We start from the raw sequence: 243,793 nt of genomic DNA on the forward strand, positions 1-243,793 counted from the left end.
ACTACAAATATAATACAAATAACCAATATGACTATAAGTTTAGAGAAAGCCATTATTTGTTTTAATTAACCTTAATTTTTTTCCAAATGGTTAGAACAATGGCTTAGGTACAAAAAGATGTTAATCCAATTCAACTCAGAATGTTTGAGAGATCAAAATGAGCCTTTCTCTAAATTCATTACAAAAGTAATAATTCTAATAATTTTCATTCAGGAAAGATTGGTGTTCATTTTATTTATGCATCAACTTGATACATTTTCAAGGTATGTTTTATTTGAATGGCAGAGGAGGAACGGAGGAGAGAAAGAGAGAGAAAATGAAGAAGGACAAAGAATGGGCAATGGAGAGCAGAGAGGGAGGAAGAGGATAGAGCATTCTTATCCACTGGCTTGCTCCCCAAACTTCTGAAATGGTCCAGGGTGCACTAGTGTCAAGCCAAGAGCCAAAAACACAAAGCCAATCTACCGTGTCAGAGGGAGATGACGTGGGCAGGGGGTGGGGGGAAGCACAAGGCTATTCCCACTGCCCTCCAGTGTCAGGAAGTTGGCACTGGGAGTTGACTTGTTTGTCACTTTCAGGTACTTCAACACGGGACACGAGTATCTTTTTAAAAAGATTTATTGCCTTTTTACTTTGTTGATTGTTTCTCTAGCTGTACAGAAGCTTCTTAGTTTGATGAGGTCCCAATTGTTTATTTTGGTCTTGATTTCTACTGCATCTGGAGTCTTTTTTAGGAAGTGAGGGCCTACCCCTAAGTGTTCCAGTGTGTTTCCAACATTTTCTTCCAAAAGTTTGAAGGTTTCTGGATGTAGGTTTAGATCTGTTATCCATTTAGATCTGATCTTAGTGTATGGTGAGAGATGTGGATCTATTTTTTTGTTTCTGCAGGCTATCAACCAGTTGTCCCAACAGCATTTATTGAACAGACCTTCCCATTTGCCTGGGTTGTCGTTTGTCTTTTTGTCAAAGATTATTTGGCTGTATCTGTGTGGGTTTCCTTCTGGCATTTCTATTCTGCTCCATTGGTCTTCCTCTCTATCTTTGTGCCAGTACCACGCTGTTTTGATAACCACTGCCCTATAGTATGTCCAGAGGTCTGGAACTGTGATTCCCCCTGCTAACTTCCTGTTCTTCAGGATAGTTCTAGCTATCCGTGGTTTTTTGTGCTTCCAGATGAACCTTTGGATCATTGTTTCCAGTTCCATGAAGAATGTTTTGGGCAATTTGATTGGGATTGCGTTGAATGTATATATTGCTTTTGGCAGTATAGACATTTTAATGATATTGATTTTACCTATCCAGGAGCATGGGATGTTACTCCATCTTTTGATGTCTTGTTCAATTTCTTTTTTAAGTAGTTTGTAGTTTTCTTCAAATAAGTCTTCTACATTTTTGGTTAGATTTATTCCCAGATATTTCATACTTTTCTCTGTTATTTTGAATGGTATCTTGCTGGTTAAGTCTTTTTCCATCTTGGGGCTGTTCGCATACACTATGGCCATAATGCTAAGGGAAATGAGCCAATCCCAAAAGGTTAAATACCACATGTTTGCCTTAATTTAAGATGATATGATGTTAAGTATAACATGTTATGTTTTGAATGTTATATGTTGTGTATAAACTAAAATTGAAGTATAGGTGAGGTGGTCACAGAAGGTGGCTGGGAACCCGCATTTACTTTTAACATATTGGTTACTCATTACTATGTCAATTAATTCCATAATGATGTAAATTTTTGCTGATGGTATGTTGGAGCTTTCAATTGACTGGGATGATGCTCTGCTGGCTCTGTCATCAGACCAGAGAGGGTATACCTAAGAAGCCGTTGAACTGACGGGACAATAAGATGCTGGACTCTATGTTTGGTATACGCTTGCAATGGGGAAATCTCAACTGAACTTGAGCTGTGGTTATGCAACAAGGTGGAGGAATCCACCATGGTGGGAGGGTTTGGGGAGGGGTGGGGAGAACCCAAGTATCTATGTAATTGTGTCACATAATACAATGTAATTACTGAAGTTAAACAATAAATAATTAAAAAAAAATAAAAAATAAAAAATAAAAAGATTTATTGATATGCATTAAAGATAGAGTGAAAGAAAGGCTGTGAGGGATGGGGATATTTTCTGCCTTCTGGTTTATTCCCCGAAATGCCCACAGAACCAGTTCTGGGTCACACAGTAGGCAGGGCCCCTCATGGGTGCCAAGGGCCGAAGATTTGGGACATCACCCACTCTTTTCCTCACTCACATTGGCAGAAAGTTGGATTGGAAACAGGGTGCCCAGGAGTCTTGCCTACACTTGAGTATGCGATGCTTAACCTCATGGCTTAGCTTGCTATACCACTATGCTGTCCAAAATGCAGATATTTTAAGTACCATAAAAGTTAATTTTATAAGATTAATTCACACCACTAGACATTTTCATGTTATATTAGTGCTGAGAAGTAGATGAAAAAGCATGTCACCAAGGAGTTTTTGGTCAGATGAATTTGGAACTGCTAACAGTCCACCCACATAAACATTGGATTTACTTCATGGTCTCAGCGAGACTGAGCTTGGTGCTGAATTTTCTTGGGCTGCTAAACCCAATCCGAGAAACATTCATAACCAAGTGGAGAGATCACTGAACTGATATGTGTAAAGACAAGGATAGAAAGTAGCAAAACCTAAAGCTGATTCTGTATTAAGATGCTTTGTATGGCGCTCAATGTGAATAAAGAAAATGCTGTGAAGTTAAAGGCTACTGTTTGCATAGAAAATGCTACAATTCTAGTGTAAAGCAGGCATTTCTTTGGCATATTTGCATTTGATTATGTATCCGAGCAGAGATTTTTATAAGAGCATCACTAAATGGATATAAAAACTGAAAAGTAGTCATATCAGTGGAAAAGAGATAGTAAAGGCTAACTTGTATAGTTTTTATTTAATTCCAGATTACTTAGAATAAATCCCAGGAATAAATAGATGCCATCCATTCATTGACATTCCTAATGCAGTCTTTTCTTTGGAAATGAATTGATGGCTCCATTTAAATGCTTATTCCTGCAAAGATAAAACACCTACAATAATTTTGAGGGGACAAGGTAACCTTGTATCCAGGTGTGTAGGCAGAAGATTTAATTGGGTTAATGAGTGCAGGGAGAGAGTCCAGTTAGAGAGCTATGGGGTCATGGAAAGAAAACATCCCCAAAGTTGATGTGCATTCTGATGGATATTATGTTGTATCGCTCCCTGCAAGAAACAGTTCAGTTGAAAGATCACCGAAAGAAGGGTCCCGGTTGAACAGGTGCATGTTCCAGTATGCAATGTGTATCACAGCGTACTTGGCATGTCCCAGTCCAGTCTGACGAAGCAACCACTTTCTACTCCAAAAATGAATCATAGAAACACAGCATTCTGTCATGATGCATTTCTTCTATTCCCAGAGATAAACAACCTATTAGAAAATGTCTAGAATAATATCTATTGCCTTTCCATGCATATACCTCCTCTGCAATGTGCCAGTCTTTCTCTTCTTAAAGACACTGCTTGTTACAATCTGACAGAGCTAGTTAATGAAGAGCTATGGGTTGTTTAAGTTCCCTGATGAAGTCTAGGACCCAACTTGATTTAAGTTGGCAACTCTTAGTGAGCGTTTGACCGCCAGGCAGAGTGATGAGAAATCAAAAGGGACATTTGGGAAATGATAGAAAGCTCCAGTCATTGAGAGGAAAGGTAGGAGTTGGCCGCCTTTATTTAAAAGCATCTATTGCGAGGCAGGCAAACAGAAAGACAGTGAGAGTGAGAGACAGCTGGTTCACTCCATAAAATTCTTTTTAAGAAGATTTATTTATTTTATTACAAAGTCAGATATACAGAGAGGAGGAGAGAAAGAGAGGAAGATCTGTCCGATGATTCACTCCCCAAGTGAGCTGCAATGGCCGGTGCGCGCTGATCTGAAGCCAGGAACCAGGAACCTCTTCCAGGTCTCCCACACGGGTGCAGTGTCCCAATGCATTGGGCCGTCCTCAACTGCTTTCCCAGGCCACAAGCAGGGAGCTGGATAGGAAGTGGAGCTGCTGGGATTAGAACCGGCACCCATATGGGATCCCGGTGCGTTCAAGGAGAGGACTTTAACCGCTAGGCCACGCCGCCGGGCCCACTCCATAAAATTCTATTGTCTAACTGGGAACAGGCCTGGGAAGAAGACTGGAAACTCAGATCCCAATCTGACTCTACGGTATGGGTAGCATGGATTCACCTTGTTTGGTCATCACTTGATGCCTACCAGAGTACATATTAGCAAGAAGGTTGTATTTGACAGTTGTACCAGGATTCAAAGCCAGACATGCCAATCTCTACATAATATGCCAACCAGTAGGCCAAACACCTGCTGTTAATCTCCTTTTAATCTTTTGCTATATAGCAGCTGCAATTATCTCATCATGTTAGAAGACTATTTATTTTAGCTGTGTGTGTGTGTGTGTGTGTGTGTGTGTATATATATATATATATATATATATATATATATATATATATATATATATAGGCATTAGATGCATTTTAAAAATCCATTAACCCCAGCTAGAGATTGCCATTTTTTTTGAAAACAGAAGAAAACTACCAAAGGAAAGGGCATGTGTTGATTCTGTAGATATTTCTTAACAAATTACACTCATTTCCACATTTTAATAAAGTAATCCATTGCAAGAAAAATTACAACTTTTTAATGTTATTATTTATGTAAGTGACATTTGCTTTGCGGCCAACTGTTGACAAGACTTGTCTGAGCTGAGCAGCAAGAATATTCCACAGAAGCAGAGACCTGGGTCCTGGGTCAGCTTGCCCTCAATGCTCCCTGCCAGCCCGAAGTACACAAATTTGCACATTCGTGACCCAAATAACCTCACCAAATTTATTTTACTTAAGGCAAAACCTATGGTCAATCAAATTTAAATTGAGTGTATCATGTATTTCTAGTGGCAACCAATGAACAAATCCTTAAATATTACAGAGTTCAGTTACCCTTATGTATGGGTACACTTCAATTCCCAAGTGTGACAGTTTCTGTAACACATTAAAGGAAGTGTAGATACTAGATTTTGGAGTTTTGTCATGAGGCTGCTCCCAAGCTTATCATTCTAGGGCTGTGCTGTTTGTTTTGGGAACCAGTGCTTCATTTGTTGGATTCATGAAATTCATGTGTGTCTCAAGTTGATGACAAGACATAGATTCTGCAGTAACATCATCAGAACTGTGCAGCTGATGGTAGATTTTTTTGATGATTTTTTCACTAGGGAAGCTTTGATGGAAATAATGTTTCTTGTAATCCCTTGGGAAGAACTCTTCACACAGGAGGCAAGAACATCCTATCATGGTTCAATTTTTAAAAAGTAAAATAGTGATAAGTACAAGGCTTGCTGATCTTAGAAACTGCCTTGAGATTTTTCAACTGCCTATCAAATAAAGGTCAGATCTTCATGTGGTCTACCCATCTACTTGCATTGGGCAACCATGGCTAATTAGCTTACATGGCTACCTCCAGATATCCTAGTTTATACTTGTTTTGGGTTGTAAAGTTGTTACCCATATCAAGGTAAACTGCCCTTTTCCTTTTCTTCATGGAATACGTTTTATACCTTTTCTCATGTGAGGCAAGGTCTTGCTAAGCATTCTGATGCCTGTCAGATATAACAGAGAGACAGTATCTCCCAAGAAAGCACTGCATTGCTTCATAGCTTCACATGACCATGAGTACAGTTTCTGCAGTGATTTCCATTTCAGTGACGTGACTGTAAAGAGCCAATATTTCTGTGCATTTTTGGTTCTGTATTTTTATTTAAGATCTATTTTGAAATTATTGATTAGCATGTATTACTTGTACATCTTTATGGAGTATAGTGTAATGTTTTAACACATATGCAGCATAAATGCACAATTATGACAACTACTCTTTCTACTTTTTTCTCTGTTCTCTCTGTTTGGAGCCTACCACTACTCTCTTCCAGTTCTTTATATGATACATAATACTGTATTATGAACTACAGTCACCTACTAGCAATGCACTAGAACTTGCTATTCTATCTGATTGTGTTTCAGTTTCCATTATAATATGTTTTCAAAACAAGTATTGTGTCCTTAAATTCACAAGTAACTGGTAATGGCTCTTCAAAGACGTTAGAATCAACATGTCAGAATCCTATTATCTGGTAGATGCTGGCATCTGCCATGTTTTGTTTTATACCTCCCTATGTGCTCATAGTAAATTGTCCCTAACTGTAGTCTGGTTATTCCAAGAACTGAGTGTAATTTGTTGTGCCTTGAGCAGCAGGTGCTGTAAGTCTGAGGAAATGCAATCACAGGGCCTGACTCAGAACCCAGACCTCTGACAGCTTTGTGGATTCCTGCACAAGTCAGGGGTGGTGGCTGAAGTGCACCCTCCTTGGGGGTGAGCCTCACTTTACTCCCACCACTTTTCTCTAGTTTTCTTGGAACATCCTTCTCTCCCCTTTTATTCTCTCAGCAGAGACAGTGGTTTTTAATTTAGATACACCCTTGACAATCACTGCTTACTTACCCTGCATGGAATCTGGCCTTTCTGTAAATACTTCTATAATCCCTTTTGATGTCACTAGCAATGAATCTATGTCCCTGTTACATATTGCCATGAGATGTAATCTATCTAGTGTTTCTTCATGATTAACTTCAAAGTAAGCCTTATCAAAGTGGAATCTTTTGATGCCCTTAGCCTCAGGGGAGCTTGTAAGAGCTCAGAGTAGTTGTGGATCACATAGTCTCATCTCTTCTGATTAAGTGATACATATTCGAAATGCACAGTTGTGGAAGACATTCTGAAGCACTGTGGTTATAGAGTATAAGCTCTTTTAGGATGCTGTGAATGGCAGTTTTGTTGTTGCTTATGGCAGCTTTTTATTGTGCCTGACTGACATACATTAAAGACCATGTGAATACTTACTTCAGAGCAAGACCTTGCGGATATTTGCTCTTCAGAGAGACGTGGCTTTTTCTTGCTATAGCACCACACTTTGCTTTATATACCATGAATAGGAAAGCAGGAAGTTGAGGAACCATCAGCTAAGTGATCATCGAAGTGTAACTATGACTGGCAGTTTAGGAAAGTATTTTGTGACTAGTTCACAGAGAGCATGGATGCATGGTTTAAATGTAGCTGGGTGTTGATCATGCATAAGAACTGTCATGCTGAGAGGCAGGTTTCAGGGATGGTTAAGAGTCCAGGTTTTGGGCTGGGTGTGGTAACCTAGTGGCTAAAGTGGCCTTGCATGTGCCGGGATTCCATATGGGTGCAAGTTATAATCCCAGCTGCCCACTTCCCATCCAGCTCCCTGATTATGGCCTGGGAAAGCAGTTGAGGATGGCCCAAAACCTTAGCACCTTGTGGGAGACCTGGAAGAGGCTCCTGGCTTCTGATTGGTTCAGTTCCAGTCCTTGCATCCACTTGGGGAGTGAATCAATGCACGGAAGATTTTCCTCTCTGTCTATCCTCCTCTCTGTATGTTGCCTTTCCAATAAAAATAAATAAATCTTTAAAAAGTGAAAAAAAAATGAGTCCAAGCTTTGGGTGGGAGAACTCCTGGCCTGGTGACCCATGGAGTAGTTTCAGCTTGCTTCCTCCAGTTTTTATAAACAAACATAACAGTAGCTACTACCTCATGTAGCTCTGTGAAAATTAAATGGATTTGTCAAGATTAAATCTGTGTTTGCCACTAAGGAAATATTGAGTAAATGTTGGGGTGGTTGTTATTCTTGTGGTAAAGAACGACTTTAAGGATGCTTAAATGACTAGACACTTTCCCTATAATATAAAGTTTTATAATAACACAACCAATCAGTTATCTTTGCATGGAAGCTTTAAAGACATTAACTTCTACATACATCAAATTACAGAATGATTCTAAGTGGCAAAAAATCTATTCTGCATCAGTAAATTACTGAATTTGTAAATTCTAAGTTTTAAAAAGTCCAGCCTTAATAAAAATATCTTCAACCATCTTCCACAATTAATCATTCAACAAATATCAAAGTGAAGACAGAGAAGACTGATAGAAAAATGCAGAGGAGTCATGTTGTTCCCGCATGCTTCAGACTGGAAGGGAATAATGTTTTAAGAATGACCTTCAGCAATGACCAGCAAGTATTGTCAGGCCAGCAATACTTTGAGCAGTGCTGGAGCCTTCTTAGGGAGGCTCAATCTCTATATTCGTGAGTCCACTCTTTACAAGGAGCCTCTGACATTAGCATCTTCATATTAGACAGGATCCAAATGGCTCTTTGAGCCTCCACTTTTTGGGACTTCCGCCACACACTTTCCTACAAGAGCACACATCTCCTAAAATTTCCTCCTTGTGTTGTATCTCTCTCCACAAACTTGATTTTACAAATTGGATTATTTTCATTTTTCTTTCAAATTTTTTAAAGACTGTATGTCAAAGTTTTTTATGTGTCCCTTTCCTAGAAATGCTCTTCTATGTTCTTAACGGACCAAGATAATATTTTCTATGGGTACATTTAAGTGTTTTTATTGTGTTCTTTGATTGTCCTAATCGTACTATGTATAAATAAATAGCATTTAATGTTTCGGTTCTGTTTCCATAACAGCTTTTTGCTCCATTTTACTCTTTGTTTTCTGACTCTGTGTTTCATCTTTGTTGCAAACAGTCCTTCTTCGCCTAACCTGTTCTCTTGACCTTCGGTTCCAGTCCCTTGGCCATTTCAGAATTCCTCACTTCTTTCTCTGGGCTCTTGCGTAACAATAGCAAGAAGATGACTTTCCAATCTTCATTTTCAATACTTGCATCCTACTCCTATTTCACGCTGATTGCAGAACATTTTTGTATCCAAATTCTGAGAAGATCTAGGAGAGCGCTGGGTTTCTCTGAGAGGAATAGTGAGTGGGTTTACTGAGATCAGTATGACCATTTGCCTTGAAAGTCACAGAGCAGTTATAGTAGCAATCAGAGATAAAAGTCAAAGAAGACAGAGAAGTCAAGGGAATGAAAAACAGGCGGTAGATTGGATCTACTAGCAATATTAACACCTGGAGTCAATGGTCATTGGCAGTCAGGGGTATACAGGTTCCATACATGTCCTTTACAAGGATTTGCATTATAACGGTAAGGGCATTTTTTTAACCCTGGCTTTTTTTTTTAAGATTTATTTTATTTTTATTACAAAGTCAGATATACTGAGAGGAGGAGAGATAGAGAGGAAGTGGAGCTGCCGGGATTAGAACCAGCGGCCATATAGGATCAAGGCGAGGACCTTAGCCACTAGGCCATGCTGTTGAGCCCAAAACCCTGGCTTTTAAACAAAGTATCTTAAATGTTTTCTCATGCTGTGGAATATTCTAGAACATGATTTGTTGGACTCTGTGCATCAGCATATCTGCTCTGTGAAGCTTATTTAGAAAGTCTCCAATTCTTGAAATAATCAGTCTAGGTTGTCTAAAAGAGATTTAAGAAATCCAAGGAATCATTTACATGGTTTGTGCAGGAATTTCTTTTGACTGAATTCTCAGTGGCAAGTATAAAGAAGAAAGTATCTTCAAAAATCAGAAGATAAGAGCTGGCCCTTCACTTCTCCAGGACCACTTTACTAGTGTGACTAGATTCCTTACCTCATACTGCTGGACTTCTTCCCTTCATCTCTAACATTAGGGACCTGGGTTAGCCTACCCCTGAGAGCCTTTCTGCTCTTAAATGTAAAAGTTTAACAGAGTAATGGGTGAAGATAAGCTGACTATAAGTCACAGGATTCTAATGAAAACTCAGAGATAGGGGACTCAGGGAAAAGCCTTTGAACTGAGAATGGAGATTTCTTTAATTGTTTTTTACTATTTTGCATGATACAGTTTTTTAGGTGTAGGGGTTCCTCCCCTCTTTCACTTCCCTTTTCTCCTTCTGCTTTCTGCTCCACCATTTTCCCCATACTGTTACAGAAGCATAGTCCTTTAGTAACGGTTACAACTTTAACATCTACTTGAGTACGTCATAGCATTGCAGTTACAGAGAATGAAGATTTGAAAGGCAGAGTGACAGGGTTGGGGAAGAGAGTAGAGGTGGTGATTAGGAGAGGAGATGTCCTTCTGCTACTGCACTCTCCCAATGAGACAGGCAGAATTCAAGAGCCAGAAACTCCATCCTGGTCTCTCACATGCTAGCCCTTTGACCCTCTTTGGCCTGATTTCCAGCATCTTCACCAGGAAGTTGAATCAGAGCAGCTGGAACTCAAAGCTGCATCTGATTTGGGATGGAGGGGTAAAAGGGAAGGCTATGCTGATTCACCACACAGTTGGCCCCAGCTGCGGCTTTGGCAAAGCTCTCACCCACTCACAGTTTTGGCTTACCTACCCATCCTCATCTCTCACCCCTATCTCTAATAGACAGTTGCCTCCACTGACAACTCTTTTGCAAAATAGTTTGGTGTTTCTAGAAAATGTGTATTTCAAGAGAAGAAAATAGAGGCAAAAAAGGTAGAGACAGCTTCGAGCTATGCTAGGGTAGATGTCCCACTTACCACACTGCGGCTTTCTCTGGTCCCTTAAGCACTGTCCACATGTGGCTGACTTTGTTCCATTTTCTTTGAAACCTACCTTTAATTTTACCTTTGAAAGATTTATTTGTTTTATTGCAAAATAAGATATACAGAGAGAAGAGATAGAGAGGAAGATCTTCCATCTGATGATTCACTCATAAAGTTGCCACAATGGCCAGAGCTGAGTCGATCTGGAGCCAGGAACCAGGAGCTCTTCCGGTTCACCCACATGGGTAAAAGGTCCAAGACTTTAGGCCATCCTCGACTGTTTTCCCAGGCCACAAGCAGGGAGCTGGATGGGAATTGGGAAGGCTGGCATTAGAACCGACGCCTATATGGGATCCTGGCACATTCAAGGCGAGGACATGAGCCAGGCCCCACCTACCTTTAATTTTAAAGTTATGGATTCCTGTAAGGGTTTCCCATCACCTCTAAGTCCACATCACTTTTGATGATGATTTTAAATCCTAAATTCTCTGTTAGTAAAATGTTAAATTCTGAAATGACTACTGTGTCTACTTTGATAAGGTAATTGAAATTTTCTCCTCAACAGTTTTCTCAATTATGCCCCAGAGTACTTTTCCCCACTCCCATTCTTTGATGTTCTACCCAGGGATTTGAGTAGCCTGGTTGAAATCGCCCACTGGAGCTAATGGATTATATGAACCTCGTAGATGAGAAGGCCTAAGTTTTTCCCTCCTGGACATTTTTGAGAGTGTTTTGGAAAAGGGAAAGAAATGGATCCTTAATAATCACAGTCTATGTAGCAGGCACTCTGTGGGTAGTTCAGTTTGCCATTGCATGCAGTTCCACAGGGTGGGTTTTATTGATCAGCACTTACCCTCAGGGAAAACGAAAGTGCAGAGTAAACCAGAGCCAGGAGCTGGGGTGCAAGCCACATCTTGCTCACGCCTAGAGTTCTTTCTCACTGTGTATCTGTGTAGACACATGGTATATGGGAGCTGACAATGCAGACAAGAAGGTTTTCCGTTGTTAAAGATTTCCTGAAGTACTTACATAACCATTGCCAATTAAGTTCTGGAGTTTCAGAAATTCTTCTAAGTTAAAAGTCAATCAACCAATTGATCAATCTCAAGTAAACCTCTAGGCTCAGATTGACTCCAACATCATTTTCTCACATGCTGAGAATAATCAGACTGGCTGTGTCGATCGTGGCATGACGCTCTCTTAAAGGAGATTCTTTTTGGTACTATGAGCATAGAAGTATTATGTGCTGTAATATCATCTTTCTGTTTAGAGCTGCATTTTTCTTGAGCTGCTACATTCTATTTGGTCTTAGGTCAGAAGTCCACAAGAGCCCAAGCAATGGTGTTGAAAGAAGTTGCCAGGTTTCTAATGTTCATTGATGCTGTGCCCACTCTGTCTTGTGGGAGAGTGGGACACAGTGCCTTCTCCTTCTAACAAGGTCTCATTGTTGATGTCCTCAGTGATTTTTTAATGTGGATTTAATGCCTTTAGCAATGCAGTGCAAATAAACAAAATAGAGCATAACATTTTAATCCAATTAGGGAAGCAAAGGCGTTCCGGATATTTTAACAGTGTCTTCTAATCAGGACTTCTGCTAAAGGAGTAGATTTTAGCTGCTCTTGTCACACATTTCCCAAGGAGTGTGATGTGGGACAATTGTAGTGATTTCTATCTCTGTAATATGTATGGATATCCCATAACATGATGTTGCATCCATTAAGACAATAAACAATGAAATTCATGGTAAAATTTAAAAATCCCTGAAAGCCAAAAGATCGAGACCTTTGCAAAATCACAAAACTTGTAGAAAGAGCAACAGTGATTTCCTCCTCTTACGACTTACTGTTCTATCATCAAAACCCTGGGACTTGTCTCTAATTAAGCAGATATCTCTCCTGCTCTGCGATTAGGCTACAGCTGACAATGCATTTGTTCTCAAGAGGTGCTCGGCTGACCAGCAGCATCGATATCACTTGGGAGCTTATTAGAAACACAAGATTTTGGACCCAACCCAGACCACCAAATCAGACCCTCTGAGTCTATGGGCCAGAAATCTGCTTTACCAACTGATTCTGATGCAGATTTAAGAACTGCTATTATCATTCCACGTCACTGCAACATCAGCTATTCCCACAAATCCTGGCATTAATTTTATTTCTATTCAGTAAGAAAGGGTAGTTATTTTATGATGACGAATTATGCTGCGTGGTAACTAATCAAACTGAGAATTGTGACATTTGGATGTCTCATACCTCAAAGAGTTCAAAGGCAAAACAGCATCCATTCATTTAGTTTTTGTTTTCAGTGTAGAATGGGTGGTGTTCTAGAGGTTGAGGGCACAGATGTAACAAAAACAAAAACAAAAACAAAAACAAAAAACAGGGACCCTGCCCTTGACAATTACAGACAATAAAGATGATAAATCAAGAGGAATAAATAAAGAAATTGTGGTACATCTACTTTACAGAATACCCCTCAGCCATTAAAAAGAATGAAATTCTACTTTTGCAACAAAATGTTTCCAACTAGAAACCATTATGCTCAGTGAAATAAGTCAATCCCCAAAGGACAAATATATGTTCTCTCTGATGTGAGACAACTTTAATGCAAAATACTAGATTAATAGATATTTAGGTAAATTTGTATGTACATATAGTTACCTGGAGGAACTGTATATTGGATACTAAAACAGACAAGAAGGGAAGTTACAATGCACTATTCATCTCTACAACTGAATCAAAGATGGACTGCCAGTTCAATATATTTTGACAATGCAGTGCTGGACTTTCTACCACTGTCTATACCTACAATATGATATACTCAAATAGTGGAGTATTATACTTGTGACTATTGCTGAAAGACTACACCATTATAATAATAAGGGGAAATAGTAAGGGTGAGGGTGGATGGGGTGGGTGAAAGGGGAAATCCCTAAACCTATGGAACTATATCATGAAAATTAAAAAGAATGAAAGAGATTTATTTACATCAATAAAAATAGTTTAATATGCACATGCTGGGTATTATATAATGTCAAGACCAGCAGGGGGATGTGCTGGAAATGCTGAAAAGACAAGCAAGAGAAGAGTGTGCCTGGATGAGAGCTCTTTGAGCCCACCTAGAACCCATAGCCCATCTTAGAGGGGGAATGGGAGGGAGGAGGGGTGGGCCAGGCAGGTGTCACATCCTGGCCTTGGCAGAGAAGCTGTAGTACAAATGTCGTGAGGCGTTAATATGCAAGGTACTAGACAGTGCTCATACTACATGTATTAGAGTGGAGGAGATTCCATTGGTTCATATTCCTTTATCTGTTTGTGAAATAGTGAAAATAATTGTTCTACATAGTAGTAATTTTGTGAAGCAGCTTCTTCATTGTCGCTCATACGTTACGGTGGAAATCTACAATTTCTTGGACTATCAGATGTTCATTTTAACTTTTTTGTCTTTAATTTTATTTTGATTGACACATATTTATTATGAATTATATTGAGTTACTTTGATATAGAGTCCTTCAGAATGTGAGCACCGAATACCAACTACTGCAAACTGTGTTTGGGGAAGCAGTTCCACCATCAGTTCATGCAGCTGTGCTCCCTGTCAACCATGCCAAACTCCGGGTTAGCACTCACTTCATCTCCTTCTTCACTGAACTCTTCTCCATTTATTCTGGCAATTTTACCTTCTAAATATTTAATGACTTCCTCTCCTCACTTGTTCCTCATCATTTTTTATCTGGATCATACAAGTCTTCCACTGAGGAGTGTCATTTCTCCCTGTCTCTAAGCCATCTATCTTATTACAGCTGGATTCCACTAACTTGGTCATAAATCACAACCACCTCAGCATTTTCCCCATCAATTTAACTCTCAAATCCAATGTAATGTGCTCTGAAATCAATGGCCTCCATATTCAGACCCACGCTGTGTTTTTTGTTTGTTTGTTTGTTTGTTTTGGTAGGGGTATTTGTTTGAAAGGGAGAGTGGATGAAGCAAGGATCATAGCTCCGTTGACTAATCCTCTGCCTACAAGTGCTGTATGAGTGCCAGTTTGGGTCCCGACTGATTGACTCCACTCTATCTCGCTGCTGGTGGCCTGGTAAAGCAGCTGAGGATGGCCCATAAGCCTTAGGACCCTGCATCCATGTGGGAGACTTAGCGCACTGTATGAGAATGCCTGCTCCCAAATGACATTTTCACTCTCTTTTATGGCAATTCATAGCCCAAATCTGCTGCTTCCATTTGGTGATGTTTTCAAAGTCCGTCACACTTCAAGGTGAAACTCAATGCCAGCTGTTCCCCTGGGGGATTCTCGGATTTCCCCACCCAAGACAACTTACTCTTCTTTGCTCTAGTCTTTGCTCTAGTGTGGCAGGTTAATATTATTCCCATTTAGTACTTTGTCTTTTATTAATACTAAGTGCTATTAATACTGGGTGGTAATCTTTTATGCCTCCTTAGATTCTGGTTTTAAGGAATGTCATTTTCACATTCCCTGAATTTTAAGACAGTGTGGTGTAAGCCTGGTCCATGCTGTGATCACATAAGTTAGCCCCTTCCCAAGCAGCAATTTTACTCATGCCACGTTATTGTTCCACCAAAGCTAAAAAAACAAATTTTTTTACTCATGCATAGCATATTCATATTATTGACACTGTAGTACTGACAGCCCTTTTGTGTTACTTGAAATGATCCTTGTTGGATAGGATCAAGATACTCGAAAATTTTATAATTTATCCAACCATGTTATATTAGTAGCACGTATACAAACTCACAGAAGAATATAATTTTCTGAAAGGATGATGAAAAAGCAAAAAGACAAAATGAGCCTCTCCGTGATAATTTCAGAAAATGAATGACTGCCCTTCACATATTCTTGTCATCACTTACACATGACAGCTGAGAACAGATATTATGGCCCTTGTTTTGAAAAAGCTTGTGTTTTATTCAAATTATTGTACTTATCTTTGACTTGTGATTATTATTTCAGTACAAAAAATTCAAAGTAAGAAAGATTAGTGTTTATAAGTGCCTTCCAGCTTGATTAAACATATGTTAATATGCCATTTCTAATTTCATAATACATTTCATGAAAGAACCGAAACACAGTTTTTAGTCATGTTCAGTCATATTGCATGTGACTGGGACACTGCATTAGAGGGCTTAGTTTTCCAGTGAAGAGTTCCATGAGGTACAGTTGTACATTTTCAGAATGTGTTCATTAGCTCATTTTTAATTTCACATGCTACTAATTTTACTTCCAGCAGTTCCTATGAACCTCAGATTACATCTCATCATACAATCATGTTGGGTTTTTTTAGGAAGAAAAATTAAAGTTGCACAGCTGGTGATTAATGGGTTTAAGTGGAAAATGACCAATGATTCGTTAGTCTCATGGAGCCAACACAAATTTAAAATAGCATTCTAGAAATTGTAGTAAAAATAAATAATACCAAGAGAAAATATTGCTGACTTTACATATTTTGAAAACCTGATGTCATCTCCTGTGCCTGAGCGTCTTCAAATGTTACTTTAAAGTTTATAATGTGAGTTATCAATATCTTTGATGTGAAGTCTACTCTGGAACAAATAGAGGAAGAATTTATTGGTAAATCCATGCATTCATTGTTCTCAATATTTAATTTTATAACAGTTTCCACATAGAGGGAGATTGCAGAAACAATACATCCAATTCCATATAAAAATCATCAGTGGTCAACAGTTAATTGAGATTTTTTACCTTTCCTTGTGGATAAACATGCATATACCCACACTTGCAGTCAGTTGATTTTCAGAGATTATGTTTTGCACATAGTTCACCAAGTGTCTTTTTGGAATACAATCTGTTTCCATGTAGCCATTGCACCATTATTATACATAATCAGTGAAACTGTTGTCGATGTCATCTAATTTCCAGAACATATCTGTATTTCCCTACCATTGCCATTATTAGCTCTTCCTTTCTCCATCATTCCAACCACAACCACTGTTTTTCTTCCTCTGCAAGTTTTCATTGAGAAGTCTATATGGTTCTATTTTTTTATCCCGAGTTATCATTTATACTTCTTAACAATACTTAGTGGCTTCCTAGAATATTGTAGTATCCTTGATAATAATAATAATAAAGAATTCATTTTGATTGCATCTATTGCTTCTCTAACACTCTTCCTGTCCTGGCTTAGATCCATATTTCTTACCTATGTTATCTTCCTCCTGTCTCAGGAGATTCTTCTAGAATGTCTTGCAAGGCAGTTCCACTGCCAAGAAATGACTTCATGCTTTCTAGGATTCAAGAGTATTTTTGTTTCTGAAGAGCAACTTTGTAGATGAAGAGTTGTACATTAGGAGTCTTTTTTATTTCATTTTATCTTAAATTCTTAAAACTTGTCATTCTACTCTCCTTTCTGCAATGTTTCCAAAAGGATATCAATGTGGTTGTTACCTTTGTTCCTCTGTGGGTAGTTTTACCACTCCCAGACATGTTGTAAGATTTTCTCTCTGTGCAGTTTGAATGTGATATGCATAGGCTTTGATATTTTGTTATTTGCTCTGCTTAGCATTTTCTGAGGGGAAAGGTGGAAGAAAAAAAGAGAGAGAGGAGAGAGAGAGAAGAAATGAGGGTGGGAGGGAGAGAGAAAGAAACGAGCCTAGGTTCTAGGTTCCAGTTCAGGACTAGCAGGTTCAGTTCAGTTTTCATTGCTCCAGTCTGCTCAGTCTGTGCCTCTCCCAGGAGTCCATCTGGAGCAGGAGGATGATACAGGAAAGAGGTTTGTATATGATTAACCATGGGGCTAAGGAGAAATGATACTCAGACTCTGTATTGTCCAGCCCTAACCCTGAGTAAATTCACAAACTTTACAAAGAATTTATTTACAAAAAAATTTATATTACAAAAAATGTATTTATTTTTATTGGAAAGGCAGATATATAGAGAGTAGGAAAGACAGAGAAGAAGATCTTCCATCCAATGGTTCATTCCCCAAGCTGCCGCAACGGCTGGAGCTGAGCCAATCTGAAGCTAGGAGCCAGGAGCTTCTTCCGGGTCTCCCACATGGGTGCAGGGTCCCAAAGCTTTGCGCTGTCCTCAACTACTTTCCCAGGCCACAAGCAGGGAGCTGGATGGGAAGCGGGGCCGCTGGGATTAGAACCAGCGTCTATATGGGATCCCAGCGTGCTCAAGGCAAGGATTTTAGCTGCTATGCTATTGCGCTGGGCCCTAGAGATATATTTGAGAGCTTTTCTTTTTATTATTTTTGTTCAGGGGTTTGAGTCATAATATTTTATGAGTACTACAGTTCGTATGATTTTGAAAAGCTATTCTCAAAAATTGGCAAAAATATTTGGAAGAAACTGTGAGACAAAACTGTTTTAAAGGGTAATTTATTAATCTTATAATAAATCTGGCTTTTGTTTCAAATGAGTAATAGAGAGAACTTGGCAAGAATTTATAGTTATACGTTTTCAGAGAAATAACTTCAGGATGACAGCCAAAAGGATGAAAAACAGTTGCTGCAGTGAGATACCTAATTAATTCTTAGCAGAGTTTCATTCTGGAGAACCTAAAAATGCTTTGCTTTATGAAAGAAAATCACAAGGGTTGCTCACCTACCTAACAGGTGCCCTAGGACTAAAGAATATCCATTAAAGTATAGGATAATTCTAAATCTACAAAAGTAATTGGTATATTTGTAGGATTCAAACCAACAATATTTGTTTATGTATAAATAGAAATTATATTCGTACATTCATGCCGTGGTGTATGATAGCTTTATGGATTAAAGCAATAGCTGCAGAATGTCACCCATAAGTTAATCATCTATGTCTAAAAGATAAGGAAACAGTCACTGTGAGATAACTAAGAGTAATCCAGAATCTTTAAGTAGAAGCTCATGTGAAGATATAGGAAGCCAAATACCTATTACTGTGCTTGTAATAAACACAAAATTCTTCATAATTTTCAAGGAGAGAGAAGCAGGTGTAATTATGCATACAGAAAATGAAGAAGGCAGACATAAATAGTTGAAATTTTTATTTTAAAATGCAGTTATAAAAGATAAATTTTCAGCATTTCATACATTTTGAATGTGAATTCTCAGACAGTATGACAAGTTACTTGATTATCTTAAATACCATTGATTTGAACAAGCATATACAGCAGTTTTGAAGAAATACTCTGAAAGTAAAATTAATAATAATCAAAATATTCTCTTGTCCCATCTCTGTTCCAACTCTGTAAGATTCTACTTTGCCTGTTTGCAATAAGTGATGGCAGCTGTAGTGGTGAGAAATCATGAACTGACGTGGAGCCAGCAGCTTCATTGTGCGTGCGCGTGTATGTGTGTGTGTGTGTGTGCAAGACACAGAGATTCAGAAAGTGAGAGACACTGATAATGAAAGCAGAGAAAGACAAGCAATTCTCTTAAAATGTTGGCTTGAAAAATAGAGATTGTATTACCATCAAATAAAATGAGAAGGATTTAGATATGTGTGTGTTCCATGTAGGACATACCAGAGAGGGTAACTGTTGGGACAAGATTTTTTGATATGTTCATTTGATAAGAGATGTTGTGTGATAGGCAGGTGGATACCAAGTTCCTGAAAGAATCTCTAAATGTTATTTTCTTTCGAGCTATGAGCTAGATCTTTAGTTACTGCAGTCACCTTAGCACATGGTTCTTGGACCATTTAGTATCATGTACTCTTCCGATGTTTTGAAATCATTTAACATAAGACAGTGAGTTCTGTGAAGACCATGGATCTCACATACATGTTACACTTTTTAAACAGAAATCACACACAGAGAGAATTCAGTTTGTTTCATTAAACTGACTTGGAAGATGCTGGTAGATTGGGAACACTCTCAATATCTTGGACATTTATTCAGAGTTTAACCCATGTTAGAAAGTGCCTGCTTATGTAAGACCAGGAAATCAGTTTTCTCAAGCAAAATCTTCAGATAATTTTGATTGTTTTGCTGAAAACTTTTAATTGTTGTCCAGTTCATGGTACAAGCTTGGGTACTAATGTGGCTTGTTGAGGAAGGATTTTTTTTTTCCTTTTACATAGATGTCTTCCTTGCTACTTCAAAATCAGTGTTTCAGACTCAGCCTGAGTGAAATTTATAACAATTTATTTGTAAGAATATTTTATTCTTTTCTTATTACAAATTTTATATATTTTGTAGTGTTGCCTGCAAATATATTATTATAATATATTCACAACTTAAGACTCTTTGCCAAAATGTATTGCCCTTGTTAAAATTTGTTAATGGACCTTCAACATAATTTAATTGTACAGCTTTTAAATCAAGTATACTTCTCTAGGGAATATAGATCCTGTCCATTTATTAAAGTAGGCCTCCAGCTGTGAAAATAATACATTTTATAATATACCTTTGAAAATAATATTACATTGGCTAAATAATAGTGGAATAGAATAAAATGAATGACTTTTGTTCAAATATATTTTAAAATGTGCAATTGGAGCTTTTCATATGTGTTTTTCATGTCTTTGAAATTCTCAATCATTGAGCCTACTGAAAAGCAGGTACAAGATGGTTTGCAAATGGAGCTGACTCCAGATGTGGAGCTAGGTGCTGGACCAAAACACCTCATCACAGGATGCAAGTGTGTGAAGTGCTGCTTTGTCGTCTGGCAACCACCCTGTTCAGTTTATCTTTATTTTCTTAATGCTCATGGTGAAAAGAGATGACAGGTAGAATTGATGTCCAATTATTGAAAAGTTATAATTAACATATGATATTTGGGCCCGGTGCGATTGTGTATTGGCTGAAGTCCTCACCTTGAACATGCTGGGATCCCATATGAGCACCGGTTCTAATCCCAGCGGCCCTACTTTCCATTCAGCTTCTTGTTTGTGGCCTAGGAAAGCAGTTGAGGACGGCAGAGCCATTGAACCCTGCACCTGCATGGGAGACTGGGAGGAGGAGTCTGTCTCCCAGCTTCATATTGGCGCAGCTCTGCCCATAGGGGGAGTGATTCAGTGGTGGGAAGATCTTTGTCTCTCCTTCTGTCTGTATATCTGACTTTCCAATAAAAATAAATAAATCTTTAAAAAAATAGTTTAATAATACAATTAGTTTTCACACTGTGGATATGAAATCTGTGGAAAACATACTAAATGGAAAAATATTACACTGCCAAACTTGGGGTTTGTTTATTTATTTATGCACTTGCTTCATACTATTTCCTTTACATAAATTATCTTGTTATGCCCCCATGGCAATGCTGTGAAAATAGCAATACAGTCTCTACTATGTAATGGTTGTTAAGCAGCATCATAGAAGCTAAGTAATATTTCTGAGTTCTCGGAAATAAATTGCAAATCTGGTCTTGATTTTATATCTGTCTGACTCAAAAGCCACTGTGAGCACATGTGATTGTGTGAGTGGCTACCTGCCTTTAAGCTCTGTTCTCGAGAGAAATCCTGCAAGTGAGGCAGTTCGCCATGGATGTGGGGAATGGGGGATGTTAGCTGTGCTCATCTTAACCAAGACCTCATCTTGGCCTTATTTCACGTCATTGTTTCCTACTAAAAAATAGCTTAGCTCAGTTCTGAGGTTGAGTCTGTTGGGCTATATTCTGCAGCAGGTGTGTGGAGTAGCGCTAAGATGTCACTTGAGCTGCTTGCATCCTGTATCAGGGGCCTGAGTTTGAGTCCTGGATTCCCACTCCATACCTGATTCCAGCTTCCCTTCTAATGCACTCTCTGACAGGCAACAAGTGCTTGCTCAATCAGTTGTGTCCTGCTGTACCTGGAAAAGAGCTCTGATATGTTCTCTGCTCTTGGCTTTAGTGTGGCTTTGGTGTGGCCCAGCCTGAGCTCTTTTACATATTTGGGAGCTTGCAAGTAAGAGAATTATCTCTGTCTCACGGTTCTCAAACAAATAAACAATACATATTTTAAGAAAAATGAGAACTTCATTTTCTGAATGCTGCTTCAGGATCAGTTGGGGAAAAGTTTGAGGATAAATTCCTTAGTTCCAAAAAAAAATGAGCTGTTCCAATTAGTGATGATCAAAGCCTGACAAGCCATGTGAATTGACTCCAAGACATGTTGCTAACTGGGCGGCTAGTTCTACCTCTCTGAACGGATTCATGTCTAATAATCAAAGACAATAAATGTTTTGTTTGGGGAACTGAATTCACTGCATGTTATAATATTATATTCCTAACAAAGATTTCATCTACTTTAAATATTTACAATTTGCTTCCACTTAGAGTTTGAGAATTGGCTAAAGCATGACATTTAATTGCAAATATGTCCCAAAGATAATTAACTAGTTAGTGAATACCTTTATTATTCTGGTATAAAGATGTAGAATTATCTTTATGCTATGGATTATTATGTGAAGAATACTGTATGGTGGTGCTAGTTTGAAGGGTGATAGGGATATAAATATTTTTGGGTAGTTAGGTGCATGCAAAAAAGCCTGAATTCTGGAGCCTGCTGTCATGGCATAGAGGGCTAAGCCTTTATCTGTGGCACTGGCATTCCACATAGGCACCTATTTGTGTCCCTGGTGCTCCACTTTTGATCCAGTTCCCTGCTTGGAAAAGCAGTGGAGGGTAGTTAAAGTCCTTTGCACCCTGCATCCAAATGGGAAACCTGGAATGGGTTCCTAGCTTCAGATCAGCTCAGTTCCAGTCATTGTGGCCATTTGGGGAGTGCACCAGCAGATAGAAGACCTCTCTGCATCTCTCTTATCTGTAACTATGCCTTTCATAATAAAAACAAAATTAAAAAGGGAAAGCCTGAATTCTAAAATGTTAGTTCTGATAGTTTCTTTACTAGTTCATTTAAACTCCAAAGAGACAAGCGTGCAAAAAGTTACTCCTATTGACTGGGTTGCCAGTAACCAGTTCCTGTGCATTTGTTGGGGAATCTAGGCTGCTTGTGGACATGGGATTTTTTTGAAACAGGATGTTCATTATAGAGAAACTTGTGTATAGCATTACCTAACCTGAGCAAGTCAGATGTGTCTTAAATACAGGGGACTTCTATATCTATGCATTTTAGAAATGTCAGTTTAACCAAGTTTGAATCAAAAAATATTTGGTAGAAATTGTATCTGTACTAAGTATGTGATGTTATTTCTCTTCCATTATTCCTTTAACAGTATAAGGTAACAATTGTTTAAACTTTGTACTCTATTATGCTGTGTAAGTACTTTAGAGGTGGCCTCAAGTGTATGGAAGGATGTGTGTGTGGCTTATGTAAGGGAGTTAAGCATCTACAGCTTTGATATGTGGAGAGACCATGGAAATAATACCAGAGGATATGGAGGGAGGCTGTAATACACCTATGGGTAGGAAGTCATCCTTTCTGGATTGTCCATCTGCTGGTTGGAAATTCGGGTTGAATGACTCAGATTCTTCAGGGCCCTGTGTGTATATAGATGTGCAGCAGAGAGAAGTAGTTTGGGAAAGAAGTGAAGTTTTATTTGGTTTTTCTTTCTTTACTCCAAGACGTACATGCCCAACTATATAACAGAATAATTAAAGCAAAAATGAGTACAGCTTTTTTTGTGGCTAAATTACAATCTCTTCGATTTCATTTTTTTCCTGAATTACAGCATGCCAGCTCACAAACCTATTTAAAATGCAAATTTGCACTTTTAAGTAATATGTGAATTGTTGTGATGTATTTTTATAGAATATTCTACAAATGAGACATCCTTATAAAAGATGCTGCCTTTTAATTCAGCGCTCTGCAAGGTGTGCAAACCTTCACGCTGGCGTATTACAGTATCTGAAGCCTTGCTAGAAATTCTCCTTTGTAATTATGTCTCATGCTGTGGCACATTTAAAAACATTTTATAGCATCAAGCCTTAATATTTTTGTGAGTTCACTCAGAGAATGAATGCAGTATTGTAAACAACTAAGTACTTCAGATTTAAACCTACTGTGTAAAGTACAACAACATTACTTAAAAACATGTATTGATTCTAAAAGGTATTTGATGTGTTATACAACACCAGTGGAACAAAATTATATGAAATGAGCATTGGAATCAGAAAAGTCAGTCCGGCCTCTTAAATTCTGTTGTTGCTATATAAATATTGTTCACAACACCTCTCAATTTATTTTATGAATGCCAAATTGCATGATTATCCTAATTAATAATAAACTGTGAGGGATTCACATCACACAGTGACTGCCCTGGACAGTAGTGAGGCTCCTCTGACCCTGAGGTCATGCTGTCTCCTTGCCAGTTAGGCCTCCCAGGTCCTCCAAGTAGCAAGAAGAAGTGGCCATGGCAGCAAAATGCATGGAACTCAGTGGGAGTCTCAAGGTTGGCTTGGCTGATTTCGCCTAATGCCTTCACGGCTTATAGCCTCTTGCTACCATGGCTGATTAGGAAGTAACATTGTCCCTTCTCTGTCTTGTTCAGCCTCTGTTTGGTCAAGAACCGGAATGTGTTTTTCTCCTAAAGAGTATCGTTACCCATCACTAGACCTGTGGAGATCTCAATATGAGCTAAATAATTTTGAGTTAATCTTTTTCATTAAAACAAACTTTTCTCCTATAGAGTGATCTCCTGATCTTTGTCAGGAGTCCTACAGTGGTTGCTTCACTAAAATCATGGTTATCCCTACCCAAATGTCCCACCCTGGTCATGCATTGTTCTAGTTTGCCTGGGCTGCTATAATAAAATACAACAATCTAAGTTAATAACTTATGAAACACAGAAATGAGTTTCTCGAAGTTCAGAGTCAGGGAAAGCTAAATTTAAGTGCTTTAAGATTTGATATCTGGTTGCTGGTTCAAAGATGGCACCTGCTAGCTCGGACTTGCCACAGTAGAAGGGCATATTTGAGGATACTAATCCTTTTGCAATGATGTCCTGAGCAGAAATTCCTCCTTGTCCCTTCCCAATAACGAGATCCTGGTACCACCCCACTGGAAACTAGGATGCAACATATAAATTTGGGAGTCATACATTCATACATCGCCTGAATAGATCTGTTAAGAAGAATCTATCTTTCACTGTACCTTCATAGTTCTGCCCTGTGCTATGAGACTTGGATGTTACCTTATGGGTCATGCATTAAGGAGTTAATCTGATGGTTTGTTGGTATTTGACAGGGGAGGAGAGTATTTCTGTGGAAGATGCCTGAACCCATTGCAAGAAAACTTTTCAAGTAATTTGGAGCTCCTAAGAGATGCTTTTGATAAGGTAGTCTATTCATCAAAGACCCTGAGTTATTTTTACCAGTAAAATGCAAATCTATCTAGGAAAATTATTTCTGTGTCCATTACTTTCCATTATGAAATGTATTAAAATCATTATGATGCTCATCTGGTTTAAATTTGATCATTTTTCTCACTTGTTTAATTGCTCCTTCTCAAATAAATTAAATTAGTAAATGAGAATACTCCCCAATTCATCAACCCAGAATGCTTGCCAAGGCCTCTTTTTGTCATTATTCCAATGTCTGCATAAAGACAGTAGCCTTGGGACAGGCGGCGTGGTCTAGCAGCTGAAGTCCTCGCCTCAAATGCGCCAGGATTCCATATGGCAGCCCCGCTTCCCATCCAGCTCCCTGCCTGTGGCCTGGGAAGGCAGTCGAGGGCAGCCCAAAGCCTTGGGACCCTGCATCCGCGTGGGAGACCCGGAAGAGGTTCCTGGTTCCCGGCTTTGGATCGGCGCAGCACTGGCTCTTGTGCTCACTTGGGGAGTGAATCATGGATTGGAAGATCTTCCTCTCTGTCTCTCCTCCTCTCTGTATATCTGACTTTGCAATAAAAATAAATAAATCTTAAAAAAAAGGATAGTAGCCTTTACTGGATACTTCTTGTTTAGATAACTTAAGCTTTCAGGAAAAAAAGCTACATTTTCTTTCTGCAATTTTGTCAAGTTAAATCAGACATCATTACACATTTATCTGTTTATGAAATAGCAGGGGCTTTTTCCACTGCAGCATGCTGGAAGTTATAAGACAGCTTTACTGGCATATAATTAATCTTTTTTTTTTTTTCAACTAATGGCAGTAACACCATGAGTCTTGGCATTTCTAGGTAGCAAAATGTCCTTTAAAGTGACATTGCTTGCCTTACTGAGAGTGACAGCTGTTTCCCTTGAAGCCAATAATTATACGTTGAGTGGCAGTTGAGTTGGGGATTTGAAATCCTCTGCATTTCTGATTGCCTTTCTGGTTCCATGGCCGCCTTTGCTCATAGCAAATGACTCATTGTCAATGAGGTGAATTTCTTCCTTGTTACTCCCTGATTTTCTTCTTATCATCGTTGTTAGGAATCAGTCCTGATAAACCCTGGTTGCGTTCGTATTCCAGGGAGTGTACTGACTTTGAATGTGACAACAGAAATGAGAGCGTGTAGCAGCTCTTATGTTGACTATTCAGTATTTGCTTCTTTTTTATATCTTTTATCTCAATCTTCTTTGGTCTTTTCTCATTCTGTTTCAGTTTCTAGATATCATTTTGGGTGATAGGAGAACAAAACATCAAATAAATGACACATTGGAAATGGGAATGTGGGGACTGGGTTCCATTCCTAGTATCCTGAAGGAAGTTACTTGAATTTTCTGTTTCTCAGTTTTCTTCTGTAAATTTGAGATCATGGTATTTATTTTGATTGTTAAAAATATTAAAGAAGAATAAGAAAGTACATTTTTCTCTTCTTTTTGGGGAGCAACTTGGAGGGTAAAATGGCAGAGTCAAAATAAACTCAGTCCCACTTTCTTAACTATTTGCCAAATCTGTGTGTAATACTTAATATTGTTCCAGGCACTTTCCAAATAGTAACATATTAGATTCTAATAGCTGTCTTCACAGTGGTTACCTAGCATGTAAACTTGAGAGCACTGAGCCTCTAAACACTTGGGTATCTTGCTGAAGAGCGTGCAGTGGGCTGTGATTCAGGTGGGACTTGAGAGAGGAGGTGCAGTTACAGAGTCCTTGCTCCTAACCTCATGACATGTACTGTGCTAGCTAGACAAGACCCATATTCTCGGCTTGAGAAAACAGGGTATAAGGAGACAACTTTCTGACCTGAAGTTTTTCCCAGCATGCTGCCTCGGTGACTAATGTTTCCTTTGACTTGCTGTTCCCTCTGTATGTAACTAAATCACACAATGGCCCTTTCACGAGAAAGGGTTCATCCTGTGTGCTAGGTGTGGCGAGGTACACGGCCAGGGCTAGTCCTTACCATGCTGGAGAAACAAATTGTTGTCCTCCAGGGAGGACTCATCCATGAGTGGTATTCTGATGCTTCTGTTACAGCAATACCCCTCCGTAACCTGAAAAGAGGACATTTATTCAGTTGGGCAGGGATCCCTGACAAGGAAAACTGATGTCCACGTAATTGTCATTGTCTCCTATGAATCTTGGGTTCCTAAGATGTTGCCGGCCCTGTAACATCTGATGCTTTTGTTCTGTATCTCCACTACCCAGGTTAAAAGAACCATTTGGTATTTAAAAGCCATCCCTTTATATTTTGCCACACTTGCAGGTGACCTCATTTTTCAGAGAATTATGCCTCACCTTGGCCTTTTAAAAGCATCAGCAAATTGTCTTTGATAGCAATGTTTTCTGGGTGCAGTTTTTTTTCTGGATCCTCTAGTTCACTTCTGGTTCCATGGGGTTATGATGAAAATCAAAAACTAGGCTGTTGTCAGTTCTACTGTGCAAATGAGGAAGAGACAATTATAGAGGGTGATTAGAGTAGGAGAAATGTCAAGGAAATGTCACATCAAGTATCCCCTCTCTACAAAGAATACAGGTGGATTGAAAGCTGCAGTAGCAAAGCAAGGCAGCAAGAGAATTAAGCTTTGAAAATGCAAATTTGCTAAAAGAAATTTTTCTATTACAGCTGAAGCATTGTACTAAACACAATTATTTGAAATCATCAAAAAATACCCCAATTTTTCTTAGCCTATTTATGTTTTTCAGTTTTTTTAAATAAGAAGGTTAGTTGCTAAGCCTTAGAAATATGAAGTAATTATTGCAAATGTTGGCTTTGCTAATTTTTTGTCTCAAATGGAAATTTTACTTCACTAGCATTTTCTGTCTTGTTGAGAAAATGACATTCTAGTTTTCTCACACTAGGAGTGGCGTTGTTTTCCGTCATGAACTTTCCGGTTAGTTGCTACTGAGCTGCTCTCAAGGCTCATTAGTATGAAATTTTAAAAAGATCCAAGCTCAAACTGACTCACATGAAATGAAAATTTATTGGTTCACAAAATTGTAAAGTGTGGCCATGACTCAATTGTTCTAATCCTATACCAGGGACTATTTTTCATTTTTGTTTCCCTTTATAATCAATTCTACCTTCTGTGATGTTGACTCTGTCACAAGCCTCATTCAGTTTCCATTCTAATGATTGCTACCAAAAGTTTCTGGGGTCACTGCCCTTTTGAGCAGCTGAAAGAGTAATTTTTTTAATTTATAAAAAAGTTGACAAATTTATTGTATCGTGATACAGATTTAGATGCTTAGTGATACTTGCCAACCATACCCCCTCAACATTTCCCACCCAACCTCCTCCTTTCTTATCTCTTTTATTCTTTATTGTTTTTAAAAGATTTATTATTTATTTTTATTGGAATGACAGATTTATAAAGAGAAGGAAATACATAGAAAAAGACCTTCTGTTCACTGGTTCACTCCCCAAGTGGCCACAAAGGCCAAGGCTGAGCTGATCTGTAAACAGGAACACAGAGCCTCTTCTGGGTCTCTCATATGAGTGTAAGGTCCCAAGGCTCTGGGCCGTCCTCTACTGCTTTCCCAGGCCACAAGCAGAGAGCTGCAAAGAAGTGAAGCAGCTGGGATCTGAACTGGCCCCTATAGGGGATCTCAGCAGGTGAAGGGTGAGGATTTAGCCACTAGGCTACCATGCCAGGCCCTCCCCTGATTTTAATATTGGCATATTTTTACAACAAAAGGAAAAAAAGGAAGGAAAGGAGTCCTGTGATCTTTCTATGATTGGGTCCCTGAACCTCTCCATATTCATTTTCATTGAGAATATTCATAGCAATATACTCAATATAAAACTTGACCAAGAAATGAAGATTACAGTCACTTGTGTAAAACAATTTACATTGTTGTGTATTTATTGGCATAGAAACGATATCCAAGGTTCCCACAGCAAACTCTTCCTGATTCTGTGTGCTACCATCGAAAGGAAAATGGTAGTCTGCCACAACCCCCCACACTGCAGGCATGGCTAGTCTGGGGTACACCACTACTTTGCAATGAGCTCATGTACTATACACTCCAGCTTTGTAAAGGTCTAACTTTGCAACCTGTTTTCATTGTTGCTTGTTGTTGGGAGTTGCTTTGGACAGTTACTGAGATAAAGCCAAGTAGAACATGAAATATCAAAGAATAGGAAGAGAGGATGGCATACTGGACAATCTAATTCCAAGGTTTAAGAAGTGATACAGTGTCCAATAGGAATGTACATCCCATTAGTAATTATGGCTGTTGAGATATGAAATATAAATATTGTTGCATTTTTCAGTGGGCTGTTCAGTTGTTAAGACATTGTTTTTTTATGAAGTTGCTTGCACATAATTGTTTAATAAATGCAACTTTGTTGTATTTCTTTTGGCCTGGGATGTGATGAAGAGAAAACTCTTGAAACAGAGTTGCAGGAATTGAATATCTTTGTTTCTACTTGATTATACTATTCTGGACTACTGGTTTTGTACAAGCAGTTCAGGACATTAATGCATTGAAAATAATCAATGATGTATTGTGCACTGTTCTGTCTCCTGCAGCACTGCATGTTTGTTTCACTCTGGTTCATTGTCCTGAGCATCAGCAAACTCTCTGGAACATTACAGCCAATTATTTAGGGTTCTGGATGTTTCACTGCAGAGCCTTATTGTACGTGGATGGCCTGGGGCTCACATGTGGCTTTGTGGGGCTACTGACTCAAACATATTTTAGGCTGACGTGAATTTTTTTTTTACTTGGTTTAATTTGCTTTTTTTTTTCTCTTGGTAAAACAGTGATAAAGCAATGACAGGATCACATGATTTAGAAAGCTTGCATTAGGATTCCAATTCTTCTGCCACACTTTAATCTTTGTAGATGTCCCTCTGAAGTTCCACAGGTTGTTTAAAGTACCATGCGGCCCCTGATTGAATAGGGAAGCCACCATGTCTCCTAGTGTGTGGCAGCCCTTTGCAGCAGTCACTTGTCAATGCAAACTCAATATTTGGTTATTGTGTGCTTCATCTCTGTCAATCTCAAAGAAACCATAATACTGATAAAGACACAGTTCTTCCTTGAGAAACCAAAGCATAGACAACAGGGGTCTGGGCTGTCGTCCAACAGGGAAGGAAGGAAGTGGAGGGTGTTGAAGGGAGTGTCAGTGTAAAGAAAATAACTGAGAGCAACAAAGATGAAATTGTGAATAAACTGAATGCAGAATACTTTTGGAGTTGGCATTCGTTGTGGATGGTAGGGGATGAACAAGCTTCCCCTGGTGAAGACAGATGCACAGGCACTTGAGCTGGAGGAAGGGACTTGGCAATGACACTCAGCTGAGGTCCAGGGGCTCTAGAATACAAGCCAGGCACATCAGACTCCTGGAGGATGCAGCAGTCCAGATAGAGGCAGGACAGTGAAAAGAGGAAGCTGAGATGAGGCTGGAGACACAGCTATGATGATACTACATAACCCTTTAATATTTTCAAGAGGTGGAACTTCATTCTATATGTGGAGATGTTGAGCACAGCCAACGAAAACTCTAGCAGACACAAAAATGAATAGCCAGAAAGAGCAGGGGTGTTTCAAGGGATACACCATTAAGCAGGTTTGTGTCTTTTCCCATCCATTCTGTACATTTTGGTTTCTTTCCTATCAATATCCACTCTCTCTATCCTGCCCCATATTTAGGATAGTGTCTGTAACAGTTACATATTTATTTTCCCTCAAATACTTTTGCTTCTTTATCCATCACACTGAATGAGATATCTGTCATATGTGGTCTGAATCTGGACACCCATTCATTCAATTATTTATTGAATATTTGCATGGTTCATTTTGAGGTCTTACATGTCACATGCTCAAGATGTAACTTTGACTGTTAATGATTGGTCACTAATTTTTCCCATTACATCTGGGATGATTTGGGGGAGATAAAGGCACAGATGGCTGTGTAAGGTCTGGAAGGTATTACTTGGTTAGGGAATCCTCTTATGGGACATGATGGGAATGGTGGACCCTGGGATTGTGCAGGTTGGGCCTTACTGTTTTGGAGAGTGGATATGTACTACAGTAGGCTGGTTTACACTAAAAGCACTGTTATGCAGCCCTGTGATTTTGACAGGGCTTGTTCATTCTTCAAAGCCAGTTTTCATTGATATAAGTTAGTCATCAAGTGATTTAAATGTTTGCTGTATCTTATTGCAATCTAATATGAAAGGCTTACTGTATAACTGAATGGCCTAGGAAATCCTGGTGTGATCTTGAAGAAATTACTAACCTCGCTGAGCCTATAAATCTGACAGCTCTTATGATATGTGGACTCTGGGATCCAGCACAGTAACCTAGCACCTAAAGCCCTTGCCTTGAACATGCCGGGATCCCATATGGGCACTGGTTCTAATCTCAGTGGCCCCACTTTCCATCCAGCTCCCTGTTTGTGGCCTGGGAAAGCAGTTGAGGATGGCCCACGGCTTTGTGACCCTGCACCCACATGGGAGACCTGGAGGAGGCTCTGGGTTCCAGGCTTGGGGTCGACCCAGCTCCAGCCATTGCGGCCGCTTGAGGAGTGAATCATTGGACAGAAGCTCTTCCTCTCTGTCTGTCCTCTCTATGTCTGGTTTTGCAATAAAAAATAAATAAATCTTAAGAGAAAAGAAGTGTGGACCTAGAGTTCTGTGGATCTTCAAATGCTGTCTATTTTACAGCTTGACAGGAGTAATGTGTTCCTCTATTCACTGTTGCCTGAATAGTAGATGCTGCAATAAATCAAGATAGATCAGTAAGACACACTGTTTATTAATTAGACTTTAAATTTGTTTGTAGAATATCAGTTGATTATTATGGTCAATAATGTTGGATGGGCTTCTTACCCTGATACACAAAATAGCAATCCACACCTTCAGGGCAGTATCTACAGAAGCAAGTATAAACATCACTAGTGAATATCCTGAAGAACAGCCACACAAAAACACAGGGATGTCTCTTTCAAACATGAAAGGGAAAGTAAAATAATTGCTGTGGCCTAGGAGAAAACCTCCAAGTGAACTTGCATTATTGCATAAAATATTTATCCCTGTACACAGTGTTAAACTTCTGCTTGGAAAAAACGATCTGTTTTATTTAAAGGCATTAAGGTTCCCATGACTACAGCCTCTGGAGCAGAGGGATACCTTTTTAAAAGCATTCCTGTGTATTATCCAGTATCTATTCACCAAGCCAGCTGGTTTAATGTTTTCTCAAGAACTTAAAACAGAGAAGTAAACTAAAAATGGAGTCCATTTTCTGATGAATCTTTTCCATGATGAAACATTGATTCTTGAATCCTAAGTGTTCTGGAGCTGTGATACACTGTTCTGATGTTAAGAAATTTTATACGCTCCATTGGGCCACTGGAGACACTCATGAAGGAAATAATTTAAGCAATGTTATGCTATTTTCTCTGCTAGGATCACAGTTGAACTATATCTGGTTTGCAATGCTGTTCAAAAATCTCGAAAATTGCAAGAGAATCTCAAATGACTTTATCTCCAAGGATTTGTGAAAATAATGAAATATACTCTGCTCAGGTGGAATACCTTTTGCCCATAGAGAGAACGTTGGTTAGTGATACCAAAGATAACCGAACCCTTGGGTCAAGGTCCAGCTTTCCATAGGCTGTCTCTTCCAGATGTGGCAAGTAAGCAAGAGCTGCACCTTGCTCCTCCCCTCCTCAGAATGTGGGGCCTGAATGGGGTCCCACAGTCTTACCAGCACATGTGGAAAATTAGCTGAAGCTGCCCCCATACTTTTTATCTTGAAAAAAGATAACCAAGAGGTTATCCCTTCACAGGGATGTTCCATTAATGTCTGCTAGACAAGGGGTATGGTGGCTCTCATTGGCTCATCTCCGCTTCAATTGAAGTTCTCATATGTTTAAGAATGAGTTCTGTGCCAGTATTAACCTATATAGGTATATTTTTTCCTATCCAGACCAGAAGAATCCTGGGATGAAAATGTGGGTGGAAAGTAATAGTGCTACATTTTTATTTTATTCCCTCTTTATTCAAGTATCTTCCTTTCTTCTGAACTCCAAGCAAATTCAGCTCAAACAATTCTAAGATCAAAATAGTCTGCCATTGGAATCAATAACAAAAGAATGGGTGAGAAGGAAGATAAAGGCGCTAAGGGAATGCTTGGTTTAGAATCAGTGCTGACCATTTTGGCGCTAGGAGAATCCTAAACATAAAAGGCTGAAAATCTTAAGCTATGGGAGGTTCTAAAAGCCTCATTTTTGGTGTTTTAAGAAAATGTGTTCAATGGCTATTCTAAGAAAGAAGGATTTGGTGCACCAGCAGTTAAAACATTTTGTTACTGCTTGGTAAGCTGTAAAAAAAAGTTCACTATTTGTTAGATTTCCTGTCAGATATATAACAGCATGCCTAATAAATTAGGCATAGCCATTACATCACAATTTCACCTTTACTCATTTCCATCCATTTATCTTCATTTCTGGGACAATATTTAGACACTTATGGCTGCACTTTCACTTGTTTGAGTAACAGAGATTGGCTGTAGAATGTAATCAGAGTTTCCCCTCAAAGTCATCAATCTTAATAAAATACAGACAATCATTTGAAAAATTGTCCTGGAGTGTTGGCAGAGAACAATATATTCCCGATATGACCACTGACCTTGTGACTCATTTTAATTACAGTCATGAGTGAAGTTCCAATTCCAAATGTGCTCAGGCATTTTCCCACTTTATCCCAGCAGCATTCATGCATCTGATTTTGTCAGATTTTTTCTTAATATGTTGAGGGCATGCTCTAGAGTGTATGGAAGATTCCAAAGAAAACGCAGAGGCACCACTAGCAAAGACAAGGTTTCTGCCCACAAACACAGTTCAGGGACAAGGCAGTGGTAAAGCAGAGGTGTGTAGAAACTTGAGGTTAAAGGTGTTGGACAAAGCAACCCAAAGTTCAAACAGGCCCTGCAATGTGTATACTTGAAGGATGTATTTTTTACTTTCAACTTTACACATTTGCCTTCATTTTCTTACAGTCTGCATGCATTATTCTTGAGTGGGATCCTCTCACACAGTATAAACCTTTTTTCTATATGACCTTGAAATAACCATGCTTTATCAGGCAGAATCTTAACTTTACTGTGTTCAAAAGGGAAACATGAAAAATGGTGAACTAATTATTGAACAGTAGTTCTCAAAGTTAATGTAGATGAGGGTTGTCAGAGTGCTGAAGTGACTGGAGATGTTCTGATTTAATGCCCTACCCCTAGACATTCTTATTTAACTGAAGAAGCCACCCCACCTACCGACATCAGTTTCAGTAAGTGTAAGGCGAGCTTTGGAAGTTGAATGTGCATGTTTGTGCTAAGTGATACAGGGAGCACAAGGCCATGCTCTGTGCTGTCCTTCTGTAGAAGGAAGTCATGACCGATACAAGAGCGCCAGTTTGGTGCTGTTTGTCAGTGAACTAACCATGACAGCCTTGTGTCAGTGCTTGGTGCGCTTATCCAAAGATCTGGATTAGGTAGTTCTTAATGTGAGTTTAAACTGACCAATCAAATTTTTCTATTTAGTCATATCTTTAAGTCCATTTTCTTACCTGATCAGAATTAAGCTTTGCCAAATAGTAACTTTTCCATGATCCTTCTGCATTTCTTAAGCTCTGTCCTGTTAAAGGACAACAAACTAAGTAGTTCAAACAGCAAAAACGTACTTGCTCACAGTTGTGGTGCTGAGAAAACATGTCTAGCAGAACCCCAGTACCTCTAAAGCTGATGGGGAAAAACCCTTTGTGACCTCCTCAAGGTCATTCATGCTTCACATTGTTGATATCATCAACCACCCCTTGTTTCTATCTTCATCTTCCCAAGATACTTTCTTTGTGTGCCTGTCCTACTGCATGGAGACGTCCCATTTTAAAGGACTATACACATTGGGATGTTGTCATGTCAACGCAAGTACTTTGGTTAAGACCGCATCTCCTACTCATGTCACACCGTGGGAGAAAAGAATTGAAGCCTTCACATGCTTACTTTTGGGGAGGGAATGCAAGGCGAGCTGTGTCCATTCCTTATCTTTCACTCTGCTGAGGATATGTTTAAGCAATTAGGAGCAGTTAATTAGGGAGGCAGAGAACAGCCAAGTTGTGGCGTTAGTGATTGACTTCTAGTCAATCAGTTCTAGGTGACATCATATAAAATATAAAATGATGATTTGTTTCCCTCTGAGATGACACTTTTCGCTTGTTTCCTTGAGCAATGTTAAGGGAGTTTCGTAAGCTTCATTCCAGAAACTAGATGAGATCCTTAAACTGAATGCCTGTATTTTGAGAGTTCTTTTTTCTCCCCTTAGCTTGATTTCTTCCTCTCTATATTTTTATCTTTAACTTTGTAAAAAAAAACATTCTGCCATGTACTTTAAACGCCTAGTACAAAAACCCCTCCCTTTTTTTTTTTTTTAGCACAAAATCCTTTTTAAGATTCCATAGTCATTCTAACATTACATTGTGGCAAATTGCATTCAAAGTTAAATTAATTGTTAAACATTTGGATTAAAATAAAATTTGTGAAATTGTCAAAACTTAGGGGCAGATCTTTGTGGGCCAGCACTGTGGTACGATGGGTTAAAGTCCTGCCTGCAATGTCAATATCCCATTTGGGTGCCAGTTCAAGTTCCAGCTGCTCCAATTCTAATTCAGCTTCATTCTAATGCACGTGGGAAAGCTTCCACATACCACATTTGGAAGGAATGTCATATTCCTGACTGCAGCCTGTACTAGGCCTGGCGATGGGGCCATTTGGGAAGTGAACCAGCGGATGGGAGATCTCTCTGTGTCTCTCCCTCTCTCTGCAACTCTGTATTTCAAGTAAATAAAAATAATAAATAAATAACTTTAGAGGGCAAATCCTTAGGCTAATCTGACATTCTTACTTAATCTGTTACTCTTTAAAGTATTTTTTAAAATCAAAACCAAGCAGTAACTCTAAGAAATACACACTTTTTAAAAAAAATTTGATTCTTAGATCAATTTGATGGAAACCAAACTCTTCATCATTATGTGGTGAATAATAAACCCGGAGTTATTTTGCTCCTCATGTCATCAGGTAGCACTAAATGTGGAGATCCATTTGGGAGTAGTCACTTGTGAAGACATGCACAATAGCTCTACTCATTAGCTGAAAAGGTTTAGAATAAGATGCTATGCACAAAAGCCAGAAGGAGGGCCTGCTTAAAATACAAACAAGAAACCAAAACTAATTATCAGGAATTTATCTCTCAGGGAATCATGCAACTCCTTGCATTCTGGAAAGAGGGCACATGGGCTCATGAAGCTTGTCATGGAAAAATGATAGGCATTAAGATAGAGTGAGAAAGAAAATAACAGCTTTTTAATGGCTGAAAGACAAATGAGAATTGCAGGCCAGACTCTGCCATCTGACGGCTAATTGGTTTTATTATGAACATGGTGCTTCTGTGACTTGTGGCACGTGAGGCACTCATGATGATTTTTCTGGCCTCAGAAATAACCTCTGGAGGAGGAAGCATGTCACCCGGTTGCTTTGTTCATTTTGTGTAGCAAGACGAAGCAAGGCCCTGAGTGTTTTCGCTTTGAGAACAGTGGCAGACACAGACTTAGAAAGGATTGAAGTCCTCAGTCTCTTATGGAGCAGGTTGTTCTTCATAGGGGTGACAGACACAGAATCCAGGGTCATCCATCAGAAAGACCTTGTGCTGCTTTCTGTTAAACATTGCAAGGAACATGTTCCCAGCTCATGCTCCTCTTTGAAAAACGCACATTTATTAGCATGAAGAATGTGTTTTAAAACAAACTATGTATTAAAAAGTCTTAAATACCCAGAGTTTTTAAAAAGTCTTTAAAATGCTATTTTGACGACACATTTTGTCCGCAGATCAGAAACCCATTATTTAATGTATTTAATAGAAGAAATTAGATTGACACTGATTCTCTAGTTATTGAACACTATATATAAGCCTAAGAAATCAGGATTCTGATTTTTATGTTAATCATCTTGCTGATGGAATTGTGCTTCTAGAGTGGTCATGTTGTATGGTAAGTTACCTTGCAACTTTGTGATTTAAAAATAATTTATGTTTAAGTATATAGTCAGCTTTTAGCATTGTAGGTCTTTTGTTATTTTATATTCTGTCTCTCTTGAAACAAAGGATTTCATTTCTTTGTGCCCTTGTGCCTCATGATATTCTATAAAATGGAGTTTGCCAACATTTCTGCCTTGTATCAAATACTTTCAGATCACTCATAGTTTCAAATTTCCAGCGACTGGACATTTCCCCAGTGTCCAATGACTAATTCAGTTTATAGGACAAAATATAGGTTCATGAAACCTTTTGGGATAGTGATGAAATAATTATGAGCACAGAATGAGTTCGATGTGAATTAACTTCTATGCTGGCTTTCAACATCTCCATGATGTGAAACATGAGAAACTGGATCATTTGTGGACTCAGGAGAGAAAAAGGACAGCGCTGTATGGGAAGAGGGATAGTAAAAACAGCGAAGAATTGTATTCGACTTCCACGTGTGAGCTTCTCTTCCCATAGGTTCCGTCTGTTTTAACTTTCCCCTCCTAGCAAGTTGCAGGAACTGTGTTATTACCACGTTTCAGATGGGGACACAGAGGAATGGGTGAAGAAAGGGATTTCATCGAGATGACAGAGGTGGCAGACGGCAGTGCCTGATTCACAGCATCCAGACCTCCTGCATCACTGTGCGTCCAGGGGCAGAAACATACATTGTAAGCAGGTGTGAGCATGAAGTCAGTTACAACATGTGGAAAAATTAACTGAAGTTGTGAGAAATGAACATTGGAGATTGCCATGATTTGCTTACTGATTTAGAAAAACAGCTTTACTGTTGTTTTTCAGATTATATTTATTAAAAAGGCAGATTTACAGAAGGCAGGAAATACAGAGAGAAAAATTCTCCCTCTGCTGGTTCACTCCCCAAGTGGCCACAACAGTGGGAGCTGAGCCAGTCCAAAGCGAGGAGCCAAAAGCTGCTTCTGGGTGCAGGGTCTCGAGGCCTTGGATGATCTTTTACTGCAGTTCCAGGATACAAGAAGGGAGCTGGCTGGAAAGCGAACCAGCCTTACTTGAACTGCCCTCCATGTGGGATATCTGTGTGTAAGGCTAGGACTTAGCCACTGAACCAATAAGCCATGCCCTACTTTTCTGTTTTTAAGTTGATATTTTCAAATTTCACTGCCTTTTGTTTAGTTTACCACGTTAGGTATTTTATTAGATATTGAGACAGGCTCCATTTCTCATTACAATGTTTCAAATTTTAATCTGATTAAGGAGAAAAATAATTATTGATTTAAGAAGTCCTCAAGATCTGCTTGTATATCTAAAAACTGTAAGCTTTAATATTTGTCAAATTTAAAATAAAGAAAAATATTTAATATTGAGGCAAATGAAATGGAATTATGTTGGTCAATAAATAGTTGAAGATATTTTAAATTCAGCTGAAATCATGTTAGTTGTGTTAACAAACTAAAAAGGTCATGTATTTGAGAGATCATTAATTTATATGCACATCTTAAAATTTTCAACTTTAATGCAGTACTTTGAAACTTCAATGCCAATTCATCAAACATTTATTAGGATTTATGATACTCTAATCTGAAATCCAGACAGAGCCAGAAGTTTCCAAATCTAACAAAGGGAGGACAAACATGAATACCCACAGTGTAAGATCTCATAGAGTGAGTGCCTGAAACAGTGTAAACACATTCTAAAGAGAATGTGAGCAGTTCTGACAGAAGAAATTCAGAGGCACTTGAACAATTTTACCCAATTGTTGAAAGGTAAAGTTCCCTTTGTGAGTTGAGAAAAGAAATTCCAAGTTGAGAAAATAACAGGTCAGCACATACAAAATTATTAAAGTCGTGAATTATGAGGGAAATTAAGATAGTTTAATAAGGTGGACATACAGTCAGGAGCTAGAATGGCAGGATAGGAAATGTGCTCAGTCAATGTCACACCAAAATTCCAAAGTCCTCCGTCAACCTCTACACCCCCAACCCCCAGAACATGCCTGAGTTAAGGGTGTGCCATTACTGCTGGGAGTGTGAGATGAGCATTGAGTAGGAAAAAGTCATCATTTCGGGGAGACATGTTTGGCATGTTAACAGCTTTGTCATAAGTACTGTTTATTAACTATGGTTTAACTCATGAGTGTGGAACCACTTGGAACTTCCACTCCATGTCATTTGCCGTTTGCTTGCTTGCCATAGTCTGACATTGAAGAAGAAATGAACCTCTGTGAACACACACCTACATGGTACAAATTAATGGAGTGAAAGTGGTTTCCTTAGGTCAGGCCACACTATGCATGCAGGCACACAAACAACTGTAGGTCTGCATAAGTAGGTGAGCATTGCTTATGGGACCTTTTTTCAGGTTATGAAAAACTCAAAGTGGAGTGGATGGAAAGAATGAGTCCTTGGTCACAGCAGGTCACCAAGAAGTGCTATGGTTTAGAGCCATTCACAGGCTATCATGCTTATGAGACTGTAAAATACAGATTCTGATTGGGTTGGTAGGAAAAACTAAGATCTGTGTTTAACAAGTCACTGCTTCTCCTCGTCGCCAGTTTGTCTTTGCACTTGCTTATCTGAGGAATGTTTAGTGCTCACTGTTGACATTTTCTTTCTGTTCTTATCCTCACACCTTGGTCTCTCTATGCTCCCTTCTGCCACTCTCACCTCTGCTTATTCCCCCCCCCCCCGAAAGGAATAATTAAAATTCACATATGCTTGTGACTGATTCATTTAATTGTTTGAGAGGCAGAGGGATAGGACACACAAACATGCATTTGTGCATGCACATACATACAGAGAAAGAGAAAACGAGAGAGACGGAGAGAGAGAGAGAGAAACGGAGAGAAATGGTGCTCTCATCCCCTCACTCTGCTGATTCAGGCCCTTAGTATCCAAGTCCCAAGCTAGAAGCTGGAAATCCAATCCAGGTATTCTAGCTGAGTGCTAAGAATTCAGCTGTAAGAATCCTCACTGCTGCCTCCCAGGGGCCAGGTTAACAGAAAGCAGTAGTCAACAGCTGGAGCTGGGTATCACACCCAGGCACCTGCATGTAGGAAGTATTTTAACTGATAGGCTAAGTGCTCACTCCCTTTAGTACTCCCTTTGAAAACCATCACTAGACAAGAAGACTACAGTGTTTAAGGGATACTGATAGATGTGACTTCATTTTATTTTCTGTTTTGCACTTTGCATCTCATCTCTAGTTGTGTACTAGCATAGTTGCAATGAAACTCTGAGTGTATAGAGTCTCCTTTGAGTTCAGTGTTTTCCTTACATCTCATAACCTATCTGCATTTGTGATGCAAATTCTTGAATATGTTCCTACATATTACCTTGATTATCTTGAATATATTGATTATATTTAGCTATGCCCTCATTATCTTCCCAATCAAATTTATCAATGTAGCAAGAATTTAATTTTCTAACTCTAAAATAAAACATAAGGTAGTCTATGAGAAAGAGAAAGCTACACAGAGCAAGAACACAGGAAGAACATTTCATCTCTCTTTTTCTCTCTTGCTTGCTTTAATCCCCATTTCTCCTTCCCTCTGTGATCACTCTGGCTTTGAGAAAAATAAGATTTCTTAAAAACCATGCATTACAGTAATCAAAACTGGAGGGAGTTAAATTTGAGTAAAAACATTAAATGACACATGTGTTACATAGGAGACACTAAGGTTTGTGCACACCCTTATCTGAGGTCCAACACTGTATTAATGATTCAATTTATCATGTAGATTGATGAGCCAATGAGCTGTGTGCTTTACCTGGCTAGAGGACTTACAGGCAGCATTTTTCTTAAATTTGGAAAACCAACCTAATTGACTTGTTTCCTGAGGGAGTTGTTATAGGGGCTGCAGGGAAAAGATAAACATTTTTGAGATGATGGAATTAGAATCTTGTTATAGAGTTCTGTGTCTTTTCCTTATTCCCCCCTCCGCCTATTTCTAAACTGATGAACCTGTTCATCAAATGCTTCAATGAAAATATTCCCACAGGACTTACCTTCATTCTTCCACTTCCTGTGGATACTTCCAGGCTTCAATGCCAAATCTGCACACTATTTCTGAGTAAAAAGTCTAATAATGGATTCATATTAACTTTGGGGGTAAATAGCTCTTCCAGATTTCCATGCAATTATTTCTTCATCAAATGTGTCTTTCCTGTTATGTTGGAGCAAATGGTGCTGATTCCAGAGTAATCATTTTGAAATGTACTTGTTGTTATAGTAGTTTTCACCACAGACAAGACAAAGATGTAAGCGGTATGGATGGTTTCTACTCCGTGCTTGGTTTGAAGATGATGTGAAACACACATCCAATCCTACCCACAATATGATCATGTAACAGTGGTATCTAAATGCTTAGGCATCTTATGATATTTAAATGATTTTTCCCATTTTTTGAAAGCAGTAGAATGCATCACTTTGAAAGCCAATTTTCCTGTTTTTATAAACTTGCTTTCTTCCCTCAAGAATTGCATCCTTTTGTAAATTCCTGGGAAACCAGCTTATCCATGGCAGGGAAAACAAGCCAGCCTGCATAGCCACATCAGGAGAGCAGCCAAGGGCCTCCTAGCTGTGAGGATAATAGAAGCCCTATGAAATTAGCATTTTAGAAGCTAAACTCAGTAGCTGTAGAGAATGGTTTCCAGGCGACTGCTAGCTCATTCAAGGACATTTCTGAAACCTGAGTTCCATGTGGAAAACAGTTTTGGCGTATGGCATTAGTTTTCAGGTATCCAGTCCGAATGGCCTGGCTGCAGTGAGCTGTGCAGTTGTTAATTTTGGCGTTACTGTATCTGCCTCCAACTGCTCATTGGGAATGTCTCATTCTGAATCTGGATGCAACAGAACAGCTGGCAGATTTCATTCAACTACAGAAACCAGGCCGTTAGACCAGGCACTGGTGAGAAATCTCTCCTATTCTTATATTTATTTTGGAAGCAGCTTTTTTTTCAGTTCTACACCGGGGAAAAGGATGATTTGTCATCAGGGGCCAAGTTATCTGATCTGTTGCTGCTGTTGAAAACACTTTCCTCCAGCTGAAATCTGTTCATGGAGAAACTGAATAGCCATATCCAACATTGGCTTCTTTCACCCATTTGAACTCTCATAGCCATTAGAACTTACTATTTTGCTGCCTACAATTTTTTTTACCTATCTTCCAGGCTGTACAGACACAAATGGACAAAAAATCCCACTCACTTTCAGTGAATTCCAAGCCATATTCTGCCAAGATCCCTCAAGGACTATGGAGGCATGGCACGGTCTATGTATGTTTTCTATATCGAACTCCATCATTGCCTTTCTTGAAGAAAATGACCTATGGCTAATGAAAGCATAGGAATTATTAATAGGCCTAATGTCCTTCTTTTCAGCTTCTTTCTTCCCCAGTGCATCACACATTGTTGATGCATCACAAGTATTTGTCAAGTGATCAATTGTATTAATTTTCTGAGCAAAAAAAGCCAAGGTCAGTTTTTTAATACCACAGAAATGACCTTAGCAATTTCTAGTTATTCTCCCAAACTTAGACTATGCTTTTTCAGTCAGACATAAACAGAGGTGATTTACTGCTTGGGAAAAAAATCTAGCAGGCTAGCAAATGACTTTATTATGTCTTGCACATCAGATGGAGTCTTTAGACAACAAGGGATATAGAAGTTTGGTGAACACGACCCCACTTCATGAGAGTTCACCCTGATTTCCTGGAGGGTTAAGTAAACATTCATGGTGTTAGAGTTGACAGCATTTCAACAGATGGTGGGATGTATTAAAAAGGAAAAGATAGATTGAATGAAATGAGAGTATAAAAACCTGTACAGATGCATTTGAAGAAAAGATGGATTTCAATCTATGAAAAAAATTAACAGGTCAAGAGAGAAAAGCAGGACTGAAATAATGACTACTTTCTTAAAATGACAGAATACTGAGGATACAAGATTGTTAAATGATTAAGCTAGTAAGGTCCAGTTATGTAGAATAGTTGCAAAATGGCTTATCATTATAGCTTTGCAAGATATTTTTTCCTGTTGTTATTTTTAAAATATTTATTTGAGAAGCACAAAGAGACAAATGGAGAAAATTTCCATGTGTTCATTCCTCAATTCATCCACCATAGCTGGGCCTGGGGAACTGTGGACTCAAGCTAGGTCTTCCACATGAGTGTCAGAGAGCAATCAGTTGGGCCATCACAGCTATTTTGCAGGGTTTTCATTAGCAGAAAGCTAGACTCAGCAGCTGGAGCTGGGTTTCTTTCTTTTCTTTTAGTCTCTGTTGTTTTTGTTGTTCTCTGAAGACTATTTATTTATATGAAAAGCAGAGAGAGCAAGAGAGAGAGATTCATCCACCATCCACTTGTTCGCTCCCTGATTGCCCACAGCAGTCACACGTTAGCCAGGTTAAAGCCAGGAAGTTGGAACACCCTGGTCTCCCATGTAGAGGCAGCATGGGTGTAGTTAGGTTGTCATCTCTGGCCTTCCTAGGTATGTTAGAAAGAAGCAAGATTGGAAGCAGGTTACCCAGGACTTGAACAGGCCCTCTGATACTGGATGCTGGCATTACAAGTGGAAGTTTAATCTTACTGTGCCACAACACTGGCCTGAAGACTCCAGTTTCTAAACCCAGGAATTCGGTGTCAGACTCAAGTATTCTGATTTCTTAGCCACTGGAATAAGCACCAGACCCTCATTAGATTTTGATCTGTTAATCAGCTTTGACTCAGAAATGGTCCAAGTTGTTTTCTATTTCAGTGTCTGATTATGTCTGTGGCCATAGATGGCTCCAGCTTACTCAGGTAGGATGTTTACGGAGGAATTGGTTTCCTCTGATGCCAGTGACACAGGTAACATTTGCCATCTAGAACCTGGAGCAGAGGAGTCTGACTGAAGTTAAAGAAGAATTTAGAGAAGCCTTTAGTCTAAAATCCAACTGCATGGCATACTGCACGAACTCAAGATGACAGTAGACCCTGACCCACAGGCCGTAGCCTTGTAATTATATTAATAAGAGAGAGAAGACTTCCCAGCACTGCCACTTGGGTTGTTGTTAGGCTGTGTTATCTTCTCATATTCCATTTCCTTATCTACAATGCATAGTTTGTTAATTCCAAATATAAATTTAAAATATGCACAAAATATTTTATGTTTAAAATAATAGGCACATTTCAGATGTTTAACATAGTAGGTATTTAATACATGCCAGACTACATCTAGATAAATGAATTATATCATAGTTATGAAGCAGAAGTTATCAAATAAAATAGAGTCGTTTTATTAATATAATTAGAAAACTGACAAATGTACTAATGTTGATCTACAGACCATTGTCAAATATTTGATAGGTGGTTCCAAGAAATTTAAAATATTATTCTCTTTTAGACACTAACAAATTTAAGAATTGAAAGGGGATGTGATAGTTCAGGTTGCTAATATTATTAACAGTGTGATAAATCAATCATGATGATGGCATGCCATACTGTGAGGAGGACGTGGTCCCAGAGGAGCAAAAGATTCCAATTTGCAATTCTGTTTTAAACCATGTTATGATTTTCAAATGACATCAAATTCCTCATTGGTAAAATCTGAAAGCTAGAAATTGACTAGGTTCAGAACCAAGAAACCTGAGCAGTGACCAAAAAGATGAGGAAACATAAAATTCATCTTTTAATGAAAGAATGAATAGTAATCTTCCTGAGAAATATAATAGGAATCTAAATCTTATGCCCTGTTTCTAAGTATTTCTAGGCTTGTGAAGTCAAATATGTAAAATAATGATATGCTTCCCACATAATTTCTAAAATTGTCCAATTTGTAAAACAGAGTACTGAGAAACTGGTGTCAAAGAATTAAGTTCTTTATTTTTGAAGGATTGTTATTTTTTTTTTATTTGGAAGGCTGAGTTACAGTGAGAACGGGAGAGAGAGAGAGAGATCTTTTTTCCAGTGGTTTGCTCTTCCAATGGCCACAATGGGCAAACCTGAGCTAATCCAAAGCTAGGATATAGGAACATTCCTGCAGGAATCTAAGGCCCTGAGTCATCCTATTGTCTTTGCAAGGCCATGAGCTTGTTACAATGAGGAATAATTGAGATGTGAACCAGCAACCATATGGGGTGCTGACATCTTAGATAGAAGCTTGGCCTACAATGACATGGCTCCTGCCACCAAATTTTTTCTCTTTGTACGTCCACCAGCTTGTCACAGACTCAGACCTTCATCCATCCTCTTGTTAGCCAGGTGCATACTCGCTTCCATCCCTTTCTGCCAATAACATCTCTGTTGCTAGTGTACCTTTGCATGCAGTATTCTCACTAGCATAATTCTGGAGTGACAAGTGTTAGGTCATTTTACCTTTTCTAAATAATTAAATAAATAAGGAATCGTTTTTCTTATCTATTAAGATCTTGTATGGTATGACCTCACATAGCTCAAAGAGCAAAACCTGCCAATAGCACAGGCGTTGCTTTTGAGCTAAAGGATATTTTGAGGTTGGCATTCCATAAAAAGCTTTTGTGGTAAGTGGGGTGCAGTGGTAATTTTTGATGTCCCACTTTACAGTTATTCAGATTTTAATTGAGTGTTTCTAAAGCAACTGACTACGGATACAGTGATTAGAATTCTGCCAGTGGAAGTCCTGGCTTCCTTCAGTAGGAGTGCCATTACTCATGCAGAGGATTAACGTAATACAGATCAATGTGTGCAGGTGCTGTGTGTTACTTCCTAGAGGTTCTTGTTGAGTTTCTCTAAAATAACTCATGTTGCCTTTTAGTCAAACCTTGAGTATTCCCCATGTGTCTATTACAAAAAAATTTGATTATAAGTGCCAAAAATAAACTATGAAGTTTCTCATTTATATATAGTTATATATGTGTATAACTTAATATATATGTAACTTAATATATATGAATATCTAGTGCGGCTTTTATTTTCATGTTTGCTTTGTTTTAATTTGATTTGCTGGAAGGTTGTGATTTGTCTTGAGATTCATTAGTATTCCAGAAACTTAGATTTTTCCAATGCTTTTTAGGGCATTTTATGAATAAACAAAGACTTCCACCACTCTAGGTATCTCTCATCAGTACCATCTTACCAAAGAGATAAGAGGAGGTTAGACAGAAATGGGTTGTTGGGCCCGGCAAATTAACATAGCCGATTCCATTTGAGTGCTGGTTCTAATCCTGGCGGCCCTGCTTCCCATCCAGCTCCCTGCTTGTGGCCTGGGGAAGCAGTCGAGGACGGCCCAAAGCCTTGGGACCCTGCACCCGCGTGGGAGACCTACAAGAGGCTTCAGGTCCTTGGCTCCGGACTGGTACAGCTCTGGCCATTGCAGCCACTTGGGGAATGCATCAACGGACAGAAGATCTTCCTCTCTGTCTCTCCTGCTCTCTGTATATCTGACTTTCAAATAAAATAAATCTTACAAAAAAAGAAAGAAAGAGATGGGTTGTCATTTTATTCAAGGCAGAAAGGGAAAACTTCCAGACATCTTTCTTATCACCTATTCTAAGGATCATCCCACTGTGCAAACCTGGGCGCCATAGCTTCACACCTGTGTCAGTGACACAGGGCAAAGGAACTTCTAGAAAAGGGAAGTAAGCTAGTCTTAGTTGGTTTGCAGCAACTGCATTACTACAGTAGGCAAGATTGAGAGTCTCTTGACAAAATGGGGTGGAGTGCTATTTGAGGAAATCTATAATGTCTCCTACAACATTCTGTTTAAAATCTAAGACTTGTTTAGGTCCTTTTTCAGAAGAAAGTAGAGGAGTTTGGGAGATGCATATGGTCTTTTAGGTCCCCATAGTGCAGTAACTAAAGGGCATGCATTTCCAAGCACCAATGTTTTTATTTAATTTCTTCTGTTCTCTTGTCAGCATTTACCAAATTAATTACACCTATAAATGGCATTCATTTACTAAACAGTGCCCTAGTGGTCCCAAGGAGCTACCAGCACAGTCCCTAAGGTTTCTGCAAAGCCACAGATGAGCAGCTTTGCAAGGCACAAGAGAAAAGTGCTGAAGAAACTCTGAAGAGAGGATGGCCCCCTGGGGCTCATCAGAGCTGCCCATGGCATCCCACAGTGTGCAGTGACTATGCTAGAAGCAAGGACTGAGTTTGGGGAGTTACTAGGAAAGGTTCTTAACAGAGAGGTGTGTCGGGCTCCGTTCTCATCTTAGGGCCGGTAGGTCTCCTCCATTAAAATTGGACAGTGCTCCACCGGTCATTTCAGAGGGGAAACGGAATCCAAATTTAGCACAGAAAAACCAACAGAGAAGGAGGTACAGTTCCATAATCTTACAATCCATTAAATAATTCTTCTAACTATCCCCCAACCAAAAGCACGCAAGTGAACACACACGCACCACACACGCACACACTCACAAATGGAAGAGACAAGGAATCCATCACTTCAAATTCATGCAAAAGAGGGCATTACAGTCATTCAAGTGGAACTCAGTATATCGAAATAATGTTTAAAAAGCAGAACAAAAGCCATTGCAAACATGCAGAAGAGATTCCCTTTGTGCCTCACACTTCAGGGCAAATTGGATTTGGCCTGTGTCCTATTTTAGGAACGTTTGATGATCGTGTTAATTTTAAAAACTTTTGCAAGTATGCAAATTCTATGCCAAACTTATTTGTCTTCTTTTTTAAAAAAGAAAAAAAATATCCTAACTGCTGTTTTGTGTCATTAATGAGGCTTGTGCACTGGGAACTCATTTAACATCATTGCTAATGAGCTCATTTTAATATCTGCATTTGTGATTAAGCTGACTCATTAGAGAACCCTACAAATCTGCCCTTTTGATTGCAAAAATGTCAGGCAGATTAATCAACTACTTAAGTTCACTCCCGTTCTCTCCTTTTCTCCCTTCCTCCCAGCCTTCCTCTCAGTATTTCCTATATTTGGTATAGTGAATATTGTTGAATTGAATGTATATAACCTGAGATATTTAAAATTTATGTGCAATTAGTAGGAAAGTTAATTTTAATAGTAATGCATAATATGTCCTCCACAGAAATGACTAAATGTCTTCATTTCATTTTGCCTATTACTATGCATCGTGGCTACATTTTATCATATTTAAAGAATCTTGTGAATTAAAACTCTAGAGTTGACAAATGGTAAAATGGTTATGGCAATGAGTGCAGAGGAAAGATTAAACACTAAACTTCTCAGCAAAGTTATCCAATGTTTTAAAGGTGAAAATTTTAAAGTGTAAGTTAAATTCACATCCTTTAATTCCCCCCCAAAATTCCCATTTTAAAGTATTTTTTCTACTAATTAAAACAAGTACATTTTATATGATTTATTGCTATTTAGAGATGACTATTCTTTAGACACAGTGATATTTCTAAGATTTGTTTATCAAGGAAACTGGGCATCATCTACATGTAATGTATGTTAAAAATGCTAGGTTCAGTATAGGAAAATGTTTGCAAAAATGGCTCTTGAGATAATATAGTGATGTTTTAAGAACCATTTAAGATTACATAGCATAGATATTAATCTGTGACATATGTTTTATGTGCGCAACTATGTGAAATGTTATTAATTCCTATTTCTAGCATTTGCAGTAATTTGCTTTCTAAGCATAATGAATTGAACTCAAAATAGAACCAACACTCTGTGGCATACTTATACTGATAGGAACATATCATTTATTTAGAATATATTGGCTACAATTAGTAACAATTCATTGTATTATTTAAAAGACTATAGCTCTTAAGTGTTCTTACTAGAAGATGACATCAGTCTGAGATAATGTATATTTTGATCAGCTAAATTTAGTTACTCCAGAATGTACATATTGTTTAAAACAGTGTATTTTATATGTTAAATGCATATAATTTATCTATTTAAACAGTTTTGAATGAGCATAGTTTTACAGAACAAAAATTAAAATGTAAACTAACTGTAAAAATACATGGTCCAAAATATCTAAAAGATTCATTTCAAGTGACCATTGTGGATTTTTGAAATCATTCAAGAACCAAAAGTGATAAGTACATAAAAATAAACCAGAACCAAACCTCTCAGCACGCACCTGTGATGTGGTTTTTCAAAGCTGCCAGTGTCTGCAGTTACTGGTTAAACAGTGATTACATGGGAGCTTGGCGAAGCAGGAAGCTTGAGAACCAAGGAGAGTTCCTGTTGGAGAGGATGGTGTTCTGGAGAGCTAGGAAAAGCCCAGGAGCATGAGGCCCAGACACAGGGTGGTCCTGGGTCATGGATGTTAACAGATGGTGTTTACAGAGGATTGGAAACCATGGATCTTCTCAAATATTAATGAAATAAAATTTGCATTTTAGAAATCTGTTTCAATCAAATAAAAAAGAAATAGGGATGGGAAGACTAGATGTGCAAAATGCCACAGAGGAAATCAGTTAGAGCATCATTTACCAGCTACTAACTACCACTTAGATCAGGGATCAGCATAATTTCCACATAGTAGGTTTTGTACTTATATTCTATTATCCATATGGTGCCTGTCATAACAATTTAATTCTCTGTGGTGAGGTAAAAGCAGCCATAGACAACACATGGAAAAATGGACATGGCTACATTCCAATTAAGCTTTATTAAAACAGATGTCAGGCCAGCTGTGGCCTGAGAATGTTAATTTGCTCACCCTTGATTCAAACGACCAACAATTCATTGCAGATGAAAACCCAATTGCTATATTAAGCTTGCCATTTATAGTTACTTACATGAGAACCTTGTTCACAATAGCCCCGAAGAAGTGACCCAAATATCTAGCAACAGCTGAAAGCGTAAGCAAGATGTGGAATGCATATACACTAGAATACAATTCAGCCCTAAAAAAGAAGGAAACTCTAACACAATGTACATGGACACTCGGGACATGCTTTGTAAAATTAGCCAGTCACACAAAGACGGAGGTTGTGTAATTCCACTTGCGTGAGGCACCTTCTTTAGTTTGTAGGCACGGTAAGTGCAAGAGTAGTTATCAGTTGTTGGAAAGAGGAGGCAAGGGCAGCGAGTACAGCCTGAGCACTGAGTTTCAATGTCACATGATGAAAAATGCTAAAAACCAAATGAGAGCTGGGTGCAGCTAAACTGCATACTATGAAACAGTTACAGTGATAAGCTTTGTTATGTGTATTTACCATAATTTTAAATTAAAGGATTAAATAAAAGCACAGATCCTGAGGGCAGTTTGGAGAGATAAATTCTGGTGTTCTATTATAATAGGGCGACTTTTGCTGCCAATCAATATCCTGTGCATTTCAGAATGGCTAGCAGAAAGGACATACAGTGTTTTTACTACAAAGCTGTTTGAGGAATTAGAATTGGAAAAGGTGGACTTGATCAATGCACAAATAGGAAATGTTACATGATGTCCTATAATTATGTACAATTTTAATTTTAATATCAACTGCTATACACAATATGGGTATATGTTTTAGAAAAGCACTGCCCCAGACAGTGTTTTAAGGCCAGCTTTACTGCATGTTAGAGCGGATGGCCACCCACCCGTAGTTACAGGTGGTGGGCTGAGCCAGGAGCTTCCTCTGTTGACTTGTCACTAACCTCAACAGCCCATGACAGAAATCCCAAATCGAACTGACCAAACCCCCAGGAAAATGGATTGTTGAACACGTAGTTAGTCCAAAGGAATGCCCTGGCACATGGCACAAATATGCCCTCAAATGTTGCTGCTGCATGCTGAACATTTCCGTACCTGCTATCCATCTTTGTGGCTTCTTCCTCGGCAAGTCCCAACCTGAGTAGAGCAGTTCCTAGTACTGCAAACAGTTGGAAATACATCCAAGGAGAAAATCAAATTGTCCCTCCAAGGACTATTATTCAGATTAAAATACATCATATTGTTGTCCCTGATGAAGTGCGTTAGGCTGACCTGGAGCAATTCAGTGGAAGTTCACTTCTGGGCTGAGGGCAGGGGGTCGTTTTCTGATGCTTCACCTGCCTTAGTAAACAGTCATCACACTGAACAAAACCGGAGGTGGTTTGACAACAAAGGGATGTCATTTGTGAAGAGTAGAGTTTGTATACAAGTTAGATTTTACAAGGATAGCAATATTTTGGAGGATGTAAATGATCACTCTGAGAGGTGTTAGGTATCTGATATTAGAAAAGGATCTTTGTGTTACCTTGTTTGGTCCATAAGAAGACTGTGGGGTAGAAATATCCTGTTCTCCTTTCCCCTACCGATGAAGGAAATTATGCTTGTGTGGTTTGAAGGTCTTGTCCTTTCTACTTCAAAATCTCTGCTCTTTTGCTGGGTGGCACTATCTGAACACACACTCACATACACACACACACACACACTTATGCATTCTCACACACACACACACTCTCACACACTCACACACACACACACGGTTTCTCTACGTCCATACATATACACTTATGTATGTGTCTATATACACATCTTTATATGTATGTATATTCAATACATATACATATATATGAGATATCACAGTTGAAAAGCACTTAGTAAACCTCATAGGCAGAATTTTTTGGAATATATGAACATCCATACTTTTAAAACTCCATTTTTAAGACAATAAATTGAGAGGTTCTTGAAGTTCAAGCAAATGATTCAAAAAGGGAACTGTCACTGAGGCAGGATTCAAACCTAGGTTTTACTAAGCTTAGGAACTATTTATGCTTTCACTTGAATACTTTTCCATGTCTGTGTTGGGGGTGGGGGTGCCTTCCTGAGCATTGTTCAATGTTTGGGGACGTTTCTCTTGGGCCAAGGGTGTCTCCACGTGTTGCCTGGAGAGGTCTGGTGAGGGACCTGCCAGAGCTGAGGGCCCCTGCTCCTCTGATTTTCTTCCCTTAGGAGTTGACTCTGGCAGGTGGCAGCAGACATATGTGGTTAAGTCTGAAATAGGAGACAGATATATTGAGCTTTGACAGTGACTTTATAAGCATATGTTTTCCAGCTGGTCTTCCTAGCTTCAAGGTTGAGACTCCATGCATGCTCTTATCCATAAGATCACTATTCATTTCTTGTGCTGTTTTTGTCTTCTGGAAAATGGCAATGAATTGATCTGACTCAGAGCCTCACTACTGTGAAGGGGTGGGAAGTGGAGGGGGAGTGAGAAGATCGAAGTTTCTTATATTAATCTGCCCGACATTTTTTTTAACTTGCCAGACATACTTCCTTAATGCTTGCCCTAGGAAGAAATAGCAATTTGAGGTGATCATTTTCTAAACAAATAACTAAACAGGTAACACTTTTACCTATTTATAAAAGTACAGCAAAGGCCTCCTGCTTAAGTCTGTGCTCAGAGTAACAAAGGCACAGACATCAGGACACAGACACAGTCCTTGAGGAAAATCCAGTTTGGATAGCTCCATCACGGATAGAGCATGACCAGAATCAAAGGATTTAGGCCTTGTCCTGGTGTTGTCAGCTCCTTCCTGTAACCCAGGGCCAATGCCTCAGCCCTTGTGCTCAGCCCAGTGCTTTGCAGACATCAGCTGTTAGATGCTCTTGGAGAAACTGTGTTTATAGGTGCATACAGTATACATGGGAGCAATGATGCTTGCATACTCTGGAGCTGATAGAAATATTCTATAAATTAGGAAGACAAGATCAATTTAGCACTACATCCTTAAATATAAATATGAATTTCTTAATCTTTTGTGAGTATCCAAAGTAATACTATGTTTTGTCTGAAATGTCCTATTTTATCAGGACAGTTGCTTTGCTGCTGACTTGGACCTGTGTATGAGAATACAACGCAGACCTATCCTGAGATGCTAAACTGGCTTTTTCTTCATCACTACACATTGATAACTAGAGAAACAGTGTCCACTGCTGGCAGATCTGACAACTGCACCACACGGTACACAGTTATACATAAGAAATCATAGTGTATCCTCTCAAGGACTACTTTCAGCAACATTGCTAAGGCATGCAGTCTGAAATACCACTGTGGCTCTCAAATTTTAGTTCTTTATTAGTCCAATAATTAACAGCTGATAAGCCATCCATCTGCCTCTACATTCAAAAAGTGCAACACAGAAACAGTTCTCATTGTAAAAGTGAAGTTTACAATATTGAAGGCAGAAAATATGTTTACTCAAAGAGACTTGTTTAACAAATAACAAATATCACTTATTCCTTCATGATGTGATTGTTTTTGTCATTCACAATAGTAGTACATCAAAAATCTACCTGACATTCAAGGGACCTTAGGGGAAAGAAAGGGAAAAATTTTGCAGACAAAAGTTTCCATTATTTATTCAAAGTATGTAAGGGCGTTTCAGTTTGCTGATCCTTGAAGCGTGCTTTTGCCATCTAAGAATGTAATTTATTTCAATGGGCAGTTGGATGAAGGTCTAAAGGGAAATGGCTTCTTTTACAAAATACGCCTGGACTTTAATAGGCTTCCTCATTTCAGTGCCAAAAACAGGCAGCAGAGGGTTCAAAAAATTTATCAGTTGACTCACTGCAACTGAGGACAGGTTTCTAGTTTTTAAAAAATTTCTCCTTAACTTTATATTTGTACATAGTGAAAGCTTCAGTTTCTTCCCTGTTGGAAAAGCAAATTACAAGGATACTTGTATAAAATGGTCCAATGTTGGTATAATTTATAGAAATTTAAAATAGCACTGTATTCTAGTTTTCAAAGTCTGGCATTATATTTCTGTGTTAGAGTTGAGATTAAATAGTTAAAGCTACAGTAGCGTGCATATTCCTAATTTGAACTCTTTGCATGTTGATAACGCTGACTCAGTTACACTGGGACTTGGTGACCTTGTTTCTGATCAGTTTGCCCAATCTCTTCACCAAGACTCTGCCGATTGCTGACACATATCTCTTCACAATTTTGCTGCTTTGGGTTATGACTTGGTTCTTTAGTGGCTTCACCTGATATGCACAATCAACGCTGTTCTCTCTTAGCTATGCTTCCCTCCAGTGTGTCTGAATGACCTCAAGACTTCCTCTGCTCTTACCACATCCTATTTTCTTTTGCTGTCTTCCAGATCTTTCTACATGGAAATTGTATTTGCAGCGCATTGTGTGCAATTATTCATTTTTCCTTACAAATATTGTTCAAATTTTGCTCTGTGCCTGGTGCTTGGGAAGAGTGCAATTAACAAGACCCAGGAGACCCAGCAATCATGGAATCTGTGTTCTTGTGGAGGAAAACTAGCAATACAGAAAGATAAAAATCAAGACAGGATATCATGTCTGTCTGGGCAGACAATAAATGAGGCCTGCAGACTGCAGGTGAGGACTTAGATCATCAGGTCCCAGGCTTGACACTCAGAGGAGGCGAGATTGGGGTAAAAAAGCCTGAATGACAGGAGAGGGTCAGTTTGCCAAGTATTTCAGGTAGAAAAAAAAAAAAAAAACTTATGCAAAAGCCTCAAGCATTTCATGCTTCAAGAGTGAAAAATAGGCCATCCTGTCTCCCTGTGTTGTTTTCCATTTCACCTTGGGAAGGTCAGGTGAACACAAAGGATGTTTTTCCTCATTTAGCTCCCACTGGAGAATCACAGCTCCATTGGATGTCTGTGCCTCCATTTCTCTCTTTAACTGCTGTCTCCCACGTACATCCACAAGAGGAGGTGGCATCATTGGGGAGAACTTCTACATTTTCAGAATACTCTTCTGTGCTTTGTCCTAAATGCAAAATCCACGTATTTAGGCACCCCGATACCTGAGTTCCTCACTACTCAGTCCAAGGCACAGATGTCTAGGTGTCTATATTAATGCTCAGAAGGTCATTGGTCAAAATCACCTAGGACCTGTTCACTCCGGAGAGTTAAGTTACTTGGCCAAGGCCAGTTTTTTGATTAAAAGGAACTTAGGAATTTCATATCCTACTGGAAACCTCCTTGATTTATCTTGTTATGTTTGCTGTAATAGGTTCTTTTGTAAAATTCTGCTTTTCTCCCCAACTTTCCCCCCTTTTCTCCTGGTCTCATGGTTCTTTTATGACACTACTTTGTCCTGTTTCTGTATAGCAAGAGCCTTTGCTGGCCTTTTTTATTTTTGTTTTTAATTTGACTTTATTTCTTTTTTTAAAATAGTTATTTACTTTTATAACTTTTATTGGAAAGGTAGATATGCAGAAAAAGGGGATACAGAAAGAAAGATATTCCACAGTCAAGGATTTAATCACTAAGATAACAGGTCAAGCCCTTTTGGTGGCCTTTGGCTCTAGCTTTGTTCCCGAAAATTAGCTTAAATGCAGGCAGTGTTCCCACATGCAGAACTCTTCTGATGTTGGTGCCATCTCAGGCGGATAATGCAGTCGAAAAACCAGCCTATGAATCGGGAAGAAGGAAAGGGTTGTAGGCCATGTATTATCAGTTTGTGATGAGGTTTTTACAAACTTATTATTCAGATGCAAAGGTAACCATAGCCAGTGGTACCTATTTGGATGCTGCATTAAGCCTCAACTCTCTAGGGACCTTTCTCCCCTATTTTTACAACTTCACTCAACCTTACTCAGCACTGATGTTTGACTTATAGTCACAATATACATTAACTTTGGGACCAAGGAAAGTCAAATAAAAAAAATAGAGAATTGAGTGAATTTGCTCAGCAAGCTGGCTACAGCAGACTAGAGTTAATTCTAGTTATCTATCAAGAAAATGTGTGCAGCTGTACTATTGAAGACGTTAAAATCAACTGTTTCCTGCAAAGAACATTGGAAATTTTGCAAGATACAGGAACTGGAACTCCCCAGCTTTATTCATTAAGCACATATTCAATATTTATGGCCACATTCATCTACTCTTACATTACACATAAGTCATTTATTTGTGATGATATGCGCACTATTGTGAATTGGCGTGGATCAAGTCTTTGATGTGGAAACGAATGAGCTGTGAAATATACAGTGCATAGCATCATTGTCAATCTCTAACCACTGGATGCTGTTAGCATGTCTCCCGCCCAATTGCAACAAGTACAAATGTCTCTGAACTTTGCAGGAGGTCAGGGGGGCGTAATTGCTTCGGTCTTTGCCTCTTGCTAAAGTTATTTTCTTTCTCAAAAGAACAATGATCACTCATGTCCTACCTAATTCCTGAAAAGGTTTTTAAAAGCTATGAAAGAAAATACCGTTGAGTGCAACTATGAAATTAAAGCATGCATGTGGATTCACATGTGGCAGTGAGAGGGAAGAGCATAGCAGCCCTCCGGGTTGGGAGGGCAGCAGACAGATTTAAAGCACACTTTGGTTTTGAGCTCCCCAGAGAATAAATGAAGCAGGAAAGTAACATTCTCAAAACTGTCTCATTCACTAAAAAAACTAAACGGGGGACTTAATACTAGCTTTCTAAGGTGGAATAGTCTCTTTGACCTGGAGTTTGTTTTTTTTTTTTTTTGAGACAAACATGGATAAAATGATATTTGAGCAGCACGTTTCTTAGAGACTAAATATTCTTCCTATGTTCATTTATAATTTGAAGCCAAATGATAAAAGCTGAGGTAATAGTTGTAAATATTCATTTCGTTACAATATCGTTAACCAGATGTTTTTCATAAAAAACTTTAACAGTTCATGATCAAGAGAATAGCTACTTGATGAATACACACAATAGGCCTCTTGGCTGATGAATCCCGTTGCTGCATGTTAAGCAAATGGTGGAAGTAGGTTCTGCCTGCTTGGAGTTTTGTGTTCACAGGCGCACTGAGCCCATGAAGTTCAAGGCTAGACTTGTTGACTGACTGGTCCTGTACCTATTGATGTCAGTGAGATCCTATGCTGATGGCATTATCCTGTAAGGATGTATTTTCCAAGATTATAATCAATCTTCAGTCTAAGCTGTGTCACAAATGTGATGGCTGCCTCCTTGAATCTTATTTGCTTCTTTTTGAAGATTTGTGCATTTATTTGAAAGTCTTAGAGGGAGAGGCAGGGTGAACTTCCATACATGCTGGTTCATTGTGCAGATGGTTCAACTCCCTGGGGTAGGGCTAGGCTGAAGCCAAGCGCCTCCAGCTTCCTTTGGGTCTACCACGTGAGCAGCAGGGGTCCATCTTATACTGCTCTTCCTAGTGTGTGTTCAGGGATCTGGCTCAGAAATGGAGCAAGCAGGACATGAACTGACACCAGGATAGGATGCAGGCATTGCTGTGGGTGGCTTTACATGCTGTGCTTCAACCCAGCCGCCTGACTCCAATTTCTGCATTTAACAGAAAGGTTATTTTGTTGCCAAATAATATACTAATGAGGAAAGCTATAATGACATACCAAAGCCTGGATGACTTTATACAACCGAAATAAATTTTCTGACAGCTCTGGATATCTTCTGTGCCCTTCCTATTTGGCTTGCCAGCAGCCAGCTTCTTTCTGTGCCTCTGCCTGGTCTTCATTGTATTGCACATACCTGGTGTCTCTGAGTGTCCAGATTTCCTCCTAAGTGGACATATGTCAGATTTGTGCAAGGTTCACACTAACAGGCCCATTTAACTTAATTATCCTGTCTCCAAATGCAGCCACCTTTGAGTTGATGGAAGTTATGGCTTCGAGGTGGGAATGAGGTTAGGGAAGCACAATTCTGCCCAGAACAAATAGCTTGCATATGGATGCCCTCTAAGTGAGGAATTCCCCCCTAACATATTTATATCCTCAATTAGTTCCATTAGTCCAAACAAAGACAGATGTAAAGGGGCAGTTTATCCACAGTGACAGTAGATTTCAGTTCTCAAATGGCTTTCAGGGCTGAGACAGGATTGCAAGTGGTGTGACAAATTAAAATGCCATCCTTTTTAGCAGGGGGAGTTTGTGTGTTTCACAAATACGTGAGTTGAATAAAAACAGGCTTCATTCTGCTCATGTTGCTCTCTCCCTCACCCCTTTCCTTGTCCTCATTCTTTAGCTGATTTCTTTCTATAATGTCATTTTTCTTTTCTGTCTAGAAAAGGGACATGTGTTTCCAAAAGTCTTATGGGAAGAAATTAAATCTTTGCGGCAGTTGAGAAAAACCTTGCATTATGAACAATTCCCTCTTCCACTCAAACCTTTTATTATTTTCCAATTGTCTGAAAGTGCTGAGTCATAAAGCTACAATGGCGGATAAATCATGTGACTTGCTTTGCTCTAGAAAACACGAGAACTAAGAGAACTGCAGGAAGGACAAAAATCATCTGGCGGAGGATTGATTTCTGCTGCTGACTTGGCATGGGGACCCCACGTTCTGGATCTTTGTGGTCAGATATTGAAATCTTTTGTCCTAAACAATGCCAACAACCCATCTGGGTGTCAGTTAGTGTCCTAGCTGCCCCATTTCCTGTCAAGATCCCTGCTGATTTACTTAGCAAAGCAGCATGATATGAACACACTTGAGGCCTGCTGCCCATGTTTGCAGCTTACGCATGGCCCAGGTCTGGCTGTTGTAGCCATTCAGGGATAAACACAGGGTAAATCAATCACCCTCTCTCTTACTCTCTCTGCCCTACCACGCCCCTTGTATCTTCCCACTCCTACGGCTGCTCTGTAATTCTGCCTTTCAAATAAACAAAATAAAAATTATTTAAAAAAAACTTTTGTGTTTTTGCACTCTTGGAATTACTTATCACAGATTAAGGACAAGATATGTATTTGTCTTTTGGGATCTGCTTGATTTCATGAAGCGTGAGATAGAAGTCCACAGAATGCCATGGGTAGAAATTGTGCACAGTACTTCTGACATTTAAATGGACCCTTTTGATTCGATGTTCATCTGAGTTCATCTTGTTACATATTTTTCTAACAGTATTTTAAGATAACATGTACAAACTTAAAGACAATTTAGTTATACAGAACAATGAATTTGGACAATTGTATAGATCCCCATAAGACTGTTGCCTGCATCCTGACGAGTTCTCCCTTTCTGATCCGTATCTGGGGAGACAAAGTGTCTCCTGGTATCTTTAGATATCAGATTCCACTTTTAAATGGTATAGTATTTATGTTCTGCTGGGTCTGGTTTCCTAACTGTTTGAGATATATTCTTGTGGTATTAAGCAGTGATTTATTCGTTTATTTACCCACAAATGATACTATAGTCCATGACCACACCATTGCTTTTGATTTCACGATTGGTGGACATTTATCTTGTTTCCTTCATTGTTTTGGAAAACCGGCTGCCATCACATACCACAGAGACTGCTTTGTAATGCAGTTGTCACCTTTGGTTACCATTTATGGTCTTCCTTCTTATTACCATTGGCTGGTTCAGTGTCTACTGCTTTCCTTTGATGATGGACCTCATTAAAAGTTTAAAAACAGCAAGTATTTAAAATATTTCCTATAATCCCCTTATTTCTTAGATTTTAGAAAAATCATCACTTAACATTAACCAAGTCACGTGTGAGAATTTTCCTGTTTTGCCACCAATTATGTGCAAAAATAGTGAAATGATAGTTAATTTCCTGTTCTAAATCTCTCACATACACACATGAAATGCTTCATGGATGTATAAAAAATCTCACATTCTCTTTTTATTCTTCCATGAACTTCTTTGACACTCCATTTTGGGAGTGTGAGAATCCATAATAGTTACACTGGGCTAATCTAAAATCAGGAGACCAGAACTTCACTTGGGTGTTCCCCAAAGATGGCTGGAACATTAGCAATGGGGCTGTCATCTTCTGGTTCCGCTATGTACTCTCAGAAACCTGGATCACAAGGTGCGTAGCGAGGACTCAACCCAGACACTCTGAGTTGCGATATGGGCATCTAAAGTAGCAACTTAATTCACTGGACCACAGTAACTGCCTCCATTTTATTTGGCTTTAATATATGGTTTTGAACAAATTGTAGGAATGACAATAACTCAATTTTTAAAATAATGAAAGATAATGACATAAAATTCACTGATGTTAATAATAATCCAGTCAGGGCCCAATGCAGTGGCCTAGAGGCTAAAGTCCTTGCTTTCAACGTGCCAGGATCCCAATGGGCTCCAGTTCTAATCCCAGTGGCCCCTCTTCCCATCAAGCTCCCTTCCTGTGGCCTGGGAAAGCAGTCAAGGACAGCCCAAAGCCTTGGGACCCTGCACCCACATGGGAGACTGGGAAGAAGTTCCTGGCTCCTAGCTTCAGATTGGCTCAGCTCCGGTCATTGCAGCCACTTGGGAGGTGAATCAGTGGACAGAAGATCTTCCTCTCTATCTCTCCTCTTCTCTGTATATCTGACTTCCTAATAAATGTTTTTTAATTTATAAAAAAATAATAATCCAGTCAGTACCATATAATGATCAGTTAAGGTTGTAGTTGGAAACAGAAAAATAAGTAAATAAATTAAAGAAGGTTGAGAAACCAGAGCTGAGAGAAAACGGAATGCCGGAATGTTGCAGACACTGGTGAACAGGTTCTGCTTCCCAGCAACCCTTTGTCCTCCCACTCACCAAATCTGGTCTCTCCATGTAATAGCTTCTCTCCTCTCCTCTCCCCATGGTAAGCATTGAGGCAGAAAATGCTGTGACCTAGAGTTTTACAACATGTTTCCCATGCACAGAATTCTTCCTGTTTTATTATTTTTATTTTATTTACAATAATTAAGTGACAGGATTGGGGCTAAGGATTAATAGTGCCACTGGAGAAAACTAGCCCATAGCCTAATTTAATTCATTCAGTAGTTACAGGTAACCCAAGATCCAAAGTCTCCTTAGCATTACCCATGAAGTGATGCATTGTCTATTTTCATGAATGCGTGAGTTTTAGAAAAAATGGAAAAAGAGCTATATATGACCTGACCAATGGGTTTAACATAAGGAACAGACTGTCTTCCATTAAAAAAAAACCTTAATTTCCACATATTGAAAGGAAAATTGTACAACAATGTTTTATATCAGCACAAAAAAATATGTTTCCACAAAATATTGGAAATATCTGCTCACAGTTTTAGAGGCAGGTTTGACCATGTACTTAATCCCTTAGTCATTGAATTCATCCTGGAGGCTTCCTAGCCTGGAGACTTGGCACTCCCAGAGTCTGTAGACATTTCCTTTGTGGCCATCTCGGGGGTCTTCTAGTGAACTCAAGCAAGAAACTAACTTTATAATAGAAAGCTTTAGGAAAAAGACTAAGGGTTACCAATGGGAGCCACATAAAAGAAAGGCCAATCGTATCGCTCAGGCTCTTTCTGGACATCATTGAAACCCTTCTGCTGTTTGTCCCTGCCATGCATATTTCTATTATGTGTCTCCTATGTGATCCCAGATACCCTGTCCACATTATCCAGAGGAAACCAAAGTTAATCATTATACAGTTCATCCATGACAATATATGTGTATACATGTTATATTTATATATTTTTTGTTTTGCATGAAGGCTGCCTTACATCAGGGAAAACACATTTATCCTTTTGCTTATTTCACTGGGCATAATGGTTCAGTTCTATAATGGAGACCAGCATAGCATGAAATGAAGATACGTTGCTATATGCCTCTCTCTTCCTGAATAAAAGAAAGGCTTTCAATGAAACTGTTAAATATACCTTAACAGTATGACACTAGATTTTCTACCATTGTCTATACCTACAATAACATGATACACTTATATAGAAGAATATCTGACTTGTGACTATTGCTGGAAGACTATGTTACCATAACAACACGGGGAGAAATGGTGATGGGAGGAAGAATGGAAAGAAAGCAAGAGGAAGTGGAGGAGGGGATTCCTATACCTACACAGGCATATCATAGAAAATAATAACAATAATAAAACAAAACAAAAGCAAAATTACTCCACAGCTACAATCATTGAATTCCTTTCATTGGCCAAGCAGTGTGCTCAGCTCTGGCAGAATACTGTATAATCAGGAAGCAAAAAGACCCTGAATTGGTGAAACTGAAAAATCTCCCTCATGTTTCAAACATGATGGGAGTGAGGGGAGGGGAGCTGTCATCTGCTTTTAAGAGAATTAAGATAAACGTAACCTCATATTGACGTTTCTGTATTTTCTACTGAAGAAAGCATCTCAATGTATATTCTGAGGAAGTTTTCAGGAATATGAATAGAGACTACTAACTAGATTGCCAGTGCAAAACCTACAGCAGAACAATTGTGCAGACTTAGGATTGAGACAATGTGAGGGTGAATGCGAGTGCCCAGCAAGCCAAGGGCAGGGAAGTAGAAAGAAGACGCTCATTTGAATTCCAGAAACAAGAGGAGAAGACTAGAGTGTCCCTGAAATGTTACACAATTCCAGTGACAGGAAGGAGTTGATGGGGGAGATTTTTAGTAAACTATTTAAAGACTTTTAATGTGGAAGAGGGGAAAAATATGTGCCAATGAGCAATGTAAGGTGAGGAATGATTGGACATTTTAGAAAATCAGGTTTAAGGCTGGATTCTGGGAAGGGCATTCTCAGGTTCCAGAAATCTGGAAAAAGAGAACAGTGAATCTAATGGGTCCCAAATCACTGGAATGTCCCAAATCACTGGAATGTTCCAATGGAAACTACATGACCTCTTCCTTGAGCAGCTAGGATACAATAGGACTAGAGGTTTACAAGGACCCTTCCTACTGAAGTGTGAGTGCAAGAGGAATGTGAATGTAGTAAACCAGAATCTGGCACTGTAGGTGGAAGCAGTTGTTATTTTTTTAGAAGTCCTACAGGGTTTGACAATATTGCTTTGAGAGAGTGTGTGTGTGTGTGTGTGTGTGAAAGAGAGAGAGAGAGAGAGAAAGAGAGAGAGAGAGAACACTGAATATACAAAGAATGATATCAGGCAAAATAATTAATTCTACAAAGAGAAGGAATTTAAAATTAAACCTTGGATACCCACTACCTCCAGAAAACTAATGGAAAATACTTTGCAAGTGACTGAATTCCTGAGCGCTAAGAAGAAAATCCCAGAATGATTGGTAACCATTCAGGGAGCACCAAGCAACCTGAGGCTTCTGTGACAGATTTATCTCTTTGTTTATCAGTAAAGTATTAATACTGGAATATGGTGACATGATTGTCCTATATACAAAACGGGATATGTTTAATGGGGAGCCAAGGTATGGTTGTAAAGAGAGAAATGGTTTATGACGGGAAATGAGTTCTGTCCTTTCTGACAGGGGACCTCTAAATACTCTCAGCCTGTGAATTGCATTATTCACATCCATAAAATGCTGTGCTTAAACATCAGATTCCAACTTTAATTTTTTTTCAGGAAAAGCAAAAATTTGTTATATTTTGTTATTCTTTTTGTTTTTTTAAATATTCCACATATAGTAACCATCACATTTTACATTTCTGAAAGCAGAAAGGCTATGGAAAGATATTGACATTTAAGAATCCTAAGTGCAAGCCTCCTGATTCAATAGGATATGCTATTATATTTAAAGGAGAAAGGAATTCTATCTAACTCTTTTAAAAAGCCTGCTAATCAGCTAAAGGAGACACGGCTTGCTCCCCTACTTGGAAGTACATTCTCCTTCATCTTCATATTGTCCTCCTGTCTCATTTCAATCAACAACTCTGTCTTTTAATAGTCAACATGTCATGATTTTGCAGGTAGAATTCTCCTTATGGAAATTATGGAAAAATGCAGAGAATTAAAATGCATAAAGAACAATAACCCACATCCCTTCTATCCATTTTTATGTTTAGATAATGTATGCATTAGACAACATAATAATTGTGTGTCCACACAGACACATGTTGTATCTTGCATAAATTGTTTTAAAGAATTATTTTTATTTGAAAATCAGATATAGAGAGAGGAGAGACAAAAGTCTTTCCTCCACTGAATCACTTCACAAGTAGCGACAACAGCTGGAGCTGAGAAGATCCAAAGCCAGGAGCCAGGAGCTTCTTCCAGGTCTCCCTTGTAGGTGCTGAGTCCTAAGGCTTTGGGCTGCCCTCGACTGCTTTCCCAGGCCACAAGCAGGGAAATGGAAGGGAAACGGGGCTGCCAGGTTTAAAACTGGTGCCCAGATGGGATCCCGGCATTTGCAAGGCAAGGACCCTAGCCACTAGGCTACCGTGCTGGGCTCATGTGTAAATTTTAATACCGATGATCATATCTTTATGGCTGTACATTAATAAAAGGTACAGGGAAAGAGACAACAGGAGGGGGAGAGAGAGAGAGAGACAGAGACAGAGAGAGAGAGAGAGAGAGAGAGAGAGAAATGATATGAAAATGTCCAGCTAGGTAGGTGAATCATATTGTAAATCCATATGGAAAAACAGTTATCTGTGGATTATTTCACAGTATGTAATGATTTCTTTATTTTTTGTAAGGCAGAGTTAGGGAGATATGGAGAAAGAGAGAGCTCTTCCATTCACTGCTTCATTCCCCATAAGGCTACAATGGCTAAGGCTGGGCCAGGCTGAAGTCAGGAACCGTTAAGTTCATCTGAGTGTTCTGCCTGGGTACAGTGACCTTAAGGCTTGGATAATCTGCTGCCACTGCTTTCCCAAGCATGCCAGCCAGGTTCTAGAAAGTAAACTAAGAAGCCAGGACTTGAATAAGCCCTTATATGGGATGCTGGCTAAGATATTTATCTGAATTATCTCTTCATGAATATATTGGTCAAGGGTAGCTTAGTATGCAATATCAAATGGAGGATTTTTATAGTTAACTTAGGTTGTTTAAAAATAGCACATGTGTGTGTGGGGGGGGGGGGCGTTTACATAACGTATAGGCATAAACAATGGTGGGCCATGCTTTCTCAAGAAAGAAAGTATTAGTACCATGCCTCTTCAGAGTATCCAAGGACTTCCAAGAACATAGAGGCCCCTATAGCATAAACGAAGACTAGATTTATACCTCAGGGTGCTTCCACCTAGCTGTGGGGCCTCAGTAAGTTAATTGATCTCCATAGGCTTCAGGGTATTGATCAGTTAAACGACAATAATAGATCACATCAACTCTAAGCATTCTTCCTGTTTTAACTTGAAAAGATTGGAAATTGTAATAAAATATAACACATTTCAGTTTTCAAATCTATAAACGTGTGAAATTTAGAAAGAAAATATGTTTCTGATACACTGATTTTCCTGCTTATTATAAGCAAAACTGCATGCACACACACACAAGAAATTTGCAACTTAAAAATGCTTTAGTGTATTAGCAATTGCAAAACTCTAGCATTTTTAGTAACCTGAAAGTGTAAAATATAGCACTCAATAACTGCATTAATAAAGTGAGATTTTATTTTCAGGCTCAGTCCCATCAGTGATGGAGAGAGCTTGTGCTAAGGTGACCTTTTGCATGTCTTGTTAAATGTTATAGAAATTCATGGGACAGCACCATCTGCATAGTACATCTCCATGATGCTCTGCCTGGGCATGGTCTGAGGACCTCCTCCAGCCTTAGGCAGTGCAGGGAGTTGGTGCCTCTGCTTTGGGAGAGACAGTTGGTGTGGTCCTCTGTGATTATAGTGTTCCCTGGGAAAAAGAGGTGAAAGGGACCAAGCACAGGTGGGTGCAGCCTCCAGGTGGGCATGGAAGCAGTTGGGAGAAGCCAAGTTCTTGGCATCATCTTTTGCTTGCTCTGTCCTTCCCCTTGCTGACCTGTGACTGTGTAATGTCAAAAAACAGGCCGAGTCCTGTGGACAAGAAGTCTGTGGTGGTATGGCTTAAGAACCTACAAGTTGTGAGCATCAATTTTCTGAGGGAGTGGAGAACAGTCATTCAAGAGGATACTCCAAGATGTGAACATGGAAGTTACCAGAAAGTTTTTGGAATTAGGACACTTATATTTACACATCAGCCCTGACTTTATCAACAGGCACCAAGAGCTACCAGGCAAGCTTTGCAACATTAAAATACAGTGATACCATCAAAGATGCAGACTCCCTGAGTCTTGTCCAGTCAGAAGTAAGCATGATTTTGGGGACTGACCCAGCTCACTCCCTGAAGAAAGGGAGTCCAACCTGTCAGGTTGTCCAGCGTTTCTCCTCCTTGACCTGGAGGAATCCATGGACAGGCCTCTTATTTTATCACTGGATTCTGGGAAGAGATCCACTTCCTGATAAGCCTTGGTACTTTCAAATATTTTATGTAACTATAAAAGAAATATTACAGAAAGCCTGTAAAATGAAGTAACAGCTATCCTTGACTCACAGCCAAGGGTTGCTTTTAACCATGGGGTACACTCATATCAAGAAGCCAATTTCAGACTCTGTAGGAACTCAGAGGAAGGTCAAGTGAATAACAAGGACAAAGGGACAAAAGCGCAAGCAACGAGAAATATAGAAACCTGGATTTTTCCCAGGGCCCTAAAATTTGTTTATTTAAAAGTCTCCATGGTGTTCTGCTTGAAATTATTCTGTTTCCTGAGGTTTCTGCTCTGTCTGCGTAGAGTTCTGGGAAATGTTTCTTGTGTCCTTAAAATCTTTCGCTTAAATGATACCTTTGTTTTGTAGTTAATGTCAGACCAGACAGTCTGGGAAAATTTTTACCTAAGGAGCTAGGCTCCATTTCTAAAACGAAAGTGCAATTATCTGTAACTCCTATAGCTATGTATAAAAAATAAAAATGGGATAGGAAAAGAAGACTCAGAATCCATTTCCTTCATTTGCTAATAGCCTTAGGCCCCAAATCTCATTTTGTAGAGCATCACATATCTAGCTTTAGTTTTATTTAGCTTGATTCTATGGCCTCAGATCTCATGAAAGTCATGAAATAAACTAAAGAAATTAATTCCTTCATGGATTTATATGGAACTCAGAAATGCATTCTTACAGCCCACTGGGGAAGGTATAATAGTTCTGTTTACACCATTGCTAAGAATTTCAGTACCTTTTTTTTCCCTGAGAGATGCAATAATTAAACATAGAAGAAATTCAGATAAACAAGTGACATCAGAAAGGCCCAACAATTATCACACATCACTCTGAGCAAGAAACAAAGCAAGCAGCGACAGGGAAAGATTCAAAATCCAATAAAAAGCATGAGTGCTTAAAAATTATACTGGTTGGGGCCCAGCGGCATGGTCTAGTGGCTAAAGTCCTCGCCTTGAAAGCCCCGGGATCCCATATGGGCGCCGGTTCTAATCCCGGCAGCTCCACTTCCCATCCAGCTCCCTGCTTGTGGCCTGGGAAAGCAGTTGAGGACGGCCCAATGCATTGGGACACTGCACCCACGTGGGAGACCCGGAAGAGGTTCCAGGTTCCCGGCTTTGGATCGGCGCGCATCGGCCGGTTGCGGCTCACTTGGGGAGTCAATCATCGGACGGAAGATCTTCCTCTCTGTCTCTCCTCCTCTGTGTATATCTGGCTGTAATAAAATGAATAAATCTTTAAAAAAAAATTATACTGGTTGTAACTAATCCTCTAATCTACACACTGGCATTCTGCAGCAACTATCCTGTTCATGCAAAGGTGTTGGTGGAATCGTTGTCATGTGCCCAGAAAGCTTCTCTTTTCTTGTATTTCAGATATGGTGTAGAGTTGGCAGACATGAGTAGTTGTGCAGACATGCCTGTATATACATTTTTAAAGCTATGAACATGTTAATTTACATAGTAAAAGCATTTTTGTGGGCATGATTAAGTATTTTGAGGTTGGAGGGATTATCTTGTATTATTTTATGGGTCCCATGAATCACTAGAGTTCTTTGAAAAGGTGGGCAAGCCCCAGGAGCAGACTCTGAAGTAGGAGATGCAGCAGTAAAAGACAGGAGTGGGTGTGATAGAGAATGGTGCCCAAGCCAAAGAAAAAAAGATGAGCTCTAAAGTACTTTATTTGAGAAAAGACAGAGAACAGATCATTTTCTGAACCCTTCTGGAGGGCTCTGTGAACGTCTTGAGTTAAACCCTGTGAGATTTATTTTAGGCTCAATTAGTGTTTCTTTCTGTTCTAATGATTTGTCTTATTGATTTAAAAGGCAAAGTGACACCAAGAGAGAGAAAGAGAGAGAGAGAGAGAGAGAAAATGAGAGAGAGAGAGAGAGAGAGAGAGAACGAATCTTCCATCTTCTGGTTCATTCCTGCAAATGGCCATAATAGAGCTGGGGCTGCACCAGGCTGAAACCAGGAGCCCAGAATTGCGTTCTGGTCTGCATGGAAGTGGCAGACACCCAAAGGCTTGGGCCCATGTCCAGTCCTTCCCAGTCACATCAACAGGAGGTGAATCAGAAGCCGGGCAGTTGGGATTCAGGCTGGTACCAGTATGGGTTATCATCAACAGAGAAACAGTGGCCTTCAATTTGTGTTCTTTAATGAGCTACATTTGTGGTGTTAGGAAACTTACACTGTGGGTGAACTCTGGGAAATAAGATAAAGATCTGTTTTCTGGGTGTTTGTTTTTCAGTGCTTAGGTACTAGTAAAAATTACACTGAGAAATAAGACATCAGTTTTTCATTATCTCCTAAGTGCATGCATATGAAAATTACTTTCAAACACACCAAGCAGATTACAAGATCAAAGTTACTGCAACTTTGTCAGAAGCCAAGCACTTGTAGTACTAAGTTAGATTTCTTGATATCCTACATATTAAAGCAAGGATTGATCCCAGAGATAAGAGCGTCTCAGACATGGCTTCAAAGGGAAGACTCTCAGCTCGGGAGATTTCTGGAGGATGATAGAACACAACCACCCCTGAAGGACTTGTAGAATTTCCCCCCAGTTTTATCTTCTCAGTCACCAAACTGTGTCATAAATAGAGTAGCAAATTTTCATATAAAAATGGAAAATGTCAAAAAGGCCTGAATGTTGGGATGGGAAGTCATCTTTTGTGTGCCCAGGCGTTACAGGATAGGATGTGTGTGAAAATAGTGAACTCTGCATGTTGTAGACCTAGCTAAAGGGAAATCATAAGCAATATTAAAGCTATTACAGAGTGAGGCAGTGTGCTGATTATATGGCAGGCAGCTAAGTTTTGCATAGTTTATTGCTGAGGGCAGATGGTATATTGCAGGAAAAAGGAAACTTGAGCTGTAGGACCTGTTCTGCTTTCTAGTTTCATTTTTTTCTTTATTGAGTCAAAATAGTAAGTAACAATAAAATTCCGTTCAGGTTTTTTAATAGTTGAAAATCTGTTGCTGGCTAGAAATAAATATATCCAACAAAATTCATCAACACCAAAGTCATGGTATTAATGTACTTACTTTGTTCTTGAAAATGTAATTCAAAATATGCTAGCATTTATTTAGGTTATTTTTTTTTGCTGTGTATCAACAATATTGCTTATGTTCTCCCAAATGTAAAATAAGGAAGGAGATAATAATAGTGACTGTATTTCCAGAAGTATCCCAAATATTTCCAAATAATGCACATTTATGTAACAAAGGATGAAAACAAATGCTAATATAGCCTTTTTTAACCCTATTCAAAATCATTCTAAGCTAGTTTGTGGAGAATAATGTTGGTTTCTCATTCTGATCCTTAATTTGGAATATATTTTTAAATGACACAAAGGAAGCCATGTGTCAAAATATAATAAACAGAAAATGTAGGATATTTATTTCACCCTATATACTATTTCAATTCAGAAAACCTGTTAGAAGACTTAAAAGAACAACAAAAAGATGTTTGAAATGCAGTATTCTGAAGTATTTAAAATCTTTCTCCAAATTATTTGTTTAATCAAAATAGAGGGTGTATTGGAATTAACAATGATGAAACAGCCCTGCATGGACTGATATAATGCCCTACACTGTGTGTGATTTATCCAACATGGAAATGCATTTGAAATATCAAACACCTCTAAAATTTTATGAATACCATAATGGAAGAAATTATGTTGTCTAGCAGAGCATATTTTTCTCATGGTACCTAACATGATGATGATTTTTGAAAATTATGTATTAGATTTGATGAATTTGAGAAAGTTGAAATAGTAGCTGTGACAGTATCAGAATGAAATGTGTTAGTAGTTGGTGAAACATCCCAAGAGGTAGACTTCTATATAGATAAGGGTGTTCAAAACATGTCCTTTGATTTTTTATTTGAAGAAATAAAAACAAAACCTCTTTAATTTTGCAGTAATATATGTGAAAACTCACCAATCTAAACTCAAGAATTTGTGCACAAAATAATCTGTACCATTGTAAAACTGAGAAAGCACTGACTGGGAAAGTCCCTTTAGCAGTGAAACCAGCAAAGGAAGGTTCTTATTTATCTGCTTCCTTCCCCTAGAATTCCCTTAGCTTTATATTCATAAATAATCCTAGTACATGTCTCTCTGGTCTCCAACACTATGATGAATTGGAGCAAACTTTAAGTGGAGTGCATTGTCAGTTTGCAATCGAAATGCAAAGAGGAAAAAGATCAGTGTTGGGTTTATGGTTTGTATGCAGGAGGTGACTCACAAGGATCAGTGGTAAAGCTTTCTCTGATTTAATGGAATGAATCTCACATCCTCAGTAAGCCCGGTTGGAGTGCTTCAAAACTCAAACTACATGTCATGTCAGGTTGAGCCTAAGCCACCAAGCACAGGCTAAATACTCTACATATCCAATTTGTGGAGTTGAGATTGTATGTAATTCAGACAGAATTTAGATACCTTCACACTTGAAGAGATCAAGCACTGTGGGATAATTCATCTTTGACAGACTAAGCTATGTCAGACTTTCTGTTCCTCTTATTTGGGATTTACTGTCCGTCTGTCTAGTCACCTGACTTTTAATTCTTTCCATAAATAAGCATTCACTGAACACATACCATGCCCAGCACCATTGAAAATGTGACAACAAATGAAGATTGACAAAACTCTCTACCCATACAGACTTATTTTAAAAGAGGAAAGCAGGTCAAATTATACATAGAAATGTTACAAATAGCATGCATTACATAGAGCTATAAGGCAGAGAATCAAGAAGGAATTACCTGTATATATAAATGGTTAGTTTGTTTTATTTTAATTATTTTTTTCTAGAGGGAGGGAGAGAGGGAGGAAGAAAGATGAGGGAGAGAGAGAGAGAGAGATTGATTTCACTAGTCCAGTAATTCACTATCCAAATGTCCACAACAATCTAGAGTGGGCCCAAGCTGAAGCTCACACATTCCAGGGCTTTGCGTAGATCACAGAGACTCCAGGGTTGGCAATGGCAGAAACCTGGAACTGAGAGCTGAGGTAGGACTCCAATCCAGACTCCAATCCATCTCACTGGCTGCCTGAGTTGTCATTTTTAATAGCTTCCTCAGTAGTGTATGAGAAAAGAATTGAAAGAGATGAGAATCAGATGAAGTAACAAATATAATGTTCTTCTATATGGAAATGCCTAATAGATTGGGGAACAGCAAGTGGTGAATGAGGAGATGTGGGATTAGAGATAATGTTAAGGAATCAGTGAAGGCAGGGGTGAGATAAATCATGGGCAACCTTGTAGGTTACTACTGACATGAAAGATTATCAAAATTATGATATGATTTGATTTTCATCTTGAATCCTTTAGCCACAGTGATGTTGAGTTCATAGCAATAAGTGCAAGGACAAATTAAAGGAGACAACCAGCTTACTGTCTTGACTTCCAAAAGATGACATTAGTTGATGAGTTCAGTCAGAATGATGAGAATGCTCATATTTCAAATATATTTTGAGAGTGGAGTGGATAGTTCTTGTGTCTCTGTGCCTGGGGTATTAAAGAAAAGAAAGATTATTACAATGCTGAAGTTTTTGCCTAAGAAACAACACTGGAGATGCCATTCCCGAGATGATGAAGATGGAAAGAAAAACAAGTTGGCAAGAGAAAGAACAGTGCTACAATTTGGTCTGCTTTTTTTTTCTTTTGAAAAAAACAGCTTTGTCAGAGAGTAGTAATTACATACACATTGGTCTGTGTTAGGTATGAGATGCCAATTGCATATATTTAGAGATATGTAATGTAAGTCTCTTCATTTCACAAGTATTAAGTGTTAATGAAAGTGTTATGGATGTGTGTAGAAGTGATGCTAGATTTGACATTAGTTGGAGGTGTTATTGGTGGGGTGGAAGGTGGTAAGATTTTTCACAGAAAGCATCTGCACTTCCACATAGAAAGTAAGCTGCCTGAGGATGGAAACAAAGCCTTTATTTGCATTTACTTGTCATTTAAAAATTTGTTGGATCACTTAGCATGTGGACACTCTATAGAAATGGTCACTGAAAAACATGACTGCCAAAGTAATGCAAAATGAAGTGATTAAAACAACTATGATTTGTTAAGTTTATATTATGATCTTTAAGAACATGTAGAAAATGCATGCAAAGAATAACTATGTATGCATTTAAAACTGTTTTGTAACAGGACAAACATATTTTAATTCAGTTTTCCACAAATTTTCTTAAGTGGCAACATACGAGTCAGACCCTTCTCTCAGAGCTTTCCATATATAGGACCATTGAATTGTCAAAACAACTTTTTTTATATTACAAAGAAGAAACAGGGATTTATATAGGTTAGATTAATTTCTCAATAACACATGATCAAGTCTATATTGGCTTACTGCAATGAAGGTCCTTGCTTTTTATTTTCAGAAAGATTAGGGGGAAAAGCGTTATGAACTGTGTAGAAGAAAGAAATGTGCTTGCAATGCTGGAGGGTCAATAGGACCATGGTATCTTCAGGAAATCTGGAAGCACAAAGAAGGGGTGTACTAGTGACCTTAGCGACTTCCCAATGAGCTGATGTTTGTGGGGTACTACATGATTCAGAAATAGTTGCCCATAAGTACTCATTATGCTTCCTGAGAGACACAGTTTTTATTATCAGTGTTAAATGCATGGGGAAATATGCTTACAGGGATAAGTTTGCAAATCTAGTCAACAAGAATTTGAATGTAATTTCATCAAAACTAAAAGTAATTCTTGCATTTTTGATTATGCAGTGTCATGTGTTCATTAAAAGAGTGAGGAGATAGACACAGTAATATGGATGAAAATATAAGATAGCTATTGATAAGCCAAGAAGTTCACAAAAGAATCATAAGAATGCAATGAGTGTTCCTTTGTTGAACACTTGGGATGTGTCAAAGCCTGTTTTTAGGGTGTTTATGTTTATTTATCACATTTAATCTCACAATAGTTGAAAAGGAAATTCTGTTCTCATCTCAATTTTAGGGCGGGGGAAATTGAGGCTGAAAACAATTAAAGCTGTTTGTAGAGATCACCATAGAGCAAAGAAGCTGCAGACTCAAGCCATTAGCCAAGAGGGTTTGGAATCGAAGTTTTGGTTCCTAACAGATTATGCCTTCAGGCTACAGCTTGATTTTTGTGTCTCCTTGTAAAGTCGACGTTGAAATGCGCAAGTCAGGGAGGTTGTGACAGGTGAGAAGTTTTCTCTGAGTCACCATGATGTTGTTCATGTTCACCGGCCCTCAGTCGGGTTTCACCTCTGGTTCCATTCTTTTATCACAGCTTAAGACAGCAGATGGCTCTCTTGCGTTTTCTTTCACTTACCTCTGTCTAAACAACCACAGAACCTTTGGGGGAAGCCGGAGGAAAGGAAAGCGTAAGGATTAAGCACAAGACCTTGATTATCTCGAGGCTCGCCTGTCTCCAAGCTTCCTTAGAGTAGGAAACAGCATACACTGTCAAAGGGTGCCTGAGGCTCTCGAAATTTACCACCTGAACAGACTCCGTGGGACTTGGGAGTCCGCTGTTCAGACGCTGCGCCAGGGCTCAGATGTATCAAGAAAGCTAAGTATTATTCTGTTGTCGAAAAACGGGAAGGTTTTGTGCTTCCCGTTTTGGCATGAGCAACATACCTTACGGAATGTAAGCTCTGAGGATTATTTTCCTTTCCATCTTGCGGGAGGGTAGTGGAGGAGCTGATAGTAGAAAATTGCTTTTAAAGGAGATGTTCCCCAAACCCTCACAGCCTGCACTCCTTCTCAGCGGAGCAGAAAAGGGATTGGGGGGGGGGGGGGGGGGAGACGCTGGTCCCTGTCCATGGTGCTGAACCACAGCTCCTCCCAAGTTAGTCAATCCAAATGTAACAGAAGACTTTTATATATATGGGGAAATATGCTTACAACAAGATAGCTAATCTCTTTCTTTTCAAATTACTATAGCAGGCACACAAATCCAAAGGCTTAAAAGACCCTTGAAAACAATATAGGTATGTTGGTGAGCAGATTTGAGTCAGGACTTCACCATACTTAACATTTTACTCCTTTGGAAAACTATCAGAAGCTTTGGCTAAACCTGTTTGGTAGAATCATAATGAAATTAAGAAATTCCAACCTGCAACTTCTGACATGCTCAAATGGCCTTTCTTCAGAAGCAGACATTCTGTGTAGTGGCTACTGATGTACAGAGGGACTTATTTCAGGGGCTCCACAAAAGCAAATACACTTTAATAGCCATGCTACTCAGTATATCCACCTCTATAGATGGGGTCTGTTGGTTTTGAAGAAGATGCATGGTTTCACAAGCATAAATACACACTTACTGAAGATGGAAGAACAAACACAGGAAACAGTAGATCGAGGTAAATGGAGAGCAAAATGATGGGTAGATACACTTTCTTCACACTATTTCATGGGTAATTAGGGGTTGTAGATGTGTGATTAAAAAAAACCTTATTATCCCTTTAATAATTTTGATTGTAGATGTAGTGTTTTCATGTTTCCATGGCAAAACATGGGAAGTAAAACTTGCACAATATGTTGTTTGATCTTCAATGCAATCCACTGATATCTGCGTTGGACCCGGATCTGCACACTTCATCAGATTGACTTCTCCTCCCTGAGGGAGACTTGTTAGTAAACATGGGGTAACACGTACTGAGGAGCAGCTGGGCAGTCACTGCTTCCATGGAGAGGTTGTGGGTAAGTGGCAGAGAGCAGAAGGCGCCCAGCTCGCCCACAGTCAGTCCTTTGCTGCACTGCTCCCGCTTGCCTGGTTCTGGGTCTTTGTGGTACTTCACTGCCTGTTCCTGAAACAAAGAGAAAGTATGTTTGGGTTCAGAACTGCTCCCAAGGCTTCCTGTGCAGCAAGCCTCCCCTCTCTCCAGATTCCTACAAGTCTCCTAGTTACCCTCCTTACATGGGAATGTGAGAAACCCAGAGTTTGTATTCCTTTTTCCTTACTTTCCTATGATGATAAGCAACACAGGGTGAATGGAAGGGGAAAACAAGCAGCCTGGGGCAAGATCTGTGCTTGTTTGTGTCACCCTCACGTATCCTAGAAACCACAGTGCTGTGTCCATCCACGCATGAAGGGTCTCTCTTGTAGCCTCTTTTTTCCTGAGTGCCTTCCATCCCTCTTCCACCTTTGTGTTTTCCTTATTGAAAATAAAACATTGTCAGGGGCAGGAGGTGGCAGCTGTGACATTTGAATTTCAGACCCAGTTCATGGGGTCCCTACCCTGACTTCACCCACAGACACCCGAGAGAGGGCTGTTCAGATTGGGGGCTTCTCAGTCCAGCTGTTTGCTGCTGTCTCTGGAAAACGGTGATATATATCTCCTATTTCTGCCCAACTTCTCCACCAATCCCGCCCACTGTCTTCTCTCCAGCGGCTGTCTGCAGCAGCTACTGTTACTGTCCTCTCCCCCTAGTGTGGCGGGGGGAGATCTGAGAATGGGGTCTTTCCAGGCACGTTGTGGTGTCTCTCCTTGGATCTTTCGCTCCCTTCAGCTCCGTGTTGCCATTGTAAAATAACAAACCTGCCCTTCCTGGCAACTGAAGGGAGAGTCCAGCAAGTTCGAGCGGACTAGAAGAGGAGGTGTGGAAGCACCTCCTGCCTCCTGTCTCAGGGCGCACTCCCCTCTTCTGGGGTGGGGAGGCGCCAATTCTGTAGGGTTGAGCCTACGGCGGGAATACCTCACTCTCCCACCGCAGCTCACAGAGTTCCTGTGGGTCTGGAGCCACTAAAAGAGCAGAAAGAGCGATAAGCCCTAGCTGAGCCGCCAAAGCCTCGGGAGCCAGCGAGTTTCATCCAAGAAAACGTGTACTGATATTTCTTCAATTCCACCTGCTCCAGCACAGCCTGTTTAGCACCCCCGCCCCCTGCAATTCATTTTAGCTTTTCTTATGATGATGATCTTTTAATCACTATTATTTATACCCCTTTCCCTCTTCCTTTCTGAAGAGAGCCACAGGAGGGGACCACTGAGGTGGTGGGGGTGCAGTGGGTTGGGCACGGAGCGCTCTGATTACAGATCTCAGGGGAGAGGACTGCTGTCTCCAGATGCTGATTTCCAAAGCACTTGACAATCACCGGCAGAAGCTGAGAGCGGGCGGCGGCGGCTGCGGAGGCACCTGCCCGAGGGCAGCGAGAGCCCGGCGCTGAGTCCTGCTTAGCTCGTCCTGGACCCACAGACACGCTGAGACCCTGTCTGGACCTGCCCTGCTGCCCGCGTCCAGACAGAGGCGACCTGCCTTACCTCCCGCCAGGGAGGCGGGCAGGGAAAAAAGGCAGAACCAGTGGTGGTGGCGACCCCCGAAGGGCTCCGGCGACCCACAGCTCCTGCAGCTGCAATCCAGCTCTCCATTCAGACTCAGCCTTGCAGCAGTGGCGGCGGCAGCCACGACCTCCAGCTTCCCAGCCTCTCCCCGCTGCTCCCCGGAGCACCTGCACGCCTGGTCCTGTGCTCAGCCTTCAGGGCGATGGGTCCTAGTCGGGACTGAGCACCTCTTCCCCCCCTCCTTAGTCTCCCTGGACTTTCCCTCTGGTCCCCTCTAGGGTGAGCCGAGGCCTGCGCCGCCCCTCCCCTCATCGGGGTCCCCAGCTCCCCTTCCTCGGTCCCTGGATACCCAGAACCCACAGTCTTGGCCACCATGGCCGCAGCCATCGCCAGCGGCTTGATCCGCCAGAAGAGGCAGGCGAGGGAGCAGCACTGGGACCGGCCCTCGGCCAGCAGGAGGCGGAGCAGCCCCAGCAAGAACCGCGGGCTGTGCAACGGCAACCTGGTGGATATCTTCTCCAAAGTGCGCATCTTCGGCCTCAAGAAGCGCAGGTTGCGGCGCCAAGGTCTGTGAGGGTCCCTGTTGGGAGGCGCACCCACTTTACCTCCCAGCTTCCCCAAAGAGGCATCTTCCTTGGGCTGCCTCCTCCCTTCTCTACAGGCTCCTGTGTCTCTGCTTTCCAGGCACCCTCCCAGACTCCCCTTCTGAGCATGAGCGCCTGCCCTGGGCAACCTGTGGCCGCACACAAATCCGTCTGACCTGGAGCCCACAAGTTGGCCCGCTCATGGGCCGAGGTCTTTTGCTGCCTGGCCTCCGGCAACCTGGACAGTGAAAGCTGGGTCTGCCCCCAAAATCTTGGTTTCTCTAGTGGCCAGATGGGAAACCTGAGGGGTTTCAGCCACGCCGATGTAAAAGGGGTGCGTGAGCTGAGGACTAATTCAGTAGAGACTCACCGGGAAACAGGTTACCTGAGCGCAACAGTGGGCTGTGAAAGAGTCCCCAGACCCGTGTTGGGTTAGAGGGGAGTCGCTAGGATTCCACATCAGCAGGGAGCAGGGGTGCAAAAACCCTGAACATTCTGTGGGACAAAGGGTGTTTGCCGTTGTTGTAAGTTTTGTTTTGTTTCTGATAATCAACTAGTACCAAACATAATCTTTGTCACTTTTTCAAATGTCAGGGTGTAAGAAGGCAGCACAGGGCAACAGCCCAGGCGCAGGTGGCTCGGGGTGCCGGTTTGGCCAGCCTTGTGGGGCGTTTTAAGGGAGACGCTGGATTGCTTGCTTTTCCCAACAAAGTGGGCTTGGCAGGAAACAGTGAAGCACATATTTACGTTAATGGGAGTGTCTGTTTGCCCAGCACATTTGATTCGGGTGCCAGCTGTGTTTGTTTGAAGGACCCTGTGGTGCCAAAGCCTGGGAGGGAAGCACAAGCTGAGTGTTTGATGTGTATTCCCAGGTGAATTGTGAGCATCCACACTGAGAATTTGCCACCCAAAATTCCATGCTGTTTTGGTGTGTTTTTGTAAGCTGTGATAACTACTGCAGGACAGTCATTGTCACAGGAAGGGAATGTAAGAGGAGGAGTTTCTTGCTGTAGAATAGTCAGTAATGTCTTCCAGACTAGTGTAAACGCTATTAAGAAAAATGGGCTTTAATTTTCCACTTGAGCCTGGAGCCTTTTCCAGCACGCCATTGTGTTGGCAGAAAGATTTGACAGTTTAAATCTTTGTTAGTGGACACAGGGAATGTCTAGATTGTTTGTTGATTTCCTTGTTTCATCGAACAGATTTTCTAATACAATTTTCACCAAGCAGGGCTATGAGTTTGCAATTTAAAATAAAGACATGATCTTTTGCATAAGCTGATTTTAGTACAATGTTTAAAACTTCTTATGTGTGATCTTTCAACATGTAACTCATGTGGAATTTACAAATGTGGGCCATCAATGTTTTCTGTCACATTGGAGAAAGAAAGAGGATGTGGCTTACACTTCATGAATGTGAGGCTTCCCTCCAGCCTGGAAAGAAAACTGAGTTCCCTAATAGTCCATTTCTCCCTTTTCAGCCCTGACTTTTCCCTTAGGATTCGCGAGTTTAAAGTGATATGCGTGCCTCAGTGGTCTGTAAGAGGAGCATACTTGGGATCACTTCTGTGCATTATTTTTGGTTGAACATTTTAAAATAGGTTAGAATAAAATTTCATCACAGTGTCTTATTTTCTTTGTATTGCATATAAAAGCATTTTTATTCTTTAGTAAAAAGAGACTAGTTCTTGAGTATCAGAGAAAAAATTAATTTACTAGTATTAGTAATTTCAAACCAAACAAGTGTGAAAACTTTATATTATATAAATTATACATTGACATTTCAAAATATGATTCTATATATTACATATAACTATGTGTTAATGAATTCCCATCTGAGAGAATGCTAAAAATCTCTGTATTTTTCTTATTCTTTGCACAGCAATTGTTCCCAGGAAATTTCCAACATCCGACTTGTTAATATAAAAAGGCAGCCTTGAAGTGTGATATTTTATGTATCTTTACATTTTAAAACTATTAACCTGATAATTAATTATTGAATGTTGAAAATATGGTTGAATCTGTTGCAAGTATTCCATGTAGAAGTTCAGGTGAAGTTCCCAGCAACATAAGATAGGAGGTCAATGTAAATGGAAAGGAACAAATTAATAAAAGACCCTGTAATTCAGGGTCCCATGGATTGCAAGAGGCCTGCCGTGCAGCAGCACTGTGGTGGTGAGGGTGGCCGGGCGCGGGCGAGTGAGTTGGATGGAGAGCTGAGGGGCACCTCTGGGGGACCTGCAGGTTCATAGCTGACAGTTGAGGGCCATGCAGAGGCTTTACCTGTAGGTGGAGAGAGCAGTGTTTCTAAAACTCTCCAGGTGGGAAATGGAGATTTTTCAGTACCCTGTCAAGAGGTAGCCAGGTTCACATGCCTGCTAACAGTGAGGAGGGGGTTCACGTCTTGTGTGAGGGAAGGCAATACACGTTTTTTCAATGTAGGTTTATTCTTCTGCTCACTGTTCCATGAAGTAGAAATCTGTTTAACATAAAGTCCATCCATTGGATGGATACTCAACTCCCCACTTTTCTAGCTCTCCACCCTTACAGGGAGTGCCAGTTGATCTATTCTTACTGTGGGTGAAGCTGGCAAGGTGGCTGATGGTGCTGGTGGCGGCCACCAGCCCTACCCTAATTTCCGCATTCATCTAGCTCTAGAGAGTTAAGTGCAGTCCAGCATTCCCCACGTGTGCGCAGCCCCCATGCCAATATTCTCTACTGCTATTTCCACCTGTTGAAATGGTCCCATTTTTGAAAGGTCCAAGAAAATAGTATCCCCTTAGACATCTCTCATTGCATGAAATTAAAAATAATTCCCTTGTGGCATTTTACACCCCATTGTTGTTGTTGTTTATACCTGACAACTCACTTGGTCATAATGAAGATGTCAAGTCTGTATTTCTTGAGTGTTTTTAGTCCCTACGTCTTCACCATTGCCCCTGAATTGGAGTGAAATGAAGAAAGTCAACAGACTGAATGCTTAAAAATATGTCCTTGTACCAAGGGGCTCGAACTAAACCATTTTAGAAACAAATAACTTCTCAAATTTTTAGACCTTTTTCCTTTCCCTAAATAACCACCTATAATTTGCCCCTGACTTGGGAGATGGTTATGCAGTTGTGAGTGATTCATAAGACTGTGAAATATCACTAACCTCATTTTACAGTTTAAATAATATATGAAAACACATATGTAGAATATATGTTAATTTAGATACAGAAAAAAATACACAAGAAATCCAGCACTCTGCAAACAGTGTTATTATTTGGCATCTTAAAATGAAAACAAAAATAGAAACTCAATGCAGTGAAATTTAGTGAACATGTTCTATTAAAAGTGTTATATTTTCATTGTGAATTTTTAGGCCAAACAAGAGACTTGAATACTTGCAAGATAATTACTTTCACAATGTTTGATATGGCAAATGCAATGTTTAATTGAACTTTTACCTTGCAGGGACTGTGGCACTGGAAACAGTGGTGCCTGTGCTGTGTGTTTAATCAGTCGTTGTGTGGATTTCTTACTAACATGTATTACCTTAAATAGATTACATAGTGTCACAGAAATGAGGAATGAAGAATGGGGGTCTAAAATATGTTCAAGTAAATCTGTAGCATCGAAAGCATGAACGTGTATGTGCCTATATGAGCCAAAAGCTTGGCTCTGCTGTGATCATGAAAGGCATCAGTTAGCCAAAGGAAAGATAAGGGGCCCTTACTCTCGATGAGGTTCTATGCAGGAAGTGTCCACCCTCTTAGAAAACAGGCTACAGCAAGTTCTAATCAAAGGACCAAGTTGTCTGCATTACTGTTTCTAAACCATTACCTGTGCACACGATCCGGAGACCATCTGCTTATGTCGGCTGTTGTATACAGTCAAGGAAGAAAACTTTTTTTTCTCTCTTTTTTTATCTCTCTTTCTAAAGTATCTTTCTAAAGTATACTGCTTTTTTTTGTTTGTTTTGTTTTCTAACTCCATATCATTGAGAGTCATGCTGCATATTTCTTGCTTATATATATTGATTTACTGTTAATCAGATTTTTAAAAAAGATTTATTTATTTTTATTGGAAAGGCAAGTCCACAGAGAGGAAGAGAGACAGAAAGGAAGATCTTCCATCTGCTGTTTCACTCCCCAAGTGACTGCAATGGCTGAAGCTGAGCCAATCCAAAGCTAGGAGCCTCTTCCAGGTCTCCCACGTGGGTGCAGGCTTTGGGCCATCCTCGATTGCATTCCTAGGCCACAGGCAGGGAGCTGGACGGGAAGAAGCGGGGATGCTGGGATTAGAACCAGAGCCCATATCGGATCCTGGTGTGTTCAAGGCGAGGACTGTAACTGCTATGCTATTGTACTGGGCCCCAAACTTTTATATTTTGGTATTTGTATTACGATTAGATAAAATAATGCTATTTTTAAATTGAAATGTCTAGTTTACTTGATTTTTTTAAAAGATTACTGTATTTATTTGAAAGGAAAAATTAGACAGGAATAAAGTCTGGGGGAGAGAAAGAGAGAGCTAGGGAGAGAAAGATCTTCCACTGTTGGTTTACTACCAGATCATCAGAATGGCCAAGACTAGGTAAGGCTAAAGAGTGTGTTGCATGGGTGACAGGGCCCAAGCTCTTGAGCTGTCTCTCACTGCTTTCCCAAGTGCATTTGTAAGGAGCTGGATTGGAAATGGTGCAACATGAATTTAAACTGATGCCAGCATCAGTGAGCAGCTTAACCCACTGCTCCACGATTGCAGACCTGGTTTTAATTTTCTTAACACCATACCTTTGTAAATACAGTTTCTAAGTGAGAGATGTTGTGGTAATACTATTGAATTGGTAAATGAGCCACCATTCAACAGCAAAATCCTGTATACTATTGCTCAGCTACTTTTCCCCCTGTGACTCAATCATAATTTCAATAGTCTGCTTGCACTGTATGGTTTTGGAAAAAAAAACTGTTGGATATCTTGACAGTAGAAGGCTGGACCCCAATGTCAGGATATACTTACATAGCAGGATGATGAACTTAAGATTGCTTATGAAGGACTATACTATTGTAATAATATGTAAAATGACTTGGGAGGAAAGAATTTGGGGAGGGGCTAAGGGAAATCCCAGAGCCTATGAAATTGTATCATAAAATTAAAAATAAAATAGAAGGGAAAGAAAAGAGAATGGTTAGTGCTGCAGTAATGCAACAGATTTTTTTGTTTTTTTAATGTATATTTTTTTATTAATTACATTACATTATGTGACACAGTTTCATAGGCTCTGGGAGCAATAGATTTTTCAAGGGTCACAATGAGTATAGTGTAAAATAGCTGCTAGGTTGAGTAAGATGTAATGAAGGTGAAATAAGTCAGTTTGCTTTGGGTAGGGTTATATTCATGGTCTGAGTTGAGATAGGAATACTAAGAAAATGCTTGTTACTTCATGGCCCATTCTCATTCTGCAACATTTCACAAAATCAGTTCTCAGAGGCATCAGTCCACCTGTTTATACTCTGTTTATACCCATGAGGTTACCATAATAAATCATAGCTTCAACTTAATTAGGATAATTATTTGTAGAGTCTTTTTTTTCAAAGATTTTTTTATTTTTATTGCAAAGTCAGATATACAGAGAGGAGGAGAGACAGAGAGAAAGATCTTCCGTTCGATGATTCACTCCCCAAGTGACTGTAACAGCCGGTGCTGCACCAATAAGGAGCCAGGAACTTCCTCCAGGTCTCCCACACGGGTGCAGGGTCCCAAGGCTGTGGGCTGTCCTCCACTGCTTTCCCAGGTGACAAGCAGGGAGCTGGATGGGAAACAGGACCACCAGGATTAGAGCATGTGTCCACAGGGGATCCCGGCGCGTTCAGGACGAGGGCTTTAGTTGCTCGGCCACTATACCAGGGCTCTTTTCGTAGAGTCTTAATGTTTATTTCCAGATTTTGTTTTTGTTAATAATACTGTCCTTCTTGATGCTACTGTGAGAATAATGATTTTCAAACCAAACATAAGTTCTCTCTTCATGTAAAATAGTAAATCTTCTAAATTACATTTATCTCACTTTTAAAATGGCAAATATTTGGAAGAAAGGAATTAAAATTTGTTTTATACATTTGGTTCCATAAATGTTTCTTTCTAGTTATACATGCATTCTTTCTCCCCAAATGAAGAGAAATTTGATCTAAAGGGATGTGCTCTTTACACAATACAAATTCCATCTTATAGTTTAGGTACTGATACTCTTATGCATGTGTTTCAAAATAGTTTTTACAAAAGTCAATGTATTCTTAAAGTGCTTTTTTCCAAAAGAAGTTGTAAAATGCCCCAAATTTAACATCCATCAGCTTAATATAACTGATAATCCCAGATATGACAAAGTATAATTTAAAACAATTTAAAGCTAGTGACAGGTTTGGGGTTACTAGAGAAATTGCTAATTCAATAATTTTGTCTAAGGTGACTCCAAGATTCATTTTAGAAAGCACGAGCATGTCGTTGTTTCTGTACTGTGGGATGTGAGGATGGTAGTACGACGTGGGTGCAGGAATTCAGGTGCAGTGTAAACAGCCTGATGATAGTTACAACTTTGTAACTCAGTGAAGTGTCTGGTCCTAAAGCTCTATTTTATGAAATAATTTTAGTGGTTTATATTGCATTCTATGCTCTCACATAGCTCTTAGATTAGTAGGGAGCCACTGGTTTGACCGTAGGGGATAGCCATGTGCAGCAGGTGTTCAAGCTGTGCTGGCACACATGAACCCCAGTGTTTGTTGGAGAATGAACCATCCTGCACGCTGCAGCAGTGACACAGACTATACACATAATGCTGCTTGTCATTGCTAGGTACATAAAAATGTGTTTAACCATCACCCACACGTCATTTACTCTGTGTACTGAGACCTTTTTAATCTTTACAACAAACCTTATGTGATAGCCACACTACGTTATATAAGCATTAATATGCCATACTTATTTTTATGCCATTAGTATGCCATTACTCATTTTTGAAATGAGTAATCTGGAGCTACTACCATGGTGTAGTAAGTAGGTTAAGCCTCTCCCTACAGCATCAACATCCCACATGTCACCTGTTTGAGTCTCGGCTGCTCAACTTCCAATCCAACTCCCTGCTAGTGCACTTGGGAAAATGCTAAAAGGTAGCCCAAATCTTTGGGCATCTGTACCCACGTGGGAGAACTGTTAGAAGCTACTAGCTCCTGATTTCACACCTGCCCATCTCTGGCTACTGTGGCCACTTGGAGAATGAATCAGCTACTGGAAGATCTTTGTCTCTTCTTCTCTCTCTGTAATTCCACCTTTTAAATAAAAATAAATAAAATTAAAATTCTGAACAGTTTTTTTAAATAAAATTCCAGTTGTAGTTAAAAACAAAACTAAAATTCAGAAGCCTTTTAGATATGTTTGTCTTCATCAGAAAGGCAGATTTGCAGAGATAAGAAGAAACAGAAAGAAAGATCTTCCACCTGCTGCTCCTATTGGCAGGAGCCAGGAGCCAGGAGCTTCTTCTGTGTCTCCCACATGGCTGCAGGGTCCTAAGATTTTGGGCCATCTTCCACTGCTTTCCCAGGTGATAAACAGGGAGATGAATGGAAAGTAGAGCAGTAGGGACATAAATCAGTGTGTATAAGTCAGTTTACTTTGTTAGTGTGTATATGGGATGTGCACTTGAATGTGGAGGATTAGCCAGTTGAGTCAACATGCTCATCTCCAAAACTATTTTAAATGCTCAAATTCATGTAGTTTCAGGGTCTGGACTAGGGTTATATTGCCAGCTGACTCCAGAGTCCTTGCTCTTAACAAATGGCAAGTCTCTTACCATAGATTTTATTTTGTCATCCCAGTTAGTTGAGATTCATCACCACCAATACACAGCCTAGAAAATCAAGTGTCAAACAGTTCATGGTTTTTCAAGACTTCCACATACAAAGTGACAGGACCAGATACCAAAACAGGTGTCTCTAATTTTAGATCCCTACCTTCACTATTTTGCAATTTTTCCATTTTTTAAATGAGACTGTGATTCTTCATTCATGAAAGTCAGGTTAGATCTGAAAGCAGACAGGATGTCACCCATGCATATCTCAGCAGATAGTAACAAAGATCCAATTACTATTATAATAACACATTGCTAAATCTTTAAAGTCTAGAATATTGGATAGTTTTCTCACCAATACAGCTTTACATGTGAGCTTTGGTGGGAGACAGAAAGAAAGAGAAAGGAAATAGTGTATTTTACAAGCCATTTTTGACATGGGAATATAATTTTGGTTTTTGATTGATATGGCACATTGCTACTATCAGCTTCAAATGTGCAACATTGGCCTGAAAAAATTGGAATATTTTTATTCATATTTAAGCACTTCTATGTGAAACTTTTTACCTGTATCCTGTAGTGTAAATATTATTTATTTTTCATAAAATGTCTTATTCGTTACTTTCTTGATTGGTGATTGGTCTTATGGTCAGTGATGTTGTAATGCAATTCACCTAGGCTATAGGGTCACAAGTTATAGATTATTAGTCATCTAGATGTTTGATATATTCTGTTACTGATTTTGTCTTATATTTCTCAATCTACTTTAATGAGTTCTTACTGTTAATATTGATGGTAAGAAAGTCAAGTCTAACTTGCTTGTGAATTTTATTATGCACCTGTAAAAATTGTACACCATTGAATAATCTAAGGACTACTTTTCAGATAGACTTCTATGGACTTTATGACTCTTGTCATCGTGCTTACATGGCCAAACTAACTGGTTCATCTAGTTGCTTACCTGTCTTGTACTTGTAAATGCATAGCAGACGCTGCCTGCAGCAAAACAGACACATGGATGGATTCTACTTCAAGTTCCTAGACATTTGCCTTAGGTATATGTTTTAAAAATTCATTTTCACTTAGCTAAATAATTGATACTTTCTTTCTCTTCAAATCTCTTGTCACTTCTTTCAGCCCTTACCCTTCGCTATGTCCTTACTTTTATTGTTCTAAAACAAGAAAAATTTTAGAAATATAAAAATTTTCAGAAATGAATTCTCACGCACTTCATAATGGCTTATGCAAGTCCATCTGTAGACCTATTCCTTTTTCCTCTTTTCCCAAACTTGAAGGTAAACTTTAAGCATCCCAACATAATTACAAGGCCCCCTCAAGTAGGCATTAGATGCCTTATCCTGAACAATGCCAGTGCAATCTTTTTCTTCCTCTCTGTGTCATAAAGTGTCTGCATCCCACTGCATCATTCTCATTAACACATTTCTGAAAAATAACCCCTTCCTGGATCATACAGCCCTAGTTAACTAATGAACCAATCATCTTTTGTTAGCAAAAGAAAATCAACTCTCCTTTTCCAGTTCTCTCAGTCAGCCACACCCCCTCCCCCTCTCCCCAACAAAAAGATCAGGAGATTCCTGTTGTGAATCTCCTGGACAGTCCAACTCAAGTATTTTTTCCCATGCCTTATCCTATTTATTCAGCAATTAGCATTTAGATTTTCAACAATAAAGTGGTCATTGGTAGTACAATGTTGGTAAAATTAGCATCAAAATGATTCTTTGAAAACTTTATTTTATTTTATGTTTGGTTCAGGGCTAGGGAAAGAAAAGCAGACAGATGGAGTAAGAACCCCCATCTGCCAGCTCATTTTCTAAACATCTTTGGCCAGAAGCCAGGATCTCATTCTGTCCATCCTGCAGTGGTGATGGAGGCCCAACTGCTTGAACCAGCACTGGTTGTCTCCTGTTGTGTGCAATGGCAGGAAATAGGATTAGGAAGGAGAGCCAGCATTCAAAACCAGGCACTCTGATATGAGTAGTTGGTACCCTAGCATTGGAGCCAGCAAGCCAAACACCCCAAAGTGTATTTAACCTAATAGCTAGGCCACATATACCCTACACGTTACTGTCTTCTCACTTACAACACATTTGGAGTTCTAGTTAAGTGTGATAATTGAGAATTACCATTAAATGATGCTTTCCTAAGCAATATTAACATTCACTTGGTACTTGGGTACCATAAAAGCAATATGTGGTATTTCTTTACTTATAAAGAGTATTATTTTCATCACAACTGTTTGTATTTGAACTGAATGACTAGTCTTCACACTCTGAATGGCCTTTTAAATTTATTTTTAATGTTTATATTCAAACACATTAGATTTGCCACTAGAAATAAAATCAGTGTTTCTCAGACTCCTTAAATACAAACAGCAAAAATATGATTTTCAAACTAAAATGCTGGCTAATTTGCTTACTGACAAAAACCACTTCATTTAAAGTATTCAATAGGAAAAAATTTTCTAAAAAAAGGTTATTTTTAGATTGTTACATTTCTGTTTGTAGACCGTTTAAACAGATCATTTTCCCTTTATACTGTTTCCAGAGGTTGTAAGGAGCTAATATGTCGTCTTCTGTGTCTACCTATGATACAAAGATAAACAATTATGAGCTCTGGTAAGAGTCAACATGTTTACATTTATCACTTGGACTTATTTACTGACAGATGAAAAAAGAGCCTGAGGCATGAGCAGTGACAAAGAGCTTCCGGTTGGGGTGTAGCAATGCACTGGCATACAGAGTTGTGTTATCTCAGTTGGAGTGTACGGATTCATGACAGTGTCATTGTCTGCTTCTGTTCCATCTTCCCAGGCAATCTGAGACCACTGGGTTCAACCTACTGCCTGACTACACTCTCTTTCTGCAAGAAGCTAAAATGCTGGATAGAGAGTTGTTTTGTTTGTTTTCTTCAAATTACAGTAATTTTCTTTTTTTTTTTTTTTTTTGCAAAGATGTAAGAACCATTCAGAAACTCATTGTCTGATGTCTTTTCATTCCACCACATGCCTCATTTTATCTCTCTAAATTTCTGTAAATAATTCTTACCTATTGTTAGATACATCATACCTTTTAAATATTTGTTCATCGACTTTTTTTTATCCTTCTTACCATTGGGTCAACTTACAATTGTTTAACTCTATTTGTTTTTCTGCATAAGTAAATGCCACCAGTACCTTAATCATTTCTGTGGCTTAGATTGTTTAATAATGACCTCATCTTTAGTCCAGCAAATGAGACAGATGACTGCTTTTCTCATGAACAGAATTTAAAGCCAGGGCCAAAATTTGTAGAGAGAATGAATCTTTTCTCTCTCTGCCTTCTGAAGACAGGAACTGATTTGAATGGAAGGATGAGAAACTGGACACGTCTATGCAAGGCAGAAGTTATTTTGACTTTCTGACTGACAAATTAAAAGGAAAATGTAGGAGAACTAACCAACCTCTGCACCGTACCTTCACTCGTCCTTCTCATGGCCACAAAGTGAATGGGGACATTCTGACTATCGTGAATGCAAGCAATGACAGCTTTCCCTGGGAGCTCAGTCTTGGCAGAGGTGGTATTTGAGCTAGGTGAGACATGAATGAGACATGATGGGTAAATTTCAAATTCATGCAACTGTGGTTAATGCACCAAACTGTCTCCCTTTCCCTGTAGTCACTCTGTTCTCCACTATACTCATGTGTGAATATGGAGACAGAATAAAACAAGCCTAACCAACTCTGCTGAAAGTAAGTTTAATGCCTACCAGCATTTTGCTTTATTCTAAGTAATCCTCATTTTCTTCCAGAGGAAAGATCTAGACTGATAGTTTATTTTATTTTATTCTTTTTAATACAGCTTTGGTACATGTAATCTAGTACTGTTAGGTGTCAAGTTACCACCCATGTAAATGAAATAGAACTTCCCTGAGGAAACATGGAAACAATGGTAGAGCTGGGACAGAGGGGTAACAAACATGAACCATGGGAGCATGTGTGTGTGCACCCACAAGACACACATGAACACTTTCAACAGGTTTTGGCAAAACATAACATAGATGGCAATTTTGGAAAGAGCAGGGGAGACCATTGGAATGAACCAGTCGTATCAACAGTGGCAACATGCTGTCATTGAAAGACAGGAAGAACCAGTACATAAGTGAAGTTCTCAATTTTAGTGACTTATTAAAATTATTTAAAATTTGTCTAACACAGAACCTAGGCCATTAGATTGTATAAAAAGTGATGCTTTTGAACTAAAGCTAGATTGATGTACTTCTGATTAGCAATCAATCAGCGACACTTCTGATTCTCTAAAGCATGACATAATTTGGAGCTGGAAGGGGACGGGAGACAAGCTGGCAAAAAAAAGACAACTCAATAAGTTGTAATTTTCCTAGTGAAGAAAATAATTAGACATCAGGAAGATTCCTCTATGCCCTCAGGAAGTTAGTCATTCTGTTAGTTATTAACACTTGGATCTGTGGTGATCCATTTAGAGTGTACTGTGCCACATAGGGACAGTTGTGTAGAACTTGGGCTGTGAGGGTGACAGTGGGAAGCAACAGTGATGAGGTATGTGATAGAACAGGGGTATCGTGAAATTGGGAGTCTTCCTGTTTTTTAAGAGAGAATAACAAGCAGTGCTCCTCTTGCAAACTATCATGAGGAAAACAAAACCCACACAGACTGACACCTGAAACATGAGAAAACCTACTGAGAGGGAAGCCAGAAAGGGCAGACATCTAGGTCAAGAAACAGAAAAAATTTCTGAAATGTAGCAGGTGCATTGCAAGCCAGTCCTTGAGGTTGGGAAGTTCATTGCATGCTTTTGTGTTCCTTAGCAATGGGATGGCTCTCAGTAGTAGGTCTTTGCATAGGTGTTTTGCTAGAGTTCACCCAGAGGGGTTGTTAAACTAAATAAACTTCATGGTTGCCCAACATCTAACTCATCAGATGTCTTCATTACCTGCTACATATCTCTTAGAACATCAGGCTTCTATTTTCATTTGCTTTCAGAAATGCTAATATATATTGCATATTTACTGTCATATTTCTTATTTATATTTGCATTGCAGTGTGTTTTTCTATATCTAGTCTGGAAGGTCTTTCAAAAGCTTTGGTTCAGTTATGTTATTTTATAGATAAGCTCACCCTAAAATATGAATGCCATGTCTCATGGTCATTGACAGAGGCTGACAAGCCTGGCTCGGCTTGTGGATGTACTGCATGTGTAATGCAGTGTTGGATCATTTCAGATAAAGCATACACAGATGTGAGGACATCTGTCTGTGTGTACATGTTCACATCCACGTGCACAGAGATATACCAAGATGGTACAGATTTCCTGAGGCTGCAGGAATGATTGCACTGCGTTTCCCATCTGTTCCTCCACCCTACAGTGATAGAAAGGATGTCAATCAGACATCCCTCCATGGAGCATTGATAAATTTTTGTTGGAATCTTTTGTTACCTCAGAGCCAGAATATGTTTCTCTTACTGTCTAAATTGGGCCAAAACCCTGTAGATAGAAAGTGCCATGGTTGGGCAGTGAGAGTAGAAAAACTAAAGCAGAAATGGAAAATGGGGCACTGGAACACGGGCAAAGACAATGAGAGAAGACAGCTTGTCATGGTGTGAGTGTGCCAGTCTTAGATGTTATACTCTGATGAATTGAAAAGATTAATTTAGGGAAAGAGGACAAGAAGATTAGACAAGATTGTCTTAATCACATGAACCCAAAATGTGAAAAACGTCTACTGGCTGTTACTGTACTCTCACAGTTTATTTTTAAAAAGGAGTACCTTTAAACTTTGTTATTTTGTAAATGAGGACAGGCATGCCATTATCTTTGCAGCGTCAATGTTAGTAGGAATAAGCAATTGAAAATATTTTATATCAGAATCTATATTGCTGAGTAGCATAGAAACTTCAACTCTTTCAATCCATTACAGGATTCCCAAAAAACTTTCTACTTATTGCATTCTGCTTAGGGGTTCATCTCTTAGGAGTGACCAGGGAAAGAGACTGCTCACCTTTCTCTTCCATTGAGCAGGCCTAAGTAGTTCAGTATGGCTAGCAACTTTTCACTGCTTCTCTACATTCCTGTCTTCTGAACACCAAACATCTGCTTTCCGATGAAGCTGCATCTTTGCAAATGGATGCAGAGTTGCCTATATATTTTAATCTTCTAAACTTCTGTTGGGCAGTTGTATTTATACCTCAGTGACCCTTCTAATGGAAGTAATTATTTTTCATCTGGATTTAAAAGGTTTTTATAATTCTGAATAATTCTTTGCATAATGTGAGGAAATGCATTATGTTCCTGTCCAAGAGAAGCAAAAAGCACTTTACTGTACAAAATCAACTTTGAATGATTGAATAGCAGTAGGAAATAAAGGATGGAGTGTATGGAAAACACCTCATGGGATAGAATTATGTACTGAAATCAATGCTCTTAGTGTTTGTGAGGAACTTAAGGCATAAGGAGGAAATTAAAGGATTAAACTTTGAAAATTTTGAAATTCTGATATTTCTTTATGGTATTTTCTCTAATGAGGAAAAAAATGTTTCATCATGTATTTTTACTGTTATGTAATTATGTATAATGGTATATTTCCCTCACTACATTCTCAAATGCTCAAAAACAAATTGTGTTGGAAATGTGCAGTGACCAGTACCAGAGTGAAGAGATAGAGAACATTAGACAGTTTGAATTATTGAAGAGAATTTTTCTTCATCTTCTTTCTTGTTTTGTCATTTTAAACTTCAAGAGAAAAATGTATCAAATAACATGAAGCTTGAGGCTCTCGCTTTCACTGCTGATACCCATTTTAAACCCATGTTGATTAACTATTTCTCATCAGATATTTCAAAATATAATGTGTTAGCAAGAGCATCCAGGAACACACAGTAGGTTAAAATGTTCCTGGAAATAGAGTTTGTCAACATCACTAGTGGTAGGAGATGGTGGGTAGTAGAGGCTGGGCGTGGGAGGAGGCCTTTGTGCCTCTCATATTGTTTCCTTAAAGTTGGAACAGGGTATATTTCATGTAACTCCTCTAAAAGTTGTGGGGTTCCTTGGTTTAGTAGATAATACATCATATACTATCTTATACTATATTTGATGAGTTTATTACCTATGCATCAATACTGTCTCAATCAGGAATGCTCACCAACATGGCTGGGTGTTTGACACAAGGGGTGAGTCCTCATTTAAGACTCCCACAACGTATCAGATTTTAAGTTCCAGGTCCATATTTTTCTTTTGTTTTGTTTCCATTGATATAAACATGGTTGCACAGGTACCTCTTTGATTCATTGTACTAAAGTTTTTTGGGGTATACCCCCAGAAGTGGTATTTCTGGATCATATGATAATTCTATTTCTGGTTTTTAAAGAGATTTCCACTCCATCTTCCACAGAGGCTGTAAAACAACATGTAATAAATATTCCCCTTTATCCACATCCTTGCTAGCTATTATACACACACATACACATAACTTTACGTTGTAGAAAAATGTGGTATGTAGTCAGTAGATTTTGAGTTGGTATTTCCTGAGCTAGTCCTATAGGCTTGACATCCTTCAGTGATGCTGGGCTGTAGCTGTGAGCCCAGTTCCCAGTCAGCACAGTTATCAGAGAACCAGTTAGTGAGCTGTAGTGTTGAGCTAGGATGTGGTGGCGATAAAGCCTAGTTAACGCATTTTCCACTTAGCATATTTTACAATTACGATGGGTTTAATAATGAATAGTCCCATCAAACGTAGGGTGGCATTCCCATCAGTGATGGGAGGGCCATTGCTCATGCAAATGTGTGAATCCTCTTCGCTGCTATAACAAATTCCTACAATTATTGTCAAAATAACTCGTGCTATTAGCTCACAGCTCTGCAGAATTCTGTCCCTGATTAATAAGATTAGTGTCAAGATGGTAGGATTGAGGTCCTCTCTGACTCTATAGGGGAACACATTTTTGCCCTTTGCTGCTCCCGAAGGCCATGGGTAGCCCCTTACCCATGGTTCCATTCATCAACTTTGGTGTCAACACTAGTGCATCTCCCTGATTATTTTCTTTCTTGCTTATTTGAAGATTTATGTATAACTTATTTCCATCTCATTAGGAAGAACAACAGAGAGACCATCTCCTCTGTCTGCCACCCCCCCACAGAGAGAGAGAGAGAGAGAGAGAGAGAGAGAGAGAGAGGTGTCTTACAAATTCTGTCACACCCCAAATGTCTGCAACAGCCAGGAACTCAAGAGCTCGGAACTCCATTCAGTCTCTCATATATATGAAAGGACACCTAGCACTTGGGCTGTCTTCTGTTCCCTCCCAGGAGCATTGGCAAGGTGTTAGATGGGAATTAGGATAGCTGATATACGATGCAGGCATCTCAGTCAACTGTTTGACCTTCTGGGTCACAATGCCCTCCCCATCTTTCTGTGTATGTTCCTGTAGTCTCTTTTTCTCATTCTCATTTTTGAGACTTTTATGATTTGATGGACTTATGCACAAATCAGGATAATCTCACCATTTCAAGGTCTTGAATTGATTCCTGTGTGCAAAGGAATATGGTCCATGAAATGTGGCTGACTTACGAGTGTCAGAGACAAGGCTATGGATAACACTTGGGAGCCATTACTCTTCCACTGCAGCTGGATAGTCACAAGAAGGAAGAATCAGAATGTATCACAGTCATTGCAACAGCATGCCTGTTCGTGATGACAGGCTGAAAGGGAAGCAGCAGCCATGCACAAAGGCAAGCCTCTAGGTAAATCCATCCTATCACTTCTACCTCCTCCTTAGCTTTCATATCTTTGCAATGATTACTGTGTCATTGCACTCATCTTAGTACTCTGGCATCCACTGTAAAGATCACAAGGTCTTTTAGCTGCGAGCCTTACCCCCAGCCATTCAGTGCCCAGAGCAATAGTCTACACAGCCACACAGGTCCATGCCACTTGCTTGTTTGAAATGATTGAGTTGAATCAGGATACGAGTCGTTGTTAAGATGACTAACCAGACCACCTAAGCTTTAGATGCCGGCCCATCGTTTGCAGCCTCATCATTTAACATGATGTGTTAGATTCAGACGCACCCTAGGATCAGGCATTTGCATGTCTTCATTGCAAGGAACTTGAGGAGACTGGGACTTAGCAGGAGCTGTACAGCCAATCAGCAATTCAACACAAATGTTTCTGCCAATGCACTTTAGGGAGGCCAACTCACCACAAGAAGTTAGAGTGGTGGGTTTTTTTTCTTAACTTTAGGCTGTATTTTGGGACAAATTGTCTCAGATTTGTGTGACTTGGCTCTGTCTTAATCCTGATAACCCTAGGGTTGAGGCATTTTAGGGTCATGGTTGTGAACCCTAACACGTTTAATTCCTCTCACATCACATGTTCAATGGCCCATATAATTTCAAGGTACAGCAGTTTCTTCTCCGCTGCTAACAGAATTATCAAGTTAAGAATGACATGATCTTAATTAGCTTCTACTAGGTCTCTCTGAGAGTCAAATAATATAGGTGGTTAAATAGTAAACAATAAGGATGAGGAATCATTTTTCTTTTCTTTCTAGGGCATTTTAAAAGACTGCACAAAAGGGAGTTTACACGGAAACTTTCATATTAAGTCTTGATGTAGTTTGTGACACTGTACCTTTGTGGAAGATTAAGACTTCGCATAAGGGACACATTTTAACAATTAAAAAATGTAATGAGATGAGTTGCTTCTTTTGCCTCTTTGCAATGCATTGTCAATTTTCCTATGATTTTCTTTCCCTTGCTCTGCTAATTTCAGTTGTCCTATGCTGTTACCACTGGTCCTCTTGTCATTTATTCTATAACAGTTGTCACCAAGTGGGATGGCCTGTTTCTTTATGTCTCATTCTCCTTTTCTGACAGACACAGGGCCTCTCACAAGTGAAGTGAGACAAGTGAAATCTATGACGCTCCAGAGTGCTCATCTTCTTCCTCTGGTTATGCTATTCCCTGTCTGCAGCAGGTGTCATGGCATCCTTGTGTAAGAGCAGAATGTGTTAAAAATCTATAGGCACTTGCTACTATTTCCAGCCACTCTCAAAAACAAGCCTAAGAAAATCAAAGCATCTCAGAAATCAAGGCCTAGATTTACAACTTACAACTGGTAACTTGTCCAATTCTATATTAGGTGAAGTCTCAAAATATATATAGATACTTAAGCGAATAAAAGTAAAGTAATAAAGATGTATTTGTATGGTTTTCAAAGGATAAATTAAGGACCATCAAGAATGCCCTGGATGTGTTGATGCACAGCATGTGATGGCTCAATGGCAGTTCCAGGTGTCATTCCTGTGATGGCTCCAGAGCCATTATACCAACAGAACACAACAGAACAAGAGGACTGAAGAGAGAAGGATATTCAAGCCACCATTTCTAGGAGTGAGTTCTGTTTCTTTTGGGTTGCTTTTTTCTGATTAGTGAGGTGCAATGGAAGGTTCTGGAATCTGCCTTCTGTGAGCTGAGGTGGAGACAGGCCCAGTGTGTGGTAGGGATCACACTGTCCTGAACATGGTCTTTGGCCTTGACCGCCAAATGCTAAGGACATAGTTCTCAGACAGTGCATACCTGACCTCATTCAGTAATCCTGTCTGGATGGGACAGACATTATCCACTCTGTCTTCCTGCAGATGAGAAAGCAGGTGTCCATTTGGTGTCACTTTGTTATCAGTGGACAGTCATCGGCTCCACTCTTGCCCTCCTTTTCTTTTTTCATCAAGTCCCATTTGATCCAGAGTCACTTCTGTGGAATGCTGGGCACATGGTCACAGAAGCACAGGTCCTTCTAGCCTTCTTGCTGTGGGGTGCGTTACCAGGGACACACTCATTACAGGGTCTCCACAGACGTGGGTTGCTCCCCAAGAAGGGACAAAGGATAAATTTTGATTTTTGGCTGGGAATCATTCTGCATGCACTTAAGAGCTAGGTAGAAGTAGGCCATGGTTACAACCCATATTATTGTAACCTATTTTATGCTGGTCAAAGACTTGAGTGTTTTTAAGGATGTTTCAATTTATTTAAAGTTCGGCTTTCTGGTGTGATCTTATGACCTCATTTCCAGGAAGGGAGCTGGATGAATGAGCCTCAACACGCAGCTCTCCGTGACACATTGCAGAACAAAGCATAGGCAGCAGCAGTCGCTTTCCCAAGGACAATATACTCACAGACGATGCAAAGGGAACGTACTGGCATTCCCTGGGTGTGGACTGGTTAGGGTATAAGCACTCATCCTCCAAGAGTGCCCTCACATTTCCAAGACAGGATCTCAAACCTGCAAATAACGTGTCCCGTTTTGTGTTCAGGCTTTGGCAAAGAATTCATCTGAAACATACTTTAGAAGAAATTTACGTTTGCCTTTCTACTTATTTGCTTTTGATTTTTGTATTGTTTACCTGGGCTGAATTTTGGAACTCGATGAAGACAGCTTGATAAAATATCCACATTAGGGTCCATGAATACTGTTTCCCGACATAAAGGTGGAGAGACCATTTCATGAATGGAGATATTTAAACAAGATTTTGATATGGAACTGTGCTTTCACAGTGTGGAGAGGTTGGAGGCAGTTTGAATAAAGGTGATATCTAGCAAATTAGTAATGTTCTGGGATCAGACTGAAGACAGGGACAGGTAGTGGGCATGTGAACTCTCCAGGCCAAATGTTCATAGAGTGGGGTTTCCTTCCCCTTTGTTTTCCTGGCATTTCAGTAACTTTGCATCATGTCCTTCATCATGGTTTGCAGCTGGTTTCCCAATGAGGAAAGGGCTGAATTTCTTCAGGCATGATTTTATAAACATGCCTGCTTGTGATTTTCCTATTTATTTGTGTATCTCATCATTCAACTCTGACACTTAAGAACACTTCAATCATTTTTTTAAATCTAAACAGTGTATCACAGTGCTTATCATTATATCAAATCCATTTCTTCAAAAATGTTGGAACATGAGAAAGACATCAAAAACTACCCATTCCTGGGGTGGGGGGATGAGGGAGAGTTACAACTCAGTTTTCTCATCTATAACCATAAAAACTATTTAAATGAAACCAGTCTTCACTCTCAATGAGTGAATGTATAGATTAAACTTTTTTCTTCGAATTGGCATATGCTATGGTAGTTTTCTTGGGGTCAGGAGCTTCAACAACAGAAATACATTTCCCTTTTATGCTGGAAACTAGGAGTCCAAGAGGAAGGTATCCACAAACTTGATTTCTCTTGAGGCCCCTTCCTTAATTGGAGAGTGATACATCTCCCTGTGTCCTCACAGGGTCCTCCTTCTCTGAATATCTCTTGGTTATTTTCTTCTAAAACCAGTCATATTGGAAAAGACCCAGAGACCTTATTTTTTCTTCTAAGACCAGTCATATTGGAAAAGGCCCAGAGACCTTATTTTTTAATAGAATGCTCTCTTGATAGTATTTCACATACAGTCTCTAAATGCAGGCCTATCTGTAGATCCTGGGATTAGGGCTTCAGTAGATGACTTTTGGAAGAACAGTATTCAGCCAATGACACTCTCTGTGACCATCACAGCATTTCATTCAAGGAGCTAGAAAGAGAACTCTCAAAAAAGTTTGTCTATTGTCCATCAGAAGGTGATCTTGAAAGCAAGTGGGCTTTTAAAATTATCTGCCTTAGAGTGGGTCAGAGTTCCACTGATGTGTTAGCTTCATGAGCACATCTCAGAAAAATGTTGACAGGGATTGAGAGCTTTGTTGTGGTCCATTAGTGACCTTGTTACATGTTCTGCCATCTCGAAGTTACAGAGTAGGTGTGATTAAAAAGTATTTAAATTGATCTTTCATGGCTATGACCTTAGTAATGATCTCGATTCACCTACAGCTACAGAATTTCAAGTCTCACAATAAGAGTATAAACTGAAAATTCACAGATATAGATATATATGGATTAAGATGTTAGTATAGATTGGTGGGTATTTACACATACAATGTTAGTATTTCCTACAGAAAACTTGGAATCTGGGATTTGGAAATTTGAAAGTGTCTACTGTGGAAGAATTGTAATTTACTTCTTCCTTTCTGTAGCTAGTGTTCTCAGCCATGTGGCTTTGGCATATCATTTCTTATCCAAGAGCAGAGAAAGTACACCTTTCAGGGTTTCGTGTATAGAAGCATTGGCTGGAGTTTCACTTGTGCATAGAATTGCCTGCAGGTGGTCTTCAGCCTTCCCTCCCCTTAGCCGCAACCCTCCAAACCCATGATCTCACACGAAATATCCTCAGAAAATACTCTAGACTTTCTCCCAGGAGGATTTCCCACTGCAGGGACTGCCCCTGTCCATTCCATCCACCTGTCTGTAACTCAGCGCACATCTCACTCCTGCTCTGAACCCTCCCACTGAGGCCTGGCTCAGAAGGACCAGTTCCACCCCACCACTTTTTGTTTAGCTGTAAAGCACAACCATCTTCTTTGGCCCATGACATCATGTGAGTTTTTAATAATTGTTGTTGATTTGTTTTATATTTGATCCAACTTGATGTTTCTGTGAATATCTTCCAGAAGAAAACATTTCTTCTTTAGCAGATTTATATCTTAAGGTCATCTTTTGCATAGTGTTGGAATTAAATTAAGAGTTTTTAATTGATTTTCATACACATATTGGAGTATTGAATTGGGATTTGAAAGCAGTTACAATCCTTATCTTCAGCAAAACTGTATTATAAAACAAAAGGAAAAACAGGAATGAGAATACCCATAAACAAATGGCATTCTGCACTTAGTATATTAAATGTTTGCTTTTTCGTTTTCTGTTGCTCATTAAAACCAGCCTTTACCCAGGGAGACCTGCACACCTTCCATACACTGGCCTTCTGTGCAACTTGGATCTTCATTGGTCTCCCTGATTCTCCAAGGCTCTGTGACTTTTTACTAGGGGGCTGTTCAGGATCTACCGCATACAAATCAGAAAGCCTTGTGAGTAAAAGGAACTTCACACCCTGAACAGAGACAGAAGAGATGAATGTGAAAGTATAGAGGCTCCTGGAGCTAAGATGTTTAGAAGTTACTGATGCTGCTTCTAAGACACGGTGCCAAGATGTGGTGTTTGGGTTGTGCTTTTTTCTAGCATATTCTGCCTTTTTTAGAAGTTAAGTGTGTGGGTCTGATGTCAAACCTATCAAACACAGATTCAGTTGAAGCCAAGTAGACTTTGGGCTTAAATGTGCACTTAAACAGGTAGAGCAGAGCAAACACCTGTTTCTATACCAGTCCTTCACTTATCTTCCCACCTTCTGCATTGTGCTCCTAAAGAGCAAAACTCCTTAGCTTCGCAAATCCATACGGTTAGGAAGAGACTTTAAGTTAAATTTAAATCAAAGTGGAATATCAAAAAAAATCAAAATTTGTTACAAATTGAATACAAATTTTCTCCCAAATTGCAGCAGCTCTAACTCCCATTAAAACGGGCCTGGGTGGGGCAGGCAGTTGGCCTACTGGTTGGGACATTGGTGAAGATACTCAAATCCCACATTTGGAGTAGTTGCGTTGGAATCTACTCCTAACTCCAGCTGCCTGCAGTTCAGATTCTTGCAGGCAGCAGGGTTGGCTCCAGTGTTTGGATTACTGCCATCCCATGAGAAGGGCGTGTTGCCTCACTGGCTCCCAGCTGTTGGCCTGATCCAGTCCTAGCTGCTGTAGGCATTTTGGAAGTGAAGCATCGCATGGGCTCTTTGTCTATCTCTGTCTCTCAGTAACTACGTATGGTTTTTAAAAAACAGAACTAGCCTGTCCTCAGCTCTACATATTACTGTTTGATACATTAAAGTTATCAACTTACTGTCAAACTTTCAACTGATGTAGATTTCTGTATTTTTACATGTTTGCTCTAAAAGACAAGGTCTGTTTTCCATTCAAGATTGAGTAAGAAATAGTTTTCCATTTCTCCTTCCCACTTCTTTTTTCTCTGTCCTCTCTTCCTCGCTGCTTTATCATTGATGGCCCAGTCTCTAGGAAGAGGGAAAGGACAGAGCGTGTGTAACTTCACTGTGCATGTGGTCAAGGCTGAGGAGTTCAGGAGGCAAATGACTAAATGGGTCCTTTTTATTAAGATAATGTGCTTCTGCTGTTTAAATGAAACTTGCATTATCTCATGTTGTGTGGTTTGCATCTTCAGGCAAGTGTTTTCTTCCAAGCAAGGCTTGAGAGAGAGCCTGTATTCAGCAACTCCTTGATCCGATGACCATCCAGCATTTTAAACCCCAGGGGAACCGAGATCTTGTGGGACTGACAGCTAGTTGTGTTGGAAATTTCCTATACAGATTGACTCATTCATTCACATACTAATCATTTATTTCTCAAGTCCTGACTGTATGGCAGGCTCTGCACTTGGCTTTTGCGAGCTACCAGGGACCAAAGAGCAAGCAAGAGTCACGACCTTTATTTTTTATCCAATTTTGGTGCCATGCTACTTACTTGTCATAACTATCTTCTGAAGCAGCAGTAACTGATTCCACTCTTTATACCAACTACAGGTACCTGGAAATGCTTTTCACCTGTTTTATTTCAAGTTCTCCCCCTGCTCCTGGTATCAGTCAGTGTCCTCTGATCTCCCTTTGTCTCTTCTTCCAGCGGTCACCCTGTGTCACTGAGTGTGAGAACGCTCCATTGTCTTCGCAGAGCAGGGAGAGCTCAGGGGCAACTGATTGTTACCTTTTGGATTACTGCCCTTTTGGATTACTGTGGTGCTCCTGGGCAAGTTTCACAGTGATATTTGCCTCAATTTACTCATCTGTAAAGTAAGGATAATAATACTACTTATTTCAATAGGTTGCTATGCAAATTAAACAAGTGGATAAAGATTAACTGTTCAGAGTAGATTCCAATAAAAAAGTGTGTGCTTAGGAAATGATGGCTATTAGTCTCATTGCTGTTGTGATTAGTTTAGGGCATTACCTTTTTCATTTTGGCAGTCGCACTGTGTTAGGACCTACACTGTACTCTTGGCTTATTGATGTTTGACTCAAATGATAGTAATTTAATCTGGCTATAAATTCTTCTTTGCCCCTAGGAAACAGCCTGGAAAAAGAGAGATGCTCCAAAGATGTCTGCTAAATGAAAAAAATAAGAATATTTTGTTTTGAAAACGCACTGAAACAGAACATGGAAAAGATTTCTCATTTCCCATTGTGGAATGTTGAATCTTAGCAATTGATACAGTATCATGGATGTGTTGGGCAAATTGCTATGAACTGTCATTCATTCTGAGCCTTAGTAAATAGAAATGGTGGAGAGATGTGACTCCCTAACAATAAAATCTGCTGAAGTTCTGCTTTTTGAAATAGGCATATGCCTGACCACAACCAAACTCTAAATTCAAGAACAGATTCTACATCAATCTTCATGAAACCCTCACATCGATTACTAACTTTTTCATGACCCCGCAGTTGAACATATCCACGTGTACTTTGATGAACAGGTGTCTGCATGTCTTTTGTGTTCTCTCTTCCTTAGCCTGCTGCTCTGGGGATCCTGTAGGAAATGGCATTGGTTAATAACAAAGTTTCTGTTGTTTTCATCTCTCCCTGGAAACAACTGGCAGGCAAATGTCTGGAGGAAACCTTAGATATCAGAGCTCAGAAGCCTGAACCTCCTGCAAAGCACACACATTTAAGAAGTAATTCTGAGTACTATGGCCAGGTGGTTGGACAGCTAGCTCTCGCTCCTGAGAGCAGGTCTCTCACGTAGTAGGTGCTATATATGAACAAGCAAAATTAATTCTGTACCCACTCAGCTACTCTTTTGGAAACACATTAACTCTGAAGAATATATTAATCAACCAGTTCTTATCATCTGTAATTTTCTTAAATTCTCCTACATTCTGGTACTGCTCATTTTCCTGGTATAATACATTAGTAGAAATGCTTGCTGGCTCTAAAGCAAATGTGTTCTAAGAAGTTAAAAATCTCCTTTCACATGATTTTTTTTCCAAATTCCTGGTTTACTGCTCTATACTTTTTCTTAAAGAAAAACGGAATAAAACTGCCTATCTGACTTTTATGATTAACACAGTCCTGAATGCAATATAACTTTCAATGAGAGGCTTTTGATATTGACTTTTAGTAAGTAACAACGCAGGTTCATTACAATAGATGCTGCTGGGCCTTTGACATCATATTTTTTGTCATTCTGACACTATATTTCAGCCAGCGGAGTAACTAGAGAGTGAATTAAAATGCTGACATTGACCTTATTGGCTTTGAATATTCCATGAATGAGTCAAAGAGAAATTGTTCTTAAAATTCCTTCTATTTAGGGCATCTCATTCCTGGGTTCTGAAAGAAGTAAAATACGGTTGGTAGTGACTTAGCTGAATATATTAAGTATATGTGTTCAGTTTAGCATACAACATAGACTGTTCCCCAATATCCTGGTTGAATTTTCTACTTGTATTTTTGAGAATACATAGTTTGTAATAATCTTAAGTTTTTCTGTTTCCCCTTCAAGGCCTGTGTGTCTTTCCCTCATTTATAGTAGCTCTGTCAGTGGCTGCATAAACACATCAGCACACAGAGTTGACACACACTCAGGTTGAACTAACTCCTTTGTCCCCATAGTGTGATCCGCCATGTTCTTTGTCCCTAAATCTATCTTAGCTTATTATTGGATGGTATGTGGTTTTCTGTGCTTTAAGACATAATTTCAGAAGTTTGGCATGTGTACTTATACATATGTTAATAAATTCCCTACTTGTAGTCAGAACCGTAGTAGTGTGGTGAAAGTGTAGACGGTAACCAGCATCCCAAGCATTCGCTGGAGACCTTTTGTGCCACTTGCAAACCCATTCCCCTGTGCCTGTCTCTTCCCCAATTTCAATCACAGATCCTATCTTTTGTTATTATATTTTATTTTATAGACTATTTTATACATGGAATTACACAGGAGATATGCTCTTATTCAGCATTATCCTTTTTAATACATCCATTTAATACCATCAGTATAGTTCCTCCATGTACTTTGTTGAGTAGGTGCTTCATGATGTAGATGTATCATGCTTCATTTTTCCATTCAGCTGTTGAATGGACATTTAGTCTACTTGCTGTATTTGACTACAAGAGCTTCAATAAGCGTTCATGTACCTGGTTTTATGATGTTATATGCTTTTGTTCTATTGGACTGATGCCTAGAATTAGCATGGCATAGTCATGCTATGAGTTAATGTTGAACTTTTAAGAATCCACGAACTGGGGCCCAGCGGCGTGGTCTAGCAGCTGAAGTCCTCGCCTTGAACGCGGCCCAGGATCCCATATGGGCGCCGCTTCTAATCCTGGCAACTCCATTTCCCATCCAACTCCCTGCTTGTGGTCTGGGAAAGCAGTTGAGGACGGCCCAAAGCTTTGGGACCCTGCACCCGCGTGGGAGACCTGGAAGAGGTTCCTGGTTCCCGGCTTTTGATCAGCGCAGCATTGGCTGTTGCGCTCACTTGGGGAGTGAAACATCGGACGGAAGATCTTCCTCTCTGTTTCTCCTCCTCTCTGTATATCTGACTTTGCAATAAAAATAAATAAATCTTAAAAAAAAAAGAATCCACAAACTGTCTTCTTAAATTTCTATCATCCAAAAATGAGAGTTCCCTTTTATCTCTGTTTGTACCAACAGTCAGTGTAATAGTTCTTCTTACAGTTTAATTTTGATAAAATCTATAAAAAATTTTATAAGCATAAATTTATGATCTTAGTTTTCTAGAGACTAGTAGCACTGAATATCTTTTCCTGAACTCTTTTATAATCTGTATACAAATATATGCTCTGATCATGATTTTGCCCAACTGTTTGCACATTTATTTATTTATTTTTAAAGATTTTATTATTATTGGAAAGCCAGATATACAGAGAGGAGGAGAGACAGAGAGAAAGATCTTGCATCCGATGTTTCACTCCCCAAGTGAGCCTCAACGGGCCGTTACGCTCCATTCCGATGCCAGGAACCTGGAACCTCTTCCGGGTCTCCCACGCGGGTGCAGGGTCCCAAATCCTTGGGCCGTCCTCGACTGCTTTCCCAGGCCACAAGCAGGGAGCTGGATGGGAAGTGGAGCTGCCGGGATTAGAACCGGCACCCATATGGGATCCCGGGGCTTTCAAGGCGAGGACTTTAGCCGCTAGGCCACGCCGCCGGGCCTTGCACATTTATTTTATTGTAACCTTTTTATTTCCCTTTTATTGAGTTTAGAATATATATCTGTTATTATATACTTTCAGCCAGTGGCAAAATACACAACTATCTTCACCCCTTCTCTGGCTTGGATCCTCTGTATGTTCTGAAAAGAAGTTTTGAATTGTGAATCTCAGTATATCTGTTCTTTCTTCAGGGGGGTCATACTTTCGGTGTTCCATGTAAGAACAGCTTAGGCTATATCCCAACATGATCCTGTTGTGAAAATGTAGGGTACACTGCTTGAGCATTCCTAAGAAATCTAAGATGATCTCAGCAGAGCATTAAACCAAGTGTGGTCTACTGATACACGATGTGCTTAGTGTATTTCCAATTTGTTGCTCCTGATAATTTGATTTTATGTCATTCATTTTACTTTAACCCATGTTACACATTTGAGTTTTACATTGTCATTAGCTTTGTTTAAAAAAGCCAATTCTTGGGATGCTTATTGTGGCACAGTGTGTTAAGCACACTGCATCCCATGTCAAAGACACTGAGATAGATAGACTGACCTGTACCTCCAGACCTGCTTCCTGCTGACATATACCCTGGATGGAAGAAGAGAGTCCCCGCCACGTAAGGACTAAGATGACACTCCGGGCTCCCGGTTTCAGCCCGACCCGACTCTGGCTTTTGTGAACATTGAAGCATAAGCTCTCTCTCACTCTCACTTGTTCTCTCATTGTCTTTATGTTTTTCAGATGAATTAAATAAATACACAATTAAAAAATAAGAATCTGGCACAACACATGATAAGGAAAGACTTTTCTAGTTATAATAATTATTCATCATAATGGCTGAACACATTCCAAATGCTCCTTAGAATAATACTTTTTGAGCTTAAATATGCACAGAGATTCTCTATATTATATTTTGTAAGTAGGTAATAAATATGAATTAATATTGAATTTATGTGATTTTAATTGAAATGCATAAAAGAATGGTTCAGTGTACTTGCTTATTTTATTTCACAGTCATTCATTTTGTGAATGATGATTAAAGATGGAACAACAAATTTGATATTTATGTTGCTTTATCCACTTCCGGCTTGTGTTGGGGACTACCAGAGTTGTCCTATGTCTGTAAGTGGTGGGGTCCTGAAACCAGAGTGTCATTGGGAGAGAGTATTGGGGCAGGGAGATGTTCTTTTCTAACTGAGCTCTGGTGATTTGTTCCTTGTGGAGCTTCTTAATACCAGATGTTGAGAAAAATGCTAAGAGTTTGACTCTAAAGCCTAGAGACAGCTCTGTGAGATCAGCCTCTTAGCAGCCCTATTCCTACCCTCTGCCTGTCCTTCAATTATCTGCACAAACGTTATTCTCCAAAGGGGCTTCACACAGCTATTTTTCCAACATGTTTTACCCAGAGAGAATTTTTGGCTATACTTTGGGGGAAAAGATTAAGATATTTTCCAACTCATAAATGAGATTTAAAAATGCATTTTGTCTTAAAAGTCATTTGGGTCTTCAGTATAGCTTCTTTTAAAAACACACAGGGAATTCATGTCAATAAATGTTTTTTTTTTCTTTTTTTCTGTGAAAATTACAGTGATAGACTAATGTAACAGGCCATGCACATTACCAAAGGATTTATTCAGGGTTTTTAAGGAAGAAAGACATGTAAAACCACTGACAAGGTCAGTTGACAAGAATTCTTGTAATGGACTTGTTTCCCTCTCTGAAGAGACAGTGCAGGGGCAGAAAGGCGTAATAGTTTCCATCTTCCATCATAAGGCTCATGACTGACGCTCCTACTGCACAGCACAGGTTGGCCAGATAAAGCATAACAGAAATCATTTAATCAATGTTTAATGTGACACTATCATATTCATAGTTGATGAGGTCAGCCTAACAGGTGAAAAAACAGAAGTTAAAAATAGAATGGTATTTACTAGAGGCTGGGGAAGAAAGAGAGGAAGGGGTAGGAATGATTAATAAATATTAAGTTATAATCAGGGAGAAATAAAATGTTCCGTGGTGCTATTTACTCAATAGGGTGTTGATAGATAATATGTATTATTTCACTCTAAACAAGAGAAAAATCCAAATATAGAGATTTGAATGTTTTTATCATAAGAAATGTTAATGTGGAAGAGGTTAATTACCCCAAGAGGACTTTATACATTGTGCATATGCTTTAAAACTTCATACAGAATCCTATAAATTTGCGCAATTTGTGTGTGTTAAATATTTATCAAAGGAAAATAGAATCCTACATAACATGGGATCTTCAGAAATGAAAACCAGTAGGTTTGGCAAAGATGGAACAGCTGTGTGAACGTGGGATTGGCAAAACATGTGACTAATTGTGATGACCTGAAGGGGAGCCCAGAAGGCCTGTGTGTGGCGAATTCTCCTGGCTTCTCTGTGTAACTCCTTCCTCCTGGCTATGGGGAAGGCTCCTCTGGAATGAGCGTCTGCAAAAAGAAGAGGGCGACCTTACTAGTGTCATGGCTTGCTCTGGGGAGATGGGTTCTGATTTCTGTGACTGGCATTGGATTGGAGAAAAGGAACATTAAGCATTAGTTCTGACGACTTGTTCTGAGGCAGGAGACTGGAGGGCAGGGGATGGTCAGAGATTCTTAGCTTCAGAAGTCTCCTCACTGCTATTTAATTCAAGTACTGAGCAGGCCAGACTGCTGTACTGTGGGGTATTACATTCTGATCCCCAATAATGCCAAGCTCTTTGAGAGCAGGACATGTTTTTGTGCAAGCTAATGTCCCTTGTACCTGTAAGCACAGCAGAGGAGGGGTGGAAAGGCCATTGTCGGCAGTGGAACACAGGTCGGATGGCTTACACCATCACTCTGAAGGGCTGGAGTGAGGTTCCTGAAATGACAAAGTTCTCAAGGTGCATTGGATCAATTCCTGGACAAAATTAAATCTCATTGTAAGTGATAAGCACAACCATACAGAAAACTGTCAGATGCTGTTTGTTGTAGTTGTCATCTTCCTTGATATCCCTAACCCACCGTCCTCCTTCCATGCTTTGGAAGACTTCCTAGGCATGGTTTATTTTTATGGTTGGATTATATGGTAATTTATAGCTTTGGGCAAATTATTCACAATACTATTTTCTACTCCTAGGAGTGCCAAAATCTAATTCGATCTGCCACTTTTTTTTTTTTTTACAAAAATATATATTCCAAAAGTTGTTTTTAACCTGTGAAAAATGTGTGATTTTCCATAGCTCATAGAAGAGAGACATCTAAGACTTTACATTAGTAATCCATTAGTACCAAGATTTGGGTCTACAGAAACTCTGAGATATGCATCCGTCAGTGTGTTTGGTTTATTAAAGCATATGTCATATTGCCCATATTCCAACATAAGTAGTTATTTTGTCTGTGTATGTTTTTTGAGGGATTATCCAATCTTCTTTTTTAGTTTCCATATTGCCTGAAAACAATTTATGTTAGTGATTGATTTAATTGAACCCACTTCTGAGCGTAATTGTTTTAATTAAGAACGCCTGGTATTTTTCCCTCTATTTGAGGACAGTTGAACTGATTTGCATTTCTTTCAGTTCTGAGTTTGAAGGGTACCATGTTATGAAACATCTTTTATTTGATATGCATTCACATTAGTTTTCATTATTTCTGCTTTAATTACTATCTTAGAGCAGAGTTAGCAGAGAGTTTTATGCAAGAAGCATCTTCAAAGCTTTTTCGTTAAAATGAGCAGGCACAGTAAATAGAAAACAAAAAAACATAACAAGAGGGGGGGAGGAATTAAATATAGAAGAGAAACTAAGTCTTCATGTTTTCTTAACCAGAATAAATATTGTAAAGATTTGGGTGTTTAGCAAAGAATAAAGATCTCTAATTATGCACCGAAACAGCATTCCCAGCATTTTCCATGGCTAGCTAACCTGGAGGTATAGGACCTCAGACATTTTTAGCTAGTTCTGTTCTGAATTCAGAATCTGAGTGTAGGAGTGGGAACCTATCCCTACTGAAACAGACATGTTTGTTCTTGTGGGTTTCACATGGTACGTTACTAGAAGAGTATCACAAGCTTGTTTATCTTATCAATTTAATGAAAAAACTGAGCGTGCAACTTCAGACTAAGTGTGTTTCATTTATGTAGTAATTTCACTGTTTTCTCTCCTAAGTTATAAAATGGACAGTAAGGCTGGGATTCTCCTTTATCAAGTAGATAGATTTCAGAATGCAATACCATTTTAAAAATCCTTTGGCTGTGAGTTAATATTGTATAAGATAGACCATTTGTTATTGTGTTTTCTGTTTGCTTTTAATAACATAATCCGCATAGGAGAAGATGCCATCGGTTTGGTTTTTAGGATAGGTTTTAGGTTTTAGGGTTCAAAGAAGGGGAGGAGGCAACTAGTTAAAGAACACTCGATTTTAGGGAGGACAGAATGGGAGGAGTAATGATGGGGAGTCAGGTGGGTCCTGTCTAGACAGAGGACAGAGGCTTTGAAATGAGGCCTCATTGGATCTAAGCTGCAGACAGAGCCCCTTATAAAGGGACTGGGGGGTGCAGAATGCCTGAGGAACCCTGATAAGCTGGGTGGGGGAGCTGCAGGGCAGCTTCTTGGGACACTACACAGTGAATTGTCTTAGCAGCTTGTTATGTCCGTAGGTCCAGGGCATTTCAGAGCAATAGATATTCCCCTAACCTTTAGATGAACTGGCTGCATCCAGTTGCCCCAGGCCTGGGCCTTCAAGCCCATTGGTGTAACAGTATCTTTGCCATTTTCCTGACAATTGTTTTTACAAACAATTTTAGGGTTCCCTGAAATCCATATGTATCCTGTGGGATTTTCATCCTTTCAGTGATCATAACTTTAGCTATTTTGGACTCATACAACTTGTGGATTTACTTCACCAATTCTGTGTAAAATAATGAGCAAGCTTATTGCCCTTCTCAATTGGGGGCAGGGGAAGGAGATGTTCCAGCATTGTATCTTCACAAACTATGGCGTCATGTCATGCACTCTGCACAGTCCTTGTGCATTCGTTGGAAGTTCTTGCTCTGAGCCCTGTCCATTCTGGCAGTCAGGCTTTTTTGGTCTCTTATGGGAGGTTGTTGCCAGTGTCAGGTGACATTTGAAAGCCCAGCACACCGCATGCTATATTTGAGATTTGTACAAAATACAAAAGTGGGGTTGGTGCCTCCTCTTCACAGGAGAACTAGAAGTATAGTCATTGCTTGCTAGCATAAAACTAAGTGCCTTTTGGCCCCAGCGCAGTGGCCTAGCCCAGTGGCTAACGTCCTCACCTTGCACATGCCAAAATCCCATATGGGTGCCGGTTCTAAGCCCAGCAGCTCCTCTTTCCATCCAGCTCCCTGCTTGTGACCTGGGAAATCAGTTGAGGATGGCCCAACGCCTTGGGAGCCTGCACCTGTGTGGGAGACCTGGAGGAGGCTCTGGGCTCCTGGCTTTGGATCAGCGCAGCTCCGGCCATTGTGGCAGCTTGGGAAGTGAATCATTGGACGGAAGATCTTCCTCTCTGTCTATCTTCCTCTCTGTATATCTAATTTTCGAATAAAAATAAAATAAATATTTTTTAAGAAGCCCGAGTGCCTTTTTTTCCCTTAATTGTATACTTTTTTCTTATCCACTAATTATTTGAAAGAGTGACTGAGTTGATATTGATTATACTTTCAATGGCCAGCTTTGTTAGTAATCAAGGGTTATAGTGAAGGTTTTGTAGACAGGTAACTGAGCACAAAGATTAATACATGGAATCCTTGAAACTTTGGGTTAATAAAGAACAGAGGTATATGTTTTAGGTTATTTGCATAAATAATTACAATTTTATTTGGAAGTAGATATGACATTGTCAATCTTGTCAAAGGGATACATAGATTTTATTAAATTTCTGCATTTCACTTTACTACTGTCCTGCTTTTATTATAGAAGATTTTGCAGAGAAGAATGTTGAAGATGAATCCTCCAATTGCCATCCAAATAGTGAATTCTGCCCTGTGTTTTCTGCCTATAGATTGCACACTGACGTTACATTATCATGCTGAAGTTGTAAACATTTATATTACACAAAGCTCTGTACATCTAGTTTTTATGTTTAAGTAGGTCTGGAAAGCACAACAAAGTGGATAAAGTTCTGGTTATTTCCAATATTAATTGCCATCTTTGGTTTTTTGTTTCGTGTTATTGTTTCAGTTTTCATATTCATCAGAAAAATACAAAAGCATTGATTATTTTGCCACTTTCTTGTCAGTATTTAGCCAACAAGTGTTCAATGCACAAATTCTAGTCATCTAAACCCCGGTCACCTACTTCCAACTTGATTGAACTCCCAGTCCAGCTTGTAAGCAGATATGTAAAATTGTAATCATAAAGCCCAAACAAAATATTAGCCTGTTTAATGTCGGTGTCCAATGCAGCTTGTACTATTTTCTTGTTTTAAATGTATGAAACGTGTTTCAAAGTTAATTTTGATGTTTAGAAATGAATCACATCTGTGGTGAGTGTTGCCTTGAATGTGCCAAGCAAGAATCTGACCTCTTTTGAGGTGTTTGCTGTGTGTCCCTGAGAAAGCCGAGTGTTGGTGGAGGCCGACGTGGGGCGGAGGGAGACAGCCAGGCAAGGGCTGTGCACATGAGGGTGCGCCTGCACAGGTGAGCAAGCAGAAGTTTTACTCAGGTGAATGTGCTTGAGACAAGTAATGGGAGCAGATCACTGAAGCCTTTATAAGCAGGAAACAGGGCTCCAGGAGGCCTCAGTCAGCAAGCCAAGCAGAGAAGATGGAGCCCTGCTGTGGTGGGCTGTCTGTGCAGTTTACAGGCCGTGAGAATTTGCCACGTTTCTGGGTCAGAGGCACTGGAAAAGACACACTGCACTGAGAAGATCACCTAGCAGAGGTAACGAGGATGGGGCAGGGGCGCTGGATTGCTGCTCGTTGCGCAAAGGGGGAGAACAGTGCGAGATGTGGGGAAGAAACATTTAGAGGAGCTGGCCAGTTTGCTAGGTGCAAAAAGAAGCAGACAAGCCACGTGTTGCTCTTGTGGGACTAATTCTGTCCATCAGGAGTAGAAGTAGTTTTGGAGTGGTAGAGACAGGAGAAAGAAAGTAAAAAGTGGCGCTGGAGAAGGTTGTCCCCAGCAGTGGTGAAGTTGCGCTTTTGCTAGGGCTCTCAGGCAGATATTTGTTGGAAATGTGGCTGGTGGCAATGTAGACTGGCTCTTGGAAGAGATTTTCAAGAACTGAGATGTTTTCCATTATTCATATCTTTGCTTTATTTTCCCGGTTCTGGTGGGAGTGTGCAGGCCTTTGGGTGGCACAGCTGTGGGTAATTGTGACACATTGGTTAATTTTGTTGTTTTAAAAGACTGGCTTGCATTTGACTAGGTTGTTAAGAGGTTTTACTTTGTTCAAAAGGCTACAGGGATGGCTTTTGTTCAGAAGTTATTTTGAAGGAGACAGTGACAGAGAAGGGGTATGATGGAGACAGAGATCTTCCACCGGCCAGTTCACTTCCCAAAAGTCCACAACAGTCAGGGCTGGGTTAGGTTGAAACTCGGAGGCAGGAACTTCACCCAGGGCCTTCCATAGCGTTAAGTACTCCCGTCCTTAGGCCACACCTGGTGCCTTCCAGGTGAATTAGATTGAAAGGAGAAATGGGCTTGATCCTGGCACTACTGCAGGACTCAATGCAGGTGACCCAAGCAGCAGAACACCATGTGTTACAATGCCCACCCCTGAGTACTCCTCTGTAAATGCTTTGTTCTGCTTAACTGTGCTCCCTTTGCTAAATTCACAGTTCTCTAGCTCCAGTTCCTATTGCTTAGGCCCCCCCAGGAGGGTGGTGAATTCGTCCTGGAAAGTTTTTAGAACCGTAGCTGGCACCCAAAAGAACACAAGTAGTGTTTTTATGATTTCTAAAATAAAAAAACAAAAACAAAAACAAAATATGACATTGGATAAGCTGAAGTCCATCTGGTTTTATTTCTTGTGATAGAGTTCCAAATCATGAGTTGCTGTGTGTCAGGTCTGAAGACAGGTGTGAGTGGCTGCTATCACTCAGGAGTGCGTCTGGAGAATTCAGTTCCAAAAGTCGCAGTATCTCAAATATAGACTGGCTTATGCGTGGATGATATGAAAGCATTGCAGACAAATTGTCAATCTTTGGAATACAGTATGTTTTCACAGCAGTCAAGAAGTCCCGCCCTCCCCGCCCCCACCACACGCACACACTTTAGTTTTCTGTCCACCTACTTCCAATGAAGAATAGAATTATGATCCAGCAGAACTGTTAATAGGACCTCAGCGCTCAGAGGGTTAATAACTCAAATCTCTCCCGATACAGACAAAATAAGACTCACTGCTGAACTTCTTTCTGAAAAAACAGATCTTAGAATTAGCTGTGAAGTTTTTATGCTAGAGACTAAGGGTGAGATAAAGCACAAGCCTAGTTACCACTAAGGTATTTTCAAACTCCTAGTCTTAAAAGCAGCTATATTTTAGTTTAGTCAGTCACTCTAAATGTTAGAATACAACTTTCTTTATTTCAGTCGTACTCACCAAGTTTGTATTAGTTGAAACATTAGAAATATGTTCGATGCTGTGATATTTATGTTTTATCCTCCCCAATTGCAAAACCATCTAAAACACTGTCTGCATAAAATAGTGTCACTTAAAAACTATTAATTTTTTGACATGCAGAGAAACACACATTGGTATGCATTTTGATTTCTCTGTGAAGAGTTTCTAATTTTTTGCATTGGTATGTTCTGTGTCCACCTATTTACAAGTCCTGGCTTTTCCTGTTGGTTCCGGGATGCTGGTTTTATCATCCAGCATGAGCTCCTGTTTTGACAGTATAATCACATTCGCATGTTCATTCAGCTCCTGAGAGAGCAGCCAGTTGCCATGGAGAGGATTAGAAGTCTAAGTTGTGAAATGGGGATGACCTTTGCAGAACGCATATGTAAATGTATTTCTAGAGAGAACAGCAGGCTCTTAGGAGGCAATCCCTAGCTACAGTGTGGCTCTTTTCCATGATGGGTGAAATGAGAAATCCATGGCACCTTGGCTTTGTTGCTGTCGGAAGGAACTGTCCGCTGCCTCGTTTGTTGTCCAAGAACCTGATTCTACATTGCATAATTTCCCTGTCCTTTTTAGTTAAATCGACAGTTTGGTCTACTCTATTTGTCTCATTTGTCCTGACTGTCGCCTCAGATTGGGCCCTGCGGCAGAGCTGTGCTGCCGTGCTCGGAAGTCCCGGTCCCTGTTCTTTCTCCCCTGTAGATGGAACCCAGACATCTTTGTGCTGCTGGGGGAGTTAGGAGGACCCTGTGGCTGTCTGGGTGGTGGTATCCAAGTTGTCACTTTCTTGGACATTATAAAATTAGAATGTTTGTATAAATCCTATTTTTAAACATGGGGTTTGTCATTTGGGTGATAGTTATTTCCTAAAGTACAAGGAAAACGTCTCAGAGCTTATAGCAGTGAGTTTCCTAGACAGAAGTTTGTAAAATGCTGTACTGCCATTCTGTGTGGTAACAGCATGCAATACTTTACAAGGTAACTGTTAAATAGCTGAATTAATTTGATAGGTTAAAGTGATAAATACATACATAAAATGTCAGTCCGTACAGCTGACTACCACATAGTCAGTATCTTCCAAGTAATAATAGCAGAGGAACCTGGAGCACATGAAGTAACAGGTGTCATGTCTGCAAAATGTTCTCTTCTGAAAAAAATTAAAGCAAAACTCTGCTGGTACATGGTGAGGCTCACGTGACTGTGTTTGCCTTTCAGATCCCCAGCTCAAGGGCATAGTGACCAGGTTATATTGCAGGCAAGGCTACTACTTGCAAATGCACCCCGATGGAGCTCTCGATGGGACCAAGGATGACAGCACCAACTCCAGTAAGTGCCACCACGCCACCCCCCACCCAGCACCTGTCACAGCAGGTGATGCGGGCACTGACACTGCAGTACACCTGTGCAATAAATCACCTTAGCACCACTAACCACTGAGATACGTGTTGGTACGTGCTTAAAACACAAGGGATAATTGTGACTAACCTCATTAGAAGTTAATCCTTTCAGCTTAAATGATCAGATTTGGAAAAATTTCTATCTTAAACTCATCTTATCAAGTCAATGCACTAGTGTATTCAGAGGCACATTTGTCAGACATTTACTCTGGAAATATTGATCTATAGAACCGATAACTTCTCGATGATACCTATGGACATTTGAGAGCTACAGGATTAAGTTGTTTCAAGTAGTAGAAATCATGAAAATTTTTTGCTTTTAACAAAAAGTTTTTTATAAATCAGGAGAGTTGCATATATATTTAATTCCTGCATCTTCCCTTTGCTGTTTGTTTATGTATAACTTTTCTTTTGTGTGCTTTAATTTGTGGCCTTCCTTACTGACATCTGCCTTATGACAACTGCTCTAAAATACACAATAATGCGTGCTCTGGACAACTACTGCAAAGCAAAATCTCATCCCAGTACAGTGGCTCAGTTGGTTAATTCTCTCCTTGGAAAATGCTAGAATCCCAAAGTGGGCAGTGCTTCATGTCCCGGCTACTCTATTTCCCATCCAGCTCCCTGCTTGTGGCCTGGGAAAGTGGTGGAGGACGACCCAAAGCCTTGGGACCCTGCACCTGCGTGGGAGACCCAGAAGAAGCTCCTGGCTCCTGGCTTTGGATTGGCTCAGATCCGGCTGTTGCAGCCGTTTTAGAAGTGAACCAGCAGATGAAGATCTTTCTTTGTGTCTCCTTATCTCTGCAAATCTGCTTTTCCAATAAAAATTCCTCTTTAAAAAGGGCAAAATTTACTTTTATTAGAAAGGTTTAATTTTCAGATACCACTAGTGGCTTAGTACAGATGAGTTTTCCACTCCGTTTACTGGTGAAATGAACAATTATACGCACTTCCTGCTTTACACTCTTTTTTTTTTTTGACATTCTGTCTTAAGTAACACTAATTCTGGGAGTATCTAATGCCACAAAATAACCACTCTCTGAATTGGTATTGTGAAGTACTGATAGTTTCCCAGTCGTTGTCTGTTTTCTTCAGTATCCCTTTGCATTGTTTCTGATATTTTTAGACAGAGGGAAACACACACTCAAACACACACAGACACGTGGTAGTATGTGCCCATCCTCTTATCCACCTGATTCACTTGCCAAATATGCGAGAGCTGGGGAGTTGACCCAGCTCTCCAGGTGAACAGCAGGATCCGAAGCGTTTGAGATACCAGCTGCTCCTTCCAAGTGTGCATTAGGAAGAAGCTGGGACGCAGAGCAGAACTCAGACACAGCACTCTGACAGAGGTGGCATCTCGAGTCGGCTCTTACAGATAAAATAAATGAAAAGTTGAAGAGTGTGTATCATTCCATCTTCTATGCATCTGTGTGCCTAATATATGCACCTTTTTAAAAACATTTCCGAGTCCTTATTTACTCATACGTTTTACTTTACTCTCTTTGGATTTAGGAAAAAGCAGATGAGCAAACTGAGACCGAAAGAAATGTTTGTTTTTCATTAAAACTATACCAGATGTTTTCTTCTTTTTTTTTTTAAATTAGTCTGGACTTTTAAAGCGTGTAACAACTTGACCATTTTTGAACTACAAAAGTTTTGTTACCTACCCTTTTGTTTTTAAAAAATTTAATTTTACTGGAAAGGCAGAGATATACAGAGAGGAGGAGAGGCAGAGAGGAACATCTTCTGATGATGATTCACTCCTGAAGTGGCCACAATGTCTGGAGCTGAGCCAATCCGAAGTCAGGAGGTTTTTCCAGGTCTCCCACACGGGTGCAGGGTCCCAAAGCTTTGGGCTGTCCTTGGCTGCTTTCCCAGGCCACAGGCATGGAGCTGGATGGGAAGTGGGACCACAGGGATTAGAATTGGCGCCCATTTGGGATCCCAGCGTATTCAAGGCGAGGACTTTAACCAGTATGCTGTCGCACTAGGCCCCAATTTCCTACCATTATTTTTTTTAATGGAACAATGTATTTAATTCATAGACAGCCTCTCTGTCCGATTCTTAGGGATCCATAGTGCCTTCTCATTTTTTTCCATTTAAAATTTTTTTAGTTTATTTTTTGACAATCTTGACATAATTAGGGTAAAAAGGTTCAAGCGCTTCAGGAAGATGGGCAAGACAATTAGTTCCATATTGTTTCCTCAATATATCCGATGTAAAAGCGGATTTTAAGGGAGAAGCCCCACCCAGTCTCCCACCCACCCCAGGTCCTGATGTGGGGCATGCTCCGAAGGTCTTGCTCAAGTGGTTTTGATAGTTCAACAATTCTGAATTGCTGCCACTCTCACCACTCCAAGCACGATGAGGTCATTGAAGAATCCACTGATTAACATAGTCTATCAGAGTCTCTGTTTGCCCAGTTTTTTCACTGCCAACATACAGCTGAGGTGATTGATTGACTTGTTCTGTCCTCTGTCTTTTCATGGTTAGGGTTCTGAATCCGGAAGCTCAATTGGGGGGGATCCCCAAAGAAACTTTGAGGTGTCCCCAGACCAGATACTTGTATAAACCAGCAAGCACAGGGCTGAGCACAGTCCATTGGCCGGATCAGCTGATGGTTGCAATTGCTGGGTTGGTTCCGTTTCCATCCCTGTCTTCCACTGGAACCAATGGGTGCCGCAGTCCAGCCTGATTCTGCCCAGCACATACAAAGCCCTCTCACAAACCAATGTGGGCTGCAACCTAGTGGGAGCGACCCACAATAACCCCCACCAGGCCCGCCCCCACCCTGGTTTATTACCCATACTTCTTGAGAGATTATTTTTTTAAATGAAATTCAAGAGTTACAGAAAGAGAATCTTCGATCCCTTGATTTACTCCCCAAATGCCTGCAGTGGCTGGTGCTGGGCTGACACTGGGAGCGGGGAGCTTCCTTTGGCTCTCCCACTGGGTGCAGTTACCCAAGGTCTTGGTCCATCATCTGCTGCCTTCCCAGGCCATCAGTAGGAAGCTGGGTCCGATGCTGAGCCGGTACTTGAACCAGCACCAAATGGGATACTAGCACCATAGAGACATCTGCTGTCCTTTCCTGTTTTTCTCTCTATAGCATTTGGCAAAAGGCATTCCTGTTTTCTTGCCTTGAATTTCTTCATATCAGTTTAATAGAGTGTGTGACCTAGTTTTCTGTAACTGATCAGTCTATGAGCCATCAGAGCCGTATTTATCAGACTTGTATAGCAAAAGTTTTCAAGAAAGAAAATCAATTGCATGAAAATGCTGCTTCATTGGACTGCTTAGAAAATGTTTTGCCAGTGTTTTTCATACGTTTTCATATTTACTAATTTCGATTATGCCATACTGGTTGATAACATTTACTGGTAAGAATCAATACTACATTGAGAACCATCAAACAGACACTATCTCTTTTAGAAGCATGTTACTTTGGAACTGCATACAGTGGTGGTAGAAGTGCTAAATGGTGAGTGTGCAGATGTTCTGCGCACCCACACGTAGCGCTGCTGGCCGGTATATCATTGAACACGGCACTGGAAATGGATACTAAAAGACACTTGATCTTTTGAGACTGTGCCCTCATGTACCTGCATGGAAAGGCACAGAGATCCCTGGGTAACTCCTGATCTCCTCTGTGGCCTTCTAGTGCTGCCGTGACAGGTCTGCGGATGCCACAGGTAGGAAGGATCAGCAGGAAACCAAATCAGAAGCAAATCCTAGTGCCCTGCTCCAGAGCCACAGTTCCCTATGCAAAGATCAGGCCCACAGATTCTTTTGTTACAATTACATTGCATTTTATGTGCCCTGAAAGCTGTTTGGTTAGTTTCATTACTAATTCAACATTTGTAAAAATATACTGAGGTTGAGATAAAGATTCTCTTCTGAAAAGGCTATGTGAATTGTCTGAGTATAAAATGTAATAAAATTTGGCAGTATTGCAGAATTATAAAAGCAATAGGAATTACTAATTAACTTTCATTGTATACCCAAAGCTTTTAAAATTGTAAAATACCACCTTTAGGATGAGTTTGAACAATTTTGCCTCTGGTTTGTTACAGTAGTTTTGTGAATATTGAAGTCAAAGCACTGCAAATAGAAGTGTGTGTGGGAAATGCAGGTATTTCTGCACTTAAGCTGCACTGAGAATTCCTTCAGAGTATGCACAGCTCCTAATGTGCAGAATATGACTTCTGTGTTGGAAGGGAAGTTCCCAGTGTGTTTCAGATTCCTGAGAGTTTTAAAATGTTTGAAAGGTAGCAACACCCCAAGGGAAATAAAAAATGTTCCCTTTCTTCAATTCCTTCCTTCCTGGGATACAGCCCAATCAAATTAGGGGCCAGGTCTCACACAGGAGTGGCACAAACCCAAGCCCTTGAGTCATCACTGCTGCCCCAGGATTTACGTGATGAGAAAGCTGAAGTTGGAAGCCGAGCCAGGTGTGGAGCTCAGGCAGTCCAGTCTGAACTGCGGGGACCTTAACTACCAGGTGAAACACCTGTTTCCGTTTTCTGTTGTCCATAATTTGCTGAATACAAGACAAAGATTCATCTTCCATCAGTTGGAAAAACAGTAATTTGAGATGCTAAAGCTCAGGTACCACCAAGTGAGGCTTGAGCCCTCAAATGCTCATGATTTGATATAAATGCATTTCCCTATTACTAGTCACTGTTAGAATGAATAATCATTTAGAATGAGGGAATATTAGAACCATGTGACTAAGATGTCTTTATCAGTACTTTGAGAAAAAGCAAAGCCTCAGCGTTGAGGTGTGTGGCTTGCCAGGTATGTCTGTATTCTCTCCAACTGCTCTGGTTTTATCCTGGCTTGTGGTTCCAGCTGCCTGCCCTGGTGCACCTGGGTGGCAACAGTGGTGGCTCAAATGACGGATCCTGCCACCCACATAAAGACCCAGGATGAGCTTCAGGCTCCCAGCTCCCCTTGCTAGCTTGTGACTGCTGGAAGCATCTGGAAAATCAGACAATATATAGCTACTGTTGCTGTCTTTTCTCCCTTTCCTCCCAGAGAATAATTAATAATAATAAAGACAAAGCAGGTGAACTTTCTGCTCTCCAAGGGCGCCAGCCTCAGAACCAGAATGCTCTGCGAATGAAAAGGGCAAGAAAGCAAATGGCAATGGGCACATGGCCCTGATGGAAATGATACTGTCATGTCTTGACTGCTTCTTGCAGTCTGGCACATGCCTCAGAAAGATCAGTCCCAAAAGGAAGTGGTCCCTCATGACTTCATCACTACTCACATTGAGGATTCATTGAAAATTGCTACAAAGGTCAGTCAGCATTACCTGAATTACAACGCTTTAACAGGGAGTAATTTGCCTTCTCCCCAGCTGGCTTTCGGGAATGCCATGGTTTTGTCCATGCTGTCAAATTTTCAGTGTTGCTCAGTAGTATAATGCAGGCGCCAATAGGTCGATAACTTCCCTCTCTCCCCCTGCGCTACTAGCACCTGCAGGGCTTGGTAGTGTCTCACCTGGGCATGCTGGGCTCCTTTGAGGAGGGACAAAGCATCCACTCCACCCATCCTGACCCAGTTTCTGGCTTAGTTGGAACGCACTCACACCTGGCAATTATTTTTTGAATACAGCTAGTTTTAATTTTGAAAGTCAATGCCACATGGAGAACTAGAGTGTCCTGTGGCATCCACAAAGTCCCATTAACATCTTCATCAGTCACTCTCCCCTAGGCTTTTGACAATGCTTTTTAATTATGTAAAATACAAGGCATAGCAAATAGAATGATGTCTCAATGTGGGTGTGACTGTAAGAGGCACTGCAAACCCATCACCTCGAACTCTGAGCAACCCCCGCTGGCAGTGCTTACACAGGTTCACGTCTTAGGCTCGCTCTGTCAATTTTACAGATCGGTGTTTTATATTTCAAGTCTCAACCTTTTTTCTCTTTGAACTTTGATTAACTTTTTAGTGTAGTTTTTACACCATCTGCTAAAATGTATCTGTTTCCCATGGCTCATTATTTTGGTGTGTTTGTGAAAATATGTGCCTTCTAGATTATACTATCTGGCTTCTTAGCAGTGCACAAGGGTTAAGACAATTACATCTGAATAGATTGGCTTCAAGCAGCTGCACAGACGCATGTAAATAGTGTTTTCTCCCCAAATTTTGCACATAAATCAAAAATTACCCAATGGTGCCTGTAAAAACATGAAGAAAATGATACATCACCTAAGCAAGGTACAGAGAAGTAAATGCAGCCATCTTCTACAAAGAGAACATTGGGCAACCTCAGCACACAGTATCTGGTACTCTGCTGTTCCACACACACATTTAATAGTAATAGAAATGAGCAAAGCTAAGCCTTATTTTCTCAAAGGTCTTATAATTTGTCACAATCATGGAAAAGACACTCTAGATTTTATAGGGATAATTATGGATCATAATGGCCTGCTAAACACCTTTTAAAGAGATTTTTAAATGTAAATTTTTTATTTGAAAGGCAAAATCCCTGAGCAGAGAGATAGATGCCCCAACTGTAGCCACAAAGGCCACAACTGAGCTCACCTGCAGGAGCTTCTGGGGCTCTCACATGAGTGGAGGGTCCCAAAGACTCGGGCCATCCTCTGGTTCTTTCTCAGGACATAAGCAGAGAGCTAGAAAGCAGTGGAGCAGCTGGGATACGAACCGGCACCATATGGGCTGCTGGTGTCGCAGGGTTGAGGATTGGTCTGTTGAGCCATGATGCCAGTCACAGTTCAGACATCTTGAGACCTTGGAAAAGTAACATGTAATTAGTGGAAGAGAAGTTGTAACTTTTTCCCACACTAACATGAGAAAATATGTCCCTGAAAGTAACCAGGATCAATTTACCAAGTCCTGCTTTCACTGGGAAATGAGCTTACCTTAAAAATGCAGTCAAATTGCTTATATGTTCCAAATGATTTGTCTCTGGTGTAAGAGTAGATCCTAAAGTTATTTCCCTCATGTTTACTTCAGTATTGTGGTACCTGTTCTAGTTGAGATTTACGGCTTAGCAAAGAACTCAAATAGCAGCACATACCCTCACTGTCAAAAATCAGCAGCTCTCGGGTCCAGAGCAATGGCTCATATGGCTAAATCCTCACCTTGCAAGCACCTTGATCCCATGTTGGCATCTGTTCATATTCTGGCTGCTCCACTTGCGATCCAGTTCCCTACATATGGCCTGGGAGAGCAGTAGAGGATGGCCCAAAACCTTGGAACTCTACGCCTGTGTGGGAGACTGGGCTGGCTCCTGGCTTCAGAGGGGTTCAGCTCTGGCCATTGCGGCCACTTGGGGAGGGAACCAGCACTGCTCTTCTTTTTCTCCATAAATCTGATCTTTCAATATAAAATACATATTTAAAAAATAGCAGCTCTCTTGATTATGTATGAAATAAAGTCTTACAGGTCATCAAGTGGCTCACTCAGAGTGGTTCTGTTAGACTCACTAAACAGGTTACATGGAACACCGCCTGGGAAAGTGTGACAGATATTAAAGCTTAAAATTAACTCGTAGTTGATAACCTTACTATGAATAAAATCATAAAAATACTTAAATGTATCAACAATGTAAGGAATAAGACAGAAACTTAAATGAGTGTTTACCTATTAGGTGGGAAAATTAAACATTTTTTCCTATTATGAAATGATAAATTAAAAATAGTAATAAAATGAACACTTAAATTTACCTGCCATTCAGTTTGATTAGCTCCTTCTAAATTTAGCCCATCAGCAGGTATACATCTTTCCTTGGCATTGCTAGCATATCATGCTTGTTCTGCAGGAGTAATTTGGTTTGCAATTGCATTTTTAACTTCTGGCCTATGCTGTATTGCATTGAAAAATCATTCCAGTGGCCTGAGTAGCCAAAATAAACAGTGAAGCTGGACATTTGAAAATCTGCACTTTGAGAGTCTTCACGGTTGATTTCATTTGGCACCGAGAGGTATCTGAGAGATCGATTCCTGAATCGTGATTCTAGGCATGATTTTTTTAATCTCACAGCCTGTCAGAATGCTGCAAGCAAGACCGCCGGAAGATTTGCAAAGAACAGTGACGTGCTAATTTCACCCATACAAGAAATGCCTTCATTACTAGGTGAAATGAGCTATTTAACTGAAATTGCTCATAATGGAACAACACAGATCAAGTCTCTTAAATAAATGTGAGACACACTGGTTTGGGTAGGGCCTTGCTTGACAGCCTGTGCTTGCCGTTGCAGCTCTGTTCAACCTCATCCCCGTGGGACTGCGCGTTGTTGCCATCCAGGGTGTGAAGACAGGATTGTACATAGCCATGAATGGAGAAGGTTACCTCTACCCATCGGTAAGTACCGGCCAAAGCCATGGCCCGACTGAGCACAGCGGCACTAGTTCTGTGTGTGTGGATTCTGCCACGTTCTCCATAGTGTCTGGTTGTTACTAAAATGCTGCAGGTCCTCCTATTCATCGTGTCTTCCAGAATGAATTGCCTAGAAGAGCAGGAGTTTGTCTCTAACGATGTGTTGATCTTAACTTTCTAAAATAGCCTAGTTAACAGAACACCAATTCGTTTTGAAAGGGTTGCTCTTAAAGTTTCTGTTTAGAAACGTGCTGGACTGAGATAATTATCAATAATTATTTACTCATATTTTCTTTTTGTCACTTTGCTCTTAGTTGACAATGTTGTTTACTGCCAGCCACCAGCTCTCTTCTCTTTTTAACGAGATCTACAGCTTTTAGATTCAATATATACCATGTGATCTTAAGTCTAAAATTTTTTATAAATGAGACAGTGTGAATTAAATTCTGAAATCTGAGAAAGGTACCGCACTTGAAAGATACATATTCAAATGCACAGATATTTTACTGGAGAAATAACTATAATATTGAGATGGATATTTGATGTAAATCTAAGTGTTAAGTGTTAGGAAACAGGCACGGAAGCAGAGAAGAAATGAGCAAATTCACAGCCAACTTGGATTGATTTTAAGTCCGAAAGGGGAACCAACTGGGCGTACAGGCAGCAGCAGCACAGGGCAGGGTGTTGTCTTCAGCAGGTGGGGCTTTTTACCATCTGAGGGTGTTGGGGTGTTTTGCAAAGTTTGAATTCTGAAAAAAATATGTAGTGCGCAGAGACCTGGGGTAGCTTTCTCTGGGCATTTCAAGCCTTGTTCCTAGCAGGGAGAAAGGAAAGGTGGAGTCCAGTGGGGGCGGCCCCCGGAGCTCATGTGGCTGGGAGCCAGCACTAAGTCTCTTTCTTTTGGCACTAATGCTTATTAGAAGTTGAACGCTTCTCTATATTGTGACATTTTCTGGAATATTTTCTGTTTATATATAGCTTGTATTCATGCATGCTGTAACCATATGCTATAATTTGGAGTTAATTTTTACTACAGGTCTAAGAACTGATTAAAGTATTTCTGTTGTTCCTAGAACATAAATCGATTAGGTCTGAAATGCCTTGAAATATACTCTTGGGTTTGAAATTTATGTGTTCATTAACTCTTTAAAACATTCTATTTAGTGTCACCAACAAAAATCTAAACACAATTGTACAAATACCATGTATTCATACATAGGAATATATACATGCATCTGTACAGACACACAGTACCCAAAGGGTCATTCAAAAGGTCATAGAAAATGCATACTAGGTAAAAACTGTACATGGACTTTGTAAAGTTTGCAATGAAATAGTCTCATTCCATTTTCTGTGAGCTGTTCGAAGTCCTTTGCAATCTTCGAACCTTCTCTGGGGTCTTTGCCAGGAAGGCTGAGGTCTTTGCTTCAGCAGCCCTGGGAAATCCTGTCAGAGAGCTGTGCGCCAGCTGTGGACCTCCTTCCGTGTGAGCTGAGACAGCCCAGGGGCCCTGTGCTCTGGGTCCTTATCTAAGTCCCTGGAAGGGTGTTCATGGGCTGGGTCTTATGCATGCATGGTGAGCAAGATCCAGCTGAAATTCCTTAGGTCTTTGTCGTAAAAAAAAAAAAAAAAAGGAATTCAATAATGCCTACCAAGATCCCTTTTAGAGATGACTTATTTCAGACACAAGTCAATGTTATTGATTTGACATTTGTTCTGTTGCTTTGGTTCATCTCCCTATGGCTCTTACTTTTCCCCAATAACCCCCCTAGAAGTGAAAGGACGCTGAAATCTAGTAACTGCTGCAACCTTCGATTCCCTTCCTGTTGGTGATTCTACCACATTGAGCTCTGGTGATGAAGCTATGATCCAAGGAGACTGAAATCTGTATCTGTTATCTACTGAGGGAAGTACATTTGCATGCTGTTAAAAGCCACAACATGCCATTTTCAGCCTGTGTCTCAGCTTAGAATAAATACTGGTTGTGCTCAGTACAGTTGAGGCAGCAAAGCAGGAGCAGAAGCGAGTTGCCAATTGCTCTGTGGAAAGCCAGTGATTTCAAGAGTCTCAAAGCCAGCTGTGGGTCTCCTGGAAGGTTTCAGGCTCATCCCCAGATGCACTGTCTTCCACCTGGCCTTCCTCATTTTCCCTTTTGGCTTCTTGGCCTCTCCTCTAGGGGCATGGATCTCTGACCTGGGGGTACTGGTTTTTTGCTTTTGATGTGGAGTTGGTAAAGAGGTCTTTAATTTGCCCGGTTCCATTTGAGAGGAAAGAACTTTCTGCCTAGCCAGCCTTTCGTCTTCCCTAGGCATTTTGAAATAAAAGGGCTTAGATAGAAAGTAAAAATGACTTTGAGTCTTTAATACTCTGCAATGAGTTTGTTTCATGATGATATAATTTGAACTTCAAATATTTGATATAAAGAGATTTTCTCCATAATTACTTGTTCCATAATTAGTGGCTGGGTAAATACTAAAACAAGACTACAATAAGTTGTTACTATCTAATAATCATCATGACTTACTTATATGACAATGGTAGGGCCAAATCTCAAGCACAATTCTAAGCATTTTCAAAGGGTTAACTCCTTCTATCCTCCCAAAAGCCATTTTTTAAATAAAGCCAGTTCTGTTAAAAGAATATATGCAGAGTTTAAGAATCTGCCCTAGTGTCCCAGATTGTAGCTAGAAAGGATGAGGTTTGATTATACTTGGTGTGACTCACTGGCTTGCATTTAACTACTTTACTATACCACTTCCATGTGCCAGACGTTTCTTTTTTTTTTTTAAGATTTTATTTTTATTACAAAGTCAGATATACAGAGAGGAGGAGAGACAGAGAGGAAGATCTTCCGTCCGATGTTTCACTCCCCAAGTGAGCCGCAACGGGCCGGTGCGCAGTGATCCGATGCCGGGAACCTGGAACCTCTTCCTCCAGGTCTCCCACGCGGGTACAGGGTCCCAAGGCATTGGGACGTCCTCGACTGCTTTCCCAGGCCACAAGCAGGGAGCTGGATGGGAAGTGGAGCTGCCAGGGTTAGAACCGGCGCCCATATGGGATCTCGGGGCGTTCAAGGCGAGGACTTTTAGCCGCTAGGCCACGCCGCCGGGCCCGCCAGACGTTTCTTATAATATGGTCTGGCACCTATTCTAGCAAGAACTTATAAGCACATGATGATGTAATGAAAAGCTCAAGGGAATTGTTACCTAGGAAATAGACTTCATTTCAGGGCAATGATTAAGAGGCATAGTTGGAAATTTAATGAGTCTCATTGGAGACTTGTGAATAAAAAAATGATAGGAAATATATTTGTTGGCGTGAAATTAGATTTTATGTAATGGGTGTTTAGTGTTCCTGAACTTTGGTTCATTTAACATTAGAACTTTAAATTGCAAAAAAGCCCTGACAAAAATGGTTAACCCAAGTTTAGAAGTTCTGAACTAAATTGGATACTTTCTTCTAATATAACAACTGCTGTCAAGTTCACATTTAAAGAAAAAAGCTTGAAGATTTAAACCTGGCCAATGAAAAATTGGTTTAAAGCATCTGACAACTTCAAAGAAAATGTTAGCTGTTTTGTGGCCTAAGCTTGTGTCTGTTGTGGTAGTGACTTCATTGAGGGCTAATAGTTGTGGCATGTGGGCAATAAAACAATTAGACCATTCAAAGTCATTTCTGTTACGTGATAATCACAGTTGTGGTTCTTTCTCCTCTGTTGTTCAGGAAGAAATTCTCATAATTCCTTGTTAGCCAATAAAGACAATCTGTTTGTCAGATACTTCATTGTTTTGACTGAGATGTAAATAAACAGTACCATTTCTCCTGTGCAAGGCAGTCATTCCCTGGGGAAGCTTCTGCTTAGAATGACAGCCGTGGTTTCTTCTGTGGTCAAAAGGATTGTACTGTGCTGCTTCAGGTGTTTCCAGGAGGTTCCAAGTCAGATGCAAACGGTCAGCTGAACGGTGAACCCGGGCTTATCAGGTCCTAGAACAGAAACCAACAAATAGTATTGTTGAAGAGATAGACAGGGAACATGACATTGAAAGGCACAAAAAATTAATTTGTCTCACCAGCTCATGATTAGAGGACTGAGAGAAGAAGAGCCAAATTTTTTGTTTCGTTTCTGCTTATCTAATCAACCTGTGACTTTGAGTGGCTAAGAACTTAAAACTCAAGGTTTGGAGGAAGAAAAGGCAGATGACAGAATAGGGAAACCTCCGAGCTCCCCCATGAACACCTGCCCTCTGTTGCCAGAGCAAAGCCTGCCCCCCCAATCCCAGGTTTACCTACCCATCTTCACAGCCACACAGTTTCCCTTGGGGGCACTCAGTTTTGAGTTTGATATTCTGATTTCAATGTGGTCTTTGTTTTCCTGAATGAAGAGATGTAAGTTTTACATAAAATATATGAAGATTCATTAGTGTTGTCACAGGCTGGAATTTATGCAGATCTTTTTTTCCTCATGGTGCCACTAGTATTTCTATGATATGGACGCCATGCATAGGGAATCAGTCCTGGGTTCTGAAATTAATATCTTATTGCCATCTCTTCATCAGTTGTATTTTGGAGGAGGAAAAAACTCTTCTCATGCAGGTTTGTTAAATAAATCAAGATAATGCACTGGCACATGGATTTGCCAGTCTTAGGGCTCTGGGGAATCACTTGGAGAGCCAGGAAAATGCAGACGGTTGGGTGAACCTCTGCATATTTCAGTCCAGTGTGTCTGTTGGAGTGGCCCAGTAATCTGCAGCTTCTGAGGGGCACCTGTTGTTCCTTCCAGTAAATCTGAAGTTGATATTCTTGCAAGTCTTTTTTAAATGGCCCATGGGGCAAAGGATGACATCTTCTGACCGAAGGGATGAGCAAGAACCCAGGAGAAGCATGCAATGCATCACCTGGGCTCAAAACCAGCACTGCATAAAATAAAATAACCCATTAGTTTCCTGTGCCAGTGGGTCCCAAGACCCTGATTTCATACAACTATGGCTCCAAAACATTTTGACCTATATAGAGTATGTGCAGACTTCTTGTCGTTATTCCTTAACCAATGTAGCATAAGAACAATTTGCATGGCATTTGCATAATATCAGATATAAGAAACCTAGAGCTAATTGAGCTATATGGCAAGATATGTCCCAAATTCATGTGCAAATCCTGTTCCAGTTTTTTAGAAGGGACATGTACACTCTCTGGATCTTTATTTTCAGCAGAGGTTCTACAACAAGGGTCATATGGAAATCAAGGCACCACTGTACTTGATTTTCCTGACTTAATTACCATTAAGTTGAATTTTAAGTGGATCTTTACTGATGTAGCAAGCCAGAAACTTTGAACTCATTTAGCTGCCAATATGAGTGTATATTGAGAATTAAATGCTTTTTTTATTCGGGAGGACATTGTGTGTATTCTGCAATGTTGTGTATTATTCAAAAAAGATTTTCCAGGTCTACAAAGTCTTACCTACTTTATATTGGGTCAGATATTATAGTCACATATTCCAGGGATATTTTCATGGGCATATTCTGCAAATGTGGTCTCCCCTCTCTGCTCTGCACCATCCAGAACACCTCATGACTCCTTCTGTCTGTTGTTATCTGTCCTCAGTGTGCCAACGCTCCAAGAATGGAATGATATTATGGTCAGATTTTTTTCAGTTCTTATTTTTGAAATGTTACTAGTTTTCAAATTTGCATGTACTTCAAAGCTTTACTTCCGTGCTTTAAAAGTACTTCTTTCATAAAGTTTCTGTGTTACCCACATAGTATGACTCATCTAAGTTAAAAGTGACTTCATTATTTTCCTGTATAATATAGCATAACTTTAAGGTAGTAAGGAAGCTAGTATGGCACTTCACCTGAGTTCCTCATCCCAAGTTCACGTAATTCCCCTGACAGTGAGCGCCAGTGCACACAATGCACTTGAGTATGACCTTGGCAATAATGCCATTGTATTTTTCAGGATCACAACACAGAGCAAAAACAACAAAAAACTGAGAAATAATTGAAAATGATAAACCACATATAACTAATTTCAAGAAAACTTATGTGCAAAAGGCAGATGAAACATTTGATGTTTGTTTTCAAAATGATAATCTCAAAATTATTACCTACTATCCAAATTCTATTGCCCTTTAACAGGAAATGAAATAAGAGCTTTAGGTGGACATCAGTAAATGTTTGGGAAGTGTGGCAGAAAAAAGAGGAGATGGGTGATGGACTGATAGCCAAATTGAATTTATTACTAGAGAAAGTAAATTGAAAGAGGTGGGCAGGTACCAGCGTGCAGACAGAAGAAAGGTATGCAGAGGCATGGTTTCTAAGCAGTCGGGACCTTTTCTAGCTGTAGGATAGATGCTCTGAGGGGTGGTAAAATGAGCACAACTAGAATACCTTTGTTAACAGTTTCAAACTTAATAGGTTATGCCCCTGGGGCAGGTAGAAGGAAATAGACAGTTTTGAGGCTCTTATAGAATTATCAAAAATAAAATTTATACAATTTAAAAAAAAGAAATGCATTGTAAAACGTTCCTGAGGAGGCAGCATTTGTTCATTCCTTTGGGGAAGTCAAATGGCTGCTGAGCCAAATACAGAAAGTTCACGGTCCTTATTGCGACGCAGCGCAAAGGTGGTAGAGGAGTCTGCATTGGGGAATTCTGTTGGCTGCTGAGCCAAATACAGAAAGTTCACGGTCCTTATTGCAATGAGCGCAAGGGTGGTAGAGGAGTCTGCATTGGGGAATTCTGTTGGCTGCTGAAGCCTGATTTGCATCCTTGCCCCTCAATAAACAAGGTGCTTCTAAGAGGAAGAAGACACAGAACAAATGCAATGAAGAATAATAAGCCAGTGAAAGTGTGTCCAGCAGCAAGAAGGAGAGGGAGGATGAAAGAAGGAAACTGAAAAGTGCATCACGAAGTGGGGGGTGGGGAGCCCAATTCACTTCATCATGGAACCAGAAGCTGCCTGCAGCTGGATTCTGCTGCGTCGTAAAGGATGGGCAGAACAAAGCCTTTCATAGCCTGGTAGGGGTTCCCACCAGGCAAAATTTCATGGCCTCTTTCAGCTATTCTGCCACTCTAAACAGCTCTTTTTAAAGATTCATTTATTTGAAAGAGTTAAAGGGATTAAGAAATCTTCCCATCCATACTCCAGTCCTCTCCCCATAGGGCTGCAGCAGGTAGGGAGGGGCCAGGTTGGAACCAGGAGCTTCATTCAAATCTCCCACATAGATGGAATGGGGAAAATTAACTTGAGAAATCTTCCGCTGCCTTTCTTGAGCGGGGGTCTCTTCTATTTGTGATATTTATTGTGCATATAGTGTGTTTGCCCACTGCAAAGAAAACATCAGCAAAGAAAATTAGTGTGTCAGTTTAGGATCACAGACAACAAAAGTTTGACCTCTGCCTTCCTACAGGAGCATTATCCCATTAAGGATGTGAGCAGCAATATTGTCTTTAAGAGAATTGCCAAGGCAAAAGGAATTGGCTCTGGTTTCTAGTGTGTGCCAATACCAATGAAAGTTCTAGTGCCAGAGCATGAATAATGATAATTAGGGGGAGCACTTACTTTTTCTGCATATGTATAAAAAAACAAAATACTTGGTTTTTATGTTTTTTTCTTGGTACCAAAAAAAAAAAAAAGATTTTTATCTTTACCCGACCAGAGTAAACTAACAAAACTTATGTTGATAAAAATATTATCCTAGATTTATGGATGGTGTATGATAAAGAGTAGATGTGAAAGTATGTTTTCTAAGATTTATTATTGGAAAGGCAGAATTACAGACAAGGAAAGAGATCTTTTGTTTGCTGTTTCATCCCTACAATGGTTGCAAAGGCTGTAGCTGGGCTTTTCTGACACCAGCAGATTCTTCTGGGTCTCCGATGTGGGTACAGGGTCACACAATCTGGAACAACCTCTCCTGCTTTCCCAGGTCGTGAATGGGGAGCTGGATCAGAAGTGGAGCACCCAGGATTCAAACTGGTACACATATGGGATACCAGCATCAGGCAGAGGGTTAGCTTGCTATGCCAGTCCACTGGCCCCAGGAAATTCTTTTACATACAAGGAGTTTTTTTAAAGACAGTGTAAAAGTTTGAATGCTAAAATGATAGGTATAAAATATTTCAGGATGAACTATCTATTGGTTTTCACTTTCTATAATAAAGAGAAAAAATAAGAAGTACATAAAGGCTAAAAATCTGAATAGGCCATAAAATGAGTGACAAACGAACATTTGCACAATTACTAGTTACTAAATTTGAAACAGAAAATATATTTCTTTAAAAGTGATTTTCATCTGTTGGATTTCTAAAGACAGAAATTGCAATATCCCACATATTCAGGTGTATTTTCTTTATTTTGTAGAGGATAGTTTCATTATTTCCTCTTCCTTACACTCTTGTTGTCACTGGTTTTAAAACTATGTGTAATTGAAATGATGGTAGCCATTTGAGTGAAAACATTGGCTTCATTTCCATCCTGATGTTACATATTATTCAGTACTGATTGAACACATGTTAGACTTTATATAGACAGTGCTTAAATAAACATAATCATGGTATCCTGAGACCCAGCTCTTACTGCTTGTATATGAGTTCCCATACATACTGAGTAATTTGTGTTATGAAGGGTGCAATATTATCAATGCTACTTAGAGTCTCACTGAAGGCTGGCTGTTATTCTTGAGATGATATGTTCAGTTTGGGGGACAATTTCATGGGAAGGTACACAGTGCACTCTAACCAAGAACATCTTGTATCTTTTAAGAGTTTTATTTAGAGCTTGGATTGGTTTGAAGCTCAGACCACTGTAATAGGGATGAATCACATGTTATTAGAATTGTCTAGCCCCTGCAAAGACATCATAATTAGTTGCTATTTGCTGTTCCCGTAGAAATAGAGATTGAACAAGAACAAGATATTTGTGCGGGGCTGTGCAATCACTGCAATTTTACTTTCTGCCAAAGTAGAGAGATTTTATTTGGCCATTCAACCTGATCATTAGTTATCAGAAATAGTGGGGTGGGCAAATACAAAACATGATTCTGCTTTTACTTTTAGTATAGCTAATGGCACTAATACGACAAATGGTGAATATTGATTTGACCTGAGAGAACAATTATGTTATGATTAACTGTGTATCCCCTTCGTGAGGACCTAGTGACAAACAACTAATGCTTAACTGCTCTTATCAGTGTAGACCGCTGCAGCTGACTAATCTGGCCTTCAACAACGGATCCTTTGTGACAGCATTTCTGCCACTGACAAAATGTCTGTCACAGTGAATTCATTTCTACGGTGGGCGATATTGCATTATGGTTTTTAGAGTGTTGGTTTTCTGAGCTTTGCTTAACATACACTTTAAAAATAATAAGGATCTGTCTTGTTGATAATCACCAAAGCATAACATGGTGATACAATGCAGATTGTCCTGAGTGTTGCATGTTTTATGATCTTAGAAATAACTGTCATAACTAGAGCCCACATACAAAGACCACACTACAAAGATACAAAATCTTTGTCCTCAAAATGTATGCTCATGTTGTATTTATTGTGTGAAATAGTAAGATGAAGATTAGAATAATTAACTGAAAGAAGTCAAAATGGCCAATGCATTACTAATTTCAACATCACTATTTAATATTTTCTTTCCTATATTTTAGCCATATTTTGGTTCTTAATAGAAACAATGGAATTGTTTTAATATTAAGGATTTTAAAGTCCAATTGAAAAATATTTTCTTCTAGGCTTCTGGTAATGAATTGATACCACAAAGTTAGCTAATCTTGCCTACTAAAAAGTAGCTAATATGGTGACACACCTACACTGTTTTTGTTTTAATGTCAAATACAAATAGATATTTTAAGAAATATTAATAATGGAAAAATAAACTTTTCAAAGGTTCAAAAAAATTTTGACTTTTTTTTAACCCAGGAATAAAGTAAGAAGCATTTTCCTAATATCCTTAGAGAAATAAACTGTAAACTCTAATGTGAACTATTAAATTAAAATAAAGGAGGAAATTATTAAGAAATTGTTCCATAGGTGCCACAAATGGCTTATCTATTTTGCTAATGCAGTTTGAGTCATCTGAAAAACAGTTTTATAGAGTTAGTGCAGCCAAATGTATACCCAGGAGAAATAACAGTGGGCCTTTATTTAATTTAAAATCACATTACATGAGAAGGCTTGCACATAGAAATGGGTAGACAGAATTACCCTGGGTAATAGTTCCTCTGTGTTTATCTATAATAAAGAATCAAATAGCACCTTGTAGGAATTTTAATACAGGCAAAGTTCTTATTAATTTTTCATCACTTGGGCAATAACAACCACCCAACCTACAATGCCATGATATATTTAAATAGCAGAATTTCGGACTCCTAATTTTTGCTGAAGATCTGTACATCAATATGGGGGAAAATGAGGCAGTGGCACAGAATGGGGAGGGAGAAAGACGAGGTAGAGGGGCAATCCCTATACCCACAAAGCTGTATCATGAAAAATAACAAAGAATACAAACGTAACAACAAAAATCTTGGCAATATATAGTTGCTTAAATGCAGTTCTCTGAGTCTCAGAAATCACTCTATTTATTTTATGTCACTCAGTACTTAGTGGCCCTGGAAATTTTTCTACCTTGTGAACCACTGAGTGTTAGGACCAACATATGGTATTTTTAAATTTATTATGAATAAAAACTTTGTTAGGACTTTGTTAGGCATTATATTCCTGGTAGTGACTAGGGGAAATGACTGAAAATGCACATTGCATCCGTACTTAATTCTGATGATAGAATACCCTGTGCAGAGGTCTGAAGAAACACTCCCTGTCTGGTATGTGGTTGGCATTTTTGAAAGTAGAATTTTGAAATGATGTCCACCGTTCTATTCAATGTCTAATTGTGTTTTTTAGGAATGCTGATGTTGTATCTGGAAGCATTTGCTTTCAAATAATGTTTGGCTTGGAAAGAAATGGTGGATAACATTGTTCATCGCTTGCAGGAACTTTAGCTTTGAGACGTCAAATATGAGGAAATGTGTGTCCTCTGTCCTGCAGGTGTGTGTAATCCAAACCCCCCAGTGATCTTTGTTGTATTAAATTATTATTGTTCATATCATTTTGAAACAAGTTTTCTCAGGTTTGTTCCATTATCAGGAGGAGTTGAATGTAGAGAACAATGAGGCTTTCAAATGTCCACAGAGAGAGAGTGGAGGAGATTGTGAAAGGCTGATGAATAGGTCCTGAGTTGTAGTTAGCTAAAGGGATACTAGGCTCCTATTGTACATTATGGTGAATGCAGATAATCATAATATAATATGTATTTCCCCATAATATGAATAGAAGATTATGATTTTTTTTGTTAAATGTGTGCTGGGATAGATTTGTTTGCCTTGTTCAAGCATTCTACCACATACACATGTGTCCAAGCATCATGTGCTAGCCCATAAATATGCTCAATATCTATGTGCAGGTTAAAAATTAAACCCCAACAATTTGTGAAGAATAGATTTAAAAGAAAAATTATATTCCAAAGAACTTTCTGATGCTCCATTGTACCTATAAATGTTTCCACGAGGATGTAGAACATTTCACTTTTATTCTGTGTGTGTGTATACACACATACATTTGTATAGATTTTCCATGATTACAAACTATTAAAATATAATCAATAAAATGTAAAGGACACATACATAAAATGTTCTATTATATTCACACAAGCATTCTTCTCTTGGCTGTAACAGGTATTTTTCAGCTTATTTGTAGAGTATCATAGAAATAAAATCTTTAGGGTCATTTTATAGAATATCTAATCCATAGCTTCATTTTTTGGAGACAAATGGTGTAGGACTAATTTGCTAGATTACCATAAGTGTTCTAGGTAGATCGCCAAGTGTAATGGGAAAAGAAGGTACTCAGCTCAGAGGACTGAATGAGGACTGACTCTGCTTCCAGCACCAATTTAAGCACTGGGGTAACCTTGAGAATTCAACAGGACTTTTTCTGTAACATGATGATATTTGAAAAGCTTTCCAAGAAACAGGGGAAACACACAGTTATGTTTTGCTTAAGCTTCATTTATTGTGTTATGCTCTGGCAGAACGGTGGCAGCTAATTACATTAGGCCAGCCAACATTGTCATGCCTATCATACTCACATTAAGCACAAGTTGGAATCTCCCCAGCTGTGCACTTAGCCTGAGGGCCTGGTGCCAGCAGCAGTGTTCTCCTATTTCTGACATTTCACTTTTGACCATGAAGATCCCAGGCCTACGACAGCCACTTCTTTGGGTATGAATGGGTACTATGGCAATTTTCCTCCTATGTGCCCTACAATCACTCTTAGAAATGTTGAAAAGACTTAAATAATGATAATTCTCAAGAACTTTGTTTATGCATGAATGTGCGTGCATATTTTTATCTCAAATATGACATTCAAAAAATAGGATACTTCTGAAATAGCCCTCACATAATTTGAATATTTGTAAGAAATCCATGAATGTAGTTAAGTGTATTAGCTTTCTTCAGTGGCAGATCTTAGCAGCAGTGTGATACAGAATCCATAGCATAAATAGTGGGATTGTATACATCACATGATAGTGTTTCTAAATATATTTGGAAAACACAAGTTATTATGATACAGAGATGTTTGAGACAAAACTGAAAATGAAGCAAGAGTACAGGTAACCATTTGGATCTCGGATGATGGGATAGAAAACACAATTGATACAATTTGCTATATATTTGAAAATCAGTTTTTATTTTTTAATCCCCCATGAAGTAGAGATCATTATATTTGACAGAATTTAAAACATGTGTATAAATATAGGAGGTGCATGAGTTATCATGGCTCTCACTTGAACATGTTGCTGATTCTGGAATACTGTCAATGTCCTTTAGGTTGCTACTATAACTCTTGCTTCTCCCAAAGGGATAAAGAAGCCAGAAACTACCAGGGGAATAGATGATGGGCTCAACAGGAAACTGAGAAGAAGCAGGGTATAGGCCGTACTGGGTCTTCTACACACACCCCATTAATAGTTTCCTCTGACTGTTTCATGCTGCCTGTTCTTGCAACATGAGTAAGCCACCATCCCTACCACTGTATTCTCACACACCACGACCTCATATTCCTGAACATTGAATATTCCAATTGAATGGAATTTCTAAGTATCAGTCTAATTGTGTGAGAAAGCTGCACTAACTCACAAAGAAAAAGTATTATTATGCTTTCTGTAATCACAGTAATTGTGGGTTGGGTTTGCATCAGTTATGAAAATTTAACAAAATTATCATCTTCCTATGAATCTAAGAAATAATCTGTTGTTTTGTACAGTTAAGTTTCTTGCCTCCATAGTATTTAAGCAATTATATGTTAAGCAAAGTTTTTATTTGCATGTAGTTTTTGAGGAGCAGATTCCAGATAGTATCTTTCCCAGGAGTGAAATGGGCCCAGGTAAGTGGAAGAATCCAGTGTTATACCATCATGCATCTTAGCTATCCATCCTTTGGCCTATTAGGGAATCTCTGGCTCTTGATTTTTCTGTCCTATAAAATACTTTTAACGTTGAAAATGTCAAATGTTTGATTTTTGAATCTGGCGTAAGATTTTTTTTTACTTTAATTTCTAAGAGATGCCATAAGTCTTAAAGTATGTAAAAGCACTTGGCCCATATCTTCATGCTCAAGGGTTTCAACTATGCAGATAGCTAAGCACTCGGCACACAAAAGTTCTAATGATTTGCCTTTGTCTTTTCTTTGACTTTTGTCAGAAGGCAACTCTGGATTATCTTCTATAATGTGAGAGTAAAGTGAAGTTGTATATAAGAAAAAGAATTCTTCAGCATTAAAAATATCATTAGGTTTTATATCATATAGAGCCTGGCCTTTTGAGTTATTAAAGATGTAATAGCCATAAATATCTTATTGAGAAAATGAAGGTGAACTATCTAAGAGTTAAATGTGTAAACTTAGGTTTTCTTGACTTCAGTATTTAAATATTTGTGTGTTGGTGGGAAGTGTTTTAAACTGCGGTGAGGTTGACATACACAGCAGCTAGCCTGTGATGTAATTACTTCAGTGAAGTAAAAATAATACTAGCATAAATGTCATCTCAGATATTACTTTCTTCATGCTGCTGCTTCTCCGCTGGGAGTCTTTGCTGTTCCTGTAGATCACATGGAGGACAGCAGAGTGTAGTATTGAGGGCATCAGTGCTAGGGGCAGAAGGCATCATGGACTTTATGCCTATTCGCCTACAAGCTGGATGACAACAGCCAATTACCTCTTTGGCTATACCTCAGTTTTTCCTTGCTGTGAATTTTCAATACTGAATGGGCTAAAATCCACCAAGTACTTATTACAACACCTCATGTTAATAATGATTCACTAAATGTTAATGTGTTAAAGAGGAGGAGGATGAGAACAGAGGTGTAGATGGAGATCTGCTCATGGATTTCCATGTTTAAACCAGCCCTGAGGCAGCAATAGTGTAATGTCCCTTGCTGCTCTGTGTTACCACCTTGTCCAGTCTGTGAGCTGCTTAAGTTTAAGTGATGGGTCATACTACTTTGCATGGTTGCACGAGCAATGCACTGAGAACCTGGTTGGTTAAAAACCAAACACATCTCTCATAATTTGAAAGGCTGAAAAATCAAGGTATTGGCCCAGTTGATGACTTGTCCCAAGATTCTCACCTGGTGACGTTGCTGGCAGTCTGTGGTTTACCTCTTGGCTTTGGTATGCCTACATCCATCTCTGTTGGTAGGTTCCTATGGGTCTCTTATATGTACCCGTTTCCATCTTTGTGTGCATATTGCACACTTGTGAGGGCACCAGTTGCATTGGATTAGGTCCCACATTAATGACTCACTTGAAAATAAGACCATATCTACAATAAGCCACAGTCATTCATGGATACTTCAGGGTGCTTTTAAGGAGACAAAGTTCCACCCTGTAACAATAGAAACAGAACTAGACTAGAATTCTATATGTTTATGCTCTAATTCTCAGGATATGTACAGACTACTGTTAGTTTTCCTTATTGGTAAACTTTAAAGTGGTATCTGTGTAGAATGTGTGTACTATTTAACAGAATTATTGAAAATAAGATGTGTAGGAAATATCCTTAATTTTCCTGAATATTATATTTAGAATGTGATAACATATTTCAAGAGTGATAGATTAGTAATCTCACAAAATGAAGTGTTGAGTTTAGAATACTGGAGAAGTTTTCTATCCAAACACTTTGAAGTTCTTGACAGAGATCAGAGTTCCCTGACCTCCTTGGCAGGTACCTGTGCATTTCTGCACCTTATAATTTCTTCCATCTCTCTTCTAAATGCAAAATAAATGATCTCTTAATCATTATTCTTTTCTCCTGGATTCTATTTAACATTCTGTCAAAAGTTTTTGTGTGTGAGTAGAAAACACCTAATATCTTCAATAAGATTTTTTATTATTTTATGATACAGTTTGATTTATCCTGAAGCAAATTGATTTTTTCTTTTTACCATATTGAAAGTTATAAAGTGAGGCCTGTGATGTTCTTTAGCAACTTCGTAGGCTTGCAAGGATCCCAATAAGAGTGGGTTTCCTTGGAAAACGGGTAAATATCCAGCTTTTTGAGTGAATCAAATTGGCTCTTTAAGAGAACTTGATTACCTTCAGTGATCCAAGGCTTCATTAACTATCAGATTTTTTTGTCTCCTTATGCAGACATATTCTTCACAGATATACACATGACAAAATCAGTACCAAAAGGAAATGGTGATTACCTTTTTATATAGTATTTCATGGCTGGATTTTTTCTTATGTCTGGTAATATTCCCAGTTCAGAGATGAGAAGTGAGCAGGTGGTTTATCTTATAGAGGAAGGGAGAGCTGACGCATTGATTTGTGATAGGCAGTGATGAAGAGGAGGGCTGTGACAGGAGTCCAATTGCCTTACATCAACAGTGATCCCAGGCATATGGAGCTAAGGTTGCTTTGGAAAGATCCCTGGAGAATAGGGACCACTTGATGAACTTCATTCATCAACCTAAGTGCTGCCACTTATTTTTATAAGCTATTCCTTAGTATTGTTGACTGGGTAGAAGAGTTGAGTTTTAAAATTGAGGGTGACTTTTTTTATTTAGAGATGGAACAAGTGAGAGGAGGAGTTTATGAAGAAAGCCATTGACTGAAGTCAGGAATGGAACTCAGGTTGATTTTCCATTACAGCTTCATGGTTGATTATGGAACCTCCTAGACCTTACTTTGTCAATCCCTTTTATCATCCCAAATAACTTTCTTTCTAATGCTGATTTTGGTTATCCATTGAATGAAGATACAGTTTTGTTGGCACTTCTAAAGTCGCTGATCTGGTGTTCTCTTGGCAGAAATTGGCCACGACTGAAGACTAGATGATACACAGTCAAAAAGAGTTATTTTGGCTCTCTAGGTATGTGAAAACTGTTACTTCATTAGGCAGAAATATGGATTTTAAGAGTAATGTTGGGTATGCTGAGGTCATCCTTTGCCCCGCCCCCACTCACCCATTTACATTCCCCACCTCAGCACAGGTTACAGAAGAAATCAATTAGAATTACTATAGTGCAGACAGGGATATTTATAAGAGCAGACAGAAATGCAATGAATTAGGGTAGCCATCAGTGTAGACTGCCAGAAGTTCCAGAGAAGGAACCGGTTTGTTTCAATGGAAAATGTCTGCATTTTTAGTAGCTCTAAATATGCTAATACATCACTGAATAAGTCACAAATTTTTCTGTTTGTTTCACAAAGGTGGTTGAATTCTAAAGCGAGCTGAAATAATCTTTTTAATGTAATATTTTAGCTGACCAATGGACAAGATCATAGGAAAGTAAATGAACAGCTTTTCTGGACAAATGCTTTTCTTTTTAAAAATATTTTCAGTTCAGTTAACTTCAATAATAGCCTGCAGAAATTCTCTATTTCTTGCCTACAATTCCAACCACCTTTATACTACTGGCAAGTTGGCTTCACTGTCACTGAAATGACCTAGAGACAATCCTTGAAGTAAATTCCATAAAAACTACATCTTTCATTTTTATGTTCTGTAACTGTATTAAGCACACATTAAAATGAAGAGGTTTTTTCAAGCTTGTAAAAGGGCTTTTCATCGTTTAAATTTAAAATTTTATGTATTTGATCTTTGGTGTTTAAGATTTGAAAGTGGAACATAATTCGTAACAATTGCTTCAGTAAGAATTCTATCCCATGTCATAGTAGTAATATATTTCCTAAATTATATCCTAGGGTGATCAGTTGTTTGCTTCATGTAGACCCATTTTGCAAATATGGTTTAATTGTGACACATGTCTGGGTCCTTCTGAGAGGGGACATCAATAACAAAAAATTATCACCTTTCTAGTCCCATCTGCAAGACAGAAATGATGTTAACAAAGAAAACTCCATTATTGAAGTTGCTAATCTGTAATAGTGAGAGAAGTGGCTATGTTCAGTTGTCAAATTGGTTTCAGTATATTTTCCATTTTCTGTCTAATTTTGTCAAAGAGTATAAATAATTATTTTCATCCTAGTTAACATGCGAAAATGAGTGAAATTTCTAGATATCCAGATGCCAATATGAGTGAAATGTTAATGTGTTTCTTGTACATGCTAGTGAGAAAGTCAAGAGGAAAATACATATTTAGTATAATTTAATTCCCTGTACATTTAAAGGGCAAAAAACCCAGATTATGATTTTTGTTTATGATTCATTTTTATTAATTTGGAAGACAAAGTTACAGAGAGCTGGTGAGATATAAGGTAATGGCTTTGTTACCATAAATTAGCATAGGAAAATCATAAAGCTAGTGTATTAAGTATATGATACTATAATTATAATTTATTACATCATTTATTATATTATTTAACAGGCAAACAAAATGCAATGTTTAGTATTAAAGTTACTATGTATTCTTATTTTTATAAATTTCAAATTTTAAAAATTGCCAAAAGTGTATTAGCAAATTCTAAGGAAGCTCTAATTTGAGATTCTCTTACTCAATTTTGGTTTTGCTTGTATGTCTGCATTTTCTGTTTTAAAAGGTCCATTTTGTAACCAATATCACCTTTTCTGACTGAGTGCCTCTGCACTCAGCATTTTCCTTACACAAAGAGGAAGTTTTTCTCTTGCTTAAACACAACAGAGTATAGCATTTCTTTCATAGTTCTAGTAGCATTCCTTATTTTCTCAGAGCATTTGTTTGTAAGGCCAAGTTTCTTCTCCCTGGAGTTGGTGTTCTGGTCTCAGGTTGCTTTCCCGTGGGATGTGACTTCTCATCTCCAGGCTGTCCCTTTATTGCTACTCCCAGGTCCTATTTAGTTTCTGCCACTGGGAATGTTCAAGTTCATCATTCACCTTTATGTTTTTGTCAATGGCCACAGTAGAAATCATTTTCTTTCCAGAGAGCATCACAAATCCTTTTTTTGCTTAATGTTATAATTAGAAGAATTGTTCCCCAAGTCTTCAATTCAGAGCAGTCACTGGTAGTTTCTTCAAGGTTTGTACAAATAAAGTGTTATTAAGAAAAACATTTATGTTCTAAGATTTGAAATACTTCCACCATGTAATCATAGGCAGTAAAAATTGTTGAAAAAGCCAGCAAATTTTCAAGGAATTTTCTTTTTATCAAATGAAGGCACACTAACATAATTACAACTGTCATAGTAATCTTTTTTTTTTACAGTTTTTTTTTTTTTTTAATTTTTAGCCCAACTTTTGAAAAACATCCCCAAACCCCACCTGGTCACATGTTTTTAAATTATCCTTTTTCTTTGAAATGCATGCTTTTTCATTTTCCGACTGGTGTTTGCGTTACTACCATTACTTGACATTTACAAATACCAGCAGGTGTATAACATGGTGATAAATATCTTGCTATCAATGTCCTTCTGGGCTCAGAGTTCACTTCTCAATTAGATCATGGACACTGACTGTTTTTCCACCAAGCACCAGAGAAAATTAGCCCATAGGGAAGTTTTTTTTTGGATCTAAATCTACCCCTAGAAGCTTTTGCAGTGTCAGGGCTGTGGAAGTGCTGCTGTCTGATACTTGTACAGCCTGACGGACTCTATAACATAACTCCAAGTGCCGAGTTATTTGTCTTAGATTTTGCAAGGCTTATTGTAGCACACACATTACCTCCAAGGAAATCTCTCTCCAGGAACTCACGATACATGGTATGAGGGAATTATATTCTTCCTAAATATGAATGAGACTCTATATCAAGAATGCATGTGATTATTACAATTTCTCACTTAATATGTAAAAAAAAACCTCATAAAACAAGAAAAAGCATAACTGTGCTTCCTATGGAACCTCCAGGATAGTTTATGTTGCAAAATTACTAGCTATGCTCTATTGGGGAAAAAATAACAAAAATGTCAGAGAAGTAAACAGAAATGTGGTTAAATGAGCTTTAATCAAATATTGGAGTCTGTTAATGGGTGACCATTTTGAAAACTGGTCTTTAAGCTTGTGTCCTGTGTTCACTGGAGACCCACAGCTGGAAGAATCTTGTGCAGCCTGATGTTCCCATGCAAGATTCTGAAGCCAACTTTAGGGAATGATATTTTTTGTTTGGTTTATTACAACCACTAGGATTACAAGTCTACAAATGAGTAAAGTGGATAGTCTTTCAAGGTATATTGCCTTCTTAGTTCTAGAGAAGTAGTCCTAGTTCAAGAGAAACCTGGCACCCCACACCCTTTAAATACCTGCCACTATTGCCTTATGTCAGGTTCCTCCTAAAGCCTGGAGTTATACCTAATGAACAAAACTTGGTAGCACAGTCACTATAATGTTACAAAAGAAATCTTAACATTTTTAAAATTGGTATGCACTAATAGTTATAAATATGTTATGACATTACATATGCACCGTTAGTTTCTATACTACAGTGTTCAAGAGGTTCGCATAAACTGTAAGGAGTGTGATATTTTCATATATTTGGTACCTGCTTACAGAAATGACAGGAAGGATCAGAAGAGATCTGAAAAGAGTGGGAATTCTTGCATTTGTAATTCAGGGACACTTAGATGATGAAAATATCTCCCTTGTACAACAGGAAGTCTGAGATAAAATTCAGAGAGAGATTGGCCCAAAGGTCATTTCTGTGTGCTACAGAAAGAAAAGATGTGCCACCCTGATCCTCCTGATTTGGATGCCGGCTTCCTAATGCTAGGGATGCTGCTCTGATTCCAAGGGAAATATCAGCATCTGGTTTCTTCTGTTTTTATACCTAGTAGTCTTAGGTTTCATGACTTCCATGGGAAGATATTAAATCTCACTTAACATGATTTTGCATTATATATGCTAAATAGTGAATTCTGTTTATGCTAAATCATATGTTATGTTGACTTAAAGCTTTAATTAGTTGAACTCCATAGTTTTTTTTTCCTACTCATTAAGATGTTTAAATTCCAGGCAAAGAAGCCACAACTCCTTTGACCCAAAAGCTGGTATATAAAAATGTAAGAGGATATCTTTTGCAGTTCAATCAATAGCTCATTGAGGTATTTTTTTAATATACTACTCTCCACATAGGTCTCTTTTTTTTGCGATTTTTATAAGCAGGTATATCAAACATAGAGACAAAGCAGTCAAACAAGCTACCTAGTTAACTTCTTATTGCATAAGCTTCTTGAGTTTTTTATAAACCACTACCAAGAGCACAGGTACCACTTTTCATGCCAAATAGCATCGGATATGTGTCTTTACATATTATCTTGGCTGCTCTATCTCTTAAGGTCCACAGAAGGAAGTACAATGAATTCATTTTATGTTTGGAGGATAACTCTTCAGCTTAAGCTCTACAGAAACAATTGTAAGCAGCCCCATATTTAACACTAAACCCAGAAGATAACTATCAGGATAATCCTACCATTGTAGCAATCTATCCTTTGTCTAGCTGCAACAAACTAGTGAAACATAGTAAAGATCTTTATTAAAGCTTGGTAAAAGCATCTATTGTTGACTTCCTCCTGCTACACATGGGTTTGAAAGGTTAAAATGGAAGAGAAATGCATTTGCCATTGTAGGTAAGAGCACTCTACTGGAGGGATGAAGTTATTTATGTGTTGAACCTATTTGGTTATTGTCCATGTTAAAAACATGATCTTTGCTACTTGAAAGATTTAAATACAAGTGATAACAACTTTGACTTATATCCAGGACCTCTTTCATTAGTATGCTCCATGTATCTTTAAAATATTACTTTATAAAATTGCATATTAAACTACTAAATTTGCATAATGAAGGTGATCACATTGCTATTGCTGGAAATTATATCAGTGGAAAAGAATTATTACACCTCACTCACAAGACCTTTACAAACATTTTTAATAGTAGGGAGATAGCACAGTTGAGATCTAAGACAGGTATCTTAAATAATAGATAAATAAGGAAACATACTTCAAATAAAAAATATGCTGCAAGATATTAGGTATTGCTTCTCCTGAATGTGCTTTAAGTGCGGGATAAACGACATGCCTGGTCATATTATTTTCACATTTAAAAGAAGAACTTGGATAAATAAAATTATTTGACCAATGAAAGTAAGCATGGAATTGTTTTAAACAGCGTGTCCTCTCAGTGCAGATTTGAGAGATCAGCATCTTCTACGTTAGCTTGGCATCGAATGAGGTAGTATTTATATTTTAGAACTTTTCTTATTTGCCAGGAAGAGATTGATGTGTGGCTTCTTTTTTAATAATGTTTTCATTGAGCATTGAATCAGAAGCATTTATTAACCTGCTGATATTAAAGAAACCCAAACATGTCAGCCATCTTTCCAGGAGCAAAATTGATTTTCTCCTCAATTTGTTCAGGAGATAAGGTTGTAGTGTTATTCCCTTAGACAGAAATATCGCTAGAGGAAAGATGGGGGACATATTGAGTCTTCACCACTTATTACGTTTTCTTTATTTTGAGTGTGTACACATGGATTCATATTCTAAATTAGGTACCATTTCCCTAGGGCATATTCTAATAGTCCATGGATCATGATTCAGTATAAGAAATAAAAATGAGCAATTGAGAAAACACAGTAGATAAAATCTGTGATGAAGCTTTATATTCAAATTACCTTTTGTGGGAAATCCATTCCCTTTCAGCTTTTATGGCATTTACTAAGTTGTGAGTACTGGAATTTCTGTTTCTTTATTTCTAAATATCACCTTCAAATGCTAAGTTTTCGTCGACTTTAAATAACATGCAAATCTTTTCCCAAGATCAGATTTGGGTATAGATTGTAAATTAAATTTTTCATGGCATTTCATGGACCATTATTGCCGGAAGAAATCAAAGAGAGCCCAGATTTGCATTCAGTTTAAGGTTCATAGAAAATATTTGACGAGATCAGGTTAAAACAGGGCATATCCTCATGCACAAGGCAATAGGTTAGTGTTCAAGTTACTAAGTAATCATCACGGTCAGTGTTCTCACATGTTCCATGTTAATGGTAAAGTAGTTTCCAGCTTTAACTACATGTTGGGCAAGTTTTTAAAAATATTATTATTTTGCCATGAAAGATATTTCTTCTCTCCCCGATCTCCCCTAACCCCTGCCATTTCTCCCCACATTATTACAATAGTATAGCGCTTCAGCAACAGTCACATGTCCAAAGTTTAAATTATGTTGATACCTGCAAATCTCATATTGTGGTCTGGCAAGGGATGCTGTGGCTCCAATGTTTGCTGTTGTCTGTGAAACTCTTGTTGGAGTTCAATCCCCAGTTGGGAAAGAGGGTGGGAACTAGCAATATGTGCTTAAAATTGTGAATATGTAAAGTGTATAATGCGTTCTCTTTAAACAAATAATGTACAAACTTCAATGCAACTGTGAGCTAAGCGTGATGTGTCTGGGGAGTGAATGGAATTAGATTGTTACGGGGAGTCTCCATAATTAGATACTAGTGTGTTTATATATTCTGTCTCTTCCCATGCAATGAGTGTACTACCAAAACTCTGCTAACAGTCATCAGCAAATTTGTGATATGCTTCAACCATGGACCCCCAGAACCTGAGCCCACAGACGCCTCATCTAAAAATGTCCCCAGTCTGTGTTACTAGCACAGGTTATGGACATCTGTGTCAGTACTTCTTAACATCAAGACTCCGTAGATACTTACGACAGTGAACTGAGTTTCATCTACTCATGGCCCTACTGGTAGATAGGAAAATAACACGCAAATAAAGCAAAAACAAGACACCATAAACTCAGCGCAATTATACGGTTCTCCCGTATTGATCATTGTTGTCTGGAGAACAATGTCCAGAAGGAGCTGCTGGAAATCAGAGGGCAGCCAGTGTCTCGAGGGCCCCTCTCAGGAGGAAAGAGGACATCATAGGGCAAAACCTCTGAGAGCTACATGAGCTTAGAGTCATTGAGACATTTTATTAAAAGAAAAACATGAGGAGGGTTGCAATGAGTTTCTTCCTGAATACAATTAGAAATATATTTCGTAAAATAGTGGGTAATATATTAGGTATTTTAAGGATGCTTGGCTTAGCAGCTTGTTACCACATACTTGGGAGTATAGACCAAGGGAATTTAGAGATTATACAGTCTTGAAAGAAGACTTACTGAGAATAGATTGGAGCATTTCAGGGGCACTTCTACGTATAGATGCTTGCCAGGCATTCCCAATGACAGCAGTCATTGACTCAGAGGGCAGAGTGGATTAAGCACACCTTGGAAAAGTGTTTGTGTGAGTTTTCTCACTTTATTTTCACGACAAAACTCATCTTTTGACGTCCTTAAGAGAATGTAGCAATTCCCTCAAGTTCACACAAGCAGGAAGGAATACAGCACAACAGATCTGGCATTTAAACAGAGAAGTAGCTAGGTGTTTGAAAATTAAATCTGCTTTTTGTCCTAGTCCAGAGGTGAGAGGTGGCAAGTTGACAGACCAGAGAAAATAACTGGAGAACTACTAAAACGGAGAAATGCAAAATTAAGATGGAAAACCAGCACACATACAAATACGTATCAGACTGTTTATGCCTAAAGTACTTGAAGTATTAGCAACTCTGATACATTATAAACTAATATCCATGCCTAAGTAAGATTTATTCCCCACGCAAGATTCTGTCAAATACAGGAGTGAGCTCCAATCATTATGTTAATAGATGTTAAAAATATACAAATATTCAGCAAGAACATCTACTAAAATTCTGTTAAATTGAAATGTGAGAGACATATAACCATTATAAAATGTGAGACATAACCATTGTTCTATTTACCAAATACTACCCATAAACATAAGCAATAGAATAATAAACCTAGTGCCATCAAAATAACGAAGCTCTGAAGCTTCTCTTCTAGCTCTGAAAAATATATGCACATTAAACTTAACACAATAGAACAATAAAAGTCACTGAAATTATAAATTATAAGTTAAATCATAAGTTATATAAACTCATGATACAGTTTTATACTTGAGAAAAGCAAAACGATTAATTTGTTAAATGTATAATTTGATAAAAGATAAGTGCACAAAAATATATTTCTTTACTAAAGCAATTAGATTCAGAAGGATGAATGAAGAAGTCAACCTTCTCCACTAAAAAGCGGTAAAAAGGGTAAAAACCCTTTGGTTGTTATCTAATGACGGGGTTGGGAGGCCTCAGATTTGGTGCCTATTCAGTTACATTTTACCTGACCTGGTATAATATAAAATCCCCAATTCTAGTGCTTGGGCCTCGGGTTTGGGATGCTTACCAGAGCCCGGGGTGGTACAAGAGGGACCAGAGAGCTCTCGGTAGCCCTGTTACACTCTCGGCCTTCCGTCCTGGACAGGGACGCGTTCACCACCGTGATATCCGAAGCCCCGGTTCCCTCCCAGAGATCCCTCATTGCACATTATTTTACAAGCAAGTGATGATTTTACACTGTTCTTTAGGTTTACTGCCAACTGCCTCAGATAATAAAAATCATTGCCTATTCTACAAATACATGCCTAAACCAGTCATCTTTCTTCGCTTATCACAACCATTGACTTCTAATCTATGCGAACCCTCTTCCTCCTTTTTTGTTTTTGTTTGTTTGTTTTTGAGAAACAAAAGTGACTCTCCACACAGGCTGCTCTATCTCTTTGACATTGTCATTTCTTACCAGCCTGTGCACATTAGATTTCTTCCTGCCAGAATCAGGCCCTAGAGCTGAGTTCCCTGGATATCAATGGATACTTTCAGTAATGATTCTGAAATCTCTTTTATACAAAGGAGGGGCACATCCCCCTCATAGCTATGATGGCAAGAGTAGGTAGTTGTAAGTGCACATTGCAAACCTCTATGTAAAAAAATTCGTTTACAGATCTTTGCACTCCACTCACACAGCTGATTGTGGGTTTGAGCAAAGCTTGTTTCTTACATGCTCTTATATTCGACATACATGGTTAGCACATCACTTTGGGATCTGGAGCCTCTCATAAAATCCTATCTGAAAGCACCATGTTTACTATCGTTACATACTAGCCATAGCAAGCTGTAATTAACCAATAAAATAAAAAAATAAGAACAAATCACTGCAAAGGGCATGCAGATATAACCAAGGAAACACAGATTAAAACAAGGACAAGCATATATGATTATCCATGAGATTAGAAAAATACTGACTACTGAAAGAGACTGACAACCACTCCTGTCATCAAGTATTCAAAAGAAGTGGGCCTTTCCTGTTTCCTCTTTTAAAGTAATAATTTCTATATTCCTTTAAGTTATGAGTAAACTTCAACCCAGAATCTGATTTCCAGGGACTAGTTTTAAAGAATAAAAATCTAACACCATTCATAGTTATCACAGCATTGGTTTTAAGAACAAAATTTTTATAGTCTCTGAATAGTAGTAGAGCAATGATTGGGTTACATTATTTACTGCCATGCATTAGAATGCCGTATAGATATTATAAAGCAGCAATTCAATCCACTTGACCTAAAAAGATGCATAGAATATTTTAATGTATCTACATATGAAATCTCATTTTTATACAAAATGCCTTCAATTAAATACTAATTCTGGACTAGTGCTCTAAAAGCACATGTTCAAAACATTTTTGTATAACTCCTCTGGGGTATGGCCTGGGCATCAAGAGTTTTTAAAGCACTCCAGGTGACTCTCATACAGAGAAACATTTGGGATATTAATTTTAGATATGCCTAAGCCTCTTTAATTAGAGTTGTCACATATGTGATACTATACTTTGCATTTTAAAGTAACCCATTGATCCTTGTGGCATATTGAAGTTTAGTAACTGCTTTTATTATGTAATTTCTAAGAAATCTCAACTCTATCATTAGATAATGCTGTGCTTTACTTCATAATTTTAATTTTATGTCTAAATGTAGCTGAAGCTATTTTTTTCTTTACCATTGATTTTGTTTATTCTGTGTAAGGTCAGACGTAGTAGGTAATATTGTTGCTGCTGACTTGTCCAGTTGTAATGAAGTAGATGAGAGGGAAATTTAGTGATACCAAGACCATTCAACAGGTTCCAAAGGCGCAGTGTGACTATCTGAACTTGACCTTATTAAAGTAGAATCCTGTCTTGTCTCAAAACTTATTCACTGTTCAGCATTGGGAAGCATTGCTTTTGTGTGATTGGTAGCTTTTCATGCCCATGTCTTAGGGCTGTATTTTAGATAAGCAGTAATGCATGCTGGTGTTCTACAATCCATGAGCTGCTATGCAATCATTACGTGTGATCATTTACATATTTGCAAATGAAAACCTCTCAAAGACAACACCATTTCCATCTAGGAATCTGAATTTTCACTTGGATATGTATGGCACAAACTTGTATGCCCTTCAATTTATATGTAGAAGGTGTTTAAAGATGTTCTCGACTGATTCTATACCTGAGTGCAATTAAATACTTTACAAAATTTAAACCAGAAGGAATCTGCAATTGGAGGAATTATGTAGTGTGAATCCTTTATCCAGCATTGGGGATTTTAAATTCCTTCCATGTTTCCTTGTTTTCTAGTGTGCATTATTTTCCTCTGTATTGCTCTCTGTAGAGACAGTAGGAGAAATTTATTCTGATTGTGATTTTGGTCACATTTTCTCCAAATTAATCTGAGTGCCACTATTGGAAGAATTATTAAACCTGTTTGGAAAGCAACAGGAATTTTAAAACATTTTTTAAAGATTTATTTATTTTCATTGGAAAGTCACATATACAGAGAGGAGGAGAGGCAGAGAGGAAGATCTTCCATCTGATGTTTCACTCCCCAAGTAGCCGAAATGACTGGAGCTGAGCAGATCCTAAGCCAAGAGCCAGGAGTCTCTTCAAGTCTCCCATGCAGGTGCAAGGTCCCAAAACTTTGGGCCATCAACTACTTTCCCAGGCCACAGGCAGGGAGCTGGATGGGAATTAGGGCCTCCAGGGTCAAAACCAGTGCCCGTATGGGATCCCAGCACATGCAATCTGTGAGGACTTTAGCCACTAAGCTACCACGACTGGGCCCTTAAAAATTTTTCTAATAAAATCGATCCAAGTAAATGAATAGTTGATGAAATGAGATTATTTGATTAAAAAGTGCATTACTTATAGTATTTAATAACACTTTAAGTTATTTAATATTACTATTCATATTTTAAAGGAGTTTTACTAATTTGAAAGGGAAAGTTATAAAGAAAGAAATAGCAATTAAGATATATTGATTCTTCATTTGCTGGTTCACTGTGCATATAACCACATCGGTCAGAACTTGGTCAGTCCAAATTCAGGTACTTCATCCAGGTCCCCTGTATGGGTACAAGGATTCAGTAATTTGTGTCATCTTTTGCTGTCCCAGGTGCATTAGCAGGCAACTGGATCAGAATTGGAGCAGCTAGGACTAGAGTCTTCACCCCTGTGGGATTCCAGTACTCTCCCATTGTGCTAGGCCGATGCCCTACATTTAAAGATGATGATGAAAAATGCAATAGTACAGATGCTATAAGCACTGAAAAATCTGAAACATAGGCTCTGTCAGAGGAGAGAACTAGGTGAATATCTTCAGAATGCTCAATACTGAGAGAGATATTAAATTGTACTTAGGACCTATAATCATGTAGCCATTGGTCTAACTAATTATCAGGGGAAAATGTTGACTTAAACATTGCACTTTTCAATGTTTTTATTCATTTGAAGTGCTTAGTGTTGGACAAAGAGATCTTCCCTCTACTGCTGGTTCACTCTAAAATGTCAACAATGGCCAAGTATGCTGGAGCTCAGTCTGGGTCTCCTACAGGGGTGGCAGTTCCAAACTAATTGAGCTGTCATCTCGGGCTTCCCAGGGCACTCATTAGGAAGACTGGCCTGAATTGTAAACGTGGGACGTGAACCCGGCACTCCAATACGGACATAGCATCACAAGCAGCAGCCTAAATCAATGTACTTTTTCTTTTTTTGTTTTGTTTTTAAATTTCTGCTTACCTATTTTTTAAAATTCTACTACATATTATTATCATCATTTTATGATACAGTTCCATAGGCCCTGGGATTTCCTTTATCCACTCCCCAAATCCTTCCCCCTACCCACTGAGTTTCCCTATGTCATTACTAAAGTATAGTTCTTTATTCACAAGCATATGTCCATCATTGCAGACATGGACAATAGCAGAGAGTCCAGCATCCTATTGTCATATATAAACAGTTTCATTGGGAGTCCATCTTTGATCTGGAAGTAGAGATACATACGGCATTGTATCCTCACATCTGGATATGTTAGTCTCCATTACACAGTTACTATACATCCCCTTAAATGAAAAGCCACAATCCAAAATCAACAATAGGTAGAAAAATAGAATTTACAACACCATGAAGTTAAATAACATGTTACTAGATATGATAGTTGGAGTTCTGCTAATTGTGCAATAAAAAAGACACAGATTAAAACTGTATCCTGTATCTTCCATTTTACAATAAGTTAGGTCAATCTAAATTATTTTAATTAAAATGCATATTTCTAAAGACCAATTTTGCAATTGACATTTGAAATTTATGCCTTTATGTAGAGGAATGTGTTTCTTCACTCATTTGTGAAATACTTATGGAACGTCTATTGTGTCTGGCACTGTTGTTAAAGTTGAGGCCACAGCAGTGACATTACTGCCTTATGGCTCATACAGAAACACAGTTCTCATGCAGAAAAAGAGGACAGTTAATACCCATAGAAAGATTTGGATTGAAATAATTTTAACACATGCAATTGTGTTGGAACACGCAGAAAGCATGTTACACATTTATTTTACTTTCATAATCTAATTTTCTTCTTATATGCTACGGAAACAGTTTTAATTCTCATGGGGTAAAAGTTAAAAACTTTATCTAATTTCATCTGGCTGTGTTAATTTGGAAGCAGTTAAAATATTGCAGAAAAGTAAAAATGTAAATCTCTTACCCAACTCCCACATAATCCAGGCTGAGTGGTTGTAATTACTCTTCCATATGCAAAACTGTTAAGAGAAAAATTGAAACTTTTGTATTTTGAAACAAAAAGCTGAAATGGAATCTATCAAGTTATTTCAAGTGCAATATATTTTCTTTGGGGCAAGAGAAAATATATTTTAAAATTGTGGCAAAAATATATGCCATCAAATTTTAAATGATTCTAGCAGCATTAACAGCAAACATTTTCTCTCTAATCCATGTGTGACTTGGAATAGCTATAGAAAAGCTGCCTGTGTACCTGGCTTGATCAAGATCTATAAGAAATTTATTATGCCAGAACATTTTAACAAGTGTATTTATGACCCTAAGGCATTCTTCATATGTGATGGATTGGTTAAATTGCAGACCCCCATGTACATAATACTTTATGGCTTACAGCACTGACAAGTTTTGGGTGACCAAGTACCTTCAATACGTTTTTCTGTTGTATAATTTGTTGTAAATCAAGATTGACAAGTGCTTTATTTTTTTTCTCCCTATTTCTTTGAAATCCTACTTTATGATAAGTAACAGTCTTGTTTTGTTGTTGGAAATGATAGTGTATACCACTTGACCACGTATACACGGGTACTCCAAAATGTTCATGCAACATGGTTAGGGGCAGGTGTTACAAGTACAACTGCTTGGAATGCCTGCCTCTCATTCTAGACTGCCTGAGTTCAAGTCCAGCTCTGGACCCCATTCCAACTTCCTGCCTTCTTGGGAGGCAATACATGACAGCTCAAGTAATTGTGTCTTTTTAACCAACATGGGAGAACTGGATTGAGTTCTTGGCTCCTGACAAGGCAATATACTTGTGGACATTTAGGGAGCAAAACAGCATATGTTAGATCTCTTTCTCTTCTCTCCTCTGTCTTACATAGCATTTCAGAGAAATTGGTAATTAAAAACTTTGTGAATTAAAAATAGATCTAAAAGATGAGTTTGTTTTGTTTTTATTTGTTTTTCATGATATGGATTTGTAGGTAAAGAACTCCCCTACACCTCTGTTTTCTCTCTCCCCATTCTTCCCTTTGCACTGTTTCCCCACATATTATTACAAAATTAAACTCCTGTGCCAACACCATCTGCACCAAAATGGTCCCAGCTACAGGTCATTATGCTCATGAAATAAGCTAATCCCAAAAGGATAAATATCTGTGCTCTCTCTGATATAAGGCAACCTTCATGGAAACTACAAAGCAGATAGGTAAACGTATGTGTACATATGCTCTGATAGATAATCTGTATAATGGGGACTAGCACACTGGGAAGTAAAGATATGTTGCGGTATACATCTCTACTCCCAAACCAAAGGGGAACTTCCAATATTGGACTTGTGACTTTTGAGGAGTCTATTTTGAAATCAATGTATGACTAATTCATAGTAAATATTTTCCATGGACATTTTGAAGATGTCTCAAATAGGCATTTGAGTTACTCAATTTCATTTAATAAGACAATGATGAATTGATGAAAGCTTCTGTCTTGGCCACTCTATAACTGACTCATGGCTGTACTTAGATCTTGTTTCATTTGTGCAAGGAGACTTCCTCCAGGTACCCACATTCCCATACACTTATATCCTATTAATGCTTTGAAAGCAATGTTGTAAATACGGAGAGTTCAGCATTGTGATGGCAGATCATTGCCAAGTATATGGACTGAATTTTGTGAAATTAGAGCATCTGTATCAGACAGTTCTAGAAACATTTGACATTTCAGTTCAAGCTCCACTCTGCTTCATGTTTTTTCATTTGTTGCTATGAATCATTTTATTATCTTTACATTGGTCCTGATCTCTCATGTGACAGCCAAACATCGCAATTTGTGTTGTACTGTCACACAGAAGGAATTGTTTGGTCACTAGGGGGATATAATATGACTGGCTTGAGGAACGAAGTGACTAATTTGTTCTCTTGTGGGTAGCAATATGTATGAATTAGGACTATAATCTTGTTTTGGTAGAACATTCCATTAAATTTCAAGAATTTGTTTTAGGATATAACAAAGTGCATTCATCAACTGAGCAGATTTGCTAACTTGTGCATTTAGCATAAGCTTATGTACCTCAAGTCTACAATTAAGCAACACGACAAAAACAGCTTTTGAATTTTAATGGGAATTGACAGAATGCTGAATTATAATTGAACCAGAGAAAGTAGCTCACTACTGATTTAGATTGTGTGCCAACAACAAATAGATAAGCTGGAATTTCATGTGCATGTTTGTATGTACACAAGTATGTACATGTATGCATACATATGCATGCTTGTGGATACCTGTACATACACCTACATTTCCAGCAGTATTTGTCAGTAGTTGTTTAAAATTTTGGTTATCTCATATGCTTAAATAACTTAGAGACTATTGTACAGCCTTCTCATTAGGACTTAAACTTGGACTTAAACTTGTAGACTATGTATTTCAAGAACCACATTTCCCCATCTCTGTATCCCTAATCACTGAACAATTTATGTCCATAACAGCCACTTAGTCAACAATTTTGAAAATGATTCCTAACTGGGAATCTCCTTTTCTGTATTCAAAAGTACACACAAATATAATGCAGATGCCAAATACCTGTCTTTTACAGCTGTTACATAAATGTTTCTCATTTTCAAAAAAATATTTAGTATCAAAGTAGATTAGCATCATGCTTACACTGATGTTTTAAAAGTAAACAAGCTTTTGATGTCATGCTGATTTGGAAAGATGCACTCTGTGGCAAGATTCTGCCTGTCACTGATACTGGCCTGACGCAGCCATCCTGAGTGGGACAAGCAAGAAGCAGGACAACCCCAGCTGCAGGCTGCCAAGGCCTGATTGCATCTACAAAACCCATTTTCCTTTTAAGTTACATTTGCAAGTTCCAGAAATTGAGACCTAATATATTTGACAGCCATTGCTTGCTCTGCTATCTTACTGAAACTGCCCTGCCCATAATCATGCACTGAATCTTCCTCATTCCCTTTTTCAGCAGCACTGCAGGGGCACCCACTTCTGACGGTGTCACTGACTCTATCCTGGATCCGATGGATTCTAGCTTTTCAGACTGGGAGTGCATTGCCTGGATAATTGGGCTTATTGTAACTGATTAATAGGTGTTCCCAGTTAGGTCTTCATTGACATGTGAATTAAGGTAAAGATTTAGAGAGGATTTGATACAATAAATAATGACATGCTAATCAAGTGAGTGAATAAATGAATAAAATCCCAAATACATGAAATCCTAAAGAAATCCGCTTTTCAGTGGCACAGATGCCATTTTAGTGTGAGACCTTCAGTAGCTCCCTGTATGTGTGTGACGATATCTCTGAGTTGAGTGATGCTTGTTGAGTGTGTGTTTCTGTGCTGTTTTTTTCTGTGTTTCTAAGCATCCTGTATATGATGTGATTGAATGGATAGCCTGTTACTGTTTCTGGGGATAACTCAATAACAACTAACATAATATTTACCCTATGTCTAGTAATTTTGTAAGTTGCCCACATTGTTTAACTTTCACGACACAACAGGAGGCAATGGAATGAACAGAATAATGAATGCCCCACTCTAACGGGTCCACATGTTAGTTTCCCAGCCTGGTAACCATGTGGCCTTCTATGACAAAAGAGATTTAATCTGATTAAGGACCATTACAGGAAATTAAACAAGTAGACCAAATTTAAATTTAAATTTAAAGAGTCATTCAAATCAGAAAAGAACTCATGGTGATGCAATGTGATGTGGACTCAACTCTGGTTACTGGCTTTGAAGATGGAGGAAGACACTATGAGCATGGAAGATAGGCAGCCTCTGGAAGCTGGAAAGAAAATATGGCCTATCCCTCCAGAGACTCTAGGAAAGAAACACTTTATCAGTCCCTTGATTGCAAACAATTAATCTCCTGTTAGATTTCACACTGTAAAAATGAGTCACGGGTGAGTCAGGGACTTGCCCAAACTCAGACAGGAAATAGTGAGAGGGGGCTCAAATTCAAGCGGTCATGTCGTAAACTTCAGATTAGTCCGTGTCTAGACCCATGTCTCTCAGTCTAGTTTCCATTACTCTCACCAAGTGCTAAGGTGAACTTTTTGAGGGGAAAAATGCTTTATTCCAGTTTGTGATGGCATTTCAGGATTGGATTGTCCCATAGGCCGACATCTGGTGAAGGCTGGTTGAGGCATGTGTGGTAGAAGAGGTAACATGTGAGCTAAGAGGGAAGAGAGCACCAAGGCAATCTCAGTCTAACATGAAAAGAAAAAACAGATTAAGATTGCTAAAATCCAGGGTAATGCTGAACCTACTATTCACTAAATTATGAAGAAGGGAAAAGAAACCCATGCTTGTTTTGCTGTCATGCCTTAAACTAAAATAAACCAGACTTCTCAGGAGAAAGACCCTCAAGAGCATGCTAAGATCTAAGATACTAAGATCTTCCAGCAGTCCCACTTTTGTACTACATCATTAGAGCAAGTCCCCACCCTTAATCAACCATTAATTTGAAAACATTAGAATTCAAGCAGATGCAGTTTTAGGGAAACAGATCCTGCTGGACCCATAACACCAAGAACAAAATCAGCCTCCCATATATAGACCTCCTTGTGTTATAAGTGGACCATTTAGTACAGTTACAAAATCCTAGCACATCAGGCACCTGCACTTTCCAGGGTACCTGGGAATGATCATTTGCAAGTAGTTGGTGCTGATTATCAACAATCTCAGCTTGTTTCCGCTGGTATCCATCTTTTACAACAGTTTCTCCATTACTGCTTCCTCCCCCAACCACCTCATCCTTAAAAACCCATAAGAGTTACATGAGGATGTAGGAAAGAATAAATTGATGACACATCTGCAGAGCTAGATTTGTTTTCTCAGGTTTCTAATATAGCCATTGGACTAGTGAGGAATAGCCTGCTGTTTGACTTTTACACTTGTCCTACCCAAGGCCTGTATTAATGAAAAGGTCCAGAAATTTTCCAGGCATAATTTTGTTTGGAGTCATAGTACTTACTAGTTTGAAGATCATGAGAGCACATCACCTCTTCTGAGCCTCATTTAAAGAATTTGCAAAATGGAGATGATGAAATGTTAGTCAACTTTGCTGTACGGGTGTGATCATTCAGCCCAGGCAGTTATATCTAAAGATCTTCCAATCCTGACAGGAGTAAGATTCAGTTACACCCGGTCAACTATGCTCTGAAAATAGATAGTATTCCATAGTTAAATGATTAGGTTGGAATTGTGTGGAGTGATGATGTGTTACATCATTTCGTTCAGGACACGAATTGTCCTCTTGCCTAGAGCATCCACAGTGTATATATACCTGTTTCCTAATCACATATCCATCTAGGTGTGAGAGTCACAGTATTGTTGTAGTACCTCTGTTCAAGCAACACTTACTGACTCAGTTAAGGCCTAAAGGTCCTAAATTCAAAGGGTAATGATGCTGAGAATTTAAACATGCTAACAGATGATGTATAATGTTTCCTTTAGGTCAAGGAGCAAAAGCTCTCAATCAAACATGGGGAAAGTAGTTTAAGCTTGCTAAGATTTATAATTATGCTGAGCCCACTATTGACTAAATTAAGGGAGAAGAAACCAGTGGTTGTATTGCTACCATGCCTTAAAATGAGAAAGTTACAGCTACCATGAGAAGTCCCTAGTTAATGCAAAGGCATTACTTCATACAATTCAGGGCACCTTGAAGTGTCAGGTGGATACTGAGCATCTTGGAGAACATACCCTCCATGGAGAAGGAGGACTAATGTGTTTGCTTGAGCCCTGCATTCTTCCTTAACTAGGAATTCACAGAAACTTTTTCTGATTACTATAAAAATGCATTCAAAATAAGTTAGCTTTTTGTTTGCTTTACAGACCTCCAGAACAGTTGATAAAGCAACACTTTCAAGAGTTTTTTTGAAAATAAAGACTAATTCCTTTTACTTGCAAAAGGAGAAATGTAATTTGTTGCCTCTTTAGTACATATCAAGGCTTTTGTTTTGAGGCTCTTAGTATTTGTAATTACAGTTTTTATTCTGTCATTACAGTTGGTGTAAATGTAAGTGAATCCCTTAGCACCTTATGATTTCATACATTCGACAAAAGCTGGGGTCACCTTGCTGCCTGACGCCCATGTTTTACAGGTGCATGTCCCACAGGCTTGTGTAATAACCAGGCTGCTAGTGAGCTGGCTACTGCCTTTCCTACGGTGCATTAGTGGAGCTTCCTGAAGTAACTTTTCAGTGGTGCTGGAATCACTGCTTCTGCTGCTTTGTCACTTCCACAGGTGCAGAGGCACATCTGCATCTGAGCCCTGATCCAGGCCAGAGGTGAAAAGCAAAAATTCAATGCCACGGAGCACTATGGTTAGAGACCTTGACAGAGGAAAGTCTCTGGTGTGCTCCCTCACCTCCGCTGACTTTATCATCAGAAGTTCCCCCAACCCTGGAGAGACATTTCTTTTTTTTTTAAAGATTTATTTATTTTTATTGCAAAGTCAGATATACAGAGAGGAGGAGAGACCGAGAGGAAGATCATCTGTGCAATGATTCATTCCCCAAGTGACTGCAATAGCCGGTGCTGCGCTGATCCAAAGCCAGGTGTCAGGAATTTCCTCCAGGTCTTTCATAAGGGTTCCGCCTCTTCCAGGTCCCCCATGCCAATGCAGGGTCTCAAGGGATTGGTCCATCCTCATCTGCTTTCCCAGGCCACAAGCAGGGAGCTGGATGGGAAATGGAGGTGCCGGGATTAGAACCAGCACCCATATGGGATCCCAGCGCATTCAAGGCGAGGACTTTAGCCACTAGGCCACTGCACCGGGCCCTGGAGACACATTTCTAATGAGAAGAAAGGAAAGATAGGAGTGAACTAGACATGGTTTTACTGTTGTTCCTGCTCTCCCTTCATGAGCACATTATAAATAAATGCAACTAAGTTGAGGGAATTTGTCTTTTACTGCCGTAGACAATTTTATCTTAACACAGCAAGCATAATTGCATCAGCATTTAAACACACAAGGAACTGAAGTAATCTATGGACTAAGCCATCAATTGGAATAGCATTATTATGACTTAAATGCCTACATCAGTGTTGGCCATGTGAATTAGCACTGTGTGAGTGTATCTCTTCAATACTCAGTCAGGGCTCATCATCATGGTAACAATATGGGGTGAACTCAGTTTTTCAAGGCATGCCTTCTCCCAACTACTTGCCAAAAAAAGAATCCATTTTATTTTAAAGCCGTTGGAATAGCTCTAGGAATTGTTGCATGGTTGATGGCTGCCCTAATGTGACAGAAACCATTACCAAGAAAGAGTATGCTCATTTGAAATGACTTGGAGGCAGGATGCGGTGAACAGGTTCAATCCTAAATGAGCAGTCTTAGAGAAATGGCTTACTGTGCCTTGCCCAAGCAGCCGTGCAGAAGCAAGCCTATTGGCATTTCGCACACATTGAGATGTGCAAATTTTGTATGTGCGGTTGGATGCTGATATTATGGCATCTTTCCTAAGGGCCTGTAATATCCGTGGGTATTTGTATATATCAGGAGCTGGGTAACCTGGAATCAGTTCTCTAATATTGAGGGATTTGTATATGTGTGTGTGTGTATATGTATACACACACATATACCTCTATATGCACATATATAACACATGTGTCTGTGTTCTACTTGTAATGTTTATTTGAATAAGCTGTAATTGGGATGGGACTTTAAAATCTGTGTCTTGGCATGTCTTGTATATATGCCAACACAGAGAAGGAGGCAGGAGCTTCTTCTGGGTCTCCTGCACAGGTGCAGGGCCCCAAGGTTTTGGGCCATCTTCCACTGCTTTCTCTGGCCATAAGCAGAGAGCTAATGGGAAGTGGGGCTGCAGGGACTTGAACCAGCACTCACATAGGATCCTGGTGCATTTGAGGCAAGGACTTTAGCCATCAGGACCCCCACCAGACCTGATATTCATTTTTCTTTTAATGTGGTAGAAATGAGCAAGGAACCAATCCAGTCCTGGCATGTGCTTTTTTGGGAGTGTCTTTATTACTGATTTAATTTCCATCGTGGCTATTGGTCTATTCAGGTTTTCTGTGTGTTAATGATTTGATTTTGATAACTTGAATATATACAAAACACTATCCTCTTTTCAAGATTCTCTAGATTTTAAAATCTATGATCCCATCATACAAAGGTATAAATACTAACAGTAATTTATTTAAATCTTTAATTTTTATAACTTGAACAAATTTCAATTATTTCATATACACAAATTTAAAAACCACAATATTTCCAGCCAAACTCTCCTTCCTGCCCATACTCTCAGCCTCTCTTCTTTTTATGTTCTTATACTTTTATGTTTCTTTTTAAATTTCTATTTTCATGATTCAGTTCCATAGGCTCAGGGATTTCCCCTTTGTCTTCCCCATTTCTCCTCCCTGCCACTGGTTCCCTCATAATATTACATTATTGTAGTCATTCTTCTATTTAAGTGTATCATGACATGGTAGGCATAGACAATGCTAGAAAGTCCAGCATCCTAGAGTCAAGATATATTTAACAATTTCATTGGTAGTCCATCTTTTATTCAGAAGTTGCAGGTGCATATTGCATTGTTTCTTCAATCTTGGTATGCTAGTATCCATTATACAGTTTCTCTAGATGAATATATGTATATACATGCTTATCTATATATCTGTTAATCTTGTATTTTGAATAAAGGTTACCTTATACTGAGAGAACATACAATATTTGTTTTATGGGGATTGGCTTGTTTTACTGAGCATGATGAGCATAATGGTCTCTAGTTGGAACCATTTTGTTACAAATGGTGGAATTTAATTATTACTAATGCCTGGGTCATATTACTTTGTAGTAGATGTACCATGGTTTCTTTATCCATTCCTCTTTCTATGGGCATCTGGGCTGTTTCATGTCTTTGCTATTATAGATTGTGCTGCTGTAAATATAGGATTACAGGTCACTTTCTCATATGTAGATTTCATTTCTTTTGTGTATATTCCCAGTAGTGGAACAGCTGGGTCATATGGTAGATCAATTTTCATTTGTAAATTGTCTGAGAACTTTCCTCACTGATTCTACAATGACTGTACTTGCCTACAATCCTGCCAGCAGTGAAGTAGAGTACTTTCCTCCCCTCATCCATACTAGCAGGAGTTATTAGTAAAATTCTGAATGTGTACCAATCTCACTGGAGCTAGGTGGAACCTCAATGTGGTTTTTATTTATATTTTCCTGATAGAGCGCCTGAGCTAACTGAAACTTAAAAAAGCATTCGGGAATTAAGGGACACCATTGAAATACCAAATATAAGAGTTTCAGAAGACATAGAAAGTGACACTGCATTCAAAGATGTATTCGGTGAAATAATAATTGAGAAATTCCCTAATATGAAGAAAGAATTGGGAAACAAAATACAAGAGGGGCACAGAACTCCCAATAAAGTAGATCAAAAGTGATAGTTTCCACAAAACATCATAACATAGCTCTTTTCAGTTAAATATGAGGAAAAGATACTTAAATATGCACTAGAAAAAAAGATCTGATATAGAGGAACCCCAAACAGACTCACAGCTGACTTCTCAGAGAAACTCAGTAGGCCAGAAGAAAAATGACATACTCCAGACCCTAAAAAGAAAGAAAAAAACCCAAAAATGTCAGCCCCAAATAATTTGGCCATCAAAGCTTTCCTTTGTCTTTGAGAATAGAAAAAAAATACTTCCACAGCAAACAAAAGCCAAAAGACATCACCTTTGCTAGACATGTCCTGCAAAAGTTGCTTGAAGATGTCCTACTGACAGAGAAAAGGATTAGCACTTGTAAATTCTGGAATATTTCTGCATACAAAATGAACGTGCAAAAATAGTTTTTATTGGGCTCAGTGTGGTAGACTAGTGGGTTCGGATTGGCACAGCTCTGGCTGTTGTGGCTACTTGGGGAGAACCAGCAGATGGAAGAACTTTCTCTGTCTCTTCTCTCTGAAAATCTGACTTTCCAATAAAAAATATATAAATCTTTAAAAATAGCTTTTATTATTTACAAAATCAATGAACAAGTAGATAATGCACTACTAGAAATGCCTGTTGTGATGGCACTGAAATTCCTCAATATCTTGAAATAAATCTAGCGAAAGTATTCTAGACCTTTTCACCAAAACTAAAGCACATTGTTGAAAGAAATTAAGGAACATCCAAATCAATAGAAAAATCTGACATAGTCTGGAACTGAAAAACTCAATATTATAAAGATGTTATTTCCTCCCTACCAAAATAATGATCTAAATATCTATCAGCAGCCAAAGTAAAATCCAAACAAGCTTTTTGGGAGGTTTACATGCTTGCAGAAAGATTATATGAAAATGTCAATGTTATTAAAGAAAAATGGACTTGGACTAACAGACTTTAAGGCTTTCTATGAAGATGTTGCAATATGACAGTTTGTACTTTTGGTCCAAATTCACTTAGACTTAATGAGGGAGTAGCCTATTGATTTGAAAACCAACATGGCTTCCTGTAAAGTGATAAAGTTACTGCTGCAAATCAGTGGAAAGGAAATAGTCACTTCAGGAAGAAGATACTAGTTCAACAATGCATCCATAGGGAAAAAACCATAATCTCTACCTCATATTTTATACTTACACATCTTTTAAATGAGGACACTGACTAAGCAAAACATAAAGATCAAAAAGACTTCCAAATGAGAACTTAAGGGAATATCTACATATCCTTGGAGTAGGCAAATTTTCTTAGAAATGCTGGAACAATTGAACTTTCTATTAATAAAATTTGTTATGTTCTATTATATAGTTTTGTAGCTATAAGGATTCTTCCCTTCTCCTCCCACCGCCCCACACCCCATTATCACAGCACTATAGTTCTTTATTAACAGTTGTCAGTTTAACATTTTGCTTTTTAAGTTTATCATGCCATTGGAGCTATAGGCAAAAGTAGAAAATCTAGTGTCATATTGTCAAGGCATATTTATTTTTCTATGTTTTATTTGGGAGTAGATTCATACTGCAAAGAATCTTCACTTTCTGGAACGCTGGTCTCCATTGTACAGTTCATCTATGAGATTATGTGTAACTATTTGTTAATTCTACATATTTGTAGTTTGCATAAATGTTGCCTTTTATTAGAGAGAACAAATGATATTTGTCCTTTGTGGACTGGCTTATTTCACTGTGTATAATGATCTGCAGTTGGGACTATTTTGTGGCAGATGGTAGAATTGCATTCTCTTAACATGGATGTAGAGTATTCATTCCATGGAGTAGATGTACCATATTTTCTTTATCCATTGTTCTTTGGACAGGCATCTAGGTTGTTTCCATGTTATTGCTATTATGTATTGTGCTGCTATGAATATAGAAAATATAAAATATAGAATACCTGGATCATAGGGGAGATAAATTTTCAGTTGTCAGTTACCCGAGCACTCTCCATACTGCCTCCATAGTAGTTGCACTAGCCTACACTTCCAACGAGAGTGGAGAGCATATCTTTTCTCACATCGTTGCCAGCAGTTGTTGTTAGCCGATTTCTATTTGTAGGCCATTCTCACTGGAAACGGTCATACCTGCTAAGTTTTTATTTGTATTTCCATCATACTTAGAGAACTGAAACATTGTTTTCATCTGTTTAGTAGATATTTGAATTTGTTCCTTTGAAAAATGTCTGTTTATCTCTGCTGATTTCTTCTAAGAGCTGGTTGTTTTGCTGCTGAATTTCTGAAGTTCTTTGTGAATCTTGGGTAATGGTCCTTTATCTGTTTTGTAGTATACAAAGAGTTTCTCCAATTCTGTTTTTTTACCTCTTCACTTAATTGATCATTTCCTTTCTGCACAGAATCTTTTTTGCTTGGTGTAGTCCCATTTGTTTACATTGGTTATCACTACCTGTGCTTTGGTGAATTTCTAAGAAGTTTTACCAGTTCCTATATCTTGCAGAGTGTTTCCTATGTTTTCCTCTAATATTTCGATGGGTTCTGGGTGCAGATCCATTTTGGCTAGTATTTGTGTAAGGTCTTGTGAAAGTCTTGTTTTGTAACTTCTGCAAGCAACTAGCCCAAAATTGAACTTTCTTAAGACTAAGAATATTGCTCAACAACGCATCAAACTAGTTAAAGGTGGTGGTATAGACCTGCAAAATGGATCTGCTGACCCACTGTGCAGAAAGCTGATTGTTGATATTGGGGTGGTGGAAGAAAGCAGGTGTATACCACAAAGTCTGGAATAGGGAGCCATGCAGCTTTTACTAATTCTTCATCTCCCTGATGAATATTCATATATATTGAAATTGGGGCTGTGAAGTGCATGAACAGCTTATGTTACCAATCCTGGTTGGACAGTGTTGCTCAGGAAGTTGTTCTGATTGGTAAATGATGTCATTTTAGGGAATTGATAATAGCCAGGTGACCCATTCTTTGGTAATGGAGGTGGAAATAGTGATCATTGAGGAGGGACTGCTAGGAGGAAGCATGAATGAGTCTCGTGTAATAAAACATCTTATTTATAGACTTAGTATACGTGTGCATATGTTCTATCTGCACACAGTGTACCTGTAGCTATAACTTTAATCCATGGGATTTTCAGTATGTATAAGATACATTTAAACAGAGCAGAAAAAAGGAGTTAAAATATGGCCTAAAACGCTCAGTGTGTGTGTGTGTGTGTGTGTTGCATTTTCTTTATACAATCATCAGTTGAGGGACATCTTGGTGGAGTGCATTAATTGGCCATTGTGAATTGAGCTTCTGTAAGCATACAGGTGCTGACAACACTCACATGCTGATTTGATGTATTTTTTTGTATAAATTCCTAGTCGTGGATGGCTGGGTCTTACAGTAGATCTATTTCAGAACTCAAGGAGTCTGCATACTGCTTTCCTCATGATCTTACTAGTTTGCATTCTTGCCAGTGATGAGTTAGGGTACCTATCTGCCTGCATCCTCACCTTTCGCTGTTACCCTTGCATTACCATAGACAGATAATTTTTCAACTTTTTCATGTGGAGAAAAGCACATGATGTATTTTGATACACTTTTTACATATGGAAAAGTGTTTTCTAATTCAAATTTGTTTTCTTTTAAAATGTTCCCTAGAACTGTCTTCTACTTGTTTACCTTACAAACACAAATGAGTGTGAATGACACATCTTTGACTTAGACCTATGAACTTGTTCCCATTCTATCATTTTAATTTTATTACTTACCAATGATTTTACTTTAATATTGTGCTTATTTTGAAATAGCAAAAATATTAGAGTTCTATATCCTCAGTGTTATAAAGAAATCTTATTTTTAAGGTTTTAATCTGGGGGAAGGTAGTGTTATTTTTATTCTTGTACAATCTCATTACAGAACACAACATCTTTTATTGATAAAATGGGTTTTGCCAAGCATCAGACACACATTTGCTTCATTGATAGATTGCTACTGCTGTTTCTCTGACATTTTATGTCCCTTGGGGCCAATGAGAAACTCTCATAGGCATTTCCTGCAGTAGCTTTATATCAATGCAATTAATTCTCATCTTAAATCTTTTTGCCTGCTGTCAACCAAGAAATGGTTAGAGAAGGCTGATTCACCAAATATTTGTGGATCTCAGATGACAAAAAAGATGAGTATAAAGTGGAGGCTCAAAAATGTATCTTTTTTCCCTAATTACACAACATGTACCTTGGAACCTTTGTCAGTTACATATATCAGGAAGGCCTGAACATCAGAGGGGAAATGGATATGTGTATGAAAATGAGGATTTGAAGTCCCACGAGAAGAAGACATAAAAGCATATTGTCTCACTTATAATAAGACTATAGATGATTTAATATGTTTCCTCACAAAAATTCTAAAAATACATGTTATAATGGCTTTGGAGATAAATGGGAAATAATACTAGCAAAGAGGAAATACATGCTCTTTGGAAGCCAGGAATAAAATCAGTTACTGTGAAATAACAAAGATTTCATTTCTCATCATTGCACGTTCTTTCTTTCTTAGTTCCTTGTCAGTTAGATCGACATTTAAATGATCAGTAGATAGAAAGATGGGAAGCCTGGTCTTTCGTGGAAGAGAAATGCTTTCCAGATGCCATGGTGTAAGATGCTCACCGAAACACAGTATCATCAGAAGCTCAGGGCTGATCCCAACTTCTGGAGTCTTTCCATGGAGTTTGATTGAGAATAAAATAACTTGTTACAAAGAAATAGCTCTTGTATGCCTTTTCTCTTTATCCCGCAACTCTCCTCATGCCCTTTTCCAGACAATCTGACTTGTTGCAAATTAAGGCCTAAATTAATTATGAAGCTTTTGGTATTGGATGAGCTTCCTAACTCTCTGAAATTTGGTGATTTCTCTAAATTTGGGATAAACTCTGCCTACCTTTGTAAATTTCAGAGGAATGAATGGGCACCAAATTTTTGGCATATTGTATATTTTTAACAAATAGTTATTCTTGATTTTGGTTTTGTTCATTACAGTTCATGAGATATCCGACTATAACCTGAGCAGCCAACTTCACAGGAAGAGAGCTGAAAAAAAGGATCAAGAAGTAGTTTATGACTGGGAGTAACTGAGGAGTGATGTGTGGATGAGCTGAGGTCGGGGAAGAAAGCAAGGTGGTTAAGCCTTTTATAAAGCCCCATTAGGTAGATTTAGCTATTGTTAGGGATCACTGCAACTTCTTGTTCTTTGCTTGATGACATACATATTAGTTCTGAAAACTGATTAACTGTTTCAGAATGCTCATAATGCATTAAAAACATTTTGGTGGGTTGCAGTTCTTTAAGATACCTACCTATACTTATTAATAAAACTCACAACATCCAAACACTTAAGAATATGGTTGTGATACCCATAGGAAGCCACGAGGATCTCAAATTTATGCTTCAGTTGTAGGAGATGCCTCCCACTCACTCTAATTTTACTTCAGTTAGTGCACTGCGTGTGTGTATGTGGTATACATTTTGTATATAGTGTTTATAAATGTGCATATATTACAAATATAATGTTGCAATTATTTTTCACAACTGTGGGAAATTTAGAAGATTAACAGATGCTAGGATGCAGCATGTTATCCCAAACATCTGTATAGTAGAGGAACGATCTGCTTTGGCAGGCATCAAAGGCCAAAATCATTAGGAACACACAAAGCTGTTAGAGGAATAAATTTGTGTGTTTACAAATGACCTCTTTCTTGGAATTACCCAGCTTGGATATGGTTTGGGACTATTTCCACATGAAGAAATTTTAAGAAAATTAACTAAAAAAAACTAATCCTTCCTTTTCAGCAGTCTGACAAGGCATGTTCTTAGTGGATTCAGGTTTTATTCAAGTTTGCACAATTCATTTTTTGCCTTAATGAATAGGCGAAAGCAAGAGCATCTATAAGGTATGTTTGTGTGTTAGCAGACTTGATATCCAAGTGCCTTGGACATAAGCTTGAATTTACTCACATTCTAGAGATTAGTTGAATGGGTGAATGATTGAAGAATGATGAGGATGATGGAAAATGCTTTTAAATGATCTGTGTTGTCATTGCATATGGTAAATAATACCCCAATGATCTCTGTTCATCTCCTGCTTTCACCACCAAATCTGCACCTATCAATCCTTTGAAGCCAAAGAGTAAAGAGAATCAAATAGTACTTTTGGTAGGCAATTTTTATGATTTTCAGCTTTTTAAAAAATTCCTAGGGTCCAGCCTGGTTGTCTAGTGCTTAAAGTCCTCACCTTGCACATGACAGGATCCCATATGGGAGCCTATTCATGTCCCGGAAGCCCTGCTTCCCATCCAGATCCTTGCTTGTGGCCTGGAAAAGCAGTCGAGAATGGCCCATAGCCTTGGGACCCTGCACCTGTGCAGGAGACCCAGAAGAAGCTCCTGGGTCGTGGCTTTGGATTAGCTCAGCTCCAGCTGTTGTAGCCACTTGGGGAGTGAATCATCGGATTGGAAGCTCTTCCTGTCTTTCTCCTCCTCTCTGTATATCTGATTTTCTAATAACAATGGATAAATCTTAAAAAAAAAAAAAAACTTAAAATCTTAACAAAAAATCTTTAAAAAATCTTAAAAAAAAAAAAAAACCTCCTTATGAACCTATGGCAATGAATTATCTGGACCAGTGTGGTGATATCAAGAATATATAACTCTAAAGGAAAACAAAGTCAGACAGTATAACTTAATGGAGCACATTTACCCAGAACTTCACCAACTAAATTTAACCTCTTTATTTCTATAATTCTTCACTCACAAAAGGAAAACATAGACTTAGAGAAGATACCTGAGCCTAGGGAACTGTATGATACAGGGTTTTTTAAAAGTTAAAAAAGAAACTGATAAAATAGGGTGTATGAGAACTGAATGTACCAGGGCTCCAGATGCTGAGTTGGGATACCAAGGTCCCAACACCCCGAGAGAAGATGCTCACTGCCCTCAGCTGAAGTACATTCTTGGAAATCACCAGTTGAAGTCCTCACATCATTCTAACGAAAATGTTCTGTTAGTCCGCTGACAAAGTCTTTTAAAAATGAAACAATTAAATGTGAACTTGAATGTTTCCTTTGAAAAAAAGAAGAAAAAAATTTTCACATAAGCTTTTAAAACCATCCCACATAGTCAAAATTGATAGAGGCTGAATTTTTCAAAGTAGCAATTATGCTTAATGTCACACTAGAGAAAATTTTTCCCATTGTTACCACTGATTATATTTGTGTTGTAGGAATGGAGTGAGTTTAAAACATTACTCTATCTGATGAAACTATGTTAGTAGCAATTTGCTGGATTTTTCGGTGTTGAAACTGAAAGTTTTGTAATCAAGCATCCATACCATAGAATGGCATTGATGAATGAAAGAAGGCTAACATTGTACAAAAAATGCATATTTTATTGAAATATGCAGAAATTGTGCTAAGATGAACAAAAATTTTATCCAAAGTAACATACTATTTATGATCTGCATTTTTTTCAGATCTCTAAGTATTTTACATACTTTTGCTTTTTTTTGAGTGACTCAGACTAAATCAATGATCCAGTGTTTTAACAAATTGTTGTTCTGGTTTTTGTTAGCGAACTATAGAACTTTGCTTTTAGACAAGTCCATAATAATTTTCATTCATCCTGTTGGGGAGGAAAAGGGTAGGGAGTTTCAAAGGTCCCATAGGTAAGTGTAAAATAAAATTTCAACTTTAAATTTTAGAACTCAGTATATTTCAGATAAGCCAGCAACGATTTTATAGCATTCATGATTGTGCCAGCATAACTAGGTTTTTAACTTAGTAGTATTAATTTAGATGTTTATCTTATCTGTGGCTAAGAGGGTGATAACCTGGGACAACACTGTGGTGCCGAGGTTCTGTGGGCACTGGTTCATGTTCCACCTGCTGCACCTCCAATCCAGCTCTCCACTAATGTACCAGTAAAGGCAACAGAAGATGAGCCAACTGCTTGGGTCCCCACCAGCCACATCATGAGGGAGATCCAGCCAGTGTGCCATCAGGGGAGTGAACCAGTGCATGCAAGACCTCTTTATCTTATCTGTGTGACTTTCAAATAAACTAAATAAATCTTGAGAGAGCATGAGCAAGCTGTTCTTGCCTTCAACCCATCACCCGCTGGTCTGTATTTTACTTTCTAATCAATTTATCTATCATTTCAACTTGGCTTTCATACACTCAGGCATTCAAGACCTATACATCCCAGCTCACACCTACCTTGTGTTTGAAATAGTGGTGAGGAAAATCCCCCTGAGGGAGTAGTTACCACAGTGGCTGCCTCCTGTCCTTCCAGGTTAGCACGTAAGTGAGCTGACAGATGAACATCACCCTGTCAGTCAGTAAAGGGAAGGTAGTGATCATCCATGGCCTCGTGTGACTTTATGCCTCCTTTATTCCAAGCATTTCCTTTCTGCTCTTCTCTTGAATACAGTGTTAATGGTGGCACCAAATTACCAGCAGTCACAACTTTAAGGAAGAATATTGATGTGCAACTCTGTCGTGAGCACCATGACAGCATCAAGCTATTCATTCAATGAGCATTTTAAAAAGATTTATTTCATTTATTTGAAAAGCAAAGTTCTGGAGAGAGAGCAAGAGTGTATAAGATAAATCATCTGTCTGCTGGTTCATTCCCCAAACGGACACAATGCCCAGAGCTACAAGTGGCCACAGCCAGGAGTTGGGAACTTCTGTATTTCTCACATGGGTTCAGTGGCCCAAGCACCTGATCCATCCTCTGCTGCTTTTCCATGCATGTTAGCAAGGAGCAAGACTGGAAATAGAATAGTGAATTCCCAAAACGGTACCCATATGGCATGTCGGCAATGCAGGCAGCATCTTAATGTGCTACATACAGCACTAGTCCCAGTGAGCAGCTTTAAATTTTCAATATCGTGTAGCGCTTAGTATGACCATTTTCATCTAAAAGTTACTCCTGAGTGCCTTTCCTCCACTGGCTTTCAGCAACACCTGCCATTTGTTTCCCAGATTAAAATTCGCTTTTCTCCTTACACTTCCTCGTTTCACTAATCCATCTATTAGAACTTCCTGCAAACATGGAATCTTAACATAAGACTTAAAATTCTATTCTTTTGCAACAGCCCACGTGGTATTGCCTCGCTCTCATGGCAAAGGAATTCCTGATTTAGTGTTCTGGTAGACTTAGTCCTCCATACAATTTTTCTTGCCCCTCTTTCTCACCCTCTCTTTGTAACTTTTTCAAATAAATGGAAATAAACTTAAGCCACACCATTGTGAAAATGCAAAAATTTATATGCAGATGTCTGGGCATGTTATTCACGTGAAGCAAAACACTGGAAATAATCCAAATATCCAGCCTTGGTGAATGGATGGACAAAATGAGACAGTTCCACAGCAGGGAACACTTGCTTACTGATTTCTACAGATGAACTCCAAAAATACCGTGATGAGTTAAAGAAGTCAGGTGAAAACATTGAGTGTTATATGATTATAGTTACATGAGTTTTCCACGGAACGTTGGCAGTTACCTAGGGTCAGAGAAGCCGGTGAGGATGGAATGCAAAGGGCATGGAAGAAGTCAGGAGGAGTGGAAGTGGTCAGCAACCGAATTGGGGTTCTGATTGTGCGATTTACCAAAACTGAACTACTCAGTTGAACTACATTGTCTTAATAACTTGACAGTATATAAATTATGTTTCGATGCCATAAAGCTATGCTTTTGTACATTTAGGCCCATTGTGCATTTCTATTAAAAATCCCACCTTTTGGGTAGACTGTTTTCCCCCATCTCCATTGTTCTTTAAGTAAAATTTCTGGAATGTTGATTTGTAAAGGGGTCACCTGGGATCTTGTCAACAGAGAATTCTGATTTAGTAGCTACGGGATGAGAACCAGGAATCTACATTTCTTACCAACTCCCAGGTGAAACCCACACTTCTGCTCTGAGGATGAGGCTGTTAGTAGTGAATTTGATTGTGTCTCTCCGTACCGGAAACATTCATAGTTTCGTCCAATGGGTTATGACATAAAAAGAGCCTGTTAGAAGAGTAAATGTTTTAGCTATGTCATTGTCAGGCCCTGCTGTTTAAACTGTTTGTTGCTTCCTAGCTTTGGTTTCATTATCCACTTAAACTAAGCTAAATCGGTTTGCTTCCTCTGAAGCCCCCACAAAGACCTGGTATGCACATAGCTTCAGGAACCAGCATCTCTGAGAGTAGGGTTCTTCGGAAGTTACCCACCCACACAAACCACTCCATTAGAGGTAATGCAATTCAAATGCCCAAGGTGTTTATTTTGGTTTTTAAACACATCTTTTGCTAGATAAAGGTACATTGGGTCCGTATGAGATTGTTTTACTGCCTCAATACTATTTTAGGTTCAGACTAGAGGGCACTGGCAAACAGTAATGGCTTGGTCCACTTGTGTCACTATAATAAAATACATGAGACTTGGACATTTGTCAAAGATTGGAAATTTGCATTTTATCACTTTGGAGGTCAGGAAGTTCGAGACTGAGGTCTCCATATTTGGTGTCTGGTAAAGAAGGTCTTCTTGCTGCCTCCTCACATGGCTGAGGGGGTTGCCAGGTAAAGGACCAAAGGCTGTGTCCTTGCCTGCCAAAGAATGGAAGAGAAAACCCGCTCTCTGAAGACTCTGACTGTAACCCTGTTACTGTTCATGAAACCCACCTGTCATTTGAGCACTGTTTTTTTTAAATAACCTAGCTCTTACTATATACCATCTCTATTTAGGAGAGTTCAACTTTCTTGTGACTTCATAATGGTTAAAAAGCATTCAGTAGAAATCAGACATAGCATTTTGAATGTTGCTTTTTGTGCTAGTAAGTAGCTCAGTCCCCTTGCATGACACTGGTTTGCATAAGGAACCACAGCCTCCCTCATTAACTCTGTCATCACAGGTGGAAAGATGGAGAGTGGGATTACTGACACTGCACAGCGTGTTGTGTCGACACACAGGGTTGTGTTTGAGTTACGTGTATTCAGTGCCTTTGGAACTTGACAACATTTTCAGTTTCTATTGGGCTTAGGAGGACTTAGCTGCATCATGAGTGAAGGAGCACCTGTTCTGTCACCAGGGCTGTTAGGTTTCATTGTTGGAATTTTGGCAGAAACACTCAGACCAGACCAGTGACTAGGAGGGAAGGCATGGATGGCATGCTAGAAAGGACATGATTATAAAATTCAGAAAACCTGGGTACAAGCAAAAGCGCTGTAGCTGCCTGCGTAGTAGGCTGTGAGAATGTTACCATCTTAGTTCACCTGTGAGCTAGAAATACTTTTGCTATAAATTTCACCTCTCTGGCAATCTATTTTACTTCAGGATATCATACAAAAATTGTATGATAACTAAGGAAAACATTTGAAATGAAATCTTCAAGGTTATTTTGAAAGGACACAGTGACGTGTATGTTTGTGAAGTTTATAGATTGTGGCATATCTGGATATTGATGAGTATCAATATCTTGGTCTCTGCTTAATCCCTTGATGGCCTTAGCTGTTCATGAAGGACTGCCATTTGTAATACTAGAGAGGAAATCAATACAGGGCGAGAGGCTGTGGGGGGGTGAGAAATCCTAGAACCTATGAAACTATCATAAAACAATAATTTTAAAAAATATCTTTAATTCCTATGTATAACAAAAGGCTAAGTTCTGCCAGTACCTGTTGTGTGATATTCATGTAATTAAATGAAGGAAATGCTAAAGTTTAATGAGAGATTGATGAAGATAAGGATGCAGTATTTCCCATTGTACTTTGTAAATTCTCTGAATCCTGTTCCCTGACAGAGTGGGAATATTCACTCCTGAGATTGAGAACATGTGCCCCACGAACTGCAGCTTGAACTTCAGGAATTAACTGGTGATGATTTGAGAAAGGATGAGGATTCCAATCTTCTAGCATCTTTAAATATCCTGAGTTCTTTGACATATGTCCCTGAGAGTAAATCTAATGAGGAAGTCAAGTCACTTTTCACCCCTGTACACGAAAGGATGTAGATAAAGTTGAAGGGGTGTAGTAGAAGTCATCTAAATGGTTAGTGATGACTCCTTTGCAAGCAGATCTGTCAGAGGCTCTCTGTCATAGAATCCTAAAGTATAGGAAATTAAAGAACTGCAATTTATTCTCCTCTCGCTATGTGATTGCACACATTAACAACATTACGTGTTATAAAACTTCAAACTTGAGACCTAAAGTGTAAGCTTAAAACTGGGATCAATCATTTCATTTTAGAAATGGGGCAAATAACATTTATCAAAACAATAAGATATAAGATGTACACTTACTAGAATGATCAAAGGCTAGAATGCTGATAACAATAGTGTTGGGAACATTTAGGACAAAAATGGAATTCACACCCATTGCTGAAAGAAATATAAACTTCTACAGGAAGTTTGGAAGACAATATGGCCAACCTGTACCAAATTATACATCCCAGCAACCACATTGCTAGATATCCATCCCAATGAAATTGAAAACATACATTCATACACAGACCGACACAAATCCTGCTTATAGTAGCTGTCCTTACATTTGTTCAGACATGGAAGCAACTATGGTGTCCTTCAGTATATGGATACATGCACTGTTACTGCCAAAGCAGTATTACCTCACACCATAATGAAATGGGCTCTCATGTCATGAATTTTTAAAAAGAGGAAACTTTAAGTGCATATTGAACATTCCAAAACAGACAAATTATGGAGACTTTAATGGTTGCTGGTGGTGAGGGGAAGGGAGAAGTGAGTAAACATGAATTCCTGAAGCACAGAGGGTTTTGAAAGCAATGGCAGTCGTGTTTGATAATTTGACATTGGATGGGAAACAAACCATGACAGTGTGTTGAAACTCAGCACAACTAAGGTAAATGATGTACTTTAGTGGACAGTAATTGCCATTTGATTATTTATGAAAATTGACCATGCGGGTGGGTGTATGATAATTAGGAAAGCTATGCTTATGTGTGTGGGGGGAAAGGAGATAGAATAAATTTTCTTGTGTACTCACAAATGTCCCTATGAATCTAAATGTGCTATGAAAAAAGGTTGTAAAAATGGGGAGAAAGTGCCATGCCCAATAAAAGACCAGACTTTTTCAGTTTTGCCCTGCAGCATATTATTACAAATAGTACAGGGTTGCTCTAAAAAGTCATATCCTCCCAAAAGAAGATCAGTGATATTTGAAAGAGTAGAGTTACTTTGGGAGTATATGAAATAAAGGTTTCTGTCTGAGTGGGGACTCAGAACCAGGTGAAAGAAAGAGATGCCTTGAGGGCTGATTATGGACATCAGTGGTGTCTGAGCCGGGTTGGAATGGAGAAGTCTGTATGATGAAACTGAACACAGCCAGGAGAAGAGAATGCTGAAGTCCTGTGGAAGCTTGGTGTAAGGAATGATGATCCTGTGTGTGTGTTAGCCAAAGAGAGCTTTCTAAATCACATGGCATGTTTGCAAGTGCAGGTATCAATGTGAGTTCAGAATTCTAACAAGGAACATCATGTAGTGTGAATGATACACATTATATTACTTGTTTAAGATAAATTAATGGCAGGATGGAGCTGTAACTTATAAGAGGTACATTTTGGAGGTAATAGTGAGTTTTTTTAAATCATGTGTTAATAAAGTTTTGTACAATGATCGCAGACTTCTGATCTGATAGTCTGATTAAAAGAGTAAGAGTGATGAAGATGTGGGTTCTGTTTTGAAGAACTGACAATGTGACGAAGTTAAGAGGTGAAACTCTGGGATCACTTCCCTAGCCTGCAAATTCATGAGCTAATTATGTAATGGTGAGATCTTGGAATTCTCTTCCTCTGAAAAATGTAAATCATAATGAAAAGGTTTGTATGGCGTTGTCCAGAGAAATAGATACATTCAGTGGGTGACTGGCTTCGTCCATTAGGGTGGCAACTGTCAGTCTGTTTGTCATGAATTACTCTTCACAGTCTTCAGGAGCTAAAAAGCTTAAAATCACACACCATTGTGGACTAACTCCTCAGGTTCTGCTAAAAATTCTTCCTTTATCATGCACCCATAGCTGCATCTTTACCCCAGATCCAGAATATGAAACTGTTTTTGAGTTTCTTACAAGCTTTTCTATAATTTCTGACCTGTCCAACTCTGGTAGTTCCGATCATCTCATTAGGTAACAATACTCTGCAAATCTGCAGCGTAGTTGACATGCAGTGGAGTAGAAATTCAAGGCACACTGAATGACAGGGAGGTTTTCTGGTTTTATATTTCATGATAAACTCTTTAAAGCCTGCATGTGAAATGTCCAGGCAGGTGGATGAGTTCTATACTCATGAAACAAGGCTGTTGACTTCCTTGGTGCTTCTTCCCCACTAGTTAATTCGAACATGCTTAAACATTTTTAATATGTTTTCTGGAAACAAAGATTTCTGGAATCCAAATTTTCTCTATATTAAGACTTTTGTAAAGAAACCAACCTGTGTAAATTTGTATTTTTTTTTTTCAAGAACTGAGGTTGCTTTGAAAAAACAAAGAAAATGTTGACATTCTGACAAAATAAGTTTCACAATCACACTTTCACTACAGGTTATCTGTATATTCATACAAAATATTACTGAATTCATCTCTTGACTTATCCAAAGTGAAGAACTTAGATTAGTTTAAAATATGTTCTCAAGTCATATCTACATACTGTTAATAGAATGAATGAGAATAAGATAAACTGATAATCAAACACTCCATTAATTGCATGCAAGGACCCCAGTATATTTTCTTGTGAAATAGGGAAATATGGCAGTTTGTTACAGTGTACATTAGATCACTACTTTGAGTGTAGTTTCGATTTTAATAAAAGTTGTATTGCACACTAAAAGGGCATAAGTTTCAGAGATTATGAGACCCAAATTTTGCCAGCTGTTTTGATAAAAGTCTTTTTCATGCAATGCAGGTAAATTTTTAATACAGATTAAAAAGATTGGCTGAATCATTCTCTTTGCCATTTTTTGTGAACATTGTGAATATTGTTACAGATATCCAAACTACTTTGTGTCTTCTCAGTGACTATTTTCAGTTAATAATCGCTGTGTAATACAATCATGCCTTTCCAACAAGAGACTGATAGCAAACTAGTTACTGAATCATATTGAGTAAGAACAATTCAAAGATAATACTTCTAATTTTATTGAGGAATGAGAAATATGTTTGTAACCTGTAATAAGAAAAAAATTCATACCAAGCTTTATAACGTGGTATTGCACAACATTATTACCTTAAAATGATGAACATATCACCTAATTTCCAACTGACTAATAAAATTGATAATTGTGTAAGAACTGGAGCCAGAAAGCAACACGGAAGAAAGGAAATGAACGGTACAAGGAATGGGGATGGTGCGTAACTATACCGGGAATCCAGCATTTGGCTTACATTGAGAGCATACGATTATGGTAATTGTTAAAAAGAAATTTTTAGCTCAAAAACAATTGAAATATCTTCGTGAACTGGCAGCAAGTAGTAATTCTCCCAACTACCTTCTATTTAAATTTTTAATTACAACTACTTTCATTCCGCTCATTGCTGTGTGGCAGACATGTACAGTAAGCATTCCTTTCCTGTTTCAGAAATCATCTCTGTTCAGCAATTCTTCTTGTGGGCTGAGAGTCTTGTGTTCTTACCCATAGCATGATATTTAATGCATTTTTCTCAAATTATAGAGTTATAGAGGAGAAAATCATATGTTAGATAACATAACCCATCAAAACATATACAGCGCACCAAAAAAGAAAAAGAAGAAAACCTACTTAAAAGGAAGTAGTAAGTGATTATGGTGGATCATGTTGCTTTGTTATCTTCAAACTTTCAGTGAGAATATTTAAGATGGGTGGTGTTTAAACAGTTCTAGGAAAGCTAGAATGTTAAGAAACCACTGAACCTACTAGCTTTGTTAAGGCAGCAGACAGTTTTGCTGAGCAGAATTAGCACCTGGGAGACATTTACCAGTTTATGAGTTTACTCAGGAAGTTCATAAAACTGTGAAACTTGAGTTCTCCTCAGTAGTCAAAACGGAAAAGGGTAGTGGTTGTATGTCAGAACTAATATTCAATATAGGTTGGTGTTTGGCATTAGTACTTAGGCCACTACCGGTGTGTGCTGTCTGGGTGTTGTGAAAAGGACAGCACAGAGAATTATTTTCTTTGTTCAATGCTTTATTTCCCCTATATCACCCCCTAACCTTTTCTTTACATCATATCTTCTTCCTCTTTTCAAATATGGTGAAGTATTTCAGTTAGGGTAGAAACCTCTCCTAAAAATTTGTAAATGAGGTTGGCATTGCGATGTAGCAGTGAGCCACCTGGGAACCCAGCATCACGTGTGGGCAGCTCTTTGTGTCCTAGATGCTCCAATTCTAACTGATCTAACTGATAATAATCTGGGCAAAGCATCCCTCACCCCAAAGGAGCAAATATTTAGGCCCCAACCACCCTCAGGAGACCCCAATGTGGCTCCTGTGTGATCTGGCTCATGCTGGCTGTTACGGCTTTCTTGGGAGTGACTCAGCAGATGAAAATGTCTCTCTCTGTAACTTTGACTTTCAAATAAGTAAGTGAATTCACATATATGACTATATGTGTATATATGAATTTCTTTTCCAGAGAAAGAGCGCCCTATAGCTATCAAAGCTAAGTGAGTGTATCAGGCCTAAGTCACTGTAATCCCTGGACTTTGCAGCAAGTCTGCTCCACAACACGTTGTTGGCCACTTTGATTTCAACATTAAATATGAATGATACTTTTACACCCAGAGACATTGACTACTTGTGTTTATACTTTGAAGCATGCAAATTAGTGTCACTTTTAGGATGCTACTGTAGAATTTTTGCAAAATGACATATCCCGATAAATAAATGATACTTGCATATGGTTTCACAATGGTGTGTCTCCTGCACAAAATCTAACTTATTGTTGTCCCCTCTTTCATTTATCAAATATTTGAGTGCCTAGTAACTGTAAGTAATCCTCTTCTGCTATTTCCACTGACATTTGACTTGGAGCCCAAGTGATCATTTAGATATTAGGAATGTGTGTTTCTGTGAGGGTCCATGCACATGGGATTAAATCAGAGTCCCCAGTGTCTTGTATAAGAGATCTTACACATGGCAAATATTAGGATATATCCAGCATTCAGATACAAGTGAGCCGCTCTCCTAAACTAGCTGAAGGGTTGTCCAAAATGTATGCATGAGTTCATGTTGAATGCTCTATATAACTTAACACCTTACAAAGAAATGCTTACCTGTTTAAAAAAATGATAGGATTGTATGGTGATTTATGTTAACCATAAACAGCAAGGATATAAATATGAATATAGTTTAAGAAATCTTTCTGATGTACATGTATATCCCATATGATTGCTTACTCAGACAATATGATTTGTTTTATGTAACCTATGAACTTTATTGGTTTATGTATATATATGTGTGTATACATATATAGAGAGGTTTATATTTTAGATATGGCTAAATATGAATTTTATATTATATTTATATTAATGCATATCTAATATATTTTAAAGTTATGATTTTAGGATTTGTGTCATTTAAAGGGCGTTTTTATTAGGATACCTTCTATTTAAACTGTGTATAGGGCACTATAATGTAACAGCAACTATATGGAATAACACTGAAGTGAATGACCTGTGATTTGGGAATATTCAGAATCTATACATATATATATATATTGTATACTGGTTATGTTTGTGGTTTTTTCTAATAGGTTCATACAAAATTATTCTGAAAAATAAGGGGCTTGCACAGTCATGTTTGAGGTAGACAGGAACTAGAAGACGCAGCCTACATACAGATGTTTAATTTCACTTTAGTAAAATGCCACAGCATGGTAGTACCCTTCATGGCCTTTCATTTGCCCTTACCATTAACTCTCTGGTGATCTACACTTCAGTTTTAGATAAAATATTCGTGCTGCTTTCCCTAGGGAAGCTCAGATATACACAAGCAAAGGTGAATTCCAAAGCCTTTGAAATCAAATTATTATAATCTAAGGCCACTCTTCAGTATCAAAAATATCAAATAATTAATGGAAATGTCTAATTTTTGACATACTGATCAATTGTGGTAAATTTCTTTGATCTTTGCAATTTCATTTCTATTTTCATACTTCTATTTCAATAACTACTCAAAAAACTTTTTGCTTACTCTAGATGACTGGATTTCATCTCTATCAGTGTACAAATAAAATCATAAACTGCAAGTAGTTGAGATACAGCAAATAGTTGAGATAGAGCAAAGAGTCAAGAATGCCCTTTACCATGTTACCACGACATTCAGAATACAGTACACCACTAGTCATAATGTAAAAACTGAAAGAAAGTATCTTTCAAACCTGTCTTTACAGTTCATCCTGAAATTTTTCTAGTATATCCACACAAGAAGACACAACGCTGCATGTGTTTCTCCCTTGGCTAGGCTCACCAGGAGTTCTGGAGGCTGACGGATGCAGGAGTGTTACACTGGGTGTAGACTGTGTATACTGGGCAAGAAAACAATTCTCTTATTAAATGATTATTGGTGACAGTTGAACAAAAGGAGCTTTTGTTTCCAATTTACATTGACATTGTAACTTGTATGAATTAGTATATATGGTATATATTAATATATGCATACATAGATGAATATACATACTCAAATTTTATCTAAATGTAGTTACAAGTTACATGTAGATTATTTTAATATTTCCCCTCATCCATTTACTTGAAAGGCAGTTCACCTGCCTGCCTAAATACCCTGAAAGAGTCCACGTGCGGTGATGTATATTTGTGTACCTAACAGATTGTGACCCATGTATAGATATTTCTGGATAGATTTTCATGCATATGAATTCCTGTGGACACTGAAGACTTGGACAGGATGCATAATTATCCCTTAGTGTATATATAGGAGTGTCTCACCCACTGAGACAGTGCCTGAGACTTCTGTATACCAAGCGCATCACTAACCTTTACTCAACAACATACAGTTTCCCAAATGCATGTCTGTAGGATTCATTATCATCCCTCTGAACTGCTCCCAGCATTTCTTCTTGCCCTTCATTTCATCATTTTTGCATGCACTCTGCAACCTACTTAATTTGCCTTCCAATATTTCCTCACCCTTCAAGTCAAACTCAAAAAACTGAATAGAAAGCCTCTTATTTGGACCACCACAGCCTGAAATTTGCTCAGTGCTTGTAAAATATGATGTGTAAGAAGCCATTGAAGAAATCCACTCCTGAACCACCTCAGAGACCCTGCATAGCAACATCCCCTTCTAATCCCTGTCCCTGCTCTCTGGCCTGGTTTGTGGATTCCATTTCTAGTTGATCTTTCAGTATTTATTTCCTTACATTTTTATCCCAGACCCTTTCTAATGTTACCCATTCCCGTAATTGAAACTCCCAACCAAATGTGACTACTTTGTATTTTATACTCATATTTCTACTTTGTGTCTCTTTTCTGAACTCCAGTCTTATTTCTCAATCTAACTGCCTACTCAAAGGTTCTACACCAGTGTCACCCACGCATCTGAAATGCTGAACACCCGAGACTACGATTGCATCTTTTCAACCAAAGCTTGGCTTCTTCCTGGGACTTCCCGGCTCGGTCACTGCAGCCACATCTGTCTAGTCTCTCATGTCAGAAGCCTAGGTGACATCTGGGACTCCTCTATCAGATCAGGGAGTTAGTCTGTAATCAAAGGCCCCTTTACTGCTACCACTGAAGTAGCTCGTGGATCCACTAACCCTTCTTATGTGTACCATCAATACACTGTTCTGTCCAAGGCATGTATGTTTGCTAGGACTCATGCTGCAGAAAAGTTTTTCACTTGTTTTTCCCTCTCATATTCTCATCACTTCGAATTACTTCCTCTAAATAGATCATTGTCAGCTTTCAAATATCATTTGCCCTCTGTTTTTTCTTTGTGTGTTTTTCCTTTTTGTACACTAGGATGGGGATCTCTGAGATACAACTCCTGGGCCAAATGTGAACCATCTTTTAGTTTTGTAAAGAAATTTCCATTAGATTAAATCCACACCCATTTTTTCTGTGGCTGCTTTCACATGATACTAGAGGTTTCACTGCAAAAGAAATTTGATGTTTATCAAAGCCTAAAGTATTTGCATCTGTCTCTTATGAGAATTTTGTCCATCTAAGAAGATATTGAATATTGAATAAATATTAAATGAACTGTTTTATATCCTGTTTTCAAAATATAGCATCATTCTCATTATCTGGGACATAAGACTGTACCTGGATTTCCATCATTTTTCTTGTGGACAGTGACCCTGTGTTCTGTTGAGAAATGAATCATGTGAAGAAAAGAATTTAGCATCCATGACAACAGAATCCTAAAAGGAGATACTTGAACTAGCTCTTTGAAAGCCAGCTTCTGTCCAACTGTCCCTCACTTAACCTGTTCGCTGGATCCCCGTTTGGGCATTTCTTTCAAAGGGAGTGTCAGAACGTTAGGTCAGATGCTCTAAACCACTTTTATAGTACATTCCCAGGCAGCATCATTTTTAAATAAATATTTGTGAAGTCCAGGGAGTTCCGTCTTTTGAATACAGTTGTAAGAATGCCTTATGAAGCTGCTATTGAGCTCTCATCCCCAAGTGCACAACATGCTGAATACAGGGTATATGTTGGTAATTCTCATTTCATTTTGTCAAGATAGGTTCCTGTTTTGTAGGTGGAAGCTTTCTTCTAATACTATGGTCTAGAGAAGCACTATGAGCAGATGCTTTCTTTGTGTAACTGAAGATCAGATTTTTAGACTAACGCAAATGAAAGATGGGTAAGTGCCAGTTAGTTTGACATATTTTAAAATGATTATAATACATGTTTATTACTATACCCATACATTACCCATTTTATGTATGTGACTTATGATTGCTATCATATTTAGCAGTTAAATTTAAAGATTAAGTATTTTACAGTTATTATATTTCATATTTCAGTGTCATTTTTAAAGGGAGGAAATAGCCTAGTCTTTAAAAGATAAATTACTTGAGGACACTTTGTTCCGAAAACCATTTAAGTGGTAAAGGACTGGGCCATCCCAAAGGAAAGTAAAATGCATTTCAACTGGCACATAACCCTTGATGAGTTTTCAGATTCCTCATTTTTATCCAAGACACCTTTTCTCCTTCAAAATATGCATCAAAATGAAAATTATGCTTAATGTCTTTGTGGAGTCAGCAGAGAATATTCCAGAAAAATATCACTCAACTTTATCAGTTTATCCACCTGCCTCTTTGGACATTTGCACTAATAGAATCTAAATACAAATTTCTGTGCATATTATCATGTAATCCCCCCATTACTGTTCAGAATTCCAAAGAACACCACATTTAGGTGTCCTCCCAAATTAACTCTTCTAAAGCATTCTTACAAAGATTGTTTTTCCTAATATTTAGAAATGTCACAGTCTTGTCAGGGATTATTTTGCTTAGGGTAGTTTCCAATTATTCCCATAGTTCACCTTGGAAAGAAATTGAAAAGTAGTTGGCCAGGTAGAAACTAATCAGTATTGTTAAATCCAGACAGTGAGGAAAAAGTAATGATGATTAAAGAAATATGTGCGTATTACATATTTATCAATCCCCCAAACAGGTGTTTCCTCTGTGTTTCTCAGTGCTCCACAATATTCATATTGACCTACAGCCGTATTTCAGTCCTTTCTCCCCAACAGCGCCAATCTCCACAAACACTGACTATAGCACATAACCCCAGTGAAGCATTTGCCTTCTGTGCTGGCAGGCACCGTTTGCTTATCAAGAGAGCAATGACATCTGCAAAGAGCAGAAGGAAACTTGCCCAGCATCTCATCAATCTCACACCAAGACACTGATGTAACTAAACCATCCTTTGGGCTCTAAGTCCTTAGGAAACTTCAGATTTGAAAGACAAAATGCATACCAGAGGAAAAGTATGAATTTGAAATAAGAAATATCAGACAGGGGAGGAAAAAGTCTCTAACCTTCCATCCCCAAGTGGACTTCAGCTAAGAAACTCAACAAGGCAAAGACTTGAGTAGAGCAGCTGCATTCATTCACAGGGCTGTAAAATGCGGGGAAAGCTTGTTACAAGCAGAAAGCAGCTGTGCCAAACAAAGCATTCTTTACTTCAGATCAGTTCATTGCCAACTGATGAACTGTTCATCTAGCACTAAAATAGTGTAAACCATCTTAGGAAACAGTTGTCAAAATTGCATTTCTGAAAGAATTGTGCAAAGGCATCAATGATACTTTATTCACTGCAGCCTACAAAACTGTAAGACACACCAACACTCACATCTTTCCACCTAGTCCAGGATTTAAGGTGTTCAGAAAGGCAAGGATCCAGAGTCCCATATCAATGAACAGTCAGCCTGCCTCCCACATGGTGCTTAAAATAACAAGAGGTACACAATGGAGAAATTGCAGTAGCTTATTATAATAAGACTCTTCATTGACCTATGGGCATATTTTATTTGGAATATAACTTTGCTCCCCTGTAAGAAGCAAATATTTGGTAAGTGAATTAGAAAGATTCCAAATAATTGAGATTTGGTTCTCTCCTGTTATTTTCAGAAGCAGATGCTATAAATTATCATGTCATTAAGATTGACTTGCTATGAATCTACATAATTGAATTATTTTTAATATCAGGCTGTTTCATTACTGTTCTTCAGTTCTAACACAGTTAAAAGCCAGCACGTTTGCTTGAACTTTTTGAAAGCAAAAATCAGACATTTAAAAAATGATTTCTCCTAATTTGTTTGCTTTACACAACTGCACAACTTGTCTGCAGAATTAAATCATCCACTGTATGCTCTTTAATATTTTTCGCTTCCATAATTACCATAAACTGTGAAAGACATATTGAGTCTGGGATTTTTTTTTCACTCAATTGAAAAGCATAGTTGAAGTTTACTTTTATCTTTTATTCTGGCAATGTAGAGTGCCTTAACACCAAATAAGATAAAAATCTCTTAAAGAACTAAGAGGAGGTAGAACAGAAAGTGCCTCAGACCAGTTCCATCTAAGAATAGCAAATGCTGTTACTAGGTGCTTTTACAATGTCAAAAGCTTGACACTTGCTGATCATCATCATCATCATGAAATCTCTTAATTTAGCCTCTAGTTGTACTTTTCTTTGAATTAAAATCTGATTTTAAAATCACTTCGACAATGAAAAGATTAGATCATCTTTTTTAAGGACTGAATTTACAAAACAGTATTTTTCTTTCTTACTGGTTTTAAAGATCTGTGTTGTTACTGAATTTAAATACACATACATACACACACTCCCTGATACATAACAGTCACTTTAGCTGTCTGCAACATGGATGATGGTCACTTTCACTGATGAAACAATAGAACATACTTCTAAACCAGCACCTAACACTGAAAAGTCATGCTTGATCTGCTTGATACGCCTTCTTTCTCAAGTGCTCATTCTCCAATAAATATGTATCCAGCTGGCTTTCACTGCAGCTACTTCCTCTACAACACAAACCAGCACTTTGTTCTGCACAAACCTTGTGAGAAACTTGAACAACTCTTTATATCCTTCTAATCCTGAGCCAACTCTTTCCTGGAATTTTGGGAACAGGCCCTTTTGCTAATTTGTGTCATCAAATAATTATGGATGGGTTATAGAAAATTTTGTTTAGAAAATGAGTCATGCGACCCATGTGCTCCAATGTCTTCCTACCTATGAAAAAAAAGCAAAACCATAAACAATAAAAAGTTGTACTATGTTGTACTTTGAGAGGGAAAAACATTCAACAAACTTTCATAGAAAGAACCAGCAAATGCATCTTCGCACTCTATTGTGATGTAAGTGGGTTCTAGTCTAACCTTAGGAGTGAAACAACCAGAGCTTGGAAGGCTGGTTATTTTTCAGAGGCCACACTGATCATTGGAGCGGAGTTGGGAGCTCCATCTGGTTCTGGGGGCTCCAAACCCACCTCTACATCGCCTAGGAGAGAGGACTTGGTAATGCCTGCTAAGCGGACACAGTGACATTAGACACAGCAAGCAGAGGAGCAGCATGCTCTTCCAAGAGTGGGGCAGCCGAAAAACAGCAGTGTTGGTATTCGGAGGCCAGTGACCGGTTTCTACCGGTTGTTTCCAACAGCACCAGGGTATCTTCTTATTTTACAGGCATGGACCCCGAATCCAAATATCAACAGGGTTAGTCCACCCTCCCCCCCCCCCCCCCCGCCCAAGGGTGTCTCTGCAGCTTTCATCTCCTGAGTCCCCACGGGATGTTTGCTCATGCAAATCTGTAATGGCCTCTGTGGATCTGATGTTTAAATATGGTCACACTCTGGGGCCTCAGCGATTCTGACTTCAGCATACAAAGCTGAAGAGGAAGAGGCAAGGACACAAGTCTGCCCATTGCAGAGGTCAGCAGGCTCAGGGACCAGGTGTGAAGTGTGAAAACCGCAGAGCAGAAGCAGGCCTGGGTGGAAAGGGGCACTGAGGTGAGAGGACCCAGATGCTTCAGCAAGGTGTCTGAGGAATGGTTGAAGATGCTCTCTGGGCAGTCATACGTGAGAGTCCAAACAAAACGTATCACTCTGCTGGTTTGTGGCATAGCTTGTTTTTACATGTAAGATTCTGTCCATATAAGTTAAAGATCTGAAGTTTAAACTATTATATATAACCGCCAAGTAAACTTGATATTTTACTATTAAAAAAACGCCAATGTTTCTTGTAAAACTTTTGGGATTATATTCAGTATGTGTGTATATATACACATATGTATGTATATATGCATATATAGTATGCAATCCACTTTAAAATAAGCTATGTCACTGGGTATTTTCTAATTCAATATTTTAGGGTAGTGTAGTTATATGGTTTTTTTCTTAGATGTGTGTAATGATTTTAGTATATCAGAAAAGCAAACTTTATTGCCTGTGTGTTCACTACATACTATATGCATATTTATTTCAGTGCACCATGGGAATTTTTCCCATGACTTACCTTATACACTGAATGAATTTGTGTCCTAAGAAGTAATTGCTATTTGGGCTCTACAGTCTAGAATTTTCTTGGTGGGTTTGTCTCTCTATTCTCTGCTTGTTGATTTGCTTTGTGTTGATTTTCTCTGTTCCCATGATTGTTTTTGCTCAGTTTATTTTCTACTTCGAGTAGCTCAGGAATATGAAGGCAAAATAAAACTAGATATTTGTCTTCTTGTTGTCACTCTTCCACTGTGGGAGTCAGGGGTGTGTGGAAGCTGAGCTTTTGAAGAGAAAGCAAGTCTCAGAGAGTAAGGGAATTCTCTTCACTACCTTACCAACACTCCCTCATGTTCTTGAATAAATTAAATCTAGTTACATTAATAATTGTACAACGGAGATGCCTTTGTAGCAAGCAGTGCTCTTTTTAAGTGGAGTATTATGCCTACAACTGTAACGTAAAATATGAAAAAGGGAGGGGGAGGGAGGGAGGTTGGTTAGAACAATCATGTTCTCAGAATTTTATCCATGAACTACATGAAATCTGTTCTATTATTTAAAAATAAATTACATATAAATAAATAGACACACGCAGGTGTTGTCTTTTCTTAGAATTTAAAATAATCAAAAAGAAATCAACCAATGTAGTGCAGCATTTGACAAACTGTAACTATTGATTAGGTCTGGGCTGGCCCATGATGCTGTCGACCATGTCTTGGTGGAATACAGCTAACACGTTCATGTTCATCCTTAACTGTCCACGGCTGCTTCGGCTGAGTAGTTAACACAGCTTGCTCGGCCTCGGCCTGAATTATTTACTCTTCAGCCATTTAGTTTAGAGTAAAGAAATTTTAATTTCATATTAATAATATGATAGTGTTTTTGCTGCATCCAGCTCTTTAAAAATGGATAGAATTCTACAAATTTCATCATGTTCATATTTTATATTACTTTCTTGTATAAGGAAAATACCTATTTTTATAGAATAAAGTGTCAAAATATTCTAGCTTATACAAAATATCATTAGCTTCTGTTTCAATAAATTTCCGCTAATAAAGATACAACTTGAACACAAATTATAAATGTCAACTTTTTCAACCTGACAATTGTACCAAATTACTAGAAGTGACTTTTAAATAAAATGTATTACAATATACACTTAAAAATTATGACTTTTATTTGTCTAGTATTTTGATTTTACTCTTTTTTTATTTTGATAATCTTTACATAGTAGATTAGGGCACAAAGGATCTAGGGCTACAGGAAAGTGGGTAAGACCATTGTTTCTGTATTATTCTTTCTTTCTGTATCCAGGGTAAGGGGAGAGATAAAGGGTAAAGCCCCACCCAACCTCCCACCAATCCCAGGTCCCCAATGTCGGGCAAGTTCTGAGGGTCCTGCTCATGCAGTTTTGCTAGTTCATCAGTTCTGAATTGCTGCCAGTCTCACCATTCCCAGCACGATGAACTTTCTTCAGAATCCACTGATTGACATAGTCTCTTCATGGTTGCAGTTCTGAGATCAGCCGTTCAGTTGGAGGGATCCCCAAAGAAACTTCGTCTAAGGTGATCCCAGACCTGATTCTTGTGTGTGAATGCCAGTTCAGGGTCCAATACAGTCCATCACCCCATCCAGCTTATGCATATGCTGTTGGTTGCATCTGCTGGGTTATTTCTGTTTCCAGACCTGTCTTCCACATGAAGCAACGGGTTTTGCAGTCAAGCTTGATTCTGCCCAGCACACACTTGGCCCTCTCACAAACCAGTGGGAGCTGCAACCTAGTCCCAGTAACCACCACCAGGCCTGCACCCTACCCTGGCTCCCGTGCTTACCAGTATGTGCAGCAGACTTGTCCAGTCTGTCCCACATCCCATTAAGCTCTTATACATGTCAAAAGGAATTGAAGCCTAGTTCAACCCAACCAGCCCTACTTTCCAGCCCACACACATGCTGGCAGGAGCTGTTCTGTCTAGCCACACCAGCCCCTGTCCTGGTTTTCCTGCCCTTCAGTGGGAGTGGTAGCCCAAAAGAGGTACCCACTTTTTCCCTACTGGGCCACTCCCACTCCCAGATCATGCTCTCCACAAATGGCTCTGTGGTTTAACTTGACAGAATTAGGCCCCGGTGCCAGCCTCTGCCAGCTGACGCTGCGACAAAGCTCACCCAACCCTCACCCAACCCTCACCCACTCTGATTTATGCTTGCACCAGTAGCAACAGTCAGCCCAGCTTGGTTTTCCACTGATTTAGTATACATTTGATATAAAATATTACGTTTTATTTTTAGTCCTAAGCTCCTAGACAGCGCTCAGCCCCAGGAAATCAAAATATGAGGCAGAAGATAGACCTTGCTTTAGCCTTCTGATCAGCTCAGACATCCTGTGTGAAGTTCATGTGTGGAAACATGTGCTCTTTGGCACTGGGGAAGGGGACTTCGACAGGACAGGCCATTGTATGGACATTGCAGTGTGCTCTTTACATCACACAGCCAGATTTCCCTAGTACTCCTGACTGGGACCAAGCATGGCTGGCTAAGCTAAGAGTGGCTGCAAATTCTGTGTTGATATCTGACAACAGACCACATCAGATGTTCCTCCTGGTATGGTGAAGGATCTAGAGAGTAAAGGGGCAAACTGAAAAGTGGTAGGAATGGGAAGGCATTTACAGAAAGTGGTATAGAAGGCGACAAGGCCCTATTGATTGTTGGCGGGAGAGAGAGGAAGTTGAGAGAGGAGAGCAAAGAAGAGCAAGTAAGATAAAAATTAGCAGGAGGGTAAGATCATGAAAGAAACTAAGCTAGGGAAAGACATGGTTCAGATGATTGGAAGCACTAAGCATGTTTTAACAGGTAGCTCCTTGCTGGATGTTTTTATGTATGTGACTGAGGGAGCCCTCCAATTCATGCTACCTCGGACATTTACAGGCAGCTCGATCACCTGCCATAGAGCTGTGAGCTGTGTCCCAGGGAGGTGTACAGTGAATTGATCATTTCACAGAAACACATGGAAGCCATGAATCATGAAGCACTCTCAAAATAATCTAACTTCCAACTGCAGTGTCTGAGATGAAGCAGGTAAATGAGCAAGCCTGTCTGCTTGTGGGTGGGAGAGGCCATGGTGGTCAACAGAGGCAGCTCCCACTTAGCTCCTGTTGACAGCTATGTGGAAAGCTTTATCATGCTGCCTGAGTTAGTGAATCTTTAGACTTTTCAAGAGAAGGTAGAAATTGCAACTTATTATGAACTCTTGCTTTTAAATGTCAGTTTAATCCATTAAATGAAAATGTTATGAAGGGCATGGAAGATACTCACGCACAGCCCTGTTTATGATGTTCGGTTTATGACTAACAAGCCTGCCTTAATAACTACCATGGTAGAACAGCCTGTCCTGCTTATAAATCAATGTCTTCCCCATGGTTATTTTCCCCCCCTTCATAAAAATGGCCTTGATCCTCCCTGATCTTATGAAATGGAAGTTCAGTGTGTTGTTCAGACATCTTTTTATTGTTCTGGAAACTTCCAAGGCCCATATTGTGTGATAGTCCATGATGAGTTGTGAGATATCTCCTGTGCATCAGTTGTCAACCTGAGTGGCACTAAAATGAAGAGCTGTCATTTTGTACTAGAAAGTTCTTTGATTTATTTCCTGTTACTTCAGCAGTCACTCCAAAGTGATGGAGGTGTTTGGGTATGGAACAGGGCTCTTCACATCTGGTTTAAGGATTTCATTTGACAGTTCTGTTTTCCCTTTTTAACTTTTAAATCCTCTGTATACTCTGCTATTCAGAAGATAGTTTTTTTTTGTTTGAATGCTATTCTCTGTGACAGGTTCAGATATTTGATTTATTCTTTATGTTCTTATTTGCCATAAATGAAGGCCAAATGGAACTTCAATAACATCTTCCATTTATCTGTATTTGGTCATATAACAAATTACACTTAAGTCTTAGGGAGAGATAGTGCTGCGTTGGTCTTAGGTGTAAATGCCAGGATGCAAACACAACTAGTTGATCGTTAGATAGTGAAGGGATTTAACGTTCCCATGGGGTTTTCAAAATAAATATTTGGAACATATCCCTTCACTTCTTTGGATACCTTGTTAAAATGTGGGCTTTGATGAATTTTTACAAATTTTACTGAAATTGGCCAGACTGGTACAAAATTATTCACAATCGGTGGAAGAAGTATAATGAAGTCAAAGATCTGAATGACACTTAGACTGCTGGAAACGTTTATTTCTGTACTTTCATCGTTACAAAAGGTCCCAACAGATTCCTTCAAAGATGATAACCTCTTCAGGCAAGGTGATATGGGAGAATAGGGCTGAACAGCGTTAGCAACAAAACTCTACCAAAGAGTAGAGATATTTGTAAGATCATCACTTGAAACGCTTATTGAAGAGCTCTTCCCTGTAGCCTGCCGTGCTTTAGAGAGTTCCATCAGAGCAGTATGGACTTTACTTTTAAAAAATTTGGTTTTATTTATTTGAAAGGCAGAAAATAAAATTGGGGAAAAGAAAGATTCCATCTGCTGGTTCACTGTCTAAGTATCTGGAACAGCAGAGGCCGAACCATGTCAAAGCCGGAGCCTGGAGTTTGGTGCGGATGGATGGATGCAGGGACCCAAGGACTTTGACCATTTTTCTACTGACTTTCTAGTTAATTATGAGGGCAATGCATGAGGAGCAGGGTAGTCAGGATTCAAACCATTGCTTTAGAATGGGATGTTGCCATCACAGATGGCAGCTTAGCTTATAGCACCACAGGATAATAATTGTAAACTTGGAAATATCATAATGTAAAGTTTATGTGAGGAGGTAGACCATAGAAATTAAAGAATAAAGTTTGTTTCCTTAAGGTCAAAGTGTCCAGTACACTAGACATTATACTAAATGTCACATGTGTCATACCTCAAAATATTAATGTTGCCTGATTTTTTTGGCCCTGCTCATAGGACCCTATTGCCCAGTAGCATTGGATCTTTAACACTGCCCTCTAGTGGAAGTGGTGTCACTGCAATACCGTACGTGGAGATGACACTTTCCAGAGGGTTTTTGTTCATCTAATTCCACCAGGAAATGGCGGGGAAAGGCTAGAAATGGAGCCCAAGATTTCTTTCTAGACAAGCTGTTCCTACACAGCTACTCACAGAAGTAATTAACTTTTTATGTTGATTTCAGCCAATATTTTTAAAGACTTACTTATTTTTTATTGGAAAGACAGATTTACAGAGTGAAGCAGAGACAGAAATCTGTTGTCGACTGTTTGACTCCACAGTGGCTGCAACCGCTTGAGCTGAGGCAGCCCGAAGCCAGGATCCAGGAATTTATTCTGCGTCTCCTACATAGGTACAGGATCCTAAGGCTTTGGACCAGACTCTACTACTATTTCAGGCCACAGGCAGGGAGCTGGACAGAAAGTGCAGCAGCCAGGACGCGACTGGCGCCTGCATGGGATCCTGGTGCAAGCAAGGTGAGGATTTAGCCACTAGGCTATTATGCCAAGCCCAGCAAATATTTTTGTCAAATCTACATAGATCCTTTAGTTGGTTTATTTGTTGAACATAAGGGATGAAAGTATTATTCACTTTTAAATGTAGCATATATATATATATATATATATATATATATATATATATATATATATACTTTGACATGAATAATCAATACCAAATCTGCACTATTGTTGCAATATGTGAAAACTAATGTAACCTACTGTTATGTTATGAACACTTAAAGCTAATTGCTGACTCTAATCCTTTGTCAAAAAATTTAACATATGTAAACCAAGGTCAAGTTGCAGCAAAATCACCCTGGAGTCATACTTAAAATAATGTTTCTACAGACTGACTCCAAAACTCTTCATCCAACATTTTATTGTGACATCTGGGAATAAGCTTTTTAATACTTTCTGAAATGGGACAGTGAAGCATGCAACATGTAAAAAATATGACTAGTTCTATCTGTTTCCTGTGTGGTAATGATCCTTGTTTTACAAACTTGCTTTGAATTTTGGAACATATAATTACAAGAAAATGAAGAAGACCAGCCAGTGACTCTATGGAAGTTCTAAATCCCTTGTCACAAATATTGTGGGAGCTATCTAGCTTTCACAAGTTCACTGCAGTCACTACATGTTCTCATCAACTAAATAAAGGAGGGAACGCCTGTAGTACAAACAGAAAACACATGGAAGGAGTGTGGTTAGCAGAGATAGGATTTTAATATATATATTTATTTAAGATAATACTTATTAAAATTGGGAAACAATGAAGGAAAATTAAGGAGGTAAAATGAGAGTGTCAGATCTTTATCGAAGGTCCTGATTGAAGTGAGTAGTGAACCTGATCATGGATATGGGACCCAGGAAATAGAATGAAAAGCTCATAAAACAGGCTGGTATTAGTATGAGGTCGCATCCAAAGGGAGGATGGACCACTTCAAGGCTGCATTATCTGTGATCGAGCAAAAGTAGTAATAAAATCTTTAAGGTATTACACTGAAACACTGAGGCAAGGATTATGAAAATTGATGATTAAGTGAAACATATTTTAATGCCTTATATACGTATTGAACATGCAATTTATTGTCTTAGGAAGCTAGTACATCTGTAAGGACTTTGATATACTAATTCAAAAATTGCGCTTCTTATCCTCTACCATGACCCTTAAATTCTAAGATCCTTTGAACTACGCTAATAACTTCTAAAAATGCAAAACATGAAACTGACAGTTCATGTTTCCACCTTTGAAGTGATGCAAACGGCCAGAGGAGAGTGTAGAAACTTTCATACGTGAGCCAGGAAATCCATGAAAGATAGGACATGATAATTATTTTTTATCCTTTATCTATATGCCTCTAAGAGTGATCTATTTTTTACTTGTTGCATATTATGGCTAATGAAACATTAAGCCTGTGATTACAAAGTAAAGTGAAATTATGTTTTTATAAATATTAAGAGTAAAAAAAGGAAGGATGGCATATCGAGGGAGGAAGTAAAGTATGGTATTGTTAAAATTGTATCAGGAAAATACATTGACTGTGTTATTTATATTTATGAACATATTACAAAGATTTAAAGAGAAAGAAGCTAGTTTCACAGAATAAAGAATGTGATTTGTTCTAGGTGAATCCTAGAATATGATCTGAGGTGAGAGTGAAGATCACATTTTAAAGACTAACTTAGAACTGGGAAGTGAAGGCCCCTGTGAATCTGACAAGCTGATAAAGCTTTGTACTGCTTGATGTGCTGAGCCAAAAAAGAATCCCGGTGTGTGGCAGAATTGCAACTCTAAACATACAAAAGGGTTATGAATGATAGAAAATGTTAAATGGAGAGAAATCTCTTAAAGGCATTTTCATTCTAGTTACTTAAAACTAGATATTGAAAAGTTAGGATGCAAAAGTCCCAGACGTATTCTAACACAACACAGTGAAAGAGAAGTACAGAAATTCCCAATGGAGAAATGCACAAATGAGGAAAGGGAAAATAATCATGGATATTTCTATGGGAGGAACAAAGAAAATCTTTTTCCTTTCCTTTATTTAAAAAGTTATTTGATTTGGATTTCCCTTATTGCCGGGGAACTTGAGCATTTTTTCATGTTTTTTGCCATTTGGGTTTGTTCCTTTGTGAAGTGTCTGCCCATCTCCCATGCCCATTTCTTGAGTGGCTTGTTTGTTTTGACATTTTGGTTGTTTTGTAGCTCTTTGTATATTCTGGAGATTAGCCCTCTATCACCTACGTAGTGCGTGAAGATCTTCTCCCATTCTGTGGGTTGTTTTTTTACTTTGTTGATTATTTCCCTTGCTGTACAGAGCTTCTTAGTTTGATGAGGTCCCATTTGCTTATTCTGGTCTTGATTGCTATTGCCTTTGGTGTCCTTTTTAGGAAGTAGGGACCTACCCCTAGATCTTAGAGTATTTCCTACATTTTCTTCCAAAGGTTTGAAGGTTTCTGGATGTAGGTTTACATCTGTTATCCATTTAGATCTGATCTTAGTGTATGGTGAGAGACATGGGTCTATCTTTTGGTTTCTGCAGGCTATCAACCAGTTGTGCCAACAGCATTTATTGAACAGACCTTCCCATTTGCCTGGATTGTCGTTTGTCTTTCTGTCAAAGATTATTTGGCTGTATCTGTGTGGGTTCCCATCTGGTGTTTCTATTCTGCTCCATTGATCTTCCTCTCTATCTTTGTGCCAGTACCAGGCTGTTTTGATAACCACTGCCCTATAGTATGTCCAGAGGTCTGAAACTGTGATTCCCCCTGCTAACATCAATGAGGTACCACCTGACACCAGTAAGACTGGCCCACATGAATAAAAGCACCAACAACACTTGCTGGCGAGGTTGCGGGAATAAGGGAACCCTACTCCACTGCTGGTGGGGCTGCAGGCTGGTACAGCCTCTATGGAAATCAGTATGGAGAACATTCAAACAACTCAAAATCAACATACCGTATGATCCAGCAATAGCACTCCTAGGAATATATCCAGAACACTTGTTTTATGAGAAACCAACATGCACTCCTATGTTCATAGCAGCACAATCAGTAATTGCAAAAACATGGAAGCAGCCAAAATGCCCATTAGCAGAGAATTAGATAAGAAAGCTCTGGTTCATCTACTCCGTGGAATACTACTCAGCTATTAAAAAAAACCAAAATGCAGTTCTTTGTGGCCAAATGGGCCAAACTGGAAACCATAATGCTAAGGGAAATGAGCCAATCCCAAAAGGTTAAATACCACATGTTCGCCTTAATTTAAGATGATATGATGTTATGTATAACATGTTATGTATGTTGTATGTTGTGTATAAACTAAAATTGAAATGTCAGTGAGGTGGTCACAGAAGGTGGCTGGGAACTCGCATTTATGTTTAACATATTGGCTACTCATTACTATGTCAATTAATTCCATAATGATGTAAATTTTTGCTGATGGTATGTTGGAGCTTTTAATTGATCGGGATGATACTCTGCTGGCTCTGTCTTCAAACCAGAGAGGGTATACCTAAGAAGCCATTGAACTTGACTGGACAATAAGATGCTGGACTCTATGTTTGGTATACGCTTGCAATGAGGGAATCTCAACTGAACTTGAGCTGTGGTTATGCAACAAGGTGGAGGAATCCACCATGGTGGGAGGGTTTGGGGAGGGGTGGGGAGAATCCCAGTACCTATGAAACTGTGACACATAATACAATGTAATTAATGAATAAAAAAAAAGAGAAAAAAAAAGTTATTTGAGAGAGTCAGAAGGAGAGAATTTGGAGATACCAAGTTTCCCAAATTCTTGCAAGGGCCAAGGTTAGGCTGGGTAGAAGCCTGGAGCCAGGAATTCAACCAAGTCTTCCACCTCTGTAAATGGTTGATTACTGGAGCCAGCACCTGTTGCCTCCCAGCATCTTCATGAACAGAAAGTAGGACCCTGAGCCAGGGATCGAACCTGACCATTCTGATAGAGCATACGACATCTTCACCAGAATTTTGACAGTGGGGCTAGAGGCAAGTAGACAAAATGACTTAAAGAACAATGAAGGAGCAATAGGATTTCCCTTTAACCAGGAATCACCCTATGGAAAGAAGAGGCACATGCACACACACGCGCGCAAATCCTAAATGGGTAGGGCTCATGCTACTTTCAAAACAGAAAAGCAAATCCTCTTGGCTAATCCTACAAACACAAAAAATAGGGAATTCCTTCAAAAATATACTCTGAAAAATCCAAGGATATATTTGTTTCTCTTACCCATTGAATTTGATCATTTAAAGTAAGCAAGGAAAATAAGCACGGGATGTTCTGGTCACATCAAAGGAATTTGTGTTTTTAATACAGCAAGTTTTGGGTCCATACTGAATTAATTCAGCACTCCATTTCAAGATTGCTGCTCCTGACTACGTTAGCATGTGGCTCCAAATTCTCTTCCCTGCTTACACACGTGTGTAGATTTCCTGAATAGAAGGTGGTAATCACAGTCCTGACATTATTCTGGTGCTTAATTGCCAGTTAATTGCTCTAATCTGACAGCAACAGCCTGTACAGGAAATCTGATGTCAGAAATTTCAACAACCCCCAAATTAGCTGAGCGGTTTTCCCAAATCACTGAGGGCCCCTGCCTGGAGAGCCTGGCTAGCAGAAACAACCTGGTGGTTTGAAAAATACCGCAAGGCCACTGAAAAGAGCAAAGCATCTCTGTGTGATTTAAAGTAGTCAGTAGGTAAAGGCAAGTAATGGAGAGCAGACACCCAGCTTGGTAACAGTCCCACATAGGTTGGGGTACAATGTAAGGACATTGGAAGTGCACCTGCGTATCCCCTGCAGATGGATGGACACTAGGACACACCATGGATGTGGGAGATGAGAGGACACAACGCCTGCTTGTGAAAAGCAGGACAGCCTGTTTGAGAAGATGCCCGTGATTCTTGGAAAGCACAGTGAAAATCCACTGAGAACACGAAGGATTAGGAAGGAAGCAAGCAGAGCTGCGTACAGCCTGCATCTTTGTCTTCAAGTGCTGAGCAGATGAGTCAGCTTCCAGGGAAAATGTATAAAACTGATCACGAGATGATCAGCCACCAGAGCTTCGGGCATGTAAGGGAGAGTGGTGATACATGGGTTTGAAGTATCATTCATGCATTCATCCAATAAGGATCCTAAAAAATGGACAAGGGTCTTTATAGCCCTCAAACTACTTAAGATTCATTCCCCCTTTATTGCAGATTAAAAGGTTCTGGAATACGTTGTTGGTTTAATTTTACAACATTCATGGACAGTGTGTTGAGGAATCTTCCACTTGATGACAAAGATAGTCACTTTGGATGAAAGTTCAGTGGGATTCTTTTATGCTGATTATTCAGTACATTAAATAACCACTTGGATGAAAAAGCAGAATTAGCCTTGTATTCTATGTTATGTATTCTAATACAACACTGTGTACTGGGGCAAGACAAAAGAATGTATAGTGGCAACTGGAATGAATGGACAGCCACAGCATGCAGATCAGGACCTGCCTGGTCATGGTATTCACAGGATCCAGCATGGAGAGAGTTGATCTGTTTGACTTTCTCAAGCATGCATGTGCAGCAGTCATTCAGAAACCTGTAGAAATGCTCTTTCATTTAAATAGATATGAATTGTAGAAGGAATCCCAACAGTCAGGCCAATTAAGAAAAGTGGCATGCAGTGAATACTACCCTTTCCCCACAGCCCAATTCACTTGTTGAAGTGCCAACCCTCAGTGTGATTTTTTTTTCTGAGATAAGATCTTAAGGAGATTTTTATAGTAAAAAAAAAAAAAAAAGGAACATGACATACCCAAGTATGAGAAGGAAATTGGATCACCAACATGCAAGATGAAAGACTATCTTAAAGAGGTGAGATATTGTTTAAAAGTTCGGGAAAAGCCCTGGAAGGGCTGAGCTTGCTGTTCACAACATAATCTAAGAACTTCACCATCAGAACTGTGAGAACATACGTTCCCATGGCACCATGTTATTGGTAATCAGGATGTAGTAGCCCTGACAAACTAATACACTGAGTTCTCATGGCATGGAGTCCAAGGAACTTTATATGCAGATCGAACATCTCTTTTAGGTGGATGGCAGAGAGCAAGCTGCAAAAGACAGCATGTACATAACAAATATACTTACTGAGAATGAGTACATCTGTAGGTCTGTAAAATGAAAGGAGTGGTCTAAGGCCGATGCCTTGGACCAGCACATCGGGCCAACCTGGATACTTCGGTGGTTATGAGCAGCCACTCCCACTGAGTATTTTACCTATCTGTATAAATCATTAAAATTAAAATAGACACGCCCAAGTGCATAGTTTATGTGCATCTGGGGAGAGAGATATTTCTATGTGGATGATAAACAACTGTACTGCTCAATGTGTTTACATTGAAAGAGCATCCAAAAAGCTGAGGGGAAATGGATACATTCTGGCAGAAGAGGTCTGCCATTCCCTCTTATGGGGAATAGCCTAAATAAACCCACAGTTGGTTCTGAGAGCTGGTCAAGAAACATGTCACCAAGGCCAACTTAAAACAGCCCCTGGTACAATCCAGTGTGTAGCCTTTCAATCAGAACTTGGTCTCACAGGCATTTATGAAGTACAATGTAGTTTTTTTAAAGGATTTTTTTTTGTTTTAATTGGAAAGGCAGATTTACAGAGAGAAGGAAAGCCAGAAAGATCTCCTACCAGTTCATTCCACAAGTGTCTGCTGAGCCAATCCAAAACCAGGAGCCAGGAGCCTCTTTAGGATCTCCATGCAGCTGCAGGGTCCCAAGGATTTGGGCTATCTTCTGCTTTCCCAGCTGCAAGCAGGGAGCTAGATGTGAAGTGGAGCAGCCAGGACATAAACTGGCTCCCACATGGGGCCCCTGCCCATGCAAGGCATGGACTTAGCCACTAGGCTACCCCTCTGGACCCCTAAAGTACGATGTATTAATGATGCTTTTATTTTGCACCAAACCAAGGCTAATTTGTTCCAAAATGTATTTTCATTGTCTTAAATAACTAAGACCCACAGTAAGTGCTTATGAATGAATACTAATTACAAAGAACTGAGGGGGGATTTATGACAAGTTGGGGAAAATATTGATTAAATGGGAATGAAAAAAAAACAGAAATGGAAAGATTATATTCAGGAAATGACATTATTTAAACATTGATATTTTTAAAAATCTTCTGAATTATATTAACATAATGTAAAAGTAAACTCTAAAAAGAAAAATAGTAAACAACTAATGAGTTCCATAGTGCACAAACATGTTAATTGGATCTTCTGGACAATGTGATAATTCAATCAGAAATGGCCTTATCAAGGCTTGTCATCAGGTGAGCTCAGGAGACCTGATGAGTAAATCAGAAGAAGGGATTATATTCTAACAATGGTGACAATGTGGAATATAGTCAGGTAGCGAAAAGTGAATTAGGACATAATAAACCTAAGCAAAAACATGTTTCCTAAACTAGGGGCTATGGAGGAATGGGGGAGGGTACCAGGGAAGACTGTGTTGATACTGTGCTCTGGATGGATACTTCCACCTGCAGTTCAAATGTGGAACTGTAGGCAGTGACATTCTGAAAAACCTTCAAGGGTTGTTAACTCTGCACTAATGTGAATATGGAATTCCAATATAGACATGCAGGAAACAGTTGAAATTATAAGGCAAGTGGAGTAAATTCAATTGCGAGTCAATAAGAACTGAAATGAGACATTGGCAGCAAAAATAGTAAAGATGATATGAATGCAACACAATGGTTTAAGAAGTGAGAATGAACAGAACATGACATCTGTTCAGTTCAGTAGAAAAACATGGCTAACCCTTAGTGCCTAGACCAAGGGGACATGGGTAAATTCTGATTTCAGTTGGGCGACATGATGGCAAGAACCCAGAGTGTGAGATTATTCACTAGACACTAAGAACAAGGACCAGAACGCAAATGTAAACTCAGGCATAGACAGAATTCAGTAGAGAAGTCATTAAAAATAGTTGGGTTTGCAGGCCAAAAAGAACCCAGAAGGATACAGTCATCCAAGAGAAGTTAGCAAAAAAGAGAGCCAGGAAGCAGTGGAATTATCAGCCTGTGTTGATTCAGTTAGTTGCTGGTTTGGTTTTTTGTATGTGTAAGATATCCCTCTTACTCTTTTTCTCTTTTCCAGGATTCCTCATCAGAGATATTTTGTAATATTAGTCATTTAGCTGCAGTTTAATAGATCTTTAAGATTTAAAACTTCCCATGTAGATGTATCATTTGGAGATAGATAATCAAAATTTTCAAATTTGCACTCTAACAACAAAGGTCTTAAATCTCAGTGGTCATTTACTGGGTGTGTTTATTTGAAATAGGAAAGCTCCTTAAATTCTAACATCAGAGGCTACTGATCTCAAAGGAATACATGCAAGACACTCAACCATGTTTCTTTGACAACAAAATGTGCTAATGTAGCTAAAAGGACTGTGTCAGACCTCCGGCATATTTAGTGGATGTTACTCTCAGACACCACAATCTTCAAAAATGCAGTCCTGAAAATCTGTTCAATATTTACATTTAATGGTGATTTATTCCTTTAGTCTTTGAGATTCTTTGATGACCAGATTTTATTCCAGATGCTGAGAATACAGAAGAGGCAGAGTAAAGAGTGGGTTTCTTGAGGTCATGGATTAAGGGGAAAGAGAAAATAAGTAAGTACACTGAATGGCTGCAGGCAGTACTCTACTCTTTGAGGTAGAATCAAGCAGGGTAAGACAGTTATATTGGTGTTTGGGCGGCCCTGTTCGGATGCAACACTTCAGGGGCCGACATTTAGATGAGAGAGAGAGAGAGAGACTCTCTCAGACAGATTGAGTGATTGAGTGAGTGAGAGAGAGAGAGTGAGATTGATTGGAAGAACAAGACAGAGAGGAAGATTCCTGTCTTGGAAGTAGCAATCACTGGTAAATATGAAGCTTAGGAAGAGAGGAGCCCATGTGGCTGTGCTGGCTTGAGCCTAAGGTAGAGGCTCACAGAGAAATGAGTTCACAGAGGTCCAAGGATGATAAGAAGCTCTGGGAAAGTTGGACACCAGGTATGGTTGCCTTCTCCTTGGACGAGCCTCTGGGTTTCTACATCCAGAAAAGAGTCCATGAAATGTCTCCGTAGTGTTTCATCCTTTCCTTTGTCACCACAGGGTTGAAATCTGCTCTGGAGGGCCTCCAGCAAGGGCCATCACAAGTCTGAAAGGGGGAAAGGCACTCTCGTAAATGGTCAAGAAAGCTTGCCTGTTTCTCCTAATCATGTTTCAAACATGAGGCCCATTATAGATCCCCATGTGCAATATCATGATGTAAAGACACTGATCATTATGGGTCAGCAATAGCCTTTGGCTTCATGGTTAACCACAGAAGTAGAGAAGAATTAAGGTTATAAATTGGTATCCACATAGTAAATTTGTTTTTTAAAATGTTGTCAGAATTTCTTAGAGAAAAAAACAAACTTGGAGCATATGCTGCTTCCAAAGTGCCTGTTGGAAAATCGTAACACCAGCAGTGACTTTTCTGGCTGTAGAGATGCTATGAACACTGTGGGAACTGAGATTAGGCCTGTAGGTCCAGTCAAAGGACCTTCAGCGAGAAACAGCCCCTCAAAAACTTTATCATCATCTATTTGGCCTTTTACCCTAATGCTAATAGTAAGCATTGTAGCAACTCCACACTATTCATTCCAGAAATGAAAACTGATGCTCCGGGATATTGGATCAATTGGCTATCACCACTCTCTTAGTAACTGAGCCCTTATCTGAAGGCAAGTTCATTGGATTACAAAGTCCATGTCCTTAATAATTTACCAGAGAACCCAGGAGAGCAGATTTGTACAGCGTTAGATTTTAAAATAGACACTACTTTAAATTTGTCCAAGAAAAAGATATTGGAGTAGCACATAGCTCATCTCATTACTCCTCCATAATGTTGTGGGTGTGGGTGTGTTTTCTCTTGTTTTGTTTTACATTTTTATGTCAGAGGAAGGTGTCACTTTTTGTAAATATGATAACATCAATGAATATTGGGAGGTATGAACTAAATTACCATTAGACATTAAATGAACATATGAAGACAATAATGATAGTGCTTTTCGTGTAATATTTGGTTTTACTTTTTTGTACTTAATTTGTTAATTTTTACCTAAGGAAGTGATAAGCCTGTGATTGCGAGAAGGAGTGAAAGCACACCACTGTAAAAACTAAAGCAAAAAAAAAAAGGAAGGAGGAGGGTAGTTAGAGAATGTGGCCAGAAAGGAGGATAGGGTGGGAAGTATAACTGTGTTCCCAAATATGTATTGTGAAATATGTGCAATTTTTTCACTTCATATAAATAAGTTTATAAAATTGATTAACAATTTAAATCCAGATATTTACCATTTCAGATTATGCACATGGAAATTCATTGTTAAATATGTCATACTTGAGGACTATTTCAAAACAAAATTAGTATTAGTTTAAATATATATTTTATCTAAAAATATTGGCAAGGCACAGTTTCCTGTTAACAGTCATTTCTTACATTTGTTAATGACATTGGTGTTGTAAGGTTTTTAGTACTACATGTTTTTTAACATGTTCATTTCTAAATTTGGAAGAAGCTTTTCTTAGTGTTAATATTTGTCAATGCATGCTTGACTGCCTGACGTATGATCCTAATGTGGTTAGTGAGTGTTTTCGCTGGGATAGAATGGCTAAGGGAGGCAACCTAGGACTAAGATGCAAGGAATAGGTAAAACGGGTCTGTGACATCTTCTATGCCTTTTAAAAAATATAATTGGTAATTGACAGATCTCATTAGAAATGAAATTGAATGTTACTAATTCGTGGTCGCTGGGAATATTGTATGAACTCTAGGGAACCCAAAAATGGAGCAAGCAATGGTGGAGATTCTCATTAAGAAAGGACCATCTGTGTCACTAAATATACGTGGATTTAAACACCCATATACAAAGCCCATGAGCACACCTTCATCCTGTTTTGGCGTTCCTGGGGTGGAGTCCTGCCTGTGAACATTCAGCTTCTTATTGCTGTACAGTGTGGAAGAGAGCAGGTGAAGGTGCCCATGGCTCACTTCTCACCACCCATGCAGGACACCTGCAGAGAGTCCCCAGCTCCTGGGCTGGGGAATAAATCAGCAGATGGCAGATCTCTGACTCTTTCGTCCATTTCACTCTGCCTTTTGAATAACAAACATTTTTTTTTTCATTATAGCATCATCTATCAGCAACTTACACAGTAAGGGTATGTGTATGTGGAACAAGAGAGTCAGATTCCAAGATGAAGCAAAATTCAACAGACTTTATGAATGACAAGCATTTGGTAAAGGGATGTTGGCTACAGGCAGTGAGAATAGTGCAGGTAAAAGAAATGGTGGCCCGTGGGTCAGTGCGTGTGCCAGTCAGCAAAGAGGCCACACTGCCCACTCCCAGAGGGGTGCGGGGAGATTCCAGCCACACTCAAGGGTGATTCATGGAGGTTTGGGCTCATTCTGAGAGGTGAGCTGACGCTGCAATAGCTGAATAGAAGTAGTGCTGGATGCAGTCACAGACAAGTGGATGTTTTTTTTTTTTTAAAGATTTTTATTATTATTGGAAAGCCGGATATACAGAGAGGAGGAGAGACAGAGTGGAAGATCTTCCATCTGATGTTTCACTCCCCAAGTGAGCCGCAACAGGCCGGTGCGCGCCAATCCGATGCCGGGAACCTGGAACCTCTTCCAGGTCTCCCACGCAGGTGCAGGGTCCCAAGGCTTTGGGCCGTCCTTGACTGCTTTCCCAGGCCACAAGCAGGGAGCTGGATGGGAAGTGGAGCTGCCGGGATTAGAACCGGCGTCCATATGGGATCCCGGGGCATTCAAGGCGAGGACTTTAGCCACTAGGCCACGCCGCCGGGCCCAACAAGTGGGTGTTGTATCACACATGTGGGGGACAGGGCTGGCTTTCCTGATGGTAGTCAACATCTTCAGATCAGAATCTGAGTGAGATTTCAAATGAAGGAATAATGAAATTAAACTGCAGTTTGAGCTTTAAAACCGATACCAGCAGACAATTCCAATTGGGTGCAATGACATATTTCAATTTTAAGTTTTATTTTACCTGAAAAGCAGACAGCAGTACCCATGCACACACAGAGTTAGCAGCTGGCTCAACCCCAAATGCCTAGAACCAGGAGCCTGGCACTCCAACTGAGTCTCCAATCAGGTGGCTGGAGTAAGAACTTGAGCCATCGCCTGCTGCTTCTGGGGAGTTCATTAGCAGGAAGCTGAAGTCAGGAGGTGGGGAGGATTCAAATCCCAGCATTGAGGTATAGGGTGTGGGTCTCACAAAGGGAATCTTAACTGTTGTTGAGTTGCTCCTACAGCCACTTGCCAAGTGACTCATCGGGCATGTTAGACTCTCCTTTCCTTCTGACAGAAGCACTAAACCGCTACTTGAATTCTGCGCTGCCATCACCAGATAGTTCCAGGACGTGCTTCCTTTCAACCATCTCATCACAATTTCATTAGTGTGTGCATCTAGATTTTTCCCCTCTGGGGTTTAAAGGACATTTGGAATTTAGAGGAGGTTGAAAATCTTTCTGAGTCTTTCTAACCTTGATATTAAATTAATGTTATTTCAGAGTCAGAACTTTCTCATGCACAGAGCAGATAATTAATGTAATTGAAAGAGATTTGAATCCCAGATGTTTATGCGTTTGTGATCCTGAGGGCTTCGCTGGGGGAGTTGTTCTAATGTGCAGTGAGACACACAATGGTTATGGAGCCTCAGAGCGAGCAAGCCTTGTCAGTTACATTCACATGTCAAACCTGGTTTCTTGGAAACAGCATGGATGCAGGGTGGTGACATTAGGTCTCACATAAGTTTCCAAATTTTGCCAGTTTTGACAAACCAAAGACTCAGAATGGCACCTTAACAAGTGACCACTTAATGACTTTTCCCCTTGGGTCATTCCTGGTGGTTCCCAACTGGAACACTGAGTAGGAATCACAAAACACTGGTGTGCCAAGCCAGGAAGCAGGAGTCAGATGGAAATATGAGGAAATTACAAGGCACCCCCCAAGTACTCCCCTCCCTCCACCATGCCATCTCCCCAGGAATGAGAAATTCAACTTACGAATTTGAGGGCAGAGAAGAAAAATTCAGGTCATAACGCTATACAAAGCCTTAAAAATGTGCAGTGCTCTCTTTTGAGAGACTTGTAACTAGAAACCAAGTAACAAAGCCCTTTGGGGTCATTATGTCAGAAGGAAAGAGTCCTAGTGAATTAGATGAATGACTTTTTATTTATAAGATCTATTTTTACTTGAAAGGTAGATTTTATGAGCAGAGACAAACAGGTCTTCCATCTGCTGGTTCACTCCCCAAGTGGCTGCAGCATCCAGAGCTGGGCTGATCTGAAGATGAGCTATGAGCTTTTTTCCAGTCTCCCACATGGTTGCAGGGGCTCAAGGACTTGGGCCATTCTCCACTGCTTTCTTAGGCCATGTAAAGAAAACTGGATAGCAAGGAGAGCAGCTGGGGCACGAACCTGGGCCCAAATCAGATGTTGGCACTAGTAGGTAGAGGATTAGCCTGCTACACCGTTGTGCCTACCCCATATTAATGACTGAGGGGCTAGTATTGTGCCAAAACAGGAAAAACAGAGCCTGATGCTGGCATACTGCATTGGTGCTAGGGTTTGAGCCTGCAGCCCCTGTAGGATACCCAAATGAAGTTCCTGTCCTGACTTTGCTCTGACCATTACAACCATCTAGGAGAGTAAACTAACACACAGAAAATGAATCAATCAATCCCCTCCCTCATCCTGTCTCTGTAATTCTTTTCCTTAAAATAAACTTGAGAGAGGGGAGGGGTAGACTTGAAGGGGACAGGCATCCAATGGTAGCCATTATAACACTGTTTGGAATGTATGCTTTCCATAGTAGAGTCCTCAGGTTTGAGCCCTAAGCCTGCTCCCAATTCCAACTACCAAGGAACATACACCCTAACAGGCAGAAAGTAACTTTGGCCTCCCACCAACTTGTGAGATCTGAAATGAATTCCTGGATTCTGGCTGCAGCCTGGGCCAGCCCAAGCTGTTGGCAGATGTTGGGGGAACAAACTAGGAGATGAGAAATGTGTCTTCCTTTCTGTTTCTGCCCTTCAATAAACATGTAAAACTAAGAGAGTCGGGCATGAGAGATACCACCTCACCTGCTTCACTTTGGAAGGATACAGTGAGAAGGTGCCATCTGAGAATGAGAAATTCTCCCCAGAAACTGCCCTTGTGCATCTTGATCTTGGACTTGCCCACCTCTGCAGTTGTAAGAAATGTAAGCCGGTGCCTGGCAAGCTACCTGGTTTCTGGAACTCCACCAGCTTGAACGACAGGGTGCTGCAGGGGTCCCTTGGTGCCGAGCTTTGTCATCAGTCCCAGCTGAGCAGTGGGGCTCATGCAGGAGCTGGGCCAGCATTTTATGCTGCTCATCCTCATTTTTCAGTGATGCTAACTGTACCTGCCACCTTCTTCATTGGGAAGGGGTCAGCTTGATGGCTGCTTTTTGCCAGCAGAGATCAGACTCAGATCCGTATAAACTTGGGAGGGGGTTTACTCTATTAACCCTCAACTGAAAACAGAATCCCTGAATGTCAAGTCTCAAAGGAGCTAAAGTATTATCTTTTGCTCCCTACACCTCTCTTGAGAAATATACCCTAATTTCTGTGGCTCCCTGTTAGGTTGGCTCCAAGAGCACCACACAGTTTTCGAGAGGTTGTTTCACAGAATGCCTACTCTTATGAATCAGTGTTGGTGGTGGGGAGTGTGGCTCATCTCAATATCGTCTCTGATGCCATGTGTGCCATTTCATCTACATTAGTGAATTTCTCGTATTTGTCATAGATTAAGAAATTGCCACTATAGATGTCAATCCTTTTGGGCTGGGCTAGTTTTCAATTGAGCAAATTTGTATGGTCCTGGGATGAATTTTCCTTCATTTCAGAGGAACATTGCCATGTTGTGTGTTTTGTAGTTACTCTTAAAAACACAGTATTTGGAGATAACTGTACTTGTGATCTGACCATTTTAGCTCACCTACCTCATGGGTTGCCATCCATCCTTTTGAAGGGTTAATGAACACCCCCTGCCTGTCTTGGCAACTATTGATATCCAATGAGAGCGCATATACTGCATCAGGGATACAGCCTCCTTGCCTTTCCAATTTCACTTCCTGTGACTTATGGATTTCCAGGATCCCTTTTGAGCGTAACTACACTCCCCTCCTAGCCCCTCCCCCAGCTCATCCTTTCTTAAGATATTTCCTTCTGTATTATCAGCTATCAAGCACAGGGAAGTAACACTTACAGCCCCTCTTTTTTCCCCCTCTAAAATGTTACTTCAATTTAAAAGGAAATTATTTGTGAGTTCTATCTCTGTATCTCTCACAAACAGAAACTTACAAGCAGAGCAGCACCTCTTGGAATCTCTCTGTTCTTCCCAAGAATGTATTTTCCCCACATGGCGAAGTTGGTCTGGTTCCATCTATAAAAATAGCAGCTATTGAAATGAGAAAAGCTTTCCCCCAGAACATCATCAGGCCAAGTGTTTTTCTAAAAACATACATTCTCATCATCTTTCTAGCAGAAACAAAAAATCCTGATGGAATTCAAAGTTCAACAAATCAGCTTTCTAAGGGCTAATGCAATCACGTTCACACAAATGTCAAAGCGGAAGTAGGTGGATTTAGGGGGCATTCTGTGTAATTGTATTACATACGTGCACATGTGTTTTTGCATGCATAAACCTTACATAAACTAGATAACATGTTTACATATGCATTCAGAATTGTTCAATACATAGAAATTTATATAGAGATTGTGATAAAGGAGAGAAATGTTAATAAAAAGTGTCACTGTTTTCTGTTTCAAAAAAAACAAAAGGTGGGCTTCCCTTCCTTTGAAGGCTGTTTATTCATCGCTAACTTTTAAAAGTCTATTCATAGACTTGCAGGTGGATGTGACCTTGCTATTACTCCCCATCTAATGAAAATCTCTCCAACATCCATACCTTCCTCCTCTGAACATCACCATCAGCACTGGTTTCATAGGCTGGTTGTGATGGCGTGAGGTAAGAGTGAGAAGGAGAGACAGAAAGATGTTCTGTTTGCTGGCTCATTCTCTGTATGACCACAGTGGCTGGAGCTGAGCCTCTGAAGTCAGGTGCTTCTTCCAGGTCTTCTGTATGGGCACAGGGTTCCAACAAGTTGGGGCATCCTCTACTGTTTTTCCCAGGCCATAAGCAAGGAGTTGGACAGGAAATAGAGCAGCCAGGGTATGGATCAATACCCATATGGGATGCCAGCACTTGGAGGTGAAGGATTAGCCACTCGAGCCATTGTGCCAACCCCACAAAGCATTTTCATATACTTTCTTATATTACACTTAGAGCCACCATAGATTCTTAGTTTTATCAAAAGGAAAGTTAATGTTCAAGATAAGTTAAATTGATTCAATGAGAACTTAGTACCCACTGAATGTTGGGCAGAGTGTAAGTCCTGGTATATAGGAGAGTACACAAGCACATATAAACTACCCTTGTAGCTTCTGTAATCTGCTGAAAGTTAAATGGTTGAAAAAAATAATTGCAGATTGTATCTGAGTAGTTGTTATGATTGTGTGGGTTAGGAATTGAGCACTAGTCTTCTGTTTGCAAGCCAGAATTCAGAGGGACAAAGGGAACTGAATTCATTGCAGCGGACCGCTATTTGCATTAGTAAAGCCATTTGGTAAACAGCCATTGGTGCAAACACCTCTTACAGTAATGACCTCCTTCCTCACATAAATGTGGGGTCTGTGTGGGTAGTGAACATGGAGCATAACGGTACATTAATTGCATCCAATTTTATTTTTCATTATATTCTTTCCTTCCCATCACTCTAATTTTTGGGCCTTCATCCTATAATCTCTAATATCTTACTTTTTTGTCTCATTTAGTGTTTTGAAGTTGTGCTCACCTGCCCCCCTCCAGAAAAAAAGTACCCATACGTTTGCTGTGAAAGAAAACAGCATGCATTTGTCATTAATCACAGATTAGACTTCCTATCAGCTGAATGACCTTGGGCAGGCGCCGGCCTCTCCCAGAGCTGTGGATTGCTCATCTGTGAAATGAACGACTGGGCCAGAGCATGTCCCAGGGATTTCCCTGTAATCAATATTTTTTTTTAATTATTTATTGTTTAACTTCAGTAATTACATTGTATTATGTGACACAATTACATAGATATTTGGGTTCTCCCCACCCCTCCCCAAACCCTCCCACCATGGTGGATTCCTCCATCTTGTTGCATAACCACAGCTCAAGTTCAGTTGAGATTTCCCCATTGCAAGCGTATACCAAACATAGAGTCCAGCATCTTATTGTCCCGTCAAGTTCAACGGCTTCTTAGGTATACCCTCTCTGGTCTGATGACAGAGCCAGCAGAGTATCATCCCAGTCAATTGAAAGCTCCAACATACCATCAGCAAAAATTTACATCATTATGGAATTAATTGACATAGTAATGAGTAACCAATATGTTAAAAGTAAATGCGGGTTCCCAGCCACCTTCTGTGACCACCTCACCTATACTTCAATTTTAGTTATACATAGTGTATGCGAACAGCCCCAAGATGGAAAAAGACTTAACCAGCAAGATACCATTCAAAATAACAGAGAAAAGTATGAAATATCTGGGAATAAATCTAACCAAAAATGTAGAAGACTTATTTGAAGAAAACTACAAACTGCTTAAAAAAGAAATTGAACAAGACCTCAAAAGATGGAGTAACATCCCATGCTCCTGGATAGGTAAAATCAATATCATTAAAATGTCTATACTGCCAAAAGCAATATATACATTCAACGCAATCCCAATCAAATTGCCCAAAACATTCTTCATGGAACTGGAAACAATGATCCAAAGGTTCATCTGGAAGCACAAAAAACCACGGATAGCTAGAACTATCCTGAAGAACAGGAAGTTAGCAGGGGGAATCACAGTTCCGGACCTCTGGACATACTATAGGGCAGTGGTTATCAAAACAGCGTGGTACTGGCACAAAGATAGAGAGGAAGATCAATGGAGCAGAATAGAAATGCCAGAAGGAAACCCACACAGATACAGCCAAATAATCTTTGACAAAAAGACAAACGACAACCCAGGCAAATGGGAAGGTCTGTTCAATAAATGCTGTTGGGACAACTGGTTGATAGCCTGCAGAAACAAAAAAATAGATCCACATCTCTCACCATACACTAAGATCAGATCTAAATGGATAACAGATCTAAACCTACATCCAGAAACCTTCAAACTTTTGGAAGAAAATGTTGGAAACACACTGGAACACTTAGGGGTAGGCCCTCACTTCCTAAAAAAGACTCCAGATGCAGTAGAAATCAAGACCAAAATAAACAATTGGGACCTCATCAAACTAAGAAGCTTCTGTACAGCTAGAGAAACAATCAACAAAGTAAAAAGGCAACCCACAGAATGGGAGAAGATCTTCGCACACGACATAGGTGATAGAGGGCTAATATCCAGAATATACAAAGAGCTACAAAACAACCAAAATGTCAAAACAAGCAACCCACTCAAGAAATGGGCACGGGAAATGGGCAAACACTTCACAAAGGAACAAACCCAAATGGCAAATAAACATATGAAAAAATGTAATCAATATTTTATGAGCCAACATGTTTTAGATTGAGTTTTATAAATCCCTTTTTTTTTTTTTTTTGGTGTATGGTGAGAAAAAAATGCAGAATAGCCAAAGAATGAGCTCAGATTCTCCCATCCTGGCCCTGTGATGGAAGGAGACAGATGAGTAGACACTGGCCAAAGCCATTCCAACACATAAGATACACAGAAGTTCGGTGTAAGGGTGGCCTAGCTCTACCTCCATCCAAATCAGTGACTCCCAGGAGTCCCTGTAGATATTGAATATTTAGAAACAGCATCAAATCGACCTATTACAAATAAAAAGGCAAAATCAATTATTTAAAAATAGTGCATAACTTAGGGTGTTTCCTTCACTGCACCCTCTATATAAAAATATTCCATAAGCGATTTTGCACAGGTTTCTTTCAAAACTGAGAAAAGGGGATTCTTTTTTTTAACTTTTTTTTTAAAGATTTATTTATTTTTATTACACAGTCAGATATACAGAGAGGAGGAGAGACAGAGAGGAAGTTCTTCTGTCCGATGATTCACTCCCCAAGCGACCGCAGTGGCCGGTCTGTGCCGATCCAAAGCCAGGAACCTGGAACCTCTTCTGGGTCTCCCACATGGGTGCAGGGTCCCAAAGCCTTGGGGCCATCCTCAACTGCTTTCCCAGGCCACAACAGGAAGCTGGATGGAAAGTGGAGCTGTTGGGATTAGAACCAGCGCCGATATGAGATCCTGGCTCGTTCAAGGCAAGGACTTAAGTCGCTAGGCCATGCCGCCGGGCCTGAAAAGAGGATTCTTAATTCATCCCTTTAATGCTATAATTTTATTTTTTGAGCTTGAGAAATCTTTTTTTTAAAATGGCTTTATTGTCACATAGTCTGCATTTTATACAACAGTAAATGCTACAATATTTTAATGATTGATTTAAACTTGTCAATTAGAGTTGAAATGTAATTAACAGAACATGTTACCCATACTTCCCACTGTGGATACATGGGAAGTAACTTTAGAAATCAAAACCTTTTTTTTTATTCTGCAAGAAGACAGAGTGTCTAACCCAACATGGAATGTGTCTCTCATATGTAGAAGTTTGCTCTGATAACTGTGGTTTGAAGACAGGCCATTTCAAGAATCAATTCTGCATAGGTCCATTTTTTTTACTTCTCCATTCAAAGATGGCTGTTTGTGGATTCTGTGAAGCTGGGTGGCTTCACCCATGGCAAACAAGGGATGCGTTTTTAGGTGTGCGGTTAGAAATCCTTCCTGCACTTTGCGGTTTTTTAGTTGTCTGAAACCTTTCAGGGCAGAAGCCAGAGGGTCTGTGGCCAAGGGTGTGTGTTTTGTGAAGGAAAGAACATGCCCTGTCTCCCAGGGGTTGTCTGCCAGCGCCATTTGAACACAAGACATCACTTACTGAATTTAATAAGAATGTTACCAAACACAGCATCCTTGACAGCATTATTTTAGCCACTAAATGCACTTTAGCCACTAAGAGGCAAAAGTAGATGTTTTGAGGGGGTTTCAGAATGTAGACTCTCAAACATAAGAATTTCTAATTTTCTTCCCAAATTGTGTGTATTTTATTTTGAAAATCATTAAAATGTGTTTCTAAGAAATGAAATTAAAGCCAAATATTTGTAATATCAAGCTTCACAATGAACAAGGGGAAAAATCTTGAGTTAAAACTATTAGCCCATTCCCTGTATTCAGATCAGAGTATTAGACCTATTCATAAATTAGTATTTAACAGAACAGTCTCAGCTGAAATACACAGCTTGATGCTTTACTCATCTAAATTTCTCTGTGTCATTTCAGAGTTACCATTTCAGCAGCTGGAATAGACTTATACTCCTAGTAAAACTGAATCACATAAATGACAATAATCGCTTTTATTATATATTCAACCTCGCTAGAAAGAGAAGAAATGCTTTTTAAGGTCCATTGTTAGGGGAAAGGTCATTTTTGATGTCAAATAAAATCTGGCAATATGTTAAAATAATGCTTAATAGTGTGTGTTATTACCCACAGTGTTTGCTGAGGCATTCTTTGTGCGTCTGGAGAAAGAGAATGCTAACACATTTGCTAATGAAACACCTTGCCAGGGGTAGCCAAGCCTTTAGGGACTTGTTATGTTCCAGAAAAAGAGGTATGAAGACCCATGGTGATTTACACAACAACATCCTTCTGTGACACAGATACTCTAAGATAGATGTGCACTCGAAGGGCGCTTCCACTAACTCAGCATTTAATATATTGGCAGTTTGAAGTTATGCATATTATTGATGGCCTGATTTAATTTTATAGTTTTAAATCTTCCTTTTGTGACTTCTGAATATTTTCCCAATTTTGATTCAAGTCCTGTATCATTATTTGATTTTATAATGTCTGGGTAGGTTGTTTTGAATTGTAGCCTATTTTATCCATTTTTACCACATGCTTAACATCTTCAAAGCATCGGCTTGATTCTAAACATTACAATCACTCATTTTTTTTGTTTCAAACATGACATTTTAAAGTAGGAAGTTTGATAGCTATTTTGGGCCAACACATGTCTAGATCTTTCTTGTTCTGCAGTTACAGAAATTTCATAAAAGAAAAGAAAGATGTTTGATTGTATTAATTTTGAGTGCTGACAGTTCTGAGGTTAGGTAGTGTGTCCAACAGAATTTCAAGTCATTTCTTTAAGAGTTTAGTATTTGCTTTTAGCAATTACTGGGTGAATTCCAACCTATCAAGACACTCATGCACTTGTTTTAATAAACCTCACTCATAAAACATTTAATATTGTAGTTAAAATATTTGAAGACATTTCTGTTACTAACACAGTGTGAGGATGTAAAGATCCAAATATACATATACATACATCTATCTATATATATATATGAAACAAAGGAAATTACTTAGAATTACTTAGAACTTATTCTGAATGTGTCAACACACACTATTTTATACCAAAAGAGTTGTCCAAAAAATCATTTAGACCCAAGGCAGTCTTAAATGATCCTGCCATTGTGAATGTCGGAAAATCCATAGGCATAACACCTCAGCATCTGTATACTTTTTCAAACAGACTTTGCTTTTAGAGTACTTTTAGATTGACAGCAAACTTGAAAGGTAGTTATGAGATTTCCCAGGAATGCTCCACACCCACACATATATACCCTTCCCTGTTATCAGCATCCCCCACAGAAGTAATGCATTTGTTACAATCCATGAACCCTCCTTGACACTTCACTAGCACTCAAAGTCTATGTTTTCTGAGGGTCTATTCTGTTCTTTTCCATGGTGTGTATTCCATGGATTTGGACACACACATAATGTCACTATCCACTCCAGGAGGGTCATATGGAGTAATTTCACTGCCCTAAAAATCTTTTGCTATTCCATTTCATCTCTCCCTCTCAACTGGCGCACATCAAGCATGGATCTTTACATTGTTTTGCTTTTTTCCAGAATGTCAGAGTTGGACTCATAGGGTAGCTAGTCTTTTCAAATTGGCTTCTAAGTATTGTGCCTTTCTATGTCCCTCCTTATCTTCTCACAGCTTAGTAGCTCATTTCTTGTCTGCTTTCTAGCAATGAACTGTCTGTACTTGCCTCTGTTTATTTTTCCATTTACTTACAGAGAAGCATCTTGGTTACCTTCTTGTTTGGGCAATTTATGAACAGATTTACACATGCATGCGGGTTATTTTGCGAACAAAAGTTTTTTTTTTTCTTGTGGTCATGTCAAGGAGTGTGCTGCTGAAGTCAAATGATAAGATTATGTTTAGTTTGTAAGAAATGACCAAACTTGTCTTCCAAAGTGGCTGCATCATGTTGCATTCCCACCAGCAGTAAATAAGCATTCCTATTGTTTCATGTTCTCATCAGCATAGACTAGTGTCCAGGTGTTGGATTTGGCAGTTCCCATGAATGTGTGCTGGCATCTCATTGCTGTATTGATGTGTCTTTACCTGGTGATTTTCATGTAGAATATGATTTTATATAGATATTCCCTATCAATGTACCATATCACTTGAAATAAATTTTAAAGTTTGTTGCCCATTTTTAATCAAGGTTATCTTGCTAAATTTTTGGAGCTTATTTATTGTAAATGTTGGCTATCAAACACTTCTTTTGCAAAAAACTCCTGTTGGTCTACATCTTCGCATTCTCTTTACCATGTGTTTTGCAAAGCAGAATTTATTTGAAGTTCAGCTTATCAGTTCTTTCTTTCCTGGATAATGTCTTGATGTGGTATCTTAACAGTCAGCTAGACCTCAATCATCTACATATTTTTTTCTCGTGTTTCCTTCGAAGAATTTTATAGTTCCACATTTTATGTTTAGGTCTGTGATATATTTTGAGTGAATTTTCTTTTAACAAGTGTACGTTATGTATGCAGCTATTTTTATCACATATCCAGTTATTCCTACACTGTGATTTGAAGTGACTAGTTTTTATTGATGGTGACTTTGTCAATGATCAGTTGACTATTTGTGTGGATCTATTCATGTGGATCTATTCATGTGTTCTCTCCAGTTCTAAGGCGGTGTTCACTGCCATGCGCCTCAGTGCATCAGGCTTTGATAAAAATCATACTCTATTTTGGTAGTTTTCAGCCTGTGCTATGCTTCAGAAACTCAGGATCAAATCAGATCGCTTATCTCGGAATTTGAGAGAACCAGAATTCTAGCATCACAACTTGAAACAGTGTCCCACACGATCCTAAAGTTCATGGTGGCAGCAAACCACAATTCAGTAAAACAGAACAGGCTGTTCCTTTATAAATATTCATCAATGTATTATTAAGTAATTGACATAGAGGTGGTTAGAACAAGTTTGAAACAAAGATTAGTAAAGGACTGCAATAGTTTAGGGTACTTGAGGAAAGCTCTGGTGTGTGTGTGTGTGATCTGCTTTCAACACAGCAGGACAACTGTTAACCTATTAACCTGCTTGAACGATTGTTTTTCATGGCCTATTTAAGAACTTAATGCAATTTACAGAAAACTCTATATTTTATTATAAATACCCCTATACAGAAAGGCTAGAAAATCCAATGAGTACTTCTTAATTTTATAGACTAATTCTGAAATGTTAACACACGTGTGGTAGTTTTAACACTAGAAATGTTTTCTCTCAGGTGAAGGCAGGGCTGGTTCCTTCTGATGGCTGCAAGGGAGAAGCTATTCCATGTCTCGTCTGACAGTTGCTGGCAAACCTTGCTGTTCCCCATCAACCAGTCATTGCTGTCTCTGCCATCACATGGCCCTCACCTGTCTGTGCATCAGTCCACACGAATCTAGTATGACATTAACTAATGTGTAGACATAAGCCACACATCTATAGAATGTCATATCCCTAGTCCTAGGCGAATATGGATATTTGAAGGACATTGTTCAGCCCAATGAAGTACTCCTATTACTCAATTTCTCTGCTATTTGGATGATGTTCCTCATTCTGGCTAAAGCTCCTTCCCCGTGTACTCTATGTTGCTTGTGCAGGGTTTGCTCATTTCTGTTGTCATGGCCATGACAGTAGAGCAAGGTTCATGCTGTATGCATGTTTCCTCTCACAGGTTATAAAAGAGTTGTAAAGGCAGAGGTCCAGAAAATTTTTAGCACTCTGTTTTTCCAAGTAATCAAGTTAACTATTTTTCAAAGGACTGATTCTGCAATTTTGCACTGTAAGATGGTGATGAATCTGACCTTGAATGAGAATTAACATTTTAATATACCACCAGATTTCATCTAAAAATTTCTCATTGATAGTCATTTCCCACATGTAGAGTCTCTATGTATTTACAAAGAGGAGAGACAGAGAGAAAGATCTTTGGGCTGCTGGCTCACTCCCCAAGTGGCTGCAACAGCCAGAGCTGAGCCAATCTGAAACCAGGAGTTTCTTCCAGGTCTCTCACACGGATACAGGTTCTAAGTGTTTAGACCATCCTCTACTGCTTTCAAGGCCACAAGCAGGAAGCTAGATGGGAAGTGGAACAGCCAGGACGTGAAGCTGTGCTCGTATGGGTTCCCAGCACTTGCATGAGGATTGAGCCACTGTACCATTCTTTCTAAGTCCAACCCTACCAGTTTTGTTTGGTTGAATGTATTCACTTCTGTGCATTTCACATGCTTCCAACATGTCCTACATTTGACTTTTCTTCTGAAGAGAAGCAGAAGTGGCAACTGGTGGTCTGCAAGATATCCCCTGACCTTTGCCAGAAGGGCCCTGAGCCCAGAGGTTGGCAACAGAGTGTAGGTTTCAGGCAGCATTGAAAGCTGTTCCCTATGGCTGTGTCCAAAGCTGACCAAATGTGACTCACTGAATCACAGAATGTTCCTTGGGGGAAGAGGGAGAAGATGACATGGCAGGAGGTAGGATTTAACATGATCAAGATTTGGGAAGACGAAATATGACATTTGCTAATACAAGCCATTTCAATGAAAACTGGCACATTTCAGGTTCATAAAATGTATTTACTAGTGAAGTATAAAAAAGGTGGTAAATTAGAAAATCTGTGGCCACATTATGGGTGTCTTCATTCAACTAGACGAGCAAGTGCCTTGTGGGCTACCCGCTTCCATTTTGTCCAATTGTTTTATTTCTTTACTCGTGTTACATAATCACTTGAACTGTGGCTTGCTGGATCGTTATGGTCTTTATATGGGTTACCAAGGTTATGTTTCTGTTGGTTATTCAATGGGTAGCTTGAAGTAAATGGAGTATAAAAGAAATTCTGTGTATTCCTGTTTTACTTGTATGTAATGCCCCCTGACAACTGTTATTTTGAGGGTCAATAATTCCTGAGTTTCTCAAACTGAAAATCTAACTATACTTTGCACTGCTAGATTAGTAAAGTTCACTAGAAAAAACACCTGTCTGAAAACAAATAGTCATGACTTTGTAGGACTGGTTATTTCAAAATTTTACAGTATGGAGTGATATTTAATGCTGCACTCTATAATTTACACCCTTTCACATAAGCACAGAACCCCACTAGCTTTTTTCATAACATGTTTCACAGTGGTGCTAAGAATCAGGCAAAATGGTCTGTTTGGGTTTTGGCTTCACCAAGTTGATTCAGTAATGTAGCTGTAAAGCAGCCTTATACCTTAGCACTGTGCCTGGTACTGTTTCCTAAACAGTTGAACAGTAACAGTCACTCCAGGTTTAAATCGTCAAGTTACACCAGCAGAATCAACAAGGATTACAGTCAGTTCCATCTTAACAGCATTGTTCTTAGTCATTCTTGCATTGGTTTACTTTCACCAAGATGGAATTCTTTGTGATTTTAGGCCACAAGAATATGAACTGAATGCTTGCAGAGAGTGTCCATATATTTGCCACCAATAAAGAGATGGGTTTCTCATTAATGTGAACTTGACCAAGAAGCCTAAACGTACCTTTGCCAGCACGTGCTTTTACTGCATACTCAAAACATGAAAAGGAGACTTGGTAATGGAAACTGAAGCCCACAGTTTCTAAGTTTTGATATGTCCCATGGCTGATGGATGCTAATCATTTAGGTCTCTAAGACACCATAAAATACAACCTATACAGATAATGCATGCTTTTCTTTGTAGTTTTCCAACCATCTTGAAAGTGTATATTGTATTATATTCCTGATTTGGGATATGATATACATTACATGTGCAAGTTGTATTTTCCTCTTGAATGTGCTTTAACTTATTTGAAGATTTACAAAACACATAGAGATCCAGGTTATTTTCATACAAATTAAGTGCAAAATCAGGGCATCATTTTATTGTTTAAATATGACAAATAACCCAAATATGAAAGCTTTAGTGTTATAACCCTAGTTAATCATTACAACCTGAAGTGTGTAACTATTTTGAAATATAAAACTAGTGTGTTACAATTTTATCAAAATCCTAAATCCCTCATATAGAGTGCCTAACCTTTGTGGTGTTTTAATGGGATACCACATCCTGAATGCTTTATAATGACCAGACATGTACCTGACTCAAAATTCTGCAAACTGGGAGGTTCAAGTCCTAAGAGCTCCTGATGGTGAGGACCTTCTTGCTGTATCACAATGATTGGAAGGCAGGACAATGTGCCCAAGAGTGAGAACAGAAAGCCAAGCTGGCCCTTTGTCAAATGTGCACTCCTGCAGTAATAAACACTTCCCATTGATCATGACAAGCTTACAAGCAAGGGACCTCTAATGGCCAGTCCACTTGGACAGTTCCCATCTCTCAACACTGTTGTATTGAGAATTAAGCTTTCATGTGTGGATTTGGAAGACATATTCAAACAGTGCTAGAAAATTTGGGTTATCTTTTTATCCTTTAAGGTAATCATCAGTTGTATAATGCTAAACATTCTGATTTTGAATTCTTTAGAAGTACTTTTACTCTGACCGTATCCACTGGTTATCTCTTGTATGCTGCCATGGCATTATTTTTGATGATGAGGCTATCAGACAGCCTACGTTAAAGTCAGAGTAAACATAATATTGTCACAGGCCATTTTCTATTATTAAGATATTTTAAGGTAGGTTCTGCAGTAATGATTATGATAGAAAACATAAAATGATCTGGGCTTCCTATGACCTAAATTTTATTGTTTCCTTCACTTTAATTAATGGATCTGTCAGCTCTACTTTTAGTGAGAACAGTCATAAATTTTCTTGAGTATACTTTAGGAATTAGATTGATAATTTCATCATCACCTTTATTTCAATAGAAAATGAAAAATCACAAGATAAGGCAGGATAGTATAGACATGAGGACTATATCAGCAATTATATATTTGGCTACAGGGCTACAGCTTAGGTATTTCTTGATTGTTTTTCAAACCAGCTAGTCACAACATACTATCTTTTCTTTTCAGACTACCATTTTAACAAGTACAGTGCCAAGCCGAGCTATTTTGTTTGTAAAGCAGGAGCTTGTAATCTAGACTGAGATAAAACATAGATAGTGATGAATATGATATGATTGAGGATGTGGTTAGTAGTACTGTAATGTAGTTATCAGTACCACTGGTGAGAAACCACCAAAAATGGTAGGGTGGAGGGAGGCATTGGTGATAGAAAGTGCCACGTGTTGAGGCTGGAGTGTTAAAGTAGGTTAATTTTCCTTAAATATACTACTAGGGAATTAACACACAATAATTACTCAAGAAGTACTCATTAACATCTACGTGAATTCATTGATGTATAGTGTGTTTGGTGAAGGCAGTTTCCGTGCTGGCATGGAATCCAGTGACAGCTGCTGTTCAGAAGAATTGGCATGAACTGTGACTTCAGCATCTGAAACACAGGAAAGCCACTGCGAAAAGCATACTTCATGCTTACTATTTACTGGTTTTTGTTGCCAGGTTAACTTTCTCTGCCTACATCTTGGTGATGAAAATCATCAATGAATAGGCTACATTTGACAGTGGGTATTGATAGGGTGGATAAGAAGCCCCCAAATAAATGGAGGTCTTAAAAGAATTTTTAAATAAAGGTTAGAAGCTAGAAAAGAAGCAGTGAATATACAGCAAGCCCAGGCTCTGGGCACAGTCATGCTTCCAAAGAATTAAACAGTAATAATCTTGCCTCACTTTCTTAAAATTGCTTTCTATTTCACTCTGGGTTTTGTTTTTGTCAAAAATAGTTGCAGGAAAGGACAGTCTGTCACCCTATGGTTGTGAGAAAGTAGATTTTCTTTTTGGTTATTACACTAAATTCTGTGCAAAACAAAAACAAAAATAAAACCACCAGGGTTACCTCTACATTTTTGTAGCCTCAGAAGTTGGTGTTCCATCAAGAAACTTGAGAGTGTTCTGTCATTTGGGAAATCCTCTTTCCTCTTAGGAGTTTATTAGATTATTGAGCTGTCACTACATTTAGAAACAGCCTAGAAGCATTGAGGCTGATACTTTTATTTATTTGAATTTTGTATCTATCTCTGCAGAATAGGACTAAATAATAAATCTGATCTCCCTTACTCCACAACAACTTGTACCCACTAGCTATTATGGGAACTTGAAGATCAATGACTGCCATAGAGATTATTGAATTCATCTCCCTGTTTTTATAGCTAAGCAAACTGAAGAACAAGTGTTTAAATTATTGTCCTATAAGTATTCCAAATGTTGTAAATAAAATTAATATAGGTATTAATATTGTTTATGGAATGGTATGAACCTATGAAACTTAGAGATGGGAAATTAGGAATTATAGGAATATGTTGACAGGGTAATGGGCACTTAAAGAAATCTGTGTGGATGACAGGTAGCCAGTCTATGGCAGGAGAATGATGTTCATACGCATCCAAGTTTACTGTGCATGGGCTTTACATGCACGGTATACTGCCTCCATTTCTGCTCATTGTTCAACACCCCCAGTGCTGTTTGGGAACTTTTACCATCTGAACACCCCTTCATGCACTGCAGTTCTCCCTACTCCCTGTGGATGGAATTCACCCCCTCAAGGTTCAGACTCCCAGATGGGACACATGGATGGGCTACCATTACATTATCTGTAGAGATCTAATTGCTTGACTGGAGAAAGTGGACAAGGAATAAGGGTATAAGGTCCCATCTTTAACCCCAGGAAAAGTCTTTCTAATTTTGTACTGTGATTTAAATCCTTGGACAAGTTTTTCATGGGGGACTTTGATATAACAATAATAGGCTTAGGAAATCTTTAAACTTAATCCCAGTTTCTTGGGGGCTACATACACTAGTCAATCTCTTCATGTTTGATATATAGATCAAAATCTCTGACCCCTATACTGGCATGTGATTTTTAAAATCAACCTTTGGGCAACACAGAGGAATGACAAGTGGCATTTCCTCTCCCAGCTTGAGGCTTCTGATTGAAAAGTGTGTCAGCTGCACTGGCGGGTGAGCAGTGTGTAGGACAGATGCAAGTTATCCTTGGTGGTGTCCTCAGCAGCTCTCTAACCCAGGGTGTGCTTTTCAGGGAAACAGCTGAGGATTCAAACCTGACCAGCTAAAGCAGTTAGCAGGGTGCTGGTCACATGCGGAACCAAGTTGTGGCATATTCGTAGTTTGGGTTTTAGGATAAAATTTCTTATTAATAAATACAAGTCTAAATGTGAAAATTCTTTATTTCTATTATGTTCTCCTTCCCTCAAACACTGGACAATAGGAGAAAGGAGAAACTTGTCTGTTCCATAGAACTCAATAAGCAAAGACAAAGCTGGAGGACTTGAAGTTGCATTTACTGATTTAAAATAACATGGACATGTTCTCCAGGTACTGCAGAACAAGAACATGATCGAGGCATTGCGTCAGTCAGCAGAAAACCCAGTTTATATCAAAACTTAAGAAACCAGCATTGTAAACCAGATTTGGCTTTTCTTTCATAGTTTAAAATGTGAAAATTTGATTAATTTATTTATTTATTTTTTTAAAGATTTATTCATTTTATTACAGCCAGATATACACAGAGGAGGAGAGACAGAGAGGAAGATCTTCCGTCCGATGATTCACTCCCCAAGTGAGCCACAACGGGCCAATGCGCGCCAATCCGAAGCCGGGAACCTGGAACCTCTTCCAGGTCTCCCACATGGGTGCAGTGTCCCAAAGCTTTGGGCCATCCTCGACTGCTTTCCCAGGCCACAAGCAGGGAGCTGGATGGGAAGTGGAGCTGCCGGGATTAGAACCGGCGCCCATATGGGATCCCGGGGCTCTCAAGGCGAAGACCTTAGCCGCTAGGCCACGCGGCCGGGCCCGAAAAATTGATTAATTTTGTAAAACTAACTGCTGAAGCTTCTCAGTTGGACAGGAGAGTGAAATTTTATTGTTTAAACCCACTCCAGTTAGCATCTTTTTTTCACTGTTGAAAAATTTGGGGTGAGTGGTTGGACTGGTGGTAAAGATAGAGCAACCCACATTGGAGGACCTCAGTTCTGTTCTTGGCTCTCCCTCCTGAATGTAGATTCTTGGTATTACAGACCCTGGAAGGTAGCAGGTGATGGCTGAGATAGTTGAGTTGCTGTAATCCGCATAGAAAACATTGAATTTCTGGCACCCTGCTGCAAACATTTAGGGAATACAGCAGAAGACGGCTCTTTTGTGCCTGTCTATATGTGTTCAGTTCATTCTCTCTCTGCCTCTCAGGAAACTAATTTAAAATTGTTTATTACCTCAATGTTTTTTTCAATAGTAAAAATTTATAGATTTTGTGCCCATTATAGATTATTTTTCCTTTTCTAATTTGATCTCTTTGGCAAAAAAGAAAAAGAAAAAGTTAACATAATGCCAAATGCATGAAGAACAAGTAGATTGTGCTGATATTTGCTTCTTTTCTGAGAACATTTTAAAGAGTGTTTCTAGAACATAGAATTCTTGTTCTCCCAACAAGAAAACCAATTAACCCTGTGCAAAAGACGACTACCATAATTATACTTAAGATCCCAGATACAAATGGTTTTCATTTTTACTCACTTTTATAAAGCAGAAAAATTATGTATTAGTCTAAATTAGTTTTTGATTTGCATCTAAGTGCTTGAGGCACTCGCCTTTGGAGAAAGGTCAAAACTAAGTTCTTTGAAGGCTGGTGGATTCATTGTTACTTTGCTCAGCAAGAAACAAATACCTGAATTGAAATTTTTCTTCCTAGAAAATCAAATCCTTGGTGCTTCTATCATGAAATAATTTGCATACCATCACATACCTTCTATTTTTATAGTTAATAAGCGCTTCTGCTCTTCACGATTCTGACCAGTTCATGCGTGAATTACTTGAGAACATTTACCCCTATTCCTGTGATCAAGAATTTTTCCATTGAGTAAATAATTCCCATTTTAAACCTATAAATAGAAGACATTCTTGAAAATCATATGAGTGGGCTATCTATATGCAAACTCTAATAATTAGCCTAGCCTAAGAATGAATTGGGGCAAACCTCTCTTTTGCAAATTAGAATCAGTAAAAGAATGTGCAATTTCACCACTCCATGATGAAGTCACTCAGTCTTTCTGACTATAAATGAATCAAATGATAAATGCACCTAATTGTCCACCTGGCAAGCTGAGACGGTTACTATGCACATGGAGAATGGCTCATCAGGCCATGTCTTCAATTCTCTTCCCAATATACAATCAAATTGCTCACATGTTTGAATTCCTTGAAAGTTTGAGGCTGCATTAACTTTTTTTTTAAGATTTGTTTATTTTATTACAAAGTCAGATACACAGAGAGGAGGAGAGACAGAGAGGAAGATCTTCTGTCCGATGATTCACTCCCCAAGTGAGCCTCAACGGGCCAATGCGCGCCAATCCGAAGCCGGGAACCTGGAACCTCTTCCAGGTCTCCCACATGGGTGCAGTGTCCCAAAGCTTTGGGCTGTCCTCGACTGCTTTCCCAGGCCACAAGCAGGGAGCTGGATGGGAAGTGGAGCTGCCAGGGATTAGAACCGGCGCCCATATGGGATCCCGGGGCGTTCAAGGCGAGGACTTTAGCTGCCAGGCCACACCGCCAGGCCCGGCTGCATTAACTTTTTACCCAACTACTGGATCCTTCATTTTAAAAGCAAAGTTTTCTGTTTCTTAACATAATTTACTTATTTGTTAGAAGGCCAAATGACACAGACAGTAGGACCAAGAGAACCTTCTACATGCCAGTTCACTCCAAAAATGGATTCATGGAGTAGTGTTCTTTTATGATTAAATTGTTTCACTTGGTACAATGTTTCCAAGGTCCATCCATATTGTAGCATCTGCCATAATTTTCTTTTTTATTAGAAGTGAATAATACATTGTACCTACAAACCACACTGTTGATCCATGCATTTGTCAGTGGGCAGTTAGATTATTTTCCATCTGCTTCTTATTGTAAATAATGCTGCTACAGACATAGTGCATGGCATTCTCCTTGAGGCAGAGCTCTAAAAATGTAAGGTTTATGTTTTCATTTGAAAGGCAGATTTATGGACACACACACACACACACCTTCCATCTGCTGGTTCATTCCCCAAATGGCTGCAATGGCCAGAGCTAAGCTGATGCAGAGCCAGGAGCTTCTGGGTCTCCCATGGGGTGTAGAAACTCAAGGCCTTGAGCCATCCTCTGCTGCTTTCCCAGGCCACAAGCAGAGAGCTGGATCAGAAGTGGAGCAGCCGAAACACAAACTGGTGCCCATGTGGTATGTTCTCTAGAGCTGGAGGATTAGCTTGCTAAGCCACACATTGACCCCTGTGCTTTAAATTCTTCCAACATCCACATATACATCAGCATAGCTATTTCTCTAAAACATCTTTACCACAGTCTTCTCCTGGGTATCTTTATTCTATAGGCACTCATCTCTTTTTACTTTCAGTTCATCTCATAGGAAGGAGCTTGAATGTCAACTCCAAGGACAATGACCAAAACACCAGGTGGCTGCCACACAGATGCTCCACGCATTCCTGAGACTTTGAGTTATCGCAACAAGCAGATAACAGTATTCCAGGGCTAACATATATTCCCCATCTTGAAACATTTTTCCTGCTGAAATTGGATGGCTATATAATGCTGTTTGTCACTGTAATTATTGCTAGTTTTCAGAAAACAATACATTGTGTTTAGAGGAATTAAATTTGCAGTAGAATGAAATAGAGAATGAATTTTTATGAATGTATGTAATTATGCATTATTAGTCATAGAGGGGAAAACACATTCTTCATTGTAAAACATTGACAGTTTACTTATCATTCAATTTCAGTAAAGTGGTCCTTGTATTAATGGTAAAGAATGTTACTGTTTTTCCCAAAAGCTGTCATGCTCCTGAGTACCTTTTTACTTACAATCGCAATGAGTCCACTAGGAATATTTTAGATTTCCTTCCGTTTCTTGAAAGGGAGCAATAGAAAAGAGAAATAATTTGCTTCCTCTACTTAGTTATGTATAACAATGTGTCTTCATGAGCCTCGGGTATGTATGCACATATTGAAATGATGTGCAACATTCCATGAGTATTAGCATCTGTCATGAGGAAAATGTCATTGAACTGGAGAGTTTTTGAGTAATTTCTAATGACCGAAGACCACCAGTGTGTAGAAAGAATGCTGCCACAGGTCTCGATCTTCTCAAATACTCATACGTGAGTATTTTGAAGGAATATTGGTATTAATGCAGCATCTCTATTATTTGTGTTAATATAACAGTTTCTTTGTGAATAGTAGTTAATTAATACCCTTATTGTTAAGAGATTGCAGTCACTTATCAATGTGTGAATACTTCAAATTATTCCTATTGGCTAGTTGAATTCATTGCAAGGACAAGCCTTCAAGTCCTCCCATAATGAGTTGGGCTCCAGAGATCAGTTTGACAATGGGATAGCTGTAATCACAGGGCATTTTTAAAGCATGTAAGAGTTCTACACTAAACCTTGACTGACTTTCTCCATCCTCTGCTTGTTTCCTAATCTTTTCTCCTGCCACTCTCATTGTTTGGCATTCTCACTCAGTGCAGTCCTCCATGTCTGATCTTCACCAACAATTTGGAAATATCTCCCCAGGCAAATTGTTCTAGTCACTCTTATCCAAAAAAAAAAAAAAAAAAAAAAAAAAAAAAAAAAAAAAAAATCTTTTGTCATTGTTGTGTACCTTAACACTGTGTGTAAAAGGCATGTTTTCATTTTAGACAAAATTGTCCAAATGAAAGCATGGAGATTACCAAAAGATGCTTTTAAAGTTTCTAATATTTTATAGACAGCAAATGTGAGTGCTAGCATTCACTGGTTCACTACCAAAATGCCTGCAAAAGCTTAATGTGCACTGGGCCAAAGCCATGAACTAGGTACTCAATCCAGGCCTTCCACATGCATGGCTGGGGCACAATTACTTGAGCCACAGTCTTGCGGGGTATGCCTTAGCAGGAAGCCGGAGTAGGAACCCAGAGCTGAGATTTCAACCCGCACACTCTCATGTGAGGCATAAGTATCTTAAACATCAGGCTGCATGGTGCTACAATAACAACAACAAAGCATTTTTAAAAGCTGCTTTCTTGCTCATTTACTCAGTTGGAAAAATTTTCATGATAAAATTCCTATGCATTGTTTTCGGTACTAGGAAACATGTACAAAGCTGATGGCAAGGGCGACAGTCAAATGGAATAAAAATCATGACGCTATAAAAAGCAGTAGAAACAGTCATTCTGGAAGCTAGGGAAAGATGGCCCAGCCAGCTTTTATAACGTGGGTTAAGAGGTCACAGCTCAGAAATGGGTCAAGACTCAAACCTGTAGGATTTTTTTTAAGTGTTTATGCTCATTGGTAGTGTGTTGACATTAGAATAAATGCCAAATAATCATATAAATGCCAACTTTTTGCATGATACTAGAAGTTTATACTTGTCCTATGAAATTCAATAGTTTAATAACATACAAATGATGGCCAAACATTAAGTCAACTCTCATCTAATCCAGTGGCCATAAGAGCATGCCAGCAGTGACTCACAGGATGATTCCAGTTTTTAGTGCCCTTCAAGTTCCATCCGGTAAAGATGGAAATTGGTTTTCATTCTGATTTTCTGCAGCATATGCAATGTATTTATACTCAATATGAAGGTGAATGCTATATTCAAAGTTTCCTTTACTCAGAAAATTAAGATTGTACAGGTGCATGCACATCCTTTTGGGAACCCTTTAAAACTTGTATAAGACAATGGTATGAATGATTCAGATTTTTAAAACAAGCCTGTGGCTAAAAATAGCAAGATAGCAAGCTATTTTTGGTATTTATTTTCTGCTACAATAGAACAGCAAACTCCAAAATGCAAGTATAACATAAATGTTGCTGTGTTCACATTTAGCATTCAGCTCACACAGTGTGAAGGTAAGAGCAAGCAATGGGCATTTTTTCTAAGTAACAGTTCATTTCACCATTTCAACAGAGATTCATTACTGTTCAGCCTTTCCTCAATATTCCATTAGAACAACATAACCAGAGATTTTGATGATAAAACATTCCATCCCTACCAACTTCTAGCAAGAGAAAAAGAAGTGCTTCAGTCTTTTTAAAGTTTTTATTTTATAACCAAAATATTTGCATCAAACTCAATTTTATGCAGATGAATAATTTTATTTTGGTAGTCACATGATTTTTCCATTTATAGTAAGATTCCAGGGTGGGAATAAAATCCATTCTTGATTTCCAAATATTCCTGATATTATTTTTATCATATAATCTCAAATATTAAGCTGCATATCAACACATTTCTTGTGTAAGTGTCACAAACTCCTATGCAAACTCCTACATGTTAGTCATTCATACACAATCATTGATTTTTTTCATTTGGGACTTTTCATCCTCTTCCTCCTGCTTGATGACTTTAACATACCTGTATTCATATTTATCCATTCTGATAACTTCCAGACTTGTTGATTGACTGATTGGTCTGATCAGTTTCAAGTGTAATGCCAGAGGGACCACTCTGTCTTCCAAGGGCTACCTTATGAGAGCTGTATGACAATACCCGCTCTTCTTTGGTAATTTATTTTCAATGTTCCCTCCCAGAGAGCCACTCGTTACCTGTTGGTTTTAGTTTCCACGTGAGTTTGACTTGATCAAGTAAATGGGAAAACTAATGTATGACAAATTATATATCAACCTGGAAAGATAAATGCGGCAGGTGATAGTGCCAAAGCATACTGGATAATGAAAAGCAAGAGAGTGTACAAAAGGATTTTTTTTTCCTGATATGGGAAAATAACAAATTTTAAAGCATTAGATAAAGTCTGAAGTGGGTGATAAATAATAGTCACTAAGAAACCAGGAATGTTTCAAGTCGGCTGCTAACCTGTGCTCTTGACGTCCGCAAGAATGGCCATATCTCATGAAGCATCACCAAAACAGCCACAAATTTTAATTGTTTTGGAAGTTTGTAGGCTGTGTTGGTGTGTGTTTAATGTGCTTGCTAGTAGTAAAATGATTTACTTCTACAATAAGTTGATTGGTGTATACTATTTGCTGTCAATAAGCTATGCCTTACTATACTAAGATTTATGAAGAAATACTTTACAGTTTTTCATCTTCAGTTTAAAAATCAATAATGACAGTAAACTTCTAAAGTTTTAGTGGTGATCTGATAACACCTTTTTATTGGTAGGGAACTTTTTATTTAAAAAATAAAATTTTAAAATAATGAAGAACTCTTTGCCCCAAATTCCTATCATTTCTGTTTCTACTTGCTTTGTTCTTTAACATTATTATCACCTTTAATTTGTCTTTGTGTGACAAAATTTTATGCTGGAATTGACTTAAAGTCATGCTCCTTGGAATGAGCTAACCAAATTTTCCTGGGAAAGAGATTGTCATACTAGAATAAAAGTTAAAGACAAAAAAATCTGGATTTTTTTTTAAAAGGCCAAAAAAAAAAAAAAATAAGGCAAAGAAAAATAGTAAATATACAGAACTGTCAAAAATTACTCTATGGATATTTGAAATAGTATCCTTTTTTAAAGAGTTATTTATTTTATTACAAAGTCAGATATACAGAGGAGGAGAGACAGAGAGGAAGATCTTCCATCCGATGTTTCACTCCCCAAGTGAGCCGTAACAGGCCGGTACACACCGATCCAATGCCAGGAACCTGGAACCTCTTCTGGGTCTCCCACGCAGGTGCAGGGTCCCAGTGCATTGGGCCGTCCTCAACTGCTTTCCCAGGCCACATGCAGGGAGCAGGATGGGAATTGGAGCTGCCGGGATTAGAACCGGCGCCCATAGGGGATCCCGGGGCTTTCAAGGCGAGGACTTTAGCCACTAGGCCACGCCGCCGGGCCCAGTTGAAATAGTATCTTACAAAGGCACAGAAAGCACTAAACTCATGTTATACATTCACATGATCTTTCAGAATGCATAAGTGCAATATTTGACCTTCAAGAAAGAGCAAAAGATACATCAAAATGCCATCCAGGTCAGCAAGCAGGAAATCCCAAACATTGTGTTTGACACTCCTTCCCCCCTAGCTGCCATCTGCCATCAGTCACACACAGTACTGTTTGACCTCCCACATATTTCTCTAGCCCGTGGATTTCCTGTCTCATTGCGAATGCTCTTGCTCACACAACACCATCTCTCGATTGGTAATGTAGAAGACAAACATGCATTCTTGCATCTAATCCAATGTTGTTGTCCTCTCTTCTTCATACCTGGACAAGCGTCGTCTTTCCAAATTTGTTCTTATTGTCAAATGCTCTTGCTTTTCAAAGATCCAGGGTTTGCTATTGCTTTCAGGGTGAGCCCAAGCCGTAACATGAAAACTTTGTGAGTTTGGAGGTAGCACCAAATTGCAAACTCCTTTGTTCTCTTCTTCACATTGCATTCTCATCTCACTGTTTTGTTTTGGTTCCCCACATGCCACGCCCTGGCTCGTGCACCAGGGCCTTGGTCCATTGATAACACTCTTCCCGGAAATAATCTTTACCCTTCTGAGCCTAAGACTCCAGTAATTATCTTTTCAACCCAAGAGATCTAGTTTGTGTATGGATTCTTCCAGAAGTCTTTCTTTTCTTGTATGAAACTCTCTCCTCCAGTAAATACAATGTCTGTGGTGAAAACATTTTATCTGACACTAGCCTATATGCTTGGAGAGAAGATAGACTATCAGTCATTGCGAATTTTTCCATAGAAACTTGTGTTTATTGAGTAAGAAAATACTTGTGATGTTTTCACTATGTTCATTTTAAAATTTATACAACTAGGTAGTTCTAGCTGGGAATATTTTAATCAGAAAAAGTCCATAACATATGTGCTTAATACAATTAAATATTATAAAAAGGTTTAATTAAAATGGGGTTTAAAGACAGTTTTAAAAAAGCTGGTTGATGTGTTATACAGAGAGAAGCGTGTAGCATTTGGAAATAGTATTAAAATTCATTCAGAATTCAGTTGAAGGAAAGGTAGCCGAAAGCAGGAGTATGATCATGCATGAGCATGACACGAGACACAGGTTTATGACTTAACTTTTTATTCAATCACTCAAGGGCTAACAACTAGGAAGAATAGAGACAGAAGACATTGATAAAACAAGACCAGACCAGTACATTAGGATTTCACAAGATGTGGCAAAACTAAATTAATGTATTCTAATTAAGAACTTATTATTTTTGAATAATTCTGCTTTTGTTCCACCTCACAAAGAATGTATAACACAGGTGACAACTTTCCCATAGCCCTTATTCCCCTCCAGAATATTTTTCACTGAATCTCCCCACACCTCACTCCCAGCATTAACTGTCACCAGCCACATTACAACCATGACAGCTAAGAATGGAGAACACCTTTATTTTTTCTCTAAGATGTCCTGAAGAGCCTAAATTATGCACTCTTACTTAAAGCACATCTCCCCTTCTTTTTCTAGTTTCCATTTATGTAAGTCCTGACAAATCTGGACCAAGTAAGAACATCGCACCACATCAAGTCCTATTCCAAAGCCAACATTCATTAGACATGACATAAAAATAGTTAAGCGAGATTAAATAGAAAAGCTCAGCCTGCTAATGATGATTTGCCCACATGGATTTAGCAATTTTTTAAACTCTCCCTGGGATTGTCCTTGGTGCCCTCTTAGAACTACTGGCTTCAGACTTGTGTTTTAGAGACCAACGCACAACTTCAGATAGGCTGAGAACAAAGTCCTGTTCTGCCACTTAACTATAAAATTCTTATCAGGATAATTCAGTGTTCTGTTCTAGTAAAGAGAACAAAATGAGATTTACAGGTAAAACTTTGAGCATTGTGATAGGTTCATAGTGATAAGTAAGCACTCATTATCACTGTCTCAATTGAATATTCCTTAAAATAAATGTATATTTACATCAAAACTACTGTATAAATCTTCAGAATTATTAGCATCCAGAAGAGTACTTTTCTTTAGAAGGCTTATTTGTTTAAAGATGGATCAATGGGAAAAGCAGAGCGTGAGAACTCTTCCGTCCTCTGGTTCACTCCGCAGATGGCTTTAGTGGCTGGAACTGAGCCAAAGCGAGGAGCCTAGAACACTGTGCGGGTCTCGCACCTGGGTACGTGGTCCTAGCACTCGAGACATCTGCCTTATTTGTTGATGGATATTGTACACACACACACACACACACAGGTGGCTGTGTTTCATGTGGCTTAAGATGATCATTGACTGACTCTTAAATGTCTAAACAAGAAGATGAGAAAATACTCAAACTGACTGGTAGGATCCAATTATCCTTGTTCAATGCAGAAACTGTGTACCACTCTGGATATCTATTACTCAGTGGCATTATTCACTCAATCATCCAGAGTATTGTAAAAACGTCTTTTTTAAGATTTCTTCTTATTGTAAAGTCAGATATACAGAGAGAAGGAGACACTAAGAGGAAGATCTTCATCCATTGATTTACTCCCCAAATGGCTACAATGGCTGGAGCTGAGCTAATCTGAAGCCAAGAGCCTGAAGCCTCTTCAGGATTCCCACACAGGTATCGGGTCCCAAGGCTTTGGGCCGTCCTCGACTGCTTTCCCAGGCCACAAGCAGGGAGCTGGATGGGAAGTGGGGCTGCTGGGATAGAACCAGTGTCCATACGGGATCCTGGGCATTCAAGGCGAGGCCTTTAGCTGCTAGGCCACGGCGCCAGGCCCTTAAAACCTTTTTGACGGCTCTCTATTGGTTTTGTTAGAGCCTGTCAGTTTATTGCATTCACCTAAATAGTTATCAGTACTAAACATCTCCTAGCACATAGTTGTATGCAGTTGGTATGTGACTCTACATATGTCAGAAAGGTGAGGTGTTTGACAACTGACACATAGCAAAACCCATTTGATCGGAGTTCTAGACTTACACAAAATATCACTCCCTGGTGACACCCTCATCCCACTGTGCTCTTTATGGAATTTGTGTGCATTGTTGTGTTGACACAACACAGAAGCCAGTATGACTTCTGTGTTGTTCTGTATTTCTGTAATTGATGAATGGGGTGGACAAGTGCGTATGTGTTGGGTGAAGGAAAAGAGATTCATTAGAGTGCTGCTAAATTTCCTAGCGAGTCTGTTGAATTTCTTTTAAGGATATGCTTTGTCTCTTCCTCATTCTTCCTCACAGTATTTGTTTTCTAAGAGACACATCAGTGCTGTCCGTGTGACAACAGCCATCTATTCTTTGCCATCCAATTTTTCCAAACATAGGTCTAGAGATAGCTAAAAACACTATAATACATATTTTCTGTGTTTAGTTGAACAATTTGATCACATTAGTAATTATTATTGTCATTTATCAATTCCTTTAATGATAGGATGTCACCAGTAATTACAAACCTGGCCTAAAATGATATGGGTAGATGTCCTGTGACCTAGGGCCAAATGAGATTCACCTAGTTGATTCTGAAGATCTTGGCAGGGCTTGGTTACATGTCCAGAAACAAGCTGGCATTCATGGGGACAATGTGGTTCAGCCCCCCATTCTTTTCCTCTATCCTGGCCTGCCATGCCATACTTCCAAGGCAGTAAGAGACATAAAGTAGGGAAATCTCACTATGCAACTGCTTGCTGAGCATCTGCTTTGTTCACTTTGGCTCATAGGACATGCTAAATGTCATGGCTTAGGGTGGAAAAGTGGGACCATTTTGACAATCTTATATATAACTTAAAAATGAATTGTTCAGGGCCCGGCGGCATGGCCAAGCGACTTAAGTCCTTGCCTTGAACGAGCCAGAATCTCATATGGGTGCCGGTTCTAATCCCGACAGCTCCACTTCCCAGCCAGCTCCCTGCTTGTGGCCTGGGAAAGCAATCGAGGACGGCCCAAAGCCTTGGGACCCTGCACCCATGTGGGAGACCTGGAGGAAGTTCCTGGCTCCTGGCATTGGATCAGCATAACACCGGCCATTGCGCTCATTTGGGGAGTGAATCATCGGACAGAAGATCTTCCTCTCTGTCTCTCCTCCTCTCTGATATCTGACTTTGTAATAAAAATAAATAAATCTTTAAAAAGAATTAAGCAGAATATGAAAACAATAAATGGTTCTATCTAGATGAAGGGCAATTGGACAAAGTGCATAACTCCTTAGCGCCACAGGTTCTTCAGTTCTAAATTGCTAATAGCATTACCAATATAATATGATTATAGTGAGGATGGTTAACTGCAGTGGGAATTTGGGACTATGGTTTAGATGTCACTTGGCACATCTGCATCGCATATTGGAGTGCCTATGTTGACAACTGGCTGCCCTGTGCCTTGATCTGCCTTCCAATTAATGTTCCTGGGAAGCAGGAGATGGCTTAAGTGCTTGAGTTTTTGCCACCCATGTGGATGACAGACAGAATCAGGGCTCCTGGATCTGGCCTGGATTAGCCATGTATGCTGTCTGTTCAGGTAATTAGCAAAAAAGGAGATATCTTTCTTTCAAATAAATGAACTTTTTTTTTTCTTTTTAATTTATTGAAAGAGTTGAATTTGGAAAGGCATAGAGAGCTGTTCCATCTACTGGTTCACTCCTCAAATGCCTGCAACAGCTGGGCAAGCAAGCCACAACCAGGATCTTTTCCCGGGTCACCAACATGAGTAATAAGAGCTCACACACCTGGGAAAATGTCTGCTTTTCTCAGGACATTAGCAAGCAAGTGGATTTAAAGTGGAGCAGCTGGGACACAAACTGGCACGTATGAAAACAAATTTTTTTAAAACAGTTGATCGTGTCGAGACATGAATGCAATAAAAGTTTGAACAATTTAAGTGTAAATGTAATCACTAACATGATGATGAGGGCGATAAAGTTGAAACATTCCCTGCTGAATATTGGCAAATATGTAACGGTGGCATATAGTCATCACAGTAGTTCCTGAAACAACTTCATTTGTGATTTTTTGCCAGCATTTATAGCAAGAATATCATCTGTTCGTGTTACAACAATTATAAGTTTAGCAATTTATGCATGTCTAATATTCTAGAGAAACAGATTTAACATTGAATACCTGTTGGGGTATATTTTTGTTTATAATCTGCAAATTTTTAGCCCTGTCTTTTATGAATTTTGTATTAATGTTTAGACAAGGATAGCAAGGTTCTGAATGATTTTGACTGGCATTTCTTAAGATGTCATAATAGCATGTAGTGTGCTCTGGATGGTCATGAGAACATAGGTCCACACTGCTTAAGATTTCAGGGACGTCCAAGTCACCTGCGGCACATCTGGCTCAAGCCTCTGCACTTCTAACAAACTGCCATACAATGAAACGCGACTTCTTCCTCAAAACCACATTTTAAAGCAGGGTAGGTTCTGTGGCACAGCACGCCAAGCACTGCTGGGGGTACTCTCACCCCATACCAGAAGGCCTGCGTTTAGTTGTGGCTAGTTTGTGCCTTCAGTGGAAAGTCAACCAGTACTTGAGTTTCCCCACTTATGGGGGAGAAGTCTGGTTTAGCTTAGGCTGTTGTAGGCATTTGGGGAGTCAAACAGCAGTTGACTACTCTCTGCCTTTCAAATAAAATATGTATTAAATTATACATGTATGTATATTTACAATATCCAACATATATTTATGTTCAATGAGATTTAAAATTATTTTGTTCCTAAATCAAAAAGATGTTTTATCGAATTTAATACTAGCACATGAATTAGTGAATTATTATGCTAAAGTGTTATTGAGGTCTACAGATTGAGTAGTAGCTTACTGTCAAAACTTGGACATTATCAAGAGTGGGCCCTTGGCACAGTGGTTGAGGCACCAGTGGCACAGCAACATCCCATATCCTAATATCTGAGTTTGAGTCCTGGACCAGCCTTCGATTGCAGCTCCCACTTATGTACACGGCAGGGGGATGATTGTGACCCAAATTTTGGGACCCCTGTCAACAACATAGGGAAACTTGAGAATCTGAGCCTCCCAACTTCAGCCTGGCCCAATCCTGGCCATTAGAGGAGTTTGGGAAGTGAAGCACTGGATGGAAAATCTCCTATTTCACACACTTTGAAATAACAGGAAAATTGATAGAAATTCATAAAGCAATATTAATATGAACACTCTTATTTATAATTTTATTTCTTTGGAAGCCACTTGGATCACAGAATTTGGCCCTTAAACTAGTACAGGAGTTAGTGCAGACTGCTTTGCTCAAGTCACTATGACTAAATGCACTGGGCTGTATAACACAATCAAAGCATTCTCTTAAATACTTGCGTAGTATACCTTCATTTGAAGCACACAATTTACTAAGTGTTTTCTACTCCTGGGCATCAGTTATTACTATAAACAATTGATTCTATAGAATGTCAGATAGATACAGTTGTGTATATAATATATATATATATATATATATATATATATTTACAAGTCTTTGTAAAGCACTGTCCATGGGGAACTGCTGTAGAGATTTGGACACCTACATCCCACATCAGAGCACCCAAGCTCCATGCAGGTCTCCACTTCCGACGTGTGCTGCCTGTCAACGTAGACCCTAGGAAGCAATCGGGATGGCTCAAGTAAGAGAGAGGGAGACCTGTATCAACTTCCAGGATGCCATGTCCCATTTGTCTCAGTCTTGGAAAACTGTGGGCATTTGGAGAGTTTACCAAAAGTGAAAAAGTTCTCTCTATTGCTCTATTGCATCTGTCACAAAAAAAAAAAATTAGTTTGAAGAACTAAGCAATACTGGTACAGCATTATTCCAAAGCTGTAGGAAATAAGGTAGATTTGGATGTATATCTGTCGACCTCAGAATAAATCCTAACAGATCTCATCTCCCATAAAAGAAGAAAGGTTAAGCAAAAGCTGACAATCTAGATGAAATGGAGCACTGTGATTCCTATCTAAATGCATGTATAATTAAGTAGAAATATATTAATAGTGAAATATTTGTCCTGAACTTTCAGACTCAATTCATACTCATCAACACTGACATACTTTGCAACTCCTCTTTACCATATCTGTCATGTATTAGAAAGTTTTATGATGGGGTATTCTTCTCCAGATAAGAGCATGGTACTGTAGCCCTCCTCTTGCTCTGCTTCTAAGCCTTATGAGAAAAACTCAGTTGTCAAGGATGAGGGTCATTATTTTGATTTTGGTGGGAGGAGACAGCGTTTTGATGACATTGGAACAGAAACTAGCAAAATATTGACATTTATTGTGCATTCAGTATGGGCTGTATATGTCTAATATTTTTCTCATGAATGTTTGCAGTTGGGAGAGCTGTAAATATGTCAGAAGCGTCACTCTGCATATTTTCCCCTTGCACTAGTATGATGGTAGGCAACCTGGAGCTACTTACATTGTCACAGATAACAGTAACGTGATGCCGTATCCAAATGGAATGTGGGACCTGTGATCTGCTGTGTATTCTCAAAGACTTTTCCTAAATTTTAACTATGTGAAATTGTTCAAATTATGTACTTGATACATTTCACATATTTATATAAGTGGGCACTACAGAAAGTTGATGGAACATGAAATCACGATTGCAGTGAAAAAAAATCTCACAAGTCATGGGGCTGTTTCATCACATGCATTATTTGTGAACTTTCTTCAGACATTCCTCAGGTACAATCTAAGTTTAACCATGACTTCAAAAGTCCTCTACAAAACAATGGTTTCAAAGTCCTCAAAATTTTTACTTCGTATCATGTTTGGTTAACGCTTTTTGAGCAAGGGACTTTGGGATCACACAGTCTCTATGTTAAGCTATCATCTCTCATTTTGATTGCCTGCAGCTATGTCAATAGACAGGAAGTGCCTCTTTTCTAATCAAACCTTATTTACAGAAATACAAGTGGGTGCTCTACCAGATTTTTACTAAATATCAAACTTCTTGGACCACTGGATTTGATCTCAAAGTCACCTACAGTTCTGGGGTTATAGTTTCCCTGCAGTATGTGGTTTTATGGCTAATTCATCATTCATGCCTATGGAATATAGCCCTCCCCCCTCCCTGCAGCGTCTCTTTAAATTCTGAATCCAAAAGCTTATCTTGGTACATGCAAGTGGCCCAGGAGAGTATTTTCTTAAAAACATTTCTTTCTGAGGAGGAATTCTGCGACTGTAAAGATAATGAGCACTCTACAGATGGGTCTTTCATTTCAAAAACACATGCAGTGTAAGCAGAGATATGACACTTTCTTTTATTGTTGCATTTTTAATTTTAGGATTTGATGACTTTGTTTGGCATTGGTTAAGTTAATACTGCAGCTTTTGTTGGAAGTCTAGAATCCTTGGTTTTGTTAGGGGTAGAGTTGGGTTCTAAACATAGGCAGGCAAGGTATGAAAAAACTTCTCAAACTTAGCTAATTTTGGTGCTTCAGAAAATTTAGATTGCAGCTAAAATTCAAACATGCATCCTCATATTATCACTACTAATTCCAGCGTGGTTCCCAGCACAGTCACCATGTTATCCCTCTATATAAAAACACACATTAGATTGATAAGCAAGCAAGGAGTCTGTCTTACCTAGTTCTTTATACACTGGACTCTCAAATTGGAGATCCAATATATCATTGAGATCCCTTGGTTCACTCAATATTGAAAAACAAAACTAAACTAAGAAATTGTTACCATTAAAATAGATTTTATTGTAAATATGGATTTCTTATCTTTTTGGAAAACGAGATCTTGGAAAGATCTAACGGTTTTGTTTTCACATGAGCATCATGAGAGGAGCAGCTGTTTCTCTTCTTACTGCTGTTCCCGCCACCCCCTGTCTCCCTAGCTAGGAGCTCAGTGTAGACCATTTAGCCGTCTTCCCAAGCTAACTGCAGCATGCTGCTGCGTGCCATTAAAAGCATTGGTTGGAGCTGGTGGCTTTTGCAGTATACATGATCGCTAGGGATCTAACTACATGTCACATTTTTTTCAATCCAGTCTATCTGCTTAATACATACTGCAGGAATCAAACACAAAACTCTGTATCTTATTAGGATATTTTCTGTGTTATCCAATGTTTTATAAATGCACTGTAAGGAAATGCTTATGCCAAGAAAAAGATAAGATTTCTGTTTGGGATAACTTTGCAGAATACAATCTTTCTCTTTTCATACTGGCTAGTAGAAAGTACAAATTTAATATGTCATATTCCACCCCCTCCATTTTATGTATTTTTGAGTCCCCATTGCATTAATACTATGGTTATTATTATGTATATTGTACCATAACCATCATTTATTCCAAAATCAGAATTCTTCAAGTATCTAATTATCTACGAGTATCTGTGTCATTGCTGATAATACTAAAACAGTATGCCTTTTGTAGTGTTCATAAATCAGTGGAGATCATGGCCTTGAATGTAATGGTATTTAACATGCTATAACTTGTCAAAATATGCTAGGTGATTTTCAGCAAAAGCAGCTCTTAATATTTGTCTTGAAGAGATCCCTTAGGACTCCAAGCCATTGAGTTAGGTCATTACTTTCAGCTTCTGTCACTATGACCAGAGATCTGTAACCAGCTGAGGTCAGGTGCCACATTCATAGCGAGGGTGGCCAGCTTGCATGCCAGGTGGGTCATGGCTTTACTTCAAGGTTTCACTTTGTTACTTGGGTCACTGATACTATGCAAGTATGATACATTTACAAAAAGCAACCTGCAACTGTTCTTATAATTCTACATCTTTCATAGACTAATTATATATCTTCAGGGTGTGGTTTCATTTACAATGAAAACACACGCTGATGTCTTGCCCTCTTTATGATTTGTGTTGTATTAAGGTGAGAGGGTTATCATGTTTCCTATTCTTAAAGGACACCTTCTTATTTCAGCAGACATTGAGAAAAGTGTGTAGCCATGACGACACAGGGAAGGTCCAGGCAGCCATCCCTGCAAAGGGCTGATCTTTCACCACACTGGATGGTTTTTCAGAATGTATTTAGAAAATTCTGCTTCCTTCCTAATTTTTTTTCCTTCTTTTCTCTCACCAGGAACTTTTTACCCCTGAATGCAAGTTTAAAGAATCTGTTTTTGAAAACTATTATGTGATCTATTCGTCCATGCTGTACAGACAACAGGAATCTGGCAGAGCCTGGTTTTTAGGGTTAAATAAGGAAGGGCAGGCAATGAAAGGGAACAGAGTAAAGAAAACCAAACCAGCAGCTCATTTTCTACCCAAGCCATTGGAAGGTAAGTTTTACCTACGCACAGTCCTTATGAATTTATAGCATGGTTGATTTTTATGTGGATGACATGGCTACAGGGAACCCTCATGGCATGTCAACACTGCCCTTTATCCTTCTGTAAGTGAGGATTACACAGATAACTATGTGAATTGTTCACTCAAGATTTGTCCCTTGCACACTGTGCTGTGTCTCTCCAAGATACATCTCATCTCCCTTGTAGTGTCTGTCACTGCCCCATCTGTACCCAGGTAACTAATTTATAAAATTGAATTTTCAATGATACAAATTTATGGGACAAAGTATATTAGAAAAAAGTTTGCATTATAGCAGGAACGATATTTGCCCATTTTGATGTTAAGTACTTATATTAAAAGGTACTGCAAAAAGGCCATAAAAATGGAATAAGACGAAAGTCAACTGTACTGCAGTTTCGAAGTCTCTGCAGTTTTTTTCATCGAGTACATCTCCATGAACTTTTGGGATATCCCTTTTACTTGTGAATTATAATTACAGAAAATGGATGGCAATTTAACCCTTTAAGGAACGTGTTATATTTTGGTTGTGGCACAACCTTCTTTAAGACCATTTATTTGTATTCCTCTGTAAAGAGTAGGTGTGACAGTTGCACTTTGTGTCCAGCCAGTTTTGCTTGTTAAGCAGAACCAGCTGCACCTTTCATATTAAGAGAATGATACTTCTGCAGAATCATTATCTACATGACATGTGTTTGACAAATATATAATACTTTTGATAATTCAATTGTTTTTGTCTTTTCAAATACATCTGTTTCACCTTTTGAAGATCAAGAATACATTAACTGAATAGCTTCAAGCTATCTTAGAGCATTCAGATTTTGTTTATTTCTACAGGAAAGGCTTAGCTATCAAAAAATGCATATTGGATTTGTACCCCAAATTCTCTAAGATAAACAGAAATGTTGACTTTTTTCTTTCCTAAATTTGCCAGATCATTACAGTTTATTCATAACACCTTTACAATTCCAATAATGTTGAAGTCAACAACGTTAAATTTTTCTCTGTAGCACTTAAAACCAAAAAACTACCCATCGGGCACTTTTAAGAAAGACAAAATTTTAGAATCTGAAATTTGACTTATTTTCATTACAAGGTAGATAAATCAAAGCAAAAAAAAGCCAATTTGTCCATTCCAAATCTATCATTAATATATTTTCTTTTTAAATAAATTGGTGCCATCACATTTTCCAATATTCATGCAAAAAAACTCAACTGAGTTGATAGCAGCTCGACAAAGACCTTGATTCATTTACCTTGCTGTGTCTCCTCACCAATTCTGTCTTGAATAGAGAAGGTATCAAAGTTAAATCCTTATCTTTCAGTTGTATTTATGTAATGGAAACCAAGCAAAATTTGTCACTTAGCTGGTTTCTAAATTTAACTCAGTTATCTTTTACATTTCATAGGAAATAATGAAGGTTCCAGTGATGTGATGTAATAATATCACTTTGAATTTCAAAAGTTATAGTTGAACTGGTATATTTGTATGTATGTATGAGTATGGAAAAGAGGCAGGGTTTTTTCACCTTATTTTCAAATAATAGCCAGAAATACTTTTAACACAAGGAAGGTAGGTACTGTAATGACAGACATGATTAAGCAGCTTAATTGATATAAGGAAACTTTGACCTTAATTTTCCTCTAACCACTGCAGGTTATAAATCATACCACTGCAAGAATGAGGACAGCCTAGGTACTTGATTAATTGTGGATACTCTAGAGGTGGTCTATTCACCCTCACTTGTAGTCAGCCAAGGTCTAGTTTCATTAGTAGTGGCAGAGAGAGACCGGAATGTACACCCAGGATATATTAGCTCCTTTTGCTACCTCATCGAGTCATTGGCTGCAGTCCTGTCGCACAGTTTTACATTCCAGTATGTATCCTACTGAATTAAAAACGCATGCTGTGTTGACGGACATAGAAGGTAAAAGCAAAATTTGATCACATAGGATGAGCTAGCATCTGCATTCTTTAACCAGATGGAAAGGCACCTCACAGAACATCGCACAGTTTCAAACACCTACAAGCGTCTGTGACACACTTGCCTTTCTGCTGGCGGGTGCCTGGGCCTCCAGTCCTCTTTCCCCCGGGATCCCTCAGAACGCCCTTCTCGGAACTCGTGTTCTCAAAAGCTGCCTGAGCTGTATTGATGATGTCACCAGACAGCGCTCAGACGATTTCTCAGATGGCTCCAGTCGCTGGCTTGCCACCCAGAGTGACATCAACTATCACATTGTTGACAACATACCAGAAAATGAGGTGCAAGGGAATGAAGTCCCACATATCATCTTCCACTGGTTGAGGGTCTCTTCCCAAAAGTAAATGAGGGGACAATGGAGATGATTCTCTCAAGCAGGTCCTGGCTGGCAGGGTTTATTTGTGTCACTGAGAAGTTGGCAGGAGTCATTAGATAGCTCCTGCACCACTAAGAGAAAAAATAGTGATTAAGGGTGTGTAACTACCTTGGTTCAGAAAGATCAACTGAATATATTGTGGCGGGCAAATTGGCTTACATTTCTGTGGGAAGCCTCTGTGTGTCTCCTAGTTGAAAATCTAGCTGCCCCCATTTTAGGTATGTAAAACAAAAGCTATGGAGGAAGCAGTGTGTGGGGTTTGCAGTGAAAATTCCTACCTTGCACAGGCATCCTGGGTGGATGGGATTGTCTCAGTCCAGGCAGGTGGCTCAGGTGTGCAAAAGTGCGGGCAGACCATTCCAGTCCCTAACCAAGGCCGTGTCTCTTTGTCCTGTCTCCAGTTGCCATGTACCGAGAACCATCTTTGCATGATGTGGGGGAGACGGTCCCCAAGGCCGGGGTGACGCCGAGTAAAAGTACAAGTGCATCAGCCATCATGAACGGAGGCAAACCAGTCAACAAGAGCAAGACCACATAGCCAGACTCCCCGGTGGTGTGACTGAGCAGCCCGGAGCGCAGTGGGGTGACTTCTCCTTGCTGGACATTCCTGCTCGCGGGGCGCAGGGCAGCAGGACGCCAGCCAGCGCTTGCTCCTGGCTGGCTCGCAACTTCTGCGTCTGCAGCGAATACCACTCAAGCTGTGGCACCCCCACACCAAGACGACACCTGGATAACCAGCTCAACTCAGACCATGGAATGCCCTACCAGATATGGAATGCCTTTTTAATATCTTTTCTGTGACTGTGAGTGACACTTCATGTGAATGACTTACTTCACAAGTACACTCGATACCTTGCCTGCTGACAGCTCCCCATAATCCTTTTTGAGTCCTGGTCCAGCAAAATTCATGTGTTTCAGTTCAATTTTGTAGCCCCAAATACTCCCGCTTGATTTCTAGTTAGCCGCTATAAACCTGTGCTGTCATCAACCTCCCCTCTTCCTGTTCCCACGGGGCTGCTCGCACCACTGTCCGTGACCTTTCGCAGGGATCGCGTCCCTCTGTCTTCAATGTTGCGGTTGGCTTAGTCCGGGGGGCAATCAGGGAATCAGGACGCCTTCTCACTTACCACTTACAAATCACAACTATGAAGATTAAGATCGTTGTCTCTGGCTCACACTTCGCGATTCCACACACATACACGCTCGCTCTGCGGTAGCAGACTGCGCTCCCCGGAGGCGGCACTGCATGGGCCAGGGGTTTGGGGTGGGGGGAGAAGGTCAAACACAAGTCCGTGGTGAGCTCTCCACGACCCGTGGCTGACATCCCCTCTCAGTTTCTCTGTGTGTGTGTGTGCGCGTGTGTGTTTTATACATATCACAAGCTTACTGGTAATGGTAACATTTGCCTTGCCCAGCGAGCAAGACCCACTGGTTTTTGAGAAAGTGGGTCCAAAGATTTCAGTAGGCCTTGTAGGCCTGATTAAGGTTCATTTTTCATCAATTAGTCTTCATTATTTGGGGGGAGGGGGAGATAAAAACCAAGGCAAACAAAATCATGATGACCTACAAGCATTGTGCTACCTAAACCCATGTCAGATCTACTCCTTCCTGTTTTTTAATGAACTGAAACGGACACCATCCCTGTTATGGCTGTGTCGCTCACGCTCAGCCCAGCATGGGCAAGGCGCCTGTGGTCTTTGTTGCAGCAACAATGCAAAAGTTAGTTAACGATTAGACTTTAATATATTTGGTGTTTAATGACAAAATTTTTAAACTGGACATATTAGAAAATCTTTTTTCAGTTCAGCATGCCGAGTCCACGTCTGTGGACCTCACTGGTAAACACCTGTTATTCGCCTTCGGGGACTCACGTCGTCCCGTGGCTGGTACACAGGTGCTTGGCCGTCCTCTCAGAATACAGCCAGCTGAGGGATCCAAGAGAAAAAGGCAATCCAACACTCTCAAACATCAGGCTTTTAGGCCATTCGCTGTCTTTGTTTGCTGTGGTTTTCGTTTGCTCTCTTCATTCCTTTAGAATTGAATACTATTAAATCCTGAGCTTAGGGAAGGCAACTTCTACAAAAGAACTTAAAAGAGTTGACTACTTGAAGATTCCATGTGAAATGTGCAAAACTGGTTTCAAAATGTTGAGCACTAAACTATTTGCAAATACATTTGTTAACTCTGTATACACTTAATAAAATTCAATGTTTTCTTCTCAGAAGCGTTCATTGAGACCAATTTGAACCTCCCCCACAGAACAGAAAGCCTGGGGCCACGGACTGGCCTCACATGGTGGGTGCAAGTTTGATCCAGTCACTGCTTCCCATCATTTGCACTGTATTCATGGGAAATTA

At 39.1% G+C, this 243,793-nt stretch overlaps 1 protein-coding gene across 1 annotated transcript; it reads left to right on the forward strand.

The window, feature by feature from the left end:
* The first annotated feature begins 76,341 nt into the window (after window positions 1–76,341).
* FGF14 (fibroblast growth factor 14) lies at window positions 76,342–242,420 on the forward strand. Its single transcript, XM_004577368.2, has 5 exons — window positions 76,342–76,613; window positions 113,400–113,510; window positions 121,816–121,919; window positions 238,852–239,050; window positions 241,838–242,420. The coding sequence occupies exons 1-5, from the start codon at window positions 76,421–76,423 to the stop codon at window positions 241,972–241,974; spliced, it is 744 nt and encodes a 247-aa protein (XP_004577425.1). The 5' UTR covers window positions 76,342–76,420; the 3' UTR covers window positions 241,975–242,420.
* Window positions 242,421–243,793: the final 1,373 nt, after the last annotated feature.

Source organism: Ochotona princeps, chromosome 12, assembly GCF_030435755.1.
Source record: "Ochotona princeps isolate mOchPri1 chromosome 12, mOchPri1.hap1, whole genome shotgun sequence".
NCBI classification, from domain to species: Eukaryota; Metazoa; Chordata; class Mammalia; order Lagomorpha; family Ochotonidae; genus Ochotona; species Ochotona princeps.

What these genes read in the sequence shown, in the direction of transcription:
- FGF14 (XM_004577368.2), top strand. Translation starts at nt 76,421, where the DNA reads ATGGCCGCAGCCATCGCCAGCGGCTTGATCCGCCAGAAGAGGCAGGCG. An exon ending in GCGCAGGTTGCGGCGCCAAG is followed by an intron (nt 76,614 to 113,399) that starts GTCTGTGAGGGT and finishes TTTGCCTTTCAG; the next exon opens with ATCCCCAGCTCAAGGGCATA. An exon ending in TCTACCCAAGCCATTGGAAG is followed by an intron (nt 239,051 to 241,837) that starts GTAAGTTTTACC and finishes TCCTGTCTCCAG; the next exon opens with TTGCCATGTACCGAGAACCA.